The sequence below is a fragment of the Vanessa atalanta genome, chromosome 18 (genome assembly GCF_905147765.1).
Source record: "Vanessa atalanta chromosome 18, ilVanAtal1.2, whole genome shotgun sequence".
In the NCBI taxonomy this organism is placed as follows: domain Eukaryota; kingdom Metazoa; phylum Arthropoda; class Insecta; order Lepidoptera; family Nymphalidae; genus Vanessa; species Vanessa atalanta.
In genome coordinates, this window is record NC_061888.1 from 10,112,030 (window position 1) to 10,363,218 (window position 251,189).

The 251,189-nt window shown below is 33.3% G+C and overlaps 2 protein-coding genes across 3 annotated transcripts; both read left to right on the forward strand.

Annotated features, from left to right (window-relative positions):
- Nucleotides 1-1,920: 1,920 nt before the first annotated feature.
- Nucleotides 1,921-186,398, forward strand: LOC125070889 (neurexin-1). Of its 2 annotated transcripts, none has more exons than XM_047680893.1 (28): nt 1,921-2,061; nt 23,171-23,569; nt 24,500-24,633; nt 89,068-89,212; nt 117,733-117,874; nt 159,198-159,347; nt 159,548-159,708; nt 161,616-161,642; nt 167,545-167,703; nt 168,945-169,097; nt 172,255-172,362; nt 174,877-175,069; nt 175,457-175,648; nt 175,921-176,064; nt 176,336-176,550; nt 176,887-177,004; nt 178,239-178,838; nt 178,908-179,108; nt 179,184-179,300; nt 179,913-180,091; nt 180,750-180,921; nt 181,386-181,603; nt 182,076-182,258; nt 182,526-182,632; nt 183,210-183,424; nt 183,834-184,115; nt 184,686-184,828; nt 185,094-186,398. In XM_047680893.1, the coding sequence occupies exons 2-28, from the start codon at nt 23,237-23,239 to the stop codon at nt 185,244-185,246; spliced, it is 4,944 nt and encodes a 1,647-aa protein (XP_047536849.1). In that variant the 5' UTR covers nt 1,921-2,061; nt 23,171-23,236; the 3' UTR covers nt 185,247-186,398. The 2 variants fall into 2 exon arrangements, with proteins under 2 accessions (XP_047536849.1, XP_047536850.1); XM_047680894.1 differs by having other exon boundaries at nt 176,887-176,995.
- Nucleotides 186,399-192,866: 6,468 nt separating this feature from the next.
- LOC125071143 lies at nt 192,867-203,519 on the forward strand. Its single transcript, XM_047681233.1, has 2 exons — nt 192,867-194,805; nt 203,497-203,519. Exons 1-2 carry the CDS (start codon nt 192,867-192,869, stop codon nt 203,517-203,519), a joined length of 1,962 nt encoding a protein of 653 aa, XP_047537189.1.
- The last annotated feature ends 47,670 nt before the right edge of the window (nt 203,520-251,189 follow it).

Sequence of the window (251,189 nt, forward strand, 5' to 3'; positions counted from 1 at the left end):
ACAAAATCACAAATCTGTTTTTGTAATACGTCATAAAATTTAATAATTCACTTTGACGCATCAAAATTATTATTTAATAGGTACAGACCACGTTTGGAATAGCATTGTCGTTGTTTTAGTATCAAGAAAATAAGAATATTCAGAAAAAACTGACCTAACAGACATTTAATTTTAATTGAATAAAACAAAAGAAAATATTTTATATAAATAAGAGGATAAAAAGTCGAAAACTTGAACTAAAGTAAAATTGACTGTTCCTATTGTAATCGTTAATAAAATATAAAGTAAATAAGACAAGAGATAAATACATAAATTCAAAATAAAAAAAATCTAAAAGTGCTCCAAACATTATCTTATGTAACCTGATGATGGCGATGATGTTCTGACACTTTCACTTTCTACCATACTCTAATGGGACGATCCGACTCGAACGGAAATAGTTCAGGTAAAGGGACAACGGGTTACATGCCTTCTGAGGCATAGGAGCGTACACCCATCCAAGTTCGGGATGATACTGAGAATATTTTGATAGAAAAACTTAATAATTTTTTTATCTCCGGGATCTGTAGCCTTATATTGCCACTAAACCAACGAGGCGGGCATGCAATCTGTATCATGATACCATTTCAATGAGCTCAAATAATATGTTACGATAACTCTGCTTTAAATTGGTGAGGAGCTGGGTAGCCTGCTGATTCCAGATGTTGCTGCAGCATCAGGTGAGAGTTACTATGTTATTGTCATATAATTGAAGACATAAATGTAATCATAGCAAACAACTTTAAGAAAAAAAGTAAATAAAAATTGGTTCTTCGGCTTAGGAGCTACGATTCCACAGACAGACACATAGATACATTCGTTAAACCTATAATACCCTCTTTTTGCATCGGGGCTTAAAAATATATCCTGCAGCAAGTGCTGTAAATGCCGTAGGGGGTTAAAAGTTACAACACAGCCTCGATAAACTACACGTGTATTAATTCTACCCCTCCTTTCGTTCCTAAAAAGCATAAACTGTTGAATTTATGTTCCCGCCCTTATTGCTCGCTCCAACAAAGAATTTACTCGACTCCTCACTGCACTTCTCAACGGGAAATTTCGTTTACGAAAATCAACGCTTTTTTTTCCAACGATGACTTGCCTTGTATTATTTTCTTGAGAATTTCTTATCTTCAGCATCTGTTGCTGTTTTGTTAACACAACTTATTAAGAAATTGTAGGAGTATACGCAATGGATGCGATATTTGTGTTGGGGTAGACTTGAAAAGTGTTGCTGGTGTATGGTTACGCTGAACGTTACAAAGTGTGAGCCTTTTGTTTCGGTTAAGGTACGGTTCTGTTAGTACGTTTACTTGTAATTATTGGCATAATCGTAGATAAATACTTGCCAGATTTTATTTCTGTTATTTATTTATAAATACCGACTGTTATGACTGTAGTGAATGTAGGTTATATATTATGTCACTTCATTCGTTAATGTAAATACATTTATGATTGAGACAAACTATTTAATTATATTCTACGTATTTGAGGAACAAATGCTCAGTTAAAAAAAATAATCAATATTAACATAATTTTTAAAGTATTGTTACTACTATACTTACCTGTAATTTATTTGCAAAAACAAATAAAACGTGCATAGAGTACATACGACGTAAAAACTAAAGTTCAATCATGTAAAACTGGCATTAATTCCTGGAAACATTTGTATAAATATTGATCACTCTAATACGTTTATAAATTAAACATTGTTGTTTGCTATCGATATACTTGGAAAACATTAAACATCAGCTAAGCGCAATTGTAGACAAAAAATCCGCCTAACCGAGTTAACGGCACGCCGTCTTAACCGCAGGGCGGGTTGCGCGCGCAAGCCGCCGCCATTTCTGCCTGCAGTCGTATTCAGCGCGCCTAGCTCGCGCCATGCGTCCTACAACCTGATCTAATTACATAATCTAAACCTTTACTTTTTAAATTACAATAAACACGTAACGTGACATCGTAAGTGTACACATTCGTGATTAGTTTTGTGAAATACAAAGGCGAATGGATATATAATAGGTATGCAATAATTTACATTTATTAAGTGTACGCTACCCTTAACACGCTACGCTACGAGCAGCTTCATTCTGTTGTAATAACGAACGTAGTAAAGTTCCATTTTTAATTTACATTTAAATTTTGTGTTATGGCAATACAATATCGAAACATTTGTGTTTGCAAGCTTGTTTTTTTTCTTGTCTGCGCGGTGCCATTACGTCTTTATACGAGGGTGACATTTTATGAGGCTGTCTAAGATGCTATGTACGTGAAGTCTAGCTGTGTTAAGATATTTATTTATTTATATTCTTTACTGTAAGAGTGTTTTATAATACGAAACGCAGAAATAAAATGCTTTTTATTCTTTTGTTTTTGTTTAACTTCCGATTGAAGTAACTTAATAGCATGTGTGTGAGGTTAATTTACTATTTCATTTAAATTTATTTTCTTTGGTACGAATACATAATGAAACGTGAACATTGTTTTTTGATTAAAATGACAAAATAATTACATGGTGTTAGGGGTTTCTGGGTAGGTACCACAGGTAGGGTATTATATTCTTTTGCCAAGCAGAAATACTTAGTACTGTTGTGTTCCGCTTTGAGTGAGTGAGCCAGTGCACCTGGCACAAGGAACATGACATGTTATTTACCAAGGTTGGTGACACATTGGCGATGGAAGGAACAGCTAAAATTTCTCACGGCGCCAATGTCTATAGGCAGTGTTGACCACTAGTCATCAGGTGACCCGTTTGCAAACCACATTGTACAAACAAATCAAATAATAGTTACCGTACCTAATATATATATTTATTTCGATTCTTATATATAGTGTATTTATGTGTCGTGTTAGTTTGTAGTAATTAATTGTCACTAAGTATCATATATTAGCTCCCCGTAGAATATAAGTATGTATATAATTATACACCTAAACCATGAATCGTTCGGTCGATTGGTGAAAACTGTATAAAATTTGTTCTGTAGTTTTTAAGTTTGCTGCATTTAGACGACAGATAGAGGTAGCGGGCGAACTATGTTTTTTTTAAAATGTAGTAAATTAATAAAAAAATATAACAACCCATTACAGCACTATTTATTCGTTTAATTTGATTTGTATCAGAAATAAAAAAATAGATTAATAAATTAAATCGTTAAAAGAAATTTTATTATAAAATACACAAATGTATCAAATATATCGCATCTGACTATTAATCTCTGTATAAACACACATTATAGTGCGAAAATTGGACACAAAGAATTATTTAATAAATGTAACTATAAACATACTAACTTCTAAACTAATGAGATCTTAATTTACGTCGAATAAATTAACGCCTGAAGAACACATAATTATTTTAGTAGTAAATTTTAATCTTATAATCGAAATTAGAAATGAAATCAATACTTCTAAAATCGTTTGCCCTGACATCAAATCACAGCCAAAACTACTGAGTCAAGAAATCTGACAATTGGTAAATTCGTTTATTTATATTCAGGCTAAGACGGGCTAGGCTTTCATTCAAATGAACAAATTCAACCAGGGGTACGAAAGACGCGGGCGTCTCGCATCGAATCTTGGACCATTTATAAGACGCCTCAGATGATTTTAAAAATCTTTTTTTGGGAGAGATGGTAGCCAGAACACTGCTTGCACTCGGTCGCTTGCGTAAGCTTCGAATTTTTCGAAATTTTAACTAAAGAGACAGATATAGGGTTATTGTATGAATTTTAAACATACGAAGTAATGATGAGTAGGTGATATAATGATGAACTTATTTCAATTTTACACGTGACAGAAATAACACTGTGTTTCAAAGACAAATCGTTACATATAAAAACGTTGCACGTGAATTCTAACCTAAGCTTAAATACTTACAATCCGTATTAGAGCCTGGTGGAATAACCTCTAAAACTTGTCCTCATCATTAGGGGAGGCCAAGCAGTGGGACCCTTACAGGCCATAATTTTACTTTAAGTGAATAAATAAAATACTTTTGCGGGACGGGAATGATATCACGTCATCTAGAAATTAAATCTGATAAGATCTCCTACATATTTTATTATCTGTGACTATAATTTACAAAAAGTTCCAAATTTACTGGTTCCTTATGCCTTTGTATAATGGCGCTGGCGTCGCTTGCGTCAGAGCTCTGCCAATCATTTGAAATTAACTCCCTAGTGTGTGTAACAATATTGTTTCCCTAACCTTCTATGTTGGAACAGATATACAAAATATTATTAAATTGTGGTAGAATAATCAGAAAGTGCTGTCCAGAAAATTAACTAAACCAAACCACGTTAACTAATAAAAGTTATTAAGTTTTAAAAGAGGAAACCATTTTTATAATACACACAAGAAACACAGATAGACAAAAATTAAAAAAAAAATGTTATTTTGGTATATGTACCGTATAAACATACATATTAGCAGCCCGTAAATGTCCCACTGCTGGGATAAAGGCCTCCTCTCCCTTTGAGGAGAAGGTTTGGAGCATATTCCACCACGCTGCTCCAATGCGGGTTGGCGGAATACACATGTGGCAGAATTTCGTTGAAATTAGACACATGCAGGTTTCCTCACGATGTTTTCCTTCACCGCCGAGCACGAGATGAATCATAAACACAAATTAAGCTTGTACACAAAGTGCTTGCCTGGGTTTGAACCCGTAATCATTGGTTAAGATTCACATGTTCTAACCACACGACCATCTCTGCTCTTCATTCTGTCACATAACTTAATATATTCCATACATTAGATATGAATTTGAAAGTGTCAATCAATTTACTACCAATAATTATACACTTATCAACAAGCATCTTCTAGATATCAATTCCATATTTATTGTGAATTATATACAACAGTTATCTTTAACTTTTTACTATCTAAATATTATTTCCCTGAAGGCTTATGTTAAAGGTATATAGGGTTGAATTATATCTCGTCCTCTATTAACTTTATGGCTGCGGGTTCCGTACATAAAACTTCTTCGATCGCAATAGAAAGGAATGTGGTCTCCGTATTTCAAATTGTCGTGTGCGGTTTTTTTCAATTACTTAAGCATTTTAGAGGTGAAAAGAGGAGAAAACGGGTATAACAGTTTAATGAATTATAATACAAACATTTTAATTATTTTATTAAGATTTCGTTCTGTCGGCTTTGTTTGGTAAACTTATAAAAACAATTTAAATGACTATCAATTAGAATAACTCACGCAGAATCTGTTATAGTTTGTATTGCATAATAATTACAGTTCAAAAGAAACCCTCCTGCTAAAACCTCCTTTCCTTTCGAGGAGAATGTTTTCAATTGTAATCCACACTCCTCTAATGTGAGTTAATTGGTACACATATTATGGCAGACTATTTTAAGATATACGCCGGTTTCCTTATGATATTTTCCTCGTGCACGAGGTGAATAAACCCAAATGAAGCCCGTCGAAATTCAGTGATGCTTGAACCAGAAATCTACGGTTAGGATTGAAATGTCTGGACCACTGGGCGATCTGGGCTTATTTTGCTGCAATGAGGCTAAATTTGGAAAGCTAAAGTATCAATTATTATGATTAAGTGTAGATTTTCAGGTATATTCATATGGAATGTGAAAAGTTTTGGTATAATTAAAGAGGTAAAAAACCTGAAGCCGAAGTTGTCAGGTATAGTTGGATCTTTTTCTTGCCTTTGATATATTATATCTGAAATAAGCTAACGTTTTTACTGTGGAATAGGTGTTGAAATTAACGATAACGTTGAATATTATATCTTATAATCCATTCTTTTTGAGTTACGTGTAATGATCCGTTGAAATCCTTCCTATAAGTGTTTTACGTTCGTAAATTCGATTCAGAAACTTACAAAACGGATATATGTATATATATATATTTACCCCCCTTCATATAATTTATATAATGTTTAATTTGCATACGAATAGTGGCATAAATCGTATATAAACAATTGAATAACGAAATTTAAATCTTAAATGTTATAAATATGTAAATGAACATGAAACAAAATAATCTTCTAAGCTATGGTTATTTATTTGGACCGGGAAGTCGCCAGAAATAACTTACATTTGTTTAATTTGGAAATTGATAATAAAACATTATTTAATATTTTCATAAAATATTTTATAAATCTACATAATATTTTACAAACAATATTTTCCGTTTAAGCTTTAAAACGAATACTTGTTCAAAGATTCTTGGTACTTGATTTATAGATTATGTTGTATTTGTCTCATTATTTTTATTTATTGATTTATATCTATTTTTTGGTATTATGTAGGTGGATGAGTAAATGGTCACCACCTTATGGTAAGTGGTCACCACCACCCAAACACAATTGCGCGGTAAAAAATATTAATTTTTACATCACCTATGCGCTACAAACTTTGGAAACTAAGATATGATGTTCTTGTGCCTGTAGTTACACTGGCTCACTCATCATTTAAACCGAACACAACAATACTGGGTACTGCTGTTAGCGGTTCAATATCTGATGAGCGGCAGGTATCTACACGGAGCTTGTATAAAACCCTACCATCAAGTATTTATTTACAGTTCTCTTTTCTTCGCCGGACGTTCGACAAAAAAAGGTAAATTAATCCGATTATAATTCAAAAATTGGTTAACATTTTGCAACGTGAAAGTTTAAATTGTACAAATCTAGATGCAGTTAATATAACTTCGAGAATTGCAGTAAAACGAATCGTAATATATGTAAATGTACGTCTAAAAATCACGTAGCATTAACGATTTCACGATGCATTCTGCAAGAGATGATCTCTTTGAATGCTCCAGTTGATACCAACTGTGCTTGCGGGATGCGGTTCAGTACCATGTGCTTATGTATAATATAGACAAATTTTGCATTTAATAGCGAGATTATACATCAACGCTTGACATATTTTTAGAAATAAAATTGTTTAATAGTAATAATTTATATTGAGGGCAAAATTTTATATAGCTACTGAAATCAGGGCCGCTTAAAATGTTGGCAAGAATGTAATATTTTCCCGTTATATAGCGATCCCGATTCCTTGGGCGAAAAATGAACCATCCCTTTTGTAGTGGTGGAGGCAATAAGACCAAGTGCCATATGTTTTATAAAGATTTTTGCATCATTATGGGGTCCAAGGGTTTCAACCCACTCCAAACTATGATATCATTTGTTTTTAATATTTATGTTCTTAAATTTAAACTACGCAAAGGTTTCTTCATTTATTTTGGGTTTTTGTACCAATCGTTTTACATCATAAGAATGTATAATCTTTTTTTTATTTTAAACATTTTCATAGAGCTATATCTGCCGTGTCCTGGAGCTGAGTGGAGCTTTCCATGCTCCTTTTTTAGAATTTCTTCCAAAATGCTTCCAAATTTTATACATTAAAAGATATAATGGAAGTTAAAAATTCGATATCATGTATTTTTCGTTTATCCATGTATTCATATTACTACTAGACAATTCGTTAAATTTAAAGAAATTAATATAATGACTGTCGCTTCTCAATTTGTTTTTGATAATGTTATGTATGTACGCAAAAACATAAATGATTTTCTCAGAAATTGTGACGTACATTCTATTAACACTAGGAACAAGAATAAGCTTGTAACTCCAAGTACCCGATTACATAGGGTTAGTAACTCTTTTTTGGGGCAATGTATACGTATTTACAACAGTATCCCAGAAAACGTTCAAAATTATTCAATTATAAAATTTAAAAAAATCGTTAAACAGTGTTTGTGTGCTAAAGGATATTATAACACTAATGACTTTTTAGTTGACTGCACACTTTGGGAATGAAATGATCGTCTCCAGGCTGTTTCAAATAACTAAAATAGAATTATTATTGTACATGCAAAATGGAAAAAAAAATATCACGCTGAGTTTCTTTCGCCGGTTCTTCTCAGGTGTTAAATTCTGAACCGGTGGTAGATTATTGACTATCAATAAGCAAGTGTAAACACTTCTATATTGAATAAAGATTTTTGACTTTGACTTGGGTTACCACAAAGGAACTTTTAGCGCATGCAACGAAACGCATTTATTAGAAATTGATACAAGCTATCTTTCGAAGGAATGTATTTAGCAGATAGTTAAACTAAGTTTTAGAATAGCGTCTCGTCAGACCTGTCTGGTATTTCCCGATAATGCAGGAATGTCCGCTCTTTAGTTTGTGGTTCTAAATGGGAATGCGGTAGAATTGTCAGTAGTCTCTAATGATTACAATATATATTACTTATATCATAAATGCGATAGTTGTCTGTTTGTTACAAAGCAATGCTAAAACCGTTGCTAGAATTGAAGATTATCATAGATAATGTTTTAGAATATATCCAGATTATTCTGGACTATTCTGTAAAGTAAATTAAATGGTCCACAGCTGGGCTGAGGCCTCTTCTTCTTTTGAGGGGAACGTTTTGAACTTATTCTATTTATATTATTATATAGAGATAGATATACATGTGGCGTACTTTCATCCAACGCATGCGACATGTACATCATTCTCACGATGTTTTCCTACACCGCAGGACACGATAAACACAATTAAGCATATTCGAATTGAGCGGTGCAAGCATGCATCTCGTTTAGAAATGTTTTGTAGAAAGCTTTATATCAATAAAATTATTAATAAAAAATGATCATCCGTTGGGCTTTCGACATTTAAATCTTCGTAGATTTTTTATAAACTAACAATAATTACAATAATTCGAAATATTGAAGTGCACTAATCCGTGTGCAAACAAGGGTGTTTTCTCTATCACTATATACTCATAGAAATGGAAATCCGAATGATGTGGGTTTTCGTGTTGTACGAAACGAAAAACCTCGTTAACCTTGCACTGCCCGAGCAGGCCCTTAAACCCTGGATATCTGGATCTACAGCTTTATGATATCTTTGTACATATACATTTTCTGCACGTATGTATGTAAGGGAACTCCTTCTAAACGGGATCGAATCTGATTTTTTTTGGGTGGATGTGTGGTTCACGTTGGACCCAGTAAGTAGCAGTGCGATGGAGAAGTAGTCAGTATTAATTATTAAAGTAATTGTTATTTCAATTGGACGAAGTGAGGGCAAAAATTAGTAAAGGAGGAAAAATAATTTTAAATAAAATTCGAACCCATTTAAATATTTTTGACCTCTAGACTTAATTCAACACTGTAACATGACGATTCAAAAGCGCTTTTATGAGCCCACTTTAAAAAAAGAATATTTAGATTTTTGATTTGATGTATTTTTTATTCAAATTAAAACGAGACCAAACATAGAGTATATCTCAAAAAAATATATTTTTCCAAATAAGTTCATAAATGACGGAGTTCTGACAAATATACAACCAAGTCAATAACCTCCTTTTTTTGAAGTCGGTTAAAATATTACAGTGATTTAATCAATATCAGAATTATTTATGTTGTCGTTGGTGAGTTCACAATGAACAACAACGTATAGAATATTTTTTATAGTTTCTTCCATTGAACGACTAAAAAGGGTGTATTGTCTGTACAATGGAAGGGTGGGAATTATTCGCAGAACAATCACGAATAGCATTCCTCTAGAGGAACGCGCGGTATCTGCGCTTAACGTTGCGGCTGCAATTCTGCTTGTGACCTTAGAACAGCGAAGCACGTGGAAACGGCATAAAAGCATGGCATATGAACTAACTGAATGTCAGCCGAGATGCGTTACCCAGTGCGTCCCAGTGGTTAGAATGCATGCACCTTAACCGATGATTTCGGGTTCAAACCCAGGCAAGCACTACTGAATTTTCATGTGCTTAATTTGTGTTTATGATTCATCTCGTGCTCGGCGGTGAAGGAAAACATTGTGAGGAAACCTGCATGTGTCTAATTTCAACGAAATTCTGCTACATGTGTATTCCACCAACCCGCATTGGAGCAGCGTGGTGGAATATGCTCCAAACCTTCTCCAAACCTTTTGCTAATGCAAAAAAAAATGTACGAACAAAAAAATGACGGGCATTAAATATTCATGGTTTTACATACCAACTAGTCTTCCACACAATATATATGTTAGTTCGGATATTTATTTCATTATTGTCTTGTATTTAAATGAGTAAATTAGTAATATTAAGATAAACGAACAGCCGTCTCTCGACAGTGTCTGTATTTTACTGTCGATGGCAATTCTAAGTGTTTGTTCTATGATAGTTGTTTGTTAGTAAATATATTTAAAGCACGAATAATACTACACTTTTATTTTGTTTTCAATATTATTTTTTGTTACAGATGCATTTTATTTATTCTAATTATGTATAATGGAAGGTTAATGGAAGAGTGTTGGTGACATTTTTATGATTATGTTAGTTGGAGAAAAAATTATAAGTACCACGTCGAGTATCTTTAATTGACATACTAAGTAACTTATTTATCAATCGAGTTTACCAATATCAAATCCTTGATGTACGTCTAGTGTTGGTGACCAACCTTTGGCCAAATCTTTGAGAGTCTATAGATATAAATAAACAAAGACTAAAATCCGATTACGATAAAGCAGAAAAACTTTACAAAGCAATGTTCCTGGTTCGCCTTTCGCATCCAGTCAGGTTCGTATTTGTACAATTTAATATTATTTCTGACGGAAACATTATTACAAAATGAGATACTTAATTTGATTTTAAGGTAAATACTTTTTTATTTTTCATGTGAGCTGTATATTTTAATTTATATCCGCCATGTTAGAATTAACATTACATCACAAAGTCTATAATAAGCGGGACTCTAACGCTTCATTTGTTAAACTATGTTACGCACTCGTAGCTTAGGAGCTACACGGACGCAGAAATATATTAACTTACGTATAAGTCATATGACTTTCCTCTTTGTTCTACCATAGTCGGATAAAAAATAAAATCAAAAACTTTTGTACAAATTTCAAATTTAATTTGCTTTGACGTGATCCTATCAGTTCTGAATGTAGATTTTAATGAAAATCCACAAAAATAATAAATAACGACAATTCAAAGGTATTCAAATAATGACATATACATAATTTTTTATATTATAGTCATATAAGAAGGTTATATGTTGTTTTATTTATAAAAAATGAAATCCTAAAGGAACAAAGAGCTTGTGTGGAAATCCAATGGTTTGTTTTATCCTGATTAATTACGAACGAGATTAGACGATCTGTTTGTTTTGAAATGCCGTGTTCATCTCAAAGGGAAATGAAATGGAAGAATTACTTTTTACATACAGCGAGCGCTAGCTCTTCTGTTCTCGCTTTCATGTTGAAATGCTTTTTAATAGAATGATTTTACAGTATTGATATTAATAAAAATATAAATTAATTTCATTAAATTCATGTTAGCTGCCCGATTGATCTTTAAATAATGGTTGTTTAGTTGAAAGGCAGATAAGTAAGCCTTTTCTATAATATTTTTTCAACATTATTAATACCGTTTTTTCATGACATTTACATATGATCGGTGGAAATATAATTGTTAATTAGGATGTCCAGTCGCTGCCTTTGCCTACGTTGTGTGAGAATTTTTAATGTCGATTTTGCAGTTACTTGCCAGTTCTTCCCGCTAGAAATATTTATTCCGAAGCGATGGTAACTTTAACATTTAGCAATTTACAAGTGAAACTAGGACACGTTAGGAATGTGAAATCTACGGAGAAGAACAGACAAGAAATTTCCTAATCTAATTTATACAATAATGTCTTTTCGTTTCGGAAGATAAATTAAATACGGTGTCTTAAATATTTGAAATGCTTTAATTAGCGATTGGGGATGCCGTAATTCTGAGCATGTCACGGTATTTCACGGTAATCGTTGAATTATTCCTGTGTAAAAAATATGTATAGCTTAGCTTATCTTGTAATATTAAACGAGTATTTATCGCATATATATATATATATATATATATATTACATATATAGTTATACTATATATATGCCTGAACAAATTATGCCTTTTATTTTATACTAGCGACCCGCCCCAACTTCGCACGGGTGCACGTTTACAGTTTTCCAGTCATTAGACAATACAAACCGCTATGTACCCGCTATTCATTAAAATTGCATGCTGTAAAGGGCTATTTTGATTTATATTAAATTTATATAAACAAAGTATTTAAGGTACTTAATTGGATAAGGATTAATGCTGTATTGCTTAAAATAGCTTCGAAGATTATTTCTCGTGAAAAGTAAAGGATAAAAAATGTTTGTTGTAGGCTATCCCTAAAAGATAGACATATACCATGGCAGACTTCTTTCTAGACTTTTTTGAGCTGTACAAACCTTCAGAAATCACTTCAGAAACCTCTAAAATTATCAGTGTTTCTTTACTATATCGTGTATGTATTATACATATAAACCTTCCTCTTGAATTAATGTATCAATTGAAAAAAACTGCATCAAAATCCGTTGTGTTATTTTAAAGATATACATACATGCATACATACATAGGGCAGACAGCGGTAAGCGACTTTGTTTTATACTATGTAATGAAGTCGACATTTATGTGATAATAAAGATATATATAACATAACATCCAATAGTTGGTAGTCGAATTATAATAGGGTATAATAGATATGGGTTATAAAAGACCATAAATACGTACATAGTATGCTGAAATTATGCAATTATGGTTTGCCACTAAAAGTTTTAATTCTATTAGAATTTAACTCAAATAATAAGGTAATATTTTTAATTCGTATAATGTTAAGATATAAAATGAAATAATATTTATAAACACCATGTGCAAGAATCGGATGACCGATACAAACAAGTTGCTCATGACGTTTTCCAAACACCTACTTTCCCTTATAAAAAATAGTTGCTTGCCCGGACTTGAATCCGCAACCTTTCATCAAGATTCACTCTTACACAGACACACACACACACACACACACACATCAGCCCGCATTCGTCCACTGCTGGACATAGGCCTCCCCAAATGCACGCCACTCTTACACAGACGAGTTTATAATTTACTATCGTATAAGCAATATTACTAGCATATTACTGACAAACTTTAAGTATTTTTAATAAATACATTTTCCATTCTATCATAAGCACCACTAGTGATGTATATCTTAATCGATGGATATGTTTTAAGCTTATCAAGCTTTGAATTTAATCTTTTATATCTTTAGCTTTAGTTTTATGAAGATCTTCTCCCTAGAGTTTTTATTCGACGTCTTTTTTTAGAGATGACGCAAACAAATCTTGAGAAAAGGTTTTAAAGAAACTCAACTTGTAGTTTTTCTTAGTTTTAACGAAGTCGTACAAACGAGGTACCCGGTTGTATTATTTTACTATGAATAAAAAATAATTTTATTCTATAACTATCATTATGACGGACAAAGGCTTGTTCAGATGTTATAGAGAAGGCTTGGAGTTCATTCCACCTTTGTACCTCAAAAAGTATTCAGATCACATGAGGATCTTTATAGATCTAACAGTCCAAATAGATTAGCAGTTTTCCAGTAATCAATGAGTATACATATATAAGATGTATGTATGTATATGTTTGTAGTAATTATAAAGATTTTAAGCAGAAGAACAGATATATAAACAAAAAAAGATCTGTGTACTCATGCGCTTTAATAAGTTCTAGACGAAGTAGAACCTCGTTTGTACGGCGTCATTAAAAATAGTTTTTAATTGCACGGAAATAGTTTATTATAATAAAATGTTAAAAATTTACTCATTAATAATAGAATTATAACAATTATTAAAATAAATTACAATTAAAACTCGCTCATAAATTTAAATTTGACATAAAAGAAGATAAGGTGTGAAGCTGTCTATTTCGATTCACTTGACACTTGATTGGCAATTTGCTGGCAATTGGATCGCCTGATAGTAAGTGTTACCAGTAACCAAGTCATCGGCAGTGTAAGAAACATCGCCACCGCTACCGGAATGAAGATAATATGTGCCTTACGTCTGTTGTGTCTTTTATTTTACTAAGAAATAAACAATAATATCACGAAAACCGCTACAAAACCGTTATTTTTTACTTTTATGAATCAAGTAGACGAAAAAAATAAATTTAAAAGTGTTTTTTAAATTTTAAAATAGATTACTAGTAGCTAATGTTTATTACCTTGGTACTAAAATACAAATGTTTATAATGCAATCGTAATTTTTCAACTGCATATTTACTATTATTCTTAAAACAAGTATCGCGCCTTACACTCAATGAATCACAAAGCTTAGGTGCCCATGGAAATCAGAATTATCTTTATAAACACTGTTCTCACCTGAATGTAGCTTCTTAGCTGGTTGCATGCAGTAAAATGTGAGAGTGAGATAAAATGTACGTGACTTATTATTAAGTAAATCCCATTACATTACTATTATTATGTGTATTCAGCAGATTTTACAATTTTTATTTCGTGTTTTTCAATTTAATTGTATTTTATTTAGTATATTTTTTCTTCAATATTTTTTTTTTTAACACAAGAATGTTACCTAAATTGCATAACTTGGATGCGATAAAACCGTCTTCAAGTTAATTCCAGGCCATTGATTCTTTCAGCTTATACCATATCTACGGGCCCCTTTATGTTCGACCGTGAGAAACGAACACATTTCGCGATAGTTGCACAAAAAATAGCCTATCCGTTACGGATACTTGCTCCGATCGTTTGCGATTCAATTTCTATAGAGATATCGTTACATTTTCTGTATTTTGTAACAAATTGTATGACAAAGCGAGGACCTACTCGCACATCAGGATATTTCATCGTATAATATTTCATCCCACACATACACACATACACACGCACTCATGAAAAGGTACTATATTTAAAGATGTATTGTTTTGGTCCCTTGGTTAATTTATTTCATGACTCCCTTCTTGGTCTATCGATCTCAAGGTTCTTGCTTCCAGGTAGGGTCAATAAAAAAGTTGTTTCATTTTTCTATCAATTCTCCGTATCAGTCTGTCGGAAAGATATTAGTGATGCAATCTCATGCCTCAGAAAGCAATTAAAGCCGATGCAATAAAATTCTTGCTCTTGAACTCTTTCGTGTTGTGTTTGTTGGTCTCCTTTGAGTCCACTACGTGACCGAAATCAAGTAGTTGGGCATTTTCATCATTATTTGTTTCAATATGATATCGCCATTGGAAAGGAAGAAAAGCTTAAGCACCAAAATGGTACCATTGAAACATAAGGTTTAAAATTTTTACTTTAAACCTCATTTTCCAATTTTGTTGCTTTAGCTTTTCTTTATTTCCACGTAGCGTAGTCATATTCATCCGTGCAGTGACGGAGTAAGAATACAATTCACTGCCCCTCTCTCTCCCATGGGTGTCGTAAGAGGCGACTAAGGGACATCTGAGCGACCATCTGCTCATCTGGTGGTAGGATGTCAATCATCCGCCTGGCTTGTTACCACCGTACGCATGGTGAAACACTCGTGAAGTGGCTGCTTGCAGCCGCGTTTCGAGATCAGCCGGCGTACAGCCAGTGCCCGAGCGCGCATTGTCGCGATAAGAGTTGGTCCGGTGGATGTTGCTGTTGAACCAATGCTGGAGGAAAGTATATTGGCCCGCCGGTCAGGGAGACCCGTAGAAACGGTTGTTCCGCTGGCCGCCCGTGGCAGAGTACAGGGGCCCAAGCGTTCCTAACCAGCTCGCGAGGCTGCCCCACCAGGCCACGCATAATCCCGGTGTGGACCGTCGTGCCGGTTGGTGACCGGACGGTGGGGTCCCGGCGGCCACTACCGGGAGGGTTCGGGGGCCCTTCCGCCCGGCGGGTCAGTTTATTTTCTCTTCTGGCAACTTATTGGGGAAACACAGCTCCACACTTTGACCGTCCCTATCGTGGCAACGCATCGCTCGCTTCACGTCTCTTCCTCTTTTTTCCCCCTATCCATGACAGTGCATAAAAGAAATGACGGTCGTACAGCGGTGCACACCCCCACCATTCCCACGCTGTTTGAGGTTGAGTTCGTTAACATCCGTGGACTCCACGCTAACCTCAATGCTGTCCACCACCATCTCGAGACAGCACGGCCAGCAATGTTGTTTCTGACGGAGACTCAAATACTCCGTCCTGTCGATACCAGCTACCTTAATTATCCCGGCTACATGCTTGAAGAATCCTTCAAAGCGAAAGCCGGAGTATGCTTGTTCGTCAGGACGGATGTTTGTTGTCACCGTCTGCGCTGCTTGGAGGACCCTTCCTTCTCCCTGTTAGTGGTACGTGTGGACTTGGTTCGTCAGAGTCGGGTCTACGTGTGCCTCTACAGATCCCACAATGGTGACTTGGAGACAAGCCGACTATTTGACCATCTTAGTCGGGTGGCAGATGCTGCGCAAGAGCAGTTTCCTAACGCGGAACTGGTGTTTTTGGGGGACTTTAACGCTCACCATGAATCATGGTTGAAGTCCTCCAAAACTGACCATGCGGGAAGGACTGCCCATGCTTTCGCTCTCACGCATTACTTGACCCAGTTGGTTGATCAGCCCACCAGGATCCCAGACATTGACGGGCAAGCGCCTTCCCTACTGGACCTTCTGCTGACTAGCCACCCGGTGGAATATCAGGTTGAGGTTCGGGCTCCACTTGGTTCTTCGGATCACTGCCTGATATCTACCAAAGTGCCACAGGCCAAGCTGCCGCCACCAACGGTAAGCAAACGTCGCATTTGGCACTATAAGTCGGCAGATTGGGACGGTTTGCGCGATTACTATGCGTCAGTCCCTTGGAAGGAGCGTTGCTTCAGTGAGAATGACCCGACAGCTAGCGCCGCTGCTATTGCTGGTGAGATCCTGTTGGGGATGGAATACTACATTCCTAACTCAGACCTCGCCAGTAAGGGTACGCGTAACCGTTGGTTCACTCGCGAATGTGCCGATGCTGTGTCTTCTAAGCAGGCGGCTTATCGCGCGTGGATCAATGGCTGCGTTAGTGGGGCATCTAACATTGACTCACTGAAAGCAACCTACAATAAAACTTCCAAGTCTTGTAGGAAGGCATACACAAGAGCGGATGCACAGCGCATTGCGCGGTTTGGCCATGACCTTATTTCACAACCTAGAGGCTCCCGTAGCTTCTGGCGTCTGACCAAATCTGTGCAAAGCAATTTCTGTCAACCTTCGCTGCCACCGCTCAGGTATCCGGACGGATCGCTAGCTCACAGTCCGCAGGAGAAAGCTGATCTTCTGGCAAACCTCTTTGCGGATAATTCCGTAATCAATGATTGTAGTGCGCTGCCACCAACAATTCCTTCATGTGGCTACACGATGCCTGACATCAAAATCAGGCAACGTGATGTACGTGCAGAGCTACAATCACTTGATGTGCGGAAAGCTAGCGGTCCCGATGGAATACCAGCCATAGTGCTGATGAAGTGTGCAGCGGAGCTGTCTCCTGTGTTAACGCGCCTGTTCCAGCTGTCTCTTTCTACAGGATGTGTGCCGGATTCTTGGAGAGAAGCTAATGTGCAAGCGGTTCCCAAAAAAGGGGATCGATCTGACCCGGCAAATTATCGGCCAATAGCTATCACCTCAGTTCTTTGTAAGGTGATGGAACGGATCTTAAACAACCAACTGATCCATTACCTAGAAGATCACTGTCTAATTAATGATCGTCAGTACGGGTTTCGACCGAAACGGTCCACAGGTGATCTTCTAGCGTACGTAACACACCTCTGGGGTGAAGCTATCGATAAGCGTGGAGAGTCGTTGGCCGTCAGCCTCGATATCTCCAAGGCTTTCGACAGAGTCTGGCACAGAAGTCTTCTCTCCAAGCTGCCGGCATACGGTCTGCCGGTTCAGCTCTGCACCTGGATTGCTAGCTTCCTACACAAGCGCAGCCTTCGCGTTCTAGTTGATGGTTGCGCTTCAAAATCCCATGTAGTGAATGCTGGAGTCCCCCAGGGGTCTGTGATATCCCCCACGCTCTTTCTTCTGCATATCAATGATATGCTCTCTCTCGGGAACATACATTGCTATGCAGATGACAGTACAGTGCACGGGGGATACCACGGACGCGCAGCGGCTGGACGGGCGGAAACTGAGGAGAGACGGAGGGATCTTGTTGTTGAGCTCGATAGGACGTTAGGACTCATCGCCAAATGGGGCTCTGACAATCTTGTTGAGTTTAACGCCAAGAAAACACAGGTGTGCGCTCTCACAGCGAAAAAGTCACCATTTTCCCCTCCTCCTTCCCTCTGTGGCACCACGCTGGAGATACATAGCAAAGTCGCCATACTGGGAATCGACGTTCGGTGTGACCTCAATCCAAAGGATCACATTGAGGCTGTTATAAAAACAGCCTCACGTAAACTCGGAGTCCTGAACAAGGTGCGGCGTTTTTTCACGCCTGCTCAACTGCTCCTGCTGTATAAAACACAGGTACGGTCCTGCGTTGAATATTGCTCGCACCTCTGGGATGGCTCCGCTAAGTACCTACTGGAGGCCTTGGATCGGTTGCAGCGACGTGCGGTTCGCATTATTGGCGATGTAAAGGTCACCAACACCCTCGAGCCTTTACAATTGCGTCGAGAGATAGCGGCACTCAGCGCTTTCTATCGAATGTGTCACGGCGAGTGCTCAGAGGAACTATTCTCCCTTATTCCTGCTTCCCCTTTCCTTCACAAGTCCACGCGTGCTGGTTCTCGATGTCACCGCCTAACTGTGACATCAATTCCATCGCGTACAAAGAAATTTGGCAACTCTTTTCTTTGTCGCACTTCCAAAACATGGAATTCTTTACCAGCGCACGTATTCCCCTCCTCTTATGACCTGGGTTCCTTCAAGCGAGGCGTGAAGAGGCATCTTGCGGGCCGGCAAGGCGGGGGCGGCTAGAGCAGATCACCTTTCCCAACTGCACTAGCCGTCGTCGCGTTTGGACTCTACTACCACTTACCATCAGGTGGAGCAGAGTCATTTGCCCTCCCGGACAATAAAAAAAAAAAAAAAAAAAAATATACAAATTGGTCTTTGTTTTTATTAGTATTATATGCATTTTTGTATCGTTCATCCGATTGAGTTGGAAATTCAAGCCTTAGCGGCTAGCGATCACAAACCGTTATAAGTAGTTTAAACAAATATAGAGTATTCTTGTTGTAGCTGTTGCTTGTGAGGTGTTATGCATAAAAAAGTAACCTATGTCCTTCCTTGGAGTGTAAAGTTACCAGATACCAGAAAAGAGCAACAAACAAGCAGACAGACATAGTCTCATTCTCAGTCTATTAGTAGGTATAGATTAATATAGATAATCTTCCTTAATAAATACGCAAAAAGGATTTTCATTCCTACTTTATATTTATGTAATTACAATAAAAATATAAATAAGGTTAGGGGAGATTTAAAATGGTGAACTGATCTCTAAAATGCGATCTATTCCAGACAACCTTTGGGCATAAGACTCCACATAGTAGCACGGATTTGGAAGTGTACACACTCATGGCTGAAATAAATAAATATAATAAACTGAAACATGAGAGAAAATATATATACGTAAATAAATATATAAATAACTATCTACTACCACCTATATCTATGTTACATACATATTTAAACTAAATAGATAGATAGATTAGTCCGTATAACTATACAATCTCTCCAAATTTATCGTATATAGTTAATGTTAATATTAATAATGTTAATGTTAAACCTACTTCTATATAAAATAAACAAAATTATAAATTTAACAGTTTAAGCAAAACTTTTTTGATAGCAACGAAATTTACGACGTAAGAAATAAAATGATTAAATTTGTCATTATAAGAAGGCAGCACGAATAATAACATTGTGATTAATGATTTAAGAGCTTTTAAAAGCCTACTTGACTTAAGATTTTTGATTTTGTTAATTAATTCTTCTGAACTAACCCCTGACCTAAAACAAGAGTTTATTAAAGATACCTTTTTCGTATTATTTTTTAATACAAAGTATGAACGTATTGTATTTGTTTTTAAATAATCATTGGATATGCGATTTTTTTGCTAAATTAACATCACTTTTTCTTGTTATTTTATTTCCATTACACTAATAAGAAAAAGAGTAACTACTAAGTATTGTCGGCTCGGTAAAATCGACAGCCCAAACCGCTCGTAATTTTGCATTAAAAATCTTAAGAAATTATGTAAAAGTTTACTTGAATAATAAAGTATATTTTGATTTCAACAGGCCCGGTTTGAGGTACTACACTCGTAGTTTGGAGGTCTAGGTTAATGGAAAATAAAATTGTACTTTTTTCGTATGGAACAAATACAATTAATTTTATTTCTAGTAATTCATAATGTCTTATTCATACACCGCGCAGGCTGATTGGAAAATCGGCCACCTGATGGTAAGTGGTTACCACAGCCCATAGACATTGGTAGTGTAAGAAAAATTAATCATTCTTCATACTACTAGTAGCCTTTGAAAATAAGATGTTATGTTCCTCATGTTTGTAGTTACACTAGCTCACACATTCTTCAACAACCACCAGGCGACAACAATTCTATGTATTGCTTTATGCTGGTAGAATATATACAAAGCCCTACCACCAAGTTTGAAAATTATTTTTATGTCATACCTCTGGCGAGATTACTCGAACCCCTTTCACAAGTGAACTATAAAATCCAAATGATACGATAATAAACGATAAGACAATTGAATTGAATTCCTAAAGATTTCTGCAACAAGAAATTTAAATACAAATAACTCGTCGAAAGAGACGAGTCGTCGCTTATTTTGAATGGGTAAAATCTGTACGTGAAATTGACGAAGAACGATCGGTAAAAAACTTTCAGTAGGCAGTGAAACGGTGCCAACTTCCTTTTACCTACAGTTTTATCTCTCACTGCAAAATTTTCCGAAGTGGATGCAATGTTCTCTGAAACTTGGTAGATTTATAATGAACAGTTGCAGATAAGTGAGCTGAATAAATGTTTGGTGTTGAACTGTTATTGAGTTTTGATTGAGCAATTAGTTTTATTTTTTCGACATTTGTACAACGTTTGATATGATAGCTGGTAATAAGTGTTAGTTTCAATTCAGTGCCTGACACAGCGGACTAATTGTCAGAAATGATCCCAGTCACAAGCGATTGCTTTTCCCTTACAGCCAGTGTAATCGTTTAACTTTTTTCCTCATAGACTGTTATGTCTTTAACCGAGCAATCAACTAATTAAGTAGATTCTGTAATTTATGTCCCTATAACTTTATTTACGTTTCATATTATTTATGTATATGTTCTAATCATTTTTACGTATGTATACATACATTCAATAAGGTTTAGTGGTTTAGTCGTGATGTGGTATCAAAAATACATACAGTTACTTGCTCATTTATCTGATATAAATCTGATTACTAAAACCGTGGGATATTAAGTGGAAATAACGCAATAGCTTGTAAACCGTCTAGTGATGTGAAAGAAGAAGTTTTTCGTTGTCCTGTCTCCTTGGATTATTTTCGTCCCCACTTTACGTACAAGCTTTAATCTTGGAGACATAAAAAGAATATTAGTTATCCTTAATAAGAGGTATTCTTATTAATCTTTTAATATAAATCGTCGAGGTCGTGCTATCCATGGTGACATACGTATGTCTTTTGTGTTTGTATGTATAATGTCTCTCATAATGAATACCGTCAAATTGGAACCGTTAAGATAGCAGTGAGTTCGGTTTAATATATAATTTAATTGTTGTACAAGTCTGTCTACGTACCAACCGATTCAGTAGAATAATTATTCCACTATGACAGTGCTCATGACAATTTATTATCAGCAAGCCAATTTACCAACAGCCAAATTCTTTTAAGAAGGTTTGATGGTCAAATACTATATATTTCTTTTTTAAAATAATTTATCTTCGACTGGTAGAACGAATATCGAACAGTTCCCAATATATATTACAATTGGAATTTCTAGAGGAATACCGAATAGTATAACTTATATGGTTTATTGCAAGACAAAATGATTTATAGAATAGGAATGTGGTAGCTCATATTTTATTAGAACGGGGATAAAATTATCATATATTTACAAAGTTTATCTAAACTTTGCTTCTGCATGAACTGAATTTTTACTCGACTGTTGGACTTATTTTAATAAACGAGTTGAATGTCCACACTGTTCCGTCAGAAGTTTAATATATGTGACAGTTGCTATATTCAAATACAAACCACTTATGACCTTTAGTTAAATTCTTGGGTTCTGAAATGTACTTATTCGTATATGACTTTTTGCATTTTGATATAATCTTATCATCTTCTTATGCAATTTGTTTGCGAACGTTTTTCCTCATTCATTCATATCTTTTCTAGTTAAGACTTTAGTGGATCCTTTGGGTATGTCATCTTTTATATATATAACATATATGCTTTTGTATCAAATACCTTTTGTTCCCTATCTACAGTTCCTTGGAACTTTGGTCCTCTGTTAGATGAGACTATTCCTCAGTCTCGTGGTCTATGCCGCCCTAGTTTCTCGTACGTATCGGCAGTTGTTTTGTTCGTTGAAGAGGCTTTTACCTGAGAATCACTTCTGCCAAGAAACATTTGTTGGCAACTGATAGAACAAGTCAGATCTCGACTTCTTAAAATTTTGCTTGAATACGCGCTAATGGCACGAACATTTACTGCCAATGATCTCTTTGAATTAGTGAAGTGGCTACGCGACTTGTATACTCCATGATTAATTGGTGAAGTTTAAAAATAAATATCTTCTGATTGAAATTCGAAATATATTTCAGATTCACTTTAGAAGCAGTTTCAAATTGAATGTCTGTGTGTGTAAGATGATGTGCGAGTGTGTACGCTGTAATAATAATGGTTTGAAATTAACTCTTTGAAAATACGATTACAATGGCATAAGTTGATGTGCCATTGGCTGTAATGATTACCAGCATTTCGAATAAGTATATTATTACTAATAAGAATTACATAAATTACTAAGCTTTTGTTATTTGATTTGCTTTTTTAACTTTAATTTAAAATAAAGGATTTCTTAAACAATTCATATAATGGAGATATTTCTTTAAGACAGTATCAATATAAAATTAAAGAATTATGATTTTTTAATTATAATTCTGGATATAACAAGTAAAATAAAAAAAAAATATATAGAACCTAATATCTAATCGTATCTAGCTAATGTTTTATGAGAAATCAAATATGTGTTTTCTGGAGTATTAACGTTTTAATTTTGTTTCAGGCACCCAAGAAATGAAACGTAAAAGGTCGCTTACGGGCGTCGCTTGGTGACGTACAGCCGCTAGCTATGTCCGCGGTACACGTCAGAACGATGCGTTACATACTATTTTGTCTTCTGTCCCTCTCGCTGAACAGGAATCTCGCGTTCGTCCTCGACAAACAGAACCCTTACTCACAATTCCGCAAATGGAACGCCGGATTAAATGGCACGTTGGAACTTGAGTTCAAAACTGATGTACCGAACGGTTTACTTTTGTATACGGACGATGGTGGTACTTACGACTTTTTTGAGTTGAAATTAGTGAATGGTGCGTTAAGGTTGAGGTATAATTTGGGCGGAGGAGCCCAGATTATAACGGTGGGAAGCAATTTAAACGATGGCCACTGGCACAAAGTTCAGGTGAGTTCTCTAATTTATTTAAGCGATAAGTTTCGTTTGTGTCAGCTTTATGAACTCTTTTATATAAATGTCTGGATTATATTAATATTTAATAGGTAGTGATACCTTTTCGAACATATTTTTGTCAAATATACTTTTTCTTAAAATTATTTTTTATCTTTAATGTTTATAAAGTTGAGTATATGACTGTCTGGGTTTAAAGATAGACGATGGTAGTCTACTCTTTAGTAGTGAGGATAAATGGTTCCATGTTTAAGAAGAACAAAACTTAAAACCACAATTGAACTTTTAGTGTCCTAGTTCTTCGACTGTTTTGTATCGCCCTTAAAACGTTTCATTGACATTTTTAAATTTTATTACCCAGTAGGGCTGGGCTAGGAATTTAAGTTGTAACAAAAAGAAATAATACAAATGTTTGGTGGCAATTTTTTAATTTTTTCGTTAGAAATTAGACCCATTTTATAAATTATCAATGCATTATCAACAATGAAACTAGCTAAGTTAACTTTAATGCTTATTTTAATTTAATTGGGCTGGGCCCTAAATAAAAAGGGGAAGGATTAACGGATTATTACACATTGAAATAAAACTAATAAATATTCTAAGAAATATTCGTCTGCCCGTGACCACGAACACTGCAAAGTGCTCGAAACGTCGGGATGTTAAAAATAAAAATAATTAATATACGCGATTAAATCCGTTAAAAAACTAGTTTTATTTCAAGGATTAACGGAATAAAAAGAATAATAGCCTGTAATTGTATGAGGATTATTGTACTAAGATGATTGTACTAAGAGTAAATAAAGTAAACTATATACGTATATAAAGTACATTGCCCATTAGCACATAAACGGTTTCCGATTTTATTAGATATAATTTGACTAAATTAAGTCATTGTTTATAATGATCAAAAATAATTTCTTCCTTTAGGTGGCGCGGCGTGATGAACACACTTCGTTATCTGTGGACGGCATAATACAGAGCAAAACGTCGCGAGGCAAGGAGTTTGCATTTGGAAAATTCAACACCAACTCCGATGTCTTTGTCGGCGGGATCCCACCATCGTGAGTACATTTGTCATAATATACGTATATATATTTTCAAGTGTTGTTATTTATTTTAATAATTGCTTGCTGATCGTTTTTAGTGTTATTCGATGACGTCAAATTAATTGTTTAGTTGATATTTTATTACTTTATTAAACTTTAATACATATACAGCCAAGATGGCATTTATTGGGCTTACCTTTGATTATTATTAATATACAATATTAACTGATATAAGGTAATATTGTTGAATAATATATACGTTATTCTACAGGGAATAATTTTATCCAATTAATTAGGTTTCGACTCTGCTGATTATTATCAAGATTATTATAAACATATGTTTAACGTTACTAAAAGAAATATTCTTTTAGAATTTCATGAATATTCTTAATGAAAATTTATTAACCATCAAAAGAGTTTAATATTTTTTAAAGGTTATAATATTTTATAAAGCAAATGCATTTGAAATGTTTCGTCGTTTTAATATTTTTAAAAGTTTTATATAATCTTTTTGCTCTTATTAATGTTAATTTAAACAGTCTACCTCTAAATAACTCCAGGCTGAAAGTTTATTTTGGTCTCGACCCGACGAATTAAAATGCCATGCAAAGCCATTTAGTGCAGAATCGTAAGGAATTCCTGAAATTCCGTCCGAGTTTCTTCTTGTGTAATATTTATTTTGGATTCACTTTGTTTAAATACGGTCGAGATTTTGTGAACTTTCTTTCATATGAATAATATTTTATACAATTCATCATTAAGATTTATAAAAGTGGTTTAATAGCTTCTGCAATAACGCCTCCCTAGTGAGGATAATGTTCAAAATTGAAGCTGTTCCAAAGGAAATGGCGGAAACAATGTTGGAAGATTTTCTTCAAATTTTAAATATAAGATTTTAAACACATATTATGGATATACAATTTCAGTAGAGCTTGCCCGGATTACCTACCATTACTATCTTTTGGCTAAGATTTACGCTATTAGCACGAACCCATCACTGGGTCACCTCTGCTGTCGATCATTTCAATATATTCGAGTACTCAATATTTGTATCAGTGTTTAGTAAGAGGTTTAGGGCTTCCTTATATATTTGAAATCATTGGGTATGAACAGATATTATCCCTTCTGTATTTTAATTCGCTTTGGAAGCACGAATATTCACATTACTTGTATACTTTATAGTTGAGCATATAAGCGCTCTGGTAATGCGAAATTTATGAATTTGGTACTGACTCCTTAAATGACTATCATACTTATTATTGGGAGAAATTTTACCGGTAGTTGGAGAAGCATAAATATAAAAAAGTATATTTTAAACAGGCATTGTCAGTAAAACAGAAAATACTTTATTAGCTTGAAGAAGGTTTATGAAAACGGAATTCTAGGAAAATTGGATAAAATCCAAGATGGCTGATGATGAGATGGAAGACGTCCGTTCCAGCAATACTATGGATTTCATAGGAACCAGCTCAAACTAGCGTTTAACACTTCAGAATACGAGGCTGTCCAGCGGTATATCGTGGGTGGTTGTTTGTGTTTAATATATAGTGTTAATATACCATTAGTAAACATGAAAATGTGATAAAACAGTGTGAGTAATAGCACATATCTTGTTATATGAAGATAATAACACACAGAGTTGCTATAAATATTTTATTCGTTTTACTAATGGTTGCAATGCCAAGAGCGCATTGTCCTTTTAGAGATAAAAGTGATGATGTAGCTTCTATTGTTTATATATATATATATTTTAATTTTATGTAGGTAGGAGACCTGGTCAGTTGATAGTAATTGGTCATAACTACCTATAGAGATAAGCACTATTAAGTACTGTTAGAAAAAAATAATCGATACTCGGTGCCAATATCCTATCAACCTTGGGAACTAAGATGTTAAAACTCTTGTGCCTGTAGTTATACTGGCTCACAACCCCTTCAAACCAGATCATTTATACGTAAATTTTGATGTTTGTCACTGAAATACCTAGTGGGTGGTACTTATTCAGACGAACTGGTACAAAGCCCACTACGTGAATTTATAAACACAAATATATCTTAAATTATAGATAAAATATCTAATTTTTTGTTTTTTTATTTTTTTAAGAGATTTAGTAAAAATTTTTTAGTTAAATAGTAGTTTCCCTCTTTCATTCATTATTGATTTAACATTCGAAGGAAGAAGACAGTATTATTTAACTGATTATCTCCTAAACACTATATATTATAACTTTTTACAACATCAGTATAATTTACTACTAAAGATGTTTAGTCTTGTCTCCGGTCTCAGACGGTAAATACGGCTCGGTGTCCGAAATAAATCACGTCTGACGGTTACCAGCCTCTGATTACGTTATTGTGGAGAATTTGCGGCAATTAAGACGAAGTTAAATCAACACCGACTTAATTGGACAGAGCCAGCTCGTTGTAAACTTAATGCTCTAAGATAATTCAGCATCAGGATTCTTGGGACAACCTCAAGTTTTTGATATCTTTAATATTCAAATGGAACTTTATACTAAAGATTTAAATACGGTTATTCTTAAGATTTAAATACGGTCAGAGTGAGTATTACGGTGGGTTTCATTAAAGTTGTTTGCAATTTTTAAGAATGTACAATAATTACACAACATTGTAACGTAAATCCGCTGGTAACATGAGGTAATTATAGAAACTATTACCACAAACGCGTGTTGATAACACAAACCGACAATTTTTATTTTGTGAAGACTTTTTGGCTTTCTAAAAATGAAGCCAGCAAACAGCGGAAATCTTAAAGAGAAACTTCTTTTATTTGATAGTAATTAGATTTTGATAAATAAATTAACCTTCAAGATATGTTTAGGTAAGATATGATTTACTTTCATATCTAATTTATTTTTATATCAAATAATTTTAAAATTGCCTTTACAACCAAAGTAAGGTAGGTTTTGTGAAAGCCTTTCTGGGTAGGTCCCACTCACTTGTCATATATTATCATACTGCCAGGCAGCAATACTTAGTATTATTGTGTTCAGGTTTAAAGGGTAAGTGAGCCAGTGTAACTAAAGGCACAGGATCATCACATCTTAGTTTGTATCATACATCATGGATGATTAAATTTTTTTACGGTCCCAATGTCCATGGACTGTGGTGACCACTTATCATCAGGTGGCCCAATTGCAAGTCTACCAACCTATGCCATAAAAAAGAAGAGTGACTTATACCAATAGAAGCAATTTTCGACGAGAGACATAACACGTTAGATACCAAGGTTGGTAGACCATGGATAATGTAAGGCATTGTAAGACAGGTTAATATTTCCTACAGCACTACTGTTTATAGACAGTGGTGATCGCATACCATCGCGTGGCCCCTTTGCCCGTCCGCCAACCCATATCATAAAAGAAAAACAAACAACTTTCAAAGTAGGTTACACTTTTCTGTTTGCTGAGAATGATTGTGAATTTCATTTTTTATACTATAACGATGCAAACAAAATAGAAGATGAACATTATCTCTTAGCCTCATAATATTAACAATCTACTTGAAATATAAATAAAATATAACAATGAAAAACCTCTTTGAGCCAAACAACAAAATAGAGTTAAGGAAATATTCGCATAAAACGATCCGTTGTGACCGTTTCAATAAACATTGACAGAAAGCCTTCTTAAAGTCGCAGGCTCGCAATTCATCGATTATCGGCTTAGCCTTCGTGCGATTCCTTCAAAGGGCCCAAAGGAAATTGATTAAATACCCACTAGACACCGATACCGATTAATGAAGCTGCACAAATTCTATGTAATTAATATGGATTTCACGTAGAGTTGTGCTCAGCTGATCTGGTATTAGTATCACGTGTCGTTTCTTTGTCTTCTCATTTTATCATTTATTTCGGCTTTACTTAAATTTGAAGAAGGAGGTTCGAAACCAATGTAATTGCAATACACAGTAAGTGCGTAGTTTAATCGGATTGTCGTCTTGTCGAATGTATTGCTAAGTGTTTTTGCCTATCTGTTAGTTTAGGTTATAAAAAAAGTAACCAATGTCCTTCCTTAGGGTTCAAACTTACTTCACTATCAAATCAAATTTATTTTAATTTGATTCTGTAGTTAAGCCGTTAAAGCATAACAGACAGAGCTACTTACGCATTTATAATACTAATGTAGATTATATTACGATTTTCGATGCGATGGAATTTGTCAAATCTATGAAGGATAAGGATTTACTTCTACGTGACATTTGCGATATACGTATTTGATATTTTCGGTTACAGCCACGGCTGAATTCTGTGAGCAGATAAGCCAATTGAACAGCACATGCTTTAGTGCATAGTTTTAGCTATAACGAATCTTTCTTATATACTGATAAGACGTGAAATCACATTAATGGGGAGAGTGAGCGGTATATACTCGAAGTTTATGTGCTTTCCGAGGCTTCGAGTACTGTCAACTTCTTAATTACGGGCAGCTACTGAGGATTTATTGACGGAAATATTTCATAACTTTTCCAATAACCTCAACAACGGCCTCAACCTAGCCTAATAAGTGAGAAAAATGAATATTCGTATCTTTCGACTACATTCCGACAATGGATGAAGCTAAATAAAATAAGCAATCGAGTCAATTAAAACTCCTGCGTGAAATGAATTAAAGGTTGGAAACAAGCCAGCCGTTCTCAACTTCTACCAAAACTTGTTATTCGCCAACGAACTATACAACTAGCGGTAAGCAGTTATAAAATAAAGATACTTATAATATAATGACTGTGTTGGAATTCTAAATACTAAAAATATTAGTGCAGGCCTTTTAGCGTTTTTGTTTAAATATATTATTATTCACTTTGAAAAGTAATGATGATTCTCAGGTCCACAAGTGTGTATCCAAATCCAAGGGCCTTCACTATACCACACTGGCTTTAAATCGATTTGAAGCCGATAAAGTTTTTCTGCAAGAAGTGTGAACCACCCTTTGTGTTAACACTTAAATGTGAATCCAAGAAGTAATTTTTACTCACAATTATTTCTAAGCTAAATATAGCAATACAAATACTGAGATTTTCTGGTTTTTATAACATCGATAGGTCGGGCAAATGGGCTACCTATTGGAAATTGGGTACCACTGCTCATATACATCAGCGCCGTTAGTTTTAACTATTCTCACATCACTAATGCGCCACCAACCTTGGGAACTAAGATGTTTTGTCTCTCGTGTAATGACACTGGCTCACTTACCCTTCAAACCGGAACACAACAGCACTAAGTATGGCTGCTTGGCGATAGAATATACGGTGGTACCTATCAGGTAATCTTGCACAATGACCTATCATCAAGAAAATTATATGAAACTATCGTTATCTCTACATTCTAAAAATTGTATGTTATGATTGAAATCATTATTCGAATAGAGGTCAAAGTATGTTTGCTGTGTTATGGAAATGTTTGATATTGAATGTGCGGTGAGGTCGAGATCGTATCGAAAAGGTTATCATTTCGTTCATGTATCAATAGCTCGAACAATATTTAAAATCAGTTTTGTATTTTTAAATATGTATAGAGTTCTTCTATCTTTGACAATTTTTGATAAATGAGAAATAACTTTTTGGAATGCTTAACTGAAAATACTACTTTATCAATATACATAAAACTCAAACCGGAAGATATAACACGTTTTGGAGAAGGTTTTGGTATAAAATATTACCATAAGTAAAGTTTTAAATTTAGATAAAATGTAAAGCCTGAATTTTATGTTTTTGTTACTAAACAAGCTAAAAAGCATAATACATAAATCAATCATTCAAAACTAATTACGATACATTTATCAAACTTTTTTTTTTCTGTATTTAAAAATGAAAAAGATAAATGTATTTTTCATAATCTGTATAAAAGTAATTTCTCATACATTTATATTTTTAACTAGCAATTTGTGTATAAGTCTCTAGTGTTGAAGACGAACGTTTGTAACAAGATAAGACAAGTCGTCACGAAACAGTATTTCAAAGCCCAAATTCAAAGACGTGCATGTCTCTCGCCCAGTATTAAAAAGTTCGAGCAATTGCCGCGAGTAGCCTCAAGAGTCTCCTTTGTCCCTGCCAAGAAGTAACGAACTACAAAGAAAAAGTAAATTGTTAGATTCTTGTAACGTCTGTTGCTCCGACAGTCTTAATTAATAAAGCCGTTGATAGGACCATCTTTGAAATTATATAATAATGCTTGTATTTAAATGATAAACAACTCTTCCACTAACTCTCCTCTAACTGATTTATTTCGAAAACACGGAAACTCTACACCGAGTTGAAATGGTCATTGGATTTGATGAAGAATTCGTAAGTTAATAATAAAAAAATCATTAAATAAAGCATTGTATTCCAAAAATAGCTTATTTTTTTTCTTTGGGTTCAACTTTACTCCGTACTAAATGTCATCAAAATCAATTTAGTCGATAAGTTATGAAAGCATCACAGACGAACAGATAGAGATTACTTTCGAAATGAAATCAAATCTAAATTTTCTTAATTCAAGTAGGCTTTTCAAGCACTTTTGAATTTTACAGAATGGTTTTAAATGTAAAGTCAACAGTATGCGACGATTTTATAATATTACCATGGATATTTAAATAATAATGTACAAATTAGTGACAGTAATAATAATAATAACTAAATAATAATAATAATAAATATTGGACAACATCACATACATTACTCTGATCCCAATGTAAGTAGCTAAAGCACTTGTGTTATGGAAAATAAGAAGTAACGACGGTACCACATACACCCAGACCCAAGACAATATAGAAAATTAATGAACTTTTTCTACATCGACTCGGCCGGGAATCGAACCCGGGAGCTCGGAGTGGCGTACCCATGAAAACCGGTGTACACACTACTCGACCGCGGAGGTCGTCAAATGGAATAACGCTGTTGTAATATTTCTGTTTAACTTAAGCCTTGTTACAGCTGTTACTAGTAATAAATCAATAAATATTATTTACTTTTATCACGTCCTCATTCTTATTCAAGGCGCATTTCTCATACTCCGGAGACGCATTAACTGCTATCGATTCTAAGAGGATCAACTTAACTTATATTATAAGCTGTATAAAAAATGGATAGCTCATTATACTGAATATACAGGTCGACGTTTACAAGTTTCTCAAAGCAGTCTCGGGATTTATTTTTATTAAAACAAAAACTAACATCTTTAATTTCGCAAGAAACAGATAAAAATATCTCTAATAAGAATCTAATTCTTCAAGTTATATAAAATGTTAATATAGTAACATAATTATATTTCTTTATTTACGTATAAATTTGATCTACACATCTTGGACTATATGTACATACCTACTATTATTCAGCAGTTTTACAATAATTCTTAGTTTCAAAATTTTGAAGTCAATTAAATAATGCCTTTGAGTCTCTCTCACATTATATTGATTAACAGTCGCCATTAATTTTGTTACTTCTTTTACTCTTTTAAAAGAGTTGATTATTATCTCAACTTATAAACAAGCAAAGTTGACCTTTAGGTTGACATTTCCTGGCTTAATAATAGTCATCTTTTTCCACGAGTTTGGAAATAAACCTTATTTTTCAAGTCCTCTGAGCGAGTCTCTACGGCTACGTAGTACGCTACGAGTGCTACGTTGCTACATAAGTGCTACGTAGCTAGATTTTTTGTTTCAACGTAATTAATGACTCCAGTGTGGCGTTCTAAATCTCTCAGTATGTTGTGAAATGTAAAAATTTCCCTCGTTATATAAGAATTGTTCTATTATTATTCTAAGAAATTATTGGGTGGCGGATTATTAACTTTTGTATTACCATCAAGGTCAAAAAGTTATCATATTATTTGACTATTCCTTATGTCTATTATTTCAAAATATTTAAATATATACTCTTGTTGGTGAGTTTCTAACATTTAAAGCAAAATTATAATATCATGTATTTTAGAAGGTTTTTACAAATAATTTGAAATCATAATTTTAAAAAATAATAAACTTGGAGTTACCACCTTTTCAGATTGACTTTTCTACTTAAAGAGAAGAACAGAAAAAAATACAACAAGCAAAAGTTACGAAAAATGAAACGTCATATTATGGTTTATTCTTAAAAGGTCTTTACACGACCTACTTAACCTCATGTCAAAGGAAACTTCATTGAGCAACATCCTACGGACGTCATCACTATTCTTTGTATGTGTGCTCATTGGATACGTAGCGAAATTAATAGTGTTCTCTCGCTTTATACCCATGTTTTTTGTTTTTTGTCCCTCTCTGACAGCTGCTTAGCGCAGGAACTATGAGTATGTGTTTATACACTTTTATGATGACACATTTTGTCAAGTTGAGTTCAAATGTCGTGATGCATGCTTCTAGCAGTGCCTTCTGTTAAAAGGGAAGCATTTCTGCAGCGTTTTCTTAACCTTTCGAAGCTACTTCTTTGTCGACTGGATACGTGTTTTTTCAAAATTATGCAGGTTGTTTAACAATTTCCTTGTAATACTGAGCACGAAATGAATTAAAAATACAAAACCACTTGAACAATTCAACGATGCTTGCCGTTTTTTTTTAAATAAAATATATTGATAAAAAATATAAATTAATATGCGTATTAAAAAATCTATGTATTTAAAAATAATTAAACTAGTATAGCTAAACAATAGTTAAATAATTTTTAGTATACTAACACAAAATTATTTTATTGCATAATTAAATATAAGACTTTAATATGATAAAGTTCTTACCAGCCTTTATTATGGTTTACCTAAGAAGTTCTGAATTTGAATTAAATATACCCCTTATTACAATCACAATAGAGGCTACGCTATATGTGAAACAATGTTATGTTTGTATTTGTAACGTCGTAAAACAAAACATGACCTATCTCATCTCACATCAAAGGGTCGGGCTAAGCCTCCTTAGGATGTCACTACAAAGTTTTTGTAAGGCCAATCTCTTACTTTGGCTCCAATATTGGACAACTATTTGTCACGCTCAATCTCATTATAAAGGTATGTTATATTTTGATATATAACATCTTTCCTCTCGGTTTCCTGCAATCCTGGGAGTGATTTCATGAAAAGGGACGGAAAAGTGTACCAGGAAGCCGGAGAGCCGCGTGCTATTTGATTTGACCAATAGGCGAGCGCGGTGTTTCTTGATAGATTTGGCTACCAGATGGTACCAACTAATTTTCCGACATTATATAATCTTCTATCTATCTAGAGCCGAGATGGCCCAGTGGCTAGAACGCGTGCATCTTAACCGATGATTTCGGGTTCAAACCCAGGCAGGCATCACTGAAATTTCATGTGCTTAATTTGTGTTTATAATTCATCTCGTGCTCGGCGGTGAAGGAAAACATCGTGAGGAAACCTGCATGTGTCTAATTTCAACGAAATTCTGCCACATGTGTATTCTGCCAACCCGCATTGGAGCAGCGTGGTGGAATATGCTCCAAACCTTCTCCTCAAAGGGAGAGGAGGCCTTTATCCCAGCAGTGGGACATTTACGGGCTGCTAATGCTAAAAATATAATCTTAATTTTGCACAATACCAAGGTGATATGTCAGATATTATCATCATACAGTAGTCGTATATTACATCATATACGACTACTGTAAGGCTCGTTTTTATTGTGTACATTTATTTTTTACCATTACAAAGTTAAAATCATAATGCACTCAGAAGCTATGCTATGAGATCTTAGTAGTAAAACAATCAAAGTTTATTCCCTTGGTAAATATTTAATCGCCATTTTATTTGATAAGTTGAAGCTCCAACTGGTTTGCAATGTAGATAAGTCAATCTGGCACTAAGAACTGACAAGGACCTCCGTACACTTTTTATCGTATACCATTAAATTTATACTCAAACCTGTAAGAAACTCAACGATTTCCATCGAACTATTTATATTTAATATATTGCACAGGATGATATAAGGTATATTATGCTGTACAATAGGTAGGTATATTGTCCTGTATCTTTATTTATATTAAACTAATAAATTATATTATTTTTTACACGTGCCAATTATATTATTATTCTATGATAATTTATCTTGGGGTTTATTATATCTGTATTAATATTATAAATGTGAAAATATCTGTATGTCTGTCAGTTCCTCTTTCACGGTCAAAGAACTGAACTGAATTTCTTGAAATTTTGTATGAAAGAAGATCGAACCCCAAGAAAATACCATTTTATGCCTTACACCTGACGACCAAGCCACGAAAAATCGGGAAAACGCGTGCTAAGCCGCAGGTGACAACTAGTATTTTTATACATTAAAAATAATATGTTTTGTCTTTTCTTTCCATCTTCGAAAAATATTTGATCGAAAATTCTGTCTTCATGTCGAAGTTGTAGACGTAATAGTTTAGACATAAAGTAGCACTTTACGTCAAACATTGGATCCAACGTGCAACCAGAGAGTGCAAGGAACTCTTATGAGATTTAGGTCACAAACTGTTGTTTATTTTTATCGCAAAGACGTTGTCTGAAAGTTTTTGAATATAATCGATGTATCTATGTGCATATAGAGTTAAAGGAAACGATTCTAAATTTGATATTAAGTTTGACCGAAAACAGAAGATTTTGAAACGTTATCTTATTTAGAAAAGTAGATAGTGGATCCAATTCCGGGCTTAGTTATTCAAACAGCTCAGTGTGACCAAGTTATTGTTTTATCTGAATTATTACTTTCAAATATAAATTAACAATACGTGTGTTAGTTAAAATTACAAGTAAAGTAATTTAACATTACCATTTAGTAACCAGTATTTGTCGTAAATTTTTCAATGAGAATTATTGTGATTTATAATATTTCTAATATGTAAGACTTCTGTGTTCTGAAATTATTAAACTATTATTCAAAGTAAAAACCAATTAGATTTATTTATCAAGAAAAAAAAATGTACTGTCGGTTCTCTGTTTTACTTATTGGTAGGGCTTTGTGCATGACGCATCTTTGTGCGTCTGGGTAGATACTGTCTGGGAACGGTAAGTTAGGCAGTTTAACCACTTAGTGCAACAAATTACATCTTAGTTCCAAGGCTAGTGGTGCATAGGTTATATAAGGGATCTTTAATTTATTTAGTGTACCAAAGTCTTTGGGAAGGGTGACCACTTACCATCAGATAGCTCATTTTGTCAGTCCTTGATGACGCCTACCTTTTTATGTTAAGAAATCTTATTCACAGGAATAAAATTACTATTGAATTTTTATCTTGAAAAAATGTTATTATAAAAGCAAGTCTTTGAAATTTGCAATCACGTCTCGTTATGAAGTTATCAAAAAGATGTTTCATAAATCACTCAACTTTGACGAGAACGAATACCTCATTAGTGAACCTATTACTGACTCTGATTCAAAACTTATTCCTTATTCTAACAGGTTTTACTTTGAAGGTTTATATTAGATTGTATGAACGAAATACGAAGATTAATAATATGCTAATAATAATAAAACTGAAAGGTTTATTGTTTTGTTTAAATGTACTAATATATGGAACTTTTTTGATTTGATAGCCCAATTCTTGAGCCAAGGGTATTATCATCACGCTACGGGCTATTGGGTCGACGGGCTATTATAATACGCAGAGCGGCTAGTCTTAAGTATAACATAAAATTATTTCTTTGAACACCATGTTCAATATTTTTTATATTTTTTTTACCTAATTAAAGTTTGGTTAATGTCTTAGTTTAAAGTCAATTGTTCAATGCGAGTTATTGAAACATGAAAAAACTAATGTTATATGTGACCGATCAAAACGAAATTTGGCACATACATGTCGTCAGTGGAGTAGACTTGGATTTAAATCTAAAAATATACTTTATTCGAGTAGGCTCTTGCGAGCAATTTTGAATCTTAATTATACACGATTAAATTACATTTAAAAGAACCATTATTTCGGAAAGTAAATTGTACCGAGAAGAATCGGAAAGAAATTTAGTAGTTATCCTTTCTCTAGTTAATAAATAATAATAATAAATATTGGACAACATCACATACATTACTCTGATCCCAATGTAAGTAGCTAAAGCACTTGTGTTATGGAAATCAGAAGTAACGACGGTACCACAAACACCCAGACCCAAGACAACGTAGAAAACTAGTGAACTTTTTCTACATCGACTCGGCTGGGAATCGAACCCAGGACCTCGGAGTGGCGTACCCATGAAAACCGGTGTACACACTACTCGACCATGGAGGTCGTCAAAAGTTAATAAGTACGTAAAAGGACAATGTGGTGCTTAATACTTTTCCAACTTTTATATCGTTCAATTGATCATGAATGTAATACTTTATTTTATAAACACAGAGTTTCGACCATGATGCTTTAGAGTGGATTGGTGACTGATTTTTTTCGGACCTATTCAGATTGTTTTCCTTCACCGTCGAACACGAGGTCAAATGTCAAAATCCAGCGTTACTTTCATGGATTTGAACTTTTGTTATTTTCTGTTTACTAAGCCATGTTGGCTCGTTAGTGTCACCGGCAACGTTATGTCGTAGTTTGTATTGATAACAAATTACTGGTTTGTGGTTTTTTATTTATTTCTTATATTCAGTTTGCCTTGGAATATAATATTACATTGTGAAAAAACAGCTTTAGTTATGAAAATATAAGGTACAATTTATATATTTTTATTTCGTTGAGCTATGAAGCGACTTTGTATAGCACTTTAACGCATTTTGAAACATGACTGGTTTATAGTTAAGTCTGTCTCTGAGGACCTTAACGGATAAATAGACGCACGTCAACGAAACCCTTTAAGGATTTCATCTTTAAGGAATTCATGTTTAGTGTAGAGATGTTTTAATTTCGTTTAAACAATCTTTTTCTATTTTATCATAATCGGAGCTGCATACTTCAAACCTATAAAGGCAGTCGTGTAGTTGAAGATGTAATGACAATTAAACATTACAATAAAAAAAAGACCAAAAGAAACCCTCAAACAACTGTTCGAGTTGTATTTAGGATTGTCTTTGTCTAGTAATTAAAATAATCACACATTAAACAGATTCATAACAATATTAGCAAAATTATACGAAACAAATTTGATCGTGTTACTTCAATTAGTTCATATACATTGTAATGGGTTGTTTTGTCGTATTACGTTTATAGCTGTTATTTTGTTATTTTGGCTAATCAAGTAGTATTTCTTTATATGTAGGAAGATACTGAAAAATGGGCCACCTAATGTTGTATGAACATCAGCTTCAGTGCTGATATAAGCATTTTTACAGTTAGAAATAATAATCATTCTATTTCTTCTATTTCAAGCTGTTTCTTAAGCCTGAGTGAGGCAGTATAAATACTACAGGCATGTTCTTACAGTACCGATCGTTATAGGCATTGGTGATCACTTGCCATAATGTGGCGTACTTACCCCTGTCCTATAAAAAATACATCCATTAAACAAGTAATACAATTAACAATAACCTTACAACAATCACAATCTTTTACCGAACACCCCTCAAATTATTCAAATTCTGTTGTTCCCATGTTCAGCCTTAGAATACAAAATACATTTTCAATTATTATTATATTATATATATATATATTTTTTTTTCATATTTTACTTTGTTCCTAGTAAATACATGTGTGTACATTTAAACATCTCCGTGAGCATTACACGAACGTATTACATAAATTGATATTTCCAGCTGCCGGAGGGAGTCGGTATAACACTGTATTATCCCTTGAAATAACTTGATAATATAATTAAATTTTCTGAGCAACGTCGTTGTTGCGATTATTACATTTTCGAAAGGAATTTTGTGGTAGCTTTCATAACAACAAAATAATCATTTTAAATATACATATATGTCGCAGTTGCCGTCTTTTGCTTTATCTGACACTTAATAGAATGACAATATCGTTTTTAGTACGTTTGAGTGAAGTAGATGGAGCGGCGGCGAGTTGAATATTATTTGAGCTTAATACGATGTCTCATCCATCTAATTACGAATCTGATAACGAGGTCCTCATTTACCTTCGTTATGTATATGGAGCGTATATTTTTATGACCTTGTGGAATGTGGAATAAAAATAGTGGTGGAACTAACGTTACTCTGTTGAATCGCAATTAAGATTCTCTAAACGAAAAAATAAACTCTTACGCTTCTGTCATCAGCGAAGGCCAGATTATACTGGCTGGCATTGATTAGGTTCAAGTTTTGCTAACATAATGCCGATGAAACAAATAAAAAAAATATGCTTTTGCTAACATATTATAATGACTGAATCTTGAGGATTAGAGATAGGTGCAAAACTTTACTTTCTTTCCGAGGCACGGGAGGTAATTTTCCTAGCATCTCAACTCAAAGAAAACCTTCTGACTTTTATTCACTGTTCCAGGATTGAAATGAGCAATTTAATGTCCAAATAATACTGTTGTAAATTTAATTTTGTTTGAACAATAGATGTTCTAGAGTATGCATCATTCAATATTACTCATCTATCCGAATTTCTTAACACTGAACTAGGTGGAAAAATACATATAACTTATATACACTTACTAGTTGTAACGGCGTTCAAGGTGTTGCTTCAGGTAGGTATGAAAAAGTATGTCCTTTCTTGGAGTTCAAATTCATCAAACTCGATTAAGTGGTTTGCAAAGATACAGAGAAACAGCTAGACAGAGTTACTTTTGAATTTAGAATATTAGTATAGATTATTTCGTAAAATAGTTCTAACTCTCAACATTATGTTTTCTATCTAAAATACGGTGTCTCCTAGTTTAGGGGTACAGAGGCTCTTTGATGTGTGTAATTTCATGTATTAATAATAAATGTATTTGATTTGATTTTGTTTTATTTTGCTAAGTGTAAATACAAGCCTGCCTTAGAAACTAGAAATTATTACGTCATTATTATTTTATTTATCTTAGTGTGCAATTACGTATATTAATTATTATTAAAATAACAATTGAACGTTGGCGCTAGTGTAGATGTGTTGGTTCGAAGAGATCATAGTCTAAGTCAAAACTCATTATCCAATATAGACGTACACTTATTCACTGTCAAGAAAAAAATACACATTTGTTCTAGCAAAGGTCCGTAATGTAACACATGTAATAATTTAAAGAAATTTTAATGCTGGGATTTTACTATAAATGCAAATAAAGTTGCTGCATTTATTTTATTTTTATTTATTTTAAGTTAATATTTATTTTATTTATATTATACTGTATTAAGAACGATGTAACAAAAACCCTATTAGATTTATCCGTACATCGGTATTCGTTGTCAACACTTATATACTAGAGTCGAGATGGCCCAGTGGTTAGAACGCGTGCATCTTAATCGATGATTTCGGGTTCAAACCCAGGCCAGCACCACTGAATTTTCATGTGCTTAATTTGTGTTTATAATTCATCTCGTGCTCGGCGGTGAAGGAAAACATCGTGAGGAAACCTGCATGTGTCTTATTTCAACGAAATTTTGCCACATGTGTATTCCACCAACCCGCATTGGAGCAGCGTGGTGGAATATGCTCCAAACCTTCTCCTCAAGGGAGAGGAGGCCTTTAGCCCAGCAGTGGGAAATTTACAGGCGGCTAATGTAATGTAAACTTATATACTTAAAACTATACAATAATAACAAAATAAAATATAAAAGAAACAAAAAGCGGGTACATAGCAAATAAATAATGATACAATTAGTTGTTTTTATTTCCCCATAAGACAGCAATAAGTGAATTATCGCTGTGATTATTCATTAACCGGCTTAGAACAATATCGTTTAGTATAGCGTATACAGGTTTTCCATAACATCTCGTTATCAACCTTGCATTTAAGATCTTTCCAAACCAGGGCTTTCAAGGCTAACTTATTAGTGGCGAAAATTTAATGTTAGTGTCCTTCTCCTTTAGAGTTTGAAAATATTTAAAAAAAAAGCCTAAAAATCAAATATACTTAACCCTAGATTCCGAAGGCAGGTAATCTTTGCCGGTCACGTATTTAAATATTCTACTATCAATTATAACGTTTTATAAACAGCGGTATAAAATTGACGGGATTTATTAAGGCCACAATACACTCGAGTGATGCTGTTAACAAGTTTATCTACCGGAACCCAATAATAAAGTGGCGGTCACATTTCGCGGTAGAATTAATAGTGCCTGAGTAACATTCCCGTATAATGTGTACAAAATACCGCAGCGCACTTATTTTATTTATATAAATAGATCTATTTGTAATAATTATTGTGTGGTTTCGATACAAGTACAATCTGTACTTGTACGTAAGTCACGAGTACAGTTTACGGGCATCGTAATTAGAGCATGATAAATAAATCATTTTGTGCTGAGCATATCTATTCAAAATAAAAATCAAAATATACTTTATTCAAATAGGCTTTTACAAGCACTTTTGGATCGACATTGAATGAAGGAACCACCGTTTCGGAATGTCGATCCTACCGAGAAGAATGGCCAAGTAATTCAATAGTTACTCTTGTCCAATATTTAAAATACAAAATTATGTTAGTGAAATACAATTATATATGTATATAATACATTCTACTTGGAAGTCAACAAGTATAAGCTGCATGCTTTTTTATGTTATTAAACAAGTCAATCTTTTTAATATCCATATAATAACCGGGTAAATAATTCCCAAAGATGAATGGCGTCAGGTGAAGATCATGCAGCAGCTTATAAATTGTAATGATCGTTCTCAGAGTGAAATGTCTTTGGGCATATTTTTTTTTAAAATAAATATTAGACAACATCACATACATTACTCTGATCCCAATGTAAGTAGCTAAAGCACTTGTGTTATGGAAAATCAGAAGTAACGACGGTACCACATACACCCAGACCCAAGACAACTTAGAAAATCAATGACCTTTTGTTCCATCGACTCGGCCAGGAATCGAACCCGGGACCTCGGAGTGGCATACCCATGACAACCGGTATACACACTACTCGACCACAGACGGATTTCGTCATATTAAGAGATAAATTTTATGTATAATTAAGTAAACATTTCTGTCGGATTAAGTTGAATTCTTTTACGTATATTGCTATCGACTTCAAACGGTGACAATTCATTTCAGTAAAAATGAATCCGGAAGGGTATTGAAGAAAAAAAAGGTTATTTTAATTTTGTAATCATAGCAATTTTATATAACAATAACTAATAAACATTTTATTGTCGATGTAGTTAAGTGGTTAACATTGTAATTACACTATTAATTACGTTTTTTTAATTATAAAGAATCTGTCAGTGCCTTCGATTCTAGGAAATTTGTGTAAATTTTATTAACTTATTTCGTTAAAGCAAAATATTATTTATATAGACTAGGAAGGCTATCGACGTTGCTTACACAAAAATATTTTTTTATTACACGAAAAATATTTAATATAAAACATCAGAGCAATTTGTAGAAGTGGTTCTATTTTTAAATTAATTCATTTATACGAACAGCGCAATTAAAAGTTACCATTTAGAAATTAAAATCTGATACATAAATGCATTTATTTAATACAAATCCCATTCTAATTGCTAATGGATCAGATCTGAATATAGATAACGATAGAGTTTACTACCGATTGGATTTTCTATTTCGATGATGTTTGTATTGATGCTTTGATGATATCAATTTAAACCTTGACACATAAATAAGTTCATTTGATATGAATAATGATTCGGTTTTCATTTGATTCAATCAGAATAATTCTTGATTTTTAACACAATAGGGTTTTCAATTAATTAATATACTTTTAATACAACGATGAAGATATCTTCCTTCCCGATTACTGCCATGGAAAAAGAAAAAATCATGTTTTCAATGGAATACCCAATAAAATTTTATCGGGTATCGGCAGTACTTCGGGATCTGCGGATTTATATTTAGTCAAACTAAAATATTTATTCTATGAAATGAGTTTTGTCCTGGTGCAATGATATGATATTTACCAATTCCAGCTACAACGGCCATCCTCAAAGGAGGGAGATTATTTGCGCACGACCGATAATAGTGCACAAATATCTTTACTTGGTAGTAGGGCTTTTCATCAGTTTCATTAAATTCTACCGCCAAGCGGCAATACTTACGTATTTTTATGTTCCGGTTTGATGGGTGGGTGTGCTTGTGTATTTCAAGGAAGAGACATAGCACCTCTGTTTCCAAGGTTAGTGGCGCATTGGCGATGTAAGGAACTGTTAAAATTATTTACGGCGCCAATGTCAATGAGCATCGGTGACTTACCATCCGGTGGCCCATTTGACCGCCCATCCAACTCTGCATTTTTTTTCATGCAAACACGTATATACTCTGTTTTCGTATTCACATAATTTGAACGGAAATGCCTCAGTAAGAACTTAGTCGCAGGACTAACATTATTCGTTATTTTCGAAGCACGTGAGTAAGGATTGCAAACTTCCAAACGTCAGGCGAAACAAACCAAAAAAAAAAAGAAATATCGGTATTAGTCCGACCCGGTATATCAACAAAACCGAAATATTCTTTAAAAATCTTATTAAAGCACTTTTGAATCGTCATTTTACCACCAATTCGGAGAGTAGATTCCACCGAGAAGAACCGGCAGGAAACTCAGTCGTGTATTATAAGAGTGACATATATGTATATGATTATATAAAAATGAATGCAATGAAGACTAAATATATAAATAAATATACTGCGGTTTTAATAGCAACGTAATTTTTCGAACTAGATAGTAATAAGCAATGTATTACATATTGCTTATTTTTCTCACTTTGATTTACTTATGCGATCTTCGTCAAATCTACATTCCTACCAAAAAGTAACTTCACGAACTTCATGAAATGTATGCTTTTAAAACCGTATTCGAATAAAGTATTTTTGAATTTGAATAAACAGAATGTTCGGTAAAACCTTGACCCTACTCAGGCGAGCCAGTAGCATCATAATTTGTTTATTATGACTCTGTTATTGAACTAGAATTTTATTTGATGCCAGCTGCTCGCGACTCGTTCGCGTGGTCGTTCGAATCGAAATACATTTTTGCTATTCCGTTAAAACTTTTTCGTTTCCGGAAATAAAAGTATCCTATTTATTTATATATATTATTCATGTAATATATATTTTTTTAAATATTTCATAAATTTGTTCCAAATCCAGACAATCACATCTGGCTTTTTCAAATAAGTTAATTTGTGTTTATAATTCATTTCGTGGTTACTGTGAAAGAAAATCGCGTTAGGACACGTTTCGTGGTATATCACATCACGGTTGATAGAGCCTATGATTGTTGTCCTTGAGTCGAGATGAGATTTATTCAAGCAATCAATTTGAGGCGGTTCGCGGCTACTGAGCCTAAAGCAAATTTTAGCCAACGACTGCGGACTCAAACCTCATCCAAGCATCATGCAGATATATATAGATTAAGTGGACACCATAGACTTTGAATAGGCTTGGTACCACAAGTCGTCGACCAAGCGTGCCCCAAGTTGGTGCTATGCATAAACTTGCCCTTATAAGCTGTAAAAGCACTTGTAGGGTAATAAATCGAGTGTACGGAAGTATTACCTATCATTGGTAATTAATTGTGTTGCTCAAGTTTGGGTGAAGTGACGTCATCGTAGGTATGAAAAAAATTGATACGCTCGGTATTTAGTCTATTACCAATTTGTGCTGGACTCCTATAGACGTTACTACTGGTTAAATATAACGATATTCTTTATAATTTGGATAAATTATACAATAAATAAGCACGTGAATACTCGGCGATGTTTAATTAGTATTAGAATCTGCAATTATAATTCTTTCTCTTGTATTCCAGTTGAAAATGTCATATTTTTTTAAATAATAGCAACACTGAATATATTTCAAGAAGTATGTCAGACGCGACCCCTTCCAAATTTTATTATATACAAATGTTTTGTTATCTGAATAATGGATAAGTTAGTATGGAACTAGGTCTAACAACTATCTTAAGTTTAGTCCGTGGAGACGTTTTGACCTAGATACTTGATCTAAATGTAATATTTATTTACGAGTTGATTTCATTCGCATAGACATTGAAGTATGAGATTTTTTATCAACTCGTGCGATATTCTATCCATACTAATATTATAAATGCGAAAGTAAGTCTCTCTGCTACCTCTTCACGCTTAAACCAGAACCGATTTAGATGAAATTTGATATAGAGATAGTTTGAGTCTCAGGAAAGAACACAGGCTTCTTTTTTTAAATTTACCCCTCGAGGTGTTAAATTGGGGAGATTTCGAACAAGTAAATCCGTAAACAGATCGTTTTACTTCCAAGGTGTGCTATCATCTAAATCTTGCATGCATATTGATGAACATGGGTTCATCTGTCGTGTTAGAATAATTTAATTATATTAATTTTCAATGCAAAGATATTGCGTGCTGTTTATAGTCTTTTGAACCAGATATATTTCACTTTTTAGGTAAAGTAACAGAGTGTTAATGGTCTACTATTAGACTAAGCCTCTCGTTTGCAGCAGAGATTATTCCACCACGCTTCCAATGCGGCTTAGTGGATACCTTTCAGGTTCCATCATTGTCGAGCAGTTTTATTTGACTTTTATTTGTCTTTTAAGAGTAAATGTTTAAAAAATATAAAATTCTGAAAATAGTATTCAATTGTTTTCAAGATGCAAATAAACGTTCCGTCGTTGTATTGATACGTTATTCACGTTATACGTAACAATAGACGGAGGATTTCCAAATTACCCTCCTTTGTGTACAGAGCTTTTGATTTGTAGGCGAACGTTTATTGTGAATCACGTCATAGCTCATAGGGTTGTGTATTTCGACGTTTATTTATAGACATTTAATGTGTGCCGTTGCGTTTTTGTTTGTTATAATAATTTAATACAATTCCGCCTGTAATGGATTAAAATATTTTTTTTATTATTGTAGATGGTAACACTCAGTCATCATTTATTCTACCGCTAAACAGTAATACTTAATTAATAATTAGCATTGTAGTGATCAGGTTTGAAGGGTGAGAAAACGAGTATAATTTCAGAGGCATGGGACATAACATCTTAGTTCCGATTCTAGATGACTCATATAGAATGCTGAATTTCTTATGGCATCACTGTCTATTGGCAGAGATGACCACTTACCGTCACATAAAAAAGATATAGCTGTAAGATAAATTCCGAAACAGCAGAAGAAGGTTATTACGCATTTATTGAAATAATAATAACATATATAAATAGGAATAAGTATTAATTTTTTTTTGAAATATTTAAATTTAAAACAAAGTAATGGGCTTTGAAGGTCCCAAGCTGGGCTTCCTGAATATTTAACATGAGTATGTTATAAAACACTATATATACCCAGTAGCGAATATTTAGATAGCGCGATTCAGGAATGTGACATTTTCAATGACATTTTCTCGTTATGTTTTCCATTAATCCCCAAACATAATAATAATTATAAATGCAACTCAAGCACATAAAAATTAATTACTTGTCAGATTTTAACATAATATAAATAAATATTTCAATAATGATTGTGGTCGAATACGACAACCGAGCGAACATTATTCTAGTTACTTTGTTTGTTCTTAGCAAGTAGGTTTTATATGATTAAACTAAAAATAAAATGTATTAATTCCTTATCGAATTACGTATCGCGTGACAGCACAGTACATAAAATTGTTTTAGCTTTATTGCGTGACTAACGATCTCAAAAGGCAATAATTCGAACCATAGCATTCGAACTGAAGTCGACTGAAAAACTTAACCTAATAAAAATAAACTATATGGTATAATTTCTTCCTTTAAACATACCTTTATATAAATATATGATGCAGCTCATTCTAGCTGCTTGTAATAGTCGTCTTCGCGTTTGGACTCCACTTCCACTTATCATCAGGTGGAGTGGAGCCATATGTCTGCCCGGACATAACAAAAGAATATATAAAAAAATATTTAAATAGAATTTTTGCTGTTATTTCTTTTGTTTTAAAAGATAATAAAGACTAGGATCCTTGTGATAAATTTTTGTACACTTAACACACATAAATCATGAGACGAAAGTTTAATACCGCTCGTATTGTAATATTTTTTAATATGTAACAATTTTCGGTGCTCACTGAACATATTTATAAGATTCTCAATTATTTTATTAAGAAAAAAAGATTTTCTTCCAATATATGCTGTATTTTGTTATACTTTGTATCGAATGCTTTGCTTAGAGCTAGGAACATAACGTCTTCGATCCCATGCTTGACGGAGTAATAACGGTCTAATCGGCTTATACTCTTGCATCAGACAGGTGACTTCTATACGTGGCCTATTTGCACGTATGTCTGTTCAAAACCAAATAATTGAGCTATTCACACAAGTCTTGGAAATTTAAAGTTACAGGAAATTTAAAATTGTAAGTGTACCACCGCTGGGCTAGAACCTCCTCATTGAGGAGAAGGTTTGGAGCTTATTTCACCAAGCTGTACCAACGCGGTGTGGTGGATACACATGTGGCAGGATTTCATTAAAATTAGACAGATGAAGGTTTCCTCACGATTTTTTTCTTCACCGCTGAGCACGAGGTGAATTATAAACACAAATTAAGCACATGAAAATTTAGTAGTGCTTGCCCGGGTTTGGCCCGCAATCAGCGGTTAAGATGCACACGTTCTAACCACTGGGCTATCTCGGCATGACGCAATAATAAAATTTCATCGTCGTCATAAAATATATTTAATTTCAATTTCGCATAGTATTTGACCGATATACTGGATAATGATAGCGAATCAATTCAAATTCCTAAAACAATTTATTAATTTATTTTGTTAGGTTCCATATATTCAAACACTAGACAGCAATACTAATATTAGTATTATTGTGTACCGGCTTAATTAGAGAGTTTGCCAGTGTAGCTAGAGATAATTCTCTACCTACAATGGCGCATTGGGAATATGAGGATTGATTAAAGTATTTTGACTGCCTCGTTGGTAGGCTAGGTTACACACAGACCACATATCCCGAGGATCTTGGTCAAAACTAAAGATCGGACCGATATAAAATTATCGCGTTTATTTGTCGAAAAATTCTCAGTAGCATTCTGGGTGTGTACACTCTCGTATCTCGAAAAGGATGTAAAGCCGTTGGTCCTGCTCCTGAACTCAATCCGGTCATGTCGGATTTGACGTTGTTGAAATAGAGAGTGCATCTTTGTTTTTGTATTATAATATGTCCAACGTTGGTTGGTCTCCATTGAGTTTCATCACCGTGACTGAAATAGGTCTAAAAGATATCATCAAAATTTCTTACTCTACCAAATTCTATGGACAGTGGTAACCCATTACCAATAGTTGGATATTTGCCAGTCTGCTAGTCCCACCTATACAAAAAACGCGTGTCACGTTTGCTTAATTTGAAAATCCATTAAAACATTGTATTCACAACCGACCTCATATTTCAGTCCCAACACACCAAATACTTTCAATAAACAAAAACCACTTTATACGATATTATACGATACAGTAAAGTTAATCTGATTGCTGAGGAACTTACACAGTTCCCCTCTTATTCATCCGAGCACGTGCCCCACATTAGTCAGATGAGCCATAACGCTCACGTGCTCCTAGTGTGTAATATTAGACGATCTGTATACACTGTAGATATTTATATTCAGTTTTTCCATTCCAATGATGTGTAAAACCATAAGAGTATTTACTATTTACGACGCAGTATTATCTGGGACTAAATCGTGCAAGGAAAATAAGGAAGTACTTCCTGATAATTTATCATGACTATGTTATAAAACACTATATATACCCAGTAGCGAATATTTAGATAGCGCGATTCAGGAATGTGACATTTTCAATGACATTTTCAATCAGCGCCATCCCATCTCAGAATTTAATTTTGTATTTCTTTATTTGGAGCTGAATATTCCTAATTTTGATACTTTGGAATAAAACATTACATAGTAAAACTTTTAAGATGTTAGTTGCTTAAGATGCAAGATTCAAGGCGAGGAGATACAGTTTGAATCGGTAAAATCAATCCAGTTACATGTTTGAAATCGATTCAGTGAAATATGCCGATTCTAAAACCTAAGTCAGCTTGATAGCCCACGCCTATAACTAATGGTGGCATTGCTCTGCTATCATGATAGACTGTTTGTCCGAACAGTTAAAGGTCGTCGAACTCTGATTGACATAATGTCATGGAATCCTGTAAGATAAACATTCGCTGTTAAAGATCCGTCTCAAGTAGCGTTAAATCATGCAACTGTTGGTATAAAAGATAGGTGTTGCTGTAACATCGGCAGACAGTCGCATCTCAGCTTAGGGACATTATTTATTTACACAAACTTGGCAACCCCATTTGTCCTTTAAATTTTGAACTAAACTTTAAGAAAGTTTATCCTTATATTTTATTTCTTGGTCAGAACTGAAGTATTTTCTGTTTAGATCTTTCGTGATTAATTGATTTGTAATTGGTATTATCACAAAATATTTTATAATAATAATAAAGGAAGATTATCTCAAGATATTGTAGCTGCACTATTTTGGTAAGAATCGCCTTTGTAACACGTGTGTCTTATTAATAATGTAAGCGGTACTCAGAGCAAGTATTAAATAATGGAGAAAAGAAAAAATGAAGAAGGTGAAATAAAAGAGACTATTATGGCGTTTTTGTAAAAAATAATAAAACATTTATTCTAAAGGAATGACTAATATTTTATTTTTGTGGAGATACAAAAAATAAGATTAATAAATAAGGCATATTATTCAACACAAGATGATTGACTTCCGGGCAGGATATATGATATAAATTTGTATTTAACAGTTAACGTTTATAATTTTATTATTATAAACGTTGGAAAAGAGTAATTACTGAGTTTCTTGCCGGTTTCTTTCACTAGAATCCTCATACCGAATCGGTGGTAGCTCTACGTTTAATACAGTTGTGTAAAATGTCGATTCAAAAGTGCTTGTATAAGTCTACTTGAATAGAGTATTTTTTTACAATAACCCAAAAGATATTTTTTATCTTTGAGCTAACAAGACTTTTATAAGGTTACGACTAAATGCGTGAAAACAAATAATTAATATAATATTCTTATGTTAAGTGATATTACATAATAAAATACTTGGAATTAGTATATATTGATTTTCTTATAATATGTATAAGTTAGCATAATTATTGTATAATATTATCAAAGCATTAGTATAAAAGGTAAGGCGTGAAAGGTATGGAATGGATGAAATAAACTGAAATGAAATCCCAACTGGATGCGGAAGGTGAGTAACTGGGAGCTTTGGCGCACCTTGTGAGAGGGCAATTTTCCGCACTATGATTTGGACTATGATTGTCTGTTAAATGATGATATGGTATCGAATATTAGTATTCAAATAAGAGGCATTGTGTCAACAAATTAAATGTTAGATCGATATTTTTTTTTTACTTTAGCAGCCTTTTAATTTCCCACTGCTGAGCTAAGGCCTCCTCTCTCTATGAGGAGAGGGTTTGGAGCATATTCCACCACGCTGCTCCAATGCGGGTTAGTGTAATACACATGTGGCAGAATTTCATTGAAATTAGACACTTGCAGGTTTCCTCACGATGTTTTCATTCACCGCCGAGCACGAGATGAATTATAAAAACAAATTAAGCACATGAAAATTCAGTGGTGCCTGCCTGGGTTTGAAACCGAAATCATCGGTTAAGATGCACGCGTTCTAACCACTGGGCCATCTCGGCTCTAATATTATATGATATAATTCTATTTAGGATTCCATATATTACCGCTAATAAACTTTTTTGTATTATCTGTTATCAATAAAAACTGTATTAGTAGTAAGTTTCTTTTAATCAATATTTGGTGGTACCACCTAATTACATGTCTAACGTGACTTACAATAGCGAAATCAAACACAACACTAAAGTTTACTAGGAAAATGTAGACGGTGACGTAATCATTAGGTATTCGAAGGACAAGTTGATTGGAGACCAGAGTTTTAATAATAAATTGTTTTTAGTAATTATTGCGGTGGATAGAAGTATCGCTGAGTAACAATTTCATTAATTTATTTTAAAAATTCATCTTGAACTCATTGGGTGCCCGATTATATTCTAACATATTTAGAAGTGATTGTAAGGGACTTGTTGAGTATTTTGTTTTTTTCAGTCCACTAATAGCTTTATGTAACACGCTCCAAACCGTCTTAATAAGGGAAGTTCTTACTTTTCTTAATTATGTATTGCAATTTGAAACCCTTTGGCGCAATATTAACTAAAATATATGCGTATAATTTAAGAGCTCTTGGGAGTTGGAACTTGACAAAGTTTGACCAACGCTTGGCCACATTTCACTGTTAATATAATTAACAAAACTGTTCGCAGGTGATTTCGTAGCAGCTAAGAACAATACATTATTCGCAACAGCGTTTCGTCTTTCAGTTTACCCAAATTCACTTTGAGAAATCTACACCTTATAATTAAATATATATATATATATATATATATATTATAAATCCTAAGATTTTCCCGTAAAACCTAAGATTTGATTTTGCGATTCGAACTTTTGCCACCATTCACTTAGTAAATCTTAGAATTTACATTGAAAAAAAACATGTATGACACGTGTTATAAAATAATATCCGAAATGAAAATAATTTAAATAGGCTAGGTTAGTTATTTTATTACTATCGTTTGATACGTTTGATTATTGTTTTATTCCTAAAACCAACATCTACCAGCTGACAGCGGTAAAACCTAGCATATAGTGAAATCGAATGGTGAAATCCGGAAAAAATCGTCACATTTTCAGAAATATTTACATTTACCAACTCATATCGGTAAACCCTAAGTCTTACTCTTAAATCTAAGGATCCGTAGTTCGAGCTTTTGCAGTAACATATACACCGAAAAATGTATACAAGTTATTTTGTTGAAACTGGGTACATTTAAAATTTTATTATTAATAAAAATTACGTATGTGAAAATTTAGCTTATACAACATTAGAATTTAATTTTTGTATGCGAATTAAATTTCACCGGTGACAGACCAAGTAATTACGCTTCGCGTTCTACTTCTTGTATGCAGAATGGGCCAGTGGATAGTCGCAAGGGACGTAGTAGCTCTGTAGGATTTTATTGTATGTGGGATGTTGGAAATTTAAGTCATGTCTGACGGTTTGAATGATTGAGTTAGGTTGCTGGGTCTCGTATATTTTTATAAATTCAATTTTATTGGTTTTCAGAAATTCGTGCCAACTAGACATAGATTGTTATCGCCATTTGATTTGAACGAATTCTAATTGTTGTCATGTAAGAATATTTTCTTATGCGATATGGCCCAGTGGTTAGAATGCGTGCATCTTAACCGATGATTCTCGTTCAAACCCAGACAGGTACCACTGAATTTTCATGTGCTTATTTTTTGCGTTCCGACCGAGTGTCCGACTATATCACTTTTTTCTTCAATAAATGAAAACCAATTTCTGTGATTTAAGCTTCATTAGCTTAAATCACAGAAATTGAAGCACCACCACAATTAAATCACGGAAAAAAAATCACAGAAATTAAACAACTGGGCCATCTCTGCTCTTTAATTAATGAGCCGAGATGGCCCAGTGGTTAGAACGCGTGCATCTTAACCAATGATTTCGGGTTCAAACCCAGGAAGGCACCACTGAAATTTCATGTGCTTAATTTGTGTTTATAATTCATCTCGCATTGGAGCAGCTTGGTGGAATATGCTCTAAACCTTTTCCTCAAAGGGAGAGGTCGCCTTAGCCCAGCCGTGGGAAATTTACAGACCGTGGGAAATTTCGACTCGTATTGCATGGGTAAAGTCAACATACGAACAGCAGTATACAGTTACAGCTGTACATATATATACGTAGGTGTAATGGAATAGACAATGATATTAAAAAATGAAACTAAATAAAAAACCTATCGTCCGCATTTGTTTGCCGACTTATTGCAATGTAGCGGCCGGTCCTCAGAGCGCAGTTATAAAACGTCCCCCGCTGTGAACTTATAAAGCACATCTAAATGCGTTTTTTAAACTACTTTCATCTGGTTTTAAACGTGTTTTGTTTTTACATAAACATAAAATGTACATTGAATTGCTAGAGATGTTTCTAACTGGGTCATCGTTTTAAAAAATAACAATTTCTTTACATTTTGTTGTATTTAGTTGTATGGGTGATTTTTATGTATGTCGTGATGTTATTATAGTGTGTGTGTTAGTTTACATACATTATTTGCGTTTGTGTGGGAAATGTAAGATGTTTATGATTATGTCGTTTTTAGATATATTATTGTAAATTTTAATAGTAAATTATATATTAAAGTATATATGATACATTTAACGTTGACTGATATTGGTTTAGATATTTGACGCTTTGTATACAAGGCGTTTAAAGGTGCTTTTATGAGGACACGCTGATTAAACCATAAGACAATCAATATAATTGTTGTACTAATGAGCTGTAGAATTGTAAAAAGTCAGTTCAGTCAATTATATGTGTGTATTAATAATTTCGTCTTTTTAAAATCGATACAGATTAAACGTCATTTTCCTTATTTAACTTTAGTAATTTAGTTATTATATTTATTATTCTTTCCATAATAAATTGAACCGAAAGTAACAATAAACGTACGTTGCATGTATTAACCAAAGCGGCTCCCAGATCAATTGCATCGCTTTGATTGCAGTCTGAACTAGTCTTCGCTACGAATTGCCAACGTTGATTCTGTCTACACTTTCTGAGAAAACAGAGCAGTAGTGTTTTCATTATCAATACAAATATTTATTCTTAACAATAAGTCACTTGAAGTTGGCATTAAAAAAAAAAACTGACAATGTTTGTAGAACTTAAAATAATGCTACTTGTAATGAAGTTCTTGAAGTTGTGAGTTCAATTGTTCTTTGGGGATGATTGGAATTAGACCTTGACTTTATTGATATATTTATAAACTCACAACTGTCTTCTAAGTCAACTATAACTTCGTCTAAACAAATTGATTGCTACTTACATTGATAATTCCATACATATTCAATACCCTATCAAATATGGAATCAGAATTGCTGTATTCTTCGTCCTTATAGTTTAATTATGGATGAAGTTGTATTTGTTTCAGACGGCGTTATCCTATTACGTCATAAGTTTGTAAAAGGAAGAACAGATCATATTCAACCGTAACCTATATTGGTGGTACAGCTTTGTGCAAGCCCGGTTGGGTTGGTGCGACCAATTCATTAGATATTTTACCTCCAAACAGTAGTACTCAGTATTGTTGCGTTACGGTTTGAAAGATGAGCGAGGCAGTGTAACTACAGACACAAGAGACAAAACTTAGTTCTCAAGGTTGATGGTGCAATGGTGATGTAAGGAATGGTTAATATTTCTTGTGTCAGTGTGACCAAAATTCATTCGACATTATTGTAATTTTTTTATAAAAGGATTGAAAATATAAAAATACAGTGAAGCAAACTAACTAATGAGGTCGGAGTGGAATTTCAAGGGAAGTCTACACTTTCCACTTTTCATTCGACACTGCTAAAGACAACGTTCACACACGTTTATATGACAACGCATGGAATGTTCGTTTATTGGAAAGAAATTCTTTAACTTGGAATGACTTACAGAAAACGTCACGTAAGCGAACGGGGTTATGCTTTATTACTCTCAAACTCGTCCTCTTTCTATTATTTAAGATCTTATATAAAATTATTTACTAACAATAAATTTATTAACTGATAAGATTAGAATTGATAACATTCAGTGCTTAAATGTTTACAAATATGAATTAAAAATATTTACTGTATAAATCATTACCGCGTGGAATGCTGGCAAGAATGCTAGCAACATTTCCCCGTTGAATCGCAATTCCGATCCTCTGGGCTAAAAACGAACCAGCCCTCCTGTCACCGGAGGTGTTACTAACAATTAAGATTTTAGGATTTTTAATTACAACTTTGTCATTATTATTTAATTATTCTCAAACTATACTTTAACTGTATTGTATCTGTTATTTCATACATGATACCGACCGAGAGTTCCACGACACCTCTTGTGTTTTTTTCTCTTGTAATATAATTATTAACAATTGTTTTGAATTTACTTCATTGCATCTGTTCTTTAATACACAGCGAAAGCAACTTCGTTCCGACTGGGTGTCATGACACATCTAATTTTTATGCTAATAACCATCTTTTGTTCTAAACAAACGCGAGGCGAAAGATATGTTGAACTTCCACACACAGAAACAATTCTATAAACATATAACTTAACTCTGACTTCGAAACTTCCAAAAATGTATTCTATCATAATAACTTCGAGGAAGTCTGAGTAAACTGTTTTCCTTTAAGCAAAATATAACTTAAGTTCGAAAGTAAATGAGTCATTTATCGGGATTCTCGATTCAAACCTCACGTCCATTTATATATCTATAGATTGTTGATTATCTTGTTCTTTCAAAAGATTTACACTCAAAGTCTGACCATAGATTTCGCCAAAGGTTTGCGGTTGCAGGAACTTCGTAAAGTATTTGCAACTTGCGGAAGTAGAATTGGACTGTATAGCTAATCGCCCATTGGCTTTTATGATAAAATACTCTCCGAATATACGCGATATAAGTTTTGGTCACGGGTCTGTGGTTTTTAATGTACTGTTTTTCTTTGTCTCCTTAGTCTAGTTGATAGGTAGTGTAAGAAAATACATTATATAATGTATGTTTATAATTAAAAACAAAAGCAAGCTAGTTAAAGCTTTAATAAAATTTGTATATTTTTTGGTTTGAAAGCAATTATGGATGTGATTTAATTTAATTTATATTGTTACGATTTTTATGATAACATATTCATTGTCAGGTACTTTTGTTATTTACGATACTGATCTTCTGAAGATTAACAGTGCTCATTATAGAAGTTCTGTAATGGTAACGCGGTGTGTGGAATATAAACGAGTGGTAATTAATCGCGAATACTTTTTTTATAAGGTTTTTTTTAACATTCAATGTAAGTATGTACGGGTAAAATCTTGCAACTCAATTTAGAAACTGAAATTTTGTATACATGTTCAGTTTGAATAACAATGCATGGTTAACTGTGTGACGTCATTCTCAATCCTGCATGGCGGAACACCCGAGATGGCGGATATTTTTTTTAAGTCATTCCTACAGTATGGGTATCAAATAACTTACTGAGGATTCGAATGCGAGCTCACTAAAAAGTAAAAATAAATTAAAAGTAAAAAAACTTTTACACTAAAACTTTTACTATTAACTTATATCGTCATTTTACATTTGACATAATTTATATGATATAAAAGCTTGTCGCGAGATTTACTTGTAAATCTAACTATATAATAAACTATTTTTAATTACGCTGAAGAAGTAAAACTTCTATTATAAGTACTAAGTCTATTACACACACTTTTTCGTCTGTAGTTTAATACTCTAATATAAATATTTTATGTAGACTCTTTATATATAGGTATAATAATGATGTCGTCATTGATTAATTTGTTTTCGACTCAGACCCGAATGAAATAAAAAATGGTCGAACTTACGTGATCAACGTGTGATAAATGAGACATGTGTCGACAATTGTTTATTTTTAAGCCATTGATCGACTTCGACGGGTAAGTTAGATACATATGTTTCCTTTCAGATAATAACGAGTATAAAAAAATAAAAAAAATAAAATTATTCAACACACATTTGATTGACAAACAATCATTTTTTACACACATACGTAAATAATAACCTAATTTTATTTACGTATGTGTATAATAAATCCTTTATTTTCGTATAACGCCTACGTTATACGAAAATAAATGATTTATTATTGTATAGTAAGATAATTAAAATAATTTTCCGTTTTCAAAAAAAAAATGATACGTTATAAATAAAAAGGGAGTTCACACAAAACCGGATTAAAATAATTTAAATGTCATCTATCGTCCGATATTCGTTCTGCGGCAATAAAACATTTTAGTGATATAAATAATTCGGTTTCAGTTGTTTTTCATTTGGTACCTCTTTTCGTTCACGGCTTTGCCCACGTGTTAGAGAGTATAAAAAGTAACCTATGTTTCCTTGAGGTTCAAGCTGGCTAAAAGACCGACAGAGTCAATTTTGCATTTACAATATTTGTATACATTATGAAAAAAAAAAATGTTTAAGATGTCGTTACTCTTTGACGTTAGTTGATGAACATCTAACCAACTAATTCATACTTAAATGGCAAAAACATGACGTTTAGCGAATTATTTTATGGATTTTCAATAGACGATGTTTTTGTGAAAACGAAAGCGATAGATATTGCTCCATTACTTACCGACTTAACTTTGTCTAAGCTTGTAAGATTAATGACTGTTTAAAGCCTATTAGATGATCGGGAAGAATGTACGAAAGCCAATCCCTGAGCTATAATGATCGTTAAATAAAAATAAATAGATAATAGATTACGGATTAAAAGCTACATAAATTTTGTTAATGCAAGATACACTGAGGGAACCGAGATGGCCCAATGGTTAGACCGCGTACATCTTAATCGATAATTGCGGGTTCAAATCCAATCAAGCAACCACTGAATTTTCATGTGCTTATTTTGTGCTTATAATTCATCAAAATATCGTGTGGAAATTCACATATGTTTAATTTCAACGAAATTCTGCCACATGTTTATCCATTAACCCGCATTGGAGCAGAGTGTTGGTATAAGCTCTATAACATCTCCTCAAAGGCAGAGGAGGCCTTTTTTGTGGCATAGGTTGGCAGACGAGCATAGACGAGCACCTAATGGTAAGTGGTCACCACCGCCCATAAACAATGGCGTTGTAAGAAATATTAAATATTCCTTCGTCAATGCGCAACCTAACCTAACCAACCTTGGGAACTAAGATGTTATATCCTTTGTACCTGTAGTTACACTAGCTCACTTCAAACCGGAACACAACAATACTGAGTACTGTTGTTTGGCGATAGAATATCTGATCAGTGGGTGGTGCCTACCTATCCGGGTTTGAACAAAGCCCTACCACCAGTAAAAACTGTCTTAGCCCAGCAGAGAGAAATCGCCTCGGTACCTCGGTAACTCGGAATATAAATTAATCGCGAGTACTTTTAATTTTTAATATGTAACGATGTATTAGTATTATTATATCTTATAAGGCTGCAGATCCCGAGGTTCTGGTAATACGTCAACAGAATCTATTGAGAAATCTCAGTAGCTATCCAAATTATGGAAACGGTACTATCAATTTTGAGACTGGGTAAGCATGTGAATTGAAAGACATACATATTTTTATCTAATTTTATTAACTCCAACACTCGTACATAGATTTAATTTCGAAAAAGTTCGCATTTAAAAGTTTTGTTATTCATGGTAATTAATTATTTATAGTAATATTAAAATAATATTTTTAACTAGGCGTATTAATAAATTCAAATTTAATGTCAAAAAACATTGATTAACAAGGCATATTACTGATAATAGGATTATATTAACGGAAAAAAGCGTATTTGTTGACTTTCAGGCAAGAAGTAAAATTTAATTGTACCTTTTATGCTATTGACATAAATTAATTAAAATGAAGGCTGGCGTCCTTTTTCTTTGTCTGTATTCCAGACACCAGCTCACTTCTTCTATGGCATAGAAGAAGTGAGCTGGATTCAAGCTCGACGGATTTCGATGCGGTTTTCACTTATATAAAGAAAATAGATGTTTCGATAACTAGATGTGGCAATAAAAATTTTATCTAGACAATTAAAATTAATTGAACCCGTGTAAAGCAGGCGTGGGGCGGGTCGCTAGTAATGTATAAAGTTTCTTAGTAGAAGATACGTCTAAAAGATTAAAAAATATAATTTTAAATAAAATTAATAAATACTTTAATAGTTTTATTTTTTAATCGACGGACCTTTACAATCAATAAACACAGTTAATACTTCTAGTATATTTTAAAAAGTAAAGGTTTTTCATCTTCAAAGAGTATTCAAGGAAAAGAAAATGACGTAAATACATTCACAAGGTGGACTCTGAGAACCTTTGAAGCAGGTTAACCTTTACACCGAACTAGTCCACGCTTCAGACAACTTAACTTTCTTAAGATCAGATGTTTTAATTTAAGTCTGAAATATATTTTGAAATTACGCTACTTCTAAACAATTTAAATAGAATATAATTATAGCGCGTAATAGCATTACATCAAGCGATATTCAGTGGAGGTTCAGGTCTTTTATCTCGGAACAAGGGGACGAATTCTTTTTAATTAAATGTTACTAACTTAAGTTTTATGACGTCGAGGGGATTTATGAGCAATGCTTTGGGCTAATGACCGAAAGTTTTTTGGGTCATAGTGACTTGGTACGGTTTGGGTCCGACCCCTGACGTAACGTTAAGTATTAAACGATTAATCATAGTCATGTGTGAGTGAACTTCAATTGTGTGCGTTATTCCATTCTATTTTTGAACTTGAACGTTTTTGGTCGTGATAATTGACGAATTTTGATGTTAAGCAATGTAACGTACATAAACTGAGTTGCTTATGGATTTTTTTTAACCCTACTAAAGCAATATATAAATCTTTCTAGCGGGCCGGAACAGTAAGTTTACATTAAATTCAATACTAACTAACATCACCATATAAAAGTGCTCTTTTTGCATATATAGTATTTTGATTTTTCGTTGCAGTTTCGTTGCAGTTAAGCATATCTGATATTGTTAGAAATAATTTATTATATTTGAATTTATGAGAGAATTTGACATTTGAATGTTATAATAAATCCCTAGTCTACCTACCTCTCTAGTAACCCTGTCTGTTACCTCTTTACACTAAAACCGCTGAACTGATTTAAATGAAATCTCGTGTATAGTTTGAGTCCCGGGGAAGGTCATAAGTTACTTTTTTGGGTGGGCGTTTGTGTGCTATAGGTAAGGTTCTATAAACTTGTGGTTAAAGCCGCAGGTTCAGCTGTTATAACATATTAAGAGGCATTGGTTACTATCAATACGGGTATTGCAAATATCAAACGCGAAGTGTAGTATTATCAGTAGAAAATAAAAATAGCTGTTTATTCAGTTTTTTTAGTTCTAATAACGTTACGTGGCATTTATATGATAAGAAAAATGTATGGCATTATTTATGGCATGCTATTTCTATTAACAATTCTGATATATTTTTTTTTTTTTGACTAAAATGTTTTGTATAGAGAGGTAATTGAAAATAAAACGGGATTGTCTGTATATAAGGTTGTATATCTTGAATATATCTATTATCATTTTCTTAATTATATTATATCAGGCGATTTGTCTTTAAAAAGAGGTTGCACTTTAATTTTTTTCTCTAAATTTAAATGTTCGATTATTTTACGAGTATGGATTTGATTATATTTGTGTGAGAAAGTGTACATGTGTGTGTACTGTGTAACTATTGTATAAGTCTTTGTTTTAGAAACGAAAATAACATTTGGCTTAAGATAGTTTTGTCTAAAGCTACTGAGAATCCATTACACCGGAGTATGCAGAGTAGCCATTAGTGAAGATTTGCTATTATGACTTCATCCTTACTCATGCCTCATTCTCTTTCATACCACGGAATCGTTATTTTAACTTAGAATAAATAATTACTGAATACATTATCTGTCTCGAGGGCAAACAAAATACCAGCACGCTATTCCACACCTTATCATATTGAAATAAGTGTGAAAATAGCCTAAATACTCACAACATCCGTTTAACAATTTTTAAAATCCTTATTACAAAGGAATAGAGTTGAGATTTATGGCGAATATTCGTCGAATGCATTCATAATGGAGTCAATGTAGTACTAAGCGTATATCACGAATTCAACGGGCAAATAATTATGGAATCGATTTTACGTCGGATACAATTGTTATTTATATTCGATAGCTCGATTATTTATGGGAGCCTGTGTTTTAATCATAATAATTTATTGGGATTAATTTAATATGTGCGATTATTTTAATGATTTATAATTTATGTTTTGAAAATTAAATTCAAAGGTGTTTTAGGTAACAAGTGGAAAATTTAAATTAAAACGGACGACGGTTTAGTATATAGCATCCATCGAGTGATGATGCGTTATAATTGTATTCAATTAATTTATTGTTTTTCATAATGATTGATAATGTTTTTTCACCGATTCTGTTTAAGCGTATGCATAAAGAATAAATAGTACTGAAAAAAATACGTGTGCGTCTCGGGACGCCCGACTGAAGTGATAACTTAAACTGTCCGAAATATGGCTAGCGCTGTGGGTTAAAGTGAGAGAGGAGGTGACTGCCTACCGCTGTTATAAGCGTAAGAGAAAGGGAAGCCGTAACGCGTTACGTAACAAAGCGGTTTACCCTCCCATAAGAAGTTATTACTTCAAAAAGACTTCGTAATTGTCTTTAAAATAAAATTATTGGCCTAAAAAAGAAACAGTCTGTTTTACAAATAGTCTGTAGTCCCACTGCTGGGCTGAGGCCTCCTCTCATTTTTGTGGATAAGTTTTGGAGCTTATTTCACTACGCTGCTCCAGTATGGCTTGGTCCGAGGTGCGAATACACATGCCAATTTGATCCACCACATGTAGGTTTCCTCACGATATTTTTCTTCACCGCCGCTGAATTACAAATACAAATTAAGCACATGAAATATGATGTGAAGCGTGTCCGGATTTGAATTAGGAATTATCGATTAAGATTAATGTCTTCTAACTACTGGGTCGGCACGGCTCAAACGATTTTAACTAACTTAAACTAACTTGACTATAAAGCTAATTAATTTTGTGATATTAAACTTCCGTGGGCGCAATTAGAGTAAAAAATTCAAGGTTTTATTTGATTCTTATAAAACTCAACAAAATTATTTAATTGTTTTATTTTTTAGTTTCTAACTTCAATTATTAACTTTAGTTTTTTTATTTAATATAGTTTGCAATTCAACGGAACGGAATTAAATAAACTGGCGAAAAAATACGCGGTGCGTATATTGCAATCCTTATTTCATTAAACCTATAGTAGTCTATAAAGCTGTACATATTTAGAGATGAGCTGTAATTCGAATTTCCATAATTTATGTATGTTGAGGATAAAACAATGTAAAGAAAAAAATAGTAATCACAGTAATCACAGGCACAAGGGACAAAACATTTTAGTTCCCGAGGTTGGTGGCGCATGGGTAATGTAAGGCCTTTGTCTATGGGCGGTGGTGACCACTTACCATCAGGTGGCCCATATGCTCGTCCGCCAACCACTGCCATAAAAAAAAGTTGTGTTTTAATATTTACAAACTTTTTTTTCCGCGCTTGTTTGAACATCGTATCAATGCAAAAATACATCACCACAGATTCAAATCCGGACGCTTCCTCCGGGACCACTTCCCGATACTAATCTAATAGCGTCTGAGTAAACACAGGTTCAACAATGACCTGATCCGGTTTTGCTAGCGAGTCATATGAAGCAAGAAAAATTTCGTTTGCATTGTGATACGGAGGTTGTATTTCCAGCTGTATTTTTTCAGTGACTTCGTTTTTCGATCTCACTGATATTTGACAATATCCGCCTGTCTGTTCACGATAGAAAGTCAGATTTTAATAGGGCTTAACTTTACTTTGTGACGAAGAATTTGTTAGGGATTATGAGATGGTTTTTATTAGTATTTATTTGTGCAATTATCTAAATGAATTTATCAAATGAATTATTAAATGATTTTAATAAATCATTTAATAAATCAGTGGTGACCTTAGTAGGTGAATAAGTGTTTTTAATTTTTTTTTTATTAAATGTTGTTATTAATAGTATTTTTTTATTAAAAAAACAGTTATTTAATAAAGACTACTTGAATAAAAAAATATTTTATCTGTTAAGTACACACAGTTGGGCTTAGCATTTAACAATGCATGATTTAAGTTGTCGTTCGGTATTTACTTGTAATCAAATAATTTTAAACTTAATGACAACTATTGCACGCATGGAGTTAGCAGTCTAAGTGTCAGTTGTCACTCAACAATAAAATGAAATATAATTAAATTTTCTACGTAATTTAATTGTCGGAACAGAGAAACTACTGATTTGCTTGCCGGTTCTGCTCAATTAATTAAAATTTTAAATTAATTTGGTATAAACTCCCGAAACAAAAAAGTATTTACTTTATCGTATGTCTTATAAAATTGGGCTTAAGTACATGTTGTAATATGAATGGTATAGTTATATAACTAAGAGACGTCGCGTCGGGAGAATATGCAAAAATGTCCGCGAGATTTTTCGATAGAATCAAATATTTGCATCAGGAAGGATACAAAGGATACATTAACTTTACGGAGTCGAATCGAAAGAAACCGAATAAAGTCTGAGTAAAGACTGTAGGTGGAAAACGGACAGGAGACTCACTTGATGGAAAGTGACATCTGCAACACCTTTAAGACTTTCAATTTTATTTTGAGGATTATTTTGAAGTAAAATATATACATGTTTCCTTGTCTCACCGTCACTTCTCTCTCTCTCTCTCACACGCATCTCCCCCGAGAACACTCTCCGATACTAATCCAATAACAGCTCAGAGCAAACCGATGTACCACAGCATCCTGTTCACAATCTGCTGACGTCATATTAGTGAGCCGAGGTGACCCATTGGTTAGAGCACGTGTACATTAATCCAACTGAGAATTAATGTGGTTAATTTGAGTTTATTTCTACTTTATCTACTTCATATGGCACAGTGCGAGTTCGTCTTGGTAGGTACCACCCACTCATCACATATTGTGATGAGTTACCAAGAGATACCAAGTTGTTGTTGTGCTTCGGTTAAATGGGTGAATGGTGATGGGTGAACCATAAGGGCCATCAAATCATAGTTGATTTCAAGTTGGCACAAGAGCGGTTAATGTTGCTACTGACGTTGGCGTCAGTCATTACTGTGGTGACCATTTTTTGGCGTTGAAGGAGATCAGAAAGAGACAGAAATAATTTTGGCAAAGTTTCTTATTCATATTTGAATGACAGAACTGATTTTGATGCTAAATCGAAAGCAATTTGTCTAATATATTTTGATGGCACAAAGTATCAAAAATCGTTTTTTTTTTGTATAGCAGCAAAACAAAAAAGTACAATGATAAAACGCAAAATAAAATTTGGTATAGAACGTCCTCTATATTTATGTCTAATTAATGATTTTATTACTTGAATATTTATTTGCGGCATCGTGGCGTTATTCGTAATAGTATCTATTTATATTAATTACAGAATAATTCAATACAGAAATTGTAGGTACGTAATGTGATGAGTTTGTAAGTTGCAATTTTATAAAAAAAAAATGGTATGACCTCACCTTATGAGCCCATAATGCTCATACTACATATAAAGATCCTCCCAGGTCTATTAATGATGGTCTGAGCTACGCTTGACAAATATTGCATAAAGCAGTTTAGCTGATCCATACTTTGCCTTCTGAGCTAGCTTCGTGATCGTTTGCTATTTATAGGGGTATAGTAAGTTGTCGGTCGTGCGACAGACGTGACCAAACCACTCTCATTTAAATTTTCTGGATTTACGGGTGAGTGAAATATTGTTTAGTATAATCATATTGATTCAGCTGGAGAGAAAAGGTTGGCATTGTTTTTTACGACAAACAATAAAAAAACCGACCAAATGGGATTCGGATTTGTACTATAAAAGTTCTACTGTAAAATATGTGTCCTAGCATGTCTTTTTTATGATATAGGAGCTAATTTGTTACCCGATAGTAACTTGTCACCACTATTGTAGACATTGCCATTTAGCCAATGTATGTCATTCTTACATCGCCAATGCGTCAGTAACCTGGGGAACTATGATATTGTCTCTTGTGGCTGTAGTTACACTGGCTCAATCACCTATCAAACACAAACAACACACACACACACACACACACACACACACGACACACCAATACCAATTATAGCTGTTTGACGGTAGAATAAATAATGAGTGGGTGGTACCCACCAGTAAAAGTCTGTCCAGATTTTTAAACGCTTAAATGAATCTTTATTATAAATCGTGCTAGTATTTTTAAGACTCTATTTATAGCTTTTTTCGTAATTATATTTATTTATTACAAAATGTACAACAATACGACGATATGAGATGGTTGAAATTATAGTTTATTCAACACAGTAGAAACAAAAAACGTTCCCAGAATATATTATGGAATTTTTATTTTTGTGTTGTACACTCGCGTGTGAGGGAGAGGGAAGTGCAGGTGTTAGAATAAAGTCTAATGTGCTATTCCAGACTATGATATATTTTTGTGCAAAATCTCATTGAAATCCATTCACTAGTTCTGGCTTGATTCAGTAACGAACATCCATCCATCCAAACATTTCTTTTATAATATTAGTAAGAAGTTACGTTAATAACATTAGTGGCCTCTGTTATGAAAAATAATAATCATGATTGGGCGTATTCTTTGAAAACTCCAACTGGCTAATACGCTTCTAAAGATTAACAAATCCATATATTTTATTTATGTAAGTGGTCCTTTTGTGTTGACAATATAAAAGCTCTATGTTGTCGAAATAAATAAAATAAACATCTGTTCCAATTATTTATCAGATTTCTTGCTTGGATTGCAACCAATCATTGATTTCTTTTTATTTTAAAAATACTCGAATTTTATTCAAGTATTATTTTATTTCTGTTAAATTTCTGGATAAAGTTAAATTAGTTCTTTTACAATGATACGATTTCGATTCGATTTGATATCATACAAAAAATATTTTAAAGTTTAATCGTTTTTTAATTTTCCTGTTGTGAATGATTTTAACAAGTTAAGAAATTCTGAGATGAAAAATTATCAAAAGTATTTTCATTTGGAAGAATATTTTGAAATTCTTTTGTTTCACGCAATATTTTGCTTCGTCACATCCAATCCTCTATCCTTTGTTTCATCATCCACAAATATCTGAAGCGTGATGACTTTTGATTGTGAGACGTCTATTGTGATGTGCATCCTTATACGCCATATTGAGATGATCTATATAGCATGCTTTTGTTATGATTCTTCAAACATCACCTTGGGTTGACTTTCTATCATCAAAATAATCGGACAGATATACAAGTTCATCGACCTCTTTTAATTCTAAACCAACCTTCTTTGACAATTTTGAAGTAGCTCACGCTTGTTGCAAATATCTACATTAAAAATATAAAACTTCGAAAGGGATTTTCTTATTCGAGTAATTAGGGATAAAAAACTTCCTCCAGCTTAAGTCAAAGGAATCGTCACAACGGAAAAACAAGTCGAAACTGTCGCAAAAAGTTTAAATGAAGCACTTTATATGATATAACAATATATATATTTTAACAAATAACAAGCAAATACTTCCCCGCTTGCCAGATGTTTTAGCAAACTCCAAAAATATGTTAACAAGTGCTAAACCAGCGTCCGAAGTCACGTAGAATGCGCCATTTCTCTCAGTCAGCTCAGCCCCATAGCACACATAATAAATATTAATGAAAGCTTACATATTTATGTATCTCGGTTGTCTAATTCAATTTTGTGGTTTTCGTTCCTTATTTTGTTTTATTTTGGCAATTTTTTTTGGCTCCAACTATCGGATGATCGGTGAAAATATATTTTCTAATTTTATGTTATATTATTTTGTAAAATGATTTAAGAGCATAAAGTTTGAAATACTCTAATACGGTTTATTAATTAAAAAAAAATTTGTAGTATAAAACTATTTAGAAGTCGATAATAAAATGTGTAAACATTAGATGAAAAAGTTCGAGAAATTTGGAAGTTGTGACTGTTTTCCTTCCTTATTCTTAAAGTATTAAATATATAAAAAAATCAACTCTGAATTAGCCATAAGCCCCGAAAGAGCACATATTAATTACATCAGCGTTGGCAGATGTTAATTTAAAGCTAAAATGATGTTAATTTGGTTTCATTTCCGAGCCAGTGTTGCAATATGGATTAAAATCTAAATTCCTCGTATTTCGAACCAATCGAGACTCGCCTGAAAGTTGCTTCGAAAGACACGGCGAGTTTCCATTTTGACAAAATTACCCTCGTAAAAGTGGGATGGGAACGCCTAAGGAATCTTAATTGAGTCCGCGTCAAAGCGTCTACGGTACAGGTCATGAGATGATGCGGAAAGGGGTACTACATAAACTGTATAGAATATCTAATTAAAACACAACATTATAAAAGGAAAGTAAGATTAAAAAAAAATGTTCGAAACTCGATCACAGTTATTAGTGTTACATGACGAAAACTAGTTAAAAGAAAAGTGCTCGTTTAATTTCAGATGTAATTCTTCTTGGTTACGTATTTTAATATTTTTTGTAACGTTTTTAACACGTGTGATATTTTCACAAGACATTATGTTTCTTTGTAAGCTGCCGAGTAGCGATAAACATCTGTTCCAATTATTTATCAAATTTCTTGTATGTGTGTATTGGCAGTGAGCACCCATTAGTTCCGCATTAAGTTTTGACAAATGGTTATAGAATAAAAAAACAAGGAATGTTTTAATTGTTCGGGTTATTGTCTTGTGTATGAACTCACTTGTAAATTGAAAATTAACTTCATTCGCGTAGGCACTGTTGAATTGCCACTTTAGATATTTAAATTAAATTTAAAATTACCTTTATTAATTCAAGTTGAAGATATTTATGAATTTGTATTTATCCGCCATATCTTACAATTAAACCAAGCTCGATTAAACGTCCAAAGGAAGATAGTATCACTAAAATATAGCGTCATTAATACGAAAATGCTTGAGTTTTTCTTTGAAACTTTGATACGAAACATAGTTTAGTATAAATAGAATTAAATGTTAGACTAATTAGAAGGTGATGGTCGTTCAGCGGTCGAGATGTGACTGTAACATTTTTGTAAATTTATGGAAATCTTATAAGATTTGCAAGATTCGAAAATATTTTTTAAGTATTTTTGTTTATTTATTTATTTTAAAAACGAAAAAAAAAACTATTGAAAAACTAAGGAGGAACGGGGATCGTTTTTGTTTTTCATAATCAATATCTTAACTAAAATTATAAATGCGAAAGTAACTCTGTCTGTTACCTCTCCACTCCTAAATCGCTGAACTGATTTCGCTGAAATTCGTTATGGAGATATTTTGAATTAAGGATAGGATATATATTTTTTATAATTCATCCCTCGAGGCGGTAAAACGATGGGTGACGGTCTGTGAGCTACAAGTAAAGTTTTATAAATTTAGCATGGGAAAGCCGTATATTCAGATAATTTATATATCAATGATAATAATGATGTTACCATTATAAGCGGATCTCTGAAGTACTGAAAATGTGGTTGATTGAAATACAACTGTACATCTTCAACAGTAGGTGATATGATCGCGTGCTCCAATTGTTTATTGATTGATCAGAGTGATGCTGTTGAATTTATTTTATCTGCTTCGTACGTTAGTTTTTATCAACAGATTCAGATCGCGAGATAACAGGTTGCAAATAGCGAGATTTTTTTTGGTGTGCTACTTTTGGATTTCAATATGAGTAAAATAAGTCAGTGGCTACATTTAATTTATATTTTAACTTAGAATAAATCGTAATTGATCTGGCTATTGCCGTAACTAACTATTTTAGGTCATGGATATGCAATTAACTTTATATTTTTTTTAAAAGTGTTTTATAACATTTTGTTATTTCTGTTGGATAATCTCAATAAATAAAGGAATGAATGGATGAATGAATGAATATTTTTTTTACTAGCCCCTAACCTCTAATTTGATCCAGGTGTTCTTATCTCAAGATCTGCAGCTTTCTATCCAGTATCTGAACTAACGACGAAGTCATACGGTATTAGTCATTATGTACATACATATTATTTACTACATACGAATGACATACAAATTTATTAAAACGAAGAGAAAATAAACTGTGCAAACGGATAAAATATTAAGGAGCATTTCGCTTTGGGTATCTGAATGTTTTTAAATATTTTGCTTCAATATTGCTCTTTGAGATAGCACTCGTTCCAGATACTTTAAATATATTTCATTGAATTGATATTTATTGCCTGGATCACGTTTAAATGTAGTTTTTCGTATTTAATTGATGAATGTAATTAAGAAATCTGTTGGAATCAGAAACAAAAGGTCCTTTTTCCTTTATTAATATTCAGCGATAACCTCTTACTGTGATGGATGGATTCTTCCAGTAATGTTTCAATTAAATATATATTATTAGTAATGGTATCATATTGCACTCATTGGTTTTGAAGATGTGCTTCTTATGGTTATTGAGGTATGACATTGTGTATACTCCTCTTCTGGGTTATAACATCTTGGTTCCCAAGGTTGGTGGTGCATTGGCGATGTAAGGAATGGTTTTATATTTCTAATTTATTAGGAAATGGGCGGTGATGACCAAATACCATTAGTTTGCCCACTTGCACGTACGCCTATATAATGCCGTATGCCATAAGAAATACCCAATTGTACAGGGTATTTTGCCAATACCTTTGCCACACCTTGTGACTATAGTTACACTGGCTCACTCATCCTTCAAGCCGAAACACAATAATACCAAGTATTGCTGTTTAGCGGCAGAATATGAGTTGGTGGTACCTACTCAAACGGGCTTCCCCAAAGCCCAACCACCAAGTAAATAGTACATTTGTAGGAAATAAGCTTAAAATCATATTATGAAAGCCTTTATAAAAATTCGGCAAAAACATGTTAATTTTATATTAAAAACTTGCGTGTATTTTCGAAATTGAGCATAAGAACGTGCCTTGAGCTTAGTTAGCCCTAACGAGCGAAACGGGGTCACGCAGAAACCTACTAACTAGGTTTTAACGAAATTTTCGAGCCAAAAGCAAAATGCCTGACAACCAGGTGAGGGAACAGCGATGCCCGTTTTACAATTTGCATTTTATTTTTTTCTAACACGGCCTTTATGGCAATTGAATAGCTGGATGTTTGTCGTGTTCTTTTCCTCTTTGAACTTTGGAGATGTCTGTGTAGTTGTTCCATCAAAACTACTAATCGTTAGATCGTTTATACACCAACAACAATCACAAAGTGAAATTAACATTTTTTATTATTGGATAACTGAACGAGTAAACTGGTATTTATTGTACTAGTGAATATTACCGTCTGTCTAGTTTTCAAGGAGCCAGTGAAATTACAGTCACCATTGTTAAAACAACAATAACAAAATTTAAAATTATCATAATTTCTGATAGATAAGCACTTTCGAATTATTTTATAGGACAAATTTAATTTAAAGTTACAACCGTTGTGGAATCTAAATTCTATTGAAAAAAACCAGCAAGAAACTCAGTACTTATTGAGTGTAAGTCCATCCTTTAATATATATTCTCATATTCTAGTAATCAATATATGATACTTTACGTACGATATGAGACGGTGTAATGGGCAGGCTCCTTAATATTAGCATTGCAAGAAAAATAAAATGACATAACACACACCATGATCAAATATAATTTCGACTTTTTTACAAATTAGAGAATGAGAACTATACGAATATAACATTAAAACTGTTGTGTACGGATGGCATATTTCCCGTACCTGATACGTTCATAGTATGGTGATGGTGTAGCGGGCAGATTCTCTAAACGGCCAAAAGTTACCATTTACACGTATTTGCTCATCTGCATTTTTTTAAATAAATAAAAGAATAACAAGTTAGAATATTTTTCCTTCCGTACGTAAAACACGAAATTTTAAATACGGTTTCATCGTCGTCTTTGTAAGGATACTTTTGTTTCGAGGCAAAACGTGCGTCGAGTGCAGTGTGTCATGTACATGGCGACTTGTGGAGGTGTAGAGGAGGTGTAGGCCGGGGCGGTGCTTAGTATATTTTATACTTCAAGGCATAAATCTTTTATTTTCAGTATATTCAACTTTACTTTTAAATTGTTTGAAATGACGTCACTAGTTTTTAAAACTTTCGGTAATGAAACTAATATTATTGTTACACTTAGTTATTGATTGTCATAGTAGAGCCGAGATGGCCCAGTGGTTAGAACGCGTGCATCTTAACCGATCATTTCGGGTTCAAACCCAGGCAGGCACCACTGAATTTTCATGTGCTTAATTTGTGTTTATAATTCATCTCGTGCTCGGCGGTGAAGGAAAACATCGTGGGGAAACCTGCATGTGTCTAATTTCGACGAAATTCTGCCACATGTGTATTCCACAACCCGCATTGGAGCAGCGTGGTGGAATATGCTCCAAACCTTCTCCTCAAGGGAGAGGAGGCCTTAGCCCAGCAGTGGGAAATTTACAAGCTGCTAATGTAAAAAAAAAGATAGTCAAACTAAATTACCACCGGCTCCGAAAAGAAAATAGCCGAGAAGAAACGACGAAAAAAATTCAGTAGATTTAAGCTTTCTTCATTTTCTATCTCTTTCTATTCAAGCCTATTCAGCATTGGAGCATCCTGGTGTGTTATTATTTTAAACCTTCCCGTTAAAAAGAGAGGCAGGAATAAACCCAGTTGGTTGACAATTTCGTATATTTATATACGCCTAAAGCATTTTATCTGAAAATAAAACTTTGATAAATGTAACATAATTATTGGTTTCGAATGATTGATTTGAGTACTTACGCCTTTTAGCTATGACAAAAACATGGAATTCGGGCTTCTCGCGTCAATAATCTGTATTTAAGGCGGGTGAAACTGCTTCTGGTGAAAAGTCTTCATATTAATATAGATTACTAATGGTATTGCATGTTTGTTTTTTTGTTACGTGTAACTTCCCTATCCGGCTTACAATACCTAACGAAAACTTACACAATTATTATATATTGAACACTTACTGGTACATATTCGCATTTACAACAGCGGTTCATTTAGTTTAAAGCAAATTAATGTTATAATTAATTATTTGACCAGTGTCGTTAAGTGAACATATCTGTTAATTGATTTTAGCCTTGTGGCATTGAATATAGTAGTTTAATAGTCAATTACGATTTTTTTAAAGATTTTTGTTCATATGCAATAAAAATATACAACAGTTTAATTAAACTACATTTGAGTATTACGCACTAAAGTCATATTGAAAATCTCTTTAAAAGAAATACAATAATAGTACTTTTATTAGCATTAATCATTATTACTAATGGTGTGTGTTTGAACTGTCATCGACCAATGTTATATTTCTACACAATATAACAGTTGAAGTAGACGGCGTCGAATGTTGTCATGTTGTCAGTCAAAGAGCATTGACCTTTTGATGGGAGTTTGCAGACACATGCACTCCTCGAAAATTCTGAAATTTGTATTTAAAATTCAGTAACAACACGTCCTATACAATTGTTGTTTGATTTTTGTAATACTTTGAAAAATGCGAGGTCATGACATTATAAGAATTATGACCATTCAGAGTGTAACATCGCCGATAACCTTGAGATCTAAGATAAAATTATATCCGATTTGCTAATTCAGTACAAAATGTATTGTTTTCTGCTAGAATAAATGATGAATGAAACATTGAATGTCACATATCTTAAAAACAAATGAAGATATTAAAATTTCATTTTAACCGGTTCGTTCTATCATAATGCATTTCAATTATAATTGTGATTCTCTTCTTATAAATATAAATAAATAAATATTGGACAACATCACATACATTACTCTGATCCCGATGTAGCTAAAGCACTTGTGTTACGGAAAATCAGATGTAACGACGGTACCACAAACACCCAGACCCAACATAGAAAACTAATGAACTTTTTCTACATCGACTCGACCGGGAATCGAAACCAGGACCTCGGAGTAGCATACCCATGAAAACCGGTGTACACACTACTGGACCACGGAGGTCGTCAAATAATATAGAGGCAGATGGTAAGTGCGTTGCTATTACATCTTATTGTAGAATAATTAAACAGGAATGAAAATTAGCTAATTAATAGAAAACCAGAATCTATTAAAATATTCTGAAAATTAATATCGTAGACAATGGAATTATAAGGACTCTGTTATAATTTCAAAGCTTATTTTACAGAGATCGTAATGGAGGACATTTCGACCCTCTTGGATCTTTTATTCACGATCTTTCAAAAGAAAAAACATCCTGAACAAGGGTATGTTCGGGGCTCTTCAGCCATATACGCGATTAATGGTTAGAATCAATCAAACTTAACGTGCTTATTGAAATATAAGAAGAAAATCTTATACAAAAACGGGAGCTCTGAAACTTGTTAATACTATATATGTGTATGTTATTGTATTATATTTAAGAATATGGAAACATAAGTAGAAAAAATTAAACATATGGAATATGAAGTATAGACGAAAAGTTGAATACGGTATATAAAAAAAAATATATGTGATGTACAATTATATAAGCATTATGTATATTTGTACGCAATGAAATAAAGCTGTTCAAAGAAGGAAACAAATGTCAAAGCGCCAAGTATTTTACTCCTACGAGGGTGGTACGTTTTTTTCAAACTTACCATTTAATTTTAACAAAAAAATACGTCTTTGATTTTATTGTTTAATGTTCATTACTAAACACATTTTACAGTAAGCATTATATCAAACTTGAGTGCAGCTAGAAGATTACTATTATAAAAAAATATGATAAAAATAGTAACAGAATTGCGATCTTTCGTTTTTCAACTCATTTATTACAAGCAACTTAGTTAAAAAAACGCCTTAAAACTCAAATCAAATGTATCACTTTAGTCTATTAAGTATCTTTACATTTAATCCTTATAAGTAGAGCAACATTCTTGTTACGCTATCTACATTAATTCGGAAAGAAAAAGTGGTCAACTTAATCTCATCCGGTTTGTCTGGTAAGGATCACTCATTATGAGGGTTGGAGTCGTGTTTCTGTTTATTTGTACAAGGTCAAGCTTACAAGCAATTAGATGTCTCGGTCGAACTAATGTTTTTGATTAAATATTATATTAAAATACTGCGCATTTAGTAAACGTTAACAATTAGTAGGTAGGCAAACTGATAAAAGGGCCACATGGTAAGTGGTCACCATCGTCTACAGATATTGGCACCGTAAGAATAATTCATAATTACCCACGTCGCCGATTCGACACCAACCATATTATGTCCTTTGGGCCTTTTTTGTCTCGATGGAAAAACGCAATACGCGTTTCCCCCATTACCGGGAAGTGGGGGGGGATGTGAGACTCGCATAGAGTACACACCGGAATAACCACTTAAAACCATCGGTAACTCTCTCTCTCTCTCATACTAACTCTCTGTGTTTTTTCAGCAGTTGTCCTTTGGGTAGTTACACTTAGTATTGTGGTTTGGCAGTAAAATAAGTATGCTCTTTCTTATTCTTTCTAATGTCCACTTACTGGTGATAGAAAGAGATATAACTTTATGTAATGTAATAAGACATAATTATTTAACTTATAAATAAAAAAAAAAATAAGTTTTATTTATAACTATATAGATACAAGTCTGAATAATGAACGCGTAATTTTTAATTAATTAAAAAAGTAAATTAAGACGAGCATTAAAAAGTTATCGTTTCTCTAAGAACGTGATTATGTTTCAGAAATTGCTTTATTTAAATCATTTTTGTCTTGGTCATGATTTACCTTAGAATATTTTTATATGAGCTGTTTCAAATAACTAAAATATAATTATTATTACACAAAATATATTAGTACATGCAAAATGAAAAAAAAAAAAAAAATCCCGCTGAGTTTCGTTCGCCGGTTCTTCTCAGGTCCGAGGAGTTAAATTCCGAACCAGTGGTAGATTTTGTGACTCTCAATAAGCAAGTGTAAACACTTCTATATTGAATAAAGATTTTTGACTTCGACTTTGACTTTATATGGATGTGAATTACATGAATGCTTGTAAAACTTTCTAATGTACTAAAGGACAGCAAAGTCATTGTCTTACAGCTGACTTAAATCCTTGTAACTATCTTTTACGTAATATTTCGTACAAATAACACAAATGCAAAGTAAACTTCAGGAGAAATCTTTTTAGCTTTTACCCAGTATTATGGAAGCTATTACACACTATCAATAAACAGACCCCAATAGTATTATACATCACAATCTGCTCGCTCGTGCCCTTGTGACCTAAATATGTAGGGTTCGGTTCGACAGTTTACTGTATAATAGCGTTAAAACCGAGCGGTTTTTTTTTTCATACCGGTCTAAATGTCTTTTTTTATTTATTCATGAACGAGAAATGTGTTAATTTTTGTGTGTATGTTAGCTATGATAAGTTTGATAGATATTTTTGGTTCAATTTCATTTGAAACTAGATAAAAAAATAGTGGAATAATTAAGAATACTTTGCATACTTATTAATAACCAAGTCTACCATATTTTAGAAGTCAAATGCAATTCACTGTTGTTGTTTTTAAGGTAATTAGAATAACAGTTTTAAAAGTATTGTTTATACTATTTATTGCAGCTTAACTTTTTGTTGTCTATCTAGAACAATCATAAGGTATAATATAAATAAAGTAATAGATATATTTTATTGTAAAAATCTATTAAAAACAGAATTTTATTAATAATTTCCAGTGTTTTATACTTTTTTAATTTATAAAGAATAAGATTTACGAGTTCTATTAGCCTTCACAGCATAGACTGAGGCTATATTGTCTGTAATGATATTTTAATAGCTTTACAAATATTAAAAACTAATAATTTTGTCTATGATATACGAATGAAGACAATTATCATCTTATTAATTCGGTAAGTAAAACGGAACAAAAGGTTTTTGATTTATTTCGTCACGAAAACGAAATATTGGAAAGAAGTTCTTTTACCCGGTTTACAGTACTGAACTGGCGACCTTTGCTTTCTTTTTCTCTTTATCTCTGTGCCTTTCTAGAATATATTGTTTTATAATAAAAACTTTCTTGTCCGTTTCTTAATAACACGAGATTTTAGGGGTTAATTTTTTTTTTCTTGTCATTGAATTATTTTCAAACTTTTTAAATTCATTTCACTGTGTATGTTATTTAATCCTTATTATACATTAAACACTATTTTTTTATGTAATAGGCAGGCGGAAAGGCATATGGACAACCTGATGTGAAGTGGTCACTATCGTTCATAGACATCGGCGCTGTAGAATATTAACCATCCCTTACTCCGCCAATGAGCTACCAACCTTGGGAAACTAAGACGCTGTGTCCCTTGTACCTGTATAGTTATACTGTCTCACTCACCCTTCAAACCGAGACACAAGAATACCAAGAATTGCTGCTTGGCGGGCTTGCACAAAGCACTACCACCAGGGATTACTTCGTTTCAACTCAGTGTCCCCTGAACACTATTTTTTTTTTTAATTTAATACTACCCACTTCATAACTTTAGTATTAAATTGTATTTTTTAAATAACATTAACTTTGAATATTCGAAAAGGTCAGCTCTGAAAGAATCCTTGTATAAAGTTTTAATGGAATTCGGGTTTATGATTTTTATTAATAACAAATATGTTAAGAATTATATATAAATAACTAACCATACTTTTACTCCACTTATAGGACGATAGCTCAATTTAAGAACATATGATTGTTCTTGCTGAAAGCACTGGATGTTGAATGATTTTTTATAAAACTGTAATCACATATCGTTAATATTCTAGTTTCATTTCTGTTGAGCCAAGATGGCCTACTAGCACAACACGAATAGACCTCCCCTCCTCCCGAGTACCTTTCTGAAGGTTTTCGCTGCGTGAAAAAAGTGGCATAACGCATAAATTATGGCCAGTCAGCATCGTTTTTTTTTAAAGTAAGTTTGAGTTTTTAAAGAAAAAGAAGTAGCAAGTGCTCGATGATATTCTGCAACAAGAGTACAAATGGACTGGTCTAGCTCAGCAATGAGACATATGCATTGTATAGTTATTACTTAACTTTTTTACCAAAAATATATAGATATATTCGAAGAAACGGTGACAATAATTATATAGATGCGATGCGATGCAGGCAAATTTAAAATTCGCAAAGTTATTATATCCTTCCTGAGGCACGGTATTCGTTTCTATAATAAGCTTCCACAGTTATTTTTAACTTTGCCTATTAAAGCTAATGTCAAAAAAACATTGACATATAAGGCACATTACTCAATACAATATTGTATTAAATATAAAAAAGCGTTAGTATTTAGTGTTTTCTAGGCTAGTTATATATAAAAGGAAAAGATGGAAAAGAGTAACTGCTGTGTTTATTGTCAGTTCTTCTCGGTAAAATCTATTTTCCGAACCGGTTGCTAGATTTACATTTAATTAAACACTCTAACAAGAATTAAAAATGACTTTTATTATCCCACTTGAATAAATAATGTTATATAAGTTGCTGGTACTTATAAAACAATAATAAATCAAGCTGTAAAATATAGTTTTAACTTCAAATATATTATAGCAATCATATCAAATCTTTCAGACGCAATCCTAATACGAAATACGGGAGCAAGTCTGTATTATTTATGTACGCTGCTGTCGTTTAAGAAAATCCATAGTTTATCCGAACGACTCGATCCGATGAAATATTTATTCTTTATTGCTCGTATTTTAAATGTCGTGTGGGCTATTTCTTGCGGAGGAAATGGTCTGGAAGAATACGAATCCAGATATAGCCGGTCATATACAAATATGAACAAATTGTTTTTATATATGCGTGTCATTTTATTTACGCGTGTAAAGTTTGCGAGTTTTGAGAATAGTTCACACATGTAAAGGTTGTCAGAGCTCAATACGGTTTTTTTAAAGGATGTCTCTGTGTGCGTTTGTGTGTACATTGCATTAAATTAACACAATGTAAGATGTCACAATTGCTTCATACATTAAATACAATTACTTCCTATTTTGAATTAATGGAATTCGATTTTAGAATATCAACTTTCTGACAAACTTCCACGTTTTGATAATCTGTGTACTAATGTACATGAAATGTGTGTGTCTGTGAGTATGTATGTGTGGGATGTACGTCGTTTCCATCAAGATTTACGGAAGATGACTGTGTGTATGGATATAAGTACGAAAAGTCGTTGTAAATGGTTTTTATGCCTCGCCTTTGAGAATAAACGCTTATATTAATTCCAAACCAATTTCATGCGACGCGTTATATCATATTGAAAATCTGATTAAGTTTTCATTATATACGATTCAGTCGTTTCTTGTGTCAACAATGTATGAATGTATGAATTATTTCTGTCTAAAGTAAAGTAAAGTTACACCTGGGTAATGTATCACTACTAGGCCAGAACATTTAGGATTAGTACACTTGTGAGAATTTTCATCCTATTTTCAGATTTCCTGTTACAAACACAAATTAAGCACATGAAAATTCATTGGCATTTGTCGTTGACAAGAGTGTTCATCACGGGGTCACACACACGCATCTCTGGGCCATAGTCATCTGTGAGAACGACTAATGCAAGAAAATCGAGAGTATGAAGTGAATAAATGACACCTAGACAGTAAAAAAAACATAGATATCGTCCATAAAGAAACCACTGACTCATCAAGGATCTCTGATACTAGAGATTTTATTGACTTGAAATTTAATATGGACACTTTTATCGCGACGTAGACGATAAATTTGAAAGATTTTTGGAAATTTCAACTTTAAGTAGGAGTAGCTTTGTATGAATTTTACCGGAACGAAGTCTCAGGGGGCAGCTAGATATGTATATAATTACTACCGTTACCATTATGTCATGTGATATATTCATATAAGACTCTTAATAATACCCAATCAACATACGGGATCAGTTTTTATTCCGGGAAATAAAAGTACTCCCGCGGGATTGACAGAAATCGTCTCTTTATCCGACGTCCGAACAGTTGCTGGTACAGTTGCTCGTTAAAAGATATTCCCGTTCGTATTTCCTTTGTTTTCTTTCCATAGAAACAGGATATAAAGAATGGCTGCCAATGCTTTGGGGTATAATTTCAATATACATATTTTTATACAATATTTTATTGATAAATAAAGTCGATACGAAAGACGTGGATTATTTGATTTTTATGCAAGATTTGTGGATGTAATTAAAGAATTATATTATATTTCGATTGGTGAAAAAGAGTAAAAAATTGTTTGAGTAAATGGCAAAATCATAGCGACTTTACTCGGTAGGGCTTTGTGCAAAGCCTTCTATGTTGGTACAACTTTTTCTTTTACTAAACAGCGTTTTGTTTTGAAGGGTTGAATGAGCTAGTGTGATTATAGGTTCGGGGAAAGAAATTCTTAGTTTTCAAGGACGATGGAGCATTAGTCATGTAAATTAATTTATATTATTACTTAATATTCCACTGGCGATCACTTACCTACAGGTAGCTAATTTGCGAGCTTCACTATTATAAAAAAAATATCTACATATATAATCAAGGTTTTTATAAGGCGCTTTGAATCGTCTGGCTACAGGTTAAAATGGAAATTTTAAAAGATATATTTGAGCTATAATTAAGTTACGAAGATCAAAAGCAAATTTGACGCGATAATTGCTAATTTATGATAACTAATTTCATTCTTATGGATTCATTCGCTCGAATTGAGTTGAGTTTATTAACATTTTAGGAGCCGCCTATGTTAATGCTTAGTAATTCTCTGAAAGTAGGAAACAAGAACATATTCCTATCTGTCGTTCTTTTGTATTCGAAATTTACCTAGTAGACAATTTCATGTATTCATTGAATTTATAGACAAATCGATGTTCAGTTAATAGTTGTGGTGGTATGTCACCACGTGCTTCGTAGAAGAGACCACAGCAGTGGATTGGCAGAAGGCAGCTTCGCACGGTTCCAACATTAAAGTGGAGTTCTGTATTATTGTGAGAAAATACAAGTTTGATGCTCCATCTCCTCAAAGGGAGAGGAGGCCTTAGCCCAGCAGCGGGAAATTTACAGGCTGTTAATGAGAGAAAATAAAAATATTTGATTCCCTCGGCGTTATTATTTACTGGAGAGCGTAGGTGAACAACTGATTTGAATATTTGAATCTTAATCGATGATTGCGGGTTCAAATTCGTGCTAATAATTCAGCTCGTAATCAGCATTCGAGGCTAATAAGAGAAACCTTCATGTGTTCACTGTGATCTGATACATTGTCCACCAACCCGTATTGAAGCAGCATGGTCAAATAACCTCCAAAAACCTTTTCCTAAAATAGAGAAAGCCTTATCCTAGCTATGTGACATTAAAAGTTATATTCTTTTCCTTTTTCGATGATTTCTATCAACTTTATATTAAATTTGTAAAACACTATACTTACGGCAAAATGATATTCCGATGAATAGATCTGATATTCTTATCGATTATTTTATTTCGTTTAATCAAATTGCGAGAAAAGATTTCCATTGACCACGGATTTCACTTTTATGTATGTTTGCAAGATATATCGTAAAAAGAATTACATATAACCCGGTATTTAATATTATTTATGATAATATACATAGTTATATCAGTAGTCAAGAGACTAGACAAAGGCATTTCCATTCGGAAAGGAAAAAAAATCGACACAGTTTCACTCAATTTAATGGAACGGGGTTACCGAGGTCATTTAGAAGTCTAGACTGCGGGTCTGAATTTGGTCTAGACACAACGTCACCCAGTAAGGTTAAAACCGATTTAGGGCTAGTGACGCCAGTTAGTCTTAGGTCCAGTGAGATTTTAGTTCCGTTTTGTAGTTTAACTTGAGATAGGTTTATTTAATTTTGATATTTTAGGAAATAGATTGTTTTGAAAAAAAAACAAAAACAAAAATCTTAGATTTTGCTTATTATTATCAATTAAACCTTGGTTTTCAACAAGTCAGACAAGTCGAGTTGTCCTTAGGAATTATACAAAGAAATTACGAAGCGTTGCAGTCCTGACGGGACGCAAATTCAATTATACCGCGTGGACACTGGCGTCCCGGGCATCATATATGGCTTATTGCATTTAACTGTCCCTCTGTTCTCTGTTGGTTGCTAATGAATGTTATTAACTCTTTAAAGGCTAAAAAATACTGAAGCTCTGCTGTAACTCAGAAACAACTTAAATTGTAGCAAATGTTATATAAATTTATAAATTTCATGTTGCAACCTAAAGTAGGTGTTTTCAAATAACACGAATATACAAAGTAAGTACACGCCTTGATACTGTTGTGCATTCCCGTTGGGGCTATTTTATTGTCCCGCACAAGTCCCGAGTGTCATTAACTTATTCACCAAGTTCATCTTGCATTTATTTATAAAAAATAATGATTGTAATCTTTGTAACGTCAAAGGATTCAATATTCCGTATTTATACAAACGTCGCTTGCACATTCTGGTCACAAATAAATATAATATAAGGAATGAATAGCGTTCAGACTTGAGAGTAAAATAGTTTTAGAATTGCAACTAGGAGGTTGCTAGAAGTTATCCTGACTTAGAATTCGATCCCAAAGGAAGAGAGTTGATAGCGAGTGTGAAGTCTGAGTGTTGGTGTAAGTTTGTACGGAACTTCTATTCAGCGGAACTGCCACGGCTACAATTTTAAAACATTAATGTCGTTCGGATATTTCAGAACTAGTTCTGTCTTCAGTTTTAACAGGCCGTTCAACTTAGCACCTCAAATCTATTCGTTTGCAATTATATTTGAAATTTCACTTACAACTTAAATTTTTAATTATATTGTTCCACCAACAACATCAAAATCAAAATATTCTTTGTTCGATTAGGCTCATAAAAGCATGTCACAGTCGTGTCACAGTGTTGAATTAAATGTAGAGCTACCATCAGTTCGGAAAGTATATTCTAACAAGAACCGAAAAAAACTCAGCAGTTACTCTTTTCCACTATTTTAATTACAAAGTATATCAGTAAAGTACAATCTTTTTTTAATAAATCCTGCCTAGGAATCAATAAGTACTAAGTCCACGCTTTTTTATCTTTAATATAATTTTGTATTGAGTTATATACCTTACTAAGCAATGATTGTAGGAGTTTTAAATTTTTTAATGGGCAAAGTTAAAAATAACTGTGGTATCTTATTATAGAATCGAATACTCTAAGAAGGATGTACTAACTTTGAGAAGTCGGAAAATAGGTGTTATTAGTTTACCAATATATGGCATAACGAGTAAATTTTAGGCCAAGATTAGATGGTTTTAAACCCATGCAAGTGTTACTGAATCTTCATGTACTCAATTTGTTTTCCTGAACCATTTCCTGCTCGACAGTGAATGAAAAGCATCGTGAGCTGTGTCATGCGTTGGTTGAAAATCTCTAAACACAAGTGTTTCTATCGTTCTATATTGGAGCAGCGTAGTGGAACAAGCTCCGAATCTACTTCTCAAAAGGAGGACTTAGCCTAGTAGAGCAACATTTACAGACCGTTACACGGTCGATAGTCAACAGTCGGTTAGACGGTCAGTCGGTTTGACGTATGAACTTTTACCCAATAAGTCTATTTTACATATATTATATTGTTACAATTAATGCAAAATGTCGTATGTACACATTTAAGCCACTGAAACGATTATGATGCAATTTTATACGGAGTAAGTTTGAGGCCCCAAAAAAGGATACATTATAAATTTTACCTTCCAGGGGTTAAAATTTGTGCTAAAGATTTGTATGCGATACAATGTTGAAAATGAAAATAGTGTTTTTCAGCTATATCTTTTAAAAGAGCCGCATGGGATTCGACTGTTTAAATGAGTGTGAGTGTGAGTAACGAATGTGAGTTCCTTAAAGCGACGCATAAAAACTGTTATCATTTTGTTTTTATAACTTTTTCATTCTTGTTCTTCGATTTTTATGATAACTAATATACAGTCAATATCAAATCCAATTGCTTTCAAATTAAGAAAAAACTTTTGACACAGTATACCTGTAACGGTAGCGATGTAGGGGTATTTATGTTAAATTGAATTAGTCTGTAACTTAAGTTTCCAGCTGTATGTTACCCAAGTATTAGTGCTTAGTTGGGATCACTGGAGCTAATTAAATTGCAACACCGCCGAGAATTCCAACTAGTTGAGACAACGCTGAATGTCAGATAAAATCAATATCAAAATATACTTCAGTGAACACTTTACAAGTGTTTATGAGTTTTCATTTTACAAGATTACATATGTTAAACTATCATTGGTTCATAATTCTGAATTAAATGAGAGTAACTGGCAAGTGAGTCAATTTTCTAGTCACTCGTTTTTTAAAAGTAAATTTACAAGACAAATACGGGTGTTATGTTATCTATACTAATATTATAAATGGGAAATTAACTCTGTTTGTTTGTCTATCATAGGCTATAAGTACTATAATACTATAAGTCAATAAATACTACAAGCTTTTTGATCTGTCTCCTTAACTTCTTGAGTGGTTTACTGAATTAGACTAATTTATTAATCGCCAAAGTTAAAATTATCCTTGGAATTTTATTAAACAAACACCCTTTCCATTTGTACCGTTTTCTTTGGACAAGCCTACATTCAAAATCTCCAAAATGTTCTACAAATTAGAACATCCGTGATAATGAGTAAAAAGAAGTTTCAAAGGATGAAAAAAACACGAACTTTACTTGGGCAGAACTTTATGCAAGCTCGTCTGTGTAGATACCACTGCTCGTAACTTTGACCGGAAGTTTGTACTGCGGTTGCTTTGTTATGGTTTGAAACGTGAGTGAATTAGTGTACAAGGGACATAACATCTTCGTTTCCATTGTTGGCTACGTAAAGACGATTAAAGGGTATTGGGGACTATTTCAGTTTTTAAATAGCAAGTCTTTCTGATATCAACTTTACTTTTATCGATTGAATTAGATTGTTGAATCGCATTTTAATATTTGTATTCCGAAACTAATCACCGCAATAAGTCAGCAATGCTAAGTGAGGTTTACTCGGTCTAATTAAACTGCAACATCGTTTAAGTTCTCGAGATAAGTATTGCTAGGATAATTATTCTTGAGATTTAAGATGAACTTAACTTAAAGTGTCTCTAGCTTTGAATGTTTTAAATAACTCAAGAATAACAGCAAAATATTGTTGTTTCGCGTCTGAATATTCGGAGCCAAATTTAAAAGTATACAAAATTGTAAACGATTTCTTAAAATAGTTGGCGATTGTGTTGAAAATGGTTTTCATTTCTCATACTGCAAATATCTGTGGGCAATGTTGACCCCTTAAAATCAAGTGGTCCACTTGTCTGTCTTCCTGTCTTATAATAACAGCCTGTAAATTATGCACTGCTGGGCTAAGGTCTCCCCTTTGAGGAGAAGGTTAGGGGGCATATTCCACCACGCTGCTCCAGGCAGAATTTTGTTGAAATTAGACAAATGCAGGTTTCCTTACGATGTTTTCCTTCACCGTCGAGCTCGAGAAGAATTATAAACACAAATAAACACATAAAAATTCAGCGGTTTTGAACCCGAAATTATCGGTTAAGATTTACGCGTTCTAACTATTCCAACCATAACCTGTCTTTATATTAATTTATTTTACGGAACGTATTTAAATTTTGTCGCTTAAAGTAGATTGGACAGTTATACAAAACTGTTTGCTCATTTTCCTTACTAAAATGTATTTCAAAAAATGTAAAATTTTAATCGATGAGGTTTTCTCACTCCTTAGAGAAGTTAACTAAAAATTTCAATTATAACTTTGTATATCACAGTTGCGAGAGTTTTTGCTTGTATTAAACCACCGCTTATCAAATCCAATAACTTCTCCAAACTCTTACTTGCTTTTATACTAACGTTTGTGTAAGAAACACTTGCGCTAATTAAATTGCACCGCCGGGAACTTCTTGAGATGTGTATCAGACTGCAACATCAGATAGATTAATGCGAAGATGGTACTAAGATTATATCTAATGCTGGTCTTCGATGCTTCGTTGAAAATGCATTGGTAACTAAGATCCGTTTTTGTAATAAAATCTTTTATGCTAATATAACGTATATTCATTCGTCTCTTTCATGTAATTGAGTTGAGTCTATTTAATAAAATAACATTTTTTGTAATAGGTTCTTTCATATATACACATTTTTTCAGCATTAGCAGCCTGTAAATTTCCCACTGCTGGGCTAAAGGCCTTCTCTCCCTTTGAGGAGAAGGTTTGGAACATATTCCACCACGCTGCTCCAATGCGGGTTGGCCGAATACATATGTGGCAGAATTTCGTTGAAATTAGACACATGCAGGTTTCCTCATGATGTTTTCCTTCACCGCCGAGCACGAGATGAATTATAAACACAAATTAATCACATGAAAATTCAGTGGTGCCTGTCTGGGTTTGAGCCCGAAATCATCGGTTAAGACGCATGCGTTCTAACCACTGGGCCATCTCGGCTCTTTATATACACATATGCTATTTAATTTATTATTGTTACTAACTCTTGATTGCGGACTATCCGAAAGTATGGCTTTGCCATAATCTGCAATTTATAAAATTTGCAAACAAACCTTCATGCCCAAATACTCATACAGATACATACATAAATGAATGTACGATCGTACGTACGCACAAGAGTGCGAGAACGCACTACTCAAATTATATTGTTGTTACTATATAATAGGGAAGGCAGTTTCAGATATTTATGAATATAAATGTTTATAATAAAATAATATTTATTTGTACACAAATAAAATATGTTTAAAATAAAAATAAAAATATTTAAATTTTGAACCTCTAGTAGTATAAGTGTTTAGTGTTTATATTGCAAAAAAAGCAATTGATCAATCATTGCGATATATTTGAAACTAACGATTTGATTGATTTGATAATTAGCTTAGTGACTAATAATATTAATGAGAAAGGATTTTTAGAAATAACAACTTCAAGGAAAATGGATAACCTTATGTGAATATTGGCCGAATGATATAAGGATGGAAAGTTCGTATTAAAAAAGATTACTAGGTCCTTACTAATATGCTTCTTAAAGAAGATATCTTCTGTCCTAGTATAGGACACCTTAAAAGTGTAATGTTTTCATTCAAATAAAGTAATCATCGGCGAATAAACCAAAACAAGGGTTTTGCTTTATTACTCAATATCTCATACAACTCCATAAATTTTCTTATTTTATTTTACAGTTAGTGAGGTTTTTCTTCAAATTAAAATGGATTAACTTCGACCTCGAGGTATAATATAAAATAAGCTTGAGTAAAGATATTGACTATAATATTCAGGATTTATTACCTTTAGGATTTGTGGCTTAGGCCTAAATTTAAAGCAAATAACAAAAACGAATAATATTTTGTGATTCTTATTGGTGAACACGTTATCATGTAGCAGTTTTTTGATGATATCGAAAAATGTAATCAGAAAAATGTAACAGATAGTATAAGCTTACAGGAATATGTACAGAATCTATTTTTTAATATTCACCCAGTTCAATAACTTAACCTGAAAACAAAGAAGTAAAGAACAAGACTTTCCACAAACCGCATCGGAGCATCGTGGTGGAATATACTACAAACCTTCTCAATGGGAGAAGAGACCTTAGCCCAGTAGTAAGAAATTTACAGGGTGTTAATGTAAAAAAAAGAACAAGAGGTAAATTTGTGGGAACATTCGCTGTAGTTGCATTATAAAGACATGATGCTGTCCTCATGGCCGATTTTGGACAAAGCTATTTTAGACAAGCACGATATACTGTCGTGCCCAAGTGCAGCCACGAACATAACTGCGCTTTAACTTCTCACTCGTATACGATGGAACGGCAATCTTACTACACCAAAGAAAGTTCAGACACCGGACCAATAGTGTCAGACATTTGACACACACCGGACCAATAGTGACGAGGCCAACAACTTTAAATTGACCAAACCCTAGATTTTAATCGAAAACCTCTTCATTGGTTGGTGGACTGTTCAAAAGGCATTTTAAATGTGATGTTATGTCGTCCTAACCGATTTTGTCCACAGTAGACAATCTCAAAAGAGACGGAGAATGTATATTATTAGCCCAATATGGTATTTCAAATAGTACACATATGTGGAATATTTGGTGAAAAGTGGTATTACAATGTACGTTTACAACATAGTGTACCTGGGTATCATGCTATATTAGATAACGTTCGACAAAATTACTGTATTTTCAAATAGGCAAAAATCACTGAGCATTAAAGAGGCAAGTGAATTGAAAGCATGTCGACCATTTGCCACCTAGACTCTGCACAGCGTCAGAGGTCTTACAACCACCGTATTAATGATAATGCGACATATTCATAATGCGAGGGACGGTAGCCCGAAATCGACGAGAAAGTTCAGCCGCAGGACGAATGGCGTCACTTCGCTTTTGGAGACAGAGCAGTATAACATTGGCAACTTTGAAACTGCTACCAATAGGAAATTCTTAACTGAAATATTCGGAAATTATTTTTGGACATGTAGTGTTACATACTAGTGACAATCAAATTACTTATAATAAAATAAAACCTTAGCTTTATTTTTATTTCAGTGATAGTTTGAAATATGTAAGATGGATTATATGTTTCCGTTAGATAGGAAACATTTTTCTAAGTATGCAAAAGTCCTAAAACTTGTTCCCTGAGTCCCTAAAGATGCGTCCCTAATCGGAGTTGGAAAACTTTTAAAATCCCATGAAAAGAATTAGATACAAAAGAATATCATCAATCTTTTTACCAAAAACTTCAATTTCATGAAGTAAATAATAATAATAATAAATATTTTAATTGTGACGATTACTCTATTTTTTTTTAATCAATTATGTTATGGGAAATAAGAAAAGTAAATTCTACTGCCCTTATTTTATTTTACATTTGTTTGTATAACTTCATATCAGAACATTATTTCCGTATTTAATTTTAATTATATTGTAATGTTGGTAGCAAACATTCCGGATAAGTCCTACAGCCAGGTCTCTATTATTTTAAGGAAAATCGGAGAGTAAAACGATACTTTTTTAAATGATATAAATCAAACTGATGACGTTAAATTATAATTATTAGGTATAAATTAGTTAATAATTATAACTCAGTTAGGGTTTCATAATATTTTTACGCATCGCATAGAAGAAGTTCTGAGTTGATATAATAATTCCTTGCGATACACAAGTTCCAAGATATATCTATGAACATCCAAAATATTTTTGATATCCGTGTAAATGTTTATGTAAAGATTGAATTTTTTTTTGCAGACCAGAGCCATCGTACCTTAACTTTAGGTGTCGTGATTGATACTAAGCGAACCCATTAATATTATCAGCACTTAGAGGCTTAACAGCCCGTATGATGGCCCAATAGTAAGAGGCGGTTGGCTTCAGGCTGGTCGTAAAAACTGCTACATGCGTTCCATTGTTATAGCTAACACTGTCCTGACCGCACCGACATATTAAAGTAGCGAATTTGATGACTTGCGTGACTTTATATCTATCTAGATAATTTTCTAAAACTAAATATAGATAATTTTAAAAAACATAGAACTACGAGGTAAATTTTTAATTAGAAAAAGTCACACGTATTAAAATAAAATTACATAAATATTAGCTTTAAAAAGTTATCAAATGAATTCTTAAATAACTATTTTCAATCCATCTCGAAACAAGAGTTTTTTTGCTCACAAAATATATGTCAAGTCGTGCTCAAATATATTGCGCTGTCAACACTTGATAGGATAGAAAAGGAAGGAAGATAAATGGTGTCCTTGTCTCGCTGGATGGATTGTGCAATCGTAGACTTAAAACGGCTTTGCTTTTTAAATTGTAGTCTATTTTAAAAATATTTTATTTATTTTAATAAACGGATGTATTCAAATTATATTAGATGATGTTTTTGATAATAAAACGAAGTAATTTCCTTCACTTGACACAGATTTGTAAATTACTAAATTATTCTATGTTTACTCACTGCTTCATATCTACTGTTCAATATTTGTATAAGCAACAAAGATCAAACATAACATAGTCGTACATTGATCCTTTAGTTCAGTCACATACTGCAGTTAAATGAGACATCTCTGCTCACTTGGCTTTATACAAGATTTACAAATGAGAATCCTTTGTCACTGAAATGAATACTTACGAAATTCACAACCAAACTAATTACTATTAGTAAAAGTAGCTGTCCGTCCCGACATCGTATAAAATTTGAACAAATTTACCAATCCATTTCAGGAGATGTCCAAGGATCCTTTCTTAGCGTGTACGTCGCGAAAGCGCTAATGGTTTCGGAAGTTTTGTTATGGTCGATAATGGTGATATATACGTATATTATTCTTAAAATGAGTAAAGCGATAACATGTAAATACCTTACAGGTTCATTATGTAAGAAAACACGTGTGGTGGAATTTAACTCGATACATGAAAGCTTCCTCACGATGTCTTCCTTCACCACCGATTAGTAGATGACTCATGATGATGATGAGCATTCAGTGGTGCTTGCCGCGCTTCCACTTGTTATTTTTGGTTAAGATTTACAGGAATCACTAGGACATCGGACATGGAACATCTAAAATTTTTTATATATATTATTTGGATTGAAAGATTTTAGGCCAAACATACAAGTTTCGTAACGTAACGTAGGATTAGTAATGTCCTCTGCAATATACATACGATAATGTCTAAATAACCCTCTTTGTCCTCAGGTACAATTCAAAACTGACCACGCTAGCCTTACCATCAGTGATTTTCGAGCCTAAGTTTAAAGGATCAGTGCGAAATTTGGTGTACTCAGATTTACCCGGACAGCCACCTCGGAGACAGGAGTTGCGTCATTCGAGAGATTTGAAGGTAAGTTAGTAATTTAAACTACGACAGTCATCTCAGAAAATTAATTAATTGAGTAATTTATCATGTTCTTCTATCTCCCATTTACACATAGTCACACATTTAACTTCAAGCTAGTACACGTAAATAAGAAGCATTGCTGTTTGGTTATAAAGTAATTGGTTCATGGGTGACGCAAGCGAGACTGCATAAAATCCTCTTAAGCTTCCTTTTACAATTTGTTCTCTCAGTATTATTATTAAATTGCGAGAAAGTAGTCTTGAAAGTCTGTTGATGATGAGAGTTGATGTTTGTTTTGTAGGAAGTTACCTGTAATCGAACTTAGAGGGCATTAGTTGCATACAAAATAAGTAAACGTATGTGTATTTATAATACACAGCAATGCTTAACCTAATTGAAAAGGCACCTAATTTTAAATAAGTACAAAATGATCGCCTTCCAAGGACTTTTATTAAAGGAAGAATAAAGCTGAAAGGAAAATATAAAATTCCATGCACTCAACTATATTTTATAAATATCTCAATTTTCCACGCTCATTGTCAAGCATTATTAACCCGCGGAAATGGGAACTTAGTCTCTTGTAAATAGAGTTCGTTTTAGGATGCACGGTTAGGTAGAAAACGTTCTGGCAATCCAACAAAGAAATTCCATAGCGTTCTACTTTAGTTCAAGTCAAAAGCAGAAGCGTGTACAAAGCCTTAATTTCACCGCACAAATGCGTATACCTTTTTCCACGTTTAACAGTATACGAGTATTATTATCGTGTATTTTAATTAATGATACAAAAAAATATTCGTTGAAGGACTTCTAGCATTGCAACGAATGATTGACGTAAAAGTCGCTGCAGTTACCTTGGGTTTTCTTTGTATTTATTTATGAGAAATGTTAGTACAAAAGTGACTAATATTTTGGCTTTGGTTATTTGAGTTTTGGTGTCTTTTGTTTTTGTTACTATGTACTAGTGTTATAATCATTGACGACTGAGCGATGTTACGCTACTTTCAAATATTAAAAAATATAAAAATGTTTTATTTTTTATTTTATTTTTTAAGTTTTGTTTTAATTCTTAAGTGGCTGTGAATGATCATATTTCTAGTGCTTGAATGTATTTTGGTGACGGTTTTATATTGTTACAAGTAGGAGCTAAGAAAAGAGCAGCGTTTCCGTTTTCCACTGCAACAATGTAACCCTGTTAACCTTAAAACTTTTGACTTATTATGCTAGTTGACTCATCCACTCATAATAAAATAATTTTTATTTTTAGTAGTAGAATAAAAGTAATGATGTCCTACTGACCGATTTTCAGGGACGGCAACCAAATAGAATAATCAACTATGCAGTAGATATATTACAGAACAGCGGTTGCGCAAAGATACGGGCACTCTCTATTCCTTAAAATTCATTGTCAGATGCGAGAGCAACATTATCCTAAAGATCGGCTGCACGGCCTGTAGTTTTCCGTGTTATCTGATGCATTTTTTTTGGCCTAACCAAGGTTTTCCATAAATAATGGATCTGCGGTTAGTCTTACACTACTCCCTCGAGATATTTTTGGAAGATATTTTTGTATAGTACCAAAACATTTAAACAATTGCGTTAATCGTCTAGTAAATAAATGGCACAGCTAGTTGAAGACTCCAGCCAGGTCCATATATCTCGGTGCTAAAGCTATGTGTTGCTGGTTTAACAGTGAAGGATGAACGAGCTAGCGTAATTACAGGCTCCAGAGATAACATGATCGTAAGAATGTGTGCTTAGAATTATATTTTTTATACTTAATTACTCATTCTGTACGGAAATAGTATTTTTCAGGTTAGGTTGGTCGTATATTTATCCAAGACATATTCGACTAAAAATCGTAACTAGACGAACTAAAAGTGGATTTCTATAACATATAAATATTGAATTAAAATAAAGTCAAGGTGATACTAACAAATAAAATACAACTCGCCTAGTCAGATTATGGGTGAAAAAGCCTACATTTATCTTTAGTCGCGTTTTTTCGGAGGCTGTGTATGCAGACCCGAAAGGTCATTCAATTTATTTTTGTAACTTGACCCATTTAGCTTGTTGGAGTTTGAGTGACGACGAATCATTGAATCAGAGTTATTTATATAATATTTGAAGTCATTTTGTAATATATAGATAACTAGTTCTCGCACACGGTTTGGTTCGCGTTTTAGGGGCTGGTCGTCATGTTTAGAGGTTCAAGTTTGCTTCTTACCAAAATATCAAATGCGCTTGTTTGTCCGTGAAAGAGAAACACACAGACAGAGCGACTTTAGCTTTTATAATATTAGTATAGATGTTGTATAGTTGTGATACGTTGTGATTTTTTTTCTGCTTTTCCAATTATTATTTTTTATTAAAACCTCTTGAATTTAATTAAACTTTTACGAAACATCGCCTTTTTACCGTTGAACTATTAAGGTTCAAATATGAACTTTGTATGATTGTACCATGGTTCAGAGGTTGAGTGAATCATAAGCTCAATGTATATAACATCTTTGTTGCCACAATTGAAAGCGCATAGACTGTGTAAGGTATTCTATTTTTCTAGTGCGATCGAACTGATTCCAATAACTTAGTGTATACTCAAGGATAGGAAACATTATAATTCACAATATTTACGCAATCAAAGTTGAGCAGAGGGGTGTTCAGGTCAGGTCAAGGGGTAATAGCCGATACATAATAACAATGCTTGGCTGAAACCGTGATGGAAGCCTTAGCTGGAGTTGGGTTGGGAGCGAATTTGTACAATAAACTCATTGAGTAGTATTCGTTGGTATGCAAACTAAATTCAAGGAAGTAAGAGAAACAAAGGCAAGGTTACTTAATCTGTGGAGATTAAATATATGTATAATATAAATGTACATTATTTTATAAGCAAAGAAAAAACAGTTCAGTACTTTTCCTCCCATGTTTTTCAACCGATTTTATTTATTTTTTATTCTGGTAGCCACCGACGTCTTATAGTGCTATCCGTAAAAAAAACAATTGGATATTAGATAATATATAGATTGTTCGAAATATGAAAATACATATACTTCTTACTGTTAGTACTTGAGCCGAGATGGCCCAGTGCTTAGAACGCGAGCATCTTAACCGATAATTTCGGGTTCAAACCCAGACAAGCACCATTGAATTTTCATATGCTTAATTTGTGTTTATAATTAATCTCGTGCTCGGCGGTGAAGGAAAACATCGTGAGGAAACCTGCATGTGTCTAATTTCAACGAAATTCAGCCACATGTGTAGTCCACCAACTCTCATTGGAGCAGCGTGGTGGAATATACTCCAAACCTTCTCCTTAAAGGGAGAGGAGGCCTTAGTCCAGCGGTGGGAAATTAACAGGTTGTTAATATAATGTAAAAAAAATATCTGTTAGTTTCAAAATAATTTATAGTCTCATTGATTTAGAGCAAATGGGCTAACTAGTGGGCAAACAGTCACCACTGTCCATAGATATTGGCGCTGTAATTTTAACCATTCCTGACATCGCCAATGTGCCACCAACCTTGGGAGCTGAGATGTTACGTCCCTAGTGTCAGAATACTGACCAATGAAATAAATTTATAGAGTTAGTAGTAGCGATATAATAAGATTTCAAAGGAATAGTCGCCTTATTGACACCTAATATATAACTCATATGATTCTATTTTAACGTCTTCCTACAGATAAGGCTCTGCTGGTCATTTATCAAACACTGGATCATATCTATCACATGAACACGCCAACGTTTATGCGACACATTGATCTATGACGACCAGTTTACGAATATGTACTATGGTTGATTTAAGCTGAGTGTTCACATGATATATTTCCAATAAAATTGTTTGATTTGATAATGATATATAACTTTAATGAGGATAAATCTATACTGTTATTATAAACATGTTTGCTATGTATTAATTTATTTGTCGACGTTTTTTTAACATAGTTTCAAATTAGGTACCAAAACTTGAATAATTTGATGAGTTGTACTATAGAAGTTTATTATATACACTTGAAGTAACAATAAATTTAATTTGCGGGCACGAAAACTTGGTGTTACAAGTTTTTCTTACTTATCAAAACTGGTTTGATCCGCAATGACCGTGTTGGTAAATAGGGAAGGGAGATGCAAAATATCTCTAGACGTTTCACAGTGTAAAATAAATCTCTTTATCAATACATCTACTTGAAATACTTCTTTGGTTGATTATAATGATCATTAATTATTTATTTATTTAAATAGTTACACCATCAACTTATCACTAAACACTTAAAATTTATAACCGATATAAGTAACATTAGTAACAAAGTGATACGTCTTTATAGGTGTAAACAACATTGAACTTCAAAATTAAATCTTAAATATATAAAATATAAAATCACACTGTAATATCTAAATTATATAATAATTGATATTAAGACATAACAAAGATAAAATACTGTATTGAAGAATATAAAGGCAATTTGGAAAATTAAAATTAGTCGTATTAAAAATTTCGTGTCTTATATATTTACTCGTCATCATATCAATGACTTCGATACGTTTAAAAACCATAAGTTGTAACTTCCTGTAGTCGACATTTAATATTGATCTTCCAAATGTTAAAGTATAGTAAATGAAATCCTTATCATATTAACGACATTTGAAATTCCTATCTGATGAATCATATTAAACATTTATATCTTAACATTTCAGTATAGAGTAATCAAAATATAGAAAATACATTATGTATAGAGTACTTTAAGTCGGGTAAGTTCCGGCATAGTACCTAATAATGTCCAAAAACAGGTATATGTATAGGGTGAAAAAGGATCTCGTTTTAACTTATTGGAGTAAATATGAGTACCGTTGAGAGCCTGATTATATTATTTTTCATTGAAAAAAATGTATAATCTTGTGGATTCCGATTATTTGAGCGAACGTTAACAAAATTAAAAATTGTTTTCAACCACTGCCCGCAAAAGCAATTTATTTGTAGGAGTTTGTAGGAATAACATAAAACCATCCAACTGTCCGGGGATTTATGAAAGTTCCCGCTTTAAGAGAGAATCTCATCTTGAATCCGAATTTGGTTGCTCAGATTTCATTTTTGAGTTTATTTAAGGCTTGAGAATTTTTAGTTCTTTAATACGTGAATTTTGTTGACTCTATTTAAAAATAGTTTATATCTGATAAACTTAAAAATATTTAATATTTATAATGGTTATTATCAAATATATATCTTTTTTATTATTTAACTACTATCTAGAACTTTTTATTTTTTATGATATCTATAAAATAATCGCACGAATATTCGTCAAATATAATTTATCTATACTAATAAATGCAAGAACCGGATTAACGTGAGCAGCGTGGTGGAATAATCTTCTAAACATCTTCTCTAAGGGGAAATTTGCATGCTTTTCCTTTTTTTTACTAATAAATGAGGAGAGGTTGTCTGCCTTACTGATGTCTAACTGAAAAATCTACTGAACCAATACACATAACATAAGAACATGCAGCGCGTTTTGGAGGTGTTATTGTATAAAAAGATACGCTTTGCAATTTCATCTGTCTTCAATTTAGACGATTAACGAGACAAGCGTGAATTGCATTCGGGTATTGCGTCAAAATTCAAAGTATCACCCGCATCTAGATGTCCGAAAAACCAAAACAACACGATTTCTAAGGTGTTTTCTGTCGCGCACAAATACTCTGTGGAACCAGCTTTCACCAGCTTTTTATCCGAACATTCATGACTTTGTAGCCTTTAAGAAAAGAGCATATTGATTTCTTAAAGGCCCGCAACCCACCCGCAAGTCGGTGTTGCAGATGGTCATGGGCGGTGGTAGTCACTTTCTGTCAGGTGAGCCTCATACTTGTTTGCTACCTAAACCATAAAATAAAAATAAGTAAATTTCATATTCTTGTAAGTAATATAACTAGATACAGTAGAGCCATTCTCTAAGAACAAAATTCATCGTAAAACAAAAGTGATATGCAATATTGATTACAATAAATATCGCATTTGAAGAAAACACGTATCAAAGTCGCGTATCAACGAGCAAAATAGTTATAGATTTCTTACATTTATGATTTGATTTTATACTCTTTCTACTGAATAAACTTTACTTATGAGTTTGTTTTAATAACAAGTTTGAGTTTACTTAGTAATATTTTCAAATATATATATATTGGAAGATAAATAATTAGGTAAAAAGCTTTCATATGGGTTTAATATCCACAGTGTTCGTCCAACTCGTTGGAGTTGGTTGTAAATTGGTCATACATGACAATCTTGAATATGTCCCTGTACTAAAGAGCAATAGGCAGTTCCTGTTGCTAGGTAATAATAATATAATTTGTCTTATTACATATAGAGCCGAGATGTAAATGTATATGTTAATGTACATAAGGTACAAGGTCGCGATCGTTCCGATTAGTTCCGGAGATCACCCCTACATATATAAAAATATATTCCACCTCTTCATAATATTAGAACAGATTGATATAAACGGAATTTTATTTTATTGCTATATAAGTTCTAAGCTAACTCGTTCGATGCAAATAAAGTCGCAAAGATATTTTTATACAAGTCGCCATTACGAGTCTAAAACGTATACCAATAGTTCATCTACACTCACCACATACCTAACCGTAATAGAAAGTCGGCCCCGATATTTGCTCTCGGAGATTATTTTGAACGGTTCGCTCGTATATTGAATTCTGGATAGGAGTTGAGTTTTATCCGCCGATATCGATGTGCGCTTGTTGCCGCAGTTTTACTCAGGCGATCGTTTGTTTTTATTCTATTTTTTAAATTGATCATGGATAATGTGAACTCGCGGTGTTGTGGTCGGCTGATACCCGAAGCATAGCACGGCAAAGTAACTGATTAATAATTGTTAAGATATTGTACATATTTGAGAGCCGAGATGGCCCAGTGGTTAGAACGCGTGCATCTTAACCGATGATTTCGGGTTCAAACCCAGGCAGGCACCACTGAATTTTCATGTACTCAATTTGTGTTTATAATTCATCTCGTGCTCGGCGGTAAAGGAAAACATCGTGAGGAAACCTGTCTAATTTCAATGAAATTCTGCCACATGTGTTACTACCGACCCGCATTGGAGCAGCGTGGTGGAATATGCTCCAAACCTTCTCCTCAAAGGGAGAGGAGGCCTTAGCCAAGTAGTGGGAAATTTACAGACTGTTAATGAAAATTTAATGTAATGTACATATTTATCTAACATGTTTCGTTAATAAATTAGAAAAAAAACATCCCTTCTTCATTTCCTTCTCACATCAGTACATTTATCTCCGTGTGACAAAGATGAATCATAGAGACTCGGTCATAATTAAGAACGTGTAACAGCCCGTATGCCGGATAATGTCAGTTTCTGACCAAGCTACTATAAAGGGAACCTTCTAATAAGCCACATTAAAAGTGTCGCCAATGAGCTGTTGATAAAACCCAGTCAAGCCCACGTTGCTTTTTGTAGAAATAAAAGGGGCTGAGACGAAATCTTTATTCAACGTAGAAGCGTTACGCTTTATTTATTGTCAAAGATCTGCCACTAGTTCGGAAAGTAATGCTTTACACCAAAATGGATGTCTGTTTCCGTCGTATCCGCTCCTATACCATTCCATACCATTGAAGTTTTTCTCCATTCTTGTGAGCCGTTATGGCCCTGTTGTCACAAGACATGAATCTTAACCGATAATTCTCAGTTTAAACCCGATCAAGCAGCAATTAATTCATGTGCTTAATTGTGTTAATAACTCATGTCGTGATCGGTGAAGGTAAAAATAAGCCATGAATTTATATAGGAAGTATTTTTATGTAATTACAAAATTTACAAAAGAGTTTAGTTATGTCTGAAGTGTGTTATTGACTTACTTAATGGAAAAGTATGAAAAGCAGATATTTTTAGTTTTGCCAATTACTAAATTTAAATCTTATTTGTAAAAGTAATTCATTATTATGTAAGGCATATTCCTTGATATAAGATTTCTAATTATAGAATGCTAATTAGTGGAAATTAATTACTTTTGAGTTTATTGCCGGTTCTTCTCGGTAGAATATTCAATGTATTTTCAATGTTTTACCAAGTACTGCGTCGTAGTGGAAATGTGTACAAGTGTTGAAATATATCCGATACATCAGTCATTATTGTTTTATATCAAACTTAGTTTTCTTTGAAATAGTCTTCGAGATAGAAAATTTAAATGGACTATTAAAAACCCATTAGTTAAATCAAACGGGATGGATTTTTAATTTGCATGAGAAAGTGAATTCTTAATTCAAGTGAAATAGATGCTCCGGGTTACGTATCGTGTTCACGTGGAATTAAATGGATGTTTTCATTCAAATGACGTCAAAATTTAGCTAATTGACATTCTGAATTTGTAAAATCGTCAAAAGTTGTATCAGTGGAACTCGGTTCCGCATAATGTATAGCTCAAGGTGTCTTACCTAGTTTTCACAAGTCCGTGTACAGAGACGGATTTTAAAAGTATCAATTTCAAATCCAGAATGTAAATATTTTCTTTGACAATTATTCGACTGTATCGTTTTCTGAAAACTGCCGACTTATTTTTCAAAAACCTTTGTCCTTTTTATGATATATATTGTGGTTGGATTAATTTGCCACCTGGTGGTACATGGTCTCCCTGCCCAAAGACAATTGTGCTTTAAGATATATTAACCGTACCTTACAACACCAATGCACCACCAACCTTAGGAGCTAAGGTGTTATGTTCTTTATGCCTGTAGATACTCTGTCTCATTCACCCTTCAATCCAGATTACAAAAATACTAAGTATTGCTGTTTGCTGTAGAATAGTTGATGAGTAACAACACAGACCGGCAACAAAGCCTGACCCCCGAGTTACTATAATATTAAATTGTTTTTTGTAATAGTCTTTCAAAACGCCCTCCGTGGTCGAGTAGTGTAAAGTACACCGGTTTTCATGGGTACGCCACTCCGAGGTCCCGGGTTCGATTCCTGGCAGAGTCGATGTAGAAAAAGTTCATTAGTTTTCTATATTGTCTTGGGTCTGGGTGTTTGTGGTACCGTCGTTACTTCTGATTTTCTATAACGCAAGTGCTTTAGCTACTTACATTGGGATCAGAGTAATGTATGTGATGTTGTCCAATATTTATTTATTTATTAAAATATCTTCCTATAGTCGAGAGAACTCAGATAACATAGATAGACATAATACATAGATCTTAATCGAAGGATCGTGGTCTCAAATTCACACAGGCACTACTGAGATTTGTCGTGTTTGCTTCGTGTTCATAATTCATTTCGTGGAAGAAAAACATCGTCAAAAATACGGCCACGTGTTTAACAAATTCAACTCATCTTCATCGAAATAACTTGGTGGAACTTCAAAACATTTCCATCTTCCCTTATCTTGATATTGAAGGGCTCTTACTATTTACTTAAATAAATTCATTTTTAATATATTTAAGAATATATCATATGAATTTCTTTATTTACTACTACTGTATCGTATTAAATATGTTGAAAGATATTAGATCTGGCAGTCGCGAGACGTGTGTGCATACGTTCGTAATTCAAGGTTATGACGTTTATCGCGATGGCAAGTAATTTAATATTTGAAAGGGATGAAAGTATATTTCAGTTGGAATAGTAGTAAAAATTTTAGTATTGGATTATTATTTCTGATCTATTAAATTATATATCTGAAGCGTTGTAATTGTTGTGTTACCAATGTACTATTTTTATAATACATTTAATACAGGAAATTATTTTATCAAAACATTAAATTACGTAATCGTTATTTTAGAATATTTTTTTATTAAAATGTAAATCTACCACCGATTTGAAATTCTTACATTATTAAGAAGTACATAAGACTTATTTTACGAACATTTCAAGACATTCTATTCGTTGGTTCCTAAGGATGGGTAGTAAAGACTGATTCGATTTATACCTGGTCTTTTAAATGATCGTTAATACTGCATTTAAATCAAATACAGTTCGAACGGCGACTTCGTTTTATGCTATGTATTTTTTTTAATATATACTCATTGATACTAATATAAATGCAAAAATATGTTTGCCTGTTGATCTGTCACGACTACTGAACCGAATTTGATGAATGAAGGAAGCTTGAATTCCAAGGAAGGACAAAGGCTACTTCTTTGTGCATAAAAATGACGAACAACCCCAAAAACAACTAGTATATATTTCACTTATTGCTACTACATAGTAAGTGCGAGATAATCTTAAGAAGTTCACGACTAACTAATAAGTTGGCGTGCGAAATAGAATTACAGAAACTTAGATGTGTATAAATTGATCTAGCAAACCATAAAATTGAATAAAAACTCAGACACCTCGTCGACTATATCGTCATCATTTATAGTAACTAAAAATCTGGAACATCAATCATTCTTTTATCTGTCACAATTGACAGATTCCTTTATAGTTCCATTCAACGATCGACGCATTGGGATCCTACCTACGCAATTGAAAATCGTTCACAAAGTCAGTTTTATTGAGTTATAAATTCATAACAACAGCGGTTTTATCGTTAGAAGCCCAAATATAATCTCTGATACACTCATTACCCTTATTTATATCATGCAGTTACGAGTAATAAAGCAGTTTACGATGAAAACCGACGTAAATAACTTTCGAAGAGTACTTTTCCGCGCGTCTATGCTACACATTACTTTTTACATAACCAGTGTATACACGCCATGTTTTATTTTATGATATAGGTAGGCGGACGAGCAAAGGGGCCACCTAGTTGTAAATAGTCACCACTGCACACAGACTATGGTGTTATAAGAAATATTAACCATTCCTTATATTACCAATGCGCCACCGACCTAGGGAACTAAGCTGTTATGTCCCCTGTGTCTGTAGTTACACTGGGTCATTCACCCTTCAAACCGATACACAACGATACTAAGTACTGCTGTTTGGCGGTAGAATATCTGTTGGTACCTACCCAGACGGACTAATACAATGCCCTGCCATCAAGTAAAATTTACTTAACATGTAGTACTATGTACTTTTAATACATAAAACATTATCAAACATTTTATTTCTCTATTATACGTAATGATGATGACGTCACCCTGACCGATAGCGAGTTGTACAGAAGATATTATACAGTGTTCAAGAGATTCAATCAGAGAGAGTTCAGGCGTTCCTTAGTTCCATCAGTCCTTACTCCATCAATGGGCTACTAATCTCGGGATCTAAGATGTTATGTCCCTTGAGCTTAGACTGGGTCAGCCAGACCTGAATACAGTGATACAAAGTATGTTTGGCAGTTGAATAGCTGATGAGTTCTTGCATAAAGCCGTACCATCAGTACGAAGTACGCTTTATATTGAGTTCATATAGTGTTTTATTCAACGACTAGTAGTTCACGAAAACCGTGAACAGATGCTTGTTGAATAAGTTGAATTTTTGGCCTGTTTATTAAAATATCTGTTTACTTTTGCCAACAATCGCTTGAAAAGCGTCTGTACCACAGATTTAAAGAACTAGATATGGCAATTTATTTGGATAGTGTGAAAACTGAGCGTGTCATCTATTTTATACGTACGATGTAGTCACTCCTGCCATATTTGAACATCATAATAAATCATTAACAATTTATTACAGCTGTTTCAGCAACAAAATTACTACCCTAGATTTACTGCCCTAGAAAAGATTTTACAGTATATAACAGTACAATTCGGTATATTTATATCCTCGACGACACAAAATCGGCACCGGCGCGATCGAACATAAACTAAAGGGCAAGCTTGGTCAGACGGCTTGTGGTATCTAGCCTATTCTAAACTGTACTCTGTGGTCTAGACTAAATTTTTTTAGAACTTTTACACGGGTTACGGCAGATTGAACTGACGGAAATCGTAAATTTAGGATAAACATTGTGCTCCGTCTTTTCCCTTTCCCCCTCTCTATCTCTTTCTATTATATAGGGTGATATAATATCATTTAATTTATTTAAAAAATATATTTAACAACGAAATATATATTTCTTGTCTTTTAATTATTCTTAAACGTTATTAATTTATTTTATTCTGTCTGTTGTTTAATACACAATACATACCGAAAGCAACTTCGTTCTTATCTATGATTGTTATCAGACAAAAACATAATTTGAAAATACTATTATATATATATATAAAATTGGAACAGTAATTTTGCTTGAATTTGAAATATGACAAACTAAACTAACATCTTAATGTTATTTGTATTATGACTGTGTAATAAATCTCATACAAAATGTAATGTACTACCTCGGCGTCGTAGTACATTTATTCTATGTATAGATTTAACATTAACCTTTTAATCTCGGTACCAGGCACATGTAATGCACAAACATTATTTACCTTAATGGCGAATAAATTTATAGGCGAAGAGCGCGATGAAAATAAGGTTCACATTACACGCTGACAACGTTCTATCCGCCATTCGTCAGTTCTTGTCTTTATTATGCCTTAAAGGCACTTTTTGTATAATAAGACGCTGCTAATGAATTATGAAAGGGCAAGAAATCTTGATAACAGTTTTGTCGATCCTGTAAATATTTTCATTGAATTGTCCGAAACATTTTAGCGCTTTCTCGGCATTGACGTTTTGAGTCGGCTATGACCTGAACTTTTTACATATGTAATTCCTAAATACCTATCGTACTAGTAAAATAAGGGTTTGTATAGAATTTTATTACAATCGGATGATTTTAGAACGCATGAAAGACACACATGTAAGAATTCATTTTAACCGACTTCAACAATAGAAGTAGTTTATCAATTCGGTTATTATCTTTGTTCTTGCTATTGAGAACTGTATCATTTATGAGACGATTTGGAAAATTATTTTTCGTACTTTCCGTTTGAAAAAAAAAATTAATGTCGGCTTCGATTTTTTTATTAAATTTAACCGAAAAACGTGATGTGTTAAATGAAGCTGATTATTGAATATTTCTGACAGTCAAATCAATAATTGTTTCAATAAATACGGTTAGTTTTACTATCCCAAGCTGAGACTTATAAATGTAACATTGGAATAAGAAAATTTGCTAAGTGCTATCTATCAGGTGCTCTGAGTGCTAACGCGGGTCACAGAGGTCACGCACGTCGACGCATTAAGTACCCACGAGTAGTATTCTTTAAGTTGCGTTCACATAAAAGGTAAAATTGGGCTATTGGATTCCACGTCGTGCGTGCCTCGCGCTGCTTAGATGTCATGTATCCAAGCGTAATTTTCTTTTGTGTTCGATCCTAGATTTGAAGAATTTTTAGTTCCTTTTACACGCTATTGTTAATACTTCAGCTCTATTGTTATATTTTAGGCCATATTAGTTGACAACATTGATCAGAGCGAGGGATTGCAGTTCATCCTAGCAGTTCTGTATTGGTTGAGGTGTTGAGGCGACTCGATTCATCCGTATGTTCTAACTAGAATGCAATAGAACTACCCACCACTCGATTTGTACTGTATCTGTTTTCTGTTTATTTTTTTTTTATAAAATTAAAATATTCTTCATTCAAGTCGGTTCTTAAATCATTGTCATTATACAGTATCAAATGTGAAGCTATTGTCTGTTCGGAGTGTTGATTCTATCTAGAAAAGACGGCAAGTAATCCAGTAGTTACTATTTCAAATAGACATGTTGATAAATACAATTTAATTTGAAATCGTGTTTAATTGAATAAATGGCTGGATGAATTCTGATGATCTAAAGTACGTATCGTCAAACATTATATGATTAAAATGTAACACTCTAACAATAACCAGTATTAAGTTTGCAATTTAAAGTGGAAATCAACATAATCCATTATTTTTTCACGATAGCGCTTCCACAGTCATTGCCCCCTTTTCATCGAAGAGCACTTGAATTTACTTAACCGAGTCCCCTCCTTTCGATTAATATTGCATCCGGGAAATTCTTACTTAGCATTTGTGCAATGAGTTTTAAGTTAAACACGTAGTTTTTAATAACTCGACCTGTGTGAAATGAATAAACGGAATTTAATTAAAATTTTACTCATTTTCGGACCTTTGAATAAATTGGAATTCTCCACACGTTTTCATTACTGATGACAAAACAATGATATATGTATTATTTCTGACAAAAGTACTTTAAATGAAGCTTAAAAAAATTAACGAATTAATTAATTCTAGCGACGATGTATATATTATTATTTTGATGATTATTACTCGCGGCTTTGGAGACTTATAGGGTAGGTAGCACAAATTAATTAATTATTTTTTAATGATGCAACAATGATCTTTATTGATATTTTCAGTTTGAGAGGGAAAGGTCGAATTGAATGTTGATAGCGCATTGATGTTATGACAAAATTATTAATGAATTTATCTTCAATTATATTAATTCGCCGGTTCTTCTCATGTCCGAGATATTTTTTTACACTAGTAACGTTACTTACTATTTAAAAACATTTTTCTTAAAAACTTTTATTTTAAGTACGTATTGCCGCTGTATTGTTGTTGTTTGTTGTTTAGGGATACACGATTAATAGATTACAAATAAAAAAATATCAATGATAAATTTTATATAACATCTTGATAGGACAAATGTAACTTGTGATTTTGACGTAAACTTCGTGGACTGGTGCGGTGTCTCTACAGTTCATTTCCATTTCCGACCTAGGTTACGGGTTCAATTTGCTCACGAGAAATAATTATTCCAAACATATTATTGTTGTAGATATGTATGTTTCGGGGTTGTATTAGTTTATTTACGGATTGAAGACACACGCCATTTTAATGAGGATGGTTTAGTTTGAGATGTTATTATTGTTATATTAATTGTTCAAACATTTCTGGTAAATGTTAGACAAACAGCGAGCAGTAACTGTGTAGTTTCAGGTAAAGCGCCTGGAATCCAGAATAATTAATGGTTAGTGAGTTATCTTAATTGCTGTAATGACACAGCATTTAGCATAGAACGAAACAGATGTTGCTTGGTATATACCTAGATCTGCAGTGCTGTGTGATCGTGCAACGGATGTTTTAGGTATTAAATGGTGCATAATTAGTTGTACCCTTAGGTATAATTTATTGTTCGTATAAAACGTTGTACATTTTGAAAATGGAACGATTGCTTCTCGGATTTTTATATAAAATCTAATCGAATTTTATTGTTTGTATAAATACTATAAAGCCAACTTGATAGATTTTGAAAATGGAACGGATTTTTATATAAAATCGAATCGAATATTTTGAATTAAAATTTGGGAAATGAAATACCTACGAATTATTTGCGAAGTCTCTTAAGCCAATTCTCCTGTGATCATTTTCTATAATTATTTCGAAACGACGGAAAAATGTTGAAAATTAATAAGAGAATTTGACTATTATATAAAATGAAAATTATACATAGGATTTTTTTACAAAGCGAAATCGGGTCGTTATGCAGAGACGAAAAATATGTGTCTAACTTAAATAACTACAAAATAAACTAAACTTAAAATGGGTATTGTACAAATCACCCATAATGACCGCGTGGGATGGTGGCAAAAATGCTAGCAGCATTTCCCCGTTAAATCGCAACCGTCCTCCTGTCACGAGTGGAGGCAATAAGGCGGGGTGTTTATTTATAATAAATATTTTTGCACTATTACTCTAAGGTCCACTAATACTCCATGATATTTCCATTTTGATAACGCAAGTATTCTTACTTCCAATAAGAATATTTGCGTTGTTTGTTGCTTTAACTTTATGAGAGACTTAAAATAAATATCGCTAGTTGGTTAATACTTCGAGGGGAAATCAAATTAGCATTGGAAGTTGAAATCTTTGATTATATATTATATAAACGTCAAGTTCTAATATAATAATGATACTAATGATGATGTCGTCCAGAGTGTCCAAGTGTGTGCGTAAACAAAGGTGCGCTCTGTTTTCCTTCACTCTTATAATTCTATTGGATGGCAAATCTGACATGACCGCAAAGATTTTAGGCTCAGGACCAAGATCTGTATATGTTTTCCGAAAAACAGGAGTCTACACGCTTTTAAATTTCAGACTTCGGGAGTTGTGAATAATAATATCATTTTCATAATAGTATTGGTAAAACATTACTGGCGTTAAAACACAGATGAGTTTTTTTGTTAATATTAAACTTATATAATATTAAGAGAGAGCGAAAGAGAAAGGGATAGTCGCCTGGAGCGGGCATCTCGCTTTATCTTTACGTGATGATTTTTGCCAGTTCACTCTACTAAGCGGCATAAAAGAACTTCGTTCCAAAAATAGTTTCTTAATTGAAAGAATTTCGACAGTCCGTGTTCACTGATTTGTCTTATTATAATTAAACAAAAAGGTTTAATTGATAAAAATAATGTTTCTTCTTTTTATCAATTATTATTGAACGATTACTCAATTTAAATTACGCAGGAGATGGCCCAGTGGTTAGAACATGTGCATCTTAACCGTTAATTTCGGGTTCAAACATAGGCAAGCACCATTGAATTTTCATATGCTTAATTTGTGTTTATAATTCATCTCGTGCTCGGAGGTGAAGGAAAACATCGTGAGGAAACCTGCATGTGTCCAATTTCAACGAAATTCAGCCACATGTGTATTCCACCAACCCTCATTAGAGCAGTGTGGTTGAATATGCTCCAAACCTTCTCCTCAAAGGGAGAGGAGGCCTTAGCCCAGCAGTGGGAAATTTACAGGCTGTTAATGTAATATTAATTGAACGATAAATATCGAAAAGTACACGGTCACGATCGACTTGTAATAAATAGCGTTGATCGCATATAATATATGCATATCACATTCCAAATTGTGTCGCATAATATGTACGCTCCTTTATAATTTATGAGTACCCTCAAACCACACTCACATACAAAACATAACATCACCTAAGTGTAGTGTGTGTTAAAGTGTGCTGTCAGATTGATGACGTCACAAGATGGCCGGCAATCACCGAGTATGCCAGACTATTAAACCCGAGTGGGTTATTAACTACGGAGCGGGATGGATTCGCAGGTGTGATTAATTAGCAAGGGAAAATTAATTGATTTTCAATTTACTCGCATAAGACTGGTTATGTGAGAGAAGCGATCATATTCGCTTGTTTTAGTTTGATTATTGAGGTAGTTAATATAATAATCATAAAATGGAAAGTATATACTTTCTGCCAAATCTGCCAATATCTGAATCGACATTTGGTAAAGTTACCTCCGATATTTGTGTGAAGATTCGCACGATAAATACGAGCTGGATAATAATTATAGTTAATGTGTCGCTTATCACTTCTAACATTTCGAGATCGTGTTCTGAGGTGAGTTTCGAATTCGTTCTTTCAGAATATATTAATATTACATAATAATATTACATGCATAATATATGAATTATCTATAATTAAGATTTCCTCTAGGAAAATTAATCTCCCATATTTTTATGTATTGATTTCATAAATGCGAAAGTAACGTTTTTTATTTGTCACGCTTTCATACCAATAAACCAATTTTAATGTTTTTTTTTTTAAGATAAGAGCTTGAATTCCAAGGAATAGCCTCTAACACCTGGAGATCAACCAATCAAAACCGCGGTAGACAATCAGTTATCTACGGAATTTTCCTCCGCTAAATTTGTGTAACTGCTTAATATCTAGTTTCGTATAAACTTTTAACTTTAGCAAAATTACGTCCCAATTTAATTTAACCAATATTTTTAGTTCATCAAATTATTTTCAACGGAAAAATGTTCGAATATTTTATTTTAAGAAGTCAGAATTTTCTTATGTTGGTTTTATGTCGTGTTTATACTGTTCAAATCGCAAACAATTTAATAGTTGACCGAAAAATATCAACACGCTCTAAGCGTCTATTAGTGCCAATTTTAATGCTTGTTGAATTTTATCAAAGAGTCGAATTTATTCTAACGTAAGCCAATGAGCTTTGTGAAACCGAAAATAAATAAACATTTTCCCCCTGAAACACAGTTTATCTAGTACTAGATCCAAGATTCTTTAAAAATTGGTGTAAAGTAACTGATCGTAAATGACATACGGATCAGAAAGACTTGTTTTCTTGTTAAGGTGGAACCTTCTCTACGCACGCTGATATACAACTTGGCCCGAATTTCATCCGGCATTATTCAGTTAAGATCGACGTGTTCGGATTTTTTTTTATACATAACTAGTAGAGTGGAATTGATTGCTATCATTAGTAGCCTCGAATTAGTATGAGCTTATTTTTCACAGAATTTTGTCTATTAACAAGCGAATATTTCGTTACTAATGAAGAAATGCAATACACGAACATGGTAAATGCATTATGCACCATTGTTGCAAAAATTACAAAATATTGAGCGTGTCTACGACACGTCGCTGTAATAAATTAACGTTAAGCCACGCGTCCATTAAAACTTCTGGTTAGTTTTTTTCTGATAGAGGCAGAAACATGCCAATTGACTTCGTTATATGGACCACTTATTACTTATTTTAAAACAAATTGTATTTTTTATACTTACTTGGTGCCTACGGCTTTGAGCAAGCTCGTCTGGGTATGTACCATCCAATCATCAGATATTCTACTGCCAAATAACAGTACACTGTATTGTTGTGTTCCGGTTAGAAGGGTGAGTGAGCCAGTATCACTCATAATCACAGGCACAAGGGACATAGCATCTTAGTTCCTAAGGTTGGTGGCGCATAGGTGATGTAAGGAATGGTTAATATTTCTTACAGCGCCTTTGTCTATGGGCGGTGGTGACCACTTACCATCAGGTGGCCCATATGCTCGTCTGCCAACCAATGCCATAAAAAATGCTGTGCGCTGATTGAAAAGTTAAGCTAATCTTAAGCCATTGTATTTGTGTTTATCATATCAGATCATATCAGAATTTGGACACGGCAATCATTCTTGAGGGTGACGAACGTATAGACTTCAGGCAGAGTATCAACAGCTTTTATTGCTTTTTGAGTTGCTAAGGGAAAAGGGGGAGGGGTGTTAGTTAAACACTGTCAACTTTCAAACTTTTAGTTGCTACTGAAAATATCTCGACTTAAAATCGAATATTTCTCTCTTCAGGTATGGTCCAGACATTTTGGGCTATAGTTGCACCATTCTATGATATTTTATTAGTACAAATCAAATAAATTATAAAGCAAAAATAGAAATATCAGTAATACATTGAAAATATAAATTTATTCTTATTAAAATAAAGTCAAAAGTTGAATGAATGAAATACAAAAGTAAATAAATGGGTAATATTTTTAAATTAAACTAGGCAATCCAGACTATTGTCTGTTCTGAAACAAAAAGATTGTGCTAATATTTGTAGATATTACTTGAATTATTTAATAAATAAAAGTACTTGTTTCTCGGTCATGACGGTAGCTTTATCTTAATTTTTATTTTAAATATAGAACAACTCAAAGAGATTTCGTTGATAAATAATTGATTCCCGCTGGATGATGTGTACGGGTACGGTTGGATCGAACGCGTGACGTGGGATTACTATAATTAATTAAAAAAAAAATTATATTATGTTTAAAGAATTATTTGACTGTGTTCTTCTCTGTATAATCCACTTTCCATATTTCTTATTTACTTGCGGGCAGGGCTTTGTGCAAGCTAATCTGGGTAGGTACCACCCATTCGTCAGATATTCTATTGAAAATCTAATACATTTCCTATTATTCTGTTCCGGTTCGAAGGGTGAGTGAGTCAGTTAAACTACAAGACATATAACGTCTTATTTCCAAGGTTGGTGCTGATCACTTACCATCAGATGGCCCCTTTGCCCGTCCGTCATCTAAAAAGTATGGTTATAGTAATTAACCCATGAAAACACAAAGGTATCATCTATAAAAATGCAAAAAGTATCCTATTCCACCACGATGCTCCGGTTTGAGTTGTCGTTCATAAGTTATAGTGATTTATTTACACATGATAGTAATTCGCCCTACACATGTTTCTTTGCAATATTTACAACTATTGGATATCTTTGCTTGAGATCCACGCGTTATAACTACTGGACCATCTCAGGTGTATAACGCTTTAGTATTTTGCACTAATATTATGTTATTAATTGTCTGTTATGCTTTCCACTGAACCAAATTTACCACTATCACTTAAAACTAGTAATGTGTAAGTACTTCTATATTATGTCGATTAATTTAAAACAGTTTTGAATGCCATCAGTTATAAAAATGTCTCATAATGCACCGACGTGAAATAGCGGCGTGTCGTTAGTATAATATTTTGTAAGGTTAAATGTTAAGCATAATATAATTTATTATTTATTACAAAAATTTCACGAAATACTGCTTGACGCTACATTAAAACTTCCTTTGCGTTAGCCCCATTGTCTCTCGAGAATACATTAAGTAAAGAGTTGAATATTATAATAAATGTTGCACCCAAAAACCATCTCTAGAGCTAGCGGGGGCGGAACAGTAATTGTTTAATTTTGCGTGAAATATTAACAACCATTATAGCACGCAGGTAATATCTGCGTCAGTGTGGGCGTCGAGCCAATCGTGAGGGTGAAAACATATGGGTTCTATTTGCATGCGTGACCGTTCTGTAACATAGTAATGAAGTACATTTCAAAATAATATTTCATATTGAATAGCCAAATGTAGGTATGGAATTTCGATTTAAAAAATGCCATAAATTTTGTCATTTAAATATTTATCATCAAATAGCGACCCGCCCCGGCTTCGCACGGGTGCAATGCTGTACTAAATATACTACAGAATGTCTTACCACGTTCACAGATTTTCAGTCATTAGATAATACAAACCGCCGTGTCCCTGCGTTTTAAATCTATAATATCTTCGAAAATATTCACTTAATTACATGCTGTTAAGGGCCATATTGATATATATTAAATTCACAATGTATTTAAGGTACTTAATTAGATAAGGATTAATGCTGTACTGCTTAAAATGGCTTCGAAAATAAGCCATTATTCTCGTAGAAAGTAAAGGATAAAAAATGTTTATTGTGGGTTATCCCTAAGAGACTGACATATAACATTACGGACTTATTTGAAGACCTTTTTAAGGTGTACAATAATGTAGTACATTATTTTGATCTATCTCGTAGGGTTCAGCCAGCGTTTGCCATGTAAGCGCAAAAAATGTATTTATTTGTGATATCAATTTAAAAACCTCGAAAACGATCAGTTTTCTCTACTATATTGTGCATGTATTATACATATAATCCTTCCTCTTGGATCAGTCTATCTACTAAAAAAAACCGCATCAAAATCCGTTGTGTAATTTTAAAGATCGAAGCATACATAGGGACAGATAGCGGTAAGCGACTTTATTTTATACTATGTAATGATAATGATGATGATGTTGAAACGACAGAGTATAAAACAATAGGCAGGTGGGGCGCATAGAACATTATAGTGGAAACTTCCAAAGCGAATCAAAAATTAGAAGCGAATGCCAATTTTTAATTTAAAATTAAAGTACTTTTGACGTATTAACAAAAAGACGCGAAAATGTTCAGCGCTCTCCATTTGTCATTTCTTTTATATGTCTGAGGTCGGTCATTAAAGATTTTATAAATAATTTTAGACGATCTCCATAGTCGAGTAGTGTGTAAACCGATTTTCATGAGCAAGCTACTCCGAGGTCTCGGGTTTGATTCCCGGCCGAGTCGATGTAGTTTTCTATGTTGCCTTAGGTCTGGGTGTCTGTGGTACCGTCGTTACATCTGATTTTCCATAACACATGTGCTTTAGCTACTTACATTGGGATCAGAGTAATGTATGTGATGTTGTCCAATATTTATTTATTATTAATTATTTATAAATAAATTAACGAGAGAAATGGTTACCAAAACATTTTTTAAAAAAACATTTTATTGTACGTGATACCATTGCCTAAAAATATTCTTTGTACCGCACGTCAGCGGAAACCTGCGGTTACAAGTATGTTTTTATTTCTAGCTGTTAATTGTATGCCTGGAATACCTACTGTATACTTTCGCATTTAATATCATGATCGAAATCACGGGCGGAGTCGCTTATGTAAAATAATATCTCACTTCGGCTATTCATATTGTACCTAGAGTCAACAATGAAACCATTCAGCCTATTATTAAAAGAGCTAAGTCCCATTCAAATTCGTAATACCGTCGCTTACAATAAAAATGTAATTTTCATATGACCTGACACAGTTCGCGTCTCTTGAATGATAAGTGCCAACAGTTTGTCATACAGTAAAAGAGCTAAGTTGACCTGCTTGGCACGTATTCACCATCAACTAAAGTATGATAACATTAATAACATAAGTGTTCGTTATTCAGTAATGAGTTATATTTTGCGATGCGATTTTACTTGGTGGTAGGGCTTTTTGCAAGCCCGTCTGGGTAGGTACCACCCACTCATCAGATATTCTACAGCCAAATAACAGTACTCTGTATTGTTGTGTTCCGGTTGGAAGGGTGAGTGAGCCAGTGTAATCACAGGCACAAGGGACATAACATCTTAGTTCCCAAGGTTGATGGCGCATAGGTGATGTAAGGAATGGTTAATATATCTTACAGCGCCTTTGTCTATGGGCGGTAGTGACCACTTACCATCAGGCGGCCCTTATGCTCGTCCGCCATCCAATGCCATAAAAAAATGCATCAATTACGTTGGAATTTATTTTGGTTCGTTGTGTAATGGGTACCACCTAATCATAGACCCCTGCGAGATTGCTTTGGTTTTTGATATAGATAAATAGTCACCCATGACTTGGCTAGCGTTTGTGTGATTGGCTTGTTGATTTCCAGGCAGGATATATAACATCTATATATAATTTAAAATAAAATATCTATATTTAACTAACATGACTGTATTTTTAGATGTTGAGTTTCTTGCCGGTTCTTCTCGTTAGAATCTACATTCCGAACCGGTGGTAGCTTTTTCTTAATATAGTTTGTTAAATGACGATTCAAAAGTGCTTGTAAAAGCCTATTTGAATAAAGTATATTTTGATTGATTGATTTAGGGTTTGATAGGCATAAAAATAGCCTAATCCTTCCTTGAAGTTTAATCTTGATTTATATGAAATTTCATCAATTTCGGTTCAGTGGTTTGGCTATGAAACAGGAACAGATAGATGGACAGATACTTTCGCATTTATAGTATTAGTTAATATGTTCTAAATTACATTGTTATGTATTCGCTTTAATTTACTATTGGTAATTTAAATTAATAAATTATTATTTTAATTAATATTCATATATATGAACATACGGATTGATGTATTAAGGATAATATATATAATTGTGGGATTATGTACAATAATATTTTGATATTTATCAAATAATTCAACTGTTAACGATATGGTGAAAACATTATCGTTTTAAACTTAAATATTCTTATAAAGATTGTAATTTGACTTTAAATATTTTTTTTAGGGTAAACTAATATTTAAAAATAAAAAGCACTGTTATTTGCCTGTTATAAAACCGTATTTTTACGCAATCACCACCCATGGCCCACTCAATTTGAAACATCTACCCAATAAATTACACGTAAACCGATTAAGGGTTCTATCGAACGCGTGGGAAGGGGGCCTTCTGTGACGTCACTGTTTAGAATTTTAAATATTTATTACATTAGACTAAAAGGATCAGCATTAACAAATCCTTTTGAATTTTATTGGTCTCAGTTTGTTTCATGATTTTTTGATAATTTAATTAATTCAGTTTTTTTTTTTATTTCTTATGAAAGTATTGGAATTATGTTTAGGCCTATCTACACTATCAACTTTTCATAATATAGAACCGTACGTTTAACACAAGTGCTTTAGCTACTTACATTGGGATCAGAGTAATGTATGTGATGTTGTCCAATATTTATTATTTATTTATAAAAAAAAGGTACACACGTTACGTTTGATTGATGTTAGTTATTATAAAACTTAAGTCTTTAGTAGAAACTAGTTCTGTCCGCAGTTTGACATTATTTAATTTGTAATATATCGAAATTATACACAGATTATTTTTTATTCATGCATATGTACTTATTATGTTACGCGTCGGATGAATTTTAGGGTTAAATTTATAAAAAATACTTGACATATATAAGAATGGACAGATAAGTTCACGGACATAAACCTATCCGTAGCATTAAGTTCAACATATGTATCTTTCAAAATACTATTCGAACCGTGTTTAAACTTGAAGCTATTTCAATATTTGTATTATTTTAATTGATTGATAGCCCTCAAAACTAAACACGCGACAAATATTAATTGAATGATAGCCCGCAAAACTATATACAAATATTATTGCTCGCAAAATTGTCTCTTTCGACAGTTACGAGTTTACCCGAGTATAATATGTTCAGTACACACACAACGGATGAGAATATATATCAAAGTAGTGACAGATTTCTTTATCTTTTGAAAATTCTTAATAAACAATATTTGATATTAATAAATTTAATTATTTTTTAAAACCATTTTAAGTAATTAAAGACTCTACTTCAACTTTAATGTCGTTCATTTTCACCTTGATTGCGAAGCCGGCCTTGCTCTTTCTTACCGAGACCTAGATATCCTTTCTTGCCTGGCGTACAAATTGCAACATTCATATGTACCACGAGCTGGGGTGTGCCTTTACCTCAGAGATGATATCTACATATATAAGACCTATCGATGATCTGGCTGCGTGTAGCTTCGAATTGCTCGCATGGGCGGTAGTAGTCACTTTCCATCAGGTGAGCCTCCTGCTCGATTGCCACCTATAACAAAAATGTAGAATAAAAAATATACAAATATCTGGGTTATTTATGATATGTGTTAGCGGACGAGCAAATGAACTATCTGGTGGTAAATGGGTGACCTGGTCACCACTGCTCATAGGCATTAGCACCGTAAGAAATTTAATCCAACACCAATGCACCACCAACCTTGGAAAATAGGATGTTGTGTCCCTTATGCCTGTTTTTACACTTACCATTCAAACTCAACAGTATTAAATATTATATGTAAAATTTTATTTAAATTTCATAAGGAGTTTCCTACGTTTATTTAAAATTTGCAATTTTCTTAATGAAATGGCGGGTCAGAATATGACATTGCATAAGTGCCCAATGAGCTGAGACAGCCAACTTAATAGAACACGTGGATTAAAACCGAGTCACTGAGTTTTCGTGCAAATTTATATTTAAAATTCATCTCTTCCTGGCGGTGCAAGACAATATCGACAGAAATCTTTCATGTGTAGGATGAAATTGTGCCACGTATATAACCAACTTGCAGTGGAACACATTAAGAAATATTGTTGTGTCATAATTTGACGGTTGAGCAAATGGTCTACATGATGGTTATTGGTCACCACTTTGACATTAGCGCTTTAAGCTTATGTTCCACAAAACTTGGAAGCTAAGTTGTTATGTCTCTTGTGCTTATATCCTGGCTTACTCATATAACGATATTAAGTATTGCTGTTTGACTTTAGAATATACGATGAGTGGGTGGTTAAATCATAGTTATGCATGTACAATTATCATATAAAATTACTCAGTAATAGAAGTAAAATTTAGAGGCATTAAAGTGGGCGTCATACAGCTTCGAACACGCTACCCTTACATACACAAGTGTTCGTGATTTTTGTTATTATCGTGCCTCCACTTGCTTATAACACGAATATGGATATTTAATTGTATAACTGGAAGGCTTAAGCGAATCAATATGGGTTATTAGGACAAATTTAATACGAAGGCCGGTTAATCCATTATATATATTTTTATATACCTGTCAAGAAGACAAATGAGCCAACCTGGCTTTAGTGGTTTCTTCCGCCTAAAGACTGTAGTGCTACAGGAAGAATTAAATAGTCCCGAGGCTTCCAACGCGTCTCCAGTAATATCTAAGGGCCCGTACTCACCAAGACGGACCGTCTCTTTGTTCGGTCCGTCTAAAGAGATGGATGTCCCAGTGGCAAAACAATTTATATGACACTGATAAGATACATCTAATGTAGATGATTTTAAATGAAATGTTATTTTATTGTGTATGTTATTAAAAAATATTTAAAATAAATTTGAAACTTGTAATTCAGAATCCGTGTATCTACTACCTGTGTTCAATTTGATTGGTATAATTTCCTTTTTAGGTTTAAACAAAGACTTACACACACATACACTTACACACCAATAACATCTGGCCATGTGGCCTTTATTCTATCATCGGAATTGAAGATTTTGTTCTTTATGTATAAAGACTTAGCATAAATGCATACTGGTTTAAAATTTTTGGAATATTTATTGACGTATTCTAGAAAGTTTCGATTCCACTGCTTCATATTATATAAGTCCTTTGAAGGTAATTTTTACTTTTCATATGATGTGACCATTTGAAAAGTGAAAATTATTTTCAACTGGTACGACATATGTTAATATACTTTATTCAAGTAGGCACTTTTAATCGTCATTCGGAAGGTAGATTCTACTGAGAAGAATCAGTCAGTAGTTAGTCTTTTCCAAAATTTAAAATACAAAGTTATTTTAGATAGCTTTTTATTTTATCAGGATATATAATATATTCTGCCTGAAAGTCAACAAGCACTAGCTCCATGGTTTTTTGCCGTCTTCGTCCGTTGATCGGACATGGTTGCGCAACTGTAGGTACTAAATGAAGAGAATAAAATTGTTTTAAGATGAATCTGTGAAGCTAGATGTGCGAATATACAGGTGATACTCCGTAATTTATACTTTTCGCATGGTCGCACTGGTTCCGCATTACGTTCGCTTCAGCTTCGTTCGTTCTATCCGTAAACAAAGTAAAACAATCAGCGTTATTCTAAAAGCATTTCAACACCGGCTGTTTGCTCATCTTAGTGCACTCCGCGTTTTCAACTAGAAATGAATTCGAAAAAAGTTTTGGCAAAAGAAAACGAAGGTGAGACTATTAACTATTCGGCAAATCCGCTGGCCGAGAGCCAAGAGTCGGAGAACACCTGTAGAGATTTTACACGCTCTGTCTTTATATTTAATTATCCCATTTGCAACGCTTGAATAAACGTTAACTGTAAAATTTCGGCAAATTACATGGCTTAGAATTAAAGTTTAAAAATGGAATGACGTCGCAAAATATATGAAGAAATGACATTCCAACTTTAAAATAATGGAAAATGCTATTAGTTCGTATAAAATCCAATATCGTTTCCAAAAATCGATAGTTCATCTCTGGCGATAAGGAAAAAATGCTGATTCTCGGATTGGCCGAGGGAAATAGGATCACGATTGCGAATTTTAAGTCGGTAAAGCGCATTATATCTATCTAAAACTTCTGTATCTGCCTCCGGAGTTTCAATTCTTAATAAATCATTGCGTGAAGGTTTTTAGAGTTCTACGTTTTAACTTTAAATCTCTTCTCATTTACGGTTTTTATTAAATTACTAAAGATGCAATTATTATTTATTTATATAATTGTAATTGTATGTAAAATAGATAATTAAAACATCAAAAAATATCCATACTTTTTTGCACTGTACTGATATTATTAGGTTATTGTAATATTCGTCATATTATGTACGCCTATTCGATTTAATTTTTCTACAAATTGTTGTGTAATTTTCTCTAAGTGATTCAATTGTAAAGCTTTTGAGAAAATAAATGTCTCTAAAAGTATATACTATGCAGATCCGACAAATTTAACATTAACAACCTGTAAATGTCCCACTACTGGGCTAAGGCCTCCTCTCCTTTTGAGGAGAATGTTTGGAGCATATTCCACCACGCTGCTCCAATGCGGGTTGGAATACACATGTGGCAGAATTTCGTTGAAATTGGACAGGTTTCCTCACGAGAAGCGTAAAATAAATTCTTTAAATTTAATAATTTTTCACCATATAAAATGATTGATATTATGTTATGGTAATTAAATTCCGTAAAAAAAAATTAATGAATTATGTATATATGTATGTAGTAATAACCTGTGAATATCCTGATGATAAGGAAATTATTTATCTCCTATTAAGGAGAAGTTATATACATTGTAATTTTTATTTTTGTTATTAGTATTATTACTGTATAATATTAATTATTATTAAATATGCAAATACTAATATTGATAATCACTTATAAAAATATTCCCATGCGCACATAGACACACATACTCAATGGATTTCGTTGAAACAAAAATAATTTTCTTCCCCGAAGCATCTGGATATAACGTAACATTATTATAACCTTCACGAACGAGAGCACACTTAAGATAGAAGGTCTTATTTGTTAATTAGTATCTACTAAAAGTCAAGAACCTCTTATATCATATACTGCCTTGTTATCTTACGACGAAATTGAATTACAGTATTGAAGAAGATTTCGTTGAATCATTTTGTCAATTTTTGGGCACTCATCAACACTTTGAACACCTTATTCCACCTCCCTGCTTTAGTACATGTGGTGGCAGAATGTTATTCGACTTATGCAAAGTTAGATTTAAATAAAAAATACTAAAAAAATATCAACCCTTTCATTAGCTTTAAAAAGACCAAACATATTTACACAGAATGTTCATAAAACCCATTTGTTTTCAGAGTTCACGCATCACTAACGCGAGCGGGGACGCGTGCGAGCGACGCGATCCTTGCCAACATGGCGGCGTATGTATCAGCACAGATGACGGCCCGATTTGCGAGTGCAGGGACGGCGATTACGAAGGTGCCTTCTGTGAAAGAGGTCAGTTTAAAAATTGGTAATACCTCATATAGAAACATCTAGAATAATTTATGTTACTACGTGATGATGAACTTGAATATCGAACATTTAAAACATCCTTCAGTCTAAAAATACTTTTAATCCGTTTAAACCTAGGTGACAAATTTACTATTTTTACTAAAACACTGTTTTTTTAAACAGAATAAAAAAATGTATGTATTTTTTTCTATTTATGTATTATTCATACATAAATAGATGCTCCTATGAGTGAGATACACTCGTGTTACTTTGCCTTTGTATATATACGAAGAATTTTTTTTGCGCGTTTATTTAAGCAAACATGTACATATATATTAGCATATTGTAAATATGCTTGCTATATACCTATATAAATCGGTTACAATAATATAAATCTTGTATATTAATAGCGTAAGCCGAATTTTGTCCCAGCGATTAGGGACGATAGCTGCACGTAAAAATCGGTTACGGTCTAATGTTGAAGAGCTCCAACCTTAGATGGGCAGAAAAATAAAGAGAATTCTTGATTGTAGTTTAATAAATTATTACGATTTAACAAATAATTTTGGAGAGAGGAAAAAGCGTACTGGCCGGTTAGAGGGCGGAACTACGGCTGTATATGAAAAAAAAAAAATGAAAAACGTATACAAAATTAAAGTAAATAGTTATCGACAAACTCCAATTCCAACTGCAACAATTAATGTGTATACTATTGGACATTAAAAAAAAATTTAAAAAAGGTTTCATAATTTTCGCGTCAAATGTAGATGAGTGATTTGCAGTTTACAATGAAATGAAACCAAAACCGAACCTTTTTTTTTTTTTTCTCGCTGGAAAAACGCTTTACGCGCTTCCCCCACGTGATGGTAAGTGGGGGGGTGTGTGGGACTCCCCGGAGCCCTGGATGCGGAGTGCGCCCAGGTACGCCGGGTTTACCCACTAAAAAACCAGCGGTACCCTCTCCGTCTTTCGGCGGGCGCCACGGGATCGCTTACGCTACCGTATATGTTACCGTGACGAACCAAAACCGAACCTGTCATAGGTTTCGAAATTCCTAAAAAAAAATTTTTGTGTAAACGCGACTCGCGCGAGACTCACTAATATAATTTCAATTTCGTACACGTGCCTTTTTTATGTAATAGGCAACGAGGCAACGACAACGAGATTTTTTTATGTAAGGAGAATACGAACGGGAAAATGCGCCACCTGATGACAAGTGATGACCACAACCCGTAGACATTATTACTATTTGGTGAAAGAATATCTGATGACTCAGACGGGTATGCAGAAAGCCGTACCGAATACCACAGAGTACATACTTGTACAGTTTTACGACTACTACGAATTATACCACTATATAATTACGACTGCTTATGGCCTTTAAATTATATGTTCTGGTGAATAATATAACAATGATAATACTTTCATGTTGATATTGACGCTCACAATTCTTTTTTTTTTTTTAATGTGTTGCTCCGCAGACATGTTGTAGGAACGTGCCTTTGGTGTATCTTATCTTTAATTTTAATTTTTTATTTGAGTGTGTCTGTATGTATCTGTAGTGTATGTAGGCGGCGCAATTTATGTTGGTTACTTAGTGGTAGAATTTTGTGTAAGGTGCCTGGGTAGATACCACTTATTTGTCATATATAGTATTATTGTGTTCTGTTTTGAAGGGTGAGTGAGTCAGTGTACAGTGTATTACAGGCACAAGGGACATAACATCATAGCTCTGAAGATTGGTGGCGCATTGGTCATGTACGTTATGATTAAATTTTCGTAAAACACTAATGTGTATGGGCAATGGTGACCGCTTACCATCAGGTGACCCATTGGCCCGTCCGCCAACTTATCAACTTATATCATGAAAAAAGTTTTAAGATTCATTTTGTTACGATACGAAATATGGTATTCTTATGCAATAAAAAACACGAACAAATTTGAAATCATAGATTTAAATGACTTATTTATTGATTCGGAATTTGCCTTTAAATTAATTATAAGTAATATTAAAGTAAGTAAATTAAGAACTTATTTTTTTTTATTAGTCATTAGCAGCCCGTAAATGTCCCTCTGCTGGGATAAAGGCCTCCTCTCCCTTTGAGGAGAAGGTTTGGAGCATATTCCACCACGCTGCTCCAATGCGGGTTGGCGGAATACACATGTGGCTGAATTTCGTTGAAATTAGCCACATGCACTTTTCCTCACGATGTTTTCCTTCACCGCCGAGCACGAGATGAATTATAAACACAAATTAAGCACATGAAATTTCAGTGGTGCCTGCCTGGGTTTGAACCCGAACTCATCGGTTAAGATGCACGCGTTCTAACCACTGGACCATCTCGGCTCAAAACTCGAACTTATAAATATCTCTATTGTAGGTACTAACGTCTTTATTTTTGAGGGAATTTTTTGTGCTTATTCAACCATGATTTTTTTTAATGCGGCTGACTATCATTTCATATTCCTCATGATATGTTCTTTCAACGCCGAACATGAGGTGAATTATATGTAAAAACAAAGTAGATGAAAATAAAGTGGTGTTTGCCTGTATTTGAAACTGCATCTATCGGTTAAGATGATGAGATCTTTGTTCTAACTGATTTCGGCAATGACGGTGATTCGAGGGAGACTAGGAAAAAACTCAGGATATGTGTGCACAAATGTATGCGCAAATGAAGGTGCTTTCTCACACTCTTATTATACGATAGGATGGCAAATATGACACGATTAGAAAAAGTTTAGACGCAAGATTAATAGGCTTTACGTATTTTTCAAGGCTCGGGAATATACTCGTTGCCAACTTTCAGACACAAATTTTCGACAGAAAATCCCAATATTTTTTATCGGCCTGACCTGGGGTTTAAAACCAGGACCTCAGAATCTGCGACCATATATCCAATACACCGCGGCAGTATAGATACACCAACCTGTACATGTTCTTGGTTAAGCTCATATAAAAAAGCTTATTATTACTAATTGATCCTTTGATTTTACGTTGTCAGTAACGGTCTGAAATATAATCTGGCTTTTATTCATAATCCGTGTGCACTATAGCGAATTGAGAGATCAAAATTTTATTGAATTCTTTTCGGAAAATACATTCTCTCAATATACTTTACTTATCCGGAGAGCAGATAAATTGCAAACACAAATTAATCTCTTGAAATACTCTTGTTCCAATTCAACTAAACTTGTTTTTATTATGTTTATTTAAGATAACATTTCCATGAACGTATAATTTATATTGTAATTTTTTTTTGTGATATTTATACCACCGGGTGGTCTGCTCGTCCAACAACTTATCGTTGGACGGGAAAGTGGACTAGTCGCTTAGTGGTCATCCACGCTCATAGACATTGGCGCAGTAGGAAATATTTCTTACATCGCCAATGCGCCACCAACCTTGGGAGCTAAGATGTTGTGTCCCTTATGCTTACAACTACACTGGCTCACCTATAATCATAATAAAACAAAACATTTTAATATATATAAATAATAATAATAATAATATATATTGGACAACATCACATACATCACTCTGATTCCAATGTAAGTAGCTAAGGCACTTGTGTTATGAAAAATCAGAAGTAATGACGGTACCACAAACACCCAGACCCAAGACAACATAGAAAAGTAATAAACTTTTTCTACATCGACTCGGCCACGAATCGAACCCGGGATCTCGGAACCCATGAAAACCGGTGTACACACTACTCGACCACGGAGGTCATCGATATCAATAAATGAGAAAATGTTATTTTTTGTAATGTCTAATTAAATACATAAGTACCAACTGAACATAAATGTCATATCAATCGAATTTCCAGCAAAATCGATGACCTTTTATAGGATGTTCTCTAGACAATAGAAGACATCTTTATCGGTTTTTATTATCTGGAGAACAAAATAGATAAAAATATGAACGAATCGACTGGAACTTTGATCCGTATCTTACCCCATTGTCGATCTTGCCCCAACTCACCCTATATAACAATATTATGTAAGTTAGTAGAGTTAATTTTTGCTTTTTTTCATAGAAAATTTGACAGTTACGAAAATATACGATGTTTTTAACCGAGCACGAGCTATGAAATTCCTCAACACACATAATTTTAAAATATGTAACATTTTTAACACATAATGGTTTCAAATTTCACAAAGGTTCGTTGGAAAAACTGTGAAATGGAAGGCGGCCATTAATTCAGGCACTGCTTTTAAGCGAGACTTTCCAGCTAATGGTAACACCATGTATAATGCTAACTAAACACGCAAATCTTCTATTTGCAACGGCGATGTATTAACGTATCCCTACACTTTAAATATGTCTTGTTCAATTATCCCAATTTCCTTTTTAACGATCAATATAATATTTTTTGGAAGAGGTTAACAGGTAAGTATATCCTTTACGTCATCAATGCTTCACTAACTCTGGAAACTAAGATGTTATATCTCTTGCGCCTGGAGTTACATTCCTTCGCTCATCCTTAAAATAACCGAGACGGGTCCAGTGGTTAGAACTCGTGCATCTTAACCGATGATTGTGGGTTCAAACCCAGGCAAGCACCACTGAATTTTTTATAATTTTGTTTATAATTCATCTCGTGATTGGCAGCGAAGGAAAACATCCTGAGGAAACCTGCATGTGTCTAATTTCAACGAATTTTTGCCACATGTGTGTCTACCAACCTACATTGGAGCAGCGTCGTGGAATGTGTTCCAAACCTTCTCCTCAAAGGGAGAGGAGGCCTTAGCCTTAGTGGGAAATTTTAAGGCTGTTAATGTAATCTTTGCTGATATAATACTTGATGTGGGTACCCAGTCGGTACATAGTCCTACCTCCGAACATAAGCTTTCGAATATGTATATTTGACAATTATCAATTAAACTAATTAATATAACGGCATCTCGTATAATCGTGACGTACGGTAATTGTCAGCTTAGTTGACAAACGGCAGTTGGCAGGTAACAGATCGAATTTCATTTTCGGTTTAGCGTAAATATCCATCGAAGGAATTTATCGCGGAAGAACGTTCATAGCTATCATGTTAATTGAGGTAATATTCAGTATTAATTAAATAGCCTGGTGCTATAAGGGCCAAAGTGCGTTAAAATTCAGACCACAAATTGCCATTTTCCTAATGATTTAAAAAATAAATAATTCATTTGGGCAAAAAGGTGTATGTCGTATAAAATAACCAGTAGTTTAGCTAGCTAGCAGTTCATTGTGTCTATTATAATAATGTAACAAAAGTAAGGTATATAAAGTTGATATTGGCCCTTTTAACACTAGCCACAGAATTAAAAAGGTTTCCTGATGTGTTCGATATTCAAAAGTTTTTTACTTGGTACGGCTTTGTAGCGTACCAACACATTAGTACATACAAAATACTTAGTATTCTTGTGTCCACGTTTGAAGCGTGAGTTAGCCAGTGTAATTAGTAGCACATGGAACATAACATCATAGTCCCCGATGTAGGTAGCGGTTTGTCGATGTAAGGAATGGTTAATATTTTTACAGCATCAATATTTATATGCGGCGGTGACCATTTACAATCTGGTGCGACATTTGCCCGTCTCTCGTATCTATAATATATCAAAAACAAGTTAATTTCAATAATTGTCAAGAAATTCAAATGTAATATAATAAATTTGACATTTGTATTTCGATACGTTGGAATTCTTGCTGCGGAGACAATTAATTCTCATCTTGACACTTAAAACCTTGCCACAGTACAAAAGTCATAAACACGTCAATTATTTTAAGTCCGTTAATTTTCTACATTATTCATACAAATCCTTGAATTATTTGGATAGCGAAGTTTCATTCACCGAATTTTTGAATTTCGATCGAAATTGAAATCATTATCGATTACATAAAATGCATCCATTTAAATAAAAATAGTTAATTATAATTTATACAGTAAATGACGTCACACACGACATAGAACGATAAAAACCGAAGCGTTTTTGTCATCCTTTACATTCTGCAAATAATTTAAACAAAAGAACGCTGCTTTTTTTATGAAAAACTGTAAATATACAATTTCTTTTATTACTACATTTAATAAAATGAGTAATAAAAGAATTGAAATATACACATTTTTTGTACGTCAGATGCAAATTCAATGTTGGAATTTAATTTATTAATATATTTTTGAATGCAAATAAAGCTAGCGTTGGAATGCTGAAGTGCTCAGCTTATAATATAATATTCTGAGCGACTAAAATGATGTACAGTGTTTTGTTTTTAGTTTATTATTATATAAACTTTATTTATATGGACTTTGAGAATACTTTGAATATTACAGATACGAAAACACTTCTTCTAATTGACCATCTGTACTTACAAAAACAAGACGAAACATCTTATTGACATTTTTCTTACAGTCTATATCTATGGGCGATAGCGACAATTACCAACAGACTTGTCATTGTGTTTTACAATGCTAACTAATATTATATTTGCAGAAATAAATTTGTTTAGTAATTGTTTATAACGCTATAAAGTCTTAAATACTCCGGTCATCATGAAAATAATTCATACTTGAACACTTGAATGATATAGGGTACTTAACGTCGCCACCACCTTCTAAAAACGCGCGAATGAAAACTATTATTTAATATATAAATTCATTTTATATCGCCGGCCGACTTTTGAAGGAAGAAATGACTTCTTATGGGAAGTAAACCGTTTCGTTACGTAACGCGTTACAATCCCAGTCTGCCTGCCTTTCTCTTACTCATACGGCAGCGGAAGGTGGGCAATAATGATATTAATTATGTACTTACACAAAATATATTTTATAATCAATAAAATATGTTATTAATAAATAACTTTTCCTTACATAATCATATATATATATATATTAAGTATTCCTAAGATTTGCTCAAGTTAAACAATTTCAGTATTAAACAGTTCAACTTAGATTGGTTTAAGTTGTCACTTTTATCGGGCGTCCGGAGATGCACATGTGATTTTTTTTTTGAAAAATAAAATAAAATACTTGCGATTATAATAAAGTACTTCTCTGTTTCTTATTACAAGAGTTTATATAAAATATGCAAGGTTTCATTGAAAATCTTCTCGAAAGAATTGCAAATAGAAGTTTACAAGTATATCTGGTGTATCGGTACAGTTTTTACACAAGCTTAGTATTTGGCCGAATTTCAAATTGCATACTACGGAGCCATTTCCAACCCACTTCTCAGCTATCATTTAATTGCAATCTGGACGAAATGTGCGAAATAGCATTCGAAACGTTTTCAGACCACGGTCATCTGCATAGAATTATACTTTGAATCATGTTGATTTAAACCCATAAACGAAACATGTACAACATTCCTTCAAACGTGGTGTAATACCTCCTCCGTGGTCGAGTAGTGTGTACACCGGTTTTCATGGGCACGCCACTCCGAGTTCCCGGGTTCGATTCCCGGCCGAGTCGATGTAGAAAAAGTTCATTAGTTTTCTATGTTGTCTTGGATCTGGGTGTTTGTGGTACCGTCGTTATTTCTGATTTTCCATAACATAGGATCTTAAAAAAAAATTGTTTCAAGGTCAGTAAATAGGTTAGATAATATATAAATAATAGGTTAGATAATAATAGTAAAACTTTGATAGTGTCATACTTCTATGTTGAATAAGATTATTGTATTTTTAAATTTCGAATGAAGATTTTTACAGATTACAGTGGTATTACCACAGCTCGCTTAAAAATCTATACAAAAATAAATAATAACAATAAAAAGGTTCTATATTTAAATCGAAAACAAAATCAGCAATAAATAAATGCAATGCACACATGAAACAAAAGCGGATCATTGGTATAAAATAAAAATAACTGATATTTTAAACTAATGAATCTCATAATATTGACATAATATACATACACGGTTCGAGACATAAAGAGTGAAGGAATGTACGCTAGTGTAATTTAGTTCGAAGCAACCAGTTAGTGGGTCGTTAGTTAAAATGTATGGATTCAAAACGGTCAACCCGCACGCCACAGTTTAAAGCCAGCGAGCCGTATACAGCCGTTTTGATGTGGTTAAATATTTAACGACAGATGTGCACCCTGAAGTTATTTAGGAGATGAGAAAGTTTCATTGAAACATACGTACCTATATTAAGAGGTTGTAAATAAATACTTTTTTATGAAGTCTTCACAACCTAGTCGATGAGTTATTTCACCTTATGCAACATAAACTTATTCCATTGAAAGTTTTTAGATTTTTAAAGCACAATGTATAAAACCTTAGCGAAACAAACAAACAATACAAACCACTATGTCCCTGCGTTTTAAATCTGTAATATCTTCGAAAATATTTATTTAAATTACATGCTGTAAAGGGCTATGTTGATCTATATGAGGTACCTAATTGGGAAAGGATTAATGCAGTATTGTTTAAAATCGATTCAAAAATAAGCCGTTATTTTTCGTAAAAAGTAAAGGATAAAAAATAGTTATTGTGGGTTATTCCTAAGAGATAAACACATACAATCGCGAACTTTTTGAAGACCTTTTTAAGGTGTACAATACTGTAGAACATTATTCTGATCTATCTGGTAGGGTTCAGCCAGCGTTTGCAATGTAAGCGCAAAAAAATGTGCTTATTTACGACATCACTTTAGAAACCTCTAAAATTATCAGTGTTTCTTTACTATATTGTGCATGTATTATACATATAAACCTTCCTCTTGAATAAATCTTTTGAAAAAAACCGCATCAAAATGCGTTGTGTTATTTTAAAGATCTAAGCATACATAGGGCAGACAGCGGTAAGTGACTTTGTTTTATACTATGTAATTTATAAAACAACTTTCTGATGATGTTAATGTTGGTTTATCCTGCTTTTTATCTCATTGGTACACTGGCAAATGCCTCACCCTGCCCATAGATATTGGTATTGTAAAAAAGATTTATCTAAGCCAAGTTTTGTCCTTTGTGCCTGTAGTTATACGTCACTCAGCCTTCAAACCGGAATACAAAAATATTGACTTGCACACAGCCCTACCAAGGTAAATGATATATTTACAATGGGCCATGTCCATTATAACAGAAATACAGACATCATTTACATGCATATTTCTTTGTAATGTTAGTGTTCAGCATGCTTAAAGTTTATGTTCGTAGTTTTGGTACTGAGTGCATATAATATCTCTAAAGCATAATTCTACTTAGGGACTCTGTCCTTTTCTCACCTTTGAGGTAACAAGGGTGAGAAAAGGACAGAGGCAGACCTTGCCTATGCGTAGCATGGGTATCACAGATAGGTCGTTTTCTAGGATTTGACGAAAAATATACATTCAGATCGAATTGATGATTACTGATTTTATTTAACTTTTTAAATGTTGGCGTTTATATATTTACATGAGAATATTAATTATATATAAATGAAAATAAAATATAGTAGCTGTACAAACATGACCGCGTCGAATGGAGGCACGAATGCAGCGTTTCCCCCTAGGCAAGAAATTAACGAGCCCTTTTGTCAGAACGAATAACGTAAACGAAACAGCATAAGCAAATGTTACAATTTTAATAAATCAAATCAAACCAAATCTATTTCATGCAAGTAAACAAGTTCACATGAAGCGTTTTTGAATCGTCAATATTTAAACATAGTATATTTTAGAAATATAAATACCGCTTATTGAAATTCTGCATGCGAATGGAGTTTATACGCAATATTTATGTTTATAAAATCAGACGATAGACATGGGTACAATAAATTCCAAATGTATTTAAAACGAGACGGTGAAATATAAATTTCTAACAAGTGTTTTAGACTGAATTCCGTTATGTCAATTATTATTTATTATTATAAAAAAGTGTGTATATCAATGCAAAGATTAAAGCTGTCACGTATTCCGAGTACCTTGTCACTCCTTGTTTCCTCAACGTCACTTATCACACTAAAGTATCACACTTTGTGCTTATATTTAACGCTACTAAATTATGAGAAAAATTTAACAGAGCGGCAACAACGTCTAAAAGTCTTAAGCGACTGAAAATAAATCTATTTACTAGACCATTGCTAGTAATTTGCTAGTCATTTATCAGTTCGACTACTTTTAAGTACCAAATCGGTAACCTGAAGGTAAATGATAACTGCCCATAGATATTAGTACTGTAAGACATAATTATTCTTCGTGTCTATGCATCACCAACCTTGAAAACTGTGATGTTATATCCCTTTTAGTTACGTTGGCTTAATCACCTTTCGAATCGAAATATAACAATACAAAGTATTACTGTTCGGCGGTAAAATATACGATGACTGGGTACGGTACCCACTCAAAGAACGACCACTGAATATTATTGTATTTTGAAACGTACCAATATACTAGTATGATTTAGTGTATTTATTAAGAAATAAATTAATGATCCGAGATGGCCCAGTGGTTAGAACGCGTGCATCTTAACCGATGATTTGGGTTTGAACCCGAAAAAGCACCACTGAATTTTCATGTGCTTAATTTGTGTTTATAATTCATCTCGTGCTCGGCGGTGAAGGAAAACATCGTGAGGAGACCTGCATGTGTCTAATTTCAACGAAATTCTGCCACATGTGTATTCCGCCAACCCGCATTGGAGCAGCGAGGTGGAATATGCTCCAAACCTTCTCCTCAAAGGGAGAGGAGGCCTTTAGCGAAGCAGTGGGAAAATTTACAGGCTGCTAATGCTAAAAAAAATAATAAGAAATATTGTAAATTATATCATCACGCATATACGAGAACGGAGAATTAACTATCGTTCAACGTTTGTGACGACGCGCGAAGCTTCTGGTTTATCTATTACGTATGTATACAAAAACGTAAATAAATCGAGATTACGATAACTAATGCTACAATTTCAATCTTCTAATTATTATTTTTAATGTTATTATAATAATTTAATAAGTTTTTATGAGCGAGGCGCAAATAAAATGTATTCTTTCTTAAACTATTTATTAAGAACAAGAAGTAAAGAAATTACATTTATTCTATCAACTAATAAGCCTAATGTTTACTGCTCGAAGCGTGAGCCAAAATCAAAATATACTTTATTCAAGTAGGTCATTTAACAAACTATTTAAAGTAAAGCTACCGGTTCGGAATGTAGATTCTACCGAGAGGAACCGGCAAGAAACTCAGTAGTTACTCTTTTTAAACATCTAACACTACAGTCATGTTAGTTAAATACATTTATATATGTATGTTATATTACCTGTCTGGAAGTCAACAAGCATTAACTCCACGCTTTTTTATCATCTATATAATCTTGTATCGAATAATATTTCTTCTTTACCAATGTATTTTTTACAAATGACTTGAATCTATGAAACGGTAAAGTTAAATATGATTGCGGAATTTTATTATAGAAACGATTACCTTGCCCCAAGAATGATTTCTTAACTTTGCGGAGTCGGAAACTTGGCGTTATAGGCTTATACTTACTTCTTGAAGTGAAGTGAAGTCTCCCTCGTACTCGGTACCGATGGTTGGTAGTGATTCATCGGTGGTCTGGATGCTGCAACTCGTACGATTCCCACGTTATGTATTACGAAGAATTATTGAATCCACGGCGATCGCTTTGACGGTCTTTGTCTTGTATTCCCGAGAATGCTCGAGTAGGGTGTTATGAGAATTCTTGAATGTGGAATGTCGATGGGAAATACATTACGAAAAGTATAAATCGCTGAGTTATAAATAGTCTAGTCTAATAAATTGATAGTTTAATATTTTTGTTCGACGATGTTCATTAGAGGCGAACGTTTTGTTTAACCAAGTAAGAGAGATTTTAAAACACCTTAATTGATTCGACGAAAACAATTTAATGATGAACTTAACTATACATAGTCGGGCTATATTTGTAAACAATTGTTATTCTCAATTACGTTTCAACTCTGGGGTCATATTTAATTGGTTGCTTGTACTCTCGGCCGGTTTAATTTCGTCTTGTTTATTACTGTAACATAGTTGTATGTATTCGTAGGTAGGTTGGTGGTATAGCTTTGTGTGTTTACTTATCATAATACATTCTAACGCCAACAGCAATACTAATGTTGTGTTGTCGTTTTAAGGGTGAGTGAGCAAGTGTAAAGTCATAGTGTCAAGGTATAAGGGACATAGCATCTTAGTTCCTAATGTTGGTGGCGCGTTAGCAATGTCAGGGTTGTTTAATATTTATTCTAGTGCAATAGGCGTTGGTGATCACTGCCTATTTACTAGATCGCGTACTCGTATAATAAAAAAAAACAGAACAAATGACAGTTGGAAGTGCATTTATTTGTTCCAAATTCAAATAATGTTGGACATTTGATTTTACCCATGTTCGCCGATCGATCAAATTCTATACTAATATTATGAATGCGAAAACAACTCTGTTTGTTACACGTTCATACCACAGAGCCGAGTTTAATGAAGTTGGGTGTGAAACAAGCTTGAACCCCGGGCATCGCGTAGAGTTTATAATATCTGACGACCGACCACTAAAATGGAAAAGAAGCTACTTTTTATACCTTATACCTACGAACGTCCACGTGCTAAAAGTAGTAGATGATAAAATCATGAATGATTTGAAAAAAAATAATTAAATGTGTCGATTTGTTTTTTCTACTTTTCATTTAATAAGTCAATAAAAACCTTTACTTGGTGGTAGGGCTTTGTGCAAGCCCGTCTGGGTAGGTACCACCCACTCATCAGATATTCTACTGCCAAATATGTATTGTTGTGTTCCGGTTAGAAGGGTAAGTGAGCCAGTGTAATCACAGGCACAAGGGACATAACATCTGAGTTCCCAAGGTTGGTGGCGCATAGGTGATGTAAGGAATGGTTAATATTTCTTGCAGCGCCTTTGTCTATGGGCGGTGGTGACTACTTACCATCAGGTGGCCCATATGCTCGTCCGCCAACCAATGCCATAAAAAAAAAAACAAAAAATAGGAGAAATAGATTAATTAGGTTTGAATGTCTTTCTGACAATTCGAAACACAACAGTACTAAGTCATGTTGTTTAACGGTAGAATACGTAATGAATGGATGACATCGACTCCGATGGAATAAACTCTAACACCAATTAATTTGGGTTTGTAGATACTCATTTAGCAGAATTACATTCGACATATGCGGTAAACGTCCCCACAATGCACTCCTTCACCACTGAGCACGATATGAATATACACAACGAAAACTCATTGATTCCTACCTGGGTCCGCACCCGTCTTCTTATGATGCACATATTCTATCGATTGGGCATATCGTCTCTATCTAACTGTCATTACTCATTTAATTTTAAAGTATATACATATATAGCGGGCAAGTGATTACACAAGACTCGTATTGGATAGGAATAGCAAACAAGTAAGTAGTTTATATTTTCCGTCCTCACGTACTGCGATGATTGTCTCTAAGAGTATGGTATGCTGCAGATTATATTCTATTTCAGCTAAATTGAAAACAAGCGTCCCAGTAAGCTCGAGTTTTCATCAGAGCATATTACGTTACGTAACAATTTCGCAAAATAACACAAGCATTAGAAATTATTCTCAATTCTCTATAAGTGGGAATTATATTTCATTTATATATGTATATATACGTATGTAGCTTAGATGGCACGGTTGTTAAAAAACGTGAATCTTAATTGAAGCGTCAATAGCGTAATGTTTTAAGGACTTTGCGATGTAAAACCGCAGGTCCGATCCTGGCTATTGTCAACCTCATTTCTAGCTTTTAGATTAATTGGAAGAGTAAATAGTTATGTTTGTAATTTCTTTGTGATGAAGTAGTTGCTATACTATAAAAATTAATATTGCGAGTTCTAACTGAGTGTGGGGGCTGAGTGTCTGGTAATAAGTGTCCTATATCCTTTCCTAAACGTTTTTTTAAAAATATCATGATGATCGTTTTACTAGTTACTTTTAGCTGTGAAAGAGTAACATACTCACTTTTACATTTATAACATTAGTTATGATTAGAATTAACCGATGATTTCGAGTTCTAACCCAGGCAAGCACCACTGAATTTTCATGTGCTTAATTTGTGTTTATAATTCATCTCGTGCTCGACGGTGAAGGAAAACATCGTGAGGAAAACTGCATGTGTCTAATTTCAACGAAATTCTGCTATGTGTATTCCAAAAACCCGCATTGGAGCAGCGTGGTGGAATATGCTCCAAGACCTTCTTCTCAAAGGGAGAGGAGGCCTTAGCCCAGCAGATATTTACAGGCTTTTAATGTATGATTAGAATTAATTTATCAGGAAATAGATGCACGTGTCAAGAGCGGGAAGAGCCCTTTACCCAGCTTTGCAGCACAGATAATTAATATTACACGAACTTACAGTAAAAAACGTATGACATTTTCTTCTACGTCTATCGTCCATCGTTTTAACTGAAAATTTTCCTTCGTTAATTCTCGATAAATCTTACAAATAATATGTCTCTTACGGAACAAATAGGTCAGTACTTTCCAATTACAGTCGTTACTTCTTTCTCGCAAGTGTTCGAACAGAATAACAGGAATATCGACGTATTTTATCGCATGTTTGTTATTTGAAACGTTAAATTCACCTTGACAGCCTGACATTGACATTTTACCATTGTTAACACGAAGCGGATTAACGATTTCTAAGAAATGTTCACACGCGGCACACGTTGAACAACACGACAAACAGACGTTGCGACTTAGATGTTAACTATAAAAGTTATTTATGGGGTGTTACTTGGCTGATTGCTTTCCACTTATTATTGTTGCGTGGCTGCCTCGTTGGCTTAGTGGGTACAAAAATGGGAAAATATCCTGAGGTCCTGAATACAAGCCTATATACAAGCAAATAAAAATGCGATTGGGTTTTTCAGACTAGAAATCCTCAGTAGTTGTCAATGCTTACATTATCAATTAATATTAGCAAGATATAATGTTTTTTCCTCAGATATTTTTTTTATTTTATTGGAACTTTTTTATAAAAATAATTTTTATATTTCGTATATTGGATATTTCTTTGTTAAGATTGAACAAATGAATTTCCATTGATATGTTATTGATTTTATGTTCTCAACCGCACCGGTCAATCTTTTTCGTATCGTATCCTACGTGACAGTCGTGATACAACATTAGCCATTGCTCATAAAAATAGTACCAAATATCGTACATTTGTAAATAGCATACATTTGTAAAGTTTTAAATTAATACTACTTTAAAGTAGGTTAATATTGTCTTCCTAGTTTTGTTAACGTACTACCTTTGTTAGTTTCAAATGAGGCTAATATGAAGCATATCAAAAATAAAAAATTTGGTCATAATGTATGTATATCTTCTAGATATTTGCTTGTATGCATATAATGTAATAATAAATGTATCACGAGTTCATTTCAAACGAGGCATAATAATTACACGTAAATATCGTTACGTAGGTACATACAGATTACTTAAGAACATCTTCAGCCTATTGTCTCCATTCCCGTTCCCATTTTCAATAGAGATATTATTATTATTATTAAAACAAATTTCAAAAATATTTTTCATAAAACGCCTCTAAGGTTAAACTCAATATAAATAATCAAATATTAATTTAATATTATTTATACGATAAAATCGTATTCGCGTATACAAGAGCTTTTTTTATTTAAATTGAGAGCATGAAAAAAAAATATTCACATTTTTTTTTATTATTATTATTTAAATTAATTATATATAGAGTCGAATTGAATGTAATGGTATTAAACAATTATGAAAACAAAAACACAAAATATTTGTAGTATTTACTTTGATAAGAACCTACGACCTTTATGATGATATTCATTTCCTAAATTAAATTTGTCCTATTTGATGTTAGAAATATAAAAATCGGTTTTTATTCTTCTGTCAATGAGTTCTCTTCAAATCATTAACGGTTGATAAATCTTTTTGGTCATTGATTCATCTGTAAGGATGTTCGTCATTTTTGAAATTGCGAAATATGGATATCGGTGTTCGGTCTTCTCTTTATAAGTAAAAGGCTGTTAGAAATTAATTTCCTAAAAGAGCAAAAGAGGGGATAAAAATTTCAATAAAAGTTCTTCATATATAACTTAAAAATATGTTACTTGGTTATGTCACTTATGTTACTGAAAAAAAAAAACTTAATATAATTATATTAAGATTGGGGTTGAAATTAAGGTTGAAAAAATGAAAGGCTGTTCGTAATTTTTTAATTATATTTAATGTTAATGGGTCTAAGGCCATACAGATTACCAAAACGGAGGGTCTTCCTATCGAATACCCGGCTAGTCCTTGGTAATATTCCTCATAAGCATCTCAATAATGATCAAATATATATTAAAAGTAAATATATTGCTAATAACTATTCCAATATAATATTGACACAAATATTTCAGTACATACGAATACGAATAATAACGAGAAGTCATCGAGGTACGATCTTTGTTCCTTTCTTGGAATATTCATTTTGTAAACCATCTTCTATTCCGAATTGTGAATCCAATTTGTAAGCTAATACGAAAACTTATATTTTTCGTGCACGATATTTTCTATAAGTCGATACAGGATTACACAAACAGTCTTGTTACATCCTATCTACCATGTCAGGTATTGGTAAAATTACGATTTTTTTTAAAAATGTTAGTTGCTGTTTAATGTTAAAGAAATATCCCAAAATTAATTAAACAAGAACATTTTTTACATTATATTAGCAGCCTGTAAATTTCCCACTGCTGGGTTAAGGCCTCCCCTCCCTTTGAGGAGAAGGTTTTGAGCATATTCCACTACGCTGCTCCAATGCGGGTTGGTGGAATACACATGGCAGAATTTCGTTGAAATTAGACACATGCAGGTTTCCTCACGAAGTTTTCCTTCACCGCCGAGGACGAGATGAATTATAAAGAAAAATTAAGCACATGAAATTCAGTGGTGCCTGCCTGGGTTTTAACCCGAAATCATCGGTTAAGATGCACGCGTTCTAACCACTGGGCCATCTCGGCTCAAGGAAGAACTAATATTCCTATTTATTCCTCTATTTAAGCTTATCACTTGTATAAGAACTGGGTACGACAATAGCCCAAGGGGTCAGTGCCCCCAACGCATCTTCGGTGTTATCGGTGTAGAATACGAAGTTATACGTATGACGCAATATTGCATTTTTTATATATAGGCGGATTTTTAATTAAGCTAGCCAAGCTAAAGCTTATGGCGGAAATTTACCGAGGTCAGTTATTTTTCCGCAGTCACGGATTTTTGCTTAGTCAAATACAAATACGGCAGATGTTTTTGTTGATTTTTCTACAATAAATTATTGTATTGTTAGGTTAAACAATGTACATTCTTTTATGTTTAACATTTACTGAAATTAATAAGATTTTTTAACATATACAGTAAATTATTATTACTGCGGGCCCGTCTTAACATGTGTGAAAAAGCCCATGTATCTCAGAAGGTCTATTACAATTTTTTTTGATGGAAAGGGGAGATCTCTATAAAATTGCTTGGATTCTGGCCTTGTTGTGCTTAGCCTCTTAAACATAATTCGTTGGGATGGAATTCCAGCATGACATTTGACGTGACTTCTGAGGTAACGGAGTATAAATACTGCCAAACAAAATACCATTATTGAGGGATTTTTAGAAGAATTTTAACCCAGAACCTTGGGATCTACAAACATATATGCAGGCGACTAGAGCAAACGGGATAAATACATTTTAATCTCTTTGTAACGCCTGAGTGCCCATACTAGGCGCGTTGATGATGTAAAGTATGGTTAATATTCCTTATAGAGCCATTGTCAATGGACAATGTTGATATTTACTAGCAATTGGTTTAAATTCTAGAATATTATTTCGAACAGTAATAAATAAAAAAAATGCTGTATAATCTTTATATGAAATAATCACATTATTCTGAATTATACCTGTAATATTATACACTATTAATGCTTCTGATTATGATATAGAAAATATCATCCTCATTAGCATACCTATGTACATATAAATAGATAAAGGTTAAAGTAGAAACAGTTTAGTGGAGCTATTCTGTAACAAGAAAAGTACACGAGTGTGAAATGTCACAATATGGTATGTGACATTAACTATAATAATTATACAATTACAGGATACACGTACCAAAATGGCGTATCAGTTCATTCTTACAAGAACACTGCTGTACCTTTTTCTCCTACGCGTGTTCACTGATTTTCATTATTTTTTTATAGCTATAGTCGAGCTCGTGACCAAAAAATCCTTTCTACAAATTTAAATAACTTTACACTCCAGTAGTACTAGTTATAAAAACTATTATTTAATAAACAATGTTTGTACATTGAAGACTTATTTACGTTGATAATTTACATCAGTAATGACTTCAGTCAGTAAAAACGCACCCATTAATTCGTATGGGCTCACAAAAAAAAAACAGCGAACGAAATACTCACACAATTACATTTCTCGCGAATGACATGTTAACGCGATTGTCGAAATTGATTTTGTAAAATTGTACACGAAAAACCTTTGCAAGAGGACTTCGTTTCAGTTTCGAAAACTGACAGAAATATCGGAATCGAATGAACGAATGGATTCACTTGATAGATATTCGCTTGAATTATTGGTAGTTTAAATGTTATTTTGGAAAATTATCGATATTTTTAATTTTGCATAATCGTTCGACGATTTTAATTAAATTTTCAACATTCAGGGCACAAATACGTATAAAATCTAATTTAAAATGGGTAACAGCCTATATTTAACAGAAATTTTTAACTTTGCCGTTTCATAGATTCAAGTCATTTGTAAAAAATTGGTAAAGAAGGCATATTATTTGATACAAGATTATATAGATGATAAAAAAGCGTGGAGTTAATGCTTGTTGACTTCAAGGCAGGAGACACAGACATACATATATAATTGTATTTAACTAAGATGACTGTATTCTTAAATATTGAAAAAGAGTAACTACTGAGTTTCTTGCCGTTTCTTCTCGGTAGAATCTACATTCCGAACCGGTGGTATCCTTACTTTAAATAGTTTGTTAAACGACGATTCAAAAGTGTTCGTAAAATCCTACGCGAATAAAATATATTTTAATTTTCATATTTAAACAAATGCCTCCTTTTCTCTTAAGGCTTGAAAGCTTGAAGCGTATTCCACCACGCAGCTTATATTTGTGTTGATGGATGGTTTCATATGCAGGTTTTTTTAATTTTTTTCCTTCACCGCCGAGGAATTACAAACTTACGCATATGATAATTCAGTTGTGCTTGCCTGGGTTAGAACCGTTATCGTCTTTTAAATATACTTTTTATCTTAATAAATATAACCTCTTTTTTAATTCGAAAATTATTCTATAATTATAAACCAGATACGGTATGCTAATTTATGTTCTGGAACTTTACAAGAGTCGAGTGTTTTATTCATAAAGCATAGTGCACATTCTTCTTATAAAACATGCAATTGCTGCCAACACTGAAACACAATAAAGGCACTAAACACACAAACTGTTGACAATACCCCTCTCTCCACACCACCGTTGAATATTCAGCTACGCGGGAAGAAAGTTATATTTGAGTCTATCCTTAGGAGCGATTCTTTGTGGTGTAATTCTATGTGCCGAAATGAAAATTCACAATTGAACCTACGTCAGGAACGTTTTTTTTTTAAAGTTACATGATATACTTGTCGGTAGGCCTTTGTGAAACTTGACCACATATGCTAGGTTTAGATCGTGGCTTCATTCGCGTGGAAATATTATTTTCTTCCAGTATGTTTATGATGTTATATAATATGAAAAGCTAAATTACTAGCCGAAATGATTTTATGTATTGAAACAGTTCATAAATATATATTTGACGACCTCCGTGGTCGAGTAGTGTGTACACCGGTTTTCATGGGTACGCCACTCTGAGGTCCCGGGTTCGATTCCCGGCCGAGTCGATGTAGAAAAAGTTCATTAGTTTTCTATGTTGTCTTGGGTCTGGGTGTCTGTGGTACCGTCGTTACTTCTGATTTCCATAACACAAGTGCTTTAGCTACTTACATTGGGATCAGAGTAATGTATGTGATGTTGTCCAATATTTATTTATTTATTTATTATTGTTACAAAAATCATTTTAATTTTTATAAATATCTTAAACAACATAAGTGTCATTTCGCTGAAATTGAACGCTTGAACGCTTTACTTAGTGGTAGGTCTTTGTGCAAACCTCTCTGGGTATGTACTACCCACTCATCTCGTATTCTAATGCCAAAAATCAATACTCAGTATTGTTGTGTTCCGGTTTGAAGGATGAGTGAGCTAACTACAGGCGCAAGAGACATAACATCTCAGTTTCTATGGTCGGTGGTGCATTAGAGATAGAAAAGAATAGTCAAACTTCCTTACTTTAATATCTATGGGCAGTGGGGACCAATTACCGCGAGGCGACCCATTGTACCTAAACTAAAAAGTAACTTGCGTTAAATTAATCGAGTACGATGCGACGATTTTACTTTTTTCCAAAAAACGGAACTGAGATGATCCAGTAGATAATACGGATGGATCTGAAGTGAAGGTTGCAGGTTCAAATCAAGTCAATAAGGCGTTAGGATAGCTGCACGTGTCAGGTGAAATTCTGACTCACGTGTATTTCGCATTCGATTAGCGTGGAGGGATTTTACAAGCATTCTTCTTAAAAGGAGAGTAGGTAATAAATATATAATCATTGGAAAGGAAGAAAGGCTGAAGCGCCAATATTTTACTTTTGGGAAATAAGGCTTAAAGTTTTCACTTTAAATCTGATTAAAAAAAAAATTACGATATGTATCTTACTATAAATCTTTCAATTTGCTTACCTATGCGCTTATTTATCATATGTACGAAGAGAAACAATTTTATTTTCAAGAAATAAACAAGATGAAAATATGTTTAAATATTCAAAGCCAATACGTTAGACGTTCAATTACTACAATTGATGTATTCCACGGCACTCACACACACTACTACGGCACGCTACGATATTTCTTAAGAGATGCGCGATTTTTCAACATCGCTAACAATTTCAAACAATTTCCATTACCGCTCTATTCAAGGAAATACTTGCGGTAGAAATTTCTCATCCGTACTTCCATTTTATGCGTTTGTTTTTATATTTATTGTATAATAAAATGAACTCATTTTATTTGAACTAGGATAGCAAGATACTTTGAAACTACTTAAAAAAAGGAAGGAGGTTCTTAATTCGGCTATATTATATTTCTATATTTGATATTAGTTTAAATGAACGGACTAGTTATCGCCTCCGGGTTTGCTCACGTTTTACGGGTTGGTTATCAGGTGTCCTTCCTTGGACATTAAACTTGCTTGATACAGTGGTTTGGCCATGAAAGAGCAACGGACGGACAGTTAGACAAAGTTACTTTAACACTTATAATATTAGTATAAATTTAGAAAAATCTATTACTTGTCATTTAAACGTGAGAAACAAAATTTAAACTATTTTTTTTTTTTGGTAAAATTTTATATTATTTAGTCTTTGAAGGAATAAATATGTGTTTCTTGTGATGCATTTTATATTAATTATAAACAATTTCGATGTCATGGACCTTGAATCTAATATCTAGAGTTGGACCTTTATTACTTATACCGTATTTAGGTACACCAAAAATGGTAATGGTTCTAAAAAAAAAAAAATTATGTGCAACTGTTTTAAAGGGAACGGTTTTCACACATTCGAATTTCGAATTCGAATATGTGCGTGTAAAGCTTCCATATTTTAAAAAGTACTCGGCCTTGACATTTACCTTGAATTTTTGACTTTAACCTCTAACAAATATTCTTGAATCAACATTTTACAGGAGCGTCTCGTCGTGTGAACTTAATGAAACCAACACTTTGGAATTTCACGTTGCCAAGAATCAATAACATTGTTCTTTACGCTTCTTTATATATATATAATATCTATATGTATATATATTATTTCCACACGTCTAAAGAAACGCATTAAGAAAATATTTAAATTTTAAACGAACGCTTTAATTAAATATTTACAAAAATAAGGACTTAATAATAATGAATTATAACAAAATAATTATAATTGAGCCGAGATGGCCCAGTGGTTAGAACGCGTGCATCTTAACCGATGATTTCGGGTTCAAACCCAGGCAGGCACCACTGAATTTTCATGTGCTTAATTTGTGTTTATAATTCATCTCGTGCTCGGCGGTGAAAGAAAACATCGTGAGGAAACTTGCATGTGTCTAATTTCAACGAAATTCTGCCACATGTGTATTCCACCAAACCGCATTGGAGCAGCGTGGTGAAATATGCTCCAAACCTTCTCCTCATGCTCCGGAAATTTACAGGCTGCTAATGTATATAAAAATTATAATTATTATGATTAATTTAATTTCTTCTTTTCTCAGCCCTGCTATAAATTCACACTCACACACTGAATCACCAATTTAAAAATCCACAATTGAATATTGTTATAAAATAAACATTGTAAAATGCGATTGGGCATTAAAATGTCTATTTCGAGTGCTTTTTTTTTGTTATAGGTATATAGTGCCTTTCATAACGCGCCCAAAGGAGTATTACCTTTCATTATGAAGTCGATTAAAAATTTTAAATCAAAATATTCTTTTTTAAGTAGGCTCTTAAAAGTGCTCTTAAATCGTTATGTTAACGAACTAAATTGAATCTATAGCTACGACTGTTTCAGAATACAGAGTCTACAGTAACGAACCAGCCAGACACTCATACTAAGTATCACTGCACGATGGTAGAATATACGATTAATAGGTGGTACCTACCCAGACGGGCTTGCACAAACCCCTACCACCAAATAAGTGTGATGGTTTAATTGACATGTATCCACATGCAAATTAAATATAACCTTATCTATTAAGTCACCACGGAAACAACACTTTAATAATACGAATTTAATTCTAATAAAAGTTCATAAGTAAATCTAGTTTTATTGTTTTCTGTAACAATGACAATTTTCACATATGACCTTTTGAACTGTAGTAGTGTCTACAGCTGCACTATATTTCGTTTATTTTGTAATGAGTCAACTTCAAGTAATTACATATTTGACACGTAACATAATTCAGTTATAAAATCCATGAAAATGTTTACGTCATCAAAGCAAATAATGGAATAACTCATCAAATATGTAAATCAGAAGAGTACGTGTGGCGCATATGTTTACGAGGAACAAAATGTCTTTCTTCGTAATTTCATTTAAAGTCTAAACATAACAAAGGAGGCATTCTGATAGAACAAATTCATCACGAACACGATCGCGGAATATCAGAAACTAATATGCTTCATTGGATATTATAACAAAAAAATATTACCGGTGCTGGAGTTCTCATCAAATCTCAGCAAAAACAAAAACCAAGCATTTTTAAGAAAATAGCTTGTGCACGTGATGAAAGTGATGCTTCTTAAATATGAGTATAACTTTCTCTTTTTTTTCTCCGTCATATTTTTTAATCTCTCGTGTAACGAAATGTGCGTAAACGTCACTTGTCCTTAAATATTTACTGCCGATTCTCGTACACCTATCGATTAAGGAATACACGAATTGAGTAAGCATATCACTAGAGGTAAGTCGGCTTGTAGCATTTTACGAGTTAGATAAGATGAAGTTTTACAGAGTAGCCCCGTATAAAATGCTAGAAGATTCTCATATTAAAGGATGGAACACAAGCGTTTGCGAAGCGTAGGCGACTGTGAGAAATTGTTTGTAAAGCTATGTTTACATCTGCGCGGCCAAGTGACGGAGATATTTGTTTGTTGTGGTCATATCGCTTTGTAGATTAAGGGCTTAAACGTATTCTAACGCGCAATCGTTTTCAACGCAACGTGCTCACTTATGTAAGGACGCAAGTTGTTTATATATAAGTTTGAAAAGACGTAGTTTAGTACCTTCGTCTGCTATTTTTTGTCAAAGTTTTATTGAGTATATTTATTTGGTAGATATCCACTTGCTGCTAAAGAGATATTTTTTTCAAATCTTGAATAAATTTTTTATTTGCGATTCGATTTCCAAATAATTGATTTAGCAATATTTAATATAAAATATGAGGACGCTGGCTTCCTTTCCAGAAACAGGTTAGATCTACATCAAACCCTTTATATACTATAGATATTAGTTTCGAGTACCTAGATATTGTTAATTGATTTATAGGGAATGATGGCGTTCATAAGTAGCGTCATGTCTATTCTCTTTAGATTATATTATATATAGTAAGAAGTAATATATTTATTCACATTCAGTTCAGAGACCGACAATTTTGTATTTTTTAAATTAGAAGTTATAAAAAAGTAATGATCTAAAAAATTTAGGTCCGGAATAGAAAAATATATTTATTTTTAAGTCAATTTAAATGCTAAAAATCTAATTCTAGATATGAATGGAGTGCTAAAAGATCTCACCTCGCTTGACCCGTCCCGGTAATGAGGCGTTCCGTTCCCCTTATCCCTATCCCGATAAAGAGCGATCCCGACTAATGTCTTTTTTATCTGTGGAAATATATTTCCATCGTGACCCACTGGATTTTAGTTTACCAAGTTCTAAGTCTTCGTGCAGTTCGTTTTATGTGAATCGTTTAGTTTAATTTTCTTTTTTAGTGTATGATTGGATTTGAAGAGGATTTATTCGATTCCATAAAGTTTTACTAGATTTTCCCCTTAATGTGCATATATGAATATCGAATTCCGAGCTAAATTTAAATTTGAGATTAAGGTGATTTTTATTCGAATATTAAAGCTAATTATGGCTTAAAAACCAAGCAAGTTAAACATTTTAAAATATGATGAATGAAAATAGCTTAAAATTCCGTTCACAAATCGTGCAAATATTTTGTCTGAAATGAGAAATTGACACAACTCCTCCGCAGTAGGGCAATTTGTATTCTATTTTCCAATTTTATAGCGATGTTCTTTGTCAGATTTGTAACGTCGTGACAGCATATAACCAGTTTGAAGCAGCCGGTATCTCATTCCCTTTTGTTGCCAGCCCGAATATCTCTTACAATTCATGAAAAGGTATTCCATTGTGGATGCAACAATTTATAACACAAAACAGGTGGGATGCGATGCATTTCCGCGCTAGCTACAAAAAATTTGGAAACATTCCAATATTGTTTTTCTTTCGACAAAATGCATTTCCATTTCGGCCGAAAGGGTTTTTCAATCGGGCATTCGGAATGAAACAGAGCACTTATTCTAATCAAACACGATTCCAATTTTAAAATTGACGCTGGCCCGAGAAACGTGTCATGCGAGTCACACGGGGATAAGTTTCCGGGCTCTGTCATCGCGCCATTTCCGCGACGCCGCCATTACGCGTGACGGAAATGGCCGAGCGACTGGAGGCGTTCGGAAATTCGGATCGTAGGAAGTTTCTCACGATCCCAGTGAGTTTTTTTTTAATAGCAACCTTATTTTAAGGATCATTCGATTTAAATTTCTTTGTCAGGGTATATTTTCTGTGTAAAATTTGAATTCGATGAAATATGTAGGGTAACTTCAAATGTAGCTGATCTACAATTTCGGACTTACGTGGCATATAAATTTACTAATGTATAAAATATGGTAATTGCAGTTTCATGGTTACTTAAAGTCTTTAACTTTAATACTAAATCATTTATAAATTATGATATAGTCTCAATATTAGCAATAGGCATTTCTTTAATATATTCGGTCTTTGCAAACTTTAATGTAGAAAAATCTAAAAAAGAAATTAGTGTTATCAAAGTCAGCCTCTCTTTTAACTTTGTAATTTTAAGTTTATTTATGTTATGCCGAAAATTTATTATAACTTTAGATGTTAGCAGTATTTGGCATAAATTTTACACAGTTTAAAAATACTTTTTTTCGGTTTAGGTGAAAAGTTCAGTACGAAAGTTTCACGGTACATAAATAAAACAATATGAAAATGTGTCCCCAGATGCCTTGATCCAGGGTCGGTTCCAACCTTCACTTAATTGGAAATTCAATTTTAGAACCGTCACATTCCGAGCGGATTGCGGGTTGATTTTTTGCAGTGATTTCGAAGCCATCACGGCTTGGGATATTTTCTATTTCATTTTTTTAACTTTCCACTCCTAATTCTTTTGGCGTCGGATAAACCCTTTTGATTGAGTTTATCAAACGCGAAGAATATTTTTCAAAATCCCCTTTTTCGCAATAACACAAAATGTAACTTTAAAACAAATGGAGTATTTTTAAACTGTAGCAAAATTCAAGGCTGCCGCTAGTGGTAGTAAATATCTACAAAATCAAAATCCACTTACCATTTCATCCGTTGACTTCCAACAATTTCTAGACTGAGAAAATGCTATCGGCTTCGTAGATTTGATTCAACATCAATTTCAAGCAAACTTACTGTTATTTGCATTTCATAGTTTAACTTTGACCTTCAAAATTAGTTTGGGAATATTCAACCGCCATAAATCGAACTTCCGCTATTGTCGCTATGCCAATATTAAGTACTAACAATTTGATCAAATATCATTGGATTATAAAACCGAACAATAATTTCATTTTATAGACTTCGAGACCATTAACATGTACTTAGTTACAATTATTCCGGTTTGAGTCGGTTTAAAGTGCTTCCAACTGGTTGAAACTGGTTTAGAATAGTTCGTTGTAAATTAATAAATTCATTTATGAACGGAAAACTATTTAATTATATGGGACACTGGATACAACGTTTTCTATATATATTATAATTTTTTTATATATATTAAATTCTAAATTCTACTGATATAATTTTGATACGAATAATTACACTTTATTAACATAAAAGCTAAATTAATGAAAAATATTAAAAATCAGCCAGTCTCAAATCTATGTATCTCATTTTTTTAAGTATTCTAAATATCCTTAATCTTTAATCTGTAATCTCTTTGCATCCTAGATAATGTTTATCATAATCATCGAAAATGATTACCATCAAGATCGACCCTCGCTCATGGTAGGTATAAAAAATATAAATTTTAAAGTTGTTACATATTTATTACACTTGATTTAGACAGACGAAGCGTCGACGTAACGACCTATTTCAGATTGAGGTCTAGAAAAATATGCAAAAGATACGTTTGAAAAGTTTAAGCTCTTAGTCAGTGATTTGCATATTACACTGTGACCGTTAATAAATTGAGTTATTCTGCTCTATAAAGTTCGTATAGAATAATTACTAAGAAAAGTTTGTAGTACCGTTAAATAAAATTACTTAATATACATACTGTTTCTATACAAAGTCTAGGTGAATTTGCATAGAGCGTATTGTTTAAGGGCGGTTCCTACCCGAGAGCATTCGCCCGTATTGTAACAGTTCAAATTCGAGCATTACATAAAGGAGTTAGATGAACTGCGCATTAGTTGATATAATTTGTATAATCAGTGAGAGAAAAGATCAAGAATCAAATTGTAAAAAAACAAATGACTCGATTGCAGGCGAATGCTCAAAATCGAACAAACAATAATATAACTAATTTTACAGGCAAGATTTGCCTGAGGGAACGCCCTAACGCGCTAAGCCGTGCAGAGTAGCTAGTTAAAATTAATACTTTTTTTGTAATTGTGAGCCGCGATGGCCCAGTGGTTAGAACGCGTGCATCTAAACCGATGATTTCGGGTTCAAACCCAGGCAAGCACCACTGAATTTTCATGTGCTTAATTTGTGTTTATAATTCATCTCGTGCACGGCGGTAAAGGAAAACATCGTGAAGGAACCAGCATGTGTCTAATTTCATCGAAATTCTGCCACATGTGTATTCCACCAAACCGCATTGGAGCAGCGTGGTAGAATATGCTCCAAACTTTCTCCTCAAAGGAATAGGAGACCTTTAGCCCAGCTGTGGGAAATTTACAGGCTGTTAATGTAATGTAAGGTAAAATCAATGTACAAATTCTTATTTTTTTTCACTGATAAGAAGGTTAGATTATTCCTATGTGCTGAATGGTATAAACTGTATTCATAATCTGTTGCTAGTTTAATCAACAAATTTATTAATTGGAAGAATTTTACTTCAGTGAAGCCATCGGGGAAGATGTCTCTGTAATATGATACGATTGTGGAAAGTATTGACCTTATTCTCAATTTATGTCTCGTTATTCTTATCGAAAGTAACTTGAATTTATTTTTAGCTTAAAATTATTATTAATGTAGTACCGAATTCCGACTCATTAATCACTATTGGTTTCCTAAGGACGTTTCGCTGTCAAGTGCGTTGTTACTTACGCAATTAATTACGTCAGTAATGTAACGTACTTTCGATATACATACAATATTATGTTGCGTGATTACACACATATTACATGGCGTTAATTTGTGCAAACCGGCTTGCACACTTAAGCGACCGCATGTTAACGTAAAAATGTTGAAAGTGTACATTAAATCTGGCATCGCAACGTTTTATTTTCGTATAGTTGTAAGTTTATATCGTATAAGTATTATTCGTTTGCCTGCGCAAATTATACTGCGCAAGTAAGTTGTTGCGTGTAAATCGACCATTACACTACTGAGAATGACTACTGAGGACTATGAAGTAAGAATGTCAATTACTCTTTCATTTTGAGAAGGGTTAACTTTTATTGACTTATATATAATTTGTGTCTCAACATTAATTGAGAAAATATTTAAAACAGTATCGATATCTAGAAGTAGAAAATTAAATGTTAATTGATGTTAAATATTGTTGTGTAAATAATACTTTTGAGTGGTATGAGTAAATTTAATTTGTTATTATATTAGATTATTAATACAACTAAGATCCTATATTACTTTTTAAATTTATTTACAGTTATTTAAAAAAAAAAACAATTTGTAAAAAAGTTTTTTGTCGTTTTTGTATTTTATAAAAATAATTAATAAATTAGTACATTACCTTTTCATATGATGTAACATCATCAACATATAGGAAGAGAAAGAATATTTCCACACGAGTGAAGTCACGTTCTCATACTAGTATATGTAGTCAAGTATAGGTTGACTTAAATTGTATGAAACGATTGCGCTGTTTCCAATTAGAGTTGTTCAATTATATCGTCGACCGCCGCACTTGTCACACAAATTGCAATTATATCTTATTTGATGTTTATTTAGTTCACATAGTATATAGTATTATATGTATAGGACTGGCAAATGGATGATGGTAGTGGTCACCGCAGTCCATAGACAACCGTTTAAGAAATATTAATGATTCCACGCCACTTACTTTGGGAATTCAGATGCTATTTCCCTTGTGCTTGTTAGACTGGATCATTCGCCCATCATACTGGAACTATGATATACTACTGTTTGGCGGTAGAATATACTAGATGAGTTTGTACAATACCCAACCACCTAGTAAATCTGGTGGCTAGTTTGTAAAATCGTTTCAAGGTCCTGTGTTCAAACCTCAGGTTGAACTAGTAAAAATATATTGGTTTCTTTCTATCGAAAACTTCTCAGCTCGGAGTGATGATGTCATCCTGACCGTTTTCGGTTACAACACTTAATCTCAAAGGAGACCAGCCAACTGATCAGGCTATATAATAGTTTATAAGCATGTACTCAAGCAGAATAGAGAGTGCCAGGTGCACTCTCCTAATGCAATGGGATAGCAAATCCCGGAACGACCGGAAAAAGATCCCGCACAGGACCAACGGCTTAACGTGTTTTCCGAGGAGCGAACAAATTTCCTGACTCCGGGATATTACTGAGAATTTTTCGACAAAAGAATTTAATTAACTTTTTATCTACAACAACACTAGACCTGTGGCCACTAGAACAACGAGGCAACCCGGAGTATAGATCTTGACTTAATCTTGAGTAAAGCAATGCTGTGCCTAAAGTCTTTTCAGTCATGCCAGGGTCAGATTATAAAATAAGAGGCCGATGAAGCGCAGGGATCACTTTAATGAAGTAACAAATACGTGATCACTTGCTTGCTTCAAATATGATATACTCTTTGAAAGTTTAGAATATGTCTTTAACACGCTGAACAAATTGGTTACCTACCGCAAATACAAATCAACTGGTGGAGCTACCCTGGGTTTGAACTCGTTCTCTTGCATTATGACTCACGTTTTCTATTCACTGGTACATTTCGGGTTGTAGATATATCGAATAAATAAAATTAAACAAATATAAATTGTTACAAACGAGAGTTGTAACAATCCTAAATATCAATTGATAAATTCAGAGTATTCCTCAAATTAAAGTCATGTTATATTTAACATCCAATTATAAAAGTTAATCTATGTCCTCGACCACGAAGTGAAACTTCACGAATTTCAATCAGTAACTTGTATAGAGAATTTCATACGAGCGCTGTTTGCGTAACCTACAATAGACTTTATACAACCCAACAACGAGAGACAAAGTGAGTAATGAATTTTACAACTCAATTGGGGAACAGTTTTATCGTAACAATGTTGTGACTTTTTAAGCAGTTTGTTTGAAAATGGAACAAGTTCCAATGTCAGACCATATTATCAAATTCCTTAACGCTTTTAGAGAATAATCAACTATTTTAAGGCCGTTTCACGTTAAAAATATACAATGATTTAATTAAAAAGGTCTTATATATTAATAGCGTAAGCCGATTTTTGTCCCAGTGATTATGGGAAGATAGCTGCACATAAAAAATCGGTTATGGTCTGTCTCATTTTGAAGAGCCGTAGATGTGCAGAAAATTAAAGATGATTCTTGATGGTATTTTACTAAATTGTTACGAATTAATAAATAATTTATTTTGAAAAACTGTTACTGGCCGGTTAGAGAGCGGCGCTATGGATGTATAAGAAAAAAATGAAAAACGTAAACAACTGACTGACTTGCAGTTTACAATGAAACTAAATCAAAACAAAATCTGTGATAGGTTTCGAAATTCCTAAAATATCTTTTGAATAATCGCAGGAGACCACTATTATTTATTAATTTATACTGGGATTCAAAAGCATACTTTACACACACGCGCATATAAATATATAGTAACATACGTAATCATACCCACACAGACACAAAACGACTCTCTAATGTAATCCATATAATTTTGTCTGTTCTATTTTAAAAAATCGAACTAAGTACGTATATAGCTATAAAACATTTGTTTTCGAATTTATAAATGAAATAAGTGCAATTATGTCATACCACGTGACAATAATTGACACATTTAATTTGCGTGTGACACGAAAAATATTGAACACGAAAAATGTCACATCAACCATGAAGCGTGATGATAATGTTTTTTTATATAGACACAATACCATATTCATTAATTATTAACATTATATAAAAAGTGGATTTTAGTATATACTTGAGATTATTAGACTTCGATACTGCTTAACCGTACGCCATGAAAGTTGGGACATAAATACGCTCTATTTCTTATGTGTTTTAATAATATCGACATTTTAACTAGTTTGCGGTACACCATATCAAATTTTATACTGTTCAATTTAGAAAGAGAATTAGTCGAATCACATTATAAAACACAAGCTAAATGTATCTATTACAACTGATAAAGAATCAGCCTGTTAATATACCACTGTTGGACGAAAGCCTTTCCCTTCGAGGAGAAAGTTTGGAGCTAACTCCACCACGCTGTTAAAATACAGCTTTGTGGATACAAATGTGTTCGAATTTCAATGAAATAAGACACACGCAGGTTTCCATACGATGTTTTTCTTCACCGCTGAGCACGAGATGAATTATAAACAGTAATCAAGCACATGTAAATTCGGTGGTTCTGGCCTGGATTTGAACACAAAATCCACGCGGTCAAACCATCGGGCCATAGGCTCATTGCATACCGGACATAATATATATTTTTTTTATGGCATTGGTTGGCGGACGAGCACATGGGCCACCTGATGGTAAGTGGTCACCACCGCCCAGGTAGGGCTTGTACCAGCTCGTCTGGGTAAGTACCAACCACTCATCATATATTCTACCGTCAAACAGCAGTACTCAGTATTGTTGTGTTCCGGTTTGAAGGGTGAGTGTGCCAGTGTAACAGGCACTAGGGACAACATCTTATTTCCCAAGTTGGTCGTGCATTAGCAATGTAAGGAATGATTAATATTTCTTACAGCGCCATTGTCTATAGGCGGTGTTGACCGTTTACCATCAGGTCGCCCATGTGCTCGTCCGCTTACCTATATAATAACTATTGAGTTGCCGGTTCTTTTCATTATATCTACATTTCACACTGTCTACTTTCTTATTGTGATCGGCGATGACGCGAACAACAGGCAGTAACTGCTACAAATATCGATTACAAAAATCATTATTAAAGATCATTGTTAAGTTATTGTTACGAACGGGGTTCCTTTTGGTTGGGATCTCTTTGACTAGTGGTTGGGGTCTCTTTAGCTGGTATAACACTTTTTAGAAAAATAAGTAAAAAAAATTTGAATTCTAATTTGAATGTGTAATACGATGGAATGCGTAATTCCATCGTTCCATCGTCTGTTATATATGTTATATTTTCTGTTTCTCATCACTAGCCCGTCTGTCAAAAAGATCAAGCAAACTTGAACAGGGTATACTGTTCTTTCAAGTATTAGTATTACGTTGTTGTAATTAAAAAGTAGTTTTAAATGATATCCTTTGCAGTTTAAGCCTCGGAGAAATAATACAAAAATAATTCTAAAACATGTAACACTCCGGTTTATTTTCTCCAATGGTGACAGGGCTGGTACATTTTCCGCCCAGAGACAATTGCGATTCAACGGGAAAACGCTGCTAGCATTCCCGGCAACATTCCACGCGGTCATGATTTGTACAGTAGCTATTGTTTATTTCGTTTCGTAGAAGGTAAACTTCTATATAAATAATTATTAAGTTAATAGGTATAATCGAAACCTGCATTTTAAAGTCCCTTCTGTGCGCTTAGATATCTTAAACTATGCAACGGATTTTAATGCTGTTTTTATCAATAAACAGAAGGATTCAAAAGGAAGGATGCGCATAATACATGCGGATCATAGTAAAGAAAGCCGAGAACTTCAACTTTCCTTGCTGTAAAATGTCATGAGATTTTCTTTTCATGTTTGTTTTTCTATCTAAAAGTTGTATATAGGCTCTTATTGTGACCGTGTGAAGCAAGGACGGGTAGTTCGTTATTAATAAGAAAACAATTATTTTAACTGCGTTGTATTTTATTGAGAATCGGCGGAGGAGTTTTATATAAGGTTTATATGCTGACATTCGCAATCAAAATAAGTTTACATGTGAATGTTGTGAACATTTTTAATTAATTCATAAACTAATCAGTGAGAGTTATTAAGTCTATTTTATTTTATTAGTGATTAAAATGTATGTTTTTTTACTTTTATAAAATAAAAACATAAAATCACGTGCTGCCGTTCCCGATAACATTAGTTCTAATTATTTACCAAGCATGATCTATCATTGTCAAAATTAAAAATATATTTTACGTAGGACATATTATGTGGCCTTTAGTAAGATAACACAGTAATTGTATTTTTTTATATAATAGCGAGGTGGTCAAATGGGCCATCTGATGGTCATTGGCATCGTAAGAAAATTTCACCACCAACCTTTAGAACTCACATGTAGTTACACTGACTCACTCTACCTTTAAACTGGAACACAACAATACTGTTGCTTGGAGGTAGATTATATGATAAATGTGTAGGTAGTTCGTCCGAGTAAGTATATTTACTTGATGGTAGACAAGGTATATACTTATCTATATGAGTACGTAGTTCATTAGTTTTAGTGATATCACGACGTATGTGACCTTCAGTAAGACATGTTAGTAGACCAATTAGTAAGTAATTTACTTAGTTTTAAAGAGTTTTTAGATTACAAATTAAAAATCCGTATTCCTTCCCTACTAAGAGCAGTGTAATTCTGTAAGGATAACTTCTCACTCGTGAAATCTTGACAATGAGCTGACGTCCATTCGATACGTGTATCCTACAAATTTTATAATTATTATAGTTAATCTCTTCGGTATAATTCTGCTTAGTCTATAATTTTTTAAGCTTATTACGTAATCATTAGTTAATATTCATATATATTTATTAGTTACTTTAATAACTAGTACATACATACATTTTTACATTAGCAACCTGTAAATTTCCCACTGCTGGGCTAAAGGCCTCCTCTCTCCCATGAGGAGAAGGTTTGGAACATATTCCACCACGCTGCTCCAATGCGGGTTAGTGGAATACACATGTGGTAGAATTTCGTTGAAATTAGAAACATGCAGATTTCCTCACGATGTTTTCCTTCACCACCGAGGACGAGATGAATTTTAAACACAAATTAAGCATATGAAAATTCAGTGGTGCCTGCCTGGGTTTGAACCCGAAATCATCGGTAAAGATGAACGCGTTCTAACCACTGGACCATCTCGGCTCTAATAACTAGTGCTTCAGCAATACTTACGCTAAGGGAAGTGGAACTAAAAGTAATCATCGGTCTAAAGCAACTCCTAGAACAGCGCAGTGTATCTGATTTTTTCCATCTCTCGCTTTCGTAGTTTGCATCGTCACATTTGAACTCTAAATATCTGTATAGTAAATGTAAAATGTATTATTACATCGACAACGTGGCAAATGCTATCGCGAAGGTAAAGTTTTGCTGTTACTACATACGTAAACATGCTAGTGTGCGTGGGGCACTAATAAGGCACTCGTTGCCCTCCACATGTACGAGATAGGGAGTGTTTTACTGTTGTCTATTTACTAGTGCCAATAGATACGTCTGTTAGGAACGTACGCGGGATTGAGACGAATCCATGTCTCTGTACGCGTACGGCGTATGCTTTATTCATTCAGATACAGTTGCTGCGGCTTTCGTTGAGTGTATCGTAATTACTGTTTCGTTATTTCAACGTTCACAATGGCTGGAAGGGATAACAAGATTCTAACTGTATGAAAACAGATACTGCTTGAAATGGAAATTACTGTTTGTAAATTTGTATGTAATTTTTTCCAAATGAGAACTGTACTATTCATAAATGTAATAATAAATATTACCCTGATAAAATATCATAATTACCGTTTACTAAATCCATTAACAAGGTGATATGTTTATCAACAGAAAATATAAGTAAAATTAGCTTATCAATTGGGTAGAATCACCAGTGAAGGGAAATGATAGCTTGTATAAAAACCACATTCAATAACTTACATTACATTAACAGCCTGTAAATTTCCCACTGCTGGGCTAAGGCCGCCTCTCCCTTTGAGGAGAAGGTTTCACCACGCTGCTCCAATGCGGGTTGGTGGAATACACATGTGGCAGAATTTCGTTGAAATTAGACACATGCAGGTTTTCTAACGATGTTTTCCTTCACCGCCGAGCACGAGATGAATTATAAACACAAATTAACCACATAAAAATTCAGTGGTACTTGCCTGGGTTTGAACCCGAAATCATCATTTATGATGTACGTGTTCTAACCACTGGGCCATCTCGGCTCATTCAATAACTTAATCGTTAATTATTTAACAAGGTTCTTTGTTAGTTCCAGTAATTTTGATAGTTAGACTTTAGTAGGGATTACGTCTCCAAACAACAGGTCTTAAGTCTTAGGCTGACTTAAGTCCATAACACTGATCTTCTGAGTTTTGGTAATAGAGATTAAGACACTTAATTCCTTACAATTATTCCAATGTATCTGTATTGTTTATCGTAATTCTTTAAATACATAAAAAGCCACAGATATGTTTCTGTTTTGGCCAATTGTCATTACAATCTAAATTTTATCATGACTTATGTAATTGTAAAATTTAAATTGATCCTGGTTTTATATACAACAATATATATTTCATAAAAATATGAAATATATATTTCATAAAAATATATATTGTTATTATATATATTATTTCATAAAAATGAAATAATTTATTAAGAAATAAGTATTTTCATTTTTACTTTAAAATTATAACTGACTAGTTGTAGCCTGCTTTTTATAAGGGCGGCTTATAATTTTTTCAGCAATTAAAAAAAAAAAGTGTTCTATTTTTAAATGGCCGAGCCAAATTACCAATTTTACAACACATCTGATATATTTAAACTTGACATTCAAAATTGTCAATTTTTAAATTCAACAATGTTGGACTTTTCGTTCAAGAACGTCTTAAGGGATATATATGTGGTTGCGTTCATTTTAAACATTGTCACATGTTACTCGCATGACACACCCCGAGTTTAATAAAGCGCCCTTGGGTTAATACGTCACGTCAATCCGTTGTGGCTGTGTCACACGGTCGCGATACATTTTGCAAATTTTCTCTTCCCTCTTGGAAGTTATTGTAAGCGATCTTTGATTCTTGACGGTTGATCGACGCGATTTCAACTGAATAATCTCGGCGTTTTATCTCATTTTAATATGTAGATGTAATTTCGTTTTTACGATGATTAAAAACCGATGTTCATATGATTTACTTCATTTAAATATATATCAACATCCAGTCTATTATATTTGCAATTTTGGAATGGATCCAATACGTATATACGTAAATGTTATTCCGTCAAAGTAAATAGTTCATCAGCATTCAGATATTTTACGTAAACATATAACTTTACAAATTAATTGAATTTTTAATCGCATTTCCTATATTTTCACCTCATAGTCGTAATTTTCTAATAAAGATACTATAAGAAGTATTCATTCTTTACATTAACAATGCCGATGAGTGGAACTAAATTAGTATATCCTTTGTATGTGCTATTTCATTGTCATACATACTCTATATAATGAAAAACGCTCAAAGAAATACATTACCGTTCCTCTATTACCTACAACATAAGGATTTTTAATAACCTACCAGATCATATTTTAGTACACTATGTTGTTAGTTTTCCAAGAAAGCATCGAAATGTAATATTCGTTAGAGAATATTGAATCAAGGTACATATATAATAGAGTTCTTTTTACAACAAAGCCGTTAGCAATTTATACAAAACTTGGCCGAGTGTAGCAAAGTTGGGTCCATTAATCAATTCTTGCTTCATTCAGGTGTCGGGAAGTTTAAAGACGATTAAAACTGCATAAACTCCAAGTATAAAGTACATTCCTCAATTAGTCTGGCTAAAGAATTATGAATGAATAGTTTCGTTCTGTTATTGTTAATGAGTGTTGTGATAAAAACTAAAACGGCAGAAAGTTCGTTAAACTCACTTTTAATTGGTCGCAGGAAAGTTTTAAGTGACCATTAATTTTTAATGTGTTTTAATTCATAGCGTATTGTTGAGGATAATTTAATAAATGACCGAATTAACTTATTTGACAAAGCTGAAAGGGTCGTACGGTTTAGGTTCGCTTTTAGGACGGCATTCGTTGGAAATGGAAGATATTTTAATGAATGAAAAAAAATATATCCCGCTGAGTTTCTTTCGCCGGTTCTTCTCAGGTCCGAGGTGCTAAATTCCGAACCGGTGGTAGATTTTTGACAATCAATAAGCAAGTGCAAACACTTCTATATTGAATAAAGATTTTTGACTTTGACTTTGACTAAAAAAAGGGCTTTTTCGCATACGTGAACATGTCGCCCTGGTTAAGTTTTCATTATGAGGATACAAAAATAATATATATTAAACCTAAAACTATTTTAATCAATCACAGGTCTATGACTTAATTTGGACAACGTTTTTGCGAGATTTGACACTGGATCTGTCAGAATGAGACTGTTTTGTCCAACAGACTTTAAATCTATATTAAGTTTAGTTCTAACTGATTCGTTCTGAGCAAATTCCATCAATATGTGCAAGAGAAAATCAAGACAGACAGACAGACAAGACATTATAAGTTGTACAGTTCAGGGATGTTGTTTCCGCGTCAGAAATGTAAAATTATTACATGGGACATGACCAGGCCGAAGCCGCAGAATTAGTTTTGTATCATTAAAGTTGAGTTTACTGTTCTCAATCCAAGGATGTTTGCATGGATGAGACTGGATCGTACAGTACCAAATACAATTCTCCTTAGCTGAAACAGAAGTTGGTGTCGTATGTATTCGCAGGTGCGTTACTACGTTACGGTCCGAAAACTTTGGATTCGTATCAGAGTTTCCGTCCCATCGGATTATGAGAGAGCTATGGAGAGTTGACCATTGTTTGCACAAACACCTTTGCACTATAACATATCCAGTTGGCTGGGATCCCTTGAGATTAGCGCCGTGACCGAAATCGGTCAGAAGCCACTGCAAAGTTGGGGTCTGATGAAACATTTCTCATTATACTAACATTTACAATAAATAGCTGATATCTTTTTATCAATGCTTCCCCTAGGATAATTTATAAATATAGAGAATATTCATCACACTTTAATAAAAAATAAATAATAAAATAAATAAAGAATATAAATATAATAATATCATATTCCGGTAAAATTCATAAAACGATAACCTCATATCAGGATAGATTAAACTATTTTAAAATGATGAGCCTTGACAAAAGAAGAGACTTACTCGATCTTTTGTTCTTATACAAACTATTAAGAAATCATTTGGACTGCCCTAGTTTACTCAGTAAAATAAATTTCAGAGTGCCTAACAGATATCCGAGACACATTATTACTCCTCTTGTGCCTCCACGCACCAGAACAGTTTTCGGCGCCAATTCTAGCCTTCCCCGTTTATGCAAACTCTATAATGGTTTGAGTCATTTAATTGATATTAACTTAAATTCGCCTAATACCTTTCGGAAGTTAATTATAAACAACCTAATCAGCCAATTACAATGAATTTAGTTGTGTCAATTGAATTATTTTAGTCGTTTAATTTTTTGCAATGTTTTAGTCTGTATTTTAAGTATTCTCGTTTTGAATGTTTTTAATTATTATTTATTAATGTCACTTTGTATTTTCAATTGATTAATCTTATATTATATAACTTTTATCATAACTGTTTTGCATCAGAAACCGCATTATGATTGTATCCATTTTTAGAATATTTATGAACTTATTTTAACTTTATTTATAATTTAATATATAATGTAAATTGTTATTCATTATTTTTAGATTTATATTTATCAAACAATACTTAAAAGAAAGAATTATGTATGCATGCAGTGTTTGCTTTTAACTGATTTTACACAGTTTATGCATGTTTTTAATTTTATATGTAACGTTATTTAAATATACATTTGTGTAAAAATCGCTAGCGAACCTATAAATAAATAAATAAATAAATAAATAAATATGATGTACACTTATTACAATTATGGGAATCAGCCTTTTTCCAAAGGAAAAATAGAATAGTTATGCTAAAGACAAAAACACTTAAAAAATCAACCACCGACGGCAAAATAATGTTCCTAAGCGTTATTTAAATAGGAATATTACGATATTTAACTTTTTTGGTATCGTTTAGATGGAAAGCATTCATAATTATTTTTCCTACTAGTGTGTCACAATTTCTACCAGTCTTTTATGTTTCGACAGCAAATAATGATTCGAAGGATAATGATGATGATTTCAATATGACTTCCTTTTAAACTGGAGGAGGATTAGATATATCAGGTTCTTGTTAGTTTGACATCTTTTTTGTTTTTTTATTATTTCATTTATTTATATTTTATATGCATATAAGAATATTGCGAGACTAACTGTGAGCGTCACTAGAACTCTATATGGGTAAGTTTTGTGTTCGGCGTATTCATTTGTACCATAAACACGACGTAACCCTCCTAATCAAGAAGGCGGCGTGTCGTGAAAGTCTGTCATTTTCTTGCACTGTCATAAAACACACCGCACTAATCTTTGGTAAATGTGATAAGCGCAATCGATTGATGATCTTTTTATTATAATCAAATACATTTCAAGGCCGTAATCGGGTTTTTCAGGCCGAATTATTTTATTTTTTTTATTCATGTACATTTTCTTAATTTTATTTTGGACATAATTATACTGTGTAAAAATAATTACCCAGAAGTATTTTAAAATTATTGTGATATACAAATATATAACAAAACATAATCACTATACTATCCTAGAAATCCGTCTGTCGGTTACCAGCCAGCCAGTGTTAAAACACTTTACCACCCGCTCTGTGATTTTTTTCAGTCTTACAAATATTTTATGTAATAACTCGGTCCTGGTCAAAATTGAAATTTTTAAATTACACATTTTAGTGACTGAAAATGCTTAAGCAAAATGCGTTATTTTGTCAAGAATTAATTTCGCCTCGCAGCGTTGTATTAAAAATTCCCAAACTGGTCCATAAAATAGACAGAGAATTTTTACAAAATGTTTGTACACACTAAAATTTAATAACAATGTAATGTAATAAATAAAGACTTTAAAATTTAATAAATCTGAACAGACTCTTATATTTGCTACTAAAAAGTCTATACATTTCTTTATATTCATGGATCATTGTGATTACTGGCTGTATAACTCTGTAAAAGCTTCTTAAATGTTTTATATAAGTCAGAGGACGTGCTATCTTGCCACCTAAAGCTAAGTGGTCACAACCGTCCATAGACATTGGCAATGTAAGAACTATTGACCATTCCTTACATCGCCAATGCGCCACCAACCTTGGGAACGTTATGTCCCTTATGCCTCTAGTTACACTGGGTCACTTATCTTTCAAACTGGAACGTAACAATACCAAAGTTTGCTGTTTGGCGAAAAAAAATCTACGCATACTTACATCATCATAAATAACTTGTGTACACTATTTTGGTTTAAAGAATGTATAGACCAATAACAAACCCATGGGATTAAAAGCATGGCTTTTTTGCTGCCCCTAGAATGAATGCCATTGAATCAGTGATAATCACTGTATAAACACGAGAAATAAGGATAAGTTTCCGACTCAGCAAAGTCAATGAATCCTTCCTGGATCAAGTTATTTGTTTCTATAATAAAACGTCCCAATATTTTTAAGTTCGCTGATTCATAAATTAAACTTTTTTGTTAAAAGAACATTATATCGATGATGAAATAGGGTGAAGCTGATACTTGTTGACTGCCAGGCAAGATATATTACATAAATTTAGTTTTTATTGACCTAGCTTTGTATTTTAAATGTTGGAAAATAATTACAATTGAGTTTCTTGCCAGGTCTTCAAAGTCGAATATATGTATATCCAGAATTGGCGGTAGCTTTACATTTAGTATAATTATCTAAAATGAGGATTCAAAACTGTTCTTAGAAGCCTATTTGAATAAAGTATATTTTGATTTGATTTGGGTAATATTGTTATGCTTTAGGATTTTTGATGTTATCATGTATTATAATCGCGTGTGAAGCGATCCACTGCAAGTTTGTTGTAATTAAGGAATAGCCTTTAGGTTAATAATATGTTCTATTATCATGACTTTTTTTTTACAATTCCAAAAACATCATCACCTAAATCATCGCCAAATAAAAACTGTCTTTGTTTCAGATAAAGCGCCGTCTGAAGCAACGTTCCGCGGCGCTGAGTTCCTCTCGTATGATTTGACTCAAACTGGCGGTGAACCGATTGTTAGCACACAGGACGCGATCTCTCTCTATTTCAAGACGAGACAACCAAACGGCCTTCTCTTCTATACAGGTGTGTTACAACAAATATGTGTGTTTACTTTTGCCACATTTATTTTTGTGTATAATTGTCTTATCGTTATTTGTTTCTTTTGTATTGTATTATATTGTATTATGTGTGTTTTTTATATATCTTTTTCTTCGAAATTATAATTTCGAATCGAAAAGTATTTAAATCCTTTTTTTTTAATGTGTAATTCGATATTCATACAGGTCACGAGGCGGACTATCTTAACTTAGCCGTTCGAGATGGTGGTCTTTCACTCACGATGGGCCTTGGAAACGGCAAGCAAGAGATGCACATCAAGCCTTCGAAGACGCGATTCGATGATCATCAATGGCACAAGCTTACCGTTAGAAGACGAATTCAAGAGGTAAGACTGTCCTCCTCCTTTAATGTACTTAATACTGAAATAAATTTAGGTGGTTAATCTTGGTACGTATATTTGGTATAAAATACCTTGGTATTCTCATTTACTACGAAATAGAATTGTCTGCATTGATTAAAACTTTCCGGATTATCAAGTTACTAAAACTCCATATTTGAAACAAAGTTTATTTAATGTAATCCGTTCCATAAAATCAAGCTCCATAACCGAAATCTGGTACCGAGTTTGTCAAGCAATAGCGCATCAGGTAAACACTATAATAAATCCAATTTTAAGTTGCTTCAAAATATTCAGATTACCTTAAATCATTCTATATCGGCAAGGAATTTTTATTAAGCTTCGAATTTGTTGAAACATATTTTCTGCGTCGGATTTAACGGATGCATTTTAGATTCTGCTGTAGCCAAATGAAGAGTGATCGCTTCATTTTTTATTTATTAGAAAAGGTCTTATTTGATAGTAAGAAATAGAATTATTAAGTTGATTCTAACCTTATATTTCCCCGTAAGTTGATCGATACAAGTTTGCATGAAGTTCATCAAAGGATTTCCAGTAAGTCATTAGTGGTTAGTGTGAAAATGTTAGATTCTTTTTATATTTCAATGAAATGGCTTCATTTTCTAGGTATTACTTTGAGATTATTAGTACCACCTCCATTTTTATTCTATTTAGAATCCCTATTTATTGGTAATTAACTTGTCTATCAAGTATATTGTATACAATACTACGATGCAATATTTATATTTAGGAATTGGTAAATATCAGATCATTAATTAATATACTTTATTATGTCATATTGACAAAATAAAATATCATGTTTCATGCTTTTGTTCATTATATTCAATGAATGACAATATATAGACAAAAATAATTTTGGTATAATCTCTAATGAAACTAATTATGAAATACTTTGCCAGAATCTATTAATAAAAATTTTAAAATACTAATTTGGTTTCAGTATGGATTGTTTACAAATTATTTAATTAAATATTGTTCATTATATTTTTTTATGTAGAACTTTTTGATTGAGGTAAGCCATTGTTTAGTTGATACAATTTTTTCAATACAAAAGTATTCATTGTCGGTATTTTATTTCAGTACACTCAGTATTGTAACGTCGTAATGATATTGGAAAATATTCCTTTGATAACCGCTTAATCGATAGTAATGCATTATTTATTAGGACTCTCCATCGCTATGTAGTTTTCAATGTGTTATATAATATTTTAAATTTGTTTAATTATTTCTGACTTCATGTCAGTACTATTAACTTTGTTAAAATTAAATTAAAATTAAAAAAAAATAAAGCTGTTAAGTGAAAAGTCTTGATTTTATCCTCATGATATGAGATGAAATTCATACTTTTAATTTGAAAGTAGTCGTAGATTCGTTAGCTTCTATGCCAGTCAAAATATTATCAAGTATCGTAGCCTCAATTATAGTTTCAGAGTGATTAATGTTGTATGTATGACTGCAAAATATTCCAAATCTCTAACTTAATTTATTGAGAAATTATCAAAATTCTTGTCTGTTGCTTATGTTAAACTGGAGTGTTCAATGATACTCATTTATTACTAAGAGTATTTTGTCGTGACTTAAATATATCACATCTAGAGATAACAAATAATTTTTCTTCTTCTCATTCAAAATTTTAGATTTATTCTTAAAAATTGTTTGAATGAAAAGATTTTTGTATTTAATCCAAGGTGGTTGTGCTCAGGATTTCTTCGGCTAACAAGTATTTAATTAAATACGTAACAAAAGTATAGTTAGATTTACTCGAGTAAATTGAGATGATCCTTGTTAATACAATTTTCAAATTCCATGAATAACGTTCGCAAGTCCCAAACTTAAATACGGAAAAAGTTTAATTTTTATATGCTTGTTCGCAGATTACACCGTTCACGAGCTTTTGCAGGGTAAGTGTTAAAATACAAATATTTAACTTTCATTAATACTTTAAATATTTTAATGTAAAAACTTATATTTTCTTAGAAGTATATTTAAGGGCGTATTCCAAGTGTACGCTGTTTCGGCGAATTTAGTCGATTTCAAATTGGAATCGACTTGGAATTAGCTGGAATTATTGTTTGGTCAAAGTAAAGTACATTACATTAAGGTATTTAAGATAATTTTGTCCAAGTATTTACAAAATCCATTTGGTGAAACATAAAAGACACAATGCAATTCGCCAAATAAAACCGTAGGTATTAGGTACTCTGAATCATTAGAGAAAATTTAAAACGATTTCAAACCAAACCTTTGAATTTTGTCAGGTATTAAGTAAAAAAGTATGTGTTAATATAAAGTATACGTCCCTCCTTGGGGTTCAAGCATGCTACATGTCATGCCAATTTCCATCAAATTCCGTTGAGTCCTTTGGCCGTAAAAGCGTAACAGATAGAAAGACAAACAGACTGAATTACTTTTATATTTATAATAATATTAGTATAGATTAAACCTTAGAAACTGCCACATGACAAAAATATTTTTAAATTCAAACAAATCTAACTATAGATAACGACCACAGGAACACGAACACGAATAAAATTAGTTTCTGCTGTATGACGATGAGAATTTATGGGATTCCATTCATCTCTGACCTCAATCCTCCTGTTGCGTTGCATTTTGACGTATAAAGAGGCAATAGAAATATTCAACTGGCATGAGGATATTTATTCTTCAATCGAAACATAAGCAAAAGGATTCCTTTTCATATAAATATGGAATGAATGTCCTTTTTTCATGAAACGTTTTTCTTTTGTGATTTCGTTTGTTCTGAGCCCATACATAAGAGCTTGAGGTGAATAAAACTACATTTGAATATTAAATTAAAAAGCATATTAATCTGTGTAATGTTTAGATGTCTAAACGCATGACTCAACAATACGATATAAGTTCTAATTATAATTGTCTGGCGCTCCACTCAGAGACGTTAATCGGATCCTATGATTTTGGCACATCGGCTGCTACTGACTGAGTAATGACTTAATTCCAATATGAATATGTCACAATTTTCCTACTGACATTATATAATGTCAGAAGTGGTTTCTTGTCATCATGTGGTCGATTTAATTGATTCTAAATGGAATATAGTTTTCATACGATTCAATCAAAACGCAATTTTTTTTTACCTGTTTCACGTTTTGCAAAGATGCCGTAACAGAGTCGATACTAAAATCTTGAGCTATAAGAGTTTCATTTTATAATTGATATAATGAAAATATTTATTTCAGTCAAATCTATTATAAAACTATTTACGGAAATTGGGACCAAACGATAAAGCTCTATAGACAGCTATCGCACAAACAGTGAACCCTTTCAGATTATATGTATTTGTATTGAGGACTGATTAGAAAATATGTGGGGATAATATCATTTGTAAACGATTACTATCGTTAATGCTTAACCGATTAAATTTCCGCATACAACTAAAACAATCATAAATGAAAATACGCTTATTAATATATTCTAAGTCGCTACAAGTATTCGGTTTACCAGACCGTCTGTCCGTCGAGCCACTAAATCTCATTAGTTTCACGATCTGTTTGCACGTCTCCCTGTGTATAATTTCGCTCAGCAAATATTAATCTGGGGCGAGCTGCCACTATTTCTCTTATATCTCTTCTGAGGATTCCGTCTGCTTTGTACAGTCAGCAAATAAATTGTAGACAGTATTATTTTATGTGTTATGACTCTAATGACCTTGAAATAGTTGTTAAATGTGAACATTTGACATCTCAATGAATAGCGGTTTTATTTCCTTTGGACGAAATGTTAAACGCTCGCTTACCTAACAATGTGTTGAAAATTCAACATGAAATGTCGATTATGAGACCAATAGTTTTACTGTTTACCCGTTTAGCATTCTTCGCCACGGCTGCCGTTGTTTCTCACATTAGGTTGGGTCAATGTACTCATAAAACTAGCGTCCCTCAATATTATCCATCCCTACTCCCAGGGAATTTGCGTCAGCCTTAATGTATGATTCCTATAATATGTACTCTGTCATATTATCTAAACATAAGAGCCTATAGAGAATTCCTTAACAATATATATCTAAATACTAAGAAATTAAATATACACAAGAGAAATTCTAAAGACAAAATCGTTTTCCAAGGAAACTTAAATAGCTTGCTGTGAACGTAGCAAGCTTTTAAGTTTTCCTTCAAAGACAAAATCATAATATACTTTATTCAAGTAAACACTTTTGAATCGTTAACGAGTTTAATGTAAAACTACTATTAGTTCTGCTTACACAGCGGTAATTAAATATTATATTACACAGGCATATAAATTACATACAATTAAATTTATACATTCCACATAAAAGTTAATGAATACTAAATCAACTATTTAGTACCAATTTCTTGGTAGTAGGGCTTTGTGCTAGCCCGTCTAGGTAGGTACCACCCACTCATCAGATATTTTACCGCCAAACAGCATTACCCAGTGTTGTTGGGTTCCGGTTAAAAGGGTGAGTGAGCCAATGTAACTACAGGCACAAGGGACATAACATCTTAGTAACCAAGGTTGGTGGCACATTGGCGATGTAAGGAATGGTTAATATTTCTTACAGAGCTATTGTCTATGTGGTGGTGACCACTTACTATCAGGTGGCCCATTCACTAGTCAGCCTACCTATATCATAAAAAATGGCGGCATTTCTAACGTTATCAGTAAATTAATTTATTTTACGAATATATAACGAATAGTACTGCATTTACCGCAATTATTTAACACGTGCATACTATACGCAAATAATAGCTGTTAATCTTGTGATATTAAAGGGTTAGTTTCGCCCAGACGGCTCGCATATTGCCCAATAACGGTAAAACACTTTCATTTATATATAATACTCTTTATTGCACTGAGAAATTTTACATAGTAATTTTACTCATGAAATTATTGTTCACAATGGCGGGCTTATTTCTAAAAGAAATTTCTTCCAGCCAACCCACAGCTGTAAGAGATAGTGTTATGTAGCAGGTATAAATAGTGCAACATTAGATACTCTTAATAATATTATATAAAAGAAACAACATATATACATCGGTAAAATACGTCTGTTATAGGTTACACTATTATGCTAGCGCAATTGGTCGCGTGTCTTCGTGAATTTGAAGACTATTTGTCGTTTACATATGATTTTTTGTTTTGTTATATTACCAACTTGACGTCCATAGTGAAATTGCAGTCACTGACGCAAGGTTACGTAATAATTCGTTTCGTATTTGAGTTTTTATTTTAAACTAGCTGTGCCCGCGACTTCGTGCGCGTTGTTTGACATTTAAGTTATTTGGATATTGTAGCGTGATTTTATTTTTATGCTATAATTCTAACATAAAAGTAGACTAAGTTACTCCTTACTATGTACGCTATCTGCCAGTGAAAGTCCCGGTGACAAATAGAAAGACAGACAGACAAAAATTGTAAAAAATGTTATTTTGACATATGTACCGTGTATACATACATATTATGCATTTCGTAAAAATGGGTTATTTTAATATTACAAACAGACACTCCAATTTTATTATATGTATAGATTGCATGTTCTGATTCTTCATAAAGTAAAATTGTTTCAAATTAATAGAAATTAGTAATAAATTTTCGTGCAAAGAGCTTAGATTTAGACGAGTATTTTTTAAAGTTTATTATTTGTTTCTATATATAACGCAATGTACGATTTTAAATGAGACCACAGTTTTTAAAATAAATGAAAAAGAAAATTCCCGCTGAGTTTCTTTCTCTGGCTCTGAGTTGTTACTTTGCGAACCGGCGGTAGAATTTATGTGAGTCAATAAGTAAGTGTAATGCTTCTATATTGAAAAAAGATTTTGACTTTAAATTGGTTTGAAGGCTTAAGTTATAGCTCACGCCTTGATAATCAGTTACTATTTCTCAATGTTATGCAGGCTATTGAAAATAGTGATATCTTACTGAGATAGACATCAAAAAACTAAAAGAACATTTAAAAAACGATAATAATATTCACTGTCAAAGGTTATTCAACAGCAAACATTTGGACTCCATCACTATCCATTCCGTAGGCAGACTAGACGACAGAAGCATAATTAGAGTACCTACTACCTCAGAAAAGGACGAAGGTCTTTATAAAGTTGATTGATTTATCAGATTTATATAAACCAAATTAACTCAAACGGGTTATTCACAAGTAGTCATTATTATTCACATCTAAGCTATATCGTCATAATATCACATTACGTTATCCGAATCACATATGCTAGCTAAGTTTCAAATCGATAAGTCCGACTTATCAGTCGGTTACAAAGACATGACGCTCATAAAATCATATTAAACGCTTAAGCGTTTTGTTACTCGTAATAAGAAAATCTGTAAACTTCGTTTTAACGTAATACAATTATTTCAATTTCTGCCCCAAATAAGCGTCGTATATAACTTTTATCATCTGTGAGTGATAACTCACACGATTTATATATCGTGTTTTTATAAATTTGGAATTGTGGGTAGACCTAGCATTAATTCTCGATTGAAAAAATGAAAAATCCCGTCTAACGCCCGTGGTGCCATAATAATTGTCTTAAATCTTTTAGATTTGGCACTGTATCTCAAGACCATGTATTCCAATAACAAATGGCACTAATATATCACATTCTTCAACAGCTGCTACTAATACGATCATCATCATAAAACAACGAAGAAGATAAACGATAAACGGTCAAAGGACTATATACTTAAAAGTAATGTGGGAACAAATTTCATTAAACGCTGCTGTCGATATGAAAAAAGTTTTCTATGAAAGTTTATCTAAACTGTATGTTCTAACATGAAATAGCTTTTCACGTACACACCACGGACACAGGGAGTTTATATTAAAAACTTATCACACATGTTTTATAGACGAAGCATATTATTGGATATAAAGTGATATTGACGTCGTAGACGACAGTGTGGCTTAGAATTTATTTTCGTAGATTTTCTCATGGCCTCATTCTCATTCTCTTATGGCCTAGACGTTGTTTTTGTTATACAGAAGTCTGAATTAATAGACGATATGAAAATATAGTGACTTCATAGAAAAATATATTTATTAATCTAAAATATAACAATATCACCAAGATTAAGTTAGACTTTTAAGGTTATATAAGTGAGATATATTATAACTGATCAATCACTTGGTATGGATTTAATATTCAGGTCTATTATGTAATAGCTATCTTGTTTGTTTATTGGGATTTGGTCGGACTCAAATATATGGTTTCGTAAATTATTGAAAATAAAACATTTGTTTAATTATAAATAAAAATTGATTTGTCGTCAAGTGTTATCACCAACTATCTGAATTTTCTTTACAGAATAATTTTCGAAAACTATTTGTTAGCCTAATCATAGATACCAACACAGGTCCTTGTGATAAGCACCCGTAAATGACTAGGGAACTACTAGAGAAATCAAATCAAATGATTCAAATAAAGTATATTGTATATTAATAAGTATCCATATATCTTATTGGTTGACTTTGTATAAGTTCGTCTGGGTAGGTACCATCCACTAATCAAATATTCTACCATCAAGCGGCAATACTTATTGTTATTATTGTTGTAATCCGGTTTGAAGAATTGAATCATGAGTCAGTGTAACTAAGGCACAATGGACACAAAATCTTGCCAAACTCAATGCAAAATCTTGGATCCAAAGGTTGGTAGCCAACCAACAGTCAGTGTAACTAAGGCATAAAGGACACAAAATCTTGCCAAATCCAATGCTTGTTGATTTAAGGAATACGCCAGGTGGTCCATTTGCCCGTCCACCTACTTATACTAAAATTATTGTTCTCAGGTATCAGCGGTAGTTGACGATGTATATTCAGAACACTCTCACGTTGCTGGTTCTTTCACCATGTTGGCCAGTTCCAGAGCCCACGTTGGCGGTTCATTGAACGCACGAGCGTTGCCAGGTGCTAGAGTTCATACCAATTTTATTGGTTGTCTTAAAAAGGTAAGAACTTTATTATTTAATTTTACTATTTTTACCATATATCGTTTATGGTTACGTACGTAGTTTAATTGGTACTGATATAGTTACAGCAATGAAAACTTTACGTGGATAATTATAGGTGGTGGTAGATTTTTGACTATCAATAAGCAAGTGTAAACACTTCTATATTGAGTAAAGATTTTGACTTTGACTTTATGTAAAGTGGCATTTGTGACATTTCCGAGAACTAAAAAAATAATTCGAAGAAATAGTAATAAATGAGCGAACGCAATAATCCGCGTTTTACTCCTAAGCTGTCTATCACAAGATTTCCTTATTGATCTTCATATTAAATAACAACACAAAGGGAATCTTTGCCTCATTTTTGCAATGTATCCCTCATAACATTTTTATGCTTTTTTACGTAATTGAATACGCAAACTAATCGCGATGCAACCCAACTAAACTGTTAAATCAGTTAGGGGCGAGACGTAGTATCGAATGTACCTGATACTATTCCCCGAAATACAAGACACCGGGGTGTGAGGTTTGTTCGCGGCATATTTATCGGTAACGCCCTAACGGGCAACGTTAAAGTCCTCTTAAGTAAGAAAATAATTATTGTCATATCTAATTTCACTAGCTTGATAAGTAAAATATTGTACAAATTGTACTTTAATGAATATGTATTGAATTATAAAAAAAATTCATGTGCTTAATTTGTGTTTATAATTCATCTCGTGCTCGGCGGTGAAGGAAAACATCGTGAGGAAACCTGGCCACATGTGTATTCCACCAACCCACATTGGAGCAGCGCCGTGGAATATGTTCCAAACCTTCTCCTCAAAGGGATAGGAGGCCTTAGCTCAGCAGTGGGAAATTTACAGGCTGCTAATGAAAATATAGACTTTATAACTTATAACTTGACAGAAAGACGCAATCTATTTTTGTTTGATTTTATAGAGTGACATATGGGAAAAGCTAAAGTAACATTTAATGCTCAATTTCATAAATATTTAATAACATAAACTGTCGTACTATAAATATAAAAAAAAGTATTTCGACCAGACTTACCAACTCCTTTGAGCAATGCTCGTAATTATGTATTTGGCCTATTACGCGACCTTGAAAGTTATATTTACAGAATATTACATATATTAATTGAAATATACAAAACATTTATTTCTAACAAAACTAGATATTAAAAAAAAATATCGTAGTGGCAATTGACGATAAATTTTACAAATTCATTTCGTTCCCAGGTGGAGTTTTCAGCAGACACACTTCGTTTGAACTTGATCGACTTAGCACGAACTGGTAGCAAGTTGATTACAGTTACTGGGAGACTTGAATACGCTTGTACCGCCACTGATTCCGCTGATCCTGTGACGTTTACTACTAGAGATGCACATTTAGTAAGTTTTATCGTAAACTGTATTTAAACATAATTTTAATGTGACACATACAAAAGATCACTCACACGCACACATACCAATTAATAATTATCACTCACACATATACAAAGCTGAAATTGGAATTTCCAAGAATCGTTCCGACTATAAGTTGCTTGAAATTTTAGAATGTTTAAAACAGTGGAATAATACAGTAGTTATTACAATAGGCTACGTAGGATATAAATGGGTTTGTAGAGGTTCTGTAGATTAGGTTTAAATGATATCATATAAATAAAACTCGCCCCAGGCAGTAAATTGGTTTAGTAAATCAATACTGGCTCATTCTCAACTAATTGGTCTAATTTGTACGTCTGGAATAGTAAATTGGGTGAAATTAAATAACAAGACGGACCCGAAGTTACTACATAAGTAGAAACAGAAATTGAAATTCTGATTGTATCTGTATTAATAGTAGATTTTAATATTTAGTATTTATATTTATATGTAAAATTACTTTCGTAGTCGAATACTAAAATTTTTAACATAAAAGTTTTAAAACAATATCGTATAACACTTATCGAAAGATTTATATGTACCAAAGGATGAAGTGTCCCCGAGAGCGGTAGTCAAACGCTTAACTCAAATCCAATACCCGTACCGATCTAATCAGATCGAGACCACTCCGAGCACTCGACCAAATTCGAGAGTCCGCCGTTTAAAGTACTTTCCACTTTAGTAACGCTTTCCGTAATGGGTCGGGTTATAGAGGACGATTTTTCACGCAGACCATTGTTTTTAATTGGTGCTTATCCCTCACGATGGACGCCATTGTCAAGTAATGAAGTGTGTGAAAGTTATTGTTGTTCGTATACGTGAAGTTTGAATAGCACCGCTTCGAATGCTATTCAAAGCGAAATGAGTCTATGATTGCAACTATTACAAACTTTTAGCCTCGAAGTTGGACCTTCAGAAAATTTGCTTCCTGAATATGAACTGAGACAACAATAGGAATATAACAAAGAGAATATATTACGGGAACAAAATGCTACCTAAGGCTTTTTGTACTAAATTATTAAAAGCATTCAATGATGTACATTACTTAGGTATTTACATATTAGATATTGCAATGAACGTTTGTGAATCTGATTGCGTCCATAAATTAACAAACATATCACACGTATCAATACAAGCCAACTGACCGAAAATATTTTTTTATAAATTTTTTTTGGAAACAAAATTTTCGTAATACGAATAATTATGAAGCTCATTTAAAATCATATGAATATATATTTTTTCTAATACTTAACGTCAAATCCTGAATCTGATGTAATTTTTTCTTGTATTAAATATAACTATTATAATTTAGTACATTAAATAAATAATGCTGTAGATTTTTGGAAAAACTTTATCGTCATTTACATTCAATAAATTTCGTCATTCAACTTGGTTACCCACAGATTATCTTCTCGAAAAGGTTTTGAAGGAAAAATAAATAAACGCAACTTACAATCCAATGAAACTTTAACAACTTGTTAGTAACAAATATGTATCGTGTATGTGAATATATTCGACATTATTTTATTTTACTAGTTTACTCTTTTGAAAGCACATTATTTTTGGTGTTTAAACAAATACTAGCAATGAAGTAAGTATTTATATTCTTTACCAATAAACGTGCTGATCTTGTGTAAGAAGTAGGCACACAAAGACTTGAAGTCAATTGAACTCAAAATATATTTTATTTTAATACGTTCTGACAAGCGCCTTTCAACCGTCACTTTAAAAGATAAAATAAAATTTAAGATGAGAATCGCTTCGGAAAATAGATTCTACTGAGAAGAAACTAAATAACTATCCGCCATATAAAGCCCGTTACATAAGTCAATTAACTTTTCATAGAAGGGAACAAACACTCTTAGAACTCCATACATTAATGACACATACACGCAAACAAATAAAGTATCTCATGAGAAGGAATTATTTTTTTATTTGAAAAATAAAAATATTATCGTCAAAAACTAATTCCAACATGTACATATTATAAATGACATTGTAGAAGAGCGGGATCTTCTAGGACAGTATTATAAATAATTAAAACAAAATGTCACCAACAAATGTCATAAATTCTCGACGAAAAGTCTTTAATACATTCTTATGTCATTCGCTTCAATCACTTGAAGCGATAACCTTATCATGGTAGACGATGATGTATATATAAAAAATAGGCGAGATTTTGGAATTTCTGTACTCGCGTTCCTTAAACGTTGTAAGTGAGTGATTATACAAGTACATTCACTTTTATTATAAACATAAAACATCACCTATAGATATAAACATACCTACAAACACATCGAGATTCATGTTATTCTATAATTTACTAAAAAATAAATTTCCAATTAAAATCTTGTATAAAGGTCACTGAAACATTGTAAGGCCATTTCAGTTTAAGGGGTTTGAATGAATAATTAATTTCATTCATATTTCTGGCTGCTCAATTTAGTTTTCACCCACGCACACTTTGACCTTTAGCGGAGTCTTCAAGTGTTTGTGATGTTAGTACATTATTGTAATTACTGGGAATATGGGCAGGTGGGGTTGATGGAAATAACTGATTTAATGTTCCGATAACGCCGTTACCCAAATGGCTCAAGAAAAGGGTTGGCGTAAAAATATTAAGTGATCCTACGTTCTCACTGTTATCGGATAATGGAACTTTACGTGACGCATTCGGGAACTTAAGTTGACGTTATGTGAATTAGGGTTTAAAATTTTTTCTTATAATATTAACTTTACATGTAAGTCTTACGTCTAAAATTCTGTATTGGTTGTTAAATCATTACTCTTTTCTGAATTTTTCAGTATTTTATTAAAAAATTGCTTCAGCCCTGGACGAAGGACTGGTCATTTAAAAACCGAGGCCAAGAAGGGTCGATTGTAATTTATAGCATTTAAAGTAACGGTATAATATAATTGAGTTTAATTGTTCAAATAATCGTCATATCAGATGGTCTTGGGAATTGTATCACACTCCTAATGATATATACCGTAGTGACCTGTCCCGACTTCGTTCAGTTTAAATAAGAATTTAATTTATAGACACACGTACAAACATAAACATTATATATATATGACGTAGATATTTCATTACTGTCATAATATAAGACTCGTATTACTTCAGATATTACCGAAATGGGAAGCGGTGAAGACTGGAACGATTTCGTTCAAGTTCCGAACAAATGAACCAAATGGACTAATTCTCTTCAACATGGGCGCGAAGCCACCAAGGGTAGGTTGCACGGTAAGGGGTGAAGCTTTTGGGGTTGGACCGTCACCACAAGAGACCATTAAAGAAATCATTCCCATCAAAATCATTGTCATTACAAATATCACCGTTGTCAAAAAAATCATCATCAAAATTATCAGCTGAAGTTTCGTCGTCAATTTCATTACCATTAAAATGTTTTATACGAGATTGCAAAATATGATTGGAATCTTTTATTTCTTTTGAAATATTTAATACGCTTTATCCGATATCAATATTTTGTGTAACGAACTCATCAAACATCCTCAAAAGTCTGTATTCAGAATTGTAAGAGTTATTATCCCAATCGTTTTATTAAATAAGGTTAATATTTTGCGATAAATTTTATTCGAATATTTTTTTTTTGGATAAATTATTAGTTTTGAATAAGAAACCATTCAAAACTAGTAGTAGCTAGTAAATTGCGTACAAATTTGCAATCTCCTATAAATTTTACTTAGTGGATGAGTATAAGAATTAATTTTGTAACGAAAACTGAATCGGCAGCTACGTTTAAACATATTTATTAAATGAAGCTCGATATCTTTGAATTAAATTAACGTCGTATTGACTTGTAATTTCTCATTTGTTTCATCCACTGAGAATATTGCATGGTAGGTCAAGGTAACGTGAAGTTGAAAAAAATATATCGGAAACACAGACGTAGGGGAATTTGTGTATGGTACCTTATAAAGTTTCACCCACTTGGAAATGTTGAAGTGTGTTGTGTTTTTTTGTGATTGATGTGCACGTAGAACCCCAAGCACAGTGGTACACAGAACATCCTGAGCACCTGATTCCCGACGGCTTCTCCAGTATATATATCGAGGTCGATAAATTTTAAGCTTTTCGAGAAAGGCTTTATTAATACCTACACAAATTCGCACCATAATCCCACATTTTTAGTTATCATGTTTATTTATTTTAGAATTATTTTTAATAGAATTATATTGTTTATGATTATTAATAACGTAGGTATTATAATGTTTTATATTGTTAATTGCACTTACCTTATTATTTCATTTTACTCAATGTAGCTATAGATTTTTTCTGCAAGAAAATAAAACACAATAAGATCAACACTAAGGTATATTTTTGTTAGAATATCGATCCTCATTTTCGTCGATGGTATTTTTTCCATTTCTACTTTAGTATTACCTAATGTATATGTCTGATATTTCTACAAATCGTTATCAAAATTTTGCTTGTTTTATTAGACAGTAAGCTTACTACGATTTGCATTTCTAGTTTAGCGAATATTGGTATTCAGATTGTTTGCGAATAGTTTGCATGTATTAAGTTGGATGAATTGGATTTTTTTATTTTCCTTTTTTAGAGAGCCATTGTATACATTTTTATTTTGTTTAGAATAAATTGTTCTTTGTTTCAATGTTATGTTTCAGCCAATTAGTTCTGTGTATAGAAAATAAAATGATAATTTAAAAGTTAGTAGGCATAATACAATTACGAAAAATTAAATGACTTCTAAAATTAAAATGATAGCAACGATATTCAATAATGTCAATTATGATTTTATTAGTATGTAATTACATTGCGATTCAGTAAGAATTCACTTCGGATCTCACTCGTATTATGTTGACACCACACTTACGGTGATACGTCATTTTGATACGTGTATCGTATAAATTTAATAATTATAATAGTCAGTCTCGTATATAACATTCTGACATTTCACGAGAAAACACGAGGTTTTGCGGTGAGTTGCGAGTTTCTTCTTACAGAATAATCCTACTTTTAAATTCAGTTGTGAATCCGTAAATTGATAAGCTGAAATATGCATGTTATGAACCGCTTCTGAGTTAAGTATGCACAATTGTAATTCGTTTGATACTATGCAGGTAGAATGTATCAAGTAATTTGCATTTAGCATGTAGTTCTATTACAATTAGCCGTGATATGCATAACGATGATCAAACAGTATGGAATAATTTATGACTTGGTACTTCAGAATTGAATTCTGTATCCTTGTTTTGTAATAATGTGGTATTCAATAGTTAAGGACCCTGTTCAAAAGTACAATATTAGTAAAAATCCTAATATTGTACTATTGAGGATTATTATTTTGAAAAAGGAAAAAGAAACATTTAAATATATAACACAGTAGTTACATGTCTATTACATATAAAAAAATATTTTTTATATACAATAATAAAATGATTGTAAACGCTCCAATAGCCTTTTATCAAAGATGATATTGTTCTTCGTTAACACTCGTTAAGCATGCAAACAAGCAAAAATATAATAATAAATTATTTATTAGTCACTAGATTAAGACCCAAATAGAATTAAGTATATAAAAATCACCACATATATGTACATAAATAGCTCTTAAAATTTTTCTTAAGGATATTTTATTCTGATTTTATTTTATTTTGTGTCTCAATTGTACATTTGTAATGTTTAACTGTATTTATATAATCGTATTGTGTATTATGTCGAACAAGTTTAAATCACAATAATGATTTTCATCTGTTTCAGGCGGATCTCTTTGCTGTGGAAATCCTTAATGGGTATATTTACGTCCACGTGGATTTAGGGTCTGGAGGCGTTCGAGTTAGGGCTTCTCGACGACGGGTTGATGATTCGCATTGGCACGAATTCCTTCTCAGACGAACTGGTAGAGATGGGAGGGTTACTGTTGATGGAGCCAATGCTGAGTTCAAGACGCCTGGTAAGATATTTAAAATTAATGATAATATCTAATATGAACAATTTTGCGATATATATATGAAACGGAAGTAGATGTAATGTGCTGATTATAATCTGTGGTATTTGGCTACTGAGTTTTCTATACGTGTTTTAAACTCATCTTATGCGCGATAGTACAGAAAAATATTACGAGGACACCTAAATATATCTGTTATATAAAAGTTTTCTACATGTTTATTCGCTAATATTATTTTTAGCAAAGCTTTAGGACAATCTTTAAAACTTATTTGTTAAAGGTAAGGTGCGATAGTAGTGGGGCATTTATGATACTTTACTTTGAAATTTGTAACAATAAAACATGTATCTGTTTGTATAATAAAATTATTTTATTCATATTTTTTGGGTAAAGGTGAATCGAATCAACTGGAGCTCGATGGGCCTCTTTTTGTCGGCGGTCTTGGTTCAGAATACTCCGCGTCTAGGACACCAGCGGCTTTGTGGACAGCTGCTTTGAGACAGGGCTTTGTTGGATGTATTCGTGATTTGGTGCTAAATGGAAAACCGCAGGATCTGACCGCTTATGCAAGACAACAGGATTCTGGTGACTGGAAACGATTATAGCAATAATGTTTCATTATATTTAATTTGTTTTAAATTATAAAATGGTTGTTATATAACTATAAAATGTGCGTCTATTAGTAAATATTTTTCGAGATTTTTCATTTAACGTTTGAAACTAGGAACAGCTTAGTCCCCACTCAAGCTTATAAAGCTTAACTGTACTGTATGAACCGTGAGTTAAAATTCGATTGCATTTGTATGTCCATATTAATTTAAAATAGTAGGATAATATTTTTATTTTTTTATTTTTAGCTTCAGTCAGACCAGCGTGTCATGTATTGATGAAGCAATGCGTCAGTTCGCCTTGTCAGCATAGTGGGATTTGCTCTGAGGGTTGGAATCGACCAATATGTGACTGTTCTGCTACGAATTATGGTGGACCTACTTGTGGACGAGGTGAGAGAAACTTTGAGAATCAATTGATTCATTTATCCTGTACATAACCTGTAACATATATTTTGGGTCATGTACTATGTCATTTTAAATTTGTTTTAAATAAATAAAATAAATTTTAGCATTAGCATTTTTAGCATTAGCATTAGCACATGAAATTTCAGTGGTGCCTGCCTGGGTTTGAACCCGAAATCATCGGTTAAGATGCGCGCGTTCTAGCCATCTCGGATTTTAGCTAATATTTAATTATAAGCAAAATATAAACAAATTTCAGAATCACCGACAATATTCCTCAATGGCAGTCAACACCTCACAGCTGCGCTTGGACCTGAGCACGTCACGCAAACCGAAGAACTACTTTTGCGATTCCGGACTACTAAAGCAGGACTATTGCTCAGAACTGCATCTGAACATTCAGCTGACAGGATCGAATTAGCCGTGGCTGCGGGAAGGGTTAGAGCCAGTGTAAGATTGGGAGATAGAGAAAAGGTAAAAAGCTTAATATAATATATACGAGGGACAATTCTACTAACATATAACGGTTATAATATTATTATTATTTTTTCGATCCAACTTAAGCGGAACTGCATCTGGATAGCTGTTTTAGTAGAATACGGCTGAACGATAACGTTTCGATTCGATTGCGATAAAGTGATAATCTGTTAGTAGAATTAGCTCCCAGTATTTTAAATTACTAGGAGTAATGTCCATTACCAGAACATATTTGAAATGTTATGACCAAACATAATGAAGAGTTTTAGATGAAAATATTGTAATCCGTCTTATATTAACTATATAAAAATATTTTAACTTATAATGTTACAGAATCTTCTAGCTGGCACAAATGTAGCAGACGACAAGTGGCATACGGTTCGCTTTTCGCGTCGGGCGTCAAACCTTAAGCTGCAGGTAGACGGAGGGCAGCCAGTACGCGGTACGTTATGTACGTATGCACGGGACAGCACCCGCACCATTTTATTTTGACCCTAATGTAGTGGAACATAAGGTTGGTTTTGGTTTTGCTCTGTTGAAACGAGAAAATAACTTCGCATCGTGGTAATCCTTAAGATACTAAATTAAATGTCAATAGAATAAAAAACAATAAATGACAAAATAATAAAAGTTCTCAAACATCTCTTTTGTTTTAAATAACAATGCTTTATGTTATTGGATAATATAATATTATTATTGACAAATATTATAACATACAAAGCGAAATCAATAGTAGAGTTAAGTTTAAGAACCGTAACATTTTAATAGAAACAGTTTAATAATTGCACTAAAAATATATATTGTATTTAGACTAAACAATTCAATAAAAAAATGTGCAATTATGAATCTTCATATGAATGAAATACAGTTAAGTTTCCAATGACGCTAAAGACTATAGACGGCGTCCCTTGATGTTAGATGTCCTATTAGCTGTAGATAGAAGCTTATATTGAGTTGGTTTTAGCTGGCACTTGGTACCTTCACTTTTCTGTTCTTCTAATGCTTTTATTTCTTCTCTGTTATTTGATTTTTCTTTTCTTTCTCCTGTAGCCCCTTTACATTACTTTCAGCAATTGAAAAAATTAAACTAAATGTTTTGGTTACCTTTCTGGTTAGTCAGTTGAAATTAAAGTTTGTTAATGGATTTGTTTTTACAATAAACCAATAAGCAGCAGTGAAAGTAAATGATCTCGAAATGGTAACCAAGAACATATAGTTAAAAATAAAATTAGATTTAAAAACTATCTTGAAATAAATTTGTCTTTTTCTTACATGTACGAAGGAGACGAATTTCATCCGAACTTTACTTCAACTATTAGTTATAATAACAATTATTGTAGTGTCTTTCTGGTTAGTTAAAAACGGTTTCAAGTATAAAATAGATTAGTTAAAGCTAGTATCTGTTAAATTGTAAAATCGCTACAAGTTATAATTTCTATCACCACACTTTCGATTGAAGTAATTTAGATTTAAAAATAATCTTTTCTGTGGAGCTTTGCTATTTTCATGCAAATATTTTTGTGCTGATAGACTCTGAGTGTAAATATGTTTTGATGCTGCTAATCGTGACTCTGTAAGGCGTTTACTTTGCTAGTTTCTATTGAGTTTAACGTCAATGTTGTGACTAAATGTAAAACAAGTATCGATATTATTAATTCTATCATTGACTTTGATTTGTTTTACAGCTGAAACAATTCTAGGTAAAGCGTCTACTTTAGAAATTTCGACGCTACATTTAGGAGGACTTTATCATCCAGAGGAAGAAATACAAATGACGTCCACGTTACCTAATTTCGTTGGTTACCTCCAGAAATTCATTTTTAATGGTATAAAATATATAGATATGGCTAAAACGCTCGGTATTGGAAGCAATGATGAAAACAACAACATATACGATACGTCTAATATAATATTTACGGGTAAATTCGTGAAACCGGATTCTCTTAATGTTTACAAGGCTGTAACATTTAAATCGAAACATACATACGTTGGATTGCCGTTACTGAAGGCATATGGGAATACGTATTTAGATTTTTATTTCCGAACGACTGAGATGGATGGGCTTTTATTCTACAATGGAGGAAAGAAACAAGATTTTATAGCTGTGGAATTGGTCAATGGCCATATACACTGCGTGTTCAATCTCGGAGATGGAGTGGTGACAATGAAAGATAAATTAAAGAGTTTTCTAAACGATAATAGATGGCACACTGTCTCGATAAGGAGACCGACTCCGAAAATACATACAATGCAAGTCGATGAAGATTTGGAAATGCATACGACAAGTAAGATTCAAATACCACAGAAACAAAAATTTTAAGAAAACAATTTTGTTACATTTAATTTAATTTTAGGTTCCAATCTAATGCTGGAGTTGGACAGCGTTCTATATGTGGGTGGGGTGCCAAAGGAGATGTACACAGCGTTGCCAGTAGGTGTATTGTCAAGGCAAGGGTTTGAAGGATGCATGTCAAGCTTAGACCTTCCCGGCGAGTCACCGTCTCTGATAGAAGACGCAGTCGTACCTAGTTCCTCATTAGTTTCAGGATGTGAAGGTATATAAAAATAATAGTTTTTTTTTAACTCGTAATATTAGGATGAAATATTGAAATGGTAATTTTGACGGTCAGGTCCCACCAAGTGCACGCATAACGCATGCGCTAACAAGGGTGTGTGCGTGCAACAATGGAACACTTATGTTTGTGACTGTGATCTCACTTCTTTCACGGGGCCCACGTGTTACGACGGTAAGGATATTTCGTTTTAATAATTATTTTTATATTAATTTATTGTTTCCATGTACATTATTACAGTTATAAATTTTAATAATAATTAATATGTGGTATATATCGAACTAATACTAAACTAATAGTAAAACCTAAGATTTACCGACATGAGTTGGTAAATGTGAGTATTTATTATAAAGGGACGACTTTTTCGGACTTTCACCATTCCAACCTAACCTAACCTAACATGTAAATCCTAAGATTTACCAAGTGATGGATGGTAAAGTTTTATAGACATTTACCATTCATAATCGGTAAATCTTAGGTTTTACTGGAAAATCTTAAGATTTACCGTAGTTCGAGCCTTTACAGTAACATATATATTTATTATATATTAATTATATTTTATGTCTAGTTGTTCATTAATTATGTTACGTGTAAACATGTATCTCTTACATATTTAGATGACATTCTATTGCGTTCGAATGTGTCTAACAAATATCTGTGCCATTGAGTAGGCACAATAGGCGTATATTATATATCTATGTATATCTTCAAGTCTTCCTCAAAGTCAAAGATTGTCTTCTATAATTCGATTAAATATGTAATATATACATGTGTTATATCTTTCAGAATCAATTGCTTATGAGTTCGGTCCTGGGCGAGGCATCATAACCTACACGTTTCCGCCCAGCGCAGTCGCAGATACCGAAACCGACAAAGTAGCGGTCGGCTTTGTTACCAGCAAGTCTGACGCCGTACTGTTGAGGATCGAGTCTTCTAATACACAGGATTATATGCAGATGGAAATTGTAAGTTCGCCTATCATCTCTTTCAATGCTTCAAGGATTGCCAATTATGTACTGCATTCTTATCACTGGTAGAGGCGGCACAAATGACGACTATCAAATTCTGAATTACAACTTAAAATGTAATCTATGATGCTGTCGGGCAATAAAAATAAAAGCTAAAAAAAAATAATCAAAGATACACTAAAGGAACAGACAATGTGAATGTGGAACTACAAATATAACATATAAAAAATATCTTTTCATTTATAAATCAAGGATTTTTTTTTCTCTGTTTACTGAAATTAATAATTAATTTTAGAGGTTGTTTATAGTTTTTGAAATTGCTTAGTTTAAAGGCTCTGATCTAGTTAGTTGTGTATTGTAGTTTTAGTGTACTTTTATGTGGAGAGCAAAATCACTCACAACTGTTTTGCTATTTTATTTGTTCAGGAGCTACTTTGTGTGTTAGTTTTATTAAGAAATCAGCAGTCCTTCTTATATAAATGTTGTGTTTTCTTTTCAAGTTATGTTCGATTGATTCATTATTATACATTATTAACAAAAATAACTTACTTTTCGTAACACTTAGGTTCGTTGATTGTTGTCACACCATGTTTATTTATTTTATAATATCATATCAAATATTTTTATTATTATGAAATTTAAAAAATATCACCAGATCCGAGGTAATCTCTTCATGGTTTACAACGTGGGTGATGGAGATCACCCGTTGGGTGACGAAGCGGCAAGGGTAGACGACGGTGCGTACCACGTAGCTCGGTTCACGAGGAACGGTAGCCGAGCGGCGTTGCAGTTGGACAACTATGCTGTTAATATACGACATCCACAGGGTAAGTTTGTTTTGAAAGTCGTAAAATCTTAGTACATTTTGAAACTAAAGCGTTAAACAGAAAACTATACATAAAATTAAACTAACATAGTATGATGACAAAGTTCAAAATAGTGTACATTGTGACGCAATATGTCATACTCAATAGGTAAAGCAGATTATCGCGCATACTGAGCACACCAAAATAGACCTTAAGGTGACGAACCTTTTCTTACCCCGACTGTACATGGGTAACATTATTTTGAATTTAAATATAAATGAAATACAAGACTCAGATTCCTAACCTTTCTTGGCAACGCTTCTGTAAGTGGATCGGTCTCGCTCGAATGGATTTTCGAGGAGCTGAGTACGGATGTAATGATACAAGCGCTTAACGTTTAATTTTTAACTAAGTAATCCTTCCGACCCTATCGACTGCGACGAAGCGATTCAATCGTACAAAGAGTGGGTGTGCCGGGCTCGCAGGCGGGCAGCAGTCGAGCATCTTCAACGGCATGTCGCGCGTGACGGTGGGCGGCGGCGGCGGCGGCGGGCGCTCGTTCAGCGGCGTGGCGGCCGGCCTCGTGCTCAACGGCGCGCGCCTGCTGGACCTCGCGGCCGCCGCCGACCCCGCCGCCGCGCTGCGCGGGGACGTGCGCCGCGCCGCCGCGCCGCTCGACCGCGACATCAACCGCATGCAGCAGGTCGGTTGCCACGCTCCTTCCTCTTTCTGTGCCCTCGGTCGCTGGACTCGCCGATGGACCCGACTACCCGTGGACCATCACCCTTCAAACCGGAGCGCCATATTACTGAATATGCCGCTCGACGGTAGAATATATCGGCCTCGCACTAGGTCCTACCAATAGAAACACCACCGAGCAAACTCAAGTGCCGGAAATTATCTATTCTTCACATGGATTACCTCACCTACAAATTTCAAATATCTTATAATTTAAGTCACTTTTTTCATAAGAAGATTTTTGTATAATTCTTTCATTAAAGTTTTGTACACTGAATACAAATTTACGATTAAATAGTTATTATTTATATTCCCTATTCCAATCGAACGGAATATATCTATATATAATTTTAATTAACAATTATCACAACTGTCAAAAATAGAAGATCGAAATGATAGTGCAATAAATTTAACATTTATTTTATTTTTCGTTAAAGACTCCACCGTCGGGCTATGGTGGACCTGGAGTACTAGATGAGCTCGTGTACTCCGGAGCCGGTTCAGGCTGCCGTGATGATGATGAGGACGCCTGTGTGCTACCCGACGCGGGATCTGGTGATGATCTAATCACCCCAGTTTACGTTCCATCTACGAGACGACCACCTTCTAAGTTGCATAAGGTAAACTTATTATTACAATACAACTATTTTATTAGTATTCAGAACTTAATTGAAATATTATTTACAAAATATTTAACCAATTATAAATTTTTGTACAAAAGCTTTTAAGCTGAAAATGGAAAGGGACGAAAGGTTATCCCGTTATGATGCTCCACTATAGACTGGCGGGAAATTAAAAAAACTATTCGAAGTTGAAACCACGTGAATATAATATTTACATTATTCATTATTAAAATGCATTAAATTAACTCCATGTGTTTATCTCAGGGTGATATCAGTGGTAAGCTTATGAAACCATGCGACGATGAAGACTGTATTGAAGGCTCTGGTTCCAGCGGAGAGGAAATCACTGAACCAGAACATCCTATGACCACGTAATTAACTTTAAATACGAATAAATTCCTAGCAAATTCCATCGACACATGTCGATCGAGTTTAACAGCTATTCATTTCAAAAGTAATTATTTTGGTATTTGTATTAAGATGTCTTGTATTCTAAAGATAAAATGCTAAAAAAAATACACCATTTAATTAATTTAGTTACTCTTACGCAAAATAATAAGTTCAATGGGAATTCCCACAATTCCCTTGAGGATATTTTATAATCAGTCCACACACATTGATAGATTGTTAATTTCTCATTGCTGGGCTAAGGCCTCATCTCCCTCTGATGAGAAGGTTTTTGGAGCATATTCCATCACGTTGCTCCAATGGGGGTTTGTTGGATACACATGTGGCTGAAAATCGTTAAAATTAGACACATGCAGTTTCCTCATGGTGTTTTCCTTTACCGCCGGGCACGAGTTGAATTTTAAACATGAAAATTCTATCGTTGCCTGGGTTTGAACCCGCAATCATCGGTTAAGATCAGTGCAAAGAATCATTATTGACCTGTTCCGACAGCTCGATACCTCAATCTAATAGTTTTATTTAATTTTCTATTCTCTACAGTTCTGGTGCAAGCAGTACCCATGCAATGACGTCACCTACCGCTCCGATATCAACGGAGCACGTTGATAAATCCCTTTCAGGGTCCACTGCTAGTGGCACAGACACCACTGGTACCACCAAGAGCGACCAATCAACACTACCTGATCATGATAACATGCATGCTGGTACTTTGGATACAGCGACCACACCTGAAAAAGGAACTACACCAACAGACGGTGAGAACTTAGTTTTAAGTCGTTTATTAAAATTTTAATCTGTTTATCTATATATATAATAAAATTAGAGTGTCTGCTTGTAATATTAAAATAACCCATTTTTACTAAATGCATATGTATGTATACACGGTACATATACCAAAATAACATTTTTTACAATTTTTGTCTGTCTTTCTGTCTGTTTGTTCCGGTTAATCTCTGGAACGGCTGAACCGATTTCGATGGGATTTTCACTGACAGATAGCGGATGTAATAAGGAGTAACGTTTATTTTAGAATTATATATAGAATAAAAATAAAATCACGCTACAATATCCAAATAACTTAAATTCAAAACACGCGCACGAAGTCGCGGGCACAGCTAGTTATAAGTATAACTCTTAATTAATTTTATAAAAAAATAATTGCAGACCGTTCCCACTCCGGTCACTTCACCCCCACAATGACGGGCAAGCATACAGAATCTACTCGCACTACGGAAGATGATCATCGCATACCAGACTACGAAGATCACAAGAACGAAATAGAGACGAGGTCCCCAACATATGAAATCGAAGAACAGGATCGAGGACCGAGGATACACCCAGATTACAATGGATATGAACACGAGATCACCACTAAGTGGTATCATCCGAAGACCACTGACAGTAGGGTTGTGCCACCCGAGTCTGAATTCTTTGCAACCGTTGTTGGTGAGTAGAGCATAATTAATATCTGAACAAGAGATCATTACAAGACGTATACCATGTACAAAGCAGGCACAAGGGACGTAGCACCTCAGTTCCCAAGGTCGGCGGAGCAAATAAAATCAAAATATACTTTATTCGAGTTGGCTTTTGAATCGTCATTTAACAAACTATTTAAAGTAAAGCTACCACCGGTTCGGAATGTGTAGAAGGACTGGCAAGAAACTCAGTAGTTAACTCTTTTTCAACGTCTAAAAATACAGTAACGTTAGTTAAATACAATTATATATGTATGTTATATATCCTGCCTGGAAGTCAACAAGCATTAACTCCACGCTTTTTTATCATCTATATAATATTGTATCGAAAAAATGCCTTCTTTACTAATGTATTTGAATAAACACTTGAATCTATGAAACGGTAAAGTAAAAAGTGCATTTGCTATGTAAGGTGTGGTTAAAATTTCTTACGGTCCAGTATCTCTGATCAACGGTGGTCCTTTACCATCAGGTGGTAGATATTATAATTAAGAGGAAAGTTTGACAGTTTTAAGAGAAATTTGAAATATTTTTACAGGTATAGTGGCTTCAGTGCTGATAGCAATAATACTGATCGTCATCATCGTGCTCAAGTTGGTGTTCCGCCTGGACCCCTCCTACAAGGTGACTGAGGATAAGAACTATCAACAAAGTGCTAGTGCGGCATTGCTAGGAAACCAGGTCAGTAACTGACCAGAGCGCCACATCCAACTTTTTCCATCTGAATATCTATGAATAAGTCTACGATAAGGATTTGGCTTCGTCACAACAGCCATCTTTACTTCTATACTTTGTCTGTCTGTCTGTTGCTCTTTCACGACCAAACCTCTGAACCGAACTTGATAAGATTTGGTATGAAGCAAGTTTAAACCTCGAGGAATTTCGTGTTATTTAAGATGAAAGCTGTTTTGTGGAGTCCACTCTTAAACGCTGTAATATTCCGCAGGCTCACTCGAGCTACCAAAGCGCTTCGAGCGCTGCGGGCGCCGGCGGCCCGTCCCGCTCGCTGCAGCCTCTAGCGCTGCAGCGCAACGGCAGCGCCCCGCTCGCCCCGCCGCAGCCCGTGAAGCGGGACGGCATCAAGGAGTGGTACGTGTAGGTGTGTACTGTTAGGTGGCTTGTGGTCGCAGCTCGCTGGAGAGTCGGTGATGTTTACGTTGATGTTCGAATTTTTAGTTTAAAATACGTTTGACGCAACACATATATACCAGAAGTACACACGACAAAATATCGATTCAAGATGTTGTATAATAAATGTATTTAAGTGTTAGCTGAGTGTTATGTGTCAATGGCGCACTTCATTCGTGAATATGTAAATGAAGTTTGTTACTACAAGCAATACCGTACGTGTACCAATCCGACACGAATATTACAATTGTCAATATAATTTTTATGTCAATGAAAGCATATTATTGTACGTTACATTGTACAGCTGCCTCAGTCTATGGAATTGTATCTTTGCTGGACTGGGTTTTCATTGTATTCATTATTTACTAGATGTTTATTAAATACAATAAGTGTGTCGTGAAGATCTTGATTGTTTTGTTTGATTTCGACAAAACATTAAATTAACTGTATAAAATAATAATATCAGTAACTAAACATATACAATATGCCTATTTGTGTTCAAAAAAATGATCAGAAAGCTATATCGGTGATAATTATACAGTTACTTTAATACCGCTTCAACAACACTTACGTTAAAGTTTAATTTAAATGTTTTGTAACTACATATTTGTACGCATTCGTTTATAACCATCTTCAAGATTTAGATCCATCAAGGTGCTAAGTACATTTTGTATGTACTGACCCTGATTTAAATATATACAAAACCAGCGACGAATTTATGAACTCTCCCTACAAGTCACCTAAAACGGAACATATCAGCCGTAGATCGATTTATATACGAGAAGTAGTGATTCGAATATCAACCCGTAGACGCTTCATTCCTTAATTAGCTGAATGGATAAAATTAATAATCGATATAAAAAAATCTGAAATCGATATTAATGGTTGGTATGAATCGATTAGTAATGGTTAAGTTGCATAAGATAGAAACGAAATATCGACTGATACGCAAGTGTTAATGTAAATATTAATTAACGTAACATTGTAGTCACTTGTGCGATCGGGTGTGAGTTATTGAAACATTGCGCAAACCTGCAACAAGAAATGGAAGTATCTAAATTAATCTCTCAAGAAATAATCAACAAAAAAAAATGAAGAAATAAACCAAAAATCAAAATTTATGTTTTTATTTTCACCCTCAATCATGATGGTATTATTTTAAATAGATTCTGTCGTGAATCCACTTTGATCTTGAGAGGTTATTGAAATGTCAATCGTTATTGCTTTGATGATATATTTTTAATTTTTATTCTAATTTAATTTTTAATCATCAGCTTTATTAAATCATACCATGCCCTTTCTGCCTTTAATAGTTTAACTTATGCTAAGACTTATAAATAGATTGGATGTAATAATTATTTCATCAGATGTTTCGATATTTTATAATTCCGTTTCTTATATTTTTAAGTTGAATGGATCCGAAAACTGATGTTGATCTACATTTATTTAAAAAAAATAATATCTGATGAATATAATTAAACTACAAACCATATGAATAGGGGTACAAGGCTAAAATTTGGGCTGCCATCACTGAAAATGAAGCATATCGTTCAACTGAAGACTTCGGCACTTTTACAATTTAAAGTTTCTCTTTCCTATATATATTAGGTCTTATACAATATTTTTAATGAATAGACGACGCGAGTAGGGAAATGAAATGTATTGTCGAGGGTCGATTAGCTTGATAGAGACAGGTATAATAACATAGAAGGCGTTAAGACGTATGAGCTTGTAGGAAATGATGGTACCGTAGATGATTCTCTGCATTAACCCACTGATTTTAAAATAATTGGTTTTATGATTCCGTTACCGATTTTTCAAGTAGAGGCCTAATTGAAGAGTTATTTATTTCAACATGAATTGTTAATGAATTTCAAATTGTTGAAAATAATGTAAATATTTATAAATTTAACATGAAAATTAAAGAATTATAACTAATCCAGGACTAGTTCCTCAAAGCGTCCTAATCGTATCCTATTTATAAAATAATAATCGAATAAAAATAAATCGCAAAACTGAACTTCATTTTTAAATTATTTTTTCGAACTGTTATTGGTTTTACTCAAACTTCGAATTGGTTTTATTCAATCACAGGGAAATAAGTAAAACACAGATCGGTTCGTTGTGCATAATATCCTTTATCATGTTTTGTTTCATCTCTTCTCTCTTCATGAAGGTTGTTGGGGTATTCAAAGTCGTCATTATTTCCATTATATTTTGTCAGGTCATCCACGCAAGTAAGTTAAGTAATTTCGCCCTAAGCTTTGTCATTAACGAATTCCTCTACGATTTTATATTACTGAAAAAAATCGCTTATATTTTTTACAATAAAAACATCCACCGTCCCGTTTTCCTCTCTCCCAATAAATTTTCAATTAGCTTTAAATAAAAGTCATATTTATATAGATTGTTATGGAGCACAGGTTTTAGGTACTCGAAGTTGCATTTATTGTATATAGTTAATGTAATTAAATGGTATTATACGGTGTAACGTCACACTCGTTTTACGGCACAAAATGTTAGAACAACAATTTGTTTGTCAATTTTAGGTCGTAATTAATGTTTAATGTAATTTAATCATTTATTTGTACCGGATATTTGTGTTTGATTCGCTTTATTCGTTTCCAATGTTTTGAACGTTTACAAGCTTATCTATTGGTTCATCATCAAATATAATTCATCTTTTCTGATACGTGTATCAGTAAGATTAGTGATATTATATTTTATGGTAAAGGATTCACGTTCACTGGTTTACTAATTTGAATAGATACATTTCAAAATGTTATAACTGGATAATCTTTCGAACGTAATTGAATCTTTTATGATAAAATTCTTCGAACCTATTTAGTGCTTATTTCAAGACTATAGTATTTGATGAGCCTAGAAATTGAAGACACCTGCATGACCAAACTAAGAAACGATTTATAAAACTATTGTTACACCTATACGATCAAACGAGATGATTGCATAGACTGCAAAGAGATTTCGCAATTACCTGATTCCATAGGTTTGACTGTAGCTTTATAATTGATCCGTGTAATTTCTCTTAGCTGAGTAGCGCAGGTGTGTTCGATCCCTAATTATATGTTTGTTTCAACCGTATTCGATTGCAATTGTTGTACAGCCGATCTCGATCGGACCAAGGTTTGTTTGTGTAAAACGTCAAATTTTGAAAATAATAATAAATTATGTAATTTACATCTTTGTTTATTTTTTACTTACATCCTTCTCTAAATAAAGTAAATCGAAGATCTGTCGACAGACATTGTCGTTTAATCCTTGCAATTTTTAGTTGCATCGATATTTTTCAAATTAGAAAAATTGGAAACTAATCGATGTCGAAATGTTTCGTTGATTAATTTATAGGGCATAAAATACATACACACATATTTAATATGAACAAACTTGTAAAGATTTACAATTTCGTGTAAATTCGAATGAGACGACAGTAAAAAAATTAACTAAAATTATAGATAATTGCTACATTTTTAATCTTTTACTTTTGCTACATTGAGCAAAAACAATTCCCCTTAAATTCATTAATTAATTTTTATCAAGTATTGTTTATGAGCTCAGATAGCCCAGTGGTTAGAACGCGTGTATCTTAACCGATGATTTCATGACCAAATATGATGATGAGTCAAACCCTGAATGGGTTTGAACCCGAAATCATCGGTCGCAAGCACCACTGAATTTTCATGTGCTTAATTTGTGTTTATAATTCATCTCGTGCTCGGCGTTGAAGGAAAACATCGTAAGGAAACCTGCATGTGTCTAATTTCCACGAAATTTTGCCACATGTGTATTAAACCAACCCGCATTGGGGCAGCGTGGTGGAATATGCTCTAAAACATTCTCCTCAAAGGCAGAGGAGGCCTTAGCCCAGCAATGGGAAAATTATAGGCTGCTAATGTAAAGTAATTGTTTTGTTTTAGTTTGTATTGTGAGTACAGTTACAGGCACAAGGGATGTAACATCTTAGTTCCTTAGGATGGTAGCGCAAGGTTAATACTTCTTATGGTGCTAATATTTATGCTGGTGACGACTGAACATCTCCTGGCTCATATACCAGTCTGCCTACTTATATCATATAAAAATCACAGCAGATTTTAGTGACGGGAATTTCGGCAAAACTTTATTGTCCATATAGACAGGACTATTTCGCTTCAAATTTTATTATCATATGCACACTATACAGGTTAGGGAATTTTCAGAACACATCACGGTCACTAAAATAATAATGAATACAACTTTATCACGCGATTTCAGAAGGATTCCAAATGCATATTTAACTCAACACTGTATCGCCTTAGATCTCTAATTGCGTTAACTGCGTTAATTGCGAAACTGAATAACTCAAGTTTAATCATTACTTATATATGAATATAAAAATAGAAGTATATAGAAGGGTATTATTTTTTTTTTTTATTAAAGCCCTTTTATTCCGAACCACAGTACAAATACCAAACAATACAATATTTATTTATTTATTTATAATATGTCACGCAGTTCGGCGTGCCTCTTAGCATAGGCCTCCTCCAGCTCTCTCCATTGAGCTCGATCCTCCGCGACTCTAGTCCAAAATGGTCCCAAGGTTAGACGGATATCGTCATTCCATCTACTCTTTGGACGCCCTGGTTTTCTGGTGTTCTCTCTAGGATACCAAAGAGTCACCTTTTGGCTCCACTTGTTTAACTTGCAGCGCAACATGTGTCCTGTCCAGCTCCATTTTAGATGCTCTATACGAGATATGATATCCGTAACTTTAGTCTTTCTTCTGATTTCCTCATTTCTGGTCCTATCACTAAGCCTCGTTCCCAACATGCTTCTTTCCATTGCTCTTACGGTTTTGGCTAGTTGTTCTCTATGTTTTTCCGTTAAAGTCCATGTCTCGCAGCCGTACGTCATGCAGGGAAGTACACAAGTGTTGAAAGTCTTTCTCTTGATATGTACACCTATTTCTTTGTTCTTCATGATTTCTTTCAACGACCAGTATTTCTTCCACCCGCTAGCTACTCTTTTGTTTATTTCTTTAGACATGGAGTCCTCCAGAGATATAATTTGTCCTAGGTAAACATATTCTTTCACATACTCGAACTTGGTTCCGTAGAACTCTATGTCGATTTCTATTGAGTTGGTCATTAGCTTTGTTTTGTCCGCGTTAATTTCTAAGCCCACTTCTCTGCTTTTTTCTGCTAGGGCTTTTATCATGTGCTCCAGTTTTTTTGGGATCTTCTTCCAGCAGGACAGTATCATCGGCAAAGAAGGGTATTATACTGATGTTTAATTTAATTAAGAAAAAAATCGAATTATGATTGAAGTACTTGTGATCGAAATGTCACGACAACCACTTTTAAATGTTATACTAGCTATTTACGCATGGAATATTCGCACAGAATATCACGCCTGTGTACTCACTTCCTAATTGCTCTCTCTCAAGATCAACGGTAGCGTGAATAGTCAAAGTCAAAGTCAAGAATCTTTATTCAATATAGAAGTGTTTACACTTGCTTATTGATTGTCAAAAATCTACCACCGGTTCGGAATTTAACACCTCGGACCTAAGAAGAACCGGCGAAAGAAACTCAGCGGGATATTTTTTCTTTTTGTTTTTTTTTTTCATTTTGGATGTACAATAATAATTATATTTTAGTTATTTGAAACAGCATTCTGAATACGAATATAATATGACAAAAAAAATGCAGATACGAGCACCTATATGCTTTTCCCAATAATGCACAGGCTCATATGGGCGCAGTCCGTCCGTCAATATTATTATATGACAATGGATAAAACATCAAAGATCCTTTGGTTGGCGACGCTCTGGCGATCTAAGAAGGGATTTAAGGGATACAAAGCAATGGACCCGACATCTATTGTCGAAAATATTTTCATACAATCAATAAAAGATATTCAGTTGTTCTGGCGAAATACTCTCAAGCAAACTAAAAATTGGATACACTTCTGTGCACAGATGACCTTTCATATATATCCACTATAATATGTCCAGCTCATAGTATGTCTACACCATAATATGTCCTGTTTAGTTGGCTAGTCTCCTTTGAGATTAATCGCCAAGGCCGAAATCGGTCAGGAGGGGGTTAAACTTTAAACCAATTAAAATTAAGAATTTCCTGACAGAAAAAACAGATAACCTTTTTTGATTTGAATTTGAACCCGGGATAGAGTGACCTACAAACCACCTTAAAATCTTAATATTATATTTTTTGTAAATGAATATGTATTTCTTTTTATCATTTTTGTTTCATCATTTGACATTAGAGAAGTTCACGGCGGCTATTATGAAAATAATCGTGCATTACTTAGTCATGATTGGACCATTTAGTTTTAAATGTCAAGATAATGCTGAAGGGAAAATACTGAGTCAGATGTCATAAACAGTTTAAAAAAAAAACCTAGCAATGTTTTCTTTCACTGATAACCACGGAACAAACACTTATTTTAATTATAGTGTAATTAAAATCAGATATAAGCTTCCAAGGTCGTTTGCGCATTGACGATATAAGGAATGGTTAATACTTATGTCTGCGCCAATATCTATGAGCAATAATGTACAATATAAAAATAAATATATGAAAAATTTAATTTCAGCATCCGGACTTTAATCTAAAGCTAAGATTAAAGTGGTCAAAACAGCAATTCAACATTAAAAAAAAATCTATTAAGAAATAAAATAATTTTTTTCGACATTGATCTAATAGACTTTTCGTTTACACCCGAAAGCCATTATCTAAGTACTACATCAAAATATATTTTGTTGGAGCAGGCTCTTATGAGCACATTTTAAACGTCATTTAACAACATTAAATTACCTTAAACCTGTCATCGGAATAAAGAATCTACCAAAAAACAGGCAAAATACTTAATGGATGCTGCATATATTTACTAATAAAAATACATAAAAAGATGGTACACTGGTTTGAGCGCGTAAATTCTAACCGAAAATTACGCTTCAACTGAGTAAACATTAATCAGTTTTCAACTTTTCAATGTTTAACTCGTATTTGGCAGTAAAAGACATAGCTTTGCTTTGTATTACGGGCTTTAATGTTTCGATTAATTCTTTAAATACATTCTGAGAAAAATACACATAATATGCGCATCGCAATGTACGTCACAAGATTTTTTTATAACTATCGTATAAATAGTTTTTCATATCGAATTTCCTACTTTTATTTTATGGACACACTTAATTTGTACTCAAAGGTAGAACTAGAAGACAAAGATTGGAAGAAGTTTTTTTTTTATGAGAAGTTCTATGTAATTATTTATATATTTGCATACTTTTTCTTTGAATATACATTCGTTTTTAAGATGCTATCACTCGACAGCTTTGACAACATAATGTGCGTTGATAGTTGTTGTATAGTTCTAGGGAATATAAAAGCATTTCAGAAGATAATATATTCTAGGTTTCGGATAACATCATCAATTCTAATCAACATCCTTAATTTTGAAGATACTCGTAGCTAAAAATACAACCACAGGTGTAACTTCTCTGACTTTAAGCTTTGTATAAAGGTTTTAATCCCCTGCAATTTTTATTTCTCAGCTAGCAAAGTCTAGTAACATGATCAATACCATGCTTTTAAAAAATATAATTATCGTTATAATTCTTGTAAATGTAATTTCCACAGTATACGGTGAAAAATCTCTTTTCATTGCAGATGAAGATTTTGTAAAAATAGCTAATAGTGCTGAATGTGTTTTAAATCTATCTGCTAAATATTTTGTTGATAAAAAGGCTTTAAGCGGAAGTATTGTTGTAGTAAGCGTCAATTCTAATGCATCAGCTGACGAAAGCCAGTTATTAAAAACTATGCATAAAGGAAAAAAATATTCTATCATGGTTAAAAACGCTTTTCGTCGACACGCCAACGCTTCACATTTTCGAGAGAAAGCTAAAAATTATTTGCTTATATTAAAGAAGAAATTTGAGCTCATGAATCACTTGGGACAATTGAGTGGATTACCGACTTGGAATCCATTAGCTAAAGCGATAGTTTACTACAAGCTAAAGCCAAGAGAAAGTGGTTCTGAAATAGCTAAATCATTTATTAATGATCTCAGAAAATATAGAATTCTTAAAAGTATGGCATTCATATATAACCCATTAAACGAAGAAGTCACTTCTTATTCATGGACCCCATACACTGACAAAAATTGCGCCGGAAAATGTAACTCCGTGTACATTTTAGACAAATGCAGAAACAATAATATAAAACAATTAGAAGTTCAAAGGGAAATGTTTCCATTAGACTTAAAAGGATGCCCTTTAATAACCTACGCTGTTATATCTGAACCGTACGTGATGCCTCCTGAAAGGAAAGTTTTGAACACAATATGGAACGATGCTTATGAATTTCAAAAAGGCGGAGAGATTAATCTCGTGAAGATTGTAAGTGAATTCACAAACATGAGCCTTGTTATTCGAATGTCGGAGAAACAGGAAAATTGGGGGGAGATTTACGCGAACGGCTCCGTGACTGGCGGATACGGTGCCTTACTAAACGACTCAGTGGATCTTCTCTTTGGTAATATAGAAGTTACAAGAACTGCACGTAAATTATTTCATCCCACGGTTAGTTACACTCAAGACGAGATGACTTGGTGTGTACCAAAAGCGAAACAGGCCGCGACTTGGGACAATTTATTTATAATTTTTCAATGGTCTACATGGGTCGCAACTTTGATGAGTGTATTAGTAATGGGTCTAATATTTCATTTCTTGCATTATAGAGAAAATCGGACGACACCGATATGGCCAACGAACTCAATTTTAATGACGTTTAGTATGCTGCTTGGGTGGGGAGCCAAATTTGATCCAAAATCGTCAGTGTTTCGCATACTGATTTTCGTTTGGCTCTGCTTTAGTTTAAACATGGGGATATCGTACGAATCATTTCTAAGAAGCTTCCTAATGCACCCACGATTCGAAAAGCAGATAAGCAGCGAATCGGATCTTATTCAGTCTAGAATTCCTTTGGGAGGCAGGGAGATTTACCGATCCTATTTTGAGACTAATAACGCAAGCTCGTTTTATTTATATCGCAAATATAACTCGACAACGTTCTCCGAGGGGATAAGACGAGCGGCTTTAGATAGGAATTTCGCTGTTGTTTCATCGAAGAGGCAAGCAAAATACATAGATCAGAAATTAGGTAAAGGTGCGGCGTTGATTTACTGCTTCCCCGAGAGCAATAACCTCTACAAGTACGGGGTTGTTTTACTTGCTAGGAAATGGTTTCCAATGCTGGAAAGGTTTAATAATATTATACGAAGTGTTTCAGAGAACGGTCTAATAGATAAATGGAACAAAGAACTGTTTATACACAGCATCAGCTCGGATGGAACTAGCGCTATACTCCCGTTAAGTATTCAGCACTTGCTCGGGGCTTTTATGCTGATTGGAATCTTATATACTCTTAGTATAATCGTATTTATAGCTGAAGTAGTTTTGGGTTATCTCAAGAAGAAAAAGGAATTCGAGAAACGTAATGTAAAAATCTGTAAACAAAAACCAATCGCTTAGATCCAAAGTGGATAGAACATCTAGTTGGTCATGTTGGCTGCCAGCGACCAAGTAATAAGAAAAAAAAAGTGATCGTTTTAAGATTATTAGTTATGGCCATAATATAATATCGTAATATTGATTGAAATAATTATGTATTATATTCATTTTTACACATATATTTTTCTTGGCTGTCAATATTATACTAGTTAACAAAAGACACCGTAGAGCTTGTTGGATCAAGCCAAAATCAGCCTTAACTCAAGGACTTTTGATAAACATTTCTTCTATTCATCCCCTGGAACCACCTGATTCCACCATGAGATAAATTTGATGGTACTTAATGGATGTACATTTTTGAGATTTTTTGGCATGATTTTATTAATATAATAAAGAGGCTGAGAGATGAGATGATAATATGCTATTTTTTCAGTATATTATTATCTCATCTGTCAGCCGAAGGACGTCCACTGCTGGACATGGGCCTCCCCCAAAGATCGCCACAACGACCGTTCTTGTGCAGCTCGCAACCAGCGGCTTCCCGCGACCTTCACCAGGTTTTCGGACCACCTTATGGTGGGCCTACCCACGCTGCATAATATAGTTTGGCTTAAATTTGGGCAGAATCTTACTTTGATATACTTCACTTTGAAAACACTTAACGAAATGGAAACTATTTGAATCTAATGTTTTATATAAAATACGAATCTTCTAAAGTTAAGTAAGTAAATACTATACTGCTATATTTTTTTAGTTTGATATTATAACACGTTTATAACAATATTCATTGATAAAACATGGAGCAACGTTTAAACACAAGGGTAAATTCATTCTATTGAAAAGCGAAACAATGTAGCGATTTCTGATGTATTAATTAATTTCTCTTCGCTCAGACTGCTTTCATTGAAAATATTGAAGCAGGAGATGTGCGCTTTACGTCTCAGTTTCGTTCGATATTGTGGAAATGTGATATCGAAAATGAGCAATTATTTTATAATTAACTTTTGCTGTGTACATTTTAGTCTATATATTTTTTATTATGATATAGGTAGGCGCATAGACAATCGTCAATGCGCCATCAACTTTGTGAACGAAGATGTGCCTTGTGCCTGTCATTACAGGTTGTCTATGCGCCTACCTATATCATGGCTGGCTCACTCATTCTTCATAACGGATCACAGCAATACCGAGTACTGCTGTTGGGCGGAGAATATCTGATGAGAGGCAACCCAGAAGGGCTAGAACAAAGCCCAAACACGAAGTAAATCCAATTGTGATATCTGCTACGTCAAAATTTTCCTGTTAGATAATTAAATACATGTTTCAAATTAAATTTCAAATACATACGCTTTTCATGTTCGTTGATTTTATTAATTAATTTATACATGGTGTTGCATAGAAGATATTATAAAAATTTGTCTTTTTAATTTAAAAATAAATTTATTATAAGTTATAAATTCAAAAGTGCACGGACCGAAAAATAATCTCTTATACCTACTACAAAGGTATTATCGTTGTATTATTTTTATATATAAATAATTTATTTTATTGCCAGCGCCCGTCGTAAAGCAATTACGTTGTAAAAGTTTTATATTATCCGGCTTACTACTTCGTCAACGAATAAAAGAAAAATATAAGCAAATAAACATTTTTATCATTAAGTTTCAACACAATAAATATTAAAAAAATATCATACAATTTTGATACTTAACCTATTTGCATTAAAGACGTGTTTACCGTAGACTATTTATCGAATATGTACAATACAACACAACTATTATTTCGAACCAGATAATTATCAACACATTACTGCGGATTCAACTTAATCTGTAACATAAATAAATTCAATTCGCTCTTATTGTATTAGCAATAAAGTTCACATTTGTTTGGTATATATTTTTGCGGTTTTGTATTGGCTTGGCAAATGTATGGACGCGTATTAGGTGCTAAGGTTCCGCTAATTGTGCTTTATGGTATCCAATTTAATTAAAGTGTTGAGTGGATTATGTTAATTGAAGGTAGATAATTAGACAACTAATCCTTTCTTATTTAAGCTTTAAGGATTATAGATACGGCATTCCTTTATAGAATTATATGATGAAATAAAACAATCAAATTACACACACATATATTCCATCTCATATTTTATATAAACTACGAGAATTCTTTGTTAATTGTGAGTGCAGTCAATGCCCGATTTTGTTCTTCCCATTCATCTCTTAAGAATGCGAGAGGAAGAGATCACTTTAGGTAGATCTTTGTGTAGAATATATTTTTGTATAAAATAATCGAATCATAGCTTAAACGAAGTACAAAATCCATCATCCATTTAAATACAGTGGTTAGTGTAGTCAAAAATAGATTTCCAAGGAATAATTATCTTTTTGAACTAAATGGCCCAGATAAAACATTCAACAAACATCTTCGACGAAGATCGTGAATTCTACTTCCGGTAACTAAAGAGCTGTTCAAGTAGATACTTGTCTGTTCATCTCGCATTGTTGGGAATTCGGCTTCGAAAGGCTTAATAAGACATTTTTTCCCCCAGCAGAAGGATATTAACTTGTTCCTTATATTTTAATAATGCTAATTTTTAAGTTATAACTTATAAATTAGCATTATTAACAATCGGGCCAAAGGGTCACCTGATGGTAATTGGTCATGGTGATTGATTTGATTTGATATGTTTACCATTTTATTACTTTCATTTATTTAACTAGTGTCTCAGGTTAAGCTAACTTTTACACGTTATAAAAATGTAAACCAGTGATAAAAATCATAATTATATTATTCTTTATTCAAGTAGGCTCATAAACGCACTTTTGAACCTACATTTTGCAGTGTAGAATTAAATTTAAAGCTACCATCGGTTCGAAAAGTAGATTCCACAAAGAAGAACCGTTAAGAAACTCAGTGATTCAATAGATTTCGTTCTGTATCTTAATAAAACCATAGTCATGTCGTTTAAAATAGTTCTTACATAAACTTTTAAGCATTATCCATATTTTAGTTAATAAGACAGTTCAGTGACCCCACAAATTAATTTCTCATAGTGACGTGGAAGAAGTTTAAGCCGTCAGCGTCATTGTATCTATTCTCTACTATAACTAATGGCCGCGTGTCTGTTCCGTCAGTTTCAAACGCTTGAGATAAATCGTTCTTACAAGGCCCGGTTGCACTTAGAACGGTTAGAGTAAATTGTTTAGACCTTAGACCGAAGACGTTAGAAAATGTGAAGTTACTATGTAGTAAGTGACTTAGTAGTTTGGAGGGCTGGTACTAGGGTATATCTACAAAAAATTATTTCTTTTTTTTTTTATTTATTTTGACTACATAAATTAAAGCTTAGATTAGTATAAAGATATAGTAAAAATAATAAATTAAACATATGAAGAAGTGTTTATTAAAAAAAAAAACATATTTAGAAACTAAAAAAATAATAAGTTACATACAAAAAAGACGAGTACTATTTTAGTGTAATCATTACTAATTTTCCAATTACTGATACGTCTGATTAAACGTACAAATATACTATATAGTTGGATGAAAATAAATCTCCAAAAAAAAGAGGTTAGTTTTCTTACAATTTCGTGTATAATTTTTACGTAAATAGTTTCGATCTGATCATTGAGTTTATAGATTTCTACACACTGTGATAAATACCAGGCAGGCCTGGCTATTTTTAATTAAAAAAACCACATAGTTTCATTCGCTGGTTCTTCATAGGCTTGGGGGCTTTATTCCTTTTTTTCTTTTGAACAATTTTAATGATTTAATTATACAAATTAATTTGAAGATAAAATCCGTCTCATATTGGTAAAGATTTCAGACGAACTGTTTTAACTACCCGATTAATCAAAATCAAAATATACTTTATTCAAGAAGGATTTTACAAGTACCTTTGAACCGTCATTTTACAAACGGTATTAAGTGAAGCAACCATCGGTTCGCAATGTAGATTCTACAGAGAATAATCTAAATTATTTACCTGTGATATATAAACATAGGCTAATAAGATTAAAAAAACCTATATGTAACCTATTTTATTTGTAAAAACATCTGAATATATCTTCAAAATTATTTTGTCAATTTTTCCAAAAAAGAAAGCGACAGTTCGTGTCATATTAGGAGATTATCATACAATAAGTGAGTTTAAGGTTTACAGCACACTTTGACAATGAAACGATTGCCTTCTGGCATTTTTTTTGTGTTATATGTAAATAATCACAAATTGAATAATCTGAGATTAATTAACAACGAACACCGTGCCACCGGGCCTGTAATGTAACTGTCAACTAGAACGCTATGATGTCTATTAGAAGACTCTGCTTCGCTCATCTTCTTTATGCACATCTGAAGGCATCTTCGTTGGATTATGGTTCGTTCACTTAGTGGGAGGGCTTTGTGCAAGCCCTTCTAGATAGGTATCACCCACCTCCCACTCATCATATATTGCCAAACGGCAATACTTAGCTTTCTTGTGATTCGGTCTCATATAGTGCAACTACAGCACAAGGGACATAATGTTTTTGTACTTAAGGTTGGTGATGAAATGATGATATAGGGAATGATTATTATTTCCTACAGTACCAATGTCTATGTACTTTTTTGTTTTTTTTTTTTTTTTTAATTAAGCAACGGTCCGTCACTGTTCAACGTGCATATGTAAAACATTGAATTAGATGGTTATTAAGCTAAATTACAATTAAAGAAAACGAACTAAAAAAACAGAGTCCTTCCAGAAACCATATATGTTTTTCTCATTGTTCTTATAATAGTATATAGCAAAGAATGTATACAGAGCAGAGGAGGAGAGAGTGGTAGCGATGAGGTATGACGGCATAAAAGTGCGTCATGCCTTTTACCGTCTCGGCCTAGGTGACGCTTCAACTGCAAGGCTGCTGCAAGGCAATAAAAACGTAAGAGCTTATTAATGTTAAACTTCGGAACAAACGCATATTTTTCATGAGATGGTTCTAATCTCTAACTTTTAACTTGGTCGTTATTATCGCTTTTTTCTATCAACATTATACATATTTAGAATTAAGTGTGTTGCAGACTGGTAACGCATGTGAAAATCCTCCTGTATAAATTTCAATAGGCGGTCGTAGTCACATTCCATCAGCTCAGGGCCGGACCGTCGTTATCGCTGCAAACCATAAATACTGTTTAATTTAATAAAATTATGGATTATTTCGCATTATCGTCTATTTTTGACTTTAATTTACTTAGCTGGGGCTCCCTTGAATCCACGGGGCCCTGGGATGATGCCCAAAAAGCCATATGGTAGATCCGGCCCTGAATCAGCTGTGTTTGTGTCTTCTTCCACAATAAACAAGAGCTAGTAATCTTACTTTAAAATGATTCGATGGTATTAAACGAAAACTGGCTTTTTACTACAACTAAAATACTAATTAATATGATGCCTTACTTAGTAATCTGCCAAATTAAGCAAATAGCTACGAATTAATTAAACAAATACTTAAAGTCTTCGACCTTCTTGTATTGTCCTTTAAATTGATCATTATTACCTAAGCCATTTCCTCAACCGCAATTCAGATAATACACAAAGCAGATTCCATTACTTGATAGTATTTATTGTAGGAATACGTACATCGTTGTACGTCACATCACCTGTTGGGTATAAACAGAATATGTGCCTATTAAGGGTAAGATATTGTTTTCGATTTTCGCTAACTGCTCCCAGTGGAACCTGCTGTATTCAACGGCACAATGAATTGGTTAGTAACATATCTCATAAATAACAATGTTCGCATCTATGATCGACTTGGAATATTGCTCGTAAATGTAAAATTTTGTGTCAATTCTCATGTGTGGTAAAATATTAAGATTAATTAATTTAGAGATGAGATGGGCCTGTTAGTTACCGATGTTTACGAGTTCAAACCTATACAATAACTACTGAAGTTCAATGTGATTAATTTGTGTTTATAATTAAATCTATACTTGGCTCAGCAGTGGGGCAGTCATACTATACCACTCATGAGATATTCATGGCAGATTTTTATTCGGTACATGTTGGATTCATCACGATGTTTCCTTCATGGTCGAACACGAGATTATTTATAATAAAAAATGAAGTACAAGAAAATTAAGTGCTTGTCTGAGTCTGAACCCAGGGAACATCGGTAAGGCTCACTCAAACCATTACTTGATAAGAATATAACCTTACCTTATTGGTAACAACAGAGATTTTTTTTTCCTTATTAAAGTTGCAGAGTACAATACAAATTATTACAGTAAATGTAATTGTACCAATAATATAATAATAATACCAACAACTATTTCATTACAAATTTAAATACTCTTATTACAAAAAAAAAAAAAACATTTTTATTATTGTTCAGATTTTCTAATATATCGTTGAATATATTGTTGGTAGAGGAGAGGTAGAGCCGAGATGGCCCAGTGGTTAGAACGCGTGCATCTTAACCGATAATTTCGGGTTCAAACCCAGGCAGGCACCACTGAATTTTCATGTGCTTAATTTGTGCTTGTAATTCATCTCGTGCTCGGCGGTGAAGGAAAACATCATGAGGAAACCTGCATGTAACTAATTTCAACGAAATTGCCACATGTGTATTCCACCAACCCGCTTTGGAACAGCGTGGTGGAATATGCTCCTAACCTTCTCCTCAAAGGGAGAGGAGACCTTAGCCCAGTAGTGGGAAATTTACAGGCTGCTAATGTAATGTACTAGAGGATTAATTATTTTTGACACAAACACTCTTTGAAAATTTTAAACCTTGACCTTCTGTCCCAAACAAAGTTAACAAAAGAATCTGAAATGTTTGTTTATCGAAAAAATCCTCTGAAAATCTAAAATTAAAAAAATGGCTTGAGTGAACTGTGATGTACGAGATAAAGGGGAGCATCTGTCTGTCACGGGCCACCTACAGAGACAGTATCATTCATCTTTATATCCAAAACAATTTCCTTTACACTCGACATCATTCGTATTGCAATGCAATAAGGTTCAATTTCGTGTACCTTAAGTTAGTTATTTAATTTGCCTAGTCGATGTGTTTCCTAATTTATGACGGGTAGAGCTCTTAACGCGTCGACGTAAAGGTGATATTCGCTTCGAATGAAATATGAATGAAGAATAAATAATGTGATGTTTTTGTTACATACGGAACGAGACATACGTGTCTTGTTAGGAAAATGATACTTAATGCGTTGCTCATACCCCCAGTCTATTTTCTTTGCTTTCGACTTTTTAATGAGCTGATGTTGGGCGGAGATTCTCTTATCTAGATTATTTTAATGGCGGTAATTAAATCTTAGTGTTTCATATTTGCTAATTAATATATTATTCTGAGACCCTTGGCGAGTTTCTTTTGCTTGCCAGATTACTCGTTAATATTCAATAATATAATATGTACTTTGTCGAAGTTTTGTTACCAGTAAATAAAATTGCAAACGGTCGAAACGGTGAAATTTTTCCGAATCCGAATCGGTCATAAGTTGTCAATGATTTTTTAGTAATCGTTCAATACTTTGACACTAACAACAGAGAGTCAAAAATACCAAGAGTATTGTAAATGATATATAATTATTTTTATGTCAGTTATGACATTTTCGATCCGTTTTATTATAAGACATAACACCACAATTTTATCGGATTGCTTTTAAAGATCGTAAATCGTAAAATTCCGTAAATTACTTGTAAAAGAAACTACAAAAAATATATTTCCATAAACAAATACTTTTAGTTTATTTTTGAGGTACTTAATAAAATAACTGAATATAGTAAAACTTTTGCGTTATATAATATTAACAATAATTCCTTTTGGGGTTCTGTGGTGCGCTCGCAGCCAAAACGTTGGAAGCCAGTTTCTCAACCTGTCATTCCGACCCTTGTTCGTTAGGTACCCCTGCCGGGTTGTAATCCTTTATTTACTACAAATATTTATTAGTGTTTGTATTGAGTATATTATTTAACTACGCGTATTTAATTACTCGGCGACAATTTCAAACATTTAAGTTATCTGTGCCGCGTTGTTCATTATAATGTCCAAGTATATGTGAAAAATCTAAAGATTCCCTTCATGAGGCCAACGGAACAATCTGACCCGACCAATGAACCAAAAAACAGAATAAACGCTACATGCTCTCCAAGGCACGAGTAATTAGCACTGTTAATTTCTGAACTCCGGGCTTCTATTGAGAATTTCTTGATTGCAGTGTAACATTGCCAACTTCCAACTTCCAAGCCCATTGGTGTTTTGTCTAGTTTGAAAGTCGGCAGCTCATTAGGTGATATGTATGTTCAAATCGTGTCGTATCAAGGAATTCATAAACGAAGATCAAAGCGTCAACATTTTACTAGTTGGAAGGTAGTAGTAAAACAAAGAGCTTATAAATGTCCCAGTGCTGGACAAATCCTTTAATTTTAAGGGGATTTTTGACATACCTATGTAGGTAGGTTACCTTACGATATTTTCCTTGCTATAACATATACTTTATATATATATAAATCTTCTGTACGTTTGTGTGTGATTTAATTAAGAGGTTGGACCGAAGTTTTTTGTATGTATTTGAGTTGTTTCCCGGGTGGTTTAGATTGGACCCGATAAATCAAATTCTCATATCACACGAACAAAGCTTGGACGGTTAGCTAGTATAGTATAATATATAATAATATGAAGAGCTAGTTTAAAGTCAGGGCGAGTCGTTAGTATTAAATAAGAGAGGAAAAATGTGCAACTTTCAGAGTTTTATATATTAGACACACGTCTGAGTAGACACTTGCGAAATTGGATGTACATAATATATTCAAAAGGGATTCGAGAAATAATTTTTAGCAAAGCATATTGTTTCTTTATGACAGGAGAGAAGTTCTTACAAACAGAAAAAAAAACCATCATATTAAAAATATTTTTGTATAAGGTTCCACTTCTGAATTGTGTTGCTCATTCATCTAATGGCAGAATTTCATCTTAGTAATTTCTTACATTTCTCTCATGGATTCTACGAGAGATCAATTTTAAAACTTCAAAACCTCAGTGCACTTATTAAAACCTGCGGTCTTTGGTCAAGATTGACGTCTCGATTGACTTCTCGAAAATCGCGGCTCCTTTTTATTTTTCGGTGCAAAAATAGGAATAATATTAGGTTGATTATGATGTTCTATCGAAATTCCTTTATTTTTTATTATGATGACCTCCGTAGTCGAGTAGTGTGTACACCGATTTTCATGGGTCACTCCGAGATCCCGGGTTCGATTTCCGGCCAAGTCGATGTAGAAAAAGTTTATTAGTCTTCTATGTTGTCTTGGGTCTGGGTGTTTGTGGTTCCGTCGTTACTTCTGATTTTCCATAACACAAGTGCTTTAGCTACTTACATTGGGATCAGAGTAATGTATGTAATGTTGTCCAATATTTATTTATTATTTAGTTTGTTTTTTCACATTCTTTTATTTTTCATACGAAGAATGTTGAAGAGTAATTGGATAGTCACATCGCATAGACATTGACATTGTACTGTGAGATATTTCTTTGAGCCAAATTTAGAAATTCTAGGTCAACAGTAAGTACTTTTTGTTTTGATGAGTTGATAGTCCGCACAAAAGAAAATATTTTCACACCATGCCTTTGGCCTGACGAGGTTTTTTACTACAAATATTTAATCGTATTAAATTAAATTTTGATCGGTATCGATTTAATATACCTAAATATATGATATATATGTGCCAAAATTATATACCAATAAAGATTGAAAATATTTACTGTATAAATGAAGACCGCGTGAAATGGCGGCAAGAATGCTAGCGGCATTCCCCTGTTGAATCGCAACTTCGATACTCTGGGTAAGGAATGAACCAGCTCTTCTATAACCAGGCAATTCAGGAATGAAAATATAAGTTACAATTTAATACAATGCATTGGTTCCTTGAGCACACGCGACTTGTGAAAACAAATCAAATTAATCCAAACTAAGCAGCGAATTGGATCAGCTTTGTGTTCATTAACTGTTCTACTATCATCCGAATCATATAAACTTGAAGATTTTTTAAATCGTAGCTATACTTAGTTTTGTTATATTCCAGTTTGAAGGGTGAGTCACAAGGGACATAACATCTAAGTTCATAAAGTCGGTATGGCGATGTAGGTTATTGTTAATATTTCTTGAAGCTATCAGTGGTGATCACTTACCATCCGGCGACATATTTGCCTGTCCACCTAACTATCACGAGTACATGAAAATGTGTGAGTGGTACATAGCTAGGTACATTAATATAAATGACATATGACATTTACGGTGCTCGCCCGGTATTGAACTTGCATCTTCTGTTAAGATAAATAAAAAATATAATCACTGATACATCACGTTCTTCAAAATCCAATCCCAATCAATTATCGGGATATTTGTGAATTTGATAAATTTTGTTAAAGTAATATATTGTTCTACAAAAAAGTTGGAAAGAGGTGTGTTCTGTAAGTAAAATTATTTCTGCAAAGAATACGTGGTGTTTTCAAAAGTGTTCACAAAGACATTGTGCCTGAAAGTGAATGAAGATTCGTGTAGTCTCTGTTTTGGTTTGGCAGCTTTATGGTGTGGTTTAAGTTACTAGAGAAACAACTTTGACGTTAATCAACACATTGATCTGAAGTCATAGTGTATGAAGATTAATAGCCAATATTAGGTACTAATTTTGTTACGTAAATAAATTTAATAAAATAACATATTAAAAAATTATAAGATGACAATAAAGTTTAAATTAAACAAAATAAAATGATATGGGCTAACAATCAATTTCATTAAATCAAATCAAGATAGTGAGTGAGTTTTATAGTGGATGTTGTATGTCAATGTACTCAAATGTAGAACAAATACAGCTATTTTGGAACAACTAACTCGAAACTCACCGTAGAACACGGTTGTGAAATGTTAAAAAGTGATAAGTGATAGTGACTATAATAATGATAACATTAGAATAATATTACCATTAAACCATTTTTACTGTAATTTGAAATAAGTAATAACGTTATAGATCTATAATGTTTGTGTAGATCGAAGGCGCGCCCGTCCTAGTTAAATTATCTATTTTCATTGAAAAATATACTCTAATTTAATTATTTTCATTATTATTATTATTATTTTATAGCATTGGTTAGTGGACGAGCTTATAGGCCACCTGATGGTAAGTGGTCACCAACGCCCATAAACAAAGGCGCTGTAAGAAATATTAGCCATTCCTTACATCACCTATGCGCCGACAACCTTGGGAATAAGATGTTATGTCCCTTGTGCCTGTGATTACACTGGCTCACTCACCCTTCTAATCGGAACACAACGATACAGTTGTGTTACTGTTATTTGGCGGTAGAATATCTGATGAGTGGGTGGTACCTACCCAGACGGGCTTGCGCAAAGCCCTACAACCAAGTACATTATGTGTTTACTCTTAAAATTTTAATCGTCTCACTCACTCTGAGATATCTTGTAAGTAAGAGCGTCACTCGTATAAATACACGCCGATATATTAAGGTAGATGGGATCGCCTTCGTCAGTGACTAGATAGCATAACGATTCAAACCCTAATTACTAATCTGAAGTAAATTCTATTTGGGTATTGAATTTTCATAGAAAAAAAAATCTTCTAAATTCAAAATGTCACGGTTAATATCTACGAACAATCAGTTAAGCCCACGGTTTGATTATGTACACGCTACAGCTTTATGACTACACCGGATCAGACATGATTTTAATTCTATAGATCAAAAGACTTGACTTTCGTCGTTTCGTCATTGACGCTCAACATTCGCCTTCTGCATGCGATTTAAAACTGCCATAAAAAAAATGTTTAAGAAATTTTCAACGAATAGGATCAAATCGAAACGTTGTTTAAAGTGTTTTAACGACCCTACAAATGTTAGATAAAATCTTCTACTTTGAAAGGTCTATGAATATAATATTCGCAAAAAGATTTAGGACTATTATATATTCAGAACGGATATTTTCACAGTAGGTACAGTTATAATAGTAAAAAAAAAACATAAATACTTAAATTAAAAAAAACTACTACCAGTAAAGAGTAAACTAACTGACTAACCGCAGAACAAGAATCATGGAATGTATAGTATCAACGTTTTTTCGATTTTCTACAAAAAGACGACTTTCTACGACGTGAGTTCGTCCAGAACTGCACTGTTGTTTTGAAAAGAGAAGTTCTGGTGGTCCCATACAGAGTAGATTCCATTTTTTTGAAAAATGTGTAAAATAGTTTTCACGGAATCCTTTCATTTCAAGGTGTGCTATCTATAAGCTGATGTACATTTGGCAGTATAATATTTGATCATTGCCAGGCACACAACCCATCTAAGTATCAATTTCCTCCTGATCGATTTTGGCAACGGCGCTCACTCTCAAGGGAGACTAGCGAACTTTGCGGGATATTAGTAAACAAATGTGAACGCAAACACAAGTGAACTCTTAATTACCTCCACTATTATAATCCGACAAGATAGAATATCCCATACTTGCAGACAATTTTTTTTATTGACCCAATCCTGGGCATGATCCCAGGACTTTATAAGACCAACGAGACTGTATAACATTGATGTTTATTTACTCACTCCTTATTTTATTATATAGCAATTTCACAGCAGGAGGTCTAATGAGTTAGACCATGGACACAAAATAACACAAGAATAAGCAAATATATAACAATTGCCGTACCATTATCCTCGCTACATTAATTTGCTCCGGGCAAGGAACGATGTTACGGGTATAATCAATAGTTATAGTAATTATCAGGATATTCTGAGATTGTAAGGGTATACAAGGCATCCGTGTGTTAACCTGGGTTGGCGTTGAGTTTACAAAGAAAACGTACTTGAAATATGTTGTTACGATCAAAGGTTGTCTTAAATAATTGAATTAAATTGTTCGTTGATTATAATTGGAGTAATTTGCCGATTCGCAATTACAAAACTCATACGGAGTTATTCCAATTTTTTTTTATTTGAAAATAAGTCAGCCTTTGATAAATCCTTGATGAAGATTAGTGTTTGAGTTTAATAATTAATCTCGAGTTGACTAGACAGATGAAGATCCACTTTTTTTCCACTTGTCCATGTGAGTCATTAGCTTTTATATAAAAGTCGATTCCAAGATTTTTTTTAAATGGGAATTTTATTTGCTGAAAGTGATTTCACTTGCTTTCGGTTGAAATTGAATATTAAACAAATCATTAATGGTCCCATATTTTCTCTTATCTATATCAATTTATCAGCAAATAATCTTAGTTTATTAAGAATAACAAAGAGGTATCCTTCATCCTGAAAATGAATGAACTAACAGATAAATTATAATGAAATTGGTTATTTTTATTATTTCCCGTGTATTTATTAGTTCTCTTTGCTTAGTGTTAAATAAAAGCCACTTTGTAACAGCCTCTTAAAGTCCCACTGATGAAGTGACCTTTTTTACCTTTTGAGGAGAAATGTGGAGGGTCGACACGTTGCAGTTCTCATTCACGACGTGCAGGTTTCCTCACGACATTTTCCTTCACCGCTAAGCATAAGATGAATTATAAATACAAATTAAGCACATAAATTTAGTGATGCTTGCTCCGGACCATCGGTTAAGACTGGCACCATCACGGCTCATTAATCAATTTTCCAAATTTCCCTATTTCATTGTAATTATCAGGTAATTTAGGCCCACCTTCTATATTAAATAAAATAAAAAAATTAAATTATAGAAGCCGAGATGGCCCAGAGGTTAGAACGCGTGCATCTTAACCGATGATTTCGGGTCAAACCCAGGCAAGCACCACTGAATTTTCATGTGCTTAATATTTTTTTATAATTCATCTCGTGCTGGGCGGTGAAGGAAAACATTGTGAGGAAACCTGCATGTATCTAATTTCAACGAAATTCTGCCACATGTGTATTCCACCAACCCGCATTGGAGGGATATGCTCCAAAACCTTCTCCTCAAAGGGAGAGGAGGCCTTAGCCCAGCAGTGGGAACTTTACAGGCAATAATGTAATGTATAAATTACAGAAAGTAGTAAAAGATAAAATATTAATTCAAAAAGAAAGAAAACTGATATTTGTGTCAGGTCAGTAATGAATTTCTTAGTCGCTGGAATAATGGCGGACACGTGCCACCCTTTTATTATATAATTGTCAGATGGATTTTATGTTCGTGGGTAAGAGAACGATAGCAGTTACGAATTCAACGAACGAATTTAATATGCATGCATAATTATTTTTAATTTTGTATTACGAATTAATTTTGTGCATTGCTCTGAATTTGTTGAAATCATTGGAAATTATGCACGTTTTAGTTGTAATAATTAGTGTAAAGAAATAATATTTTCTTTTTATATATAAGTACAAAATGACATCATTATGAATATAATTTTCCACGTTAATTTGCTGGTTCTTTTTGGTAGAATATACTTTCCAAGCCAGTGGTACCTTTACAATAAATTTAACGTAGTAACATGACGAATCATTTTTTTAATATTTTTTTATGTTTTCATAAAAATGCTACTTCCTGCTACCTAGCCTACTTGAATTAATAATATTTTAATTTGATTTGTCTTACAAGCTAGACGGATTTTTTGAAATTATTACTGGGTTTTTTAATTGTAATTGAAATGAAATAAATAAATTTTAATTTGGCGCAGTATGAACGAATATAATAAAAAAAGTCTTATTTCGGCCGTACGAACTCGGGACGGACAGCTTTATAAATAATAAAATTAGATTTCTCTATCTGAAATATCAAAGGTTTTTTAAAAAAATCATACCGCGCGTCCCCTTGACGTTTTCCAGATTCGCGTACTGTTACTGTTGTTATTTAACCAAATACTATTAAAAATAACATCACCGAAAGTAATAACATCCGAAATTACAACGCAAAGGAATTCGAAACATCAAAGTTCGCCCTTATCGTCAGCTAGCAGCCACAAATAGCCAAGTTTTATCCCCTTTAATTTAAAGTTATATGTGAAACAGTTGGTTGCAGAATATGGGGACATGTGACGCAATGTTACCAACTTTGCGAGACAAAAAGATGCAAAAAAATGGCGAGCGCAGAAACGTAAAACTCGTCCTGGTGGTCAGCGGGTTGCCAAAGCGTATTAACTAGATGTGGCAGTTATCTAGAATAACATGTTGATGTGAATTTCTTTGCCATAGTTATTTATATAGTATAGTGTGTGTGTGTGTGTGTGTGTGTGTGTGTGTGTTTATAAGTGAGGTTTTGATTCATTAATTATAACTTTTAGTAAGAGTGAGTATCAGCTGAAAATGTGCTACTATTGGGCTGAAGCCTCCTCTTGAGAAAATATATGAAGCCTATTCCACCAATCTGCTCCAATACAGAAGGCATTTATATCCAATATAGTTATGAAAGAATAATGTTTCTTTATGGTGTTTTTATGTTCATTCATATCGATAACGAAATCAAATTAAACAATCTTCGTTTAAGATTTCTATGTTCCAATCACTGGGTGACCTTGGATCTAGAGTAAATACATTTCCTAGAATCATCATCGAAAGTGTATCATAAAAAATGTGCCACATCTTCAAAACGTTCGAATCTATGTACGTCGGGCTTATGCATGGCTGTAAAATTTAACGGTTCACAATAAAGTGCTGAAACTAAGTCCGTAGCACATAACTCGCGACACATGTGCTCATGGCCATAAGGTTATGGCCTGTTATTGAGACTGTTTTTATTATTGCCGAATAAGCGGGACCGATTTGCGATCGGCCTTCGCACGTAAACCCGCTTTGATGTTCAATAGCCGCTATAAATTCATATCGAGGTTTATTATATAAGGAATAGATCGGGTTATTCGGATTATGAATGAAGTTATTAATTATATAATTGAGACAGAGGCCTAGGCCTTGATTGTGAGTATTTTTCGCGTATAGATACCGTCGATTTATTAAGTGTAATTATTTCTTTCATTGTCAATCCACCAAATAGGGTAAAGTAACAGCTTGTAAATATCCCACTGCTGGGTTAACATTAAGGGTTTGGAGCTAATTCCACCACGCTGTTATAATGCGGTTTGGTGGATACACGTTTGGCAGAATTTCGTTGAAACATGCAGGTTTTCTTAAGAAGTTTTCCTTCACCGAGCACAAGATGAATTATAAATACAAATTAAGCACATGAAAATTCAATGATACCAAAGAGGTTGTCAAATGTCACCTATAGCCTATTCCAGTCACAAAGAGAGTAAAGAGAAATAAACAACGCATATAAATATCTTTTTATCAGCCCGACCTGGGCCTGGGTACAAAAACTGACCGTTTGAACTTATGACCTCGGGATTTGCGATCCTATGCGACCTTGCCACTAGACCAACGAGGCAGACAATATAATTGGATAGAAATTTATAACATCCAATTATTTTGTACAATGCTGTATGTTCTGATTTGTTCTTAGTTGAAACAGTCAAGTTCCAATAATTTGCTCGAAGCCAATAAGTTTGATTTCTCTACAAAGTATTGTACATGGAAAATCACATATATCATTAGTTGAATAGCTCAATACATTACGAGCAGGTACACCAATACTGTACATACATAGTGTTTAAACTAGATTAAAATGATACCTGGATACAACATCCTACTGTAAAATCGCACCTTACAAGTGATAAACTGAAATGAGGAAGTCAATAAGCACTAACTATTTCTTTTAATAAATTCAACACCTCGTAATGAAAATATCTCCGTCCCATCCTTAATTGGGGTATAAACAAACAGACGTACAAGTAATGTGTGGTTTACGAGGCAATTTGTTGTGTCAACGTCACGTTTGTTTATTTCTTACAATTAAGGCGTCACTGTTAAATATATTTTTATGAAGCTTACAATCGTACTAAATATATATCTATGTTTGTTAATGGATGTGTGTAAATATATTTCGATTAAATTAATTTAAGATTTTAATAAAACTTGACAAGATCATCGTATCGAATACAAAAAAAAAATTGTTTAAAAGTACATTCAGCAAGAGAAATGACCGAATTTGATTTACCTGGAATAAAACCATGCGAGTTCCCTTGAGTTAAACTTTGCCAATAAATCCTCTGGCACGGATCGTGTGTAATTGGTCTTACAATTAAACGTAACCTTACTAAAACTCTGGAATCCATGATTAATAATTTTGTGAAGGTCTTAGTTGTCGTGAAATAGAATAAGCTTAAACCTTTAGTAATATTGTAACCATAAAACTTGTTAATTGACGGGACATATTTATTTGAATTTGTTGTATTAGTTGAATCAAATTCTGTATTTACTTTTAATTTTCCATAATATTTAAATTGAATTCATTTTCTTTTCATCCCTTCGATATTGATATAAAAGTATTTACTGTAAAACGCCTTTACGTGGAGTATTCGTTGGTTTTCATACTGGAAGAATGTATTTAAATTTATATTATGATTGTTACATATATGAGATTCTTGGCAGTTCTTCTCGGTAGAATCTACAATTATTATTATCAGGCAGAAATCTTTAACAATTCCTATTAGTGCCAACAATAACTATAAATCTTCAATTCCATTGGATGATCGATAATAATGAATCTATGAAAACTAGCATTAATCTTCTTCTACTCCTTATAAATAATAGATGAATGTGTGTTTGTCCTATATGCGTGTGTTTTTTATCAAATATTAATTACAATAAAACCAATTACCTTAATCAAAAAATACTTTATTCAAGTAGGCTTTCACAAGCACTTTTGAATCATCATTTAACAAACTATTTAAAGTAAAGCTACCACCGGTTCGGAATGTAGATTCTACCGAGAAGAACCGGCAAGAAACTCAGTATTTACTCTTTTTCAATATCCAAAAATTCAGTCATTTTAGTTAAATACAATTATACTAACTTTGTATATTGATAATTGCAAAAACACAATTCATATATTCATCAATAATTTAACAAGCAATAACAATTATATTATATCACAAAATTATATCGTATCTTAAATGTTAGCAGCAACTTGCTGGTCCAGGATCGAAGTGAAAAGTAAAAGTCGAAGTAAAGTGTAAAAGTGTTCTGTACCGAGCTTCCATCACTTATATAAGCCTCACTACAAATCACGTGACTCACAATATTGAACAGAACAGTCAAAGTACCCTCTTATTTAATATAAATGTTATCAATACAATTCAAAAATAGCTTAAATTAGATTATTATTATTACAGAATTGATTAAAACATACAATACATAGTGTAAGCCTTGTTTGTAATTGTCTAATTATTTATTTATTTCTTACTTAATCTGACACGTGCCTAAACTATCTGGTCGTGATGAAACTTGTCATTGTTCTTTGTCTATGTCAAAAACACAAGATTCTTTCGTATGTTTGTCTTTATTTCATTCGTACAAAGCGCGAACTAGTAGCTAGTATTGATATATAAAATTTGAGAAGCTTTATGCGCTTGATTTAAATTGAACCAGCAATAATTCAGTTATGATACAGTTGAGTTTTTACTTGGTGGCAGGGCTTTGTGCAAGCCCGTCTGGGTAGGTACCACCCAATCATTAGATTTTCTACCGCCAAACAATAGTACTCAGTATTGTTGTGTTCCGGTTTGAATGGTGAGTGAGATAGTGTAACTACAGGCACAAGGGACTTAACACCTTAGTTCCCAAGGTTGGTGACGCATTAGTGATGTAAGGAATGGTTAATATTTCTTATAGCGCCATTACCTATGGGCGGTGGTGACAACTTACCATCAGGTGGTCCATTTTCTCGTCTACCTACCGATACCATAAAGTCAGTCTAGCCATCTCGTGCACAATTAGTCGAATACCTCTCCATTTTATTACAGAATACGTTACCAATGTCCATCATCTTTATATATCAGTATGCTACAACAGTATAGTGATTAATATTAGCAACAAAATAGTAGCATTCTTAGCTCCAATCAGATTTTTGCTGCAAGCCAAGTATCTCTTTATGCAGCTCGTGTCCACTCATTACACCCTCAGTTACCAATGAAATATCTACGGTCGAACCACGCATACGAGGTTCGCTTCACAATGCAATCGGTGTTAAGGCTGCTTGTCGATCGTGTATCTTGAAATATGATTTAATGTATTGAGAGAAATTGTTGCAAAATTACACGTATTTGTGTATTCTAGGTATGTATGTGTGTTGTGTGTTAGTTGAACTATGTAATTTTTTTTATTTTATTTTAGAACAAACAGACGTGAAAGTAATACAATTTGTCATCACAGTCCATAGACATTTACATTGTAAGAATTATACTTGATCAAAGTCACTTGTGGTTCTATTTACACTGGTTTCCCTTTAAAACCGAGGTAGTACCTATTAAAAGTTTACACAGAACCTTGACCCTACCTGTTTGTGTGATAATTAAAACGTTTCACTTATTTATTTTATTATTAAAATTGTTATTTACTCCGCGTTTAAATTCTTTGAGTTATCGCAACAATTTATTACAAGTGACATTCTAAAAATTTAACATAATGATTTTAAAGTGCCTAGTGATTTCTTAAATATTGATAGCACGATAAATAGTTTGTTTCTCGACAAAATAAGTGATACTAAAATGACTTAACTGATGCGTTTCATAATGTTAGTTGAACAGTCAACCTAAAAGCGGCAGTTTACAGGGAAACAATAAGAACGTATTCGTGGCACGAAAGTGCTGAATTCGCTCGCGGTTCGATAAATATTCGGACGGGAACAGACTTGATTTTAGCTTCAATAACATTGGATAAATTCTGGTAAACGATAAAAAATGAATTAAATAATAATTTTCTTATAAAGGAATATATCGCGAGTTCCTGGAATCATATCCTGGGTTGAGCTAGTACAAAACTATAAACATTTTCAGCAAAGTAATTCTTAGGAGCTGGTAATTATATAGCATTGAAATTCCCTTTCATTAGAAACACAAAGCGCAGTTTTTCCTGCGTCTAAACTATCTCTATTCGTGTTGATGTTCTTCCACCGAATTATGAGAATGAGAAAATATAGAGTGTACTGCTGCTTGCACACAGATTTGTAAGTAGCCATCACTGATTATGCAACATGGTATAAAACAAAGTCGCTTCCCGCTGTCTGTCTGTCCCTATGTATGCTTAGATCTTTAAAACTACGCAGTGGATTTTCATGTGTAATTTTTTTAGTAGATAGAGTGACTCAAGGGGAAGGTTTATAAATGTTTAATAAATGCAGAATATAGTTGAGAAACACTGGTAATTTTAGAGGTTTCTAATGTGATGTTGTAAATAAGCCTAGCATTGCATATGCCTAACCTACGAGATAAATCAAAATAATTAACTACAACATTGTATACCTTAAAAAGATCTACAAAAAAGTCAGTAATGGTATATGTCTATCGCTTAGAGATAATTTACAAAAATCATTTTTGTCTTTTACTTTTACGAGACATAATGTCTTATTTATGAAGTGATTTTAAGCACTACATAATTAATCCTTATCCAATTAAGTACCATAAATACACTATGCATTTTACTGACTGGAGAAAGTTGTGTACGTTCTATATAAACACATTTTGTAGAATATTTAGTATCAGCTATGCACCCGTGCGAAACCGGGCCGGGTCGCTAGTTAATAATGTAAGAAATATTAATAATTCGTCATTCGTGTCAAAATTAATAAAGTGTTTATTGTTTTTTTTTTTATAATTTGATCGTTTTATTTGTATTCGTATTGAGTTAAGAAACAGACAGACGGAGTCTTGTACCAAAGAGAAGTAAAGAGATCGAGAGTTTGAGATTGTTGCAAAGAGAGTAATATGAATGATGAAGAAGAGTAAGTAGAAGAATTTCAAAAATTGTTAGCAAAAACTATGAATATTTTTAGAGTATTTATGTTAAGAGAGTTTACGTAGTAAATTCAAATTAAAATAAATATAAATCAAGAGGCTCCATATCGAGCGTAGATAAAAATGTTGCCAAATGTACCAATGTGACGCATTGCCAATTTATAGTCGGTAAAAAGTGTATAAAAAGCTAATAATTTATGGAAACACTGAATGTACTCACAGCCAAATATTTTTTATTATTTTCAGGACGGCCGAAAAATTAATGGTCTCTCTTATGGTAAAGATACTATTAGAAGAAGTGTTACCTGTACTTTACACAAGACATGTGTTGCTAAAAACCGTAAGAAAAAAATATGTATAATTCTACTTAAATGAAGATTAAACCACTAGTCAGGCTGCCTTTTTCAAGGAGTATTAACTTTGCATAACATGGAATGAGCAAGTTTGTGTGCACAATTGCTCGCTGCTGAAAATTTCTTAACAAAAAAACGACTTAGAAGATTTGTTGCTTTAATAAATAGCCACTAGGCTACTAATAGCATCGAGTCACCTGTTTATTCATAAGAGTATATAAATCTATACATGCTATAATTTTAATACAATGCCCACCAAACGGAACATCTGAATTCATCAAATTGGGCCACTTTTCTGCAGCATGCGAATTATGGCTACTATTACATACAACTCACATACTCTGTCTTCTAAAAATATATATACTCACATTATTATATGTCTTACGTGTTTTTGTATAAGGAATCAAATCGTTTGGATCCAATTTTGTTCAGAAAAAATGCTCAGTGGGAGGCGTAAGTCCGGAAAATAGCCTTCGATATCCCTTCCTTTACGTCTGATTCGTCACGGGCGTTGATTGGACGTATGGATGCGAATTTGATGCTTATTGACTACACAAGGATGTAATTTGGCGTAAAATGGGCTTTATGTTTCTTATCGTCGTATAATAGGGAAATGGCTTAAAAGACTTGGTTGAATGATAGAAAACAGTTGCAGAAGGTATTATTGACTGAATTCACAGATAAATTTTGTAGCCGGAATGTTCAATTGCTGGGAAAAAGTGACTCTTCAACTAAGAAGAAAATTTTTAGAGCTTGTTCAACAAGCATAGTGAAGTTTCAGTGATGAAGATTAATCCGATCTTAAATATGCATCGGTGATGTTTCTCCTGTCACGATTAGTCATCTTAATTATGTAACAAGTCCAGTTTCGCCCATAGTCAATACGACGTCAATGTGTTTCCAACAATGGGATATAAGTTATTTATCTGTAATCGTTCTTGTAAAAGCATGCAAGCAGATGTACAAAAATATATATGTCGTGGGGTACCCATTTGGAACAAAGTAGCTTTTGTTTCTGAATAAATCAATGAGAAGAATTAATTTGTTGCTAAAAATCCCGTATGAACAAGGTTAATAATAAATAAAAATATATATATATATATTAAAGAGTACATAACAGAAAGAGAGAGAGAGAGAGAGAGAGGGAGAAGATCGCATAACACGTTTTCGTTATTTGACGATTACTAAAATTTAATTTAATAAACTTTCATTTGATAAATTAATCGAATTTGATTTGTAGAGTGTTTCCATTGCGAAAAGTATTTCTGGAAAAATTTTATGTACGAAGATCAGAGAGAATAATTTGCCTACATAACGATAATATCCTACACGCCCTTTTAGTGTAATCGTATATCGATGTCATCTCCTTCATGTTTTAGTTATTTAAATTTCGTGAAAAAAATAGCAAGTCTCAACGCAGCTTTGACTCAAAAGCATACGAATAATAAAAGTTATTAATTCCACGAACACTCCGCCAACATCATGGTCTTCAAATTTTGTGCGTTGTTTTAAGCTGAATTATCTTACATTATGAACATTTATTAAATTTGTGTTTATAATTGTTGCTTAATTTGTATTTATAATTCATCTCGTGGTTGGCGTGGAATATGCTCCAAACGTTCTCTTCAAAGGTAGAGGAGTCTTTAGCCCAGTAGTGGGAAATTTACAGACTGTTCCTGTTTACATAGACGTAAAAACTTTTTTACTTATCCTTGTTCTTTTATTTATTAAATAAATATTTAAAAAGTAGTAGTTTTATGTTTATATATTAGCTTCACATAAAATAATTTATTAATTCAAAGATGTTCATTTTCAAATCTCCTTCAAACTTATTACGATGAAATTGAACCTGCTTTAAAATTATTACAAAGGAGAGAGCACCAGATTAAAAATACATCCAGACTAAATCAAAGTAAACTATGCACTTTTTATAATCAGTGTCAAGGAAAGCCTACAGCTATAAATTTCAAAACTTCAAATATTGCAAGATTTACGGATCAAGAACATCCCCAAGGGTGAACTCAACATTTAAAATGAGACGTTAAGAAACTTTTAAATGGCGATGCTTTTTCAACTTCGAACTACATGGTATAGAAAGAGCCATGATGGACCAGTAGTTAGATGCGTTGGCTTAAAATGTTGGCGTATTTGCATTGATTTTGCCAACATGGTATTGCTTAGAAATAGTTTTTGATTATATTTGTTTACCAATATGTCAAATAACGCCAATAAATACCTGTATTCGATGTTCATGTCTATGGCGAGATATTTTGTTGATTCAGTTTTGGTTTTGATTTGTTTGGGTGGTTGTAATATTAAACGCCTAATGTTTGATCAAATATATATCACTACACAAACACGCTAAGTCAAGTAAAATGCCTTTTCAAGAACAAAGAAACTCGATCGTGAAATGTCAGAAAGTTATTTGGAAGAATGAGTTCAGTAATTATAATATTTATAGTTTATACACGTCAAAATAGCGTATCGCCGTAAATCAGTTTGAACATTTTATGACCGCGTCGAGCATCGGCAAACTAGAAGTATCAAATTTGGTTCTCACCGAATAGCTTTACTAAACTAAGACTTTGATTTGACAATACCTTCAAAATGATGATGGTGAGGATGGTTTCCTGTTTAAATCTGGCGGGGCCTTTCAAAGCAGGCTAACCATCTGTCCAGGAAATTAAATACACACGTGTGCATATACAAATTCTCATAAATTGGTGGGATTTCAGTGCACAAATATAAAGTCAACGAATTTCAAAATTTTGAAAAGCTACTGATAAATTATTGGCAAAAAAGTCAAATACTTTAGTAAGTAGGGATTAGAAGTTAGAATCTTGGGATAGCTTATAAATTACCCCCTTTATCGAGGAGTTAGTTCAGACTGTTTGTTTGTTTTAGAATTTTAATACATAATATAATTAAAATAAATTTAATGTCACAAAAATAAGTTTATACTTATTTGAGGTTATATATTATATATTAATGAAAAGAAGTGATAAGCCATAATATCTGTAAAATATACATCTTCTAATACATACAATTATATCCCTTCTTAGATATAATAACAAAACCCAAGCGCATAAAACAAAAGACCATCTGTCCCTAAAATGTTACATGAAATAGCTGTTTATTTTGATAAAACTTTAAAAAAGGTCATTTAGATTCCTGTGAGAATAAAATTCGTTTTATTTTTGGCTTCTAATGAGTGCATTGAATTAGGGTTCCGATGGTCTATAAATAAAACGCCATTAAAACTTGATATATCAAAGTATGCGTTCCATTGTTAGAAATGGCGATCTACACATACGATCATAAGGATGGAGGATTAGAATTGAAGATTTATGACGATCATAACAAAAGATGAAAACTTTATTAGCTGCTTAGTACTCACGAATTTGGCTTAGTGCCTACAATATTTTCATAATATCTGAAAATATGGCCCAGAACACGTGCATATTATAATTATAATAAACTGATAATAGCGGTTTCAAACCTAGGCAAACTCCGCAGAATTTTCATGTGCTCAATTTGTGTTTATCATTTTGTACTAGGCGGTGAAGGAAAACATCGTGAGGAAACCTGCATGTGTCTAATTTAAAAAAAAATCTGCCACGTGTGTATTATCCTTGTATTGTAGCAGCGTGGTGGAGTAGGCTCCAACCCAATATTTACAGGCTGTTCTTTTACTTTATACGAAAATAAATACGTTCCAAAAACTCGTATATACACAAAGACAGAGTTAGAGTGAGGTATAAATATATGTATGTATATAATTCGTTAGACGCACCGACGGATAAAATTGAAACTTTAACAAATTGCACCCATTACAGTAACTTCCAATTAGCAGGAAAACAATATTTGTCTTTTATATTTAGAGAACCTTTTACAAGGAACTTGATTTCTAACTTAACCGTATACTTTTATGACGTCATCGTTTCCTACAAGTCAACTCGAGATTTATAAACCTCAATACGACTACACGCTGTAACCAGATGTTCAAATAATTTAGATTCGTTGTAATGGTTAAGCAAGTTAATTAAAAGATACTAGTGTATGGTTTCGCTTGTGTTTAACAAGTTCCTTTGTAATTTCAGTAGAGATTCTTGACTGGTGCAATTTTGCTTAGATATACATCTATATGGTTCTTTAGGTATTCCGTATCCCGTATCTAGCTTTAGACCCTAGGTAAATAGTAAAAAGTAATTTCCTACCGAGTAGTCCTCAGTGGCAGTACTATGTTTGTAAGTTGGTCAAATATGAATGTGTGTATGTGACTATGGCCGACTTACAAATATGGTGCTGTCTGGGGAAGCGTTTAAAGCTGTAGGTATTCGCTTAAACTTTCGCCGGTCGTGTTTGATTGACGGAGGTCTGTTCCCTTGCACCCTTTTTATTTATATTCCCTAAGAGAGCAAGGGAAATGCTCCCATATTCCCTAAGAGAGAAGGGAAGAGCAATAATTTAGTCAGTGGTAAGGCTTTCACTAAACAGCAGTACTTATTATTGTTGTGTTTCGCTATGAAAGGCGAGTGAGCTATTTGTAACAACAGACGCAATGGACAAAACATCTTAACTCTTAAGGTTGGTGTCAAATTGCCGCATTTAAGAAGTGATCACTTACCATCATGTGATCCATTCGCCCGTCAACCAATCTACATTATGAAAAATAAATAGAAATGCCCCTGTATTTGTGAAGACACCTGTTCACTGTTATATCTTCTGCGAAATTGAATATCCACTATTGAGAAAGCCACCATGACCAAAATCGGTCAGTAAAACATCATCAGCACGTTGTATGTTGTTTAAACGGTGAATAGGACAGGATAATTACAAGGGACATTACATTTTAGATCCTGTTATTGACGGCGTATTGATAGTATCCAAATTGGTTAAGATATATTTAAGTCACTATGTATATGGACAAAGATTAATAAAACTAAATGCTATCAAAATAAATACTAAAGAAATGAGAAAAGAAAATCGATCGATAAGTTGATTTTATTGAAGATTAATATGGAGAGAGTTTGACAGGATTTGATGGATGAAGACTTGCAAATAATAAAAGAGAGTTAAATATACAAAGAAAAGTTAATTCTTGATATTTTATCATATTTCTTACAGCGCCATTGTCTAAGGGCGGTGGTGACAATGCCCATATGCTCGTCCGCCAAACTATGCCATAGAAAGAAAAAAAAAAATTATAGTCGCAGAATTTCAACATTCTATTTTCAAAAACTATACGCACTCGCTTTAATATAATAATTAATTATTCATAGATGCACGTTCGTTTATCAAATGCATATAAATTAAATTAGCTCGGTCGACAATTTTGCTCGAAATTCTATTACAGTAGAGATCGAAAATGTGAAGGACATTCAATAGCCTGTGAAAACATGACGTGGGAGCTTACTAAATTATAGATCAAGTCTTCATACTAAAACGTTAGAAAGCAACTAGCGGTACAACTGTTTTGTAATAAATAATTATGCCACTCCATATATGGTACTTCGTTGATTCAGATAAGTTATTAAGCTACAGATCCCGAGGTACTGAGTTTGAATCCTGGATTAGATAAGTAAAAAGTTATTACGTTTCGCAATTGAGATATCTCAGTAGCAGTCTCAAGTTCAGAAGTTTGGAGTATATACATTCGCATGCTTTGGAAATCATGTAAAGTCTTTGGTTAGCCATCTGAACACTTTCCGGTTATGTCGGATTTGTGGTCCTAACGTATGATGTGACTCAAGGTGAGATTGCGCTTATATTTGTGTTTATGCGTCTGTGACATATATAGAACATATTGTGTTCAGCATTGCACAGTGGGTAGTCTTATTTCGGTAGCCGTGATGGCCCAGTGGTAAGAACGCGTGCGTCTTAACTAATGATTACGGGTTCAAGCCCAGGCAAGTACGACTGAATTAGTCATATGCTTAATTTGTGTTTATAATTCATCTCGTGCTCGGCAGTGGAGGAAAACATCGTGAGGAAACCTACGTGTATCTTATTTCGACAACATTCTGCCATAAGTGTATCCACCAGCCCACATTGGAACAGCGTGGTGGTATATGCTCCAAGAACTTCTCCTCAAGGGAGAAGAGGCCTTAGCCCAGCAGTGGGAAATTTACAGGCTGCTAATGTATGTAATATAATGGAATTAAATCGGAAATTTTCCCATACACGTGCTCTATAAGCGCCGTAGACAAGACATTTTCACGGTCATGCAAAAACGGCTTGCATTGTGATAAGGGATAGCTCTAAAGTCATGCTGAAGAGGGTTAGTGAGAAATCTGTCTGCCCTATACTGAGGCCCTGGGTACACACACATGTATGTGTGCCCTGTGCCCCGTGTATAAAATGAGGATGGTTAAAGTCAAAATACCTAGTAAAAATAGTAATTAAAGTCTAAAAAGAGTTAGATATATGTACGTAAATGGTTAAAAAGTTTTATCTTCGATAACTATGAAACGTTTACGATTCCTTAAAATTTGATATCACAAAGGTTCTTATTCAATTAATTTAAATAGCATTCCGTATGCTTTGTACGTCATTTCTACCAACAAAACAAAAACAAAGATAGGAATTAAAAAATCAGATCCAAAACTCACAAAAAACGCGATTCAAATCGAATCTCGTATCTGCATCACAATAGTCTAGCGTATGTTTCGTACATAATAAAATTTCATCTAACTCAATCATATATTGAATAACGATCAATAAGCGAATCTTACCTCAAAAATTCTGGAATTTTCCAAACAGTGCCGGCTAAATCGGAATCGTATTACAAAGATTGGCACGTTAGAACGGGACTTATTGTCACGCTAGTACGGGCTTGTGGAAACTCATTCCTGTACAAGTGTCGTGAGGTCATAGTATAGGAGACGGATGTATAATTAATTATCTTATCGGTACTTCATTAAAAAACGACCTTAGCATTGTGATTGCTGTGGAATTTACTTTGATAGGTTTAATTTATTTCTATTGAATAGAAGAGGTTGCATTATGTTTTATCAGATTTTTTTTTTTTAATATCTGTACTTATTTAATAAGATGTCAATGTCGTTTTAATTTTAAAATTAAATTATTATTAATAATTTTAGTTATTTGTATTCCAACATTAAGTCTTCAGAGAGTTTTTTATATATAGAGAAATGTTTCTCAAAATATTTACGAATCGAATGAACACATTGTTACACCAATTAAAGCTTCAAAAGAATTAAATTGTAGATAACCTACATTACATCAGCAAATCCTGCAATGACGCATTTTTGTAAACACTATAAATATACAACTCATCAAAATAAAGATATCCTTTATTCGCGTAAATCTAGACTTTGACTTATCTCTACACAACAACGAGTCTTGCCACCACAAATTTTTTATATTTAAAAATAAATTAATTATTTCTTACTTGGTGGTTATACCGTCAAACAGCAATACTGAGTATTATTGTGCACTGGTTTGACAGGTAATTGAGCCAGTGTAATTACATGTATACTATATAGGACAAAACATCTTACATCCCAAGGTTGTTAACCATTCCTTACATAACACTATTATATATTCCTTACACAATACACCACGTATTGGTTATGTTTGGTTAACGTTTCTTACAAAAAAAAGGCCGGGGGTTATGATGGTTACTTACTATCAAGTGGCCTATTTGTTGATAATCGATAAACTATAGAGAAATGAGTAATCATAGTATTTTATTATAATCGTGAAAGAGTTGTTCAAATTTGCAAGTACTAAATTGCTTGGAAAAGAAAGAGATAAACCTTATTCAGTTTTGTGTATTAAAGCAATTAATTTTGGGAGTGAAAAAGTGGAGTAAAAAATCAAATAAAAAATATGTAATATCTAACTGAATTATCATTCGTATATTAAAATATATCATAGTTTGTTTCGACGTTTTAGTAAATGTAATTAATATTTCCTTTACAACCCTTTACTTTTGAAGTTTTGTGTATTAAAGTATTACAGGGTAATATTACATAAATGTTCCATTATATCCTTCCGCATCATGTCGGACCACCGCTTAGGGGCAGATTAGTTAATTAGCAAATGAGATGAAATATCCTGTCCATAAATATATTCAAACCGGAATACATGATGGATCGACAAGACTGTTGCTCAATGTTGCTGTACCAATGTATATTTTTAGTTAGTAGTTTACTAGTATTTACTTGGACGTAAAATTGTTATTGTCTTTTTTTTTAAATTTATTAGGTCTTTGAATTCATTTAATGAAATAATGTCAAAAATGCATTTAATATTATGTTTTCTATATTAACATATACAGTACCAAAATGGCTCTGTGAAAAGTGTACGTGGATTTTAATCGACGATGGGGCATATATAGGCATGCATATATTTGCGAAAAATCACCCTTCGAGGCTGCCGAGGCGATTATAGCTGATAGCCTCTCTAACAAATTGATTTAATCAATTTGTATCAATGTGCAATAGGAGAGACAATAGATATCAGGATCGAGACTCAGATACCCTATAAGAATGAGCAAGGCTTGCTTCTTCATCTCAAGGTCAAAGTGAAAGTCGTTCAACTCGGAGTTTAGCCACACATAAACATAAGGATGTCACAGCGATTATGAAATAGGTTTTTTTTATGATGTCTGCTCCATTTATTGGGGAATAATAATGAGCGCAAAATACACATAATATAATAACTAACTTCAAATATTTGTATCATGTTATTTTATTAAAAACAAATTTTGATATAATCACATAATTAATTATGTACAAGACTGACGGTTGAAAATCATTTACATAAATTTTGCTCTAAATAGTTATAACGTTTATTTAATTATTTATTCATTACCCCTAATAAACATTCAAAATCGTACTATCTAAAATTTGTACGCTTTTACAAACATTGGTATCGCGATAGGCGATTCAATTGATTGAGATTGGAGCCCGAGGCTGCACTGCAGGATTGAAGAGCGGTCTCTGTTACCCGGTGCAAAGTAATAACTTTAAACTTGGATATTCGTTTGCTGCGATGGGATTTTAAAGGGATTTACACAGACGGCTCGTGGTTCTATCGATCTGATAAGCATTTGTATTGTTTTGGCATTTGAAAACGAAAACATTAAAATATTTTATAAGATTCACTAGTTTTGAAAATCGATTTTGAATCGAATATTTATTTGTATATGAAATAATATTACAAAAAAATATTTAGAACATTTCATTAAGAATGAAGAATAATGTAAAAAAAAAATCTACACATAAATAAAATAAAATAAAAAACTTGTACATTTAAAAAAAAATACTATTTTTAAAACTTAATTAAAACTTATAATAATAATAGTAGTGCCGAATGAAGAAATGAAAACATAGTCATGAAATATCTATTTGATGAAATAGAGAGTGCGCGTCTGTGTTCCTCATAGTCTGATGGGTTGGCTGGCACGACCGCAGAGAGATCAGGTACTGGACAAACAACATTACTTCCTTTTGTAAAATAGTACTAGCCAACGATGCAGTTGAAAATAGCTACACGTGTGACCTTGCCACTTGTTGAATGTTGGAAGCTGAAAACACAATAGGTCCCTGTACTACACACGTAATATTGTGTTAGGAAAAGTACGTGACTGTCAACACGTGACGTATACGAAGACGTTTAAATATTATTTATGTCAGTTTTATTTTATTCCATGGAAATTGACGGATTTCATTCATGACTAACTCGGCTGTCAGTGGTTATGCCTTTATATCATTACTCGATAAAAATACGACGAATATTTTAGTGTATGGTATGGATCGAAATCAAAGTTAAAATTTTACATTTATCAATAAATTAATTAAAAGCTTATCTTTATCTGTACGTATAATAAAATTGGCGTGTCTGTTTGTAATATTAAAATAACCACTTTTTACCAAAGGCATACATACGTATATGTACACGGTACATATACCAAAAAACCATTGATAGTTCCGGCTAATCTCTGGTATGGCTGGACCGATTTTGACGAGACTTTCACTGGCAGAAAGATGATGCAATAAGGAGTAACTTAGGTTACAACAATAACTTTTTTGTGAAATTCAGACGCGCACGAAGTAGCGGGCACAGCTGGTGTTAAATATAAAGCGATATAATTCCGTACAAGATTATAAAAACGATGAATGAGCTCAGAGTTTAGTACTTGATGTATGTATTTTGTTTACAGGATACATCTATTTATTTGTAAATGGTTTATTCGTGTAATAAATAAATGAATGATATAGAAAACTTAGAAGAAGAGAACTAATTAGGTTCTTATTGTTTTTTTCTTGGTAGAATTCTTGAGCCTCTTTGCACAATGAATCGGCCTTTGCATCAATGTGTTACCCAACTTAACCTAACATATTCTTTCTATCTATAACAGCATTGGCTTTGGAATCTAAGATACAAAAATGTAGGTGCTTGGTCATCCTTTTAATACAGAAAACAGCAATACAAAATAAAATGATTTTTGCTCAATTTGCGGAAGTCCGCAATTGACTTGCTGACTTCAGCGCCAAACAAATGCGTCTCGGGACGCCCGACAGAAGTGATAACTTAAACTAATCTTAGTTGAAATATTTAATATTAAAATTGTTTAACTTGAGAAAATCTTAGGTTATCACTTTAATTGTATGTATATTATTCTGACAATGTAAAAAAAAGGTCATTTATTAAAAAAATATTTTATTCTTATTTATAATTCTTGAATATATACATTAGAATTTTGTTTATGTACAATGTACATCTTTAAGAATTGTAACTAAGAATGTATAAGAGTAAACGCGGTTACGTTACGTAACGCGTTACGTAACACGGCTTAATGGAAGGGCCCACGAGAAGTTATTACTTTAAGTAACGGTGTAATTGTATCCGTTAATATTATAATGGTGACAATACCATTCGATATCAAATATAATATTTTACATTTCACGATGGAATTCAGTAAAGTTGAGCTTCGACGTTTATTACTGCATGGCAAATGTGCTAGCATAGCGAGAGTACATGATATCTGAAATGAATACATGTTGCGGTCAAGTCTCGTCGGTCGAATGCTGTTTTGACCGATAGAATTAGTTAACATGACGAATATATAAGTGTTTCGTTTTTTGGCTAGAGAACCCTAAAAATTGCCTATTATCTGATTGATCTACTAGCATTACCTGTTTTAACTCCAAAAGAGGTTTGATTTCTAAAGATACACCTCCAAATTTTAAATTTCACGTTTCTTACTTCAAAACGAAGTTTCAATATGTTTGATACAAAAATACCAAAATAAGCCTCACGTGAGCCAACAAAGTTTCGACTGTTACATTACAACATGGAGTAAACCCTAATAAGAACAAGTAATTAACAAATAATTAAAGTATATAAAATAAGGATATTTAAAGAGTAATTTAATTTCGACGATAATGTTCGACGTTTAACATCCACAGGCAGGCCTAGTGACGACCACATTATTATTGTTAACAGCTAACTGATTAAGGGTTGTTTTATAATGCAAGTAGTTTTATTTGTGTAACATACACCCACGACAATCAACTCACCATTCAGAAATATTTTCAATTATACAATATACATACAAATATAATTAATTAATATCATAATTAATTACTAGTATACAAACATTAATAGAATCTATTATCCATAATTAATAAACCGATTAATTACATTACATTATTATCTATCAAAATAAATTATTTCATTGACTACTAAACTAATAATTAAATATTAACGATTACACTTTATGCGGAACAGTAATATTTTTTACAGCGCCTATGTCTATGGGTGGTGGTGAACATTTTCCACCAGGTAGTCCATTTGCCGGCCCGCCTACCTATTCCATAAAAAAAACTTAGCCAATGTCGGAGCATTGGAGTTTGTCATCTGCAGATACCCTCATGATAGTGTTTTAGCTGCCGCGGGTACGAATAGATTGAGATGAGATAAGCAAAACTTTGCAAAATTCCCTTAGCATGTCGAAAGTTGCTCCTAAATTTGAAGTCACCTTATTTTTCATACTTTACTCAGGCTGTAAGTCAATCAGGGAACATTTATCTAGACTAACAAATGCAGTTATTTTTCGAATGTCTAACTGCACAAACTATTAAACCTATCATTCAACTTATATCAGGTTAACTAAGTCACGTCATACTGGATGACAATGTTTTTTTATTTTTATTGCAGCATTCAGGATTCTGCAGTGCTAAAGCTCTGGCTGCATGACATGACACTTCTTCGCCATTCTCAGAGCAAGCACGGCTTCGTTCTGATAAAGACTGAGATGCAGTACTCATTCTATTTTAAATGCTTTCGATGTAACAGTGACAGACTGAAAATTTCCCACTGCTGGTCTGCTCTCCCTTTGAGGACAAGGTTTAGAGCTTATACCAACACACTGTTTCAATGCTGGTTGGTGCATACAAATGTGGCAGAATTTCGTTAAAATTAGACGCATGCAGGTTTCCTCACGATGTTTTCCTTTACCGCCGAGCACGAGATGAATTATAAACACAAATTAAGCTCATGAAAATTCATCGGTGCTTGCCTGGGTTTGAACCAATTATCGGTTAAGATGCACGCGTCTTAATGTTCTGTCGTTAAGGATCTAAGTAATTCCTTTTGCAAAAATTCGGCATCCGGCATTGAAGCGAAAACAAAACATACATATTTCAATTTTATCTTCTCTCTTTATGTATTATTGTTTTTTGTACTTTTTGTTTAATGCATATTATTTAAGTATTGATTTGATTAATTAAAGTCTTTAATATTACTTTACCAGATGAAGGATTATGTTTCGAAGGTTTGTAGTATGTTATCTCTGCACGGTATAAAACTAAGTTACTTCCCGTCGCCTATACGCTTAGATAGTTTAAACTACGCAATGGATTTTAATGTAATTTTTATGAATAAAAAGCGCTACTCAAGTAAAATATTTACATGTATAATATAGTACAGAAAAGTCGCGAATTTTTAATTTCTTTCTTTCTTCTTCCTGTTTTCTTGTAATCTTTAAGTGTAGATCCTTATGGTACCCGTAAATTTGAGACGGGTAGCTAGTATTATTACAAAAATAGATCCGTTGAATTAAACTACTGTTTAAAACTAATCGTATCAACAAATCATTGTATTCAATAGGATGAGAATGCAATATGCGTATACGGTGACATGGAATATTGAATTTCCATATTCAGACACAAGTCGAATGTAATTAAACAGGAACGGATGGGGTAAATTTTGATCGAGTGTCGTATGTATCGTCCGATGGTGACAATTTTATGTGTACCGCTTGTATTGTTTATTATAATAACTCTATGGTGACTGATTTAATATTTGATTATTTTATCTTCGTTATGAATTGTTAGATACGATGGATAAATTATCGATGGTTAATTTGGATATTTGGTGATGTGGTAATGTTTGTTGGGCAAATAAATTTCCTGTTAATCGCATGAATTATACGCATTAGTACTTTGTAAAATATTGTGCAATCCTTTCAAGGTCTGCGCTGCCTGTGATTTAAGTTACGTCATCTAGCCCTTTGTGTCGGTACTTCTTCTTCTTCCTAGTCGTTTCATCATTACTCTCATTCTCATTAGGGACGTGATTACCATGCGTGTGGCTCTTTCCTAGGCATTCCTATTCTGTGCCATTCGTAGGCAAGCCTGGGCACTGGATCCTGTAGACGTCTTCACCGTGTCGAAACAATATATCGTATATTAATTGCGTCTTATAAGCAGTTCAGAATCGTTAGTTTAACATTGAATTCAATTTAGTGTCACCATCGGCTTAGAATGTAGCTTATACTTATAATATCTGACTGAGAAGTTAGCAGTTTTACCAATTAAATATCATAACTTTGTTGATTAATATAGAAAAACTATTCTTGAGCCGAGATGGCCCAGTGGTTAGAACGCGTGCATCTTAACTGATGATTTCGGGTTCAAACCCAGGCAGGCACCACTGAATTTTCATGTGCTTAATTTGTGTTTATAATTCATCTCGTGCTCGGCGGTGAAGGAAAACATCGTGAGGAAACCTGCATGTGTCTAATTTCAACGAAATTCTGCCACATGTGTATTCCGCCAACTCGCATTGGAGCAGCGTGGTGGAATATGCTCCAAACCTTCTCAAAGGGAGAGGAGGCCTTTAGCCCAGCAGTGGGAAAATTTACAGGCTGCTAATGCTAAAAAAAAAAATCTTGAACGAATCATGAAAGAGATTAAATACTAACGCTTACCTTGCTCTTTTTATCTTTTATGATTGTTAGACATGTATTAAGTAAGTGAATGTAAATTTTTATTTCATTAGTTGTAAGTATTTGTGGACGATTTTATTATAGAAACGAAAATCTTATCTATAAAAGAATGAATTGACTGTAGCGAAAGAAACTATAGTATTTCTATATTCGTTCTTAGTCGTAACCCAGGGATAGATAATTTGATGATAGAGTTGAATTTAATTCAGTCAATAGAAAAAAATATTATAGTAAATTTATTATTCTATAAAATTCAATCACAAACGAAATTGAACTTTAAAGTGATGGAAAAAAATATGGGGATATAAAAATGCAATACCGATATAGAGTTGTCTTCTAAGCTAAAATATATTTCTTTAAAGTTCTAACTTTAAACTTACCTCATAAGTAATAAATTCTAACGACGTGAATTCGACATTCAAATGTATGTGTCATAGAAATAGAATACGATTTATTGCACTTTCCAAATTTCATATGGTATTAATTCTATTGGCGTCTCTCCAGACTCCAACTTTTCTTATAATTGAATTGATATTCAAGTTAAATGATTTATAATTGAATGCTGTATTGCCAAAAAAGAGCTGATATGCCTATGTATAGAATAAATGGATCTAAACCAGAATTCCAGTTCAAATCTGATCACGTGTTCAATCTACTTCGTCTTCTAGAATAATCTATGATAAAACAAAGTCCACGTTTCACGAGTCACGTGCATGAATGTGGACCACGCTTAGAAAAACGTAATGCAGGACGCCCTCGGGCGAGGTGGACAGATGATTTAAAAAAGTGGCAGGTACGGGATGGGTGTGGCTACCACGACTGAGATGGTTGGCGTTCTATGGGAGGTTTTCTTCTAACAGTGGCTGAGAAAAATTTAAATTTACTTAATTACCTAAGTAAAATGTAACAAATTGAAACGCCTTTTCAATTTAGCTTATTACATAGAAACAACTAATCTAATAATATATATCAATATATACAATAACGAGCCGAGTTGGGCCATTGGTTAGAACGCGTGCATCTTAACCGATGATTGCGTATTCAAACCCAGGGAAGAACTACTTAATTTTCATATGCTTAATTTATGTTAATAATTCATCTTGTGCTCGGTAAAGGAAAACATCGTGAGGAAACCTGCATGTGTCTAATCTCAACGAAATTCTGTCACATATTTGTCAATCAACCTGCATTGGAGCAGTTGGTGGAGTAGGCTGCAAAGCTTTTCCTTAAAGGGAGAGGAGTTCTTAGCTCAGCAGAGGAAAATTTACTTATATTAATATCATGAATGCGAAAGTAACTCGATATAAACAATTCTGTGTCATCCTCCTGCCCTTACCCCAATTTTACTTGGGGTCGGCGCAGCGTGTCTTCTTCTTTCATACTACTCTGTCGGACGTCATCTCACAAGTAACATACTTTCTAACCATATCGTCTTTCACACAATCCATCCATCGTTTCTTGGGTCGTCCTCTACCTCTATATCCACCCACATCCATTCTCAAAACCTTTCTCACTAATAAATAATTCTGTGTGTTACATCATTATTCATATCGATAATGTTATGTCCGTCTCATCTTAAACGTAAACGTAATGAATTGACTTAGAGGTAGACCTCGGATCAAAAAGTAACGAAGAATAAACAAAATAATTTAAATATCAGTATCAAAAATATATAATGACGGCGATTCCCTCCGATTCGCGTAAGTGAGTCCCCGCTGACTGGTCCCGCCATTACAACTTTGACCACCACGATAGTTTTTTTTAAAGCTTTTATTATACGATAACTCCTAAGATACTGATTTAAATTATATAGAAACTAATGACAAATATATCCTCAATAAAATATTCAAGATACTAAATATATTTTGTTTAAATGGTTTTATTATTATGAACTTTTTATAGTTTTAAAAATCTTTTCATAAATATTAATTATTTGGATATAAAAAAAAAAAATTGAACAAATCATGCAAATTATACACAAAGATGAATTATTCGAGTAACTTCCACATTCAGTTGTAACAAACACATTCACGCGAGTATAAATCTTAAACCAATAGTTTAAATACGATTTTCGTATGAATACATTACTCAAATAATACCCGTGCTGACGACTGTTCTAACAGGTGGCACATTTTGCACGCGCTTTGCTTTCAAACGAACAAAATAAACTCATAATTTTGCATTATATTATTATACATTTTCGTTTGTATGAACACGTTTCGTTTCAATAATAAAATATAATTGAAACGGTTATAAATATATAATTTATTAAGGAATATACAATGGAATAAAATAAGTATATTATTCATGAATATAATTGAGGCTGATTATAGTTTGGATTGTATTGTATTTATAATACTATAATAAATAAATACATAATAGGTACTTTATAATATAATTATTACATAATATTTTGGTATAGTAATTGCTACATACGAAGAACTAGTTAGTGCTCGCGGCTTTATCCGCGTGGAATTTAGTTCGTTACGAAAATCCTTTAAAAACTTGCTTGTAAACCCTCATCCTGCTCTTAAGCCTGTTGACTCATAAAAGGTAGTCCTTGTCCGTCTTCTCAGCTTGCTTCGTACCAAATTGCATCAACCATCAACATTGGTTCTGTGGAACAGAGAGGTTACATTATGTGTGCTGAAGGTATTGAATATTTATTTCAGATGCAAGTCAAACTGCTTTTCTGGTAGAAACGGAACTTTGTTTTATGACAGTTCATGACTTCAGAATAGGGTTTGAGATATAGCTTATTGTATATAGCTCAAATAATTGTGGTAACGTGTAATCGAACTAAAGTTTCCGTAACTATCGTTAACTTTATAGGTTTAAATTTTAAAAACTCTGTCTACGTCTAGAAAAAAGTTCTCAACGGTATTTATCTTCCTTATATATATGATCAATAAGTCGCCGTAATCATTTTTATGTCTTAACAAAAAGAAGGATTTTTACTAGTACGATAGAAGATAAGTAGAGAAAAATGTAGTGGATTATTAAAAATATATAATATTCGTAGTCCGTAATTACATGGTTATTTAATAACTATGGAAAAAAAATCAAGCCAAAAAAAAATATAACATAATACCTATTTTTCATTTTCGCTTGGTAGAGCTAGGTCAACGCCAACTCGTCATATATTCGAGCGCCGAACAGCAATATTTAATATTTCTGTGTTCCAGTTTGAACGGTTAGAGGAAGTATTTACAGGAACAGGACATAAAATCTTAGCTTAGTAAGATATAAGGAATTATTAATATTTCTGACAGTACTAATGTCTATGGACAGCGGCCACTTACCATTAGATTCGGCTGTCCGTCCATCAAAATATACGTTTTAAGATGGATATCTTAATAATTTTATTACCAGATTTACCCGTCCCGTCTAACTTATATAGTTAGATATATATACATAAAAAATGTACTCGAATTATACTAGATTACATAATTAAGACGTACATACACAAGTGTGTGCATTTCTGGAAAATTGGCTTCGTGAAACGGGTTTACAGTTCAAGCTCAATTTCAACAAATTTCCATGTTATTGTTGATGTATAGGTGATACTTAGATGCACAGACACAAGAGTTCCAATTCTACAACGATTTAAATTTTTTGTCCGATTTTCTGAAGCGGGATAATTTTATTTGATTTTTTTGTTACTGAGCTTCGATTTACCTCGAAGATACGAAACTATGTATAAAGTGAAATATTTAAAATGTACTCAGACGGAACAGAGGACCGTTTGATTTTTGATTTAAATTACTTTAACAAAAACGACACGCGATGGATAATGCAAATTTCACATATTATTGCTCTGTTGAATACCCAATACAAAAGTACTTCACGTACATTGTGAAGTTAATAATATCGCGCGGAATTTTATTAAATTTATTGAGTGACGTTTGACGTCATCAGTTATTATGAAAAACGTTTCCATTTTCAAAAGTGATTTCATGTGCAGTCACGGAATTAATAATGAAGTATACATTGATAATTTAGTATAGTTTGAATCTGGCCTTATTAAATAATGTTCTGATTAATTTCGGACGTAGTCAGTTTAATACATAAAAATTTAATACTAAGTCGCCGTATCACTAAATGTGATCTTTTATAGAAGACCTTGTATTTCCAGATAAGTGCGATTATATAATCATAATAATCATTAAGGACTTAAATATTTATAAATAATAATTAAAAATAGTTACTGTACGAATCATGACCACGTCGAATAGTGGCAAAGAATGTTAGCATATAAATAAATTTTACATTAATATACAAATAATAATTGACATAATGTATTTATAAAATACTATATGATAAAGTAAGAATATATAAACTGAAGTTTTGGTGCACAAGCTTGTCGGCAAATATGTGCAGTCAGTGTCAGATAAAATCGAAGACTTCCGGCGTCCTCATGAACTCGAGATCTTCAGTTACGATCATTTTGTTTCAACCACTGAGCGTTCTATATTCGAATTTTTTGTGAAACCAATTCTTATGAAATAATTTATTGCAGACATAAACATTTTTATTATATGTTTGAACGATGTATGTCTGTAAATATTTCGTGACCATATGTCTTCAAGGGCGACGCGTCGCACGCGATGCAGCACGCCGGTAATAATCCGATATGTTCACTGCATTACTATAAATACGTCGATATCATAGATTATATTATCAGATACGACAAAAAATCTCATTTTTCATTATGATTTTTTTATCGTAGTAAGTACCAAAAAGTCAAACGTTCAGAAAACTCGGTGGTATTGTTAGATTTAAACCTGCAAGCACAACCGTAGATTCGTTTAAAAACAAGTATTTTTTTTAATTCATGGCAATGAATTTTATCTACTTTTTATACGCTGTTAAAAATATTATCTAAATTGATATGTATGTCGACCCAGTAATTCTATCTATTTTAATAATAGTAACAATCTGAGAATTTTGGGACATAGCGAGTGCACATGTGTTGCTTTTAGTCCGATGGGATTTCAAGCCACCATTATAATAAAGAGATCTAGAATAACACAGTTTTAATTTGTTCACAGTTTTAATTGATTCAAAGTTCGGGTATTGATACAACCTATTCAAAACTGCAGGGAACTTCTAGTCAGTTTATTAGATCACTGTTAGTGTTAAAGCCAAAACATATAAATTACCAGAGGAAATAATCCATGACCTAATAAATTTTCCTTTAGTTACATTTTCAAAAAACCTCGAAGGTTTAGCTCTGATTCAATAAAATAAAAATAAATAAATATTGGACAATATCACATATATTACTCTGATCCCAATGTAAGTAGCTAAAGCACTTGTGTTATGGAAAATCAGAAGTAACGACGGAACCACAAACACCCAGACCTAAAACAACATAGAAAACTAATGAACTTTTCCTACATCGACTCGGCTGGGTATCGGACCCTGGACCTCGGGGTGGCATACTCATGAAAACCGGTGTACACACTGCTCGACCACGGAGGTCGTCGAAAATACTTACTTGGTGGTAGAACTTTATGCAAGGGTTGGTTATATTATGATAAGTATACATCACAGAGAGAGGGTTGATATTCATCATAATATTATACAGTTAAACTGCAATATTTGGTATTGTTGTATTCCGATTTGAAGGGTGAGTAAAACTTCATAAGGCACCAATGTATATCCGGTGGTGATCACTTACCAGGTTCCGTAAAACCCACGCCTAGCCATTTCAAAAATTTTAAATTAGACGCATCTGTTTACTTATCTACTCTATGAACAGACTTCAAACCGTTCACAAATCAGTCGGTACAGCGATTGGTACAAAGAAATACCATTTAAAGTTATTTATATTGTTATTTTGGGATCGCGACGCTAACCATGTTTATGTTAGCCAGCTTTGGAGTATTGTTCGTCGTACATTGTATCGTTAACTTTGCTTTGTATAATAATAGTCACTTAAATATTTTACAAATACCTCTGATCGTGTGAACTATTTACGTCAGTATAGATATGTCTCAATGGATAGATAAATAAGACGTGTACCTATTTTGTTTGCCGAATAATTATCGGCTTTCAAACTAAACCGGTAGTAGACAGATGGAATGGATATTGTTTTGTATGAATCTAATAATGCAAAGACATATATAGATAAAGAATGATGCAAGAGTGTCGTTGAATGTGAATAAATTTTTTGAGAGAAATCATGATAATAATCTTCCTGATTGATTTGGGGCATGACGACAAATTTTAAGCGAACTTGACAGTAAATATTATAATGAACATATGTATGAATTTTTGGAAACTATTCAGGCGTTCTTTTTGAGGAACGAAAGCACTGTCAGCTTCCCGAATCCAGGCGACTACTGAGTATGGAGACATCGGAATATATAAATTCATTAGTTAATTATATTGCTTGTAAATATTTGACGTTTCAAGGTCACGTTCTGCGTTCCAAGCTGGATTTTACAGAACTGCTGTCCACTGTACTTACGTCGTAACAGAACAACACTGACTTACAAACGGTCTAAACATGGGGAACAGATGGCTGGCGTAAAACTGACTTTGGCTATTTTAAACGTTCAGCTAACAAAGGGATTGTTACTATTCTAATCAGATAACTATTTATTTTTATTACTTAGATACCGGTGGTAGGGCACGGTTCGAATTTATTTACGTGTAATCACATACTGCTCGGAATCTTTTGTTGTATTTCAGTATAAAGGATGTGTAAGCTAATTTTATGTTTAATATAATTATTATTTTTTAATTAAATTTTTTTTTTTATAACGCCCGTTCATTAAAGACTGTTTAATATAATAAGACAATAGGTCCCACGATAATTGCAAACCAGCATTACAGAGTTTTCATTTGTTTTAATTCAGGTTTTGATGGTGAAAAAAACGCGGGGAAACCGACAAGTGTTGGGTAAAATTCTGAAATATATGTCCGCGTGGCTAGGCATGCTGGAAAAACTTCCAAACCTCTCCTCTCCTCGTGAAGGAGGCTTTAACTCAGCAATGGTATATTCACTGGCTGTTACATTTTCATTATTAAGGAGCGTATCACCAAACATCATTGACGACCTCCGTGGTTGAGTAGTGTGTACACAGGTTTTCATGGGTAAGCCACTCCGAGCTCCCTGGATTGATTCCTGGTCGAGTCGATGTAAAAAAAGTTCATTAGTTTTCTATATTGTCTTGGGTCTGGGTGTTTGTGGTACCGTCGTTACTTCTGATTTCCATAACACAAGTGCTTGAGCTGCTTACATTGGGATCAGAGTAATATTTGTGTTGTTGTCCAATATTTATTTATATTTATTTATTTACTAAATACTGCTACTAACCTAACCTAACAAAATTCATAAAGCGGGCTTATAATACCTAAATTTATTTTACTATGCGAAGCACAAATTTATAAATCTAGATACATTGTAAGTTTTAATTCACTAATATCCGTTACTTCCAGTCCGATTGGAAATAATATTTTTGTATAAGTTTTGTTAATTGCTAATTGAGCAAGGGTAAAGTATCTTTGCGCTAAGCGTCTTAAGCCAATCACCATAAATTTCAACCGATCTGTCAAACGATACTGGTATTTAATGAGATACGTATAGTTTTGTACACATCACGCGTGTATAGTTAAATGAACTCCTTAACAGTTATAAATATAACAAACATAACATCTTCAAATCTAATGTTTTAAGAAAATCTCACAAAGTAACCAACCCTAATAATTCTTTAAAAATGAATAGAACCGAGCGGGAAGTAAAAAAGGTTTTTTCAAATCGTTTCATAATTGCGGAGTTTTGAGATTCTGAGTTTGAATTGATAATCTCCTTCCTTTTTTTTAAAGCCCGTCAAAAGAAAATAACAGATTAAATCTAAAACACGCAAAGGAGGTCTTATCGCTAACAGGGGTTTTTTTTTGAAGCGACTTCTTTTAAAATCTCAAGATAAGGACAAAATTGGGCATAATATGTTCTTACAATTAGCTTAAATACACTCCAATATATATAATATCCAATATATATAATATAAGCTTGTCCCGAATTCGTTCGAATTTTATATAATTCCCGTTCGCAGCGCCACCAAACGGGTGAAATCTAAAACAACCAGGAACAACTCAAATAAATCCAAAAAAATGATAAAATCGAAATGAGATACATGTACATACGAACGATTTATATATATACAAATAAACCATAAATAAAAAATATATAACTTTTGTTGATATTTTTTTACACTGGCTCACTCAAACCAGAACACAAGTATAAATGTTTCAACATGCTTGTGCATTTTATAATGAGTGTGTAGTACCTACCCTTGCACACGCCAAAGTATCACTGTGTCACCAACATGTACGAGTACGTCGTATCGGATTTTTTTATATTAAACGTTCAAAACCGGCTTCGAGTGCTTAATAAATAATATGTAATTGCATGTGACGGATAGTATAAATTTAATATAATTATGCAATACCAATCAATATTCCAGCGTCGGAGATTCTTTATTAAATAAGCTCTCTCAGGCTCACGCGCGCTCACATAGTAAGAGGTTGTAAGCCCTGGGTAACTAATTACTTGCAACGTGGAGCTTAGTATGTGTTACGTACACATTTTTAATTAATGAATGACTAATCCTTTATGAGTTCGAAAATAAAAATCTACTACAAAGTGATATCAATATTAATAAATATAAATAGTTACTTAATTATTTTTTTTTTACTAATTTAACATGAAAATTAATCTTTTTGTATCACGTTTACTTGTAGTGTTTTCTGCAAGCCAGTTTGGGTACTACCCACTCATTGGATATTCGAAGAGCAAGCAGCTATTCTTAGTATTGTTGTGTGATTGAGACAGTGTTAATACAAGTACAAGGGATATCATAGGGTTCCGATCAACATCAGAAGGATGCTTACGAGTGTATATTTGTATATGAATGTAATAGTATGTCCGTATGCATAATTAAAGAGCCGAAATGGCCCAGTGATTAGAACGCGTGCATCTTAACCGATGATTTCGGGTTCAAACCCAGGCAAGCACCACTGAATTTTCATGTGCTTAATTTGTGTTTATAATTCATCTCGTGCTCGGCGGTGAAGGAAAACATCGTGAGGAAACCTGCATGTGTCTAATTTCAAAGAAAATCTGGCACATGTTTATCCACCAACCCGCATTGGAGCAGCGTGGTGGAATATACTCTAAATTTTCTTCTCTAAAGGAGAAATTTACAGGTTGTTAATGATGAAAATAATGAAAATGCATAAATGTGTAGTAACGATGGTGATGAAAACCTTCATTTATCGAGTTTACCTTTTACCTCAAAAAAAACATAAGTCTTTTGCTTTTTTGTGCCTCAGGTACTTAGGGCTGGACTTATGGGAAGGTAACCAGGGCAACTGCCCTAGGGTCCCACGACAGAGATTCCCACGAGATAACAATATTAATGGTTAGATCTCTAGAAATAGTCAAATTATAATAATATTACTAATAAGCTTTAAAAGTTAGTGATATAAAGATTAAATATTATTGACAAACCTGACTGACAGAACTGAAAATGTTCAAATGAATTTGTAAATTAATAATCAGGGGCCTTTACTCTTTTTTGGCCCTAAGGCCTCCTGGACTTTAAATTCATCTATCCTGAAACTAGAAACTAGCAGTTCAACGGTCGATCGAAAATTGTCAAAAAGTGATAAGTCGCATATCACATACGATCAATTGTAATAATTATATTCATAAGATAAACGCACCATAATAGCGTATCATCCTAATACGGCTTACAATATTTTAAGTACGTTCAGATAATTCGCTTGTTCCTGTGAAAATCACTGAACAAAAGCCGAGAACTCTTTTTTATTCTAACACACTGTAAGAAACAATACTATATCTTATAATAAATAAATTACTCACGTATGTATACATATATTATGTGAACAAAATAAGTAGGTCGAAGGTACCATGTTCGTGATAGTAATAGCTGAAGCGTTAGTTAATATACAGGATGGTCACATTCGAACATGCAATCTGCTCGTTTAACTGTTCATTTTTTGAACACATTTATAATTTATTTTTAATCAAGAAACGTTATAAGAACTTCTTAATAATTCTTGTGACTTTTTAGAGGAGGACGTAATTAGATTGTTATAATAATAACCTTGAAAATATTATAATATGACATGGTTCCCCATTTGCATTGACGATACAATTATTTTGTATTAAATAAAAATTTAGAGGCCACCGTACTTTTACCGTTATTTTCACCAGGCCGGTGTAAAATAAGTTTGTACATTAAAAACAACAAAATAATAAATAATTTATTCAAGTAGGCTTTTACAAGCACTTTTAAATCATTCTTTTACACCATACTACACTGTAATAGGTGAAGCTACTGAAGAACCGGCAAGTAGCTTAGTAGTTACTCAAGGGACAAGCTTGTCATCCTTGGAGTGGCAACAACATGTATCTAGACACACTTAACAAAGACACTGCAGCCGTCCACACTTAATGTTTCAGCTATCAATTGATAATCATAACCAAAAGATACCTAATACCTAATCGAAGGATGTAAGCATGGTTTTACCTTTTGGAGGCTTAAACTCCAGCTTACTATGAATGAAGATTTCAGCTCCGGAGAATAATTCCAATGAGTAAAAATCAAAGTAAACCACAAAATAAGCGTGACTAAATTTCATAATTGCAAACTAGAACTTTTAAGGAAGATGTTTTTAAAATTTTATCAAACATCAAAACTTTATTATTATTAAATTATCTTGAGATTACGAATAGATACGAAAGATTTAGATATAAACCGATATATTACCGCATTCGATTTGAAGTTTGAATTCGGTGCTAAACCGATAATAGAATAAAGAAAAAAAAAAGAACGAATTCGAAACTTATTGAAAGGTTTAGGTAGTGTGGCCAGTATCTCTTTACAAAATACCCAAAATCAAAAGGGACCTTTATCCATATTTAAATCAAATAAATAAATATGGAATAATTAATTATTTAAAAAAACTCAAATTTAAAGTAAAAGAAACCTTTCATAGTAAATACTCCAACAATTTTTATGAAACTACTAAGCTTTATGGTGGATGACAGGTAATAAATTGATTCGAAACGATGCAAATTCAATTCCAAGCCAATAAAGTAAGCCAATTTGTTAATAAAATCTAAATCAAATTAAAATTATAAGAATTATCGTTACTATTCGCGTGTTTTCATGCTAAATAAACCAAAATATGTAGGACCCTATAAAGTATGTTGAGGAGAACCAACTAATTTATTGTTTATTTAAATAAATAAACTGAATCTGAGTTAAGAATATTACAAATAGAAACCATGTAACTTTTCATCATAGCTATAAATCATTTTACCATCTAACGGTCCAGTAAAGTTTGTATGTCGTGTTTAGATGGCATATATCAGAGTTTTATTTCATATGAAACTTATTTATAGGCCAGTAGGCCTACAGAGAGATTCTAACAGTACCAACCTTGTACCTGATTTTTAGTTAGTTGAACTGTTTTCAGAATTTCCTATATATTAGTGACCAGATCGCTCAATGGTGACAGTATGCAGATTTAAACCGGACGTTGCGGGTAGCGTCAGAGAGATTTCCGCTTTTGTTTTTATTTTGTGATCTGCGGTGAAGGGAAACATCGTTAAGAATATCTATATTTTCAACAAGCCCGTACTAGAGCATCGTGGATTAAGCTCCAGCGATGTTTTTTTACGAGAATTTGTCTTTGAGTGAGTGGTCTTTGGTTCAGGAATGGTAAGATGGGTTGAATTTAAATGCTACTACTATCAAACCTTGATTAATGGATTTGTTAGCAATAAAATGAGACATGTCAATTTCGAAAAATAGAAATACAATTTAATATAAAAATAATAGTAACTCACTTTTTGATTGGTCACCAATCCGAGTAGGTCTTCTGATAAATTATTTATTTGTAACAAAAGTTTGAAGATGTGTGAATTGAAAAATTCTGATAAAAATCAAACCGCTTATACATCTAACACGAGTTAAGACAACCCAGATTTTTACTTGCTGGTAGGGCTTTGTGCAAATCCGTGTGAGTAGGTACTCGTCATAATATATTCCACCGCCAAGCAGCAATAGTTTGTTTTGTGTTCCGGTTGAAGTGTGAGTGAGCCAGTGTAAGGACATAAAAATTTAGTTCCCAAATTTGGAGGTGCATTGCATGGTTAAAATTTCCTACGGCACCAATGCCTCTGGGCAGTGGTGCCGTACTGACAACTAGGCGGCGATTCGTTAGACCGCTCATCAAATACATAAAAAATTATTTGTGTTTAAAAATTAAGTTCTACTAAGTAGTTACTCGTAAAAAAGTGACACAGATATTATACTGCGCAATAGATATTACAGACCACTTGTTCTTATTTTCAACATTAGTCGTACGTGTGAGTCATTTAATAGAAACCAATGTTAATTAATACTGCTCAGCTCCTTGGGTTCATAGTGTAATATGAATAGGCAACTGCGTAGAACATAATATATTACAGAAGTGTGTACGCAAATGCAGTCAAACTATGAAATTAATCCGGCAAGTCCAAAGAAAAATTAGGCACAGAAGAAATGGCTTCAAAAATTTTTTTTTGTTTAATTGTGAAATACTTCTTGTATCAGAGCTACTTGACATATTCAATATTTTTTCTATCGGCCCGAAGTGAAGTAAGTTGAACCCAGGACTTTGGAATCTGCATTTACCACCTACCACTTAAAGGCTATTTAAAAAATATATTCAAATCGTCTTATAACTTACTGAAATTAGAGTATTCAACTATGCAAACGCTTCTCGAGTACATAAAAGTTATGTTAGTTAAATACAATGATATATGGCATATCCTGTCTGTTAGTCGACAATTTTTTTTATAAGTAAACTTTTTTAAGTGTCATAATTCTAAAGAGAAATTACAAGGTTAGGTTTTATAAAACCATTTAATATAAAGATGACTTATATAAAAATAAGTTATTAAAATATAGAACGTCTTTAAATATGCAAATTCACTATCAACTATAATACATACTCTTTATATAAAGTCGTTTTAAAGATCTTTTTAACGTCAATAAATAAATTCGTTCGTTCGAATGTGCCGAATAACACGTTCCGAATTACGACTAACTACTTGTCAAAGGATTCTCGTATCGCACGTGTTTCCTAAATTTAGATTGACCACGTTTTGTTAAATAAACGGACAAAAGATTGAGAAGTTACTTGAAACTTGTAATTTGTCTAGGCTCGTATGGGTAGATATCACCTAGTTAACGGTTAGTCTACCGCTAAACAATACATAGGTATTATGTTTCAGTTTAAAGTGACGCACCAGTATAATTATAGGTAGATACGGATGTAAGAAGTATCTCTTATAGTGCAAGTACCTTGAGGCATAAGTGATCTTATTATCAGACAGCTAATTTAATTTATGACACTTTATTGTGCACTTGACTAAGTTAATACCGATGTTTATTATTAATTCTAGGTATTTTTCATAACAATTTTATAAACAAAAGAAGCAACACAGAGTCAATTAAAATTTATCTATGTATTCCTAATTACATATTTATAAAAAATAACATAAAGAAATTAATAAAAAGTACAATCATGATTCAGGTAAAGTAGATGTATTAGAGCTCCGTATGGGTTGGACAGAAAATTTGACTGACTTGATAACCGTCCGATAAATCCGTAGAAAAGAAGAAATATGGATATCCCACACGTGTTCCACTAGCCTTTTGGCTACTGGGCATTGCCCTTATGGGTTGCGGACTTTTTTGGCAGCCATTTTGCGTTTCTTTTTCGGCGTTTTTGAGCGACGCCGCGTGAAATTGAGGCCTCGATGTATGCATTTAGACGGAACGTCCGCCCGATGGATATTTGCTTTGATTTTTGACAACTGTTTGAATTGCTCCGACGGATACGAATTAATTTGGTCATAAGCTTTGTTTGCTTAAACAAAGTTCCACTTTCGATTGGCACCGTCGACCGTCTAGACGTGACGTAAACTCGTGTGATGAACTTCGATCATTTAAAAATACAGTATACGATTTTCTTGTAAGACACGATAAGGCGAGCAAAGGTTGTAAATTCACACGTGGACTTTGGTGTTCTATGATTTAATCAAAATACAAAAGATAACTTTTCACACACCTTTTCATTCAAATACAGGACAGGCTAGTTTGGAAGGTTTGTTTTTTATTTAATCTTGAACATCAGTACATTTGCAAGATATAACGCAATTGTAATTGAGTGTTCGTCAAATTAAATGATCTTTTATAAAATGAAATGTTTGCAGAATAAGATGACGGTCACCTAAATTAATTCTGTTTTGGTTTATGACATAATTTGTCATATGTTTCATATTTGTCTAAAATAAATTTTTGGAGTAACGTATTTTAGTATTAGCATTAGCAGCTAGTAAATGTCCCACTGCTGGGATAAAGGCCTCCTCTCCCTTTGAGGAGAAGGTTTGGAGCATATTCCACCACGCTGCTCCAATGCGGGTTGGCGGAATACACATGTGGCTGAATTTCGTTGAAATTAGACACATGCAGGTTTCCTCACGATGTTTTCCTTCACCGCCGAGCACGAGATGAATTATAAACACAAATTAAGCACATGAAATTTCCGTGGTGCTTGCCTGGGTTTGAACCCGAAATCATCGGTTAAGATACACGTGTTCTAACCACTGGGCCATCTCGGCTCACGTATAAAATCATCTCGGAATAACGTATAAAATGTGCATAAATATTTTTTACCAATACAAGAAAATCCTGTCAAGAAATATTGTGACATGATACATGGAAGAAAATATTAACTTTTTTATATGACATGAACGGAAAGCTTCGTTTTAAATAATGAATTGCATTATCTTTCTATTTCTAACATACAAGCAAAACAAATAAAAACCAAATAATTCTTCCAATAACAAAGACTGAGAATAGCTCAAGACAAAAAAAAATGGAGTGAGATGGAGAAGGCCTATACTCGTCGTCGTAGGTCCTTAGTTAAAATTAGATTTATAAAAAAAAAAATCTGATTACTATTATTATACTAAGGAATAAATGAGGCTTTAATAAATAAATAAATCATTACTTTTAAGTTAGAGTAACGGAACAGTAACATAAAGGTAAGTTTTTTACAAACACATATGTACACTTCCTAACACTGATTCTATTTTCGATGAAAGTGTAATTTTATATTAAACAAAATTAATTTCGAATGATAGCAACATTGAATCGACGCGCTGAAATAACAGACGGACGTACGAATTGCGTTACGAATGATTCATAGAAAAAAATATTTATCAGAGTTTCGGGTTGATCTATTTTTGAGCTGATGAATTACATCCATTCGTCGTATTTATTAGTTTACAGATGTTAGGCGATGTGGCCACGAGATAAATTTTATTTCATATAGCTAGGTTTACTGGCAAATAGATAAGAGCTCACCATTTCTCATATACATTGGTACTTTAAGCAATATTAATGGTGGTGATATTAATGTATTTGTGGGAGGGCTGTGTGCAAACCCATCTGGGTAGGTACCACTCACCCATGAGATACTCTACCGCCAAACAGCAATCAAACTCAAACTCAAACTCAAATTCCTTTATTCAACATATTATAAGCATTACACTTACTTATTGATGGTCAAATTAAGCACTACCACCGGTTCGGAAAAAGGAAACACCCTGACCTGTGAAGAACCGGCAAAAGAAACTCAGCGGGTCTTTTTTTTATCAAATTAATTAGATACATAATTGTATATGAATAGAAACAGCCAGGAGGCGATCGTTTCATTCCCAAGATATGAGTTTATCAAACATAAACTCACTAATTGTATAGTAACCTTTCGCACACAAGCGTCTTTTAATATTTTTTTTTAATTTGGCAACAGAACATTTTGAACGCTTTCTGGGATCCTGTTGTAGAATTACATTGCCGTACAAAAGAGTTACTGACTCTATGCAGTCGAGTAACGGGAGTAACAAGATTGTGTTTGTTCCTTGTAGCAATGTTATGAGAATCACATTTTCTCATAAAAACATTCCGTACATACATAACATTACAGAATATATATTAAGAAGCAACAGTTAATATCTTAATTTCTTTAAATTTATACCTTAATGATTCCTTGGCTCCTAGGTTATAGATTGCGAGAATAGCCCTCTTCTGCACAAATAAAGTATGGATAACGGCTGCGTTATCCCAAAGCATAATACCGTAGGACATTATACTGTGTAAAGTAACTGAAATAAAATAGGCGAGCCGTATCAACATCGGTAAATAATCTATTTTTTTTGACCGCAAATGCCGCAGAACTCAGTCTACCCGCCAATACGTTTATATGGGGGAGCCACTGTAACTTGGCATCAAGAGTAAGGCCAAGAAATTCAGTTGTTTCAACCGGATCCATGGATTCCCAATTGATAAGTACATCGGGTTTTACATTTTGCACGTTTGGTGTGCTAAATTTTACAATTTTAATTTTTTTATTATTCAGCCTAAGATTATTTACGCTAAGCCAGTGTACCATATCAGACATAGCATTGTTTACATCGTCATACTGTACCTGTTTCCTATTAATTATAAAAACCAAAGAGGAATCATCAGCAAACACTACTATATCATGTTTGTTCCCAACAAGAAAAAGCAAGTCATTTATGTATATGAGGAATACTAATACGTTGTATTGTTGTGTTCTGGCTTGAAGGGTGAGTGAGCCAGTGTAATTACACGCATAAGGGACATAATATGTTATCTCCCAATATTGGTGGCGCCTTGGTGTGATGCAAGTAATGTTTTTTTACATTTCTTACAGAGGCAATATCTATGGGTGCTACATCGCCATTTGCCTATCCGCCTACATACTACATAAAAAAACTTCCTAATATCACCATTGCGCCATCAATGATGGGAACTAAGATGTTGAGAGCCGACATGGCCCAGTGGTTAGAACGACTGCATCTTAACCGATGATTTCGGGTTCAAACTCAGGCAGGCACCACTGAATTTTCATGTGTTTAATTTGTGTTTATAATTCATCTCGTGCTCGGCGGTGAAGGAAAACATCGTGAGGAAACCTGCATGTATCTAATTTCAACGACATTCTGCCACATGTGTATTCTACCAACCCGCATTGGAGCGGAATATGCTCCAAACTTTCTACTCATTCTAATTAAGGGAGCGGAAGCCTTAGCCCAGCAGTGGGAAATTTACAGGCTGCTAATGTAAGATGTTATGTACCTTATACCTATAGTTACATTGACGTATAAAATAAATTTAAACTTTATAAATATGTTTTATATTAAAGAAATAACGTAGGTTGTGAAACAATCGCTCATTATAGGGTAGTTAGCTAATACATAGCTATGTTGAACAAAAGAAAACCTTTATAAATTAAAACAATAGAGAGTATCGAATACCACAGATAAAAATATACTTAGAAATGGTATACAAGCGTATTGGTTTCATATTTTAAAGTCATTGAAAAGTTAAATTATTATAATATATATATTCAGAGGGTCTACATAGGGTAGCATTGAAAATCAGCGTTGGCCTTTTGGAACCCAACTTGAAAGCTGAATGGTACTCCTGTTTTAGACACGATTACTATCATTGCTTACCAAATTCTTTTTTGTTTTATTTCTTTCCTTTTTTGTTGTGTTTGTTTACAAATTATTCTTTATTAATTATTTTTTATAATTTTTTATACCATTTCTTTATTACTTTCTTTCTTATATTATTAAATTTTTCTTCGGTCTATCTGTCTGAACGCGATTGATTCAAAATCGGTTTTCATACGCTTTATAGTAACGGCACGCTATGATGGCCGTTTTGACGTTTGCCCGCTCATGAAGTTTCGTATTTAATAAATAATTACATCAAAGGAGCAAATTGTTGTTCTTTATTGTCAATAGTGACGTGCAGTTAGTCATAAAACTTATCGAATGTGATTTCTAAACTACAAATATTAGGGTACCGAGAAGATAACTTTCTTTTTTTTTTGCGTAAACGTGTACGTCACACTCTCACACTCGACCTCGTAGTCGGTGTTATATTTGTGTTGACAGTAAATATTTTATCTATTTTATAAATTATTTATTTTATTTTATTTTATTTATATATGTTTATTGTAATGTGTTTATAAAGTTATTCATTCTAATTCCAATTTTTGATTTAAATTGATTTCGTTCGAATATATTACTTAAACTTATTTTATATTTTTTTTTATTAAACCTTTTTAATCAGATACTACTTGCAACAAAAACTTGAATTAAATTACTTGCAAAAAAACAAAGATTTGAATATATTATATCGATAATAAATTTACATTTCACATCACTTTTTTAATGTGTCAAAACGACGATGGCCGTTTTTCTTCTTGCCGCTAGAATAGGTACATATATAATCATTTGATTTTTTTTTTACGTAATGTAATTGTTTGAAATATTATGTTGATGATAAATATTGTTCGAGATGTTGAAAAGACCCTGTCCACAGGGAGCTTTATTGGCGTGCGCTGCGGGACGGATAGCTCATAAAGGTAGGTCTCATAAATAAAAGCAATTTTATGGATCCTAAGGATACGTCTTACTCAGTCTTCAAGTCAAGATAAATAAAAACAACCGAGCCATAGAGTAGTCGCATAATATAATCTGACATTTCAACTTGGCAACATTAACTAAATAAGCTCTCGGAAAATATGTTGATATCATCTGATGGCAAATTTTAAATTAAATAACACGCGTCTCCCCAGATTCCTGTTACATATTTCCGTGCCTTTTCATAAAATCATTCTTACATATTTTAGGTGAGGCAGAGGAATAATGTAACAAATCAAAAATCTTTTCTCGGTCTATTTACGACATGGTTTGTTTCGAATTAATAAAATGAAATTTATTAATGAGACAGGAGGCTCATCTCATGGAAAGTGCGCGCGCGCGCAGCGCCACCGTGAATGAAAGACTGTAATACCGAATGACAATTAATGAGAAGGCTCTTTTGTTTAGCTTAATCACCCTTCACACCGGAATAAACACTGAGTATTGGCGCTTAGCGGTATATTATATGAAGTGGGTGGTACCTACCCAGGTGGACTTGCACAAAGCCTACCACAACAAGTACCATCAAGTAAATTCTTTACTATATTAAACTCTATAAAATAACTATATAAACATTTAACTTTAGGGTCAACATTCAGATAGCGGAATGTTAATGTTCGGCTTACATTTAACTTATTAAAGATACTTCATATCGTGGTGAGTAGGCTCAAAAAATCTCATTGAGATTCACAAATGAAAGAGGGATTTGCCGGCTGTTAATGCGTTTTAAAAACAGGATTATTTTTTATGAACATAAATATTAACTTTGTAAAATTAACGTGAATTATACAGAATGAATTTTAATAGGTTTTTTTTTTTTCTAATTATAACAGCTTTTGGTATACAAATACATGTATAAATTAGTAAGTGCTAGCTTAAATATTACGTTGTGAAAATTATGTGCTGTCGAGCTTCAAGCTGGATCATTATACATATATGAAGATTCTATTTTGTATCTAACAAAAAAAATCTAATTAAAAAAGATCTTTTACACTAAAACTATACTGTTAAGTTATGACGTCATTTCACACTTTTGACACAATTTATATGACATAAAAACTTATAGCGAGATTTAAGTACTCGTATTTACTTAGATAAAATTATTCGCATCAAATAACTTAATTCACTTTTTTATGTACACGAGTAAATATCGCGATAGGCTTTTCAGTATTCTCGAGGACAAGCCGATGCCATTTCTAATGTAACTCTACTCGTAATGTTTTGGTGAAGCTATTGAAATCAATTTAATTTTCTTGTCCAATTCGTTAAAGAAATATTTTAAATGTCCTTTGAAATGAGGTTTCATCACAGAAGTCGAACAATAACAATACTTCGACGAATTATTTACGTGAAATGGCCATTTATAATATTAATGAAGTTCCCTACAAAATTCGTCGTCGAAAGCCAAGTATTAAATTTATGTTACGTGTGTACCAAAAGATGGTGCTATAAATATTATTAAAAAAAAAAAAGATAATGTGGGTCTTTTTACGTTAAGATGTATGGGCAGGGGGCCTAAGGCCGACCAGATACGGCAAACGGATCGTATGGCGTGATAATGGTTGTATTTCGAAATATTTTATATATAGCAAATTATATTATATATAACTTTTTGTTGGAACCATCCAGGGTCAAATTTACTATCATGTATTACGATACTTTGCTTAGCTGTAAATAAATTGTAAGATCGAGTAAGCCAGTGTAATTACAGGCACAAAGGAGTCATATCATACTGAAGTCAACGCATAGTCTATTAAAGGAGTGACCATTGCCTTTTCGTCAGTCTAAGTTTCAATTATAATTTAAAAATGTTCTTAAACAATAAACATACACTAGTGGGTCGTGAGCGTGAGTTTATTCAACAGATTTTTAGGAATTTCGAAACCTATGACAGGTTTTGTTTTGATTTAATTTCATTGTAAGCGTCGTCTGTTCGCACGTTTTTCATTTGTTTTTTTTTTTTGTACAGCCATAGTATTCGCCGCTCTCTATCCGACCAGTAACTTTTTTCCGCTCTCTAAAATTATTTACTTGTTGTTTCGTAACAATTTATTATATTGCATTCAAGAATCCTCTTTAAAGTTCTGCACATGTGCGGCTGGAGCTGTTTAAAAAAAGACCAGAACCGATCTTCTTACGTGCAACTATCGTCTCGTAATCACTGGGACTCGAAAAATCGTCTTACGATATTAAATTAACAGCCTGTAAATTTCCCACTGCTAAGGCCTCCTCTCCCTTTGAGGAGAAGGTTTGGATCATATTACGCTATTAATATATAAGATTTATATATACTAATTTTGACATTTCGTTTTTG

Coding starts and splice junctions, on each gene's coding strand:
- LOC125070889 (XM_047680893.1), top strand. CDS start 23,237: ATGTCCGCGGTACACGTCAGAACGATGCGTTACATACTATTTTGTCTT. Junction 176,065..176,335: donor TGGACCTACTTGTGGACGAG/GTGAGAGAAACT, acceptor AACAAATTTCAG/AATCACCGACAATATTCCTC. Junction 182,259..182,525: donor CACCTTCTAAGTTGCATAAG/GTAAACTTATTA, acceptor TGTTTATCTCAG/GGTGATATCAGTGGTAAGCT.
- LOC125071143 (XM_047681233.1), top strand. CDS start 192,867: ATGATCAATACCATGCTTTTAAAAAATATAATTATCGTTATAATTCTT. Junction 194,806..203,496: donor GAAACGTAATGTAAAAATCT/GTAAACAAAAAC, acceptor GTTTAAAGTCAG/GGCGAGTCGTTAGTATTAAA.